Below are 207614 nucleotides of genomic sequence, written 5' to 3' on the forward strand. Positions count from 1 at the left end.
TATACTGGCATTAGAAAAGGTTCAGAAAAGGCCAACTAAAATGATTAGGGGTTTGGAACGGGTCCGATATGAGGAGAGATTAAAGAGGCTAAGACTTTTCAGCTTGGAAAAGAGGAGACTAAGGGGATAGGATAGAGATCTATAAAATCATGAGTGGTGTGGAGAAAGTGAATAAGGAAAAGTTATTTACTTGTTCCCATAATATAAGAACTAGGGGCCACCAAATGAAATTAATGGGCAGCAGGTTGCAAACAAATAAAAGGACGTTCTTCTTCACTCAGCGCACAGTCAACCTGTGGAACTCCTTGCCTAAGGAGGTTTTGAAGGCTAGGACTATAACAGGGTTTAAAAGAGAATGGGATAAATTCATGGAGGTTAAGTCCATTAATGACTATTAGCCAGGATGGGTAAGGAATGGTGTCCCTAGCCTCTGTTTGTCAGAGAGTGGAGATGGATGGCAGGAGAGAGATCATTAGATCATTACCTGTTAGGTTCACTCCCTCTGGGGCACCTGGCATTGTCCACTGTCGGTAGACAGGATACTGGGCTGGATGGACCTTTGGTCGGACCCAGTATGGCCATTCTTATGTTCGTATGTTCTTAAGCTTCACAGGAGAGGTAACATGAAGCCTCCTGGTTGTTTTGTGTTTGTACAGTGCTACAAACGGGGTCCTGGTCCGTGTCTGGGATTCCCATGTGCTTCGGCCCAGATACTTGAAAGTATTTAGGTGCCTAAGTTCCATTGATTTCAATGGGAACTAAGTGCCTCAATATCTTTGGGGCTCTGGGCCCATGGTAATAAAAATACAAATTATTATTATTATTAATAACAATAATAAACAATAGCTGTCAAAGTCAATCATTTAAACTTTTGGGAATTTCTTCCTTTGCCCCACTCCTTCAATCCCAGTGTCCCCAGCAATCTTAGCTCAGAAATGGAATGTGACTCAGGCCTTAAACTGACAGGTTGTCACTGGCAAAACCTAGAGGCTGGATGTGGCCGCAGTTTTATCACTGCCCGCCAGCTGCCTCCCGTGCCCCTGCCTCCTCCCCGATGATTCAGCAAATCTTCTTAGAGGAGAAAAACAAGCATATAAGTGAACAAATCACAATGTCAGATTACAGAGATGAGCAGGGGAAAGTGTGGCACAAAGAGGGAGATAAAGGGCGACAGAGTCATGTGGCCCAGTGACTGTCAGGACTTATGAAGACTTTCTTTGTTTTATTTTGTTTTTTGTCGAATAAAAAACACATGAAAATGCGCTAAGAACTTGCAGTGCTAATACCTTCAAATGCTGAGCTTGCTAGCAGTACAATACAATGCAGGAGCGTGGGCGGAAATGGGGCTCATGCTGCTCGTAGTTGTGCTGGTGTCAATGGGGTTACTCTCGATTTTCAAGACTGTAAGTGAGAGCAGAATTTGGTCCAATCTGTTTAATATTATAATATGATGCCCATTCTATCATGCAAGCTATTTTCAAAAGTACTTTCTGTGTTAATACTAATACAAAAATACTGGCTACCATTTTCAAAAGTCTGAGTGCCCAAGGTGAGACACACCTTAAAGGGGCTGGGTTTTCAGAAAGTGCTGAGCAGCTGTTCTTGGAAAATCAGGCACCTTTAAGATATCTCAAGTTGGGCACTGAGCATCACTATTTACTTCAGAAAATCTTGGTCAGCAACCATTTCACCTTCCATTAAAAGGCAGCCACCTCTGGAGTAGAATGTGGCAGCTGCTTAACAGTTCAAAGCAATACTCCATGACAGAAGAGAAAATGAAAAGAAAATGCAATAGTTTAGATAGAAAAAATATTACTTCCAAAACTGGAATTTGACCAGGACATAACAATTAAAGACCCCCCTACTCTTACAAGAAATGCCATGGAATCTTTAATGGCTCAGCCTTTTATAGGAAGAGATCTATATTGCCCATATTTGATGATCTAGGATTATTCTGTAGAAAATAAAGTTTCCCAGTTCATATTTAGTATTCACAAGCCACTCCTTTCCTGCAGCATGGGCCATTCCAGTGGTCCCCCTGAGGTCTGCAAAACTCCAAGATAGAGCTGTACACAAGACGGAAACACAAATGCAAAATGAAGACATAGCAGGAAAGCCAGAAAGTCAGCCTTACGCAGAATTCACAAAAGTTGCTCAAGAATTTGTGATGTCAAGTTGTGAGTATGTGTGTTTGTGTATACTCGCGGATGAAAACTGTGAACCTTGATTCTGCTCTCACACCAGTTTCACACCAACATAACTCTTCCTTATTTACACCAGTGTAAGCAAGAGGAAACCCAAGCTCTGTGTACTGGAGATGGGGTACTGCTGATCAGAACAATACCACACCTGTAGACCAGTGCATATTAGAAACCTGTTAAAGTCACACATTAGGACCTTGGAAATGTATTATTGTGGTAAGTATTCATTCTTCAACACTATAGCCTGGGTGACAGTTAATGAGATAAGAACAGGGCTGAACATTAATGTAACTGACTATTGGGAAGCTAAGTATCTCGTACAACAAAAAATAAGTCACCCATATGAGACTGCTGATCCAGCTCACAATATTTGAACTGGGTACTTCATGCAACAAGCTCTTCACCCCCACAGCTAGCAGAGAACTGACACATCTGTACTTGCCCTATCTCAGGTTGGAGGAGCAGAAGAAATGTGGGATGGGGAGATGGGGAAACACCAATGCTCTTTGAGTCCCTTTTATTGGCTGTCACATGAACAGCATCTTTGGTAATCTTAGATGACATACTCAGCCCTGGCATAAGTGGTTGCAGCTCCCACTGACCTGAAAGGATCAGAGTCAGGGTCAATCCACCCATGTGTTTTTCCTTCAAATGGACAGAAACCACCATGCTAATAGATAGGGAGAGCTGGCATAAGAGTGAAGGATGGAAAAGTGGGTAGGTGGCAAACATCCAAACCTAGCCACAGGGCTGCAAGTTCTTCCATGTCCCCCGGTACCTGAATCAGTGCAGATGATGAGCCTCCCTAGCAACTCTAGAGTATTTTATTCCTTTGTAAGATGTTAATTCTTTCTCAAATATTAACTTAAAAACAAGTGTCTCTGTCATGGCGAACACTGACTTCCTATTGTGCTCACCCAGGGAATTATTGACGTCTAAATCTTATTCTAAATGACCACAACACCCTGTTGGATTAACAAACCACAGTGCGGCTATCAGCTGAATTCTGTCCTAATGCGCCCCCTGCTGTAGGTCAGATGAATATCAGCAACAATTGTATGGTCCCAGGACATTAGAGAAGCAAGGAGGGTGAGGTAATATCTTTTACTGGGCCGACTTCTGTTGGTGAGCGAGACAAGCTTTCGAGCTTACACAGAGCTCTTCTTCAGCTCTGGGAAATCTACACAGAGCGTCACAGCTAAATACGGGGTGGAACAGATTGTTTAGCATAAGTTATTAACATGTATTTCTAGGGACCATTAACCTTGAACAACTTATGCTAAACAATCTGTTCCACCCCGTATTTAGCTGTGACGCTCTGTGTAGATTTCCCAGAGCTGAAGAAGAGCTCTGTGTAAGCTCGAAAGCTTGTCTCGCTCACCAACAGAAGTCGGCCCAGTAAAAGATATTACCTCATCTACCTTGCTTCTCTAATCAGCAACTATTGCAAGAACCCTTTCAATACCTAGTATGTAATAGGAAATGATGATTGTTTTATCAATTGCAATGTTGCCAACTTTCACAATATTATCTTGAGTTTCACTATTATCTTGAGATAATTAGTGTACTCCTTAAGGCCCCAGCTCCCAAAAACAAGGGAGTATTTCAAATCTGAGCTTTCATTTTTAAAAAAGTCAGTTTCTAACCTTAATGGTTGCAGAGCAAAGCTTAGAAATGTGATGCTGGAATATCCTGAGAGCTCAAAACACAGAAAGTATATAAAAACAACCCCAAATTAATTATTTATTATAAATCTCATAATTTGTAAGATAATCTCATGATTTTGGGTGTCCTGATTCATGTCTTTTGACCACTTGGTATCGGCTATACTACTTCCACCCTTTACCAAGGTTCTCTGGGTGTAGCACAAAACAATTAACTACAGCTGCAACAACAAGAAAAGCAAACAATTAAAAAAAAAACAAAATAAATTTAAGACGTGTAAAACAATGAAACACTAGAGATAAATTAAAATAGAACCGGTTTGATTCTTCTGTCATGTACATCTGTCTTATGTGTAACTCCACTCTCTGCTGTGGAGTTATGTCTGATTTAAATCTGCCAAAACAGTAAAATAAGGCCCAATGATTCTATAAGCACTAATTTTTTAAATGATAGGTTCTAGCTACCTTCGGCTTTCTCCATAATTTACATCAGCACATCCCAGAAAAAAACAGCTCTCCAGGTTCATTACCAGTACTAAAAGGAAAACAAAGGAGGACAATGTGGTACAATAAATGGGGCACTGACCTGATAGCCAGAAGGCACAGGTTCTGTTCTGTCCTCTACTATGGATCTGCTGTGTGACCTGGGGGGCAAGTCACTCCATTGCTCTGTGCCTCTTTCCCCCTCCTGGGTCCTTGGGAAAGGAACTACACTTAAGGCTCACCATGTTACTCAGTGCATCGTTGGAAGGCACCCAGATACAAGAATAATAGGGATGGTATAAGAATCTGAATGGAAGAGTGGTGAATGAGCTGTAAAAAGTACAGGCTTGGGGGATGCCACACAAGGGCATGGAGGCTACAGGCTGAGGTGTGTGTGTGGGAGCCGCACGCAGGACTTGAGGCAACAGGCGAGGATTTGGGGGTGAAAGCAAAGGCGCTGTGGGAGGGAAGCTAGTTTATGGTCTCCAAGCTGCAGAGAAGTGGAAGAGGCACAAATGAAGGGGCTGGAGCAGGAGGACCCACACAAAGCGGGTGGGGAGGCGGGTGGGAGCCACACAAAGGCTGTCAGGCCTTGTTTGAGCCACAAAGCCCTTGGGAGAGGGGGCTGGGAAGCTATGGAATGTCAAGAGCCAGGCTGTTCCAGGGGGCGCTGTTCCCCCACCTCGCCCCCTTGCAGTCTGGCTGGGGGCAGGTTGTTGTGGCAGGAACCGTTCTTCCCCGGAACCTTGGTGCTGCACCGGCTGGGGGAGCGCGTTGAGGGGCGGACCGGAGGGGGTGTGTGTCGCAGAACCGGGCGGCGGAGGCGGCGCGGCGGGAGATGGCGGCCGGGGGAGGCGGGGAGCAGGGCTCGGCCGTGCTCGAGCTGCCTCGCGGCCCGCGGCTGGTGTGCGTGGAGTATCCGGGCCTGGTGCGCGACGTGGGCAAGATGCTGCAGACTCTGGGGGGAGACGAGGGGGTGTCCCGGGTAAGGGGGGCCCCGGGGGGAGGGCGAGCGAGCTCGGGGTAACCAGGCTTCCTGGGTAAAGGATGCCCGGGTGGCGGGGGCTTTCCTGGCTGGTTGCAGGCCTGTTGGGGCGGGTTCCTGGGTGAGGGGTTCCCTGGGTGCGGGTCATCCGGGGTAACGTGGGGATGGAGCTAAGGGCTTCCTGGGGGAGGGGTTGTCCCAGTAAATCTCAGGGAGCGGGTGGGGGTGCGCTGCGGAGGGGGGCTGGGAACAGGGTGCTCTTGGTAAGCGTTGACTGGGTTACAGTGAGAAGGGCCTGGGATTTTTCAGAAGGTGGGAGATGTCCTGGTTAACGGGACCTCAAGGGGAAGGAGGCTGGGGGCTATCCTAGCGAAGCAGAGGGCGAAGGATAGAGGGAGATGTTGGAGATGTTAACTTCGGAGGTGGGGGGCGGGTAATGAAGGTATTTGTCATGGATAAAGGGAGCCCTGGGAAGAGGGTCTAGAGTGCTGAGTAAGGGTGGATGATCCAGTTCAGCGCTTGCTGTGGGTGACCCCATAAGGTACGTGCTGGGATTAGAGTAGGGCTCAGGTAGGGGTATTAGATAGACTGTAATTGGAGGGCAATGCCGTAAATAAGAGTGTGAGAATCTATGGTTCTCTGGGGTAAAGAGACTTGCTCTGGCATGGTGCTCCGTGGAAAGGAGGTGATGGTCACTAAGGGAAGACAGGGATAGCGTTTTGGTTTGGAGGTGGATTGGGCAGGGGGTATGATGCAAAGGAAAATTCAGTGGGTTTTTTTGGAGGGACAAATTTGATGTTGAAAAGTGCTTACACTCTTGGTAATGTAGATATATGCCGACCCTGGAAAAAGGCTCGAGTTGTACTTCCGCCCCAAGGATCCCTACTGCCATCCTGTGTGTGCCAACCGTTTCCCTACCTCCTCCATGCTGTTCAAGGTAAAGAGGAAGATCAGGAGGAAGCAGCTGGAAGCTGAAGGAGAAACCCAACAGGAAGTCAAGTTTGAAATGGAAGTTCTTGGGGTTGTCTCCACTGTTTACAAATTTCAAGGTAGTAATTTCATCGGACCATGTGTGTGGAGTAGTGACTAGCAGTTCTGGTGGGAAAAGGGCAGTGCTCCCTCTTGCTTGAGTCCAACAAACAGTGTGTTCAGAAAACCCTGCATGTCAGCCTTACAGTGGTGGTATCTAGGGACCTCAATGTGTGACCTGGATTTGATACCGTCCCCCTTCTGTACTGTGACTTAATAATACATTGTCCTCTCTGCTGTTGCATTAGGTTATGGTGTAATCCAAGATGTTCTATAATGGATGCACCTATGCAGGAGGAAGGGGAAAAGTAGTAGTTTCATGTATTATTGTTTTTAATCTTTAGTTGACTGCTTGGCAGATGTTTAAGATAAGGAAATAGAAAGTATTATGCTTTGAAAGTGAAAGTAGGACAAGGCTTCCAGGGTGCTTTTATGAATGCAGTGTAGGGGGACCGTGGTGCTGCTTCCTAACGTGAATTAATACCTAGCCCATTTAACTCAGCTCAGGAAACAGCATCTTCCCTGAGTGAGCTGTCTGAGGAAAGGAGAACTAGGTATTGTGCAGCATATTATTGTCTCTGATACATACCTTTTATCTTGACTTTTCCTTCCTCATAGGAATGTCTGATTTCCAGTACCTGGCAATGCATTCTGGACCTGATAGCAAACAGATCTCTATGTATGACAAGGTCTTGATGCTCAAACCAGAAAAGGAGGAATTCTTCAATAGGGAATTGCCCCTCTACATCCCCCCACCTATTTTTTCACGTCTGGACACCCCTATAGACTATTTCTATCGGCCAGATGTACAACACCGGTCAGTGCCTTTTCTTGTGATGTAGTAAATAGTTACATTGTCTCTTGAATGAATAGATAATGGAAACCTTTTACTGGGCCAGCATATCACTTATAAAATCTGAATTTTCAAGTTCACTGGGAGGATATCCCTGCTTCATTACCTGAAGAAATCTCTTGTAGTATAACTGGCGTGGTTCAGTAGTACAGGATCTTTCAAAATGGCCTATAAGAAAAATGATGGGGTTTGATGACCTTGGGGGTCATGTTGTTTGTATCAGGCAGCGATCATGACCAAAGCATAGGACGCTTTTGTTTTTTGTTTCTTTGTCCAGAGTCTATCTATGTAATTGAAATGAGAAAAAAATAGAATTAAAGTAACCAATATACCACTGAGTGAGTGTTTTTTAATGTGGAATCTGTGCTCTTTCAGTCATATGCCTCATCAGGGCAAACAGCTATAACTGATATATGCCTTTGTTATATCTCTCTTTCTGTGTTAGCTTTGTTTGTTTCAATACAATATGGACAAAAATACTTGGAAGGTAGCACGGGCTAAATGAGGCTCTGAAAGTCAAGAGCTCTGCCACTAGCAAGTGTGTGGTCTTGGGCAAGTCACTACTTTCTGTTTCCTTATTCTTGTTCTGAACTAACTGAGATGATAATTATAGTCACCTGCACAAAATAGGTCTCTCCAGAGTGGAGATAAGGGGTTGCTTAGTTGGGGCTTGTGGCCTATTAAGTTGTTTCTGGTTTGAGTTTAGTGGACTTCCTTTCTGTTTGGGGGGAACAAGTGCCATTGTCACAGAGATTTTTTTTTTAAAAAAAAGGAAGAAATGGGTAGAAAGTATACTGTGGGGAAGTAATCCTGCACTAGCCTACTGGGGATTGAACAAAGGAGCCCTGTGGAGAAAATTGCACTGTGTAAGAGAGAGCCATTAATGGGATCATGTTTTGGGAAATACAGTCTGGTGGATAGCACTGCAATCTCACCTCACTTTGCTTTCAGGCAGTCTCAAAACAAACATCAAAAATAGTGTGCCGTATCCTAGAGAATTGTGCAGTATGTAAATGTGGTTCTTACTGGAAAAGTATTAATGTGATTTCAAATCTCATTGTGGCAGAGGACTTCCAGCTTGTGGCATTCAAGGTTCTGAGAAAAAGGAAGGATAGCCTCATAGTCAAGGTTGTGGATTAAAACTCCAGAGACCTGGATTAATTTCAATCTGTCACAGATATTCTGTGAGATCTGGGCAAATCACTTGTCTGTGTGCTTCAGTTCCCAATCTGTAAAAGGGGGATAATAGCACTTCTCTACTTCACCGATGTTTGTGAGGAAAAATACAGTATCAACTGTGAGGTGCTCTGTCACTACACTGATGAATGCTATATAAGTATCTTAGATAGGTTTTTCCCTCAGAACCATAAAGAGTTAGGATCTCACCTGCGTGTCCATTTTCCATCCCATGCATTCTCTTCCCTAAAAGCCTTCTGTCTACTTTAAACCCAAACTAAAACTATAACAAAATAAATCTTTTAGTTTTTTTTGTTTTAAATTTCCATTCTTCTCCCAGTATTGAGATGCAGCTTGAGACTATTTGGCAGCTTCTTTCTCTCTCTCCCCCTCCCTAGAAATTTTGGCAGGTGAGCTGAGAAATCCCATTTTAATAGCTGCTTTAAAGCTTTTTGTTTCATTTGTGAGGTCCCTTCCAACCCTGATATTCTATGATTCTATGATTAGGCACTCTTGGCGGGCTCCCAAGTGAAACTTTGGGTTGAAGGTCTGTTGCATCTAAACATAAGAGAAAATTTCCACTCCTAAGAGTGGGAGTTGGACACTGCATGGTAATGTGAAGTTGTATCAGTTTGGCCTTTTGGCTGGCTTCCATGTGTTTCCAGTGAGCTGGAGGTTGATGGAGAGTGGTGCAAGAGCACATGCCATGTGTTGTTGGGCTAGCATTCACTGGCACTGTTTGCTTCTGTTACTTTGTTTGTTTGTTTTGCCATAAATGAAATCTGTGATGTCTCCCACGAGAAACATCTTTATTTTTCTCACTGTTGTCCTTCATTGGGGCTAAAAAGTGCAAATAAATATAATCTGACTCCAGGATTGAATTTTTAACTGCTCCATTGCCTTATCTCCCTGTATATCCCTGTACTCTTGGTGACTGTAGCAATGGGAACATAAAGTAGGTACCCATGGAAGCTAAGCCTGCCTTTGTGGATTGAAAATTCTGATTGAGTGACTAACATGTAATGCAGAGGTCCCCAAACTATGGGGCATGCACCTGAAGGTGGGCGTGGAGGAACATTCAGAGGGGCACAGCAGGCTCATGCCAGCCCCCACTGGGGGGGGACGAGTGGAGGGGAGTACCGCCCCGCCCCCAGCTCTGCTCCTGCCCCCAGCCGTGGCTCTGCTCCTGGCCCCATCCCCAGCCTCAGTGTGGCTCCGTACCCAGCTGCAGGCCCCTGTCAGTGGCTCTGTTCCCAGCCTCTGCCCCCTTACCTCGTCCACATTCCTCCGCCCCTGAGCCGCATCACCGCTCCCGGCTCCAGGGAGGGGGCGGCGGGGCGCAGACCCTCAAAAATTTGGGGACCACTGGAGTAAGGTTTATTTCAGTTAATATCAGTACATGGAAGCTCTGTCCTAGGGGTATTGGACATCGATCATAGTTTTCTCATTGGAAGAGTGATTCTCAACTTTTTCACTCTGGACTACTCCATAAGGGAGTCTTTAATGGTGACCTATCTTGGACTACCCAAATCCATGTTTACTTGTGACCCAAATATCTTCCGACCCTAGATCTTGAGGGGCAAAGGGCTAGTTCAGAAACCCCTTATTCTACCTAATGCAATTCCCCACCACCACTTTTTCTAAGACCAGAAAATAAACTTATTTTCCACGTGGTTCAGTGGAGGCCACTAAGTGTAAAAGAGGAGGAGGAAGAAAGTATGACTAATACTTTGCATTGCTTCTTAGGGATGGCTACAACAATCCCCAGGTGTCTTGTGAGAACCTGATCGGCCTCAGCAGGGCCCGTCGACCACACAATGCCATCTTTGTGAACTTTGATGATGATGACATCCCCACTAAGCCGCTAGAGCCTGCAGTGCAGACCTGGAAGAAAGTGTGCACCAATCCTGTGGATAAAAACGTGGAGGAAGAGCTGAGAAAGGTACAGGCCAAATCTCAGGGGAAGGGACTGGGCCAAAAGCCACCCCAGTGCACAGTGTGTGGGAGAAACTTCATCAGCTGCCTTCAGTGACTTTTTTGACTTCCCGGAAAACTGCTATCTACAAGGATTTATTTTATATATCTGTGTTTAACATTATTTACAGACCTCCACAAAGGATTCTAAAGACTGATCAAGGTGCTGTATTATAAATGTGATGGTGAATGAGACAGTGTGGTCTGATCATTAGAGCAGGGAACGGAAAGCCAGAACTCATGGGTTCTGTTTATATTTCTGCCTCTTATTTGCTGTGTAATTTTGTCAGTGTTTTATCCCTCTCTCTGTTTCTTGATTTGTAAAATGGGAATGATAACACGGATGTACCTGGTTATAATATTTAATGTTTGCCAAGTCCTTTGAAATCTTGAGGTGTAAGGTGCTATAGAAATATTAGATCCCCAGGACACTTACAATTCTCATTGCCAAGAGTTTTAGGGTTCTTCATGGTTTTATGAAAATTCTATTGGAAGCAAGAGTAAATACACTGAAGGATAGGGCATGGCTTAAACCACCAAGGAGAAGCTATAATTATCCTAAGTTACTTGAAACCTGAACAGCCAGGTGGTACATCCATTACCTTCTTCCACTTCCCCACGTATTTTAAACTTTGAGTGAATTATGTGTTCTTAAATGTGAGATATATGGGATGAAAGTTTATCAGGAGCAACTCTGTTAAAGGCAGTGGATGTCATGTGTCTGAAACCCTACCCATAGCTCTGAAAATGTATCCTTTTCATGTGGGCATATATTGTGAAACCATATCTTTCAGTTTGCCTGAGCCTACCAGCTCTCAAGCCATTCAGGAGCAGAGCCCGTCTATTGTACTGAATTTTCTGGTGTGTTTTTGTTGATGGGACAGGCCACTGCCTAGGGACTAAGCTGAGACCACTGTTCATTTCATGTGCTACCCAAGTTAGTATTTGAGCCTGTCTCTTCAGAGATGAAAGGCAGGCTTGTTCCCTCGCTGTGCCAACATCCCTTAAATAAGGCTTATTTTTACTTTTCTTTCCATTGCCATCGTGCTGCACTGTAGAAATGCGGTGACAGCTTTTAGTCTGGGGCAGAGGCTGTAATAAAAAGCAGATTCCCATTAGGAAATCGAAATTGGCATTATTAACGCTTACTCTCCACTTTGTGTGTTTCTTTAGCTGTTTGAGATTCGTCCCATCTGGTCTCGGAATGCTGTAAAGGCCAATATCAGTGTCCATCCGGACAAGCTTAAACTTCTGCTACCATATTTGGCTTATTATATGGTGAGTTTCTTTGTATACCTGCTGTGCAGCTTGTTCTTATTTGAGGCAGACTTGGGGGCAAAGGGATGAGAGAACCAGCTGGATGTCTAAGGACAATTCCTGGTTATCTACTGTTCAGATTCCCCTGTCTGGTACCCAAAGCTTTGCATTAAATATCCTTAAGTAGGAATTCCAACTTTTTTTGGGAGGGGTGGAGAGAGGAGGAAAATCTTGCTTCCAAATGGAACCCACGCATAGTTACCAATTAAAGCAATGAGTGATGCAGTGGCTTTGTGCTACTGTTGGTTCTGGTCTGCCTTACAGTTATAGTAACAAACAGTCAAATTGACTGTCTGTCTGGAAATGCTAGCAGGAGCCCTCAAAAAAAGTCTGCTGTGAGCTTTGGACTTCATTTCTGAAATCACAAATATCTGCAGCATGTAGCCTTCCTTTGCCCAAGGTTAGGTGTGTTGAAAGGGGGAAAAGAGGGAGGGAGGGAGAATCTGTAAAATAAATATTTTGGGGTAACACTGTTGCGCTCATTAAACTCTGCATCTCTGTACTGTCTCCTGTAACCACTCATACTCTGTATCTGTGCAGCTCACAGGTCCCTGGAGAAGCCTGTGGGTTCGGTATGGGTATGACCCCAGAAAACATCCCGAAGCAAAGATTTATCAAGTCCTGGACTTCAGAATTCGCTGTGGAATGAAATATGGTAAAATGGCCCAAGCAAAATAGATTCACTAAAACGCCGCCCCCCCCCCCCCCAGCTCTTCTGTCATCTCTTTCCATTTGTTTTTAAACCCTCAGGGCTTCTTTCCTCAAGCTTTCTGTTCGCAGAAAGGTGCGGGAGAGGAGGTTGTACCGGTGATTGTTTCTGAATTTCCTTCCCTAGAATCTATGGGGACATCCGATAACCCCAAGTTAGAGGAGCAGAAGGGACTTTTATTTGGCCACTGGGCATATTCCAGGCCTAACAAAAAGCTACTCAACTTCCTTCCTTGTTATGTTCACAACACAAATGTGTGTCAGTGGGATATCTTGTTATCTTCCTTCCCACTCCAGGACCTGCTACAATTTCAGAAGGGGGAGACATTTAAAATGCCACCTAAGGATTCGTTTCTTTGTCATTTCTTCCACTTCCAGAAGGGACCAATTGGGTGACTGTTACAAGGATGACTTGTCCATCTGGCCAACTAATGCTGGAGAAGCAATTTCTTTTAAAAAAATAAATAATAACAACATTTAATGCCACCAGCTGGAAAAGCACATAAGACTTGTGCAAAATGAAGGAATGTGCATTATGAACTCAAGGATGCATCTGGCTCTTATCCATCCTCATCCGCCCTACAAGAAAAATCCCATAGTGCCCTATCAGATGCTACAGACAACACAGTGAGAGTTTAAGATCTTTTAGCTCAGTGGTTCTCAAACTTTTGTACTGGTGACCCCTTTCATAGCAAGCCTGTGAATGCAACCCCCCTTATAAATTAAAAACACCTTTTTTTTATATATTTAACACCATTATAACTGCTGGAGGGAAAGTGGGGTTTGGGGTGGAGGCTGACAGCTCGCGACCCCCCCATGTGATAACCTTGCGACCCCCAGTTTGAGAACCCCTGTTTTAGCTTATTCCATTGCATGAGTTTTTGGTTTATACCATTGTAACACATCTGGGGTGTGTTGTTTTTACCAATTCGTTTGGCCTATTTAAGTTTAGTGCAGTGCTCAGCTCTGTACAAAACACCTCATTTATTGCATTTTCGTACTTCAATTTCATACGTTCCCTGCCATAGTTTTAGATGTGTGATGTAAATTTAGGTCTCTCTTTTTTTGTGGGGGGGTTTCAATACAATAATGATAGTGCTTATTCTTCAAGGATCTCAGAGCTCTTCACAAACTACTAAATCTCTAAGTATTATCATCTCTATTTTATAGAGGGGGAAATTGAGGTCTAATGACCATGCAGTAAGTCAGTGACAGGGCACATCTTCCCACCTTGTCATGTTAAATAGCTTTATTTCCCTGATCGTTCTGTCTCTCTCCATCTCACCAAAATCAACAACACAGTATTGGTTGGCTCTCCTTTCAAACGCTAGTCCAATGCCCCGTGTTATAAAAACTGGAATATTCTACAGGATGCTGATCTCTGTTCAGAAACTGTTTTCTTTCTTGGCCTCCAGGTTACGCCCCTAGCGACATGCCCGTGAAAGCAAAACGCAGCACATACAATTACAGCCTGCCCATCACTATCAAAAAACCAGGTATGCCGAACAGGCAAAGGGGTTGGAAAAAGGTGCGCAGCTTACCATGGCTTCTTCATTTCATCTTTTCGTTGCTGCTGGTGGGTGAAGAGAACACAGTTCAACTTATTTCAGTAGATTTTTGGGGTTTCCTTTATCTCAGATCGCGATATATGTGCCCTATTAAAACCTGTGGAAGTGTTGCCCTTTGAGGCATGTCTTAAGACATGTCTGGCTGATGGAGCCAGGGGTAATAATGGGAGGTGAGCGATCAGAAATTAGAAAAGGGGTCTAGTTGAATGAGGCTGTATCAGAAACACTTCCCAGTAGCTGCAGAAATGGTCTGCCTGCCAATACAACTGCCAGAAAACAGGGTAGAGGGAATGAAGTGGAGGAATGAAAAATGAATGTTTACGCTAACTTTTGCTATGCTGGCTATTTTTCTGCTGCCAACAAAGTTGAACTGAAGTAGAGAAGCAGCTAAAATACTATACTATGCCATGAAGTGCAAACTATTGTGCACTTCAGGAATCTTCTTCCTTTATGTCTTTCAGTAAGTCACACGGTCAGTGTACAGGACCTAAAACATGGGCTGGACACAGCGAGTACATCCAGTGCAAAAAAACCTGCCTCCAGCAGGTACAAACTTAAAGTAGGTATTACTCTCTCCTACCAAGAGCTCGGAATGGTGTAATAGGAAGGGTATCTGTTATGGTTTGTCACTCTTTTGGGGGCAGTGTTGACCCAGATGTACTATGGGCATTGATACAGATTTTACTTGGAGATGCAAGTGACTAGCTAAGAAGAGCTCTCTGTAAACCTGAAAGCTTGTCTCTGTCTTCAACAGAAGGTGGTCCAGTAAAAGATATTGCCTCTCTAGCTAACCTTATGGTAGACTTATCTGGAAAGCCAGTAGTCATCCACATCACTGCAAAGCTTGCTGTTGTTTTTAATGTCTTTTCTAAGTATGGAAAGTCATACATTCAGCCCTTGCCTTGAATGAGACTTACATTGCATTTCAGGAAGCAGATTGTGGAGTGCTATGAATAGCAAACTCTTAAGCCCATTATGGTGCATTTTCAGATTGCTCTGTAGAATCCAGTAAAGCAAAAGAAATAAGGGAACAGGGTAGTCTATACTTTTGCCATTCTCCATTTTCCTGTAATGGCAATTCCTCCCCCACTCCTCATTTTGAAGTATGGGTGATAGTGTAACTGTTAATAGGTGTGAATGGTTTTCTCCACAGAACTTTGCTGTGTTAGTTCTGATTGCTGTGGCTGGCAGGCTGCAGTGCAATTCTGCTGCATCCATAGTCTGACTTTGTCCTCTACTGCACACAGACTCACACGCTCTCTCACACTCCTCTTCCTGCCAGGGAACTGAACTCTTATAGGAAATGCCTGGATCCTGAAATAGCTCTTAAGGAAGGATCTCTAATGTATGGGTGTGGAAATGATTTGGAATGCCCATTGAATCTTTGTCTTTGCCTCCTTCTAGGACTCCATCTATATCTTCCAGGAAGGAGATCTGCCTCCATATCGACAGATGTTCTATCAACTCTGTGACTTGAATGTGGACAGGTACTGCACCTGATTAGCTGGATCTTTTGACAAAGGGAGATTTTGCAGATGATTGATTACAAAGGCCACCATTTGTACCCAACCTCCTATCTTTCTCCTTGACCCGGATGCTTAGGAGATTCCTAGTTTCTCAACAGACAGACTTTATTTACAGTGGAAATTCCTTCCCAGTAAAGTTGTATGAGCTAGCAAAATATACTTTCCCAACATGTGTTTTGGGCCTGATCCCAATCCATTGAAATCAGTGGGGAAACTCCTATTGACTTCAACAGGAGTAGGTTAGGCCCTACTCCCATTGGATAAATATTTAACCTGCAGAAGGAAAAACAAATTGTCACATAATTGTGGGGAAATGCATTGTTACTTTAGTTTGGATTTTCATGTACACATGTACCCCTATAGGTTTAAAAATATACACTATAGACACTTAATGTAACCAACTAGCCATCACATTTAGAAAAGCATTTTATTTACAGTCTTATCATTTCCCTCTGCATTCATAAGATGCATATGTTGTTACAGAGGGATAGGGTAGACATAGTTGAGGTACGATAGGCAAGTAGAACAAAGCACAGCCAGAGAAACCTACCTGAGAAGAAAAGCATGGCATGATCTAGTGATTGAAGCACAGGCTTGGGACTCTTATTGGTTCTGCAACTGACTCATGCAATCTGAGTGAGTTACTTAATCTATCTGAGCCTCATTCTTTCCTTCTGTACATTGGAAATAACTTTCTTACTTTACAGGTGGTTAGCAAGTAGAGCTGAGCGAAATTTGGCCTTAACTTGTGGGAAATTCTGAAATTTAACAAGTGTTTTCATCTCAGTCTGGGACAAAACATTGGAATATTGAAATTTTTCACAGAACAAAATATTCTGAAAAATTTTGATTTTTTATTGTCTAAACCATTTGAACAATCGAACTGATGTGAAACAAAATGTTTTGGGTCTTTTCACCAAAATGAAATATTCCAGTTTGGATTGAATCAACCTGAAATGAAATATTTGGTTTTGATTTTTTTTTCACAATAAAAAACTGAAAAACGTAGGCAAAATTTAAATTTTCCAATGAAAAATTTCAGTTTTGCAGAAACTGCCTTTTTCTGTAGGAAAATTCCCAACGAGCTCTACGATGGAGGTCTTATGTGTGTGACATGCTACGAGATCCTTGAGGAGGAGCACTACAAACTTTATTACTTAATCTGTTTCATGAATGCAACCCTGAATCACACTGATTTTTCTGGTTGCAGGTTCTTCCAGTGACTCTGAAAACTATAGCAGCAAAAGTTTTAACTCCTGCTAGTGCCACTCAGGCTGGACAGGTCATAGGGCAGGGACCAGATGAAGAGCAGTCCACTGACCCTCCAGGTTGGGGGTTGAGTAATAGGTCAACAGCGTAGCCTTGTAAAAAGCTGAGTTATAGAAACACAGCAGTGTGGCCGTTCGGGCAAACAGCACAAGTGATTTGAACGATGGAGCCTTGTTCGTGCCCTGCGTGGTGTTTGGCGGCATAGGAAGGTTTCAGAGTCAGATCTGGCTGCCGGAGGCTGACTCTTTTCTTGACGGCTATTTAGCTTACAGAAAATCATCCATCGGAATGATGGCATGGAGGCAGAATGCACAGAACGGGACGGGTGGTGCCTTCAGAAGACCAGTGATGATCTGAGGGATACCATGTCTCTGATGATAAAGCAGATCATCAGATCCACCAGACCCGGTAAGGATGGCTCTGGGGTTTTGAGCCTTGGAGGGTATGTTATAAAAAAATGTTTCGAGACACGGGGGGGCATGTTGTTGGGAGCAGCTGAGTCACAGTGTTGCACTTTGCAGTAGCACTGGGAACTTGTCTGTTCGTTTCCTGCTGTAGATCCCCTTCTCTTGTGGTAGGAGACTCAGTCTGCCTGGTTAGATGTAGGTGGCTAGATTCTTCACTTGCAATGTTAGCATGATGTGCAAGTTGATGTCATCAACCTGGATACCTGCAGGACACCTGCTCTTCTTAAAGCAGCACTTGTTAAGCCATTGGAAAAAGACCTAAAACTCTGTGGCACTGGGAAAATGTAACTAGATTTTGCCATTTGAAGACCAGCAAAGTGAATGGAGGCATGAGTATGAAATAGTTGGGGGGTAAGAACCTCCCAACTTTGCCTTTCCAATGTCATCGTGGCTAGGTTTTAAATGTCTTCGTTCCATGATACTCTTACTCATGTTTTTATAGTTATTCAAATTGGAGGCATCTGGATCTTTTCATTAATGTGTTTAATAGCATACTGTAATAGAGCAAGGACAGGAGAGGAAAGTCTCTTGTCGTGATCCTGGCCCAAGGAATTAGGTTAGTCTCAGTTGGAATGAGATGCACGATCACTCTAAATGCAAAACCTCCTGGCCTTGTTCTGTTAGAATTCCTGGCACAGGAAAGCTGCTTTTGTTTGATTTTTTTTATTTGGTTTTATTAAGGTGCCTGACTGTAACTATGATCTTCATTTTTACATCTTCCGGCTGGCTCTGTTAATCTTATCTGCAAACACGTCCCCGGTTTTAGTGAGGAGGGAAGTAATGTTGACATCTTTTCTTCTCTTTCTGACTAAGCTCTGTTTTCGAGTACGTCGAACACTGAAGATGGCAAAGAACAGCTGACATACGATTCTGGAGAGGAAGAGGATGAAGAAGAGGAGGAGGACTTCAAGCCTTCTGATGGGAGCGAGAATGAAATGGAAACAGAGATCCTGGACTATGTGTGACACAGTGAGCGAGCAGGATGAGGCTGCTTGGAACTTTTGTTCCTTGAGCCCTGGGGGATATGGAATCATGACCAGGCTTTCGGGAAGATGCTAACCAAACTCATGGCTCACGGGATGTGGTGCTAGCAGTTGTGCTAAGTACTCTGAAGGTGCAGGCGCTAAAGATCACCTTTTCACAGTGCTGGGGTGACAAGCATTTGTGAAGGTGGCATTGTGGGATGCTGACCCATCCCAGGCAACATGCATGGCTGGCATTTACTCTGGCAGTTTTTTGGTCAGAGTGGAGCTGGTTGGGATTTCACTTGCTTTGGTTCTCTTGGCCATTAGATTGTTGTTTGTTTTCCCTTCCCTCCCTGTGCTTACAAACTGCAACATCTGATCCCATCATCAAAGAGATCTATACTTCCCTTTGAGACCATATAGGTGTTCCTAGGACAGCCATTGTGAGGGTATGTTAGTGTACTGTCTCCTCTTACCAGAAGTTGAGAGCCTCTTCATCCTTGCTAGCTCTGATATGTCAGAGACTTCAACAAGTGCTGAATCCAACCCAGATCATAGGTGTTCCACTGGCCTCTTGGGCCCAAAGTGTTAACCTTTCATTAGAACCATTGCAGGGAATGTGTGAAGGTCACACCATTCTAAACCTAGTGTTTGGGTCAGTGGGAAAAACTTCAAACAAAATTAATTCTGTACCGAACAAGGTCATTGCTGATTCTTAATCAAGAGGCTCTGGAGAGTGTCATTTGGGCTGGCTTAAATCAAATGTGGAGTCTATCCAATGGGACATGTGCAGGTATCTGTAATAACTTTGCATATGCATGAGAAGCAAACAGTAATTTCTCTTGGGGAAAGTCCATCTCCCCATGAAACAGAACCCCCTGTCTATTTTTCTAATAAAACTCTTCCTTTTTCCAATAACACATTCTTTCATGGATTTCCGTGTAGATATACATAATACAGCCAATATCCCCAAAATGATTTTGAGTCAACAGAAACATTTTGGTAAACTGGACATTCATTAGGTAAGTGATTCTGATTTGAGAATTTTAACTAAGAGTTGGATTAAGAGAGTTCATCTAAACTGAGTTTTACTTGGTGGTCAGATATAAACTGAGACAAAGATCCGGATCAGACTGATAATTCACTTGAAGTAAGGAGAAAAACCTGAATTGGATTTCTGTGTTTGTTCTTCCCTGTAAAATGCACTGATTGGGTTCACATCCTCAGTTTGATGGGTAAAGATGAGAGAGAAGTTCAGGAAGGAATTCCATACCTCGCAGTTACTGGGATGTGTTGCCTTTTACTCTTCTGAGTGGGAATAAAATATTCTTTGTACATTGACTGCACCTTCTGCATTCGATCAGCGTGAGAAGTTGGAAAGAAAAGCAATAGGAAGGAACTCAAATTAGAAAAGACTTCCATGGCAGTGAGTAATTCACTTCTCCATGATGATGCTTGTTGTCCCTGCCAGGCATTTACTCCCACAACTTTGCAGTCATCAGCCAGGTTTTGATTCTGCTCATCGAGAGAGTGTGGGGACAGAAACACACAGCTTCAGATGCTTGGAGCCTGGGACCTCTAGCCATGAACATGCTGTTGGCTTGCTGAATTTCTGACATTCTGTCATAGAAATTAAAGATCTCTTGGGACCTGTTGAGTCTTATATTCTCCAATCCCCAACCAGTGCAAGATTGTTGCCTGGCCTATAGTACGTTTTCTAATGCATGGTTTAGCCTAACTTTAAATGTAACATACATGGGCCTTCTTAAGTCTTTTCCCTTCCCGCATAGAACTCTTATGGACATGGAACTCATGAAACAGTTGGCTTCCAGCCCATAACAGCAACAGCTGGAGGTCTCTCATACTCTAGTGCCAGTTATCTACATTTTCAACCATGAAATGGAAGATTTGGTTGCAGCCAGGTGAATTGCAGGTGTGCGTGGTCTCTGCTGGTTCACACGGCAGCGAGAAGGGCGTTCCGCAGAGTGCGTGGACATGTGCCAGTATCTCTGCACTCCTATTCCGTATATATAGGCATACGTGCTGGGACAGGCTTGTCTAGCACGCATCATGTGTCATTGGGAGGTTCTGTGCCTTGCCCTAGCCTGCTACCTTGGAGTAGCAAGGGCTACAACAGTAAGTATGAGGTAGTTCATTGCTGCATAACCATCCGTGTAAAGGTAAATTGTGTTAGAGTGAAAATAGGCTGCCTGGGTAGAAGAAAAATGTGCTTTTAAGGTTTTGTATGCCATTAGCTAGATGAGAAAACAGATGTAGCTATTTTGGATAGTTACCTAAGACTTCCATTAAAGGAGAAAGGGGAAAAAGGAGGCTGTGTCCCCTTGCTATTTTATAGTATATAAAGGGCTCCAACCCATTTTTTCCTTTCCTTTGCAGTTCTCCTTTAATGTATAGCTCGTTGCCTACTACCTCGCCGATATAAACTGTCGTCTGCAGCACTCCACTTTCCGGTTTTTCTTTCTTCCTCTTCATTTTTCTGAGTAAGAAAAGGAATCTATTAAGTGCGGAAACCTGTTGGTACTGCAATATAAAGATTGCAAATCTGAATGCACACCTATTTGGGAAATACTCATTTTAACATTCCAATGGAAACTTTACACCTGTTTTATACAGAGTTCTACGTTTAGCTATTGAAAATACTATTAAGGGGTATGTGTGGGTGATTCATTGTTGCCATTAGAACCTTAATGTTTGCACTTCCTGATGCATGGATTTTGCATTTTTTTTCCCTTTTGACCAGGATTTAAAGAACAGAAACAACTTTATCTGTGACGCTATAGTATTGTTCAATACTGATTTACACAACTCAGTATCTTTTAAATGTTGCCACTTTAGAGATACCTAAAATATACCTGGAGCACTGTGGAGTTAATCAATAGTTGCAGGCAACAATATAACGAAACAAACTGTTTTTATTTGCAATGTACTTTAAAATATATATTCTCAAACATACCATTGACCCTGCATGCATCCAAAACTCACTGAAATCAGTGGGAATTTTGGGCATGCCAGGAATTTAGGTTCAGGCACAATTTAACTCTTCCAGAGTGGTTTGTTTTTAAATATCATCTGTTTTAATTTTGTATTTAACTTTGCAACCGATTTTTTTTATAAAACAAACTGAATCTCTTTCCCACCAATTGCCTTAATACATCAGTAGCTGAACAGACCTTAAGTCAACTTTCCAGCACAGTGAACCACTTAGATACAGATGAGATGAAATGTGGAAAGTTCCAACCCAAACAGAGCATTTTTGAGAAAAATTTGATCAAGTACACAGAAAGGGCTGGTTACCATGGTATCTGAGTTGAAGCATACCTTGTGTGATATATCTAGAATCAAATACAAGCAAAATAAGTTTTAACTTATTCTTCGATATTATGCATTCATTTGGGATAAATTTTCTGTTCTCTCTACTCCTTTGTACTGTTTTGTGAATTCGGGAAAGCGACGGAACTGCAAGGCAGCCTTCAGAGTAGCTGCATAAGGGATATTCCACATCCTGTGTGTGGCAGAGCCCTGTCTTATGGTCTTTCCACAGAGTCTGAATGGGCATGTCAGGAAGGGACGTGAGGGACAGGGAAGCAGTTTTACAAACTGTATTGATCCACCAGCCAAAACACTTGTGTACTGGTGGGCTGTGGTTAAGTAGGAAAGCAAAGTAGCAAGGGGATGGTTTTTTTAACTTTGCATAAAGTAAATAATGGAAATGGGCAATTCCAGCTACTGAGTGCAGGCAGCTAACGTGTACCCAGAGTGTTTGAATGGGGCTGGCCTATGTTTCTCTTGCCAATGCTCATCTTCGCCTTCCTGGTATCTGGGTAGCTTTCATCCAATGAAACGAGAGCCACCCAGCCTTCTCTCTGCTGTGTCTCCCTGAGCATGCTCAAACTTGTTTGAGCAGCTCCTGCCTCCTCAGTAATGTTGAAGGGTAGGATTTATTCTTCTGTACAGCTCCTTGTCCAATATTAGGGAGCCCATTGTGATAATTTTTGGCAGCAGGTGGTGGCAAACATTTACCTTTTGCATATCATCTGTTATATCTTGACTGTAAGATTCTCTGCAAAGTAATTTAAGGTCCAGTTCTGTTCGTTATGAGTTAATTTCGCTGCTTCTGTAGTCCTTGAAATGGCCAGTTGGAGTAAGTCTGATACTTAGGCTCCATTGAGAATCCCAGTGTGTTGATATTCAAGGGGATCTGGGTGCCTGACTCCTTAAGCTTCATTAAAAATCCCAACCCTTGTGTTGCATGGGCTGGTATCTTCAGTATTGCATAAAACAACATTTAGTTCAAAACTTTCTTGCTGGAACTCCCTTTGACTTCATGTCACTCCTTTGCTGTATCTCAACATCCCCATCTGTAAAATGCAGTCAGGATTTATCACCATCTAATATTTGTAAAACGCTTAGAAATGCCTGCTGGATAAAATCCTGAACACAAGTGCAAGTTATTCATTAACAGAGTGTGGTGGTCATTAATTTTATAAAGAGTCTTCAGAGGATGCTATTTCAGTTGAAGTCTGGTTAGGAACACCACTACTGTGGAAACATACTGTTTTCATAGCGAATGCATCTTAGGGCTGAATGACTGGGGAGATGTGTTCCTGCTGTGAATTCTGCCTATCTGCGTTCACGGGAAGATGTTTGCTGTCCCCTCTCTCCTCTTGGCATGTGTTTAGCTGGGTGTGGTGTACACTGAAGGAGGTTTTGTTGAGGGCATCAGTGAAAAACTGGGTCTCTTTGGTGACTACGTCGATATCTTCAAAGGAATCCCTTTTGCTGCTCCTCCAAAGAGTTTTGAAGACCCCCAACAACATCCTGGCTGGGATGGTAAGACACACATTTAGAATATCTTTCGTTTTCTGCCCTCATCCCCAGAATATTTTAATTCTCATACCATTTTGGAAGCCTGGTTTGTTTCCCCAATACTGCATTAGCCATCTTGTTGAGTATGACAGAGGCCTCCTCTGCGAGGGGCTCTAGCTTTCATACCCCTGCTGGTCAAGGGTGGCTACCAATGATTTTATTTGGGGATATATTTTGCTCCACCCTCATGAACGTCATAAAGTTCTGTTCCCCTTTTCTGTCATTGCCCTTCTCTGTGGCATACCTTGCCTCAGCGGTAACATACTGCACTTTCATTCAGATGATCAGCTGGGTATGTTGCTTTCATTCACTAAGTGAATGTCACTAAGACGTTGCCCGGGCTGTTAGAAAGGATGATGATTGTAGACAGGAACTTTGCGTGGAAGTGCAGGGACAGAGCTAGGAACCTGCAGATTCTGTGGCCACAATTCCCGAGGTTCCCGCAAGCTTAAAGTGGTTGTAGGTTCTGCAGTCTCGTGGGTATGAGGTGGCCAGTCAGAAAGGGGCTGTCTCATGACAGCTATTTTGCTAGTTGGAAACAATGCCGTGGCGGTGAGTGAGGGCCGGGAATGGGACCTGAGTCACAGGCCTGCAGGATGGAACCGAGGGTTCTAAAGTGGGATGTTGTTTTCTCTCTCCTTGGAGGTACTTTGAAGGCCAAGGAGTACAAAAACCGTTGTCTGCAGGTCACGCTCACCCAAACCAGTACTCGTGGGAGTGAGGACTGTCTTTATCTGAACATCTGGATCCCTCAAGACAGGAAAGGAGGTACAGGCATGATGGTAACACTAGGTGATTAGGGAGAAGGTTCTCTGCAGGCCTGAGCAGCTCTGTGTTTGGCTGCCCATCCCTGACAGACTCCCTTGGGGCTGTCAGTCTGCAGTCATGTATTCTCCCCAACTCCATGGGCAGTAGTGGGCTCCTCGGGTTATGGCAGCTACAGCCCCCGCTCCCGTTATGGTGAGTTCTCTTGCAAAGCACTGTGTTTCTGTGGACATGGCCCTCCCTGCAGGCTCTGGGAGGAAGGACGGTGATACTGGAGACAACACTGAACCTGTTTCCATGGAGAGCTTGGAGTTCCATGCTGGGTGTGTCTTCTGCATTGTATTGCTGCCCCGGGCTCCTTAAGCCCTGATAGAGCAAAGTAGCTGAGTCCTAAGTCCATTGTCATGATGAATCATCTGCCTGTGTCTGTGGCCAGGTGGACCTGGAGTCAGATGTTTCTATATTCACACAGGAGATGGGCTTATGCCTGAGTGAGGCAGTACTTGCTGATGAATGGGCCCAACAGGTGGTATCCTGCCTACGTGGCATCAAGGGACTTGGTTTCATTTGGACAAGGAAGGGCTTTCGTCTGACTCTGTGTGGTCTGTCCCTCCCCGCAGTGTCCACAAATCTGCCGGTGATGATATGGATATATGGAGGCGGATTCCTCGTGGGAGGTGGGCAGGGCGCTAACTTCCTCGATAACTACCTCTATGACGGCCAGGAGATCGCAGTGCGAGGAAACGTCATCGTGGTGACCTTCAACTACCGAGTGGGACCGCTGGGGTTCCTCAGCACGGGGGATGCCAGTATTCCAGGTATGGCAGCTATTTCACTTTGCTCCAGAGACCTCCAGTCTGCCCCCACACCTCCGCACACGCTGGGGTATCTCCTGCCACCACACTCCCCTCACACAACATACTGAGCTGTCTCATGTTATGCCCCCCTCTCACACACACGCACGGCGGGGTGCCACCTTCACTCTGTGGGGGAGTGTGGCAGAAGAGATCTCTCTCACGGGATGAGAGGGCCCGCGTTTATACTTGGAGCAGAGGCTGCAAGTGGATTGGGTATTTGAGGCACAGCTGGCGTTGGTTAGGTACCCACCCAGCACATCTTGTCTCTCCTCTCTGACCAGACGGTTAGCAGAGTTAAGATACTGCAGTGATTTCTGTGATAGCTGGGGATAACGTCCAGCAGCACGAGATCTTGGTTTCTTTTCAGCATGTGGCACGAGGAGAACATGGGTGTTGAGAGGGAAAAAGCCCTTGTTTGAACGCACAGCTTCACAAAACATATAGACATGAACGCAGGAGCCAGGAACTCCTGAGTTCTAACCCCAGCTCTGATACTGAGTGGAGCTGGGGGCATTGGGCAGGGTGGGCTTTGAGCCTCACTGCTTCAACTCTCCTCCTTGAAATGTAAATGCCTTCCCTTGGCCAGGTAACTACGGGCTAAAGGACCAGCACATGGCCATTGCATGGGTGAAGAGAAACATCAAGGCCTTCGGGGGCGACCCAGAAAACATCACCATCTTCGGGGAGTCAGCTGGTGCCGCCAGTGTCTCGTTACAGGTGTGTGATTGCCGCTGGGCCATCATGGGGTTCCTTTTCCCCTCAGTTTTGTGAAGGGTCAAAACTGCCCCATCACAGTTGCTGGTCTTTTCTCACTGCAGGTGCTGTCCCGGGAGTAGGTCCAGCCACAGTGGGTTAATTAACATCCCGTTTTGAGCAGCCCACCCTGACAGAGAAAGTAATTGTTTTCCTCACAGCTGCTCTCTCAGCTTTGATTTAGAAATGTTCTTTCTAAACCTTCCAGATCTGGAGGGTGCTGCTTTCCCAAGTGATGATCCACCTTAGGGTTCCCCTAATGTAATAGCATCTCTTTATCTTCAGCCCAGGTTCTGTTCTCCTATAGGGGTTCTTGTACTGCCCTGCTGGCTCTATAGCTGAGCACCTCAGCTGCCTGGTGGTTTAGAAGATTGAGTCCCTGGATTCCTGAGACACTGTAATTGAGACTTGAAAAGAGCTAATGACTTTTGAGTCCCACGTAAAGCCTGGATGGGAGCTGGAGCTCTCTGCCATGGCCATGCCAGAATACGGAAGGATCTTTTTCAGGACTTGATACCAAATAACCTTCCTATTTCTCTTCCATGTTGCAGACACTATCTCCGTACAACAAGGGGCTGATCAAACGAGGCATCAGCCAAAGCGGAGTCGGCCTGTGCCCCTGGGCTATCCAGGAGAACCCTCTCTTCTGGGCTACCAAGGTAAAGCGGACTCCAGAAGTAGGGCAGTGTCCTGAGGCAAGAGTTTCCTAGGGTCTTTGTCAGATTTGAGCCTGGGAGAAGCTGCACGGTAGTTACAGCTCCAGGAGGACAAATGGTGCTCCAGTTGTCCAAGGCCTTTGGATTCAGAGACGCACTGATACTCCCAAGCTGAGGCCAGCTGTCCTGGCCAGACTTCCTGCAGTTAAAGGTCTGTCTTGCATGTGAAAAACTGAGGGTGATTTAATAAGCAGGAGCAGAAGCAAAACCAAAAGTGTTCAGAGCAGGACAATACTCCATAGAGATGGAGACTTGCAAACAAAATCCTCTAGGATTAAAAAGAAACTCCCCCTTTCCCAATGGGTATTAGTTCAGTGCTAATTCCTGGCTGGTTGTGCCAACAATGGCTAGGAGTGTAACTACAAGGTGGTTTCTCTCATTCATGTTCCAAAGGTGGCAGAGAAGGTGGGCTGCCCTACGGACAACACCACGGCCATGGGCAACTGCCTCCGGGTCACCGACCCCCAGGCTGTGACGCTGGCCTATCACCTGCCGCTAGTCAACCTGCCACGTGAGTCAGTGGGTGCTACCAGGATGGGAATCAGGGCACTGTGTGTTGCGTGCCCACAGAGCCCAGTCAATGAGCAGATGGGACATTATGTTGATCATTCGATAAGGGAAGATGTCAGCCCCCAGCTCAATAAAGTACATTTTGTACTGACTGGGATTGATCATGCTGGAAAAGATGCTGCTCTCTTTAGCACAGTGGAGCTGCACTACCGAGGTAGCCATGGCATGGCTTAACACAACCTCTGTGTCCCTTGGAGACAGCTGTACTGGCCAGTACTGTACCCCACTTTATATTCTGTGAAAGCAGAGAGCAGAATTCAGGAGCAATGCTCAAAAATTGCCACTGCCCTGCAATTTTCAGTTGGGCCACTAGGTGGGGCATATGAGCCAGCAAGACCCACTCCCAGTACAGCTGGTAGGGAAGTGTTGTTTGCCAATTCAGTGAATACAGGACTAGCTTTTCACAAGAATGGTTGCCGGCCCGCTGTTTGCACTGCAGCCCCATGTCTGAATCCTCTGCTGCTGGCAGCAGGTGAACAGGGCTGGAACGAACGGAGGAGCTTTCGCTCAGGAGCAAGCCCCACTCTTCTGTAGCCTTGGGTGGGCGAGTTAGCTGACTTTGACACTGGTCTGACACAGATGTCTGCTGTTTTGCGCCCTCCTGCCACCTTAATGCAGTGTCTGTGATATCTGGCTAAAGCCTGTCTTGCACTATATACTGTATATATACCCTGAAGCTCCCTGTGCAAGGCAGCCATAGGGTGTGCTAGGTGAGAGGTCTATAGTATATAGGTATATGCTCACCTTCCACTATGTAACGGGGGAAATTCTGGCCCCTCTGAAGTCAGTGGCAAGACTCCCATTGATGCCAGTGCAGCCAGGATATCACCCAGAAGCTCCCTGTGCAAAGCAGCTGTCGGCCATGGCATGAGGGCTGTTGGCTCCTCTCACAGATGTATAGTGGATTTCTGTTCCCTCCTGCAGATCCTCTAGTCCATTACCTCTCTTTCATTCCTGTGGTTGATGGAGATTTCCTCCCAGACCGGCCAGAGAATCTCTTCGCTAACGCTGCAAACATTGACTACATTGCGGGCATAAACAACATGGACGGGCACTTCTTTGCTGGCTTTGACATGCCTGCTATCAACCGCCCGCTTGTGAAGATCACAGCGTAAGTTGCAGTTGCCCTTAATGGCATAGCCGTAGAAAGGAAAAGCAAGTTGGGCTTTTGTCGAGAAGGGGACAACCAATGAGTAGAGCACCTGAGAACTGGCAATGCAGTGATTGGCTTGGGCGCCCTGTCAATAACACCACCACTCCCATAGATCAGGGCTTCTCAAACTGGGGGTTGTAAGGTTATTACTTGGAGGGGTTGTGAGCTGTCAGCCTCCAACCCAAATCCTGCTTTATCGCCACAATTTATAATAGTGTTAAATATAAAAGTGTTTTTAATATAAAGGGGGGTCGCACTCATAGGCTTACTGTGTGAAAGGGGTCACCTATACAAAAGGTTGAGAACCGCTGCAGATCAGGCCTGGGCCAAAATAGCACCTGTTTAGAGCTAGCTTTGCTCCTGCGGCATATGAATGCAATGGCAGGGCAGAGAACAGTTTCCAAGAGCCAGCCTGGATCTTTGCCTCTTGTATTGTTTAGCCAGGGGCTTAGAAAGGAGAACTCTTCCTTTTTTCCTCCAGCTTTCAAACTACTTTGTGGCTTCTCTCCCCCCCCATCTGGGTGGGGGCTTTTGGGTCCCTCACCTGTCAGACATCCTGCGTTCCAGAAAGCAAAAGTTTCTTGGCTTCACAAGTAGCGTGTAAAGAACAAGGCTGACTCAGTGGGCAACAGTTGTACCAAGTCACTGGGCATAAGGACCTCTATAGAACAGTATTCTAGAGGGCTCCAAATCCCCCTGGCTCCTTCCTGCTCTTTGGGAAGGGAAAAGGGATAGAAAATTGAGATGCTGAATCCCTCGGAGCCAGGAACTGAACCCAGGCAGGGCTGGAAGTGAAAGTCACATTCACCGGCTACACCAAGCTTAGCTTCCAGCTGTCTTCCCAGGCTGCAAGCCTTGCCAAAGGTTGAGCTACCAGTTGTGAGTCACAGGATGATGGTAACCTGCAGTCACCCTTGAGCTGGATTTACACTGGCAGCCTACTGCCTGAAGGTATCTCATCTATAGCACCAAGATCTATTGCTTTGAGCAGTGAGCTCAGAACCAGGACCTAGTTAAGATGTTTTGTGTCTTTTCAGAGATGAGGTCTACAACCTGATGAAGGGGCTGACTCTACAGAAGGGAGTGCAGGCTGCAAATGCCGCATTCTCCCTATACACCCAGTTGTGGAATGACAAACCTGACCAGGAGGTCATGAAAAGGACAGTGGTGGACCTGGAGACAGACTACCTCTTCCTGAGTCCCACGCAGCAGGCACTTGCTCTGCATAATGCGAATGCTAGGTGAGTCCGAGAGGGTTGTGGTGGGCCCAGAGGCAGAGTCTGTGATTCAGCTACTTTACTCATGGTTTAAATCAGCAAGCTGGAAACAGTCACTGGAATCTTGTTTTGCTCTTTATTTTCCTAAAGAAAGGTTGATTCTCATTGCTTGGTAGCCACTCAAACTTGTTTAATTGTAGTAAATTAAGTGTAAAGGTTCTCTTGCTACCCAGGAAGTTACACCATAGCTCGAAGCAATAGTTTAGCTTAAATTTTACTTAAGAAATGCATGGGTAACCATTTTCTAATCTACTAGATGAATATTTTTACTTGTGTCAAGCTGCATTTGGATGGAAACTGAAATTTTATTAAATGCACAGAACCAGGATTTTAAAATAAGCTACTGTAAATAACATGGTTTGTATTAAAGTATCAACTGTAGTTAGTGAATTGAACTGATTATTTCTGGTCACTGTCGTCTTTCAAAAGTTTAGACCTCATTTTTAGTCCTATGGGAAAACAAGCATTCCTGCTTTTGCAACTCCTGGTCAGTTTCTCAACTTTGAGTTAGTCATTGAGCTGTGCCAGCTGAATAAACTGACATGAAAAAATAAATTCTTTCTGCACATGCAGAAGAGGCTACTGCTGTCAAAAACTGGATTAGCCCCGCAACTCTGGTTCTAGGGGCTCAGCCAGTGACTTGATTACCTTTAACACTTTGGGAGCAAATATATACTGCTTAATATTTTTTATTTAATTTAAATGATTAATAGGTTATAGTAAATTTAAGCCTTAATAATGTATCTTCATTCTAAATTAGTTTTTTTCTATTTAAAAATAAACCTACATTTTAAAAATCATTGATTTTTATCTACCCTACGAGTAGGTTGGTGACTCAGTTCAGCCACGAATGTGTCTTCGTGGGGTCAAATTTGGTTTTGTTTGTAAAAATGAACTTTTACGCACAGGGCCCAGAAAACATTTAAAGATTCCCATGGAAACAGGTTTTATAAAAAAAAAAAAATTGTACGGCTCAAGTCAAGGTGGCCAAGGTAAAATGGAAGGGCAAGTATTTGTAATAGGATTTTAACCTGACAGTGCATGGATCTTGCAAGACCAAACCTCTTCTAGTGCCAATATTGTCTGACTTCGTGCATAGGGAGTAATGGTGGTGCAGATCCTCTTCACTTGCTGAGAATCTATTTTGGTTTGTGTAGGAATGCCAAGACTTACTCCTATGTGTTCTCCCAGCCTTCTCGAATGCCTGTGTACCCCAGCTGGGTAGGGGCAGACCATGCAGATGACCTTCAATATGTCTTTGGGAAACCCTTCAGCACCCCACTGGGTTACTGGCCTAAGCACAGGACTGTCTCAAAGGCCTTGATAGCTTATTGGACCAACTTTGCCAGAACCGGGTAAGGAACTCAGCCTGTGTGGGGCAATGCCCTGCCAGTTGCACAGCTTGATGCAAAATTCCAGTGAGCAATCTTCCCACAGCGGGGGGGAATCTGTCACACCTGCAGCACCCACCCACATGTAGGTGGCCACTAGGTCCCCCTGCTATAGGGGAATGGCAAACACACTGAACTGGGATCTTGAGTTGAACGTGATGGTGAGGTAGTGGTGTTCCAGTGTAAACCTAGGTGTGCACCGTGGCAGTTCACTGTACTAACATACACAACATTTCTCTGCCCAGCAGCCCCATGACAGCTAACCCCAAGGTTTAGGTCTAGCTCCTCAAAAGGTGTGCAGGCAAATGCTTCCCTCTCCCAGGTTTATAGGCCATTAGAAAGGCTGACCTGTGAGCCCCTTGGCAGCTTTACATTTAATACCAGCTGTTTCGTCTGCTTTTTCAGTGACCCCAACGAAGGGGCGTCTACTGTACCCATTAGGTGGATACCCTACACTCAGGAGGAGAGCTTCTACCTCGAAATCAACAGCGACATCAACTATGATTCGGTGAAGCAAGGTCTGAGAGCCTCCTACGTGCAGTTCTGGAATACGACCTACCAGAGCCTGCCCGACCTTGCTTTACCTTTCCTGGATTAGAGCCAGGCCAGCACACCAATTCTGTAAAAAAAAAAAACTACTCCTCCTCGCCAAATTCTGATTAAATGCTTGTTTCTGGCTGCACCTCCTGGCCTCTTCCGGTCTATTTATTACAACAGAATTTTCCCTAAGAACATTCAGAGCTGGTGGGAGAGGGGGTGACATCAAATTTAGTGGGCAGTTTTGTTCTGTGAAAAATATACCTGGTGGCACCTGTTGCATGGAGCCATTCATCAAACCTGCATCATTATCTTGGCCTAGTAAATTGCTCTTCATGTAAAGGTCAAACCTTGCACAGAGAGACTTTAAAGGAGTTGCTTGAAATGGGGGTCTTTCATAAAGCTGTCACTGACTGACAATCCTCAGCAACAGAAGAGCCCTGTTTAGAAAGCTGGCTGCTTTCTCCTGCACTACACCAGATGAGATCAGTTCACTAATGCTACTTGGCCCTAAGCCTTCATGCAGGCATGGTGCTAACCCTACTAAAATCTCTACCATATTAACTAGATATTTAGCCCTGTTTTATAGATGGGGAACTGACTTACCCCAGAATGGGTAGAGCTACGACCAGCTGTCAGGTCCTGACCCTCCTCCTTTGCTCTCGCTGTGGGATTCAGTGGCCTAATGCAATGCTACTTCAGTGCTGGAAACCTGGGGTCCAGTCTGTTTAGGTGAGAAGTAGATAGTTTGCTGACGTCAATCCAGCAGGGCCATCTCTGCTCCCATCTGAAAGAGCAGACCTGCTAGTAATAGAAAAAACACAGTGATTCAAATCCTGTCGTCAATTGCCTTAGGGCCTCACTCTTTTCCTAGCAATAAAATGTCACTCACTCACTTGAGCAATCCCTGCAGGCATCAGTCCCTCCCTGCTCCTCTTTTGGCTGGTGAGAAGCCCAGGGCTTCACAGGAACAGCACCAGCCTTTGTCCTTTCCTCATTTTTGTGGTAGGCCAGCACCTGAGGACAAACTGCATCCAGCCTCCTGGCTGTGACATTTGCACATTGGTATTTTATTGCAAAGACTAATTACATTGCTGTGTACATGTCACACCGCTCAGTGTGCTCCTTCATTGAAGTTGTGTTACAAAATACATACATATAATACATCCAGCTTCAGTGATCACATACACATGGGGTGAGCTGAGCCCACCTGGAAAGACAGGGAAGTTGACCCTGCCCTGCCTTTAATTTCAGGAGTGGGCACAGGTGTTCAGGCACAGAGCAGTACAAAAGCTGAGAGGGCAGTGGGGGTGGGGTCAGTTTGTGAGTGTGTGGGATGTAGGGGTGTTCACATTCTCATAGGGAGTTAAGGGAATATTTCACAGTGACAGTTCACCCTGTAGGATCCTCTGGAGCCAGGGCGCCCCCACAAGACAGTAGCATTTAGGCACTTTCTGCCACAGCGTAGTGTAGGGTAAGGGAATGCCCTAGGCTTGCAGGCTGGCCATGCTGGCTGATCTGCAGAGAGTCCTTGCATGAAGATGATCTCTTCCTCCCAGCCTCCCCTGATACTACAATACTCCTCAGGTAAGGAGGGGACAGGTTCAGCTGCCTGGCAGAAGCTGGAGGGGTTTGGTTTGCAGCACAGCCGGGGAGTCGCTCATTCAGCCTCCAGCGGAGGTGGTCCAGCTTGTTGAGTGCTGTGCCTGGCAAAGGGGCCACTGAGACGCTGTAGGCAGGCCATGGAGAGAGGAGAGGCTCCTGCTTCAAGGAGGCCATGGCTCCCTTCATGTGCAGAAGCTGGGGGGTGGGGGAGGGAAGGAGAGGAGAGGAGAGAGGTTATTACCTGAAGCTTAGGCCCATGCAGATGCATGAACAAATGCCCTTTACAAAGTGCCCAGGCCAGACCCCAAAGCAGCAACACTCCAGAGTGACAGGCCCAAGGCCCTGCTAGGAGTTACCACCCAACCCAGAAGCAGCTGCTAGAGACAGAAGTGGGGTGGAAGAGAGCAGGCAGGTCCCGGGAAAGGTCAGCATGCGCTGGATACAGTCGTGCTGGGATAAGAGTTTCCCTCCCCATGCTCCCCGCAGCTTGACGCTACCTCTACATACCTGTGTCTAGCTTTCCTCCCTGCATGGCCCAAGTCACAGCACAGCTGAGACATGCAGGTCAGGTGGCAACTTCCAACAGGGTCCTACAGACCTGGTTCCTAAAAGACAGCTCCCAGGGACTAGCACTCCTACAGGCTTGTTCAGGAAAGGTCCTGTCTGCTCCCAGAGCTGGCAGGCACACCAGCATTGCTACAATGGGCAGGGGCATGGGCATAAACAGGAAAGGGCTTGAGGAGCTCCAGGAACAAAGAGCCCCCACTGTGAGTGTTTTGTTCAGTGATTTAAAAAACTCGGCTTTTACTCTCCCCTGCTGAAGCAATTCCCTGTTAGTGATAAAGAAACAAAGGGGATATGGAAAAGTCTCCACTCCTGCACACAACAGAAGGCAGCCGTTACAAAGATGGCTCCCAGCAACTTTAAAGACAAGCGGAGGGCAGGGAGGGTTAGTAAAAATGTACACATTTGACAGTCCTATTTACAACCAATAAATATTGAAAAAGATTCAGTAAACATCACGGGTTTGTTTTTACAAAAGTTTGCTCACACCCCTCCTCCATTTCATTGTCAAATGTTTAAAAAAGTCTTTTTAAAGCCCAATGTAAGTGGCACTTTCTAGGGGCTGGGTGGATGGAGCCCAGGGCTGTTAGCCCCACCTGGCTGCTCCTCTCCCACCCAACCAAAAAGAAAGTCTCTATTTACAGACACTTGTACAGAAGTTGGCTCCGCTCCTCCTGGCTCAGATGGCAGTTCCGGCTGGGTGTTTTTTGCCGACGAAGAGACACTGGCATTTGATCTTTGGTGCAGGTTTGAAAGTGATAGAGCACTGGAGGGACACGGGAGTCCAACCCAGAGGATCAGTAGAAAGAAAAAGCAGCCTTGCAGAGCTGAGTCGTCAAAGCCACCGGCCAGGTCATCACACCAAGGATGCCCCACCGATCCTGTGGAACAGCAGCTGCGTGGTTTTCAGTTTCGTGTCCCTAGGGGAATGGTCCAGAGGCAAAGTGCAGCTCCCCAGGGGCAGGTGGGCAATGCAAAATGGTCATGCTGCCAGTTTACCCCAGAAGGGGAACGAGGGACCTGGAGGGAAAGCAGCTTCAGGGCCCAACTCAGCACAGGAGGGGATACACCCCGTTGGAGAGGGAGAGCTCAGCTCTTTCGCTCCAGGGAGTCTGCTAAAACTCCCTGCATGTGGCCCCCCCTGCAGGTAGGTGAAGGGGGCCCTTGGCAAGTAGTCCTCTCCTCCGCTCTTTGACAGAAGGCACCTAAGGCAGAGAGGCAGGGCCCAGCTCTGGGCGACCTGACGGCCACAGCAGTGTCACACATTGGAAGGAGTTAAAAACCCAGCTTGCGTGTAGGAGAGCGCCCGGCTCGGAACGCAGGGTTCCACTGAGAGGCCACAGCCACACCCGCCCATACAGCTCCAGGAGAGCGACACCCTTCCTCGCGGGTCAGGCTGGCTCACCTCACCCAGGCCGGGTGGCGTTAAGATAGACCAGCAGCCAGGCCCAGAGCAGGCTGCCCTCGAAGCCCAGTCAGCGAGGGGCGCAGCCCAGCCATGGCTAGAAGATGCCCTTGGCAATCTTCAGGCCCTTCTGCTTCATCCTGGGCAGGGTGGAGCTGGAGCCGTGCTTGATCTTCACGCCCTTGGAGAAGCCCCTCTTCTTTAGCACAAAGTCGTAGTTGGCAGCAGAGTTCATGGCGTAGAAGACGTTGGCGTTGTCAGGGATCTTCAGCTCTGCAAGGAGAGTTCAGTTAAGTCACCCACGGGCTCCGGCTGCCTTCACGGAAGGGGAAGGAGCACGTAGCCAGGAGCCAAGGTAGAGCAAGGCTGGGACTGCACAGGGTGAGCCCCTGAGTCCTAGCCCCAACTCTGCCGCTGACTCACATTTAACTTTGGCCGAGTGCTGCAGCCTCGGCAGGACGGAGATGGTGCTCACCTCCCTGACAGACAGGAGAGCGGCATGGGGCTGCCTCAGCCACTGGGAGGATCACAGGGAATCTCTCTGGCTCCAGAGCATCTGGGAGGGAGGACCCATTTTACAGGTGGGGGAACTGAGGCCCACAGACTACACAACTTGCCCAAGGTCTAACAAGAAGTCTGTGGTGGAGAGGGAACAGGATCTGGGTCTCCAGCAGCCCAGGCTGGTACCCTAAGCGCCGGGCCATCCTTTCTTTTACGACTCTAGGGGAATGTTCTCCCCAGAAAGTGATGGCAGAAGCAGCTCCAGTAGCTCCTTCCCTGGGGGGCACATCCCCTCTAAGGAGTTGTGGACAGCTCCATCTAAGGTTCTGCCTACACAGCAGCTGCCAGATGTACACAGGCTAGTTCTACTCAGGCTACTGTGCTGAAATAGCATAGCCCCAGCAGCTGGGGTTAGCTACCCAACTACAACCCTACGGGAGAGTTATGGTCTGTCCTTGGGTCACCAGCCCAAGCCCCTGGCTGCGCAGCTGCAGCCCCGGCTGCTGTTTTCATAGATCCCAAGCTCAGAAGAGACTGTTGTGACCATCTAATCTGATCTCCTGTAGAGCACAGACCTTCCCTAAAATAATTCCCAGGGCAGATCTTTCAGAAACATCCACTCTTGTTCTGAAAATTGTTCGTGCTGGAGAATCCACCTGACCCCGGGTAAATTGTTCCAATGGTTCATTTTTCTCCCCGTTAAAAGTTTAGGCCTTATTTTAGGGTACTAGCACATGTAATTCCTAGCTCAGCGAGACATACACCTCCCAGCTTCTGTGTAGACATACCCCAGTGTAACATGGGCAGCTCAGGCTACGAGGGACACCAGAAGGCCCTAGGAAGGGGGGACCGTGTCAGACAAAACATGTGTCAGACCCAAAACGTCACAGAGTTCAGAATGGGTCCATTAGCTTCCCCACCCCAACTCTGCAGGGCCTGGTCCCAGCTGGCCTGGGAGAAGCAGCAAACACCGGGACAGCTCGTTCCTTTCAGCGGCTTCTGCAGCTGGGTGGTGCAGAGCTAAGGGCTCGGGCCAAGCATCCCAGCGGCAGCACGCTCTAGTCTCCCTTGGCCAGCAGAGGTGTCTTTGAACTGCCCAAGGGCCTCTGCTCGCACAGGGCGCTGTGAGGGCACGCTCCATCTCATGATAGGGGCAGAAGTCTGGGGTGACAGCCCCATACCGAAGGGGAGAGGAAGCGAAGGATACTGTGAGGGGCAGTTAATGCCAGAGGCAGGGTCCCAGCAGAAGCCCTAGGTACCTCTTTCCTCTGAGATGATCTGAACGAGCTCATAGTCTTCCGGCCGGTCCCCGTCCAGGTTGTGTTTGGCCATAGCCTTGCGAATCACCACTGGGGTCTTATCCTGGCTCGTCACCTGGAAGGGGAGAGTGCTCATCAACCCAGGGATCAGGGACAAGGACCCAGAAGCGGCTGCCAGGCCTAAGACAGATCCCATGCCCCCCTGCTTGTTAGTTCAGCAGCAATCGCCCTCTGTCCTTCCCGCTGCAAGCTCTGCCAGGAGGTGCTGTGAGGATCAAACACCTGCCTCAGGAGGCTCTGGGATTGGGCACGCAGCAGACTCTCCCCCGGATGCACTAGCCCAGACTAGCCCCCTCCCCCGGATGCGCTGCGGGTACCCAGTGCTCACCAGGATGCTTTTGTACATGTTGCCATTGTCCACGGCCAGGCTAACCCGGATGATGCAGCAGTCATCGATCTGCTGGTTGTAGAGGGGGAGGGAGAGGGAGGAGTAGCTGGAGATGCCCGAGACGGAGCGCTTGTGGGTGCGCGAGGCCGTCACCGGGGTGGAGGAGACCGAGGAGGAGGAGGCGCTGCTGGAGCCAGAGCCGATCCCCGACGTGTCCAGGGAGGAGAGCGAGGTGCATTCCCAGAACTGGGGGGGGAAGGAGGGACAAGCACCGGCTTCAGCATCTCCATCCAGAGAGGAAAGGGGGTGTCTCCCCCAACCGCACCCCCAGGGCCAGGAGGGGTTCTGCTCAAGGGAGTTACAGCCACAGCGGGGGGGCAGGGAATTCCCAATGACAACCCCCACTCATGCCTTGGACGGGAGGGATGGAAGGAGAGGGGCTCGGCCTCCCATCTGCTCCAGGTTAGAACCAGCCTTTAGGAGACGCGTGGGGGGAACCCCCACCCCCCAGGGCAGAGGCGGGGCTGCAATGGGCGCACCTGGCTCCTGATCGCCTGGGTGCGAGGAAAGCCCAGCGAGCTGCCCCGTACCTTCTTCTCCTGGCAGTCGGGGGACTCGGGGATGAAGCTGATGTTGATTTCCTCCACGTCGGAGCTGCTGGAGCCAGCCGAGGTGACGCTGACCGAGTCGGCCGCGTCCCCGCTGCACAGGTACTGCCCGCACTTGAGCTGGTCGAAGGATTTGGAGTGGGAGCTGCTGCTAGTGCAGGGCTCGGCACTCGGCACCTGCCGGCTGCAGGACGGGGGAGACAGATACGGTCAGGAAGGAACAAAGCAGACATGCACCGTGCAGCTGGGGCACCCGCCCCACGCCCCCCCTGCAGCCTCTGTTGCCCGCCCCCAGGGAACCTGCCCCGCAGCACCCACCCCATGCCCTCTGAAGCCTCTGCCCCAGGCCCAGCTCCCTCCGCTCTAGAAAGAGCCCAGTGTCCTGCCTGCACTCCAGCTCCAGCAGCTCCCTTCTGTAACCGTGAGCCCTCCTCCAGCTCTGTTAACGTCGCACAGCCCCACTGCTATTCTAACCCTGACCCCACAACCAAGATGTGCTAATGCACCCACAGCCTGAAGTGCAGCCACCCCTGCTATCCCAGGCCTGGGGCCCAAACTCTGCCAATGCAGCTCATTGTTAACAGGCAGCCCCCTAGGATCTCCCCCAGCTTGGCCATCGCCCCTTACTCTCGGCCCATGGCGCCCTTCGCTGCTGTGGCTGGTTTCACCCACAGCACTTGGGTCAAGAGCGGGGGGGCTGGAGGGAGACATGCCAGCCAGCAGTTACCCAAATACCACCCCCCACAGCTTGGCCTGGCCGCTAGCTCTGGGCAGCCCATCTCTGCTCGGGGCCCTGGTGAGAAGGGGAGCAGGGAGACTCACTCGCTCCATCGCTTGATGATGCCTGTGTTTTTCTTTGCCTTCAGCGTGTTGCTGGCCGACTCGGACAGGGGCTCGATCTCACATGAGAGGCTATAGCTAGGAGAGGGGAAGAGAGCAAAGATTCAGTCAGGTGAGGCTAGGGTCCCCCTCCAGAGCTAGCCATGTTAACAGTGCAGGGAAGGGAACGGATTGGAGCCCACCCGCAGCACTAGGGTGACCGCAGGTTTCTGACAGCCTCAGGAGTTGGGGTGCAAGGTGGGGTTGTGGTCCAAGTCCTGAGGTTTCAGCCTGGCATCTGAAGAGCAGGGAGGCTACAGGTGTTTAGACACCCCCTGTTCTGGGGGAGTCAGTCTGCAGGGTCGCCAACCCTGCACCCCTTTCCCAGTGCCAGATTCGCCCAGTGCGTTGGGGTTTGCAGGGAGGCTGCTCGGGGCAGCGCACAGTGGAGGGGACAGAGCAACGGGCCTAAGGGCTCAGCCGCAGATTTTCAGCAGCCTGGATCTGAAGGAGACAAAGGGTCCCGCTATGGGTCCAGGCAGCAGAGCGTCACAGAGGGAGGGTGAGCAGCAGAACAGCCCACGCTCTGGAGGCCCATCCAGAGGAGGAAGGTGCTGGGTCCCTGCAGAGGGACCGGTAGCTAAAGCCCCTGGCTCCGGGCCCAGCTCACCTTTCAGCCTCACTCAGCCGCTCCACGCCATGGAACCACTCCACGAAGCGATCCTCCTGCGTGAAGCTGTAGTTGTTGCAGGCCGACTGGAGCAGCTTGATCTGGGCGATGACTTCAAACTCCTGCAGGGAGCCGAGGCAGAGACAGAATGAGGCCCGCTCCTACTGGCTGACCAGACCCCCAGACTCCTGCCCCATGAGGTAGGGGTGTGTGTCTTAGACGGGCACCATACATGGAATCACAGAGCCCCGGGGAACCACTCCCCCAGAGCCAGCTACTGAAGCCTCATTGCTACAGACTGCAGAATGAGGGAGCCCAACTGGGCTGAGGTATCTGCAGGACCCCAGCTGCCTGGATGCACAAAGTCAGCCCCTTCCTCTAACCCAGGTCTGCTCAAGCTGAAAGCTCGGCTGTACGTGAACAGCTCTCACCTTCCTTCTCTTCTCAAAGTTGATCAGCCCCCCCTGAAAGATAGAAATCAAACAAAGGTTACAGGGAACCTGCAAGCGACGGTTCCCGCAGCCGCCAATAACCCCTCCCCCTGGGAACCGATCCCGCAGAGCACGACAGGCGAGGCCTTGCATCACGCTAGGGGGCAGCGTGAGTTCAGTAATGTACCCATGCGTCCCGGGAGTCTCACCATGCAGGGATCCAGCCCTTTGTTTTCAGCCACAGCCTCCCTCGGCCAGTTTCTGGGAGCTCCAGGGCTCAGTGAGGGAAGCCAGGCAGAGAAGGGGAGGCGGGGGGGTGGGGGGGAATACTTACATCCAGGAAGTCTTTCATGGCAGTATCCAGCATCACTAGGTCTGTGAGGAAGGTGCCCAGGTAGGGAATGGTGCCCTGCATCACGCCCTGGAAAAGGAGAGAGAGCCGGGGTGAGCCCCACACAAGCGACGGCCGCAGAGCTCTGAGTGAGCTACCAGCAACGGGCGGCCACGCCACTCACCATCTCCCGCTGCTGCTGCTGCCGTTTCTGGGCCCTCTTTGGGTTGATCTCCAGGGTGGCGAATTTGGACGTCCCCTCCTGGATTGGTGGGAAGACGACATAGGTTGGCTTATTGATCTAACGTCCCTGCTAGAGGCTCTCCTTGATCGCTAAGATCAGGCCTCCTGGGGCAAGAATTCAGACAGTGCTTTGCAAACCCTGGGTAAGTCCCACTCCCTGCCTTGCAGCTCATGCTGTCAGACAGAAATTCAGGTAGGGCAGGGAACACAGGAGCCCCACCCAGCCAGGGTTACAGAAGTGCCACCCACCTGCTGAGGGGCAAAGGGCTCGTCTACGTGGGAGACTTTTCTGGTGTAGAATTATATCAGCACAGTTAAGCTGCTACAGTTCTACTGGCACAACTCCCCATGCGGACACACTTATCCCAGGCTAAGAGTGGCTTTTTTTTGGCTCATCTTAAACAGTGCTGCCTACTGCACAGAGCACTGGACTGGGACGCAAGAGACCTGGTTTTCTGTTCCCACCTCTCCCACTGGCCTGCTAGGTGACCTCAGGCACATCCCCTCTGTGCCTCAGTTTGAGAGCTACAGGTGAAAAGCGCTAGATAAAGAGCCGGGTATTATTATTAAACAGCTTCCAAAGCGACATTTGCTCAAGTGAAACCAGGCCCTCTTCTACCGGAACAGGAGCGCCCACAAGGGGAGTTAAACTGGTATAGTGATAACGGTTTAAATTCACACCCTACCTTATACCAGTATAGCATCCCATGTGGACAAGACCTCTGTCTCTATGGGGGTGGGAACATGATCAAAGCTGAGCATTCATGCTATAAACAGGAGGAGTCTCACCCGATATGAGTCATGCTGCCCTCCCCTCATCTCAATCTCTCTCTCCGTCTCTCTCACACTCACACACACACACACGTACATATTAATAGCTCATCAAAGGGATGTTCTGTTCCCTTTTGGATTTTGTGATCTCAGCCCCAGACAGAGATGGGATGCAACGTCCGAGTGAACGCCCTGATGCGGAGATGGACATTTCTATAGCAGCATTTTACAAGCTTTGGGCCCGAGCCTGAGAAGGGCTGAGCACTCACTGCGCACCCTAAAATCAGTGGGACTCTGGGCAGGCCCTTTGTATGTGCAGGGCTGCTAAAATGCAGCCACCTCTGGGGCAGAGCAGCCACCTGGTGCACAACATCCTATACACACCCCTCTGATGTTGGGATTTGACCCTGGGGCCTCAGGCAGCCAGGCGATTCCAGCGCAGAACCATTAAGCCCAGCCCTCCGTGGAGCCAGAATGAAAGCTCCATACATGACACTGGGCAATATAGTAACAAGCAGGCATCAATACTCTTTTCGCACCCACTGCATCCTCGTGTAAGGCTGCTGCCATCAGCCGGGTTACTCTTGTGCCACGGTGGTGTGAACGAGAGCAGAATCAGGCCCACTAGAGAGATTTTCAGATGCAGTCTTGGTTTGGCCACCAAGTCGGCTACTTCCTTTCTAGGCAGCTAACAGGCGGGGGCGGCTGCCGCGGTGCTGGCTGCGCACATATATGAGAGAGAGCACGCGTGTGTGCATGCGCAAGGAGCCAGTCCAGGAGTTCATCTCACAGCCGGCATGGGCTCACACAGCCAGAGCTCCTTTACCTCTGTTCCAGGGAGATAAGGGGAGGGAATCCCTCTGCAGACACTCCTCTCTCATAGATAAGTCTCTCCCCTACTTATCTTCTGCCCTCGCTGGGGATTTCCTTGCTGCCAGAGCTGGCTGCAGCCCAAGCCCAATCAGAGCCATGCTCAGCAGTCCAGGCTGTCAGCATCAGCCATTCACAACATGCTGCCTTGCTCTGCCCCTTTCAGGCTTAAAGGGAAACTGTCCAGTTGGAAGTTCTGGGCCAGACCCTCAGCTGATGTAGTTCCACTGAAGAGCCATCGATTTACATAGACTGAGGATCTGGCCCATGAAAAACTAGTTTCCCCTGTGTGTATTATAAACACTGCCTGACAGTTAAAACTGGGGAGGATTCTACAAACCACATGCCCCTTTCTCCCTTCATCTTGGGCAGCCGAAATAGCCCAGTCAGTTTCAAGTCTCTCACTTCCTGACACTCATGTTCTAGCAAAAGGCTGCAACATCAGAGATGCAAATATTTCAGAGGGAATCCTCATTTCGGTTTTAAAATCACCCACACTCCCATATACATTCCCATTGGGTGCAGAGCGTGCAAAAAGTTTGTCTGTGTGTGCACACTTAGTGTGTCTGTAAAGGGCATGCTTTAAAGATCATGCAAGACCTCTATCATCTCATGGTATGTGCTGCTATAGACTTCACTACCCGTTCCCATTGCTCCACACATCCTCACTGCAGACTGGGCAGCATCAGGGTAAACTCCCATCCCACCCCCGGTTCAGAAACAAGCCCATGTGTAGAGAGACTCTGAGCTCCTGGTACCTTAATGAGAAGCTCCCGGCTCAGCGAGTGGTTGTTCTCATCCGAGAAGATTTCCGACAGCTCGTGGAAAGTGCGGAAGCTCTCCCTGTTCGGGGCGAAACAAGGAGGCATCAGCACCGGTCTTCCCCTCTTCTTGTGCAAGCCTATGCCCCTTTCTAAGCCCCACGCTGCTAGTAGACCACGAGTCCATTTCATTCTCCAAATTTCCACTTCCCCAAAACACCAGCTTGTATCCTGGATTCTTTCTTAGGCGATGGAGATTTTCCCAGCATGCCTTGGGAGAATGGCCATTCTTCCCCTTTGGCTCGCAGATTTATTGACCTCATTTGCCTGGGAATCTGCCTGAATGAAACATTCCCTTCCAGGCTGGGCCATGCCCCTGGGAAGGACCCAGCTGATCACAGCATTAGTGGGTAGTTCTGCCATTTTGGAGGGTATCCAGGAATATTTTACGTGTGGGATCTACCGTAGTTTCCTCATGCTGATAAGACAGCAAAATGTCTTACATTGGTCCCTGGCTTTTGGGCACACTCCAGGAGGAGAGCTGGTGAAATGATCACAGTGCCATCTGCACGATCACCAGGCCCTGGCTATAGCCCTGGGACGTGAGTCAGACAGCGTTACAGCTTGTGGCGTAGATGGGAACCCCCAAACTATGCTAACTCTCCGGCCATGGGACTCAAGGGGCTGCGCTCACCGTGACACCTCGTCCCAGGTCTTCTTCAGCCTGTGAACCGCGTTACACTGCAGGGCGGAGAGGATGGCTCGAAGAGAGGAGAAATTCTTTAGGATGCGACACTCCTGAGGGGAGACAGGGAGGCGGCAAGGTTTAATGTTAGTTGGAAAGATGGCAGCCAGGCAATAGTTATTGGTTTCCCCCTTTGGCCATGGAGATGTTTAGGGCCAAATCCTCAGCTGGTGTAAATCTGTGCAGCTCCACTGAAGTCAGAGCTATGCTGATTTAGCCCAGCTGGGCAGCTGGCCCCTTAGCATCTCGAGTCCCATCTGTACCCTCCCCTCCCTGCAAACCTTTTTCAGGTAGGTCCCAGCCCAGGCTTAGGCCCCTCAAACGGGGGTCTCCCTTCACACAGACAGGAATGGGTGACTTTAGCTCTACAGAACCGCACTGGCTGAGTTTTCATTCTGCAGAATCAAAAGTCCAAGGCAGAGGGATGTCAGAGCTGAACCCCACTTACTCAAACCCACAGATGATGAGGGTTCAGTTTGGTCCCCCTCAGCCATGGGCTCCTTGGAGAGCGATCTAGTTTTCTAGTGGGGGCACGGTAGGTGGGACAGGGACAGGGAGTTCCTGCCATTAGTTACAATTCTTATCCCCATTCATAAGGCTTTATAACAGGTATCATTATCCCCACTGTACAGAGGGGGAAACGGAGGCCCAGGAAGTTGAGACTTGCCCAGGGTCGCAGCGCGGGGCTTAGAACCCCCTCCCAAGCCAGTGCCCTATCCACTGGGCTACACTGCTTCAAGCACCAGCAAGGGATATCCCAGAAAGACCCCACTGGGCAACGGCTGGCATCACAGAGGACAGTCCTACCCGAGCCACTTCAATCCACCGCTCCACCACTTTGGCCCTCTGCTGCGGTTTGAGGGAACGGTCCCCCAGGCACGTTGCGATGACGCAGTTGGTGACGCTGTTGAACTGGGAGACGGTGGCACGGATGGTGGGGGCCAGGTGCTCTTTGCCCTTCTTGTCCCGCTGGGACCAGATGCAGCCCAGGCAGTGGTAAGGCACCACTTTCTTAAACAGCTCCTGGAAGAGAGAGGGTTGGAGACGGGTCTCTCGAGGGAACTCTGAGCAGGGAACGTGCAAGCAGGAGAGCGAGAGCGTGACAGGCCCAGGCAGACAGCAGAGAGCAAACGGGCAGGACCCCAAGCACATGGGCAGAGCACTCAGTGGCAAGGCAGCAGTACTCACAGCATCCATCAGCGTGAACTGCTCGGCCACCATCTCCTGGGAGAAGGCGAGGAAGTCTGGCTTCCCCTCCCCCAGCCCGTTCTCCTCCACTATCCGGAAGGTGCAGCTGGTCTGGTCTGCAGCTGAGAAAAACAGGGAGAAATGAGGAATGGAGGGTTGTCCCTTTGTCAGTTACACACTTCACCCCAAATACAGACACCCCACACCACAGCCAGACCCTTCCCCCTAACCCCCCTTCCCACATCCCGATACACAGCTTGCCCTCCCCTCCCCCTACACAAACAGACATGCTCACACCCCTCAGGCCACCCATCTTGTACAGGCCAGGAGGGCGCACAGGAGGTGCCTGCAGGAACTCCCGCCCACTGCAAGGAAAGCCAGCATCCTTCCCCAGACTGAATCCTCCCAGGGTCATTTACAAACTGAATTCCCCTTGTTGTGGGCACAAAGAGGTCCGAGGGGCTCAAGAGGGCAGGGCAGAACAGAACGGACTCATTTAAGGGTGGATTCATTCGGCTTTGGTCATGTGGCAGGTTTTTCAGCTCTGGAGATCCTCCGGGGTGCTAACCCTCGTCCTTTCCACCCAGGCCCCGCTGACGGCCCTCACACGCAGTTCTCACAGGTGTCACCAGGGAAGCCCAGGACACACACCACACAGAGCACTAAGGGGCACGGGGAGGAAGCGCCGCTCACCGTCTGCCTCTGCCTCGCTGTGCTCCTGCTGCTGGAACTGGGCCAGCAGGATCCGTGCTCTCCGCTCCAGGTCCGAGCCAGGGATGTTGTGGCGCACGTAGGAGATGAGCTGCTTGAGGCAGGTGAAGTCTGGGGGCCTGCGGAAGTCTTCAGAATACTGGTCCAGCCAGGCGCCCAGGATGGAGGAGATGGTGCTGGGGAGAAGCAGACGGACAGACTGGCTGTTAAAAGTGGGCATAAAGTGACCCCTGTGTGCAGGCGCGTGCCAAAGTGTACGTACGCGTACACGTCTGATGGCGGAGCGCCCACATGCCCAACAGCCGAGAGCCAACATCCCCCAAATGTCCTAACAGAGCTGCAAATGTACTTTCAGCAGCGTCACATCATTAACCTGTGGAACTCACTGCTACAGGATATTACAGCTCAACAAATTGGACCTTGACAGGCAAGGACACATGGCCTAGCAGTTAGAGAAGGAGACAGGCTCGGGAGACCTGGATTCTATTCCTGGCTTCTTTCCAAGACCCACCCAATCCGAGTTCCCAGCTTCTGACTCGATCCAAATCCCAGCCCATCTCAGCCCAGCATTCTCCCTGCCTGTATCCTCCTAGACCTAATTCCACAGCACACAGCCCAGAGTGGATGGTCCTTTGGCACCGGGAGACAGTTCCATCCATGAAGAGAGCAGAGGGGCCAGGCAGACACATTCCCTCCCTGCCCTGGTGCCGAGTGGAGGGCTCATGGCAGCAGAGGTATGCTTACTTTTTCAGCTCCAGTCTCTCATCCACAGTGTATCTGGTGTGGTCCCCATTCACCTGGACATGCAGTTTGCCGTACCTGACAAGGAGATAACAATGCGCCAGTTAAACCACACACCCCTGGGCAGTTGCCTCTCCACAGCGACCCTGCTGGAGCAGGCAGGCATCCTTCGCTCTGGATCTCTTCCCAGCATACCGCCTGCCCCCGGCCAAATGAGTCCTACCCCCTGCATGGAGTTTGGGGACTTACGAGGCATTTCAGCCAGGGCAGGGTTCCGAAGACACCTATATCCATGCACTCCTGCCAGGGGCCTTTCAGGAGCCTGTTGCCAAGCCAGGAGGGGCAACTAGTACCCACTGTGGACTCTCAGGGTTGCCTTAGGATAGGACTCTGGATTTCAAACTGTGGGGGACGACAGGACCGGCCCATGTCCCATGCACACAGGGACAACTACCCTAAGCACCCACGACAGGTCGCCCTTTCCCATGCATACCTTGCCAGGCAAAGAGAAGCTGCATCTGGCAGGCAAAAGTCACCAACTTGTTCAATGAAACCACACCAGTTTCAGAGTTGGACAGCTTAGCCCATGTCTCTATGACTCAGCCTGGTGCCAGGGAAGTGGCACTGCATCCATGGGTATCTCCTGAAGTACCCGCACTGCTTGAGACAGCCGACAGGGCTGTCACGTCTGGACAGCATTCCCAGAGGCGGTACTTCTGGGAACGCCATTGTAACATCCATCAATCAGTGTTCCCACCCCCACGGTGATGCTCTTAGAGTATTTCAATGTATAATCAACCAGGTGCATTATAGAAGACAGAGGGCCACCTTCTCCTACAGCAGCAGGCACTGGCCACGGTCAGAACAGGGTACCCGGTGGGATGGACCTGGCTTTGATCTAGGAATGCTGAGACCCGGCACCGAGGCAGCTCTGGGCATTTCACAGACTCATTGGACTGGACTGGCCCTTTGAGAGGGACAGCACAGGCATGAAGAGCAGAGTTCACACTGTCTCCCCCCTGCTGTAGTCATCGCATGGCCCATAAGGCCCCCTCCTCCCCCCACGCAGAGTGCAATGCCCGGACAATCCCGGGAGTATACGTGCTCCCTGGTATGCGCTCCCGCTAACATTGCCCCCATTGTTCCGGGTTCCTGGCAAATGCGCTGTGCTAGGGGCACAATGAAAGGCTGCCTCCGGAGGGGGTGGGGGCGATACAGCTCCAGTTACAAACAGCAGCATGAAAAAGGACTCAAGGTTGGGGACGCTAATGTCTCTGGAGAAAGCAGGAGCAGCTCTCCTAGCCTAGCTTTCCACACAGTACTGGGATGTGCCCTGCTCCACCTCCTGTCGGGCTTGGAAGGCCCTGAGCACAGGTGGGCTAAGGGAAGGGCAGAGCTGGTCGATCCGGGACTACACAAAGATCTCCACTCCCAGCTATGGGCCTTGAGGGGGGTGGGGGGAGGGCAGAGGGGAGGAGAGACACGCTACATGGACTATTCCATCCCTGAGGCTGTAGCATGGCTGAGTACCACCCCACCACCCCGCCCCCCACTCAGTCTGCATGAGAGGAGAGGACCCAGCCCAGCCAGAGTTTTGAGGCTGGAATGGGGGCAGCTCCCTGCTAAACCCAGAGGGGCCCCCTCCAAGGAGCAGCTGTGATGTGAGATGCTGAGCCATGGTCAGAGCCAGGCATGAACCCGCACGAGCAGGGCCCGGAGGAGAGAGCTGCATGAATCGCCTGTCTGGAACATGGGGGTGTGGGGCACAGGAGGGATCGTGGCACGGATAGGGCACAGACTTCCACCCCCCAGGGGCACCACAGGGAGGGAGAGGCAGCATCACCTGTTGAGCAGCAGGTCTAGCACTTGCTTGGTGGTGGCGAAGGCCCGGTACGTGCAAAGGAAGATGGTGACGTAGGTGGAGTCATTGCCCTTGAAGGCTGAGACCAGATACTCCACCAGCTTCTCCAGGGTCCCAGCTTTTATTGTCCGCACCTTACACGTCTCGTAGAGGTTCAAGGCCGACTCGTTCTCAAACTGGAGGTGGGGGATGATGGACGGCGTTAGGCGGAGGACAGAGAGAGGAACACGAGCACAGAGCTGAGGAAGCCAGGCCCCAAGGGAGACACACACACACACACAATCACTTCCCTAATGGTGCCAGGGCACCTCTCCCTTCAGGGCGCTATGGGACGGTGTCCCAGTGCAAAGCAGCGCTGGAATGAGCACAGGATAAATGCGGACGTTGTGCTGGTTCTTGCTACGCCACTGAATCCGTCACCAGTGGGTCACTTCCCTCGTGTGGACAGGGACTCAGTCCAGAAAAGCCTGAGTAGCTTCCCCAGGAGCTTCTGCAGCATTCAATCAGGCCAGGGCAACGCACCCGCGATGGGCCTGCTCCTTTAAGCATGATCGCAAGCATGGGCTCCACAGACAGGGAGGGCACAAGGGGTGGGGATGGGGAACCAAGTCCCTTTGGAAACCAAAAGGCTCAAGAGCTCCGCCCCCTTCCTAGAGGCCTTGCTTTTCCCCCTAGCCTGGGCACTTGGAAAGCTCCATGCAAGGAGATCCTGCTCAGCGCACATGCATTTGTGAGAGCTGCAGTTCTGTTTAGTGACCCATGGGAGGCGCTGCTCACAGAGGGACAAAATCAGAATTGGACCGGCACACGTGTCCAGGCAGGTCTGGCTAAAGACTCACCATGACACTCCTCGGGGGGGGGGGGGTGATTACCCCAATTTTACAGGGGGGGAAACTTAGGCACTGAGAGGCTAAGCAACTCGCCCAAGGCTACAGAGGCTGTCAGTGCCAGGATTAGAACTGGGGCATTCCTGGCTTCCAGCCCTATGCCCAGTCCGCCCCTCTACTGACAGAGCAATCTGTCCCAGTGGGGAGGTGCCCAAGCAGATCCAACTTGGTATGCCCTCCCCATTCCTACACCCCTGGTATCTGTTATCCCTGCTCAAGCAGACAGAAGGGCTGGCATCCCTGGCTCCCCGTTGCCCACGGCCTGGACCTGCCTGGCTCAGCTCAGGAAACAGAAAGTTAAAGAGAAAATAATAGGCGGGGAAGGGCAAAATGAGGATCTCCAGCAGCCGCCTCTTCCTTCTACTGGCTTCAGGGCTCCCACATGGACTCTGCATGAGACACACCCACCCGCGGGCAGCAGGGAAAACCAGGCCTGGAGCCTTATGGCTCCGGGATCCTTCTCTCAGCGCCCCCATGCCGGGGTTGCCCATCCGCTCTGCCACTGGAATGTGATGGAATTGGACAGCCGGAAACAATAATACCCAGCGCTGCATTCCTGCGGGCCTGTCTGGTCCCCTGGCCCCATGCCAGCTCCCGGAGGGGAGAGGCTTTTTGTTGGCCGTGTCTGAGTTGGTATGAGAAGGACAAAAAGGATGTCGGCTTCCTCCAAGACAGGCTGTTCAGCAGGAGAGAGAGCCTCTCTTAACCCCTTCTTCTCCAGGGAACAAAGCACCAGATCCCATTGAGCACGGAGCTCCCCAACTCCCAGAGATTTCAGTGGGAAATGTGTGCTCGGCCCTTCCCAGGAGATTGGGGCCCTATTCTGCAAAGGGCAGCCTAATTTGCATCCCTCCCAATCCCTTCCTGATGTGCAAGTAATCACATGGCTCCTCCTGCCTCCCCAGGGTCAGGCACCTTCTCCTTCCAACTCTGGCAAGGAGTCAGACAAGGATTTGAACTCTCCCATGCACACTCAATCCAGACACAGGGCCAGGTGCTGGTGAGCTCTTGGTAGGAGACCCCAAAATGGGGATGCCCAGTTTAATGCCCAAAGCAGGACGAGGATGAGGCACATGTGAGCATGTTTCATCAGGCCGTCCTATTGGGGGGTCACCCCCTGCACGGAGCTGCAGTTGGCAAATCGAAACATCTGTGTCCACATTGGCTGGGGTGCTCCATCTGCTCACCCTGACTGTTGTATGCCCATGATCCCCAAGCCAGCCACCTGCCTGCAGGCAGCACAATGAGTGCCACAGTGGGTGCAGTGACAGGCCTGGAGAGGGAAAGGATGAATGGATCTCCCGGCCGCTGTAGGAAACGCTGCCCCTAGCATGCTAAGAACTGGACCTGTGGTTTATGTGGCATGTGCCCACTTATGCCTGGGCCCATCCTGCTGGAACCATGACACCCCGAAGGCCACCTGCTGCCATGCTCGGAAGGCACAAGGAGGAGCAAGCGTGGGGAAATCAGCACAGCTGTAGTCACAGAGGGCAAAGGGAGGCTGGGCCCAGCTTACCCCGAGCCATCGCTGCCCCTTGTTGGCTGTATGGTGGAGCTGCACCTTCCGGAGCGATATGCTGTAGATCACTCCGTCTCCCAGCTCTTCTCCAATCTCCTGCGTGGAGCTCTGCCATGGGGAGAGGAAACAGCGCAGTTACCTTCACGGCATGGGGGATTTAGCCCTGGGAATGGCTGGGAGGCCAAGATGGTGACATTTGCATATTTAAATATGAAAATCAGGAGGCATCAGTCCTGGGGGGTGGGGGGGGGAGGAAGGTTTTTTGGAGGGAGCAAAGCCTACAGGCACTTCCCTTCTAATGTAAGAAGAGCTCTAGAGTGCTGTACCGGGGGGGATTCTACCTACCTACAGTTAGGCATTGGTAAGGGGGGCGCCTCCTAATGCATCAGTGTTTCAACAGCAGCACAAGCACTGGGAGAGCCAGCCCAATAAGCTGGTCACTCAACCCCCTGTCCTGCAAACTGTAGGAGAGCTGAACCCCCAAAACTCGCCTCCTCCCCAAAATGCAGGGGGGCCAAGGGCCAAAAATCACAGCCTTGAGCTCTTGGGACACAGCCGCTCCCACTGCCTTTAGGGTGCTCAGCCCCTCTGCCAATCAGGCCCAAGGTGCCTGACGCTGATCAGAGCAAGAACCCCGCCCCCTGCAGCTAACACTTCGGCAGCATTTGGGGCTAGGTCGGCAGCGTTCCCTGGTGGGTTTTAACCTGGGAGCTAGTGCTCCCAGCTGCCAGAACATAGTAGGCCTGCTCCAGTTGCTCTCCCTTCCCTGCCTGGGCTGCTGCCCATTCCAGCCCCTGGAGCACTTCCTAGTCCCTCTGGTAACCACACAGGGGAACACCGCACTCTGCCCTCTGCTCCTCACTGCTGGGCCGTGCAATCACAACACACGTAACAAACAAACCGTCACAGTGAAACCAATCTGCACTGGAGCGAGGGATCGCACCTGTGGCAGGGAACCTGCTCGGGAGACAGCATCCAGCAGGGAAGCTCAGACACAGGGAAAGCCTGCGAAGTGGGCTTTGGATACAGACAGGAGAGGCTGAATTACCGCATCCACAGGAGGCACTGCAGTGACATGCCACTGACTGGTTTGTCCCCAGCCATTTCTAATGGACCCATCACCAGGGCATTCAGGTACCGAAATTTTGCCCCTCTCTTGATGGCACCTTCTACAGACCCTGAAGCGCTTTGCAAATACTAGTGTCAGGGATTCCAACACCGAACGTGAGAGGGATACGTGCCAGGATCCCCTTTGTGCAAATGAGGGACCTGGCCTACATTCCAGTGCCCCCACATTTTGAGCATGGGGTTCTTGAGTGCTCGACCAGAGGTGCCTGGTGCCCCATTCTCAGAGGCGCTCAGCACCCATAAGTCCCGCTGAAGCCAACAGGGCTGGGGGTCCCTGGCACGGCTGAACAGCAGGCCTTTGTTTTCTCAAGCAGAGCACCCGAAATTAGCAGTCACTGGGAAAATGGGGGGGGCTAAGTGCCTTGCACCTAGGCCATACAGGAGGGCTACAGCTCCGCTGGGAATCAAATCCTCTGGCCCAACTGAAGGCCCTAGAGCTCATCCAAAAGACCATTCTGCCCCCCACAGAGAAAGGGCTTTTGGGATGGGGGTGGGGGGGCGAGGAGTGGCAGTTTACGCCTGACTGATCCTGAGGTCTGGACTGGTCCAGGAGGCTGGTTAGGGCAGCTCTGATGGTTGCTCTAACTTCTGCCTGCTTCCCCAAGCTCCCCTCCAGCTGGCGTAGCTGTCACAGCAGCTGCAAAGCAGCCTTGAACTGGGCTCTAGGCCTCCAGGCCAATGAGGCCAATTTAGCTCCATTACCCACAACGGCTCCACAGAAGCCTATGGCCCTTCCTCCCTACGGCTTGCTGAGGCAAAACTCCCTCTAAGAGGATTTATCCGGATCCTTTTAAAACACTGGGGGATCCCTCCCTCCCCGCCTTTTCCTGCCCAAAATGGCGAAACATGTTGACATACAATAAACCTGCCACTTGTCCTATGGAGAACACACCTGACAGCGATACCTGGCTAAGCCAGTTCAATGGAGAGATTTACCCAGAGGAGGCTTGCAGCCAATTCCCTCCTGTGTACACACAGCACATCAACAGAGAGAAAGCTGGGCTGTGACACTGCAGAGTGAGCAAAGGAACAAAAGGAACGGTGGCTAGCAACAGCCCTCCTAGTTCCCGTGGGCGATGCGCAACGGGCTTTCTCAGCCACTGAGGTTAACGGACCCACCACAGGGATGGGTTTGGCCCAGTCAGACATTGCACTTTGGTTTATGAACCATAACACATGCCCGCGAAAAGGCAGGAAAGCCGCCCTGCACGGCCACAGGGACCCCTTGCGCCATCGTTTATCTAACCTGGGCTGGCCGCTCACCTTTGCGCGCCTCGGAGGGGAAAACACAAACTTGATGCAATACCGGGGTTGAGCGCATGAAGCAAACGGGCTGGCCCCAGCCTGGTGGGCAGCGACCAGCTCCTGTAGCAGCCTGCCTGGCTCCCAGTTTCCAGCTGAAAAGCTGAGTTAGGCACCCGGCTCCGAGAGCCTGTTGCTGAGGAGACGGAGACACCTTGTGCTGCTACAGAAACCCATCCAGTGGAGAGAACAGCCTGGTTTCCACAGGAGCAGGATCTGACCCCAGTCAGCTGCTCCCATGCTGGGACCCCGCCTTCCTACTCAGGCACAAACTGAGCCCAGCTGGTGGTGACTGCCACTGCACGGATTTAACCTGGGCATTGGATTGGGGTAGACGCTCCCCGTAAGCGAGCTCTGTCTGGGGAAGAGGGAGTCATGCAAATGGTGGGTCTGCTGGGTAAGGGTCTTTCCAGGATTTCTGCAAAACCTGGAGTTCTCAGCCATGGAAGTCCCTTGGCTTCTCCAGCAGAGATTGCAGGAAGCATTTCTATCATAAACCAACAAACCAAGCCACCCTGAACCAATCCCTGCAGGCAGCCATCTCCATCATAGCTACAGACAGCGGAAACTATTCCCTCCGCTCCGCCCCCCATTGACTTCACAGCTTAGGGCTTGTCTATGCAGAGAGTAATCCAGGAATAGCTATTCCTGAAAAACTCCACATGTAGTTGTGCTTGTTTAGCTTCAGGAACAAGAACAAGCCACACTTATTCTGGAATAAGAATGTCCAAACAGACAAGGCCTTAGATGGGGATCAGTGAAATGGGAACGTGGTTAAGTATGGGCGTCTGGAACACACACATGCTCCTCTGAAGTCAAGGCATATCCCTTACGATAGTGTTAATTATACCACAAATCCTCACACCCATTCTTAGGCCCAGTCTGCTTAAAAAGAATGCCAAGAAACGCCTTTTAAAAACCATTTCAGCCAGATGGGTTTGTCCCAAATTGTTGATGTTTCCACAAAAAAGACAATGTTTCCTGTAATTTACACCCTCAGACATGCAATTTTCCCACCGGATCAGCCTATTAGTCCCTATTCTCTAGGATGGCGACCACCAAATGCTTCAGAGGAAACCAAACCCTGCTCCCACAAAAGGACCTATCCAGTTGCACAGGGACACACATGGAGTTGGTCAGTTTCTGCTTTGCCACTCGTGCAATCACCATAATCTAACCTGCGGAGCAAATTCTGCTCTCTAATTACACTGGTGTAAATCTGGTGATAATCGGGTTCCTCTGGATTTATGGCCTGATCCCAAGAGATGCTGAGCAGCAGCTGTACCTCCCAGCAAAGTGAACGGGGATCTGGAGGTGCCTAGTACCAGTCAGGATCAGCCCTTAATCGGGTATAACTAAGAGCAGAGCTTGATTCAGCCGCTATAAATTCCTGATGCAGAATTTTGAAGGACTGCTAAAACTGAATTCACCTAATTAAAATATAAACAGACATATATTGGCAAGTACAAAATTTCCAGTGTTTAATCCATGAATCACTAGCAGAGTTGCCATGCAGCTGAAAGGGAAAGCAATGTTATGACTCAGCAATCAATCCCACTCACGAGTTCCATGTCACATGCAGATGGAATACCCTGTTTTGTCACATATATGTGCAAACTCCATTTCCTTCCTACTTTGAGTCCTTCTGATTCAGTTATTTTTTCCCCCGATGAGTTTTGCGATACCCTCTTGACAAATCATGCACAAAGTAAACGGATATCCGATGGGCATAGGACAGGCACGCACCGAGGGCCTGATGGGTTGCTAGGATGGGACTCTATTAAATATTAAATCTTTATTCTTGGCATCAGCTTCCTCTTTCCTCCCCATTTTTTCCTGCTGATTGTGCGTTCTGCACATGTTGGCCAGAAACTAAGGAAGCAAAACAAAGCAGAAACACAGAGGCAGCTAAGGCCCAAACTGACATCTGCACTAATATTTCCCCCTTACTCTGCAATTTAGCAGAAACAGAACAGGAAGTTGGACTGGGAATGAGGTGAGATCTAGTGGCTTGGCAACAGGCTCCTGAAAGGCCTCCGAAACAGTGGCGAACAAATTTGGTTTTTTAACTTCTTTGAGATGAGTCAACTAAGGTGAAGGAGGAGAGGAAGTGTGTGACTTAATTTAAGTGTGGGCATAACAAAGCCACTGCAGGTGACATACAAACAATTAACACACAATTACCAAGGCCTAAGAGTTAACTCATGTGCCCATTAGTTCACACTTAGCCGTCAGTAAATATAGATAATGAACTGTTATTAAAAAGGTATCAGCCTGCAATACAGGTGACAGAGAAGCTATTTTTACACTGAGGCATCCTGGACAGCATCTGGATTAAATAATAAGACTCTGCACTTCTCTAACACCTTCCAGCTGGGGAACACAAATGCTTTACAAGCCTATTACTGTTTATTATTTGAGCCTAAGTGAATGATACCTTGCATCCTTCCCCAAGAGATACCATCACCCTGTTTACACAGATAGGAAAAAACAGGGCACTGGAGCGGTTACTACCGCAGGGTAGATCTGGACGCACAATTCCAAATAAATGCAGCTACTCCAGCAGCAGTGGAAGTGGAGGCTGCCGTACAGGCCAAGACTCAAGCGTGTTTTACCATCATCTCATCTAACCCTGTCTACAATTCACCCGCCACCAGTGGCTCTGCACCTGCTGAGAATTAACAGGCTGAGAATGCTAGTCTAGACAAGATTAAGGACCTGCTCCAAAGCCCATTGAAGTCAATGAGAGTCTTTGCATGCAATGGTCGAACTTTAAGGGACTCGAGGGATGGGGCTCCCGTCCCTTCCTTTGGGGAACTATTCCACAGCTTGCTCCATTTTGTACAACGGACTTCGGATCAAAACGTAGGTGACTTTTTCAAGGTCAGTGAAAGTAAGATTTCCGGTGCCCCATTCTAGACAGCGCTCATTCATTGATAACTTAGGAAGAGTCCTTCAGAGAAAGCCAAGAAGCTTCCTCTAGAAATCTGTTCCACCTATGCCCCTTTCCCCCAGGGTTCACACAAGCCCTGAGTAGGGTTTCCCTCATTCACTGAAGCAGAAGCCTGGGTTCATCAGGATGAACTGCAGTTACTTCTGGGCCTCTTACTTAAGCCACAACACGTGACCCTGCTTGAAAGGAAACAAAAAAACCCCTCTCTAGTGAGAGAAAAACAGCTTCCTTTCTGTGAATCGGACACAAAGGCAGAAGCTCCGCCTTGTTCTGCTTGTCTAAAATAAGAATAAGCAACGCAAGAGGTTTTCTTGGGGGGATTTCCATGCAATGCCAGAGAACGGCAATACAAGCAGCAGAGTTTTGTTTTCCCTACCCCTTGGGATTGTCCTCCCCTCACCATCTACACACAGGGATATAAGCCATATCCTTTCAAGTGCCATGCTCAGAATGTCCTCGAGAGAGGCCATACTCTGATTATTGTGCCAACCCCATCCCCGTGGTATCCAAGGGCCAAGGACACGGGAAAGATGCCCTGCGTAACAACATACCAGATCTAGATTACTGCTAGCATGGGCCTTGGTAGACAAGCAACTTAAGGTGCCAGGAATGTAGGACACCCATTTAAGGTACCAACTGCACCTGGGGCAGCATGTAGGGCCAGCCTTTCTGAGAAACCACCACAAGAGGCAAAAACCTCACGGATGCCCATTGAGCTAGAACTTTGCCCCTCAGGCCCTGCTGTTGTCTATTCTCCAGGGGCAGGGTTTCACTGTGCAGAGAGATGGGGTCTTCACAAACACTGAGGCAGAGGTGCTTTAAAGCAACCCCCTTTCAACCATTACATCTTTGTTAACACATAACCAGGGAGGGAGCTTTGGAGAGACCCAGCAACACTGAGCTGATGGTCACTGGAGCCAAGATGGAGCAGCCCTTTGGAAGCTGAATCTGCACTGGGTGGTGGGAGCAGATGGGGAGAACAGCAACAGGCTCAACCCAGCAAGATGCTAACCACACCCTGAGTGGCGTGAAGTCCTTGCATTCGCTTCCTCTGAAGTCCAATGGGAACTTCAGGTGCCCCACCACTGCCAAGACACCGCATGCCGCAATACAGGGAACATACACACTTCCACAACTCCCTTCATCCCTGGTTCTCAAAGCACAAACGTTGAACAGCACCTTACAGTCCCCCTGTGAGAAAGGCAGGCATGATCACCCCCATTCTACAGATAGGGAAACCGAGGCACAGAAAAGTAAAGTAGCTGTGAAAGGAACCCAAAGATCCTGACTCCCAGTCTCCTTCTCCAGTCTCACTGACTGGAAGGGGAGACAGGGCCAACCTCCCTTACTGTGGGTTACCAAGCCCACTGTAGCCTCCAGCGGCTCCATCCCTGAGAGCTAATCACTCAAGCATCAGAACAATAGTGTCAGGAAGTTAAACAGATGGAGATGTATTCTTCCAACTCTATAGAGTCTCTGCCTTCCTTCCTTCCTGTCCTTGAGCCACTTCAGTCAAGGAACAATTCCAAAGCCCTATTAAAAAGTAACTACAAAGGGGAAAACAGGAAAGGTATGGACCAGGGGCCAGAAGCCAAACTTGAATGGGGGTGAGGGAGCAGAGGAGAATGGTTTCCCCCAAGACATGGGAACGGCCAGTCGCCCCATCAGCTGCTTGGCTTTGCAGGTCAGGATTTCCTGACACACTTAATGCATATTTTGTTTTACTTTAGGCATTAAGAGCGGAAAATTGCAGTCCCTGGCCCCAGCGGAGCCAGCCTGAGCTACCGGACCTGAAGGACCAGTATTTTCAATGGCTTTAGAAACCTCAAGTTGCCCCTGACTGAAATCAAGATCTGGGAGATACCCATGAACCCCTCCTCTGTCAGGAACCAATGCAGGCATATTCTCCAGTACTAAGTCCAGTCGAATTTTAAGTGACTTGAGGGATGGGGCTCCCGTCCCTTCCTTTGGGGAACTATTCCACAGCTTGCTCCATTTTGACCAAGATTCTCCAAAGTGAACAGTGGTTTTGGGGGCCCAACCTGACACACATTTAAGGGGCCCAATTTTCAGGTCGGGGGGGGGGCAGTAGGCCCTTTTAAGGCACCTCAAGTCAAGACACCCAAAATCACTAGGCCCTTCGGAAAAACCTTGGCCTGAGTTACTAAAATCCACACTCATTGTTTTGGCAGAAGAGAACCTCAATGGCATGGGGGTCTGTTACAAGTGAGTCTTTGCAACTTGCACAAGTGAGTCAGTGGCTGGGGATTAAGAACTAAACCCCTTCGTTCCAGACACGAGGCAGTGCAGGGAGACGGAGTTCTCCTCTGGTCTGGTTTCACTTCTAAAGGGGGTTTAAAAAAAAAAAAAAAGCCACACCGACACCTCTTTGCTGCACACAGTCTCCTCATCCGCTGGCGATAACGGGCTGGATTTAAAGGGGTGCTCAGCACCCACCAAGTCCCCACCGCTTTCAGCTGGAACCGCAGGGCTCAGAGCTTCTGAAACTCAGGCCCTTTACATGGAACACACAGGAGAGTTGCACTCCACAGTGTGAAAGCACTGACCGAGCGAGACACCGGGGCGCTGGATTTAATCCAAACCCCACATCTCTGAACACAAGAATGTACGACGGCCACTTGTGCACGCAGACAGTTGCACCCTATATGAAAAACTACACGGACAAGCTTCCCCAGAGGCAGGACTTCCAAGGGCAGACAGGCATTCTGGGAACAGCTCCTTTTCTAGGGTGATGGAATTCATAAGAAAACTCAGCCCTGCACGTTTCTCCCTCCACCCAAAAGCTCAGGGCAAAAAGCACCCAGCCAACACAGCAATTTCAGCCCTTGCTTCCACATTTCTGAGCTTTCTGTTCTTGTTAACTTAAGCTTGCATTTCCACAAACTATATACAGCGGCAGCCACGCATGGCCACATGCTGCTCACACACGAGGGCACAGCTTAGGGCACAAGGAAGAGGAACCAGAATGTCACTGTGGGTGGCCAATAGTACACAAAATAACAATAGGTATCACTGCATCGGATTAAACAGAGAGAGTGTCTGACGGTAACTCACTCCACTTCAGAAGGACTCAAACGACGTAGATCTGACCCCCAAATGCAGGGACGTGGTGCAGGAGATGGAGAGAGAGAGAGAGGGGTCCAGAGATGGAAGTGTCTAGACACTATAATAATGGGTGCATTTGATATGCAACAACATCATTACAACTTAGAGACGAATCAAAACCATAGTGATTTTTCTGTCTTCTTCCAGCCATGCCTCGGGGGTAGGTTCCCAGGGAGCCAGTACTTGACCCATGGGATTTGTTTTTTGGCAAAAATAAGATCTGCCTAGCAATGATTTGAAAACCAAGAAAAAGCTACCTGCATTTTTGACCATCACTATTCGCAGCCTTGATAGGCCAGAACTAGGACCACTTATCTGTCCTCAGTCCCGCTGCTAACCTAGGAACATGTATAATTAAAATGAGAGCCAGGTAAAAAAGAACTCTGGTTTGGAGGCATGTGAGGAGGACACAAGGGGATTGGGCTTACAAAAAATCAAATATTTTAGTGTTTTGCAAAACCTAAATCTACCACTTGATTTTAGAAATGAGCAAAACGAACTCTGACAGACTAGAGAATTAAAGGTTCCGTGTTTAATCTGGATGGAAAAAAATCTCTGCACTGAAAGCATGAACCCAAAAGCTTGTCTTTTTCACCAACCAAAGTTGGTCCAATAAAAGATATTACCTCACCCACCTTCTCTCGTGAATATAATAGAAATGCGTCCAGCAGATGTAATTATTTATGTTATGGCAGTGCACACACATGACCAGGGCCCCTTTGTGCTACACATGGTATTCAAACACATAGGGAAGACAGAGCCCTTGCACCGAGGAGATGAAAAAGCAGAAAAGGTTTTATTCCTCTTTTAATCTATGAATAAGAACTAGGTATCAAAGGATGAGAGATATCAATTTTAAAATCTTGAAGGCTATAGTAACCAGAAATATTCATAGATAGATATTTTTAGGTCAGAAGGGACCATTATGACCATCTAGTCTGACCTGCACAACGCAGGCCACAGAATTTAACCCACCACTCCTGCAAAAACCTCACAATTTACTTCCTTTGTTTAATAAACCTGTTAGTTTTAAATGCAAAATGTATTTTGATAAACCTTTTTCTCCTTATATATCCAGCACATTTAAGGAAGTTTTATTTAATAAAAAAATTAAAATATATCTTTTGTGCATTGAATTTGAATTTCCATCCAAACAGAGCTTGACACCAAATCACAAGTATGAAAGCTATCATTCACCATTTTTTAACATCATAAAAAATGTAAAAGTTAAGAATCTGGGGAAAAAAACAAAAAAAACAAAAAAAACCCCAAAGTCAAGCTATATAATTGTTTAAATAAATGTGTACAGAAATAGTGTAACCTTCTGGTTAGCAAAAAGAAGCACCAATTTTAGTGCCAAGCTTATTAGTTGCAAATCAACATGTTTTAATGGTTACCAACCAATGAGAATCAACCTCTCTTTAGGGAAATAACTGAAGTACAAATGCAAAACACAATTAAAATTGATGCTTTAAATCAAGGTTTCCTGATTGTTGATTTAAATCATGATTAAAATTGGTGCTTTAAATTGCTGTGATTTAAAATGAGTCCACGCTGGTTTCTAGCTGCCTGTTGAGCTCTTGGGACAGGAGTGGAATGGGGGGCTTCTCTCCTCTTGAGGGATTAATCCTCAGCCCTCTCCACAGGGGCCAATCCATTCTTCTCCTATCCACGCACCATTCCAGAGCAGCCACTCACTGCAGCTCCACTACTCTGTAAATAGCTGCCTATTCAATAATCCACCAGCTTTAGCTTGTAACTCATCAACTGGCCGCAGTTCAAACATGTTTTAGCTGTGCGATTCCAATCTCACTTCTGTTTTTTCCACACACGCCCCCACCTCCCACTCCACTGGATGCCTTTAATGCAGACCTGGTTACTAAAGTGGCAATAAAGATCAAGTCAGTGTCTGGGACTGGCAAGAGGAAACAAGGATCTCTGCATCAGTGCTAGCCATCTCTAAGGCACAGGCATTCTCTGCTGATGAAGATGACTGCCAAGGGATCTGACCTTGCCTGTACACAAATTAGCACTGCTTTACTTTAGCCGGTGCAAGGCCCCGTGTGGACACGCTTATTTCAGTTTAAGAGGGGCTGTTCCTAACTGATTTAAGCTAAACCAGAGCAAGCCACACAAACTCAAATAAGAGTGTCCACACAGGGATCTGCACCAGTTTAAATAGGATTACATTCAGATCTTAATTAATCTGGTACAAACTCTCTGCCTAGGCAAACCCTAAGAGTCAAGAACTCCGGCATTTTAAGAGTCCTGGTGACCCCAACTGCTTCTCTTGGCAGTCATCAAATCACTTGGGAAAACATTTTCCAAAAAAAGCACGCACTTATTTCAGGTGTCCGACTTGGGACATGCATGGACTTTGTTCAGAGGTGATGAGCTCTCAACTCCAGCAGAAACCAGTGGGCGCAGCTGGTTCTCAGATTTCTGCAAGGTAGGCTGGTGTATGAAAAAGGGGGGCAGCGAAAGTGAGTGGGCTATTTTGAAAAGTCAGCCAGAATCTCTCTACCTCAGCTTCTTCCCCTTTTACAGGAAGGAGGATGTCACAAGGTCCTAGATACCCAGATTCATTTGCACCCTTGTCTGGATCAGCCATTGCACCTGCACAATGTAACGGCACTGAAGCGGCTAGCGAAGGGTTCCCAAAAAGATATATACAATCCCCAGACACCCCACTGAAAGTCTATGGCCTGAGTGCTCTGCAAGCTGTGAACCCCAGCCCCACCACTGATCCGCATGGCACGGCAGGGTCAATGCACTCAAGTAACCCAATTCAATGCTGCTACTGTATTAATTAAGGCAGAGAGGGTCTCATTGTACAGTCTAGCCAATCAAAAACCACCCTCTCTCTCTCCCTAGCTTTCTTTTTGTTGTTGTTGTTATTTAGGGTGACCCAGTAAACAGCTGAAGTAGAGAAAATGCAGGAAAGGTCCATTGAATGGAGCGGCCAGCGCGGTGCTGTTTGTGAAAGGCAGGGAGAAAGAAAACGAGGGCTTTTGTTCTCCGGCCATGCTCCCCGCCCCCGATTCCGGACACAGCTGACGCATGACTCTTCCATTTGTTACTGCTGTGCTTTCTGGGTTGTTCTGCACCGCGTGAGAGGGTTCAATCCCCCCCACCCCCAGCCGCTCCCCACAGCCTTCTGACTGCCCAGATTTCATGACAGAGCCCTATGCTGCAGTGTCTCCTTCGGCTCCACCACCGTGAAATGGGGATGTGCCTGGCAATGTTGATTAGTTGGAGATTTTCCTCTCAGATGGTTACCCTCCCAGCCCCCAGAGTCGGTTCTGCCATGGGGGGGGAGGAGGGAGAGGAGAAAAGAGAGCTGGAGGGGAGGAGACCTGACAGCAAGCGCTTCTGTTTTGTAATTAGGAAAATCTCATATTGTTGGGACTGCAGAGATGGCGCCCACAGGTCGGTAGGTGCTTGCAATCAGGAAAGAGAGTCACAGGCCAACAAGTTGACACCTGGGAGCTGAACATCAATATCTGGAATTAAAGCCGCCTGGTTTTCACAGGTGCTGAGCTACTGAAGACAATGGGAGCTGAAGGTTCTCAGCACCTTTGAGAATCAAGTTACTCTCATTTAAGGGCCTAACCTGTGCACCAAGCAGCCTAACTGGTAAACACCCAGGTCGGAACATTCTGACCACAGTTCCTGCCTGAAAGGGTCCGAGGGCCCAACCCTGCATACGCTGCTGAGAGCAGCACCAGCGAGGTGGAGAAGAGTACCCAGGCTCTGTGCCCTCAGCGCACAGGATTAGGGCAACATCAGGGCTTGAGAATGGTCTTCTCTGCTACCTGCCTGAACATAGTCCCTTGATCCCCCTCATCCCTGCTTGGCCTGCATTGCATTTGTGCATGCATAGCCTGCAGCACAGCCCACCCCAGCACCACCCAAAGGCTGATCATTTGGCGATGCAGCCAAGAAATCCCCTGTAACACGAAGATTTAAAATCAATATCCTAGGTTATACATCCTAGGGTGAGGCAGCTTCTGCCCAGGGGCCATTTCCCCTGCCCTGAGCTAGCACTTTTGAGGCCACGTTCTGGGCAGGACAGCAGCACATTACAGATATTAGGGACTGCCTTTCAGTCATGTTACCAGAGTACCTGCAGCTCCCATTGCACAGAAAATCAAATAATAAACACTGAGCAAAGTCAGCTCATCCCTAGACGCAGCAATTTAACAAGCCACTGCAGACACATGCTGGTGGGCTAACGGGTCTGCTCCTCCCACTCAAAAACTTTCCAGAGCTGGATTAGCACTCTGTTTCCCTTTGCGGAGCCTCATTCACCTGCTCCGGATTACCAGCTACCCGCCGCCACAGAGACTTATCCCCTCAGTCTGAATTCCAAGCCACGTTCCTGTTTAAAATCATTTCTCTAGGGCAAGGACTGCTGGAGGGGCCTCAGCAGCCCCAAAACAACAGCTGTTGGGATCCGTAGGCAACATCCACCATGACTGCGTAAGCACTGGTGTGCAAGAGAGGCAGAGGTTCCTGCCTTCCACCCACAACTCTTTGGGTTTCAGGGGCTGAGCGGAAGGAAGGACCACCCTGAACTGTCCCCTCTTGCGACACCAGAGCTTTGTGGGGAGGTTCTGAACTCTCTAGCACCCCATCCACTTTCTCTGTTCACTTGCATGGGATCAGACTCCGGGCCCTGGAAAGGACTGGAGAGGGAATTACTTCAGTGCAATAAAAGGCTGTTACAGCACTGATGGCCCAGATCCAAAGCCCCAAGAAGTTCTGACAGCTTGGAGAAGATGCAACTCAACAGCCAAGCATTCAGGGGCTTCTCTGCAGGATGTCCAAAGCTTCCCAGGCTCATTGAGACCCACCTACACATTAGCAGAGATGGGTCTGAATCCACTCCAGGGCCAGACACACTCAAATCTGGGGGGCATTCAAAAAAATCCAGAGATGAAAGTTATGGCACAATCCAACATGATCAGAAACACTGCAGGAAACAGGGGCTTAGTTACATCACCCTGCCAACAATAAGCCATAGCGATGTCCTGAGTCATTTAGATGCTCGCAGAAGCGAGACAGAGGCCAGTGCCTACACTAAGCTAAGCTGCATTGTGATGACCAGTACGCCATCACTAAATGACATCATCAAGAGACGGCCAACCAGCCACAGAGCTGCAAACTAGCAACAGGCAATGGTGCCGCACCATCCATCCAGAGGCTCCAGCCAAGGGATTTAAACACCAGAGGCAAGAGAAAAGTTTAACCAAAATACCCACTTTCAAAAGTGCAGCTGAGTAAAAACAAGCAGGAGGAAAGTCCTGTTGTTTGACTAAGGCAAACCAAACAACAGCCTTCCCCTGCCCTGCTTTCAGTGACACTCCTGGAAACTACATGGAGAGCATTTGGGGAAAGATCAAGGCCTTACTCACTATAATAGCTACATCCTGCAAATCTTCATTTGCCATTGACTTCAACTGGAATTTGGTGCATGGAGCCAGACCCTGCAAGAGAGAGGGGCCAAAGGCAGAACCATTTACCCAGACCTTTTTGAACTTTATGAGGGTTCAGATAAAACAAACCTAGAGCTGAATTACCCCAAGTTTTTGGCCTGAGCTGAAAGGTTCAGCTGGATCCAAGTTTCCTCAAAGTTCCAGGGGTTTGGAGTCAGGATTTCAGTTTCAGTTCCCGTCTACAGTTTTGGCTCCAAACAGTCTTGCTTTGTCCAGCTTCACTAAGAGAAGGAATTTGTGTGTACACACATGCACATACATGTTCCTTGAAGTTAATTCAGGTTAAAAAAACAAAACAAACAAATCTATTAAACTGAAAACATCAACCTCAAACAGGCACCCGGAGCGGACTCTCAGGTTTCGCGTCACTATGGAAACACGTTCACTATAAAGAGAGGGGAAATCTCAGTGGTTTTGCTCTGTCATATAGAAAGACATTCTGTATTACGGGTAGGGAACAGTTTAAAAGCCAGATTTCCATACAGGCATTCTGCTCAGCTGTTATTTGTTAAAATGTGGTTAACAGAGAGAAAAGCAACTCTAAAAATAACACCTCAGCATTCCAGATTAAGTCACCACCATTGACTTTCCTATTAAATCTGCTTCGTTTGCAAGTCAAAACAAAATTTTTCTTCTCTCCCCCACTGTCCCAAATGCCAGCACTGAAAGCTCAACCTTGGGGAATGGAAATTTAAGCTGTGTTTTTCCTGCTTCCTACAGTATCAGCAGCATCAAGGACTGAGAAATCAGAATTTAGCCGGGCAGCTGCGTTCATGGTGCACGATTCAGAAAGCGCCCAGAAGCCAATGTGAGCAGTAAGAAGAGGCCATTTCCCTCTGTACAGTCACATTTCTGAGATGAACCCAAGCAAAAGACCAGCTGAGTAATAAAAACAAACCCACTGTTGTTTAGTTATGCAAGATAAATATGCATTACACATGCATGTATGCCAGCTCAAAGCTCTGACAACACTCTGACAATGCCAGCTGTTACGTTACTGCTGCTCCTCAGGTATGTTTGGTAGTTATTTAATGTCAAATAACTGTCCTGTTAAAACCAAAACAAACTGGAGCCCTGGGGACACATGCACTATGTTCATTAACTAATTAGCATTTGCATAGCACTAAAGGAAAAGAAAGCCATAGACATGACATGCTCCATGTTACTGCCAAGTTACAGTTATTATTTTCTCATATTGCAGTAGAGCCAGAGGGTTCCGGACACATTGTGCTAGGCGCTGTACAAACACATAACAAAGGCAATCCCTGCCCCAGAGAGCTAACAATCCGTTACCAGTGTTGCCCAGTGATTAATCTGTAGAGGAACTCTCTTCTCTCCAATTTCTATGGCATAAGGGAATTCATGGCAGACAGCACAGAAAGCAAAGCCTCACCCTTTTTAAATCTGTCTGAACAGAATTGAGGACCCTTGCATGCAAACACCTTTATAGGCAGGAACAACTCCATCAAAGTCAGCAGGGCTGCTTACATATTTATTTTTGCTAACTGCATGTATTGAAACTAGCTATTAAAAGAGTTAGAGATACAGATCATTAGCTGTCTCCAGAGACATACCCTTTCCTACCTGGGGGAGGGGAGGACGAAATTTAAATGCACAATTTAGCCCTGAAGCCTAGCACTTGGTTTTCACTTCCCCTCTGCTTCACAGCCAGCCTGAGCTGAACCAGTCAAGCAGTGGTGGATCCATTTACAAGGCAGGGGACCTAGGGACAGTTCCACAGAACCAGCTGGTGTTACTGTGCTCTTTCGCTGTGTCTCTTTCTTTAATTGCCTTGGGAGCAATGTCCAAGTGTACCTTTATTGAAGAGGGAGCCCAATCTAGTGCATTGTGGATAAAGCATGGATTGAACAGGCACATGACAACAGGATTTAACAGCACTTTCTGGAAGCGGCTACATGAGAGTCTAAAGGGGTTCGGATTTCCATTGTCTTAAACAGTTTTTTCTAGACTTGGCAGTACGGTCTTCCCATGTTTCCAGACAGCCTGAGACAACAGCTCTAACAGTTTTGTCTTCACTGCACAATTAATCCAGGCTCTTACCTGTGTTTTAGCCCAGAATCCTCTACCATCCACACAGAAAAGCCTCTGACCCAGGTTTGGAGGTGCTTTACGCTAGTTTACTCAGGTGGAGGGATGGGTCAGAGCCGAGCTCAGCTCCAATCTATCCACTTTGCAGTAAGGATGGGAGCAAAAGTCATTTGAGTGCTGCTAAAGCTCCAATCCCACAATTCCCCCCCAAAAGACAAACAGGTTCACCCTCAATTGAGCGTGCAGAGCGCTCTAGGATTCTGTCCCAAAGAACCATAGGATACAGCCCCAGACACATGGGGCAAGTACATAACTAGTGAGGTCACAGTAACGCGAGAAGGGCCTTGCAGTGGGGATGCTAAGGCTGACCCAGGCGCCAGTCACCCAGATTAACAGTGCAGTGAAGACACAGACTAAGGGCCTGATGCAAAACCTACTGAGGTCAATGGGAATCTTTCCACTGATTTCAATGGGCTTTGGATGGGGCCTGCCTTGAGAGGTGTGAACTGCATCCATCCAGCTCAATAGGATGTTAACCCTGAGATGCTAACTATGACTGTTTAAGTAGCAAGGCCACTTAACTATTTCATCACTGACCAGTTTGGATGGGTCTGTTAAAATGTAGGTTTGTGGACACAGTTTCAATAGAACACTTGCCCCTTGCAATATAACCCTGAATGTATTCTCCAGATAACCAACATCAAAGATGTTGGGGATGGGAAAGACACTCATACAAGTCAGTTTTACATTGCAGTGCACTGATGCTTACATGGAAAAGAGAATGGCCCTCTGGGGCCGTTTGGATAAACTGCATGAGCATCATATAAAACATTTTTAATTAAGGTAGCTTTTATGTAGACTGCAAACTATCTGGACTGTAAGCTCTTTGGGGCAGGGACATTAACTTTGGATCTATAAGATGCCTGGCACATTTATAGCACCAGACAGACAATATAATCCATTGATGGGATGCGTCCTATCACTCAGCATTCCCTTCGAAGGGTCCAGTTACCCATATGAGCACAGTCTCATGTACTCCCTTTGCAGATACCATTATACGGAGGAGACGCACAAATTCCACCACAGACCGAGCTCATGCTGGAATTCCACCTCCCAGAAAGCGAAGTCACGGGTAAGATGCTCTCCCCACATGTGGCCAGCTCAGCCGGCATTGTATCCAAATCCCATTCCTTAGCAACAGTTTTTCCCCCCCTTGCTGGGTCCATCGGCAATGCAGAGATATTTGTGAGTTGCAACAGCACCACAGCGCTGCAAAACCACATGCCTTGTGTTTATTTATACAACTGCCTGAACAGAAGAGCCACTGGGCAGTTCTGACTGCAATGGCGCTGGAGAAAGTACAGATTAGGAGGACGCTAGGCCTTTAAATGTGGTCTGGAGTGACCTAAATAAGCTCCTGACTGCTGTTTCAGTTATACATCCCGGGGGGGGGGGGGGGGGGGGCAGTGACTGGCAATTAGTCAAAGTGCCAGAAAGGATGGGCCTGCCCGTATAGATGCCATTTCAATGACAAGCCCAGCCGAAGTGCAATGGAGGAACATAGCGTTCACTGACACTCCTAGACTCACTGCCAGTGGGTTACAATCACAGCCCCCAGGACTCCCAAAGGGAGGGCCAGGCTTCCCAACACACAACGGTACCAAACCCGCACAGGCATCCCTTTGTTATCCCATTGAGAAATCTCTCTGTGAGCAGATCCTGTTCCACCCCCGAACAGTAAACAGCCAATACTCCTTTGCCCTTTCCCTCTCTCTAACTGAGGTTTGACTTCATGGGGTTTATGGCAATGCTCTGAGCACGAGGAAGGAAGTACTGGAAGGGGTTACCTAGGGAGGTGGTAGAGTCTCAATCCTTAGAGGTTTTTAAGGCCCATTTTGACAAAGCCCTGGCTGGGATGATTTAGTTGGGGTTGGTCCTGCTCTGAGCAGGGGGTTGGACAAGATGACCTCCTGAGGTCTCTTCCAACCCTGATCGTCTATGATTCTAAGGAGCAAAGGAGATTCTGTAACACACACCCCAATAGGGGACATAAAACTAGTACTCTGCAAGTGACATGAGTCTTGGTCTCCTCCCACAGGTCCCTCCTACTCAGCCCCAGTTCCTCAACATTAGCTTACAATCACTTCAGCCTGAGCTTTATCACGGCTTGGTTGCTGGAGAACTAAAAGGTAGCTATATTATACTTCAATCAAATCAAAGCCAGCTACTATTTATTATCTGCATTCCAGGAGTGCCGAGGAGCTCACTGTGCTAGGTTTGGTGCAAGCAGAACTAAAAGACGGTCCCTGCCACAAAACCCACTGCAGTCAATGGAGAGACTCCTGTTAGCATCAATGGCCTTCGGATCAGGCCCTGTAAGCCTAAGTCACTGGTTCAAATCCAACACTTAGGTGCTACTGATCTGGGCAGATGTGACGTGAATTTGACAGTATCCAGCTCCAATATCACTGGAACTATTCAGTCCCCTCACTGGTATTCTCACCTGGGAGGCCAAGGAATAAGTGGCCAGGCCAGGCTGAGAACCCACACCTCCTTCCTCATCCCTGCCAGGTGATCCCCCTAGGGCAGGGCAGAGGCATGATGAAGGGGTGGGTGGGGAAGCCTGAGCCTGTGGATAAAGAAGAGGTTTCCTCTGCCAGGGCTGCCAATCCAGCACTAAATCCACTTACACCCCAAACAGATCCAGGCTCTGGAAGGTCTCTCCCTCCTATTGAAACCGAGACAGCAATCTCCAGGTAACACGATCCTTATACAAACATACTTGGAAGCCTCTCCCCCATCCCGCTTTAATGGTATCAAACAAAAAAAAAATCCTGCCAGCCCGGCTGCTTATGTTCTTCTGCACACACAATCACCACCTCCTCAGCCCGCTTCGCAGCCGGGGCTGCACCTTTTGGAACAGTGCCAGAAGGTAGATCCCCATCCAAGAAATACCAACACATGATTGCCCTGCGGGCTGCAGGAGACTATCACGCTGCAACTTGAGCTCAAAGGAGAGCACTCTGTGCAGACAGGATCTCTGCTCCCCAAACCAAACGCGGGAGGCCAGGGGAAGAGAGGTCTCCTCTCCCACAAACAATACCGTGTGATGCACTGGTCCCATGAGCAATTCATGTTACCGAGGGACCAACTAAACAACAGCAGGCCTCTTTATTGTCTGTGGTACAAGTACAGCCTGGGTGGCAACCGTACAACCTTCCCCCAGCGTAAGGAAGATGCAGCATGTGTGTATAACAGAACCTGAATGGAGACATCAAGATGATGCCTTGGACATGGTACAGAGAGCAGTGTGGGATTGTTTGCTCCACAGGCATCGCAGGAGATCAGCTGAGGCCAGGAGGAGAATATGCACTTAGAAGATAAACAGCTTTTCATGAAGCCCTATTATAAGCACTGGTCCTTTGTTGGACCAATTGGTGAAGCTGTGGCCCAATGCATAGAAAAGGTTTGAGCCAGGAATGAATAAAAGCCAAGTCTGGAAAAAAACCTACATTTTTTGCCATGTGTTGATTAACACACGGTAAACTTCTAGCTTGGACAAGGTGGATGTCGTTTTAACATGTATCAGCAGGTCAAGGTAAACCCTAGGCTCTCCCCTGACCTTGATTACAGGGATTCTTCATGCATCCCAAGGTGTTTAGAGACAGATTATCAATGGTTTTTCTAACTTCCATTCACAGTCCATTAATAGGCATCAGGTTTAAAAACAAACATAAGGAAGAACTTCTTCACACAACACACAGTCAACCTGCGGAACTCATTGCCGGGGAGAGTGTGAAGGCCAAAAGTAGAACAGGATTCAAAAAAGAATGAGAAGTTCATGGAGGGTAGGTCCATCAATGGCTAGTGGCTAAACAGTCAAGGACACAACCCCATGCTCTGGGTGTCTCTAAACCTGCAACTGCCAGAAGTTGGGACCGGACGACAGGGGATGGATCACTCGATAATTGGCCTGGTCTCTTCATTCCTGCTGAAGCACCTGGTGCTGGCCACTGTCAGAAGCTACTGGACTAGATGGACCAATGGTCTGACCCAGTGTGGCCATTCTTATGTCTCCAAAGCTTTTCTCATTTAAAAAAAAAAATAAACTGAGTTCTTCCCCCAGGGTAAGTCCCACAGAACGACTTCATCTCTGCTTTTAGTCACACCAGGCTGCTGCTGAGGAAGTTGCCACAACAGCACTGAGTTAACAGTTTGCCATTCTCCAGTTGTTTTGTCACAACAAAACACAAAAACACTCAAAGAGGAACGAATAGGCCCTTATACAATACAATCAGAATAGCAGCACTTTCAAAGCATGTTCCTTGTGAGGCTCTCAAAACCATTTACTAGCCTTAATCCACAACACCCCGCTTGGTTAGGTAGCAATATGCCCATGTTATAAATGGGGAAACTGAGGTACAGAGAGAAGTGACTTGTCAATGCTCACACAGGGAGAGAGTGGCAGTGTCAGGAATAGAACCCAAGAATCCTGATGCCTAGTCCACTGCTCTGACCACTAGACGACTCTCTTTCCCTCAGTCAACAAAAGGGAGAAGTACTGAGATAAGACACCCCCCTCCCCGTTGGTCAGAGGACTTGGGGGGGGCGGGGAAGGGGCCATTAAACCAAACAAATAACCAAGCAGGTGCCTCCTTCAGTGTTTTTACCATAAGGCTGCCAGCAGGGGGTGATACAAGCCAGCTCTGTTCCTATACCATGCCCCCAATCACCCTTTTCCAACCCCTGCTGCGAGTCCTGGGGTCCTGCCAAACTTCTGAACTCCAAGCCCCGGGCCAGAGTGCATGAGGGCTTCACTATGCTCAACCGCTCTCCCACCAGGAGAAGCGCAACAAGCAGAATGACGCTCCTCCCCGCCCACTTGCGCCGAATGCTCTCCCAGCCAAGAGCCAGGCTCCGCGAGCGCAGGGGGATCTGCCAGACATAACAAGAAGCAGATGATGTGCTCTAAACAATGTCACTATGCCCACCCCTGAGAGAGAGAAGCAGGAGGAAGGGGGAGGGAAGGAAAACAGACTCAATGGCACATTTGTGTACTTTCTACAGTGTTGACGGGGCCGGTCCCTAGAAAACCTGTCATGGGGCGAGAGGACCAGACAAGCAAGGCCTGGGGTGACACAGCCAATGCCCCATGAAGCCAGGTTTTTTTTTCCTCTCCTGCTGGTAATAGCTCACCTTACCTGATCACTCTCGTTACAGTGTGTATGATAACACCCGTTGTTTCATGTTCTCTGTGTATATAAGATCTCCCCACTGTATTTTCCACTGCATGCATCCGATGAAGTGAGCTGTAACTCATGAAAGCTTATGCTCAAATAAATCTGTTAGTCTCTAAGGTGCCACAGATACTTCCTTTCCTTCCTGTCTCAGATTTTGAGTGACCAGGGCTCTACATGGGCAGGGAGCTGTTCAAGGAAGTTGCCTCTGCCATGGGGACTGGCTGTTAATCCCAGTGCTACCTACTCTGCCCTGCAACCTATTGAAATCTGGTCTTCCCTCCATCCCCAGCTATCTGTGCAGTAATCCCAAAAGTTTTAATGGTGATCCTCTCACCAGCAAGACATATCCAGGGCTGGATAAACATAGGGCTGTAAATACGGATGGAAATGGATCTTGCTGACCCATTCTGGTTTGAATCTCTTCATCACCACTGGGACACATGTGCACACTTCAACTTCCCCCATCCCACCAACGGAAGGAACTAGACAGAATGAATGAGCCCGCTGTGAAACACAGCATTAGTTATCCAGGGATTGATGGAAGGTCTCTGAACACTCACCACCCTGAGCCAAAGCCACTATACTAGTGAATGAATGGCTCAGTGCTCTTTTTGACCCAGAGGACTGAGAAGTGGTTGATGGGCATAGCCCTGGCTTGCAGAGACATACCAAGGGATGCTTTGTGGTCTCCAACATTGACCTGAGCGCCCCCAGTTCCCTTCCTAAGTTATGCTGTGCTATGCCAACTCCCTTCCCTGAGCTGAACCTCTCATTTGATCAGGGTCCCCCATGTTTTCCCAACATGTGAAGGTTTCATAACCGAACTCCTTGTTGACAAAAAGCAGCCACCACCCTGCAGGCTGTTTTGTGTGTCACACATCCCCCTAGAAGGGCAGCCTGGATCTGAAGCCAGCAAGAGCTGCTGGGGGCTGGTGCTAGTAGAAACAGCCAAGGTCTTGCCCTAGAGTATGACAGTTTTGCATCCTCCACTGAGTGTCCCATTAGGCCAATCCCCATGGTCTTCCTCACCATGGGGGAGAATGCTTGGGTCTTTCTTTGCAACCTGGACAGGCCCAAAGCCTTCACAGGCAGCTAGAGTCAGAGCAGACGGGACCGCAAGCCTCCAACAGGATGCCAGACTCTCAAATAAAATATTTAAAGGCCCTGGTTCTAGCTCTCCGCTAGCTGCATCAGATGGCGCGCATCTCTCTGGTTTCTCCTAATAGATATTCCAGCTTGGCAGCAGGCCTGCCAGAAGGATAATGGCATAAGGGGGAGTAAAGAGATCACAGAGGACAGCTATTTACCCACTCCTAGGGAAAGGCAAAACGTGCTGCCAAAATACCTTCAACTGTGCTCCTCTCCTTCCCAAACAACCTGCACCATATGCTCCGGTCTCCCTCGCCATGCCAGGGCTCAGCTTCTGAGCATCAGATACACAACACAAGCTAGCATCAGAAACACACTAGGCAGAGACTGTGCAAACTCATAGCACCTGCAAACCAAGCCAGGAGTCCCTATCCGGAGAAAAGGGAGCATGCACACTCTCCCGAACAGTTACCTGCACTGTAAAGCAGCTAAGGACCCCCAAGTGTTTTTTAGCTATGATGTCAATAACCCAGAGCACCAAATCCCAAGGGGGAAATCAATCCTCTATAAAGCCTGTGTTGTGTGGGGAGGGGAGAATGAAACACAAAGCCTATAAGTGAATCCTGAAGCAGGCGTTCACACAGACTAAGCCAGGGGTAGTCAATAGGCAGACCGCGGGCCAAAGCCAAACTACCAGGTGCTTTGGAAGAGACCCTGAAATCGTATTTACTTATTATTGGGGGTGGAGGAAGGAGAGAATTTATTATTTTCCCTGGTGCCCGGACCTTGACAGGGCCCTGGTGCCTCCATGGGACAAGCTCCCCTCGTTGGAAAATAATAATTTACTACCCCGGTCTAAACCACAGCGTGCCCCCGGACTGAGCTCTGCTGAGACCCAGCGGGGCTCTCTCCCCACCCGGGGCCCAGCAGAGCCGCTCCGGAGCCCGCTGCCAGGCCCCCCGCGCCCCGCAGCCCCAGCCTCACCTCCAGCGGGGGCAGGTCGGGGTCGAGCTGGGTGAAGCTGTGCAGCACCACGGGGCGGCCGCTGCTCTCGCCGGCCACCTCCAGCCTCACGCCGTCCCACAGGCTCCGCATCCTCCGCGAGCTCTCGAACATGGTCTCCGGGCTGCCCGCCCCGGCATCGCGCCGCGCCGCCCGCCCGCGCTTCACCGTGGGAGCCGCCGGGCCGCTAGCCCCCCATCGGGACCCGCCGCCGGCTCGGCCCGGCCCGGCGCGGCTCTGGCTGGCTCTCCGCCGCAGCCCCAGCCCCAGCCCGGCGGCGGCGGCTCCGACGCGCCCTGAGCAGCCGGCGGCTCCCCTGCGCGCAGCGGGTTTGTCATGCACCGGGCAGCCTGATCCCACCCACCCGTGGGAGAAGCCCCGGCGTCAGCCCGCCCCGCCGCGGCCGAAAGGGGAACCCGCAAAGCCAGGCGCTGGAGCCGGCCCTTCTGGCGGGGAGGGGAAGGGCAGCCGCTCTCCTCAGCCCCCGGCGGATCGGCAGGGTCCGGCAAGGACGGGAGCCGATCCCCACAAAGCACCCGCGACGGGAAGCTGGAGCGCCGGGCTCTCAGAAGAGCTCAGCCGGGGGAAGCTGCTTTGGGAAACAGGGCCCTGGGGCCTCCAGGGGAGATGCTCCCCTCAGCTCAGCTCTTTGGAAAATCTGGCAGTGATCATGAGCCCTTGAAAATCTGACCCTGGCAGGGAGCTTTAAATGGCAAGAGGCACACATCTGCGGCAAGAGAAACCCGCACACAGAGAGAGGCAGGACTGGTCTGCCTAAGACAAGCTGCACCCCTGTAACTCAATCTATTTAAAATCAATCTAGTCACAGCAGCGGGAATCCCTGCTGGAGACAAATTTAACCCCCTTCAGGCCTGGTTTAATGTTGATTTAATTTAGCTTCCTAAATTATCAAATTAATCTAAACCAAGTAAGCAAAGACTATAAACTCCTCAGGGCAGGGACTGTCTTTTTGCCATGTGTTTGTACAGGACCTAGCACAATGGGTCCTGGTCTAGGACTGAGGTCCCTAGGTGATACAGTAATAATAATTCAGTTTCAGACACGTACATTAGTGGTTTGCATGGGTGTCTAGGCAGATTATAATTTGATTTAGTTACACCATTGCAACCTTTGTAATACAGACCAGACCAGAGAGAGAGATTAACCCTTAGCACCACATGTTAGGGTGACCAGAGGTCCCAATTGTATAGGGACAGTCCCAATACTCAGAGCTTTTTCTTATTTAGGTGCCTATTACCCCCTACATGCTGTCCCGATTTTTCATACTCTGGGCAAGTATGAAAAACCCCATGTTCAAAGCACTGAACAATCACATAACTCCCAACAGTTCCCGCTTTCATGGGGACTGTCCTTCTTTGACCCCTGAAGCCCCAGATTGCAAAGAAAGACCACAGCTGAAGCAGCTCCTGTCCCACAGGCCTGGCTGGGCTTGGCTCCCCCCTCTGAGCTTTGCAACCTGGTCCCTAGTGCACAGGGTTTCAGTGCTGTTCAGGTTTGGCCTGAACCCCCTGATGGGGGCATGGGAGGGGAGCAGCCACCAGGCAAAATTTGAGTAGCACCACTCACTCAGATTTGGCCAGGTTGTCCTGCCGCCATCAGGGGCTGGGCCAAACCTGAGCAGTGCTGTGACCCTGTGGCACCAGGGGCCAAGTCACAATGGCCAGAGTGGGGAGCCCAGCCAGCCCTGCGGGACAGCTGCTGCGGGGTCAATCCAGGACAGGCTCGCTCTGCAACTGCCTACCCCAGGGACAGCACCTCACACACACACACCTCCCACCTGTGGAGGGCAGGACCTGTCCCACCTTAGCTACTGGAAATGTTGAAAGGTATTATGCAATCATTAATTACCTAGGGCTGCGGGTCATGGTCTGTGCCATCATTGTTCAGAAGAGGAAGCTGAGATACAAGGAGATGAAGTAACTTGCCCAAGATCTCCCAGCAAGTCAGTATCAGGATGTGACCATTGGTCTGATGCAGTTTGGACATTCCTTGGTGCCCTCGGTGGGTGCAGAAGGCCTGAGAGCAGAACCAACTCAGTCCTGCTGTACCAGAGATCAAGGGGCTACAGGTGAAGACTCCCATGCAAATGGATTACAGCAGGACTGAATTTGACCCAGTACATGGTTCATGATGCCAGCATGGGGAGGGGGTTGTGGATCTTAACCAATGGGCTCTGAGCCCCCAAACAGATGCTGAATCCACATATTGTAACTATTATTAAGTACCAAAAAGAACCAGGCAAAACTGTTCATTAGCTGTCACTGCTGCTAAAAGGTGCAATCCTGCAAACATGGAGTCCCAATCCCAAGGTCAGAACCTGGACTTTCACGTCTCAGTTTTCCGAACAGCTGAAAGAATATTAAACTCTTTGTGTATTCGAAACCCCACAGCCACATTACCTAGGAGAACATCAGGCTGAGATAAGTACATCCAGCTGTATTTTTAGATTAGCACATGAGCAGTTGGAAGCTTCTGCCAGGATGATGGGTAAAGAAAGGGTTAACAAAGCCAACACTAAAGTGATAATGAGTCAACTTGAAAGTTAACAGCCCCCTGAGATGAATGAGAGTAATCGGTGCTATTGTCCCAGCCTATCTGCAGACTCCAAAGGAACAATGGTGCATCAGTTGAAAGGTGATCAGCCCAGACACTGGAAGGCTACAAATTTTTCCTTGTTTTCTTAAACTCCAATTTAGGGACTTTAACAAAGAGCAAAAATTGCAGGAAACCAGCAGAGACCCTGAACCTACAATCAGCAGACTTTTCCTCCTTTTTGGATTTGAATGCAGTCCTGGCAACATCTGGAAGTTATAAATAGGGACACATGGGGAGGTGAACAGGGGCACTCCTTTGAAATCGGTTGGATGGGTATTTTTTATAGGGACTCAGTAGAAAAAAGAGAGAGATTGTGCTTAACACACAGAAAGTGTCCCTCCTAAATAGAGAGAGTTGGCAATCCATGTGTGTGATTGCTAAAATTCAGGGCTCTCACCAGTAGCTGGATGGGCATGTGGTGAAGGCAAAGGACTGGAAGCCAAGATATCTAGACCTCGCTACCTCACTGCATCGGTGCAGCTGCACCACTGTGAGCTCTAATGTAGACATACCCTTAGATTGTAAGTTCTTTGGGGCGGATACTGTCATTTGGATCTGTATTTGTACAGCATCTAGCATAATGGGGTCTTGGTCCATGACTAGGGCTCCTACACACTACCACGATACAGACTAATCATCATCATCATCACTTTCTGTAGGCAGACCCATGCCTTTCGCACCAGTCTCCAGTTCAGCTATGTTTGTCCTTTACTAAAAGATGCAGCTCCACTAGGTGACTAATTTTTGCTGGTCCCTTGGTTGGCCACTTAAGACAGTTTCCCTGGAATAATACTAATGATAGTGGGTAACAAATAATACATGACAGGAAGTAAACTATAAGGCTTTAAAAATAGCTGGACGGTTTCCTCTCTGTTCTCCTGGGATCTTTCTGGGCCTGAAAAACAAAACACTCAAACCACAGTCACTGGCCCAAGCGCAGAACAGTTACTCAGTACTGCCAGCCCCACACATTCAATACTCATGAACTAGCCCTCCCAAAATCATGAGATTATTAAAATGTTTCATGACTTTTAACCTAATTGGGTGTTCTTTACCTCCTACTTTTGACCATGTAGGATGCACTCAGATCACATTTTCAAGCCTTTCTTCATAACCATGAAGACTAGAAATGTACTATTTTTTAAATGAGGCTTTCACATGACTCCAGGAGCTGGGGCTTTAAGAAATAACATGAAACATGACACTTGTGATAAAATGGCAATGTGGGTTTTACCCACAGCAGAAAGGTTTCACAGCACGTTGAGTGCTTTGGCCTAACTGTGCTCCCGCTGACGTACGTCTGTGGTAAACCTCCTATTAACTAACGTGGGAATAGAATTAGGCCAATGAATAGGAATTGAGCATGATGCAAACTCCATCCCTCTGTGTCCCTCTCTAATCAGTGCTGGAACCACACACACACACACTCTCTCTCTGTCTCTCTCTCCTTGAGGCTGTGTCTGTGTGTCCCTGCTCTCCCTCTCTCTCTCCTTCACTTCCTACCAGTTCCTCTTTTCCTTCCCTGCCTGCCTTGTGCGTTTCCTTTTCCCTTTGGTTATTCCTGTCTCTCTTCTTCATCCCTGCCTGCCATAGTCCTCCCCTTTCCCTGTTCATTTATCCCCCCCAGTCTGTGCCCCCCACACACACCATCACACCTGTCGCACACACACCTTCCCTGTGCCTCTCTCTCTACTTCTTCCACTACTCCCATTTCTTACTTCTCACACAGTCCCTCTCTAACCCCAGGTTTCTTCATTCCTCTCTCCTGTGGTATCTCTTCCCCCTGCCCCATTCCCTGTGGCCACTTTCCTCATGTCCCCCTTACAGCGCTTCCCATCCCCATCCTACTCCTAGATTTGGCCTATCTGTATAGCCCAGGATCAGCAGGGCTCTGTGCCGGCTGCACGTGGGCTCCTACAGCCTTCCTCCAACACCCTAGGGGGCACACTTTCTCTAATGCTGGCACCAACCTATTGTAAACATTCCGGAGTGGGGGGAAGAGGTACTGAAAGGGTTGGTAGGAGGTGGCCACGTGGCCTAGGTCACGTCCCTTAGCATTAGCACTGATCATCAGCACCAGCGTTGCTTTGCAAATCATGTTAATCTCCATGTGACCCCTGAGCATGTATCATCACCGCCACTTTACAGATGGGGAAACTGAGTCAGATCCAGCACCCACTTTCCAAGCCAGGCCTCTGGATCACTCTGCATCCGTCCACCTCTTGACCTCTGCTTCTTCGAAGCACTAGCCAGAGAAATGCTTAGTAACCTCGCCCCTTGCACAGAACAATCAGCAAGACCGGGCTGCCGGGCGTCAGAGGGAATTTACATTCAACACACCAATGTGTTTATTTCCAAACACTCAAAGAACAAAACCCAACCCAAAGAGAGAGTTCAAATCCCACAGAGACGATTTTAATCGTGTTCAGCCCTTCTGGGCCCCAGGCTTTTTCTGAGCCTCTGCGATCTGTCCAATATTCCAATGTTTTTCTCCTGGCCCATCAGCACTGCTCACCTCCAGGCTGCGTCAGTGTTTCTGTTCTAATCTCCGGGTGCCGGGCTTCATGCTGGCTGGAGTGGCAGCATTTGGGGAGCTTATTTGAAGACAATATTATATTTAGACACAAGGATTCAAAGTGCCCAGTCCTCAAACTGTATTTGCCCATTTAGCAATTTATTTTGGAGAGGTTAGGAAACCAAGTGATTGCCAATCTTCTGAAACGGCCCCCTGGTTCTCATCCCAGTTCTCCATCCTCAGTCATTTAAGAACCCCTTCTTTTCTGCGGTTTGCATTCTCCTTTCCTGACTGCCTTACAACATGCCACAGAGGGGGAAAAATGTCTAGTGGTTAAAGTGCAGGAGAGAAGGGCTTTATTCCCAGCACTGCCACTGACTCACTGTGTGACCTTGGGCAAGTTTCTCAAATTGTCTGTGCCTCAGTAACCCCATCTGCAAAATGGGGATGATAATACTTGTCTCCCACATTGGGGGTGTGGGAGCTGTGAGGCTCAGTGCATTAATGGTTTTAAGGTGGTTTGAGATGGAAGGTGCCAAACCCACACAAATAATGATCCCGGAGCGAGTATGCTGCTTTGAAACTTATGTGTGGCCTCCTCCCCTCCCCACCCTGGGAGTTGCATACACAATACTCCAGTGGCCCCCAGATCCTGCAATAGACTGCCTTAGGGGCTGGCTGGGACCTCACGGCATCAGGGTACGGTGGGGTTAGTTAAGGATGGGATCATAAAGCCATCACTTTGTACCACTCAGCTTCTCTTCGTCTACATTACAGCCTGATTGATGCTTGAACCATTCTTGCCTGTGTGTTCTCCTCAAGTCCAGTGTAACCCTATTGATGGCTCTTTGCCTTTTGCTTCTGCTCAGCCACTTTGTCACCGTGGCAGGGAAGGAACAAGGGGATGCAGAAAACAGAAACAGCCGTGCTGTGTCCCAGTCCCCAGGATAGCAGGGTCCTCTCTCACCATCGGGTTTAAAGATTCATGGAGAGGTTAAGTGTTTGTTTGAACTTCAGGACGAAACCATTACAGCTGGGACAAGGCAGCAATCTACCACTTTGGATGGGCTATCACCAGCAGGAGAGTGAATTTGTGTGGGGGGGTGGAGGGTGAGAAAACCTGGATTTGTGCTGGAAATGGCCCACCTGATGATCACTTTAGATAAGCTATTACCAGCAGGACAGTGGGGTGGGAGGAGGTATTGTTTCATATTCTCTGTGTATATATAAAGTCTGCTGCAGTTTCCACGGTATGCATCCGATGAAGTGAGCTGTAGCTCACGAAAGCTCATGCTCAAATAAATTGGTTAGTCTCTAAGGTGCCACAAGTACTCCTTTTCTTTTTGCAATCTACCACTGGGGGGCTACAAACTATGGAGTGGGTCCAGAGGGCTCTGTCCTGCTTCCCAGAAACAAGAGGAAAGGGGGAAATGGATTAAGTCAATGGAGATAGACACATCTACCTCAAGGGGAAAGAGGGAGCAATAAATGACACATCTAAAGCTCTGCCCACACTGGATCTCCAGACCTCACCCCGACTTCCCTGTACAGCTTTAGCCTCCTGTGCTCCTCGCTAATGCTTTCCACCTGTTTGTATTTCCTACAGAACAAAACAATCCCACTGCAATCCCGCTCCCCACGCAGCACGGTTCCTGCTTTTGCATCCTGATGTTGGCTCAGAGAGTGACAAAGCTCCCCGCCCCCGCACCAACGTGCTGTCATCACACGCTGATGCTTCACATGTCAATACATTGTTTGGATAAATCCCCCACATTCCCGTTGCCATACACTGACCCTTCGCTCCTTATCCGCATGCCTGGGTTTCTCCACCCAGACAATGCACAATTCCAAAATGTCTGTTCATACAGAACATTGGCATTGACAAGTCCTGACGCATAAGCTCGTGTAACTGTACAAATATCTCAAGCAGCTGCCCTGGGATCGTACATTGGTCTCTGAGTTATACAATGTACATCTCCCTCAGGCCTTTGAAAGCAAAAACGCTAACAGAGAGGAGCAGGCATCAGAGCAGAGAATTCAGAACCCCTGTTTTCAGCTCTCCGTTTAGGAGGGGACAGGCACGTACCATCTAATCCTAGGGGAGTGTCCCCCCGATTATTATCAGCTAGTGACTTCTGTTGCTTCAGAGAGTTTGGTAAACTCCCAGGCTGAGAGGCAGCCTGGTCTTGTGCAGTGGTTCTCAAACGTTTGTATTGGTGACCCCTTTCACATAGCAAGCCTCTGAGTGCAACCCCCCACCTTATAAATTAAAAACACTTTTTTATATATTTAACACCATTATAAATGCTGGAGGCAAAGCGGGGCTTGGGGTGGAAGCTGACAGCTCATGACCCCCCACGTAATAACCTTGCGAACCCCTGAGGGGTCCCGACCCCCAGTTTGAGAACCCCTGCTCTAGTGGTTTGTGGGGAATACTGTAGGCTGGGCAACAAGCTGTCTGGGCCCTAGTCCCAGTTCTAGTACTAACTCACTGCATGGGGTTGGATACGTTACTTCAGTGCTCTGTGTCTCAGGATACGTCCTATTTTACAGGAGTGGTGGAGGGCTAAACTCATTGCTGCTTGTGAGGCACTCTGGATGCAAAGGACTGTGGAGTACAAAGAGTTATGAAATATTAGTCCCAGTGCTCTGTTCAGGTTGACTTGAACTGAATCCTGAACCAAAACTTTTTAGTTGTTTCATTTTATTTTTAAAAACTTCCATTTCTGCGCCCCCCTGAATTTCCTGGTCCAAGCCAGGGCTGGATGATGTGCGTCAGAACACAGCAAGGAAGGATGCAACCATCACACTCCTATCCCAGTCAGCAATCCCTAAGAACAGTTTTAGGACCTGTTTACATAGAGAATTCACTGGAATAGGAATTACAGAATTGCTCCTCGGGAATAAGTGTGTCTACATGGGAGCAATTGCAGAATTATGAATAGCTATTCCGCTTTACATTCACATCCTACCTTAATCTGGAAAGACTTTCCCAGGTAGACAGCTCCTAATTCCCTGAGACATTCAGCCTGCTGTTTCAGATCTGAGAGGTCTGCACCATTTGACTCAGCCTCATGGTGCTTCGCAGGATGGAACCACTGAAGCTTTTGAACTGATTGGGATTCTCTGTTTTGCTGATTAAAAAGCCTGACTCTGGCTTTGTACTCTGTGCCCTTTCTACCCAGTGGCACCTGTTCTCCAGCTGGGATATATTGCTCTTCCTCAGCAAAGCCCGCTCCCCCCACAGGGAGCCATGGACAGGGCCGGTGCTAGCCCATTGGGGCCCCTCAGCAGGAATATTTTGGGGGCCCCCTCACAACACATACTAATGATTAATAGGGTGCCCCCTTGAGCTGCTTGGGGCCCTTAGCAATTGCTTATTCCTAGCGCCGGTTCTGGCCCTAGATTAAGCCACAAGTGCTAGCCCAGGAGCTCAGTTCTCCTTCCAAGTCGCCTTTAGCATACACACTGTCTCACACAGCCAGACCAGCTCCTAATTACAGCTAGTGCCCAGAAGCAGCACAAGGACGCAGGCACCACCCCCCAGGCAATCCGAATTCAAAAGCCCCTGTCTGACAGTTTTGCACAGCACCTCTCATGCAGGTGCTACCTCTGGGGAGGTGCTCAGTGGCTATATAACAGTACACTGCAACACGACACAACTGTTATCAGGAGGGGAAGGGAAGCTTACCTTAGCCAATGTAAACTACGTGCAGAATTTAGAGAGGCACAATGTAGCTATTTACATTGGGATTTGTCCAGAAAACCAGAGATAACAGCTCTACTTTTGCGCAAAGTGTCATGGGATATTTTAATGATCACAAGAGGCCAGCGTGATGCGTGTCACTGTGAATTTGTGATGCCTTTGTTTTCCATGTGTTACACCTTGTATGGGAACTTGAACTTTACATGCCCTATAACTTTATATGTCTAAGCACTCTCCCTGTGAGCACAGTTCAGCAGCCATTTTGATCTCAGGGCTCAGCCTTTTACACAGAAGAGACCACACTGTGTTCTCCCCGGGAGACTTGACTTTTGTTCTTTCTTGTGCTTTTTTGCTTGAAAGGATGCTGTTAGCTTAACATCACCCTTCCCTCTGAATATTTTCATCTGTGATTGTAACAAGTACCAGCTAAAGCGACTACAACTGAAAGAAAATAGAGGAAAAATATTTTTCCTCCATTGTTTGACAGTGATTTGTGTAGAGCCAGTTTCACTGTTTTCCCAGTTGAGCCACTTAGTCAGTTTCTCCTGTTGCTTACATGGGTCTTTCATACAGTAGCAAGTGTGACAGGGTCGGGTCAGATGGCTATAGTAGAATAATAGAAGGCAAATATATTAGCCCCAGGCTAAGTAGGTCCCTTTTCCCTGGGTAAGGTAACAGGAAAGGTTCCAGAACAATCAGGAATCTTCTGGAGACAATTAAGACAGGCTGATTAGAACACCTGCAGCCAATCAAGAAGCTGCTAGAATCAATTAAGGCAGGCTAATCAGGGCACCTGGGTTTTAAAAAGGAGCTCACTTCAGTTTGTGGTGTGCATGTGAGGAGCTGGGAGCAAGAGGCACTAGGAGCTGGGAGTGAGAACGCGGACTGTTGGAGGACTGAGGTGTACAAGCATTATCGGACACCAGGAGGAAGGTCCTATGGCGAGGATAAAGAAGGTGTTGGGAGGAGACCATGGGGAAGTAGCCCAGGGAGTTTAGCTGTCGCACAGCTGTTCCAGGAGGCACTCTAGACAGCTGCATTCCACAGGGCCCTGGGCTGGAACCCGGAGTAGAGGGCGGGCCCGGGTTCCCCCCAAATCCTCCCAACTCCTGGTCAGACACAGGAGGAGTTGACCTGGACTGTGGGTTCAGAAAAACGGCCAAGCTGAGGGCTGCCGTGAAGCTCCAAGGTGAGCAAATCCTCCAATAAGTGCAAGACCCACCAAGGTAGAGCAGGAACTTTGTCACACAAGGAAGAGAGAAATATTTTTCATAGGAAAACGTGGTTGGGAAAACACTAAAACTGGCCGGGACACAGGGCAGGCGTACTACCTAAATTCTTTAAATTCCGTTTTTAAATTGAGACTGTCCCTTTATTCTAAAATAAAAGTAATTTCACACCGTGAGCACGTACAATTTGCTCTTTTGTACAATGAAACCCAAATCGGGTGAACCTCAATGTTGCACTTGATCCAAGTGGTGACATCTCCATCTAACACCATGCTGGGAGATCACAGGCCTGACTCAGGAGGAATAATGTCAATTTCTCTTCACCATCATCATTTCCTGAAACTCCTACGTGCTCCTCACAGGTCTCTTACTCAAGGAATGACAGAGCCCATCCCTGCTTATCTTAGCAGACCAGATAACAACTCCAGGCTGTACAGATGCACAGAACAAAGTCAAGCTAGCTCCCGAGTCCCAGCTGCCTCACCATTTCCCAAAAGAAAGCCCAAGCTATAAAGGCACTTACTGGGCATAGCTTATTTTCCCCTCCCCACCCACTAGGGACTAGAATCTATGGAGGATGTTCTATGTATTTCGCTATTTCTTCCCCTTACATTGAATTATTGGAGGGTGGGGGGACAAATGAGTGGAATGTACATAAGCAATATCTCCAAGCTATATACAGTAGTATTAATTATGCAAAAGTGTGTACAGCAGTGACGCTAACCATCAACTGCCTGTGAAATATTGACCACAGCAGGAGATGCCAGGCCAGGGGAGAGTCTAATGGTCACAGCGACCAAAGCAGGAAATTGTCTGGATCTCACAGAGAAGCAGTTCTGTCTGGGCCTAATCAATCCAACTGCATGTGGGTTTTTTGGGGAAGGGGGGTGGGAAACAGATTTGAATTGGAACCCATTCTTTCTGATTGGATCTACACAGTTTGTTCACAGTTTTCTCCTTCACCCTCTTCTTAAGCAGCTGAGAGAGACAATGGGGGAAGGGACTCAAGACGTACCAGGGCGTTCCTGATTCTGGGACATTTTGGCTGCATGAAGCCGAAGTGGGAGATAGCTGTGAAGTCCAAGGAGCATTTTGCCTGCAGCTGTCCTATAGGATCCTTCTAATGTCTGTGGCTGCACAGTGCACACCAGATAAAGCTCTCCTATACCCTGCACAAAGTCCATGTATATTACGGGCCATGCCTTCCTGTACACAGTTCCAGTGGGCCTAGAGAGCATCTTCACTTCCCCACACGCTCCATCTAGAGGGGTAAACTTTAGCAAAGTGCAAAGCTAATGGCTTGTTAAAACTCCCGCTCAGTTCAGTAAATCTAGCTTTTGGTTTCCAAGTCCCAGTCAAATCAGAAGAGAATTATCCAGGGGGCATAAGAAGCTCTCTCCTGAACCATGCCTGCATCCTCCCCTCCATCTGGGCTTTTAGCACGGGCTTTGCAGTTGGTGAAATAGCTGTTGCTCTGGGTTATGGACTGTTTCAGCTGATCTGGGAAAACAGCCAACTTGACATAAACCCCTCCCTCTCCACTCCTTGAGCCAGCATTAGGATGCTGGGGGGCCCTCACTGACATTATCTTTGGGGCGGGGTCATTCCCTCACTCTGACACAACCATCATCTTTAGCCTTTCTCTGCCCTCCTCCCCACCCCTGCTCGAAGCATTCAGATCACAGCACCTCCAAGTATAATTTGGGAACTGGTTTGCAAACTTGGGGGGTTGGTGTGAGGCATGAATTGTGGGCAGCGGAGCTTGAGGGTCTGAGAAATCAGGCTCTGGCTCCGCTCTCCTCTCAAGAGCAGTGAGTACATTTTTTCCAGCAAACCACATACAGCCAAAATGATACATTTAGCTGAATCGAGTAAAAAGAGAATCTCAGAAACAGCCTTTGGCACCCGATCAACAGAGAAGCCTCATGAGACAAAGAAGAAACTTTGCTAAGCAGGGCACGTGCCTGCCAGCTCCACCCCAATACATTTTCTATCCCAGTTCCCTTCTGTTCTGATCTATCCCAGTGGGAGGTGCATGATGGAACCATTAGGAACACACACACACGCCCATGGAGCGGACAGACAGAAAAGAGGGACGGCGCCGAACGGTCTTCGTACGTGGCATGATCTGGGCCGTGCTCTCCAGCTGTGGAACAGTGTCTATGGTTCTATTCTTGGTGATGGATGTAGCAGTCTCCTAGCTGTCTCTCTGAATCTGCCCAGCCTGTGCATGGCACATTGGCTCTCACTTACAAGCCCACAGGGACAGAGGACTGAGTTCCAAGTAACGGTGTGAAATGGGTTATTCTCCAGGCCTGCCCTGCAGCTGGAATTGGGGTCTGTGAGAATGTCACCTCGGCAAACCTAGAACACCACTCAAGCACCTTCTCTAACATTCCTACAGCTGCAGTTACTGTCTGACCCCCCACTGCAGGAGGGCACGGGGAGGGGGACTTCTCTGGAAGCCACCAATAGCCCCCTAACACAGCAGGGCGCAAGCTTACCATGGAGTCAAATTAAACAATGGGATCAAAGCGATTTAAAGGATGGCAGAGGAGGTGTCAGGTGGCAACAGCAGCCCTGTAAGCATTTGGTGTTGAAGGAAACTCATTTAAAATGGAAAGCAATACTACAGCATTGTAGAAGGCAGGAAGCTCCCCGTAAGAGAGCTGACGAGATTTAAAGTGAAGAATGAAACCTTGCTGGCAGGCTTAGGTGAACTGAAAAGTGGAAAGCTGATGTGATCTAAACCGAGCAGCTGACCGAGGAGGATGCTAAGCACAGCCTGGCAGGATTCAAACAGAGAAGTCTGAGGAAGTGCTTCGTAGCAGAGAGGAGAATGTTACACGGTCTGACTCTAGCGGTTGAAGCACAGGACGGGGAATCAGACCCCTGGGTTTTAGTCTTGATTCTGACACTGATTTGGTATGTGACCCCGGGCACGTCACTTCGACCCAAATTCACCCACGTGGCTGTGCAAGGACCAACATCGGAAAATGCATGGAATTTTAAACGTCCTTCTGTAGTAGTATCAATCCACACACAAGATCATTGTCTTTCGTATGAAAATCAGAAAGGAAAACTAGCGTGAGGGTCAGAAAGAGAAAGTTCCGTGGTCCAGGCCCCAAACTAAGTGAAATGCAACTTCAACAGCAGCAGTGACAAAAAGCAAGTAAGAAATTTAAAGTCATTTAAATGTTCCCTGGTATTGTTAACAACACAGACAAAGGATGTTCCCTCCGCCTCTTCTACTGGCACTAAAAGAGGTTTCCACTGCGCATTGTTTTAGGAAGGGATGTTAGTCTGGATGCCTTTCAATTGCAAGCAAGTCTTCTTCCAAACAACACTGGACTCCAGTGGCAGAGGACCAGATTCACCTCTTACACTGGGGCAAACATGGAGTGATGCCGCTGACATTGCATCAGTGTCGCTCACCCACACCCCACACCGGTGTCATTGCAGTCGAGCGGTGCTGCCAAATCTCGTGGTTTTAATCACATGCCTTGCAATTTATGCTGTGTTTCTGGAGGCCCCAGATCCTGAAGTCACGTGACTGCACAAGAATCTCAGCGTTCCTTAAAAACTGGCTGTTTCTCATCCCCATGGTTGCAGACGAAAGCTTGAAAGCGTGACCCGAGTGCTCCCTGAAGGCTCACGATCCAAATGAAAAGAACTCAACAAGTATTTTTTAAGCCAATCTCATGATTTTGGGGGGCCTGGCTCATGATTTTTGACTACCTGGGGTTGTTGACCCTTCAGATGTTGACCCTATGCCTGGGATTTGCATTTGGAACAAAACTGAGAACAGTACTTGAATTATGGGGAGCCTGGGCCCACCTCACTTCTGTCTTATGGCTCCCTTCCTTCTCCCTACTGTTTAAATTGAAGCAAGCTGCTTGCCAGTCAGGGCCCCCTATCGTTTCCCCATAATTCAAGCACTGGGCTGCTGGCTCTTGGCAGTCTATCAGGCCTGGGTTTTTTTTCAAGGAGCAGGACTTTTGCCTCCCACCGCCTAGGGCTAGAGAAGTTCACCTCAGAAGAAAGCCTCCAGCAGACAAGCACACACACAGAGCATCCATTCCTTGCTGCCATCAGAGATCTGGGGAAAGCAGCTTCACCAGCATTGGCTCAGGGCCAGATCCAGCCACCATGGAAGTCAATGAGACTCTCTCCATTGGCTTCCACGGGCCCAGGAGGAAAGAGGATCCCTCCCCATTCAGCAGTGTAGGATCCCTACAGAGATCTCCTCACAGCCTGGGATACGTCCTGCCTGTGAGGGTACAGTGAGTTGTCTAGTGAGCAGTGCTACATTATTTGACTCTCCTCTCAGCAGATGGATGGGTTGTTTTTACTTCCTGCTGAGCAGCCTCAACTGATGAAGGTTTATTGCTTAAATCAGTCTGGTAACACTATCTCCTTATCAACAGTTAATTACCACACTGTTATGTAGGATGCTCTAGCCAGGAGTCGTGTCAGCATTTCCATTACACACACTGGGCTCTGAAACTCAGCAGCAAGAATTCACTCAGGGCTGACAGGTATAAGGCACCAGCTTGGAAGTATGCAGCAAATAAGCCCTTTTCTAAGGTTGGACCCCAGCAGGGCACCTGGATTTTGAAACTGGCTCCTCCCATGGATCTGCAGAGTCTGCTGCAAAGCCCCTAGTCTGGGGAGTTTGTGGGTCGGAGAAGGGAGGGGCTCTTCTGGAAACCAGAGAGGCAGGGGGATTGGGGTTTGTTATGTTTCCCTACTCGCTTGGGTGGGGTTTGCTGCTGGGTTGCTATGGCCTGGATTGTTAACAGCTGTCATGTCCTCTACGCCTGGGGACAGGAGTTTTTCTGAGGGCTGCAGCAAAATTAATCCGATAAGTAAGAGGCTGGACTAGTAAATCCAGCCACTGGAGTCTTATCCCTGCAGAAAAGGCCTCCCCTGCCTTGGTGGAACCACCACTGTGGAGCACGGGGGGGAGCGGAGTTTGGGCCCATGGCCCAGCCATCCCTTACCCTCTCTCAGCTGAGACTCACTGGAGCCACTGTTTAAGCCATCCATGTACCAAGGGGAAAGAGAACCCCTGGATTTTCAGTTGCTCTGATCTGGCTCTTTGTGTCCCCATGCAGGGTGCAACAGAGACTGTTTTTCAGTTCCTAGCCCCCACATGGGCCTGGGTGACTACAGGGGCTGGAGTCACAAGGGGCGTGGCAGGGGAATGGCCCGTAGGGCCATAGCCAAACGACCCCACAGAGGAGGAGTGCAGGGTCTATGGATGGTTTTGCCCCAGCGGCTGAGTGGCGGCTCAGCGAGCTCACAACAATACAACAGCAGTTGCCATCTCCTTTTCCTCTCGCTTTCAGCCCCCTCAGCTCCTACTAGTGTTCTCAAGTGTGTATTGCAGCTGCTCATGGCTGCTCTGTTCAACCAGCCATAAATAACACTGAGAATCACACTTCTTTATTCGTGTGTTGGCAGCCTCTAACTTCTCTTTTGGTTCTGGAAGTTAAGCATTTCATACAGCGGATCTAAGATGAAAAGAGAAAAAGAAACCCAGAGCTGTGCAGATAAAAACTGAGAAGTGGGGGGAAGGAAGGATGAGCAGAGAGAGGTTATTTTAAGTTATCTTGAACTCAAATCCTAGAACCTGACAGGCTGGGTGCACAAACCCCCTCCACTCAGTCCACTAGCTATAAAGAGGAAGTTGGTGCGCATCTGTTTGCCTGTTGCTAGGATCACAGCTCGATGCTGCTGAGATTGTCACACTGTTCAGTTCCAGGCATCTTTCAAACAGCTTCTATACATCTCCAAATCAAAGGCCCCTTCCTGCAAACTGCAAAGGCGGCTTGGCCTGGGGAGAGTTGCATTTCGTAAGGGTGGGGTGTGACCAAGGTTTCCAGCAGAGGCATCAATACTGAAAATGCATGAGAGTAAAACCCAAGAGGTTATACTATTCAGCTCTTGATCATTATTGAATCATGCCATCCTTGACACACAGGGAGTAGCATTTTACTATGCAAGCAGTCACGCTGAAATTAAGAGGCTAGCTGAGTCATGAGGTACTGCTGGATGTGAGTAAGGCTGGCAGCAGTAGACCCGGAGGCCCCAGTTCAGGAAAGCATTCCTTTTCCGGACAGCACTTAAGAATGCGATAAAAGCTAAACACATGCTTATATGTTGTCCTGAGTCATGGCCGTGATGTGCAGCACTTATATAGCACCCTCTGGATCTCAGAGCCCATTAGAAAGGAGGTGTATCTGTTTTATAGGTGGGGAAACTGAGGCACGGAAAGGTTTGGTACCTTGGCCAAGGCTATATGGTGAATCAGTAGCAGAGCTTAGAACAGAGCACAGGTGTCTTGACTGATAGTCCAGATGCCCTATGCATTACAAGAGATAAGATACATGTAACTCGAGGCTATATTTCCATTAACAGGTTCTGTCAACACCATAAACCACAAGGGCAGAGCTTGAGTCATCAAGATGAGCTGCAAGCACAACACAAGTCTCTTTGTGAGGCCAGCAGCTTCTGTTTCACCCCAACAAAGACCCTTAGATGCAAGCCCAGTTTACCCAAACTTCAGCATGATCACCCCATCTCTGCCACTCCTCTCTCCCCAGGGGAGCATGGCTGTGGCCTGTGCTTTTTATTGTCGCAACAGGGAGAAGGGAGCCCCCGGGTCTGACCTCCCAGAGGAGTGAATGGCAGTGTTTTTGGAGGGTGTAATGATTGGGCTTAACTCATCGCCCAGAAAACCCCGTTCCCCCACGGAGGCCATCTGAGTGCGGATGAGCCACAGTTCAGAACTCGAAGCTGAGCTGCATGGAGTAGCAGAGGGAAGGCATCAGACGCCAGGGCAGCACCAGTCCTTCCCTGCATTCCCCTTACTCTAGCAGGGTAGTAATTTGCTGCTGGCCCCTACCCATATCACATTACTGTCCTCTCCCTTTGCCAGCTCCCTGCCAGGGCTGGTGCTTTGGGGGAGGGAGAGCTCAGCCTTGGCCACTCCCCTGCCCACATGGTAGATGGTGGGGAGAAAGGAGAAAGTGCACGGGCCCTCGATCCAAGACCTGGGAAGGGCATGCAACAGTGTTCGGAGGCCCTTATGCCCTTGTGCGGCAGCTCAGTCCAGAGGCAACCTAGCCCCACATGACTGATTTAAATTACAGCACTTGTGTTTGAACTGCTACAACAAACCACATCAGTCAATACATTGACTTGACTTTTTTTTTTTTTAAAGACACCCACCCATCTTCCTAGTCACATGTACACACAGCCTTCCTAGCGCTCCCAACGGCAGCCAGTTTTCTAATGGTACTGTCCTAAACCCATCCGCCATGATGCAAACTGACAGCTGACAGCAAATTGTATCGACAGACCCTTATTGAATGCAACTGTTCAGCAGCAGCCAATCGCGTTCCATCATTCCCAAAGCCAGGGCTGAATTTGTGCTGGGGCTTGCAAGGGCTGCAAGGAGTGGCAGTTCGTAGCCCCAGCACCTCAGGGCTTGCTGCATCAGTTACAAATGTAAAAAAAATTGCTTGAACCCCGGCACCTCTTTCATTACAAATTAAGCACTGTCCACAGACAATTTGCTAAATTTTATTCTGTCCAGCTGCAGCACTCAGAAAAGGTAACGAATTACAATCAGCGACCAGGCGCCCCAACAGGGCTTGATTATGGATCATTGCACAAGCTGCAACACCAGACGCTTTACGGAGTGAGATGACCTAGTGACAATGTCGGGATGAAAAATGAGAGCGGACGGGGAGAGAAATGAAGGGGCAGAAGCAAGGAAGATGAGACACCATCTTAGGTGGAATGCGGAAGAGGCAGAGCCATAGAGAAAAGCTATTCCAGACTCCAGGAGCTGCAGAGGTAATGGGATAGAGGGATGTTGGGTACTAGGTGAACAGAATGAACAAGGAGGGAAATGGAGTGACAAGAGACAAGCTTTAAGGTGAAACCATTTACATCAAACCATGTCCTCAGCTAGTGTAAACTGGGATAGTTTTACTGGAATTATCCCGCTCTACACCAGCTGAGGATCTGGCACATGGTATTTTACACACGTTTCATTCTAATTTTTGCACTGCAACGGTTACCACCAGAAGTGGATAAAATACAGTCATTTATTCTTGTACACTGAAAGCAGGTTGATCGAACAATTGCAGGAAGTGGCAACTCTTTCCCAGTTTGCAGCACAGTAACCATTAAAGTTGCTTTAACTGCACCAATCCCACAGCTTGTGCAATGGCACCCAGCCAGCGCTGTTCATTCAAATGAAATATTGCTACATTACCCCTCCTACAAGGGGAAGCTATTTCTAGGTGTGCAGTGGTGTATGGATGTCCCTCTGCTGGAGCCCAGTGGGAGCACCCAACGCCATCTCTCCCAATTTCCCTGGCGCCTCCCAGCCGCAGCTGGAAGATATGGTCTGAGCGATGGAGTCTGGACTGATGGATCATGGAAAGCGCATGCTCTAGTGGTGTTGGCCTGTGACCCACATGCCAGATAAAGCCGGGAAAGCAGTAGACACAGCCTGGAGGAAAGAAAAGGAATTCAGGGCAAAGCACCCTAATGGGCAGCCTGTCAGGGGGCTGGAACAATTTGTATAGTGGGGGTGCTGAGAACCACTGAACCAAACTGAATATGATTAAAACCACTTCAAGCCAGAAGGTCCGGCAGCACCCCAAGCCCCTGTGCAGCCTGGCCCTCCAATGCCCCTCACCGGGAGGGTCTGCAGCATCTCGCCCCATCCCACACAAACCTGCCATTGGGTCCGTTAGTGGATTGTCATTTTAGTGCCAGCCCCGGTGTCTGATGTCCTGTTACCATACAACAGATATCACCTGGGCAGTTTCTTCCACGTGCTTCCCACCCTGATCACATCCCACTGAGGCCAGGGGCAGAGAGAGGTGGCTTACTTGTAGAGGATCCGTCTGACCACCCGAGGCAAGCTCTGCCTTAGACAAACCTCCCCAGGGTCTCTGAAGGGAAGGCCTGCTCTGAATAAACCGACTGGGCCTACAGGTGGAGAGGACAAAGACCTGCCTATAACAGCACATTCTAAACTTCACCAGCGTACGTTTCTGGAGAGATCAGATGTTACCCTAGCGTGTGCATGTGATGTAGAGGAAACCAGTGTGAGGGAACTGCTGTGGAGAGGAGGAGCCTGGGAGTGCATTGGATAGCGGGATGACTGGGTGTGTGAGTGAGGTTTCCACGGTCAAGCAGCAACGGCCAAATGGGCACAGGAGATCAGGCCCCAGGTGTAACCCTAGCCTGCGTGGTTCTTACCTGACTGACAGACAAGAGAGGGGCAACCCTCGGCCAGCTTGTCATGCCAATATAGCCTCATCAAATTGACTGATGCTCATGCCGCCTTCAGCGCATGTTGCTGGGACCGGCACCGCAGCGACCTTGTGTTACTTATTTATTTCCAGTGATAAATGTACACAAAGAGGCGCCCTTCTGAAACCTCTCATTGCCTCCGACACCCGTGAACAGGGACACATAACCAAACCTGGCACCTACCCCCACGCAGGCCCCTCGCTTCCTCAGCTAAACGGCACCCAACTCCCACTCACCACACACGCCACGAGAACACCCCCAAACCAGGCGCCTCCCTCCTCTGGAGCCTGAGCAAAACGATTCTTCCAGGTGGCCAACAAACCTGAGCTATTTCAGTCCCCAAGGCTCCAAAGCAGAGGGCCTCTCGCGGAGAACTCTCTGCCTGCACTCTGGGCAAATGAAGGGTTTGGCTGGGATTATTAATTACATTCCCATTTAATGCGACCGGCCAACGTTTGCAGAGGGCTTTGAAGATGAAAAGCACTGAGAGCCGCATGGGGTTATTCTTGGCATTTGCTGCTGAGTCGTTTTTTGCTGAGTCTTGAAACCATCATTAAAGATAAACGTGAGGCCTGTTAAATGAAACACACGTCACCAGCTGGGTTATGCTCAGGGAATAAAGCACAGACAGACAGGAGAACCTGCAATAGGCCTGGTCGACAATGACAATTTTGGGGCAGTCCCCCGCTGTTCCTCTGGCACCAGCGCAGCCCCACGAGGACTAGCAACCATGGGAACCCTCGTGTAGCCGGCCACGCTGCCATCCAGTCCTCCTCAGAACAGGGTGAGACACCACTGGAAACCAGTCCACCAGCACTCATACTGCAGGGGCAGTGCAAGGCTAGAGCAACAGAACCCGGGGGGGGGGGGGGTCTAAAATTGTCAGCGCAGACACAGTCCTCATGGCTCGTGGTGCCCAACTCAGCTCTCAGCCTGGCTGGTGTAAACCCAGAGTAACCTCACCGGCTCGACAGAACAGCCTCTGGATTTACACCTCTGGATGTGAGGGGCAGATTTGGTCCGGATCACTTCTTCTGTGGTTTCTAGTTTTCTCCAAAGAAACCAGCCCACCCTTCGCGCCGCACCACAGAAGGGCTTGGTGCTCTGTGCTGAGAGCGAGGGGAGAGGGTGTGCTGTTTTGAACGACAGCCTTCACCAGGAAACAGTCCAACTTTTAGCTTGCAGCTCCACCCTCCCGATAACATCTACAGTGCAGGGGCAGTGGAAAAGACACAGTGTATGAGATCAACATGACAATGTCTCTGATTCATTACCGGGGCTGCTAGTGACTGTCAGTCCATCCAAACAGCCCATGCGCCAGCGAAGCCTACGGATTAATCCAAACACAGGCTGAGCAACAGCAACAGCCAGACACACCAGAAAAACGTGTCTGCTCCGTTCACGCATGCAGAACAAAACTGGGCTTGCATAGCCACAGACAGAGAGGCACTTAACGCTGATGAGGAGGCCACGAGAGGCACATGGGCTGTGTGCCAGCCTGGGATGTGCTGATGCAAGGCAGCAGACTACTCCCTGAGGCTCTTAGCATCGCAGGGCTACTCCCTTTGGGAAGCTGTTAGCAGTGAGTTTGGGGGAAAGGAGCTGGGTTGGGAGCCCTGGAGAATGAAGTTTCTGACACAAAAGGACCATGTGGATGGGTGAGAGGATACAGCAGTGCAGTCTCTATGCTCATTCCCTAAAAGAGAAACCTTCTACATTTCACTCTTCCATGAAAAATCTATCAGATTTTATGGATGGGGAAACTGAGGCACAGAGCAGGGAAGAGAGTTCCCCAGGGTTGCCCAGCAGGCCAGCGGCAGAAAAGAGACTAGACCCTTCTGCTGAGTCTCAATCCAATGCTCCATCCTCTAGGCCACACTGCCTCCCCTGTGCACCAGTCCTCCCTTCTTTGATGGGTTTTACTTAAGGAAGAGGATTAAACCCCAGTAAAAGAGTATGAGATTGGCAGTCTGCTCAAGTGGATTGCACATGGACCTGGGAGTTCAGCCCTTCTGAGTTCTAACCCTTGCTCTGCCACTGACTCACTGTAGGACCCTGAGCACATCCTCTGTGAGCAAGGGCACAACATGTATTCCCATCTAGGAGCCTTGCAGGGACTGATTAGTTGATGTTTGCACAGTGCTTTGAAGCTGTAAAGTGCTGTAGACAGTAAATTACTAAAAGAAAAGGAGTACTTGTGGCACCTTAGAGACTAACCAATTTATTTAGTCTCTAAGGTGCCACAAGTACTCCTTTTCTTTTTGCAAATACAGACTAACACGGCTGTTACTCTGAAACCAGTAAATTACTAGCTCATTACAGCTGATCTGAAAGTTCTTTTTGTATGTGCCATGGGCCAGTGTTAAACCTAAGATACCTAGGGCTTGCAGCCTGCTTTTACTCCTAAAGCTCAACTGCACCAAGCACTGAATGTGGCAGGGAACAATCTAGCACTGGGGTAAAATGGGCCCTAAAATGTCTTTCCCATCTCCTGCCTCGGCTCCTGAGCCTAAGTTCAAAACTAAGCGTTTATCTTCCAGCTTCCAGAGTGCTGGGGAAAAATATATTAAAGGAATAAATCAGCATGTGAAATACAATTTAACCAATTAGCCCATTGAGTGGAAAATATTTTCTAAGATCTTTGAAGTCAAACCTGCTGTGCAGGTAGAGGGAGGGGAACGGACCCTCGAGAACATCTCTGACTAAGGGGTGGAATTTGGAAAAGCATCCAAGTGACAGAGGAGTGCAAGGACTTGTGCTCCTCTGTCACTTAAGGCTTGTCTGCACAGGAAAGTTTGACCAGTGATACTGGTATAGTTACCCTGCTATAGTTACACCACTATAACCCCTTGTGGTTACTGCTATTCTAGTATTAGAGTGGTTGATCTGCTTTGCATTAAAACCCTTCCAAAGCAACGTAAGTTAAATAGGGAAAAAGGCCCTCTCCTATTGGAATAAGAGTGTCCACAGTTGTTTTTCTCTGTACAGCTTATGTAGCGCTTAGGTACTACAGTGATATGGGTTATATAAATGGTTGTGTTACACTGCATTACTATGCAGCATACTCTAGCCAGGAATGGACCATATACATTGCATTTTAACATGCAGTGCATTGTAATACAGCACTGGACTGACTGTATTGCATTATAATGCATTGCCGTACAGGAGCGGATTGATTGCATTGCTTCACAGAATAATGGGGACTTGAACCTATGATCTCCTGCACCAAGTGAGCCAAACCATTAGGCTGACACACTGTACTTTGTGTTGCTCCCTGTAATAGAGTGTAACATCATAATGGGACATATCGCACTGGTCCCTCCTGATCCTGCAGCTTCCAACTGTCTCTCAGGGTGCGGATGTTGCTGGTTCAGCTGGCAAAGCAGTGTACTGTAAAGTGCCATTTGATGAAGCATTTACAAATATGCCAGAGATGCCCCCAAAAGCCAGTGTGCGTTGCTTGCAGCAGCCAGTGCATGGATTTCCCCTTCTCGGATCGGCTTGCACAGCCATAGAAGCAGCTGCTCTTTTGCTGGCAAAGCACTCCAGGTTCTTTAGCAATCCTTCCCATTTTGCCTTTCTTGCTGTTCTGGGGTGGATTTTGCAATTGTTTCTGCTGAGTTGTGGAAGCAAGAGGCCAAGAACAGGTAGGCCACAGTCAAGCTTCCTGCACAGCTCTGCCATTGCCCCTCGACCGGACCTACAGCACTGTGGTATGTCAGCCCAAGGGTTTGGGTCATATGGTGCAGGACACAGGTTCAAGAACCTGCCAAGCTCAGACACCAGCAGCCTGATCCAAAACCCACAGGAGTTACTGAGAGTCACTTAACACCACGTTCAATGGGCTCTAGTTTAGACTAGACCCTTGGCACCAAACTAATACCTTGCAATCCAGGACTTCAAAGCACTTCACAGCCCTTAATGTGCTAACCCTCACAACCCCGTGACGGAGGACAGGGTTACCAAGCCCCATCTTACAGACAGGGAACCTGAGAGGTAAAGTGACCTGCCCATGGTCCCATAGAAAGTCAGTGGCAGAACTTGGACTAGAACCCAGAACTCATCCCCCCAGGTCTGTGCTCCAATTAATAGACAGCTCTTCCTGTGCACCTGGACACTCCCGGCAGGTGAGGGGAGCTCTCCAATTTCTGCTGCCCACTGGTGGGTTTCAGGGCAATGGGGAAGGGCCCCATTCTCAGGGAACGGCGTTTTTGAGGGTGTGCTGCACCCCAGCCTGTACAAGGATATTGCATAGAGACTCAGCGTGAAGCTGCTGGACAGGAGCCTTGTTATCACTCAGCAAATGGCCCCCGGTGCAATTACGTCTGTTTTAAAAACACACAAAGCCAATTGTCCATCTCCCCCTTGCCTGCGGGAGGGGCGCGTCCGGGACACTGAGCCTGGAGCCAGGCCAGGACTTCCCATCACGGATGGGAAAGGGCCGCCTGACGTTATCGCCAGATGGGACAACAGCAGCTGCATACCTGGAGAATGATGTCTTCTCCTGGCCCCAAATCACACCAGATGAGCTCCTAATCAGAGCCAGAGGCGCAGGCCACAGCGAGGGGCTCCACTTCCCCAGCTGCAGGCAGCCCTTCTATGCTTCCACCTGAATCTGCCGTCCATCTCTCCTTCGGGTGCCCTCTCCATCTGTTCTCCTGAGCTCCCACCCAAATCCATCCATCCTCCAGACATCCTGGCCAGCTATCCTTCCAATATCTAGCTAACCCGAGCCCGTCTCTCTCTCCCCCTAGTGCCTCTCAATAGTCCTCTTCCTGTCCATCTGTCCTCTTGATACCCTGTATCCGTTTGTCCTCAAGAGCTCCTGTCCAGACCCTGCTGTACTCCTGCACGCCTGTCCTTCCCCCTTGACCGACGGTCTGAATCCTTCTCTCCTCCCAAGGGATGCTTGGACAGGCTTATACAGCCACTGGAGCCCTCCTATAGCGAGGTCACTGCTTCCCATTGAGCAGCAAAGTTCTCATCGTGCTGCAAGTGGAACTGCAATAAGCCCCACAATAGGGTACAGATGCACTGGGAAAATGCAGCATGTTAGAGAGCATGTTACCCAAAAGGAGGTTAAACACAGTGGTGCAGACAAAGGACAAGTCATGTTTAAAAACATGTCAGCTTGGCATGGTTAACACACACTTTAGACCTCCTTTTCAAAAACCAAGAGCCACCGCACTGGGGGCAAAAATACTTCACCAGCCATTCAGTCCAAAGACCTGATGTTGCAGGCACAATCATGACAACGGTACTCACCAATTACTTGTGCAATTGCACAGACTTCTCTCCCCCACTCCCCCCACTACAGCCCTGGGCTGCCCAGATTTTGAAAATCAGGCCCAGCAATGATAGTTTTAATCGATCCCATGTTATCAATAGCTCTCAAAACACTTTACAAAGGAAGGTCAGCATCCTCTTCCCCATTTTACAGATGGGGAAACGGAGGCACGGAGACACAAAGTGACTTGCCCACAGGCACAACAGTAAAAACTGGAAAAGAACCCAGGTTTCCTGAATCCCAGTCCAATACTCTACTTACCAGCTAACACTGCCTCTTACTACAAGTGGTATGTCTAACCATCCACACAGTCAAATTTCTATTAGCTGTCTACGTTCATTCATCTCTGCTCTATCCACAGGCACTCCAAAATCAGTAAAGTTAATTGGCAGTGATTATTTCTAGTGAACTAGGAATGCTGTACGCGTTGAAGCTCTGGGGTACCCGAGAACGCTGGGGTCAGACTGTGTGTGGAGAAGCTTGCACAGCACCCAGCAGGGAGCCTGAAACTACGTGGAAAGCATCTTTCACACTAAGACAAACTGGCTCCACCATACGTTTACAGGTATCTCTCCACCCACTGTGGAAATGCAGCCAATTCTGGGGTGGAACATGGCAGCCAGCAAAGGTGCCATGTTGCTAACCTGGCGGTACTGGTGCCTGATCAGGGAGGGAGCAGAGAGGTGGAGCTGGGAAGAGGCGCTGCAGGGGTCTGTTGGCAGTGCTATGCTGTTGGCAAAGAGTGGACCGGGCTCCACGGCAAGATAGCAGGGCCTACAGCAACCGCTGGGGGGGGAGTGGGGGGCTGATCATCATCAAGTGCAAGGGAAAACGACTCGCTGACATGCCTGGGAGCTTCTGGGAAAGAGCATCAGGCAGCGTGAGCGGGTCAGTGACTCAGCCCCTGGCACTCACACTCTGCTGAGGCAGCACAGTGCTGGGGAAGCTGCTGCCTCCCTTTGCGTGAAGTTCATTTTTTATCTCCCCCGCCTAGCCCCCCCAAATTCTCTCTTGCTAGCAGATCAGATCGGGGCTGGGGCCTGCTCACTGCAGCGGGGCCCATGTATTCAATCATTTGCTCATTCTGCATCTGGATGAATTTCATTGCTTGGGAAGTTGAGAATCTGATCTCACTGACTGGAGGCACATCCAGTGAAGGGCAGACACAGGACAAGTTTTCCTCTACATAACTTTGCCAATGCACCACTATCCTGACCCACAGAATCCCCTGCCCGTGCCCCCCCCCACTCAGCTCTGCCAATGTGCTACTGTCCTGACCCACAACATCCCCTACTGTCCCACACTCCAGCCCCCATGCAGCTCTGCCAGCCCCTCTCATGAACTGTGATGTTTGACTAAGCGGACAAAGATCCACTGGGGATGAGGAGACCAACTTCCTCTCATGCTTGTAACCTGCAGCAGGATTTGAACACAGGTCCCTGGAGACTGCACTCCAAGTTGGGCAGGCTTCCACTCCCTGGGCTGGGAGGGACGTGGAGTTGGTTTGCTGAGCCAAGGGTTGGGGTGAAACAATCACTGCCTGTAATTTTGGGCTGGGAATGAGAGACCATGAAAGGTCTTGGGAAATACGTCTCCAAAAGAGTCTCTTTGGGGATCTCCTGGGGGGCCGGAGAACAGAGGTCAGAGGGTGCAGAGATCCCCCTCTCCAAATACCCAACGGTCCAGGGTCACCAAAGATTTCCAAACTTGACTCCACTGAGAGAGGCGGCCTGGAAGCTGAGATTCCTCCTTCAGGGGAAATGCCAGGGCAGGCACACCTCACTGGCTCTCACTGGGGTGGGTCTCCCCGTCCTGGCACAGGCGGGCGGGTGATGCTGCCAGCACAGCAACAGAAGATATGAGCGTGGGCATGCCGGGAATAATATGCTCAATTTGGCCTCCCCCGGGCAGGGAGCGCGAGTAAGCACTTGAGATTGTGCAAGTGGAGTTTCCCTATTGGCACATGAGAGATACGGCTCTGGATTTCCCCACTGAAGTTTCCACTATGGCGTGAGCTGTGCCAACCAGCAGAGGAGGAGTATGAAAGGATGCCAGCTCTGCCAGCATATTTGTATGCAATTGCTCCCCCACTTCCCAGGGCTGATGGACAGGGTTAATTCTTCCCAGGCTTGCAGAGGGACTGCAGGGACTCAAGGCAAGTTTATACACAGCAAGAAGGAGCCCATCTCCAACCTGCAGATGCTAATCCTTCTACTCAAAAGCCGCAGTCTGCTCCCAAGCATTGCCTGTGACACTCGCCCAGCTGGAATCCAAATGCTCTCTGCTAGAAGCAGGAAGGCCAAGAAGTTGGAAAATGCCAGCATTGCTTTGCGCATGATGGACAAGAATAACTCCCTTCAAGTTAGCTTGACACCCTCTGTGTATAGCTTGCGCTTTGTCAGGACAAAGCACAAGCCATACACTGAGGCACTCAAGTTGTACTTGCAATGGGAAAGCTGGGACAGATTCCGTGCTCACCTATGATGGTGTAAATCCAGAGCAACGCCTCCTACCTTGAACTCACTCCAAAGTAACTAAGAGCAGAATTCAGAATCTACACCAGACCTGAGGCCATAGGAAAATGCCCATTAACCCTTCCATCCTGAACAGCAGACCTGGTATGTTCAAGGACAAACAGCTCTCTGGTGGAGCCAGGGGCACCCCAAAATCAAGCTACCCCAGGACCAGGACACACCCTGACATTCCAGCCAACTATCTGGGCCTCTCACAGCGACTTGGCTGCTGAGACCTGTGCATGTTCCAGCAGCTGCAAAGGGGTTAATGGAAATAACTCCTAAAATACAGTGTTTATGGTCTGAAATAAAAGCAAATTTGAAATAAAAGCAAAGGACCAATAAATAAATTGGTTAGTCTCTAAGGTGCCACAAGTACTCCTTTTCTTTTTGCGAATACAGACTAACACGGCTGTTACTCTAAAACCAGGAGTGACATTAACAAGGAGAGGCCGTTCCAGATCAATCCAGGCCAGGGTTTTCTCCTCCTAAATTCAGTCCTGAGAGGCCAGCTCAGGTGAGCATAAAGATCCAGTTCAGACTTTCATCTTCCTTAGTTTACATTAATCTCCCAGGGAATCCTCTACCTGTCTTGGGGCAGCCCAGCGAGTTCCCTAGGTAATGCTCCAACAGTCACAGGTAAATCCAGCACTGGCTTTCCCTGCCCAGCAGGAATGGATTCTGGACTGACTACACTTCTGAATTCAGTTACATGACAGTGAAACACTCAGCCTGGTTAGGGCTGTACAAGCCCCTTGGTCCTAAATAGGGTGACCAGATGTCCTGATATTATCTGGACCATCCCACTACTGGGGCTTTGTCTTATATAGGTGCCTCTTACCCTCACAAGACCCTAATACCCCCAGGGCCATCCCAATTTTTCACACTAGCTATCTGGTCACCCTAGCCTTAAGGAACCTGCCAACACACTGCAGACAAATTAAATGATGAACAAGATGCCAGGAGGCACTGCCCTAAGAGATACAGGCAAATCAGGTGCTCAGATACCGCAGCGGTGAGCACAACAGACATGGGAGGGAGAATGAGATGACGGAAGTGTCAGGACAACGGGACCACTGGCAGGATCCGGCCCTCTTCGCCCCAGCCCTTTGCAGTGCTGGAGGAGGGTGTGGGTTGGCTGCACACCTCTCCTCACTCCCTTGAAATACGAGGCTTCCTGTCTTCCTCCACGCCCCTCAGAGCTGGTCCTGAGAAGCTTGGGCTGCCCCCAAGCCCCAGTCACTGCAGTGGGAGTTGCAAAGTGCTGAGCCCTGTAAGCAGCTGGCCCCCCACCTGCTGCACCTCCCCATACACAGCTTGGTTACCTAGCTCCAGCCAGCTGTGTGGCAGCCACCCAGGTATCCTCATTACCACAGCCACAGCAGCCAGCCAGCATCTCCTGGCCAAAGCCCTGGGGTGTATCTAATTGCAGATGCTGTGCAAGTCACTTTTTATTTATGGAGACACTTTCCCAGGCTGCTGAGCACGGCCTGTTGGGGGTTTCCCTCCCTGCTGGGACCGGAACCTGCCACATGGGCGTGTGGGGGAGGGGAGGCACAAGGTCCTTCTCCTTCTTTGTCTTTTTTGGGTCTCTTTAAAACCACCGCCACCACATGGGAATCACATCAATAAATATAATCACTCAATCAATAAGTGTGACGTCAACATCAATACGTTAATTGCACAACTGTCAAGAAATTCAGATGTAATGTCCCTGCAACAACCAAACTCCGCCTGCCCCCCTTGGATATACCCATGATGGGCGCAATTCTGCCCCCCGTGAAACCAGAAGAAGTTTTACCCCAGACACCAACAGGACCAGGACTGGGTACCATATGAACACCCAACATGCAGTATGAACAGGGAGACCAGATGCCACCTGCGTGCGTCTAAGCCTACGGAAAGAGGGGCAGTGATATTGGGTCGATGAGCAGTACAGCGTGTCACATGGCCCAGCGCTGTGTAATCAGGTCTGTAATGTATTCACACGTTGGGCAGAGTTAAGGTTGCTGAAGGAACCTTGCCTCTGAATTTCCTGGCATTGAATGCAGCATTGAGGAGGAGATTCCCAAATGCACCAGACAGGAATTTTGCACTTAATGGGCCAAATACCACTCTGAGTTGCTCCAGTGGGGTTTGCACTAGAGTAATAGAGAGCAGACTCTAGCTCAGAGTGAACTACTAAACAGCTGGAGAGTCAGTGATTGAAGGTGTAAAACAAAGCCTGTGCGGAAGGAGATTTAAGCTCTGTAGCGGAATGGTGCCTCTGAAATCCCACATCAGAACTGTCCTGCATTGACACAAGGCAACCCATATCAACAGGCTGCCCTGGGGTGACACAGAAATGGGGTTTCACTTGTTGTCCCACCTCACATGATAAACATCCTCTTTTGCTTTGACTGGTGAAATGCATTTAACTTTCTAGAAACGTTTCCCCCACCCTCTCCTCCCACATTTGGTCCCCTGGATTTTGGAAGAGCAAGAGACAGTCTGCCACAAAATACACCTCTGCAAAGGAGACAAACTGTTGCTCATGGAGATCACACCAGCCCTCAGCAGCTCTAACTTCACCAGAACTTCCCCGTTCCCAGGAATGCTGCTGGTTGGATGGGAGCGTGGGGATCAAAAACCCCTCCCGGCTCCTTATGCCCCATTCCCACCCCCTCGAGCAATACACCCCTTTTACTTGCTTTCTCTGTACTCACATCATCATCCTGGACGCTCAGGGGAATATCCAGCATGCACATCTGCATGGGCTGAACCAGAGCCTTCTGCACATTGAACAAAGGTTTTGCCTCCATCTTCGCAGCACTGGAAAGATTTCTCTCTCCCTCTTTTTCTCTCTCTTTCCTTCCAATTCTTAGACTAAGAGTAAGTCCAGCCCTGGAGATGAAGTAGATTGAAGCTCTCCCTTTGATCAGCTTTGCCAGTGCATCTTGCCAACAGCTGCTGCTTCTGCTGCACTAAGAGGTCTTATTTCCTTCCTTGCAAATCAAAGAGCCGCGGAGCCACACCAAGAGGCTTTCCGTGTGCGTGTGCAGCCAGCGATGTTCTCGAGATCTGAGAAACAGCCCTTCTCTGCAAGCGTGCCACAACGTGCTCCTTTCCCCAGCATCTCTTCCTCTCACTTGGTGTGATCTATGCTGCTAGCTCCTGCGGCCGCTTTGCACTGGCGCAGGGTTTCCAGCCTCATCTACATGCATGGCACTCGCAAACCCCTGTGCATTGTCTCCAAGCCACAACAGGTCCTGCCTGCTGTTGATTTCCTATTAGGATCGAACTGTGTCTGCTGTAGCTACAGCATTTCCCTGTGGTTGTTGTGTCAGGTAGGCAAGCTGTGTTGGAGGAATAGGTGTGTGGGGAGGGCAAACTTCAGCCTTTTCCTCCCCCTTTTCTTTCCTTTTTCCATCCCTCTCTTGTATAGTGTGAGGCACCATTTCAGACAAATGCTTCCCTATGCTCACAGGGGCACCAGGAGGCTCAAATAATTCATGCCCAGAGAGCGCTGGGGGTTCCTGTTATGGAAGAGCAGTGCATTGCTAAAACGGACCAGGTGAGATTCTCAATCATTTCATTCGTGAAAAGCTTTGCCCCATGGGCCAGGCAATGCCACCTATCAGGGAGCCTTGCCAGCCACGGAGTCCATTGCATTGTGCCTTGAGTTTGACATGGGGCTTTGCTGGAGGTATGTTCTGGGCATGGAGCATGTCCCCCCATAATGTCCATCAGCAGTGACTGGATCGGTGTCAGCGGGGAGCTCTCCCTCCACTAGGAGTTTAGTGTCCCTGCCTCCATGGGTCAATCTCCCCAGCAAACCCCGTCCCTAGGACCCTTCTGCTCACCTGCATTAGGAGCACACCTCTTGGGTGCAGAGGAGGAAATGAGAGACCTGCTGGGACAACTGCACTGGTCTCCAACATCTGGAGACTGGGGACCCAGTGAAACGAGGCTGCTGGTCACCATATGGATCCGTCACAGAACAGGGCCCCTGGGGTGTCTCCACCCAGTACTTGTGTCCTCCTGGCCTTTCCTGGTGGATGGGCACTGGCTGGAGAGAGGCTGCTCCCCAAGGAAGCATGGCTCTGCTGCTTTTGCCCTTTGCTCAGCTCTGCGCGGCTCAGCACCTCACCCTGCAGCAGAGCACCGGCTCCGGCCAGATGGCAAGGCCGCTTGGCGCCATGGCCCTTATCCCCACCAGGGCCTGAAATCAGGCCTGTCCTGTCTGGTGGAAATGGCTAGTCACAAAGGAGCAGGCCAGAGGGCTCAGGTAACTGGGCCCAGTGAGCAGACTGGAAGTGGCTGGAATCCCCTGGGTGCTCACTGCAGGGCTAGTTCTAGATTCCAACAGGTATGATTTCAAATGGCTCTGCCGGGTCCCTACTAATGAGAGCGACCCTCACAACCAGCCCCCTTCCAGGTAGTCTCTGTAGACAGGCCAACAGCGGAGTGGACAGGGAGTGTAAACTCCCATCTGCCGCATTGGTGGCAGAGAGCTGCCCTGTCTCGGCCCGCACTGACCCTCCTGGACCCTCACCCCGGCACCTGGCAGCTGTGCCAACTTGGGCACATAGAACATTTCGCCTTGGCTGTGCGGCGTGAGAGGCCTTTCAAAATCACACTGGGTATATTCACCAGGGGCTAAGGGAGCCCCTGCGCAGCTGGTTGTGGGGGCGCAGCATGATGGGGTGCAGTGAACGGGAACCCCTCGGCTCCGGGCACACACAAGGAGGCCTGAATCTCCACTGTCCCTGCTGTTCCACCTCCATCCGGCTGGCCTTGGCCACAGGGCCTGGCCTGGAGCACACGTGGATTTCCCGGGGAGCACAGGCAGGGACCTGTTGGGGTTTGCATTCCTCTGCCATTAGGTAACCGGCTGCTCAGCGTTCAGCCTCGGAGCCACTGCCGCTCTCTTCCTGCCCTCCTCCGACGTGGGCGCGTCACTCGCACACAAGCCAGAGCTGTCCAAGCCACTGGGCCCAGGCAGGCCTCACACATGCACAGCCTCATGGGGAAAAGCTACAGCCTCCTCTATGCCACTGCCTCTCAGGGCAGGGGGCCTGGCACGCTCCGTCAGCCCTGCTGAGATAGCCTGTCCCTGGGCACATGGGAGGGGACTTTCCCAGCCTCCTGCTGGAACTGTTCCCCAGGCTCCAGCTACCCGGAGCTGGGGGCTGTGCCTACTAGAGGCGATGCTGCCTCAGGCCCAGCAACATCCCTGTCTAGTAGCATAAACCAGGGCACAGCCGGGAGAGGCTGAGATCCAGAGTGTTCCCTCCATTACACTGTGGTAAATCTGCAGGGCCTCTGCTGAGCTCCGTGGGCCCAGGGTCTGCTACCCAGGGCCTGCACTCAGGGCGACAACCGAGAGGGTGGGGTTAAATACCACCTTTGTACCGCACAGTTGCCAAATTTCACACGGTAAATAAGCACCCCAACCTTCACAATAAGCCAAAAATCAAGCTAATCCCATTACAAAACGAGGCCAAAACAATCCAATCCCTAAGAACCCCAACACTCTAAGTGACTAGGCCCCCCAGCGTGCAGTCTGGGACTGTGGTGGGCCCGCTGTGCACCCCTGACTCTCTCCCCCCTTTGTCCCTGCTTGCCCCTTGCCCCTGCTTGCCAGGAGCCGATCAAAAAAAAAGAAGCAACGAGCTACAAGCCAAACAAGCAACAAGCCCAAAACTAGCCCACAAGTAACTCACAAGCCAATTAAGCCAAAACCAAGTCCAATTTCTGTGTTTTTTCTCCATGGGTTTGGCATGTCTGCCGCCCATGTTTTGGGCCTGTCCAGGGGCCTGCCTGGCTCTCGGACAGTTAGAGCAGCTCTGAGGTTGCTCTAATAGGAGCTCAGGCTGCCTATGGCTCATGGGCAGCTGAGAATAGCCAGAGCGTTCCAGCCACACCCTCTTCTTCTTTCTAACCATTCCCACTATGCCCCGATGCTGGGGACTGTGAGGGGACCAGTGTAGAACCCATATGTTCTTCCTACACCAGTCAGGATGGCTCCTACCCAAAGGCCACTTTATGCTTAGAAAAGCCCTTAAAGCAATGGGGAATCAGTCCTAAAGGACTGACCCCGGCATCGCTGATAGGGGAATTTGCCCCCAGCAGTGCCATGGGAGGGGCTCTTTCATAGGCTTTACCAGCTAGATGGCACTTAAAGCCTCCAGTGCGAACCAATACCTTCTGCTAGCACCCCTAAGAAAGGGGCCCTTAATGCACTCCATTAGTGCTGTGCAAGGCTCTACAAGAGGGTGGGGTGAGCAATTCCTCCCTGCCCCTGTGCTGATCAGCTCATGCTCTAAAGCAGGAGACCGGAGTCCTCTGTGTAGGATGGTCTATAAGGACCTTTAGTTCCCTTCCCCTGGGGTTCGAGCTCAAGTCCCAACTACATTTCCAGTGGTGGTAGGTGCAGGGGATCATGGTTTCAGACCCCGCTCTGAAGACCCAAGTTCAAATCCTGGCTCCAGTATACACAGCCCAGATCACACGACAAACCACAGTGGGACACATCCCTACAGTAACAAGCCAGGGGGCACAGCTTAGGCTCGCCATCAGACCACGCAATGAACCAGTGTATGTGGGCACTGGCAGAATTGACATCTGGAGAAGGAAAATGAGGTCAGGTTCAAGCCCTGAAGTCCCCTAGGAGTACAGTTCCCTGGCTCTTTCCCATGGAAGCCTCTGCAATTAATTAAGTGGCGATATGGAAACCGAGGCCCATTGTCCGCCTGGTGGATGGGTCTGTCCCCATCCCCGGTGGCAGCAAAAAGAGAAAAGCGACAGGGGTAATTGTCTCCAAGTCAGCACATGGCTGGCACAGGGCCAGTGGCTGCTCCGCAAGCCCCAGAGCTCAGTGACCTCTGCGTAGGGCAGCCATAAAGCTGTCAAAGAGGGGAAATAACCTCTCAGGGAGAGTCAGAAACCATGCAAAAGACTTTGAAAGAAAAACAAAACATTAGGTCCCCTGGACTGGCCCAAGGGAAAGGCTGGTGCCACTTGCAACGGAGGAGCATGGGCAGCAAGAGATTGGGGGGCTACACAGGGCAGGCGCACCTGGAACAAGTAGCAGCTGGATCTGGTGGAAAGGTGGCTGAAGGGAAAGATAAGGGTTTGCTCTGCCAGGGAGGCACCAGCAGAGGCCCAGCAGTGGGGCTCCAGGCTATTACTCCTTTGCATTCACAACGTTCATAGCCCCCCATCCTACATTCTGCTCCATGTCCCTAGACGACAGGCAGCAGTTCTCACCCGTGATGGACTCCCAGACTTAAGCCAACCCTGCTGTTGCTGACAGCGTCTTAAAACTAGAGCTCTGAGACTGCTGGTCAGGAAGGTGACGGGCTTTATATGATCTCCAGAGGAGAATCCACCGACCACGATCCCAACATGCACTGGGTTCAGGGTAAAACCTGGGGTGGATTCTTTGGGGGAATCAGGCTCTTCCTTGGTCCCCATCAGGTATCTGAAGTCGTTGCCAGGACACCACAAGCTTCTCCATCCACAAAGGATGTTTCATTCCCCTTCAGTGTTCTCCCAACAGCTCTGGTAGGATGGGGAAACTAGTGACCCTATCCCAGGAGCTTTGAAGAATGGCTTCATCAGGGATCTTCAACAGGAGTGGAATGCAGAGATTGCCCTTGCTCTTGACAAGCCAGCCACTTTCCACAAGGATCCCCAGGGACTTGGGCATATGGCCAAAATTCCACCTCGTCAATTTTGCACAGGAGCTTGGGGTTGATTGTTTCCTGCAGGTCCAGCCAGGCAGCTGGCAACCATTGTTGGGAAAACGCCGCTTTCCAGTAAAGGTCTCGTCAGGAAAGGAATGACTCCAGGGAAGTTCATTAGGGATTCCTACGCAGGTCCCCGCGGGCTCTGACTGGTCCACCACTGCCCTAATGGATAGACAGCTGCCTGTCTGGGACATGCACCTCTCCCAACACAGGGTGGTTTTTAACCCTCAAGGTCCTTTATGAAAATGCTCCCAGGTTTTCGGCTGTGAGACTGATTGCCCAGCAGATCCCTGCAGACTGTAAGGAAAAGGCTGCTGTGTGAGGTTTGCTCATCATCAGTTCAACTTAGGGTACTGAAGCTAGCATTTGTAAACCAAAAGGCCTTGTATACACTGAAATTTTAGCCACTGGTGTAGTTGCGATGGTGCAAACCCAAAGCATAGACACCATTTACAAAGACCTGGCACAGATTTGTACCGAGTGACTTAAAAATGCAGCATAGGCAAGACCTTAGGGGAGTAGACAGCTCACAGGAGACAGTGTTCACCAAGGGTTGCACAATCTGACCTGAAGGTTTTACAAGTCAAACATCAAAGACTCCATGCTATTAAAGAAATCCCATAAAGACAATGGAAAGTTTGCTTTCCAAAGGAAATCACAACCCCGTGAGCTGTCTGCAACCCAAACGTAGCAGCATCCTGCTCACACAGGAGAATGTGAAATTCAGGAGAAACACCTTGAAATGGACCCTTTTGTTTTCACTGCCCCAAGCTGATAGAAATGTAAATAGGAAATAAAACAGTCTGAGGAATGAAAAGTAAATAAGGTTTCCAAGAAGTTCTTCCCCTTTGATACCCAGCAGTAACAGAGGGAGGAAATCTGGTTTTATAAACACAGAAATCTTATCCTCACAGAGTCCCTCTACAGAATCCCCCTGGGTGGGACTAGCAAAGAGCCTAAGGGCCAGATTTACAAAGGTATTTAGGCACCTAGTCAGATTCACAAATGTGCCCATGGAGGTCAGGTGCCTAAGTCCCATTCAAAGTCAACGGAAGTTAGGCATCTAATTCACTTAGGCACTTTTGTCAATCCCACTTGATGCCTATCTGCATCTTTAGGCACCTAAGATACATTTGGCAGTCTGGCCCTAAGGCACATAAGAACAGAAGCTGCACTGACTTCCAGTCCCTGAATGGCGAAGAAGCATTTTGAACATTCCACCCTCATTCCCATCAAAGCTTATTTCTGCCACAGGATCTCCATACACCTGGCTACTTCTGTTCCTTGCGTTCACTTTCCTTCTGCAGTGGAGCCAGTCAGGAAAAGCCCAGTGTTGCTGCCAGCTGCCCTGAAGATGAGGATGTGGATTAGTTGACATGCTCTCCGTCTTCAACCAGAGAGTTCAACTCCTAATAAATTCCACTGCCTGAACTGTCTCCCAAGTCCACGGAATGCCATGGACTCCCATCACTCTGCAAACTCCCTTGCTCCCCAGAAGAGACAGGCATGTGAAATTCATTTGCAATCAAGACCTTATGAAGCGCCTTTTAATAAATTCAGAGCGCCAATTAGCAATGCAAACTGAACAGCTAACGAGCATTAAAAGGGAAAACCAATTAGTTTTCACGGGATTCCTCCACGCCTTTAACACTTGATGTATTTTGATTTTTAAGCTCCTGTGTGGGTTGGAATTTCACACCAGGACCTGAACGTAGCGGAGATCCCAGTCGCTATCGTTACTTAATTCCAAATAGAAAATGAGCTGTTGGTTTTGCTCACCATCAATCAAACAGGTATCTAGGATATGGCAGAGCCGGGCTCTGTCTCCATGGAGACGACCATATGCAACAACCACCTAACCGATGGAGCAAAAAAAAAAAAAAAAATCAGATACAGATGCATCTCAAGCAGCCTGTTTTGTTTGGGGCGGGAGGAGAGGGGAACAAAGGGGGTGTTTTTAGGAAATGGCACCAAAATAGCAGAGGGGCTGCTTCTTACACCGGGTCAGGAGGGAATGGCAGTTATCTATGAACGTCATTTCTGCTTCTAAACACATCTTCATTCATCAGTTAAAAAAAAAAAAAGAAGAAGCTTTGTTGCTTGCAATCCAACTGCCTTATTCAACGCTAAAGTGCTTTCTCCAGCTGAAATAAATCCCCCAGGAGTTGGTAACATTGAGCTGTCATGAAGGGTATTTCATCTGGAGGAGACGGGGGGTGATCTTTACTTGGGGTTTCTATGGTTACAAAATTTATTGAGTTTCCATAGAAAACCCCCTGCTTCTGAAGAGCATGTGATCTGCCAGAGGCCATTTCCGTAGCCAGTTCTGCTGGACACCCTGGGTTTCTGGGTGCGGTGACAGACAGAGGTACAGGTCGTAATCAGCGTCCGCTTCAACAGCAAGATGGGGTCGAGTGATAGAGACCTGATGAATGTCACACCACAGAACACAGCACACACACTGCACAGAGGCATGGATGCACATGTCCTGTGCATCCATCCAGTCACCCCCACAACAGCCCACCATATGCATGAAGACAGACCCCACAAATATGCATACGAGCTGCATGCATGCGCTAATAAATACCTCCACATTTCTTTGATAAATACAGCTGCCCCATCCCATCACTCACCCTGGCTCCCCAGGTATTAAAAACCAAAAACACGTGGCAAACCGGAGCCCTTCTGCAGCTGCAGGGATAGGTAGAAACACAAAGGCCACTCTGCAGGTGATACGATCCCTGTTATGTCCCTTGCCCTCTATTACTGCCCAGGTGTGGTGCCTTATCAGTGTGATTGAGTCAGTTCTACAGAATATCGTCTGTATTTGTTGTTGGCTTCCCTGGACATGGACAGTCATGGAAACTGGACCTCCATCCCCCACCGAGCACTGCCTACAACAGGATGTTGTCGGTGAGTGACTCACTTCTGGATGGGGACACAGCATCTGTCTAACAGCTGTTCTTTAACGGCCACGCCTCCCAAATGACATCTGTCGTCTTTTCCCCTCCAGCGCTGGTGTTTTGCCCACACTCCCTGACAACGCTGCCTAGCCTCACCCAGACACGCCTAGCATTGATCTTGAGTCACATGGGGCACTGAAAGGGTGTCAGCCAAGGGAGGGGTTGGAAACTGAGCAATCTATTTTGCTGTTTACCTGGAAACCAGCTGTCTGCCCACATGATACAAAGGTATCCGCTATTCACTATGCTACCAGCCAGCTTACCACCAACCCGGCACAGAGCAAGGGTGGAAGCAGATGGATTTTTGACTGCATAGTGGGGACGGAGATGACGAGTCAGTCCTGAGTCTGCCACATGATGGGACATAGCCTCTCGTTTCCAGAGCTCAGAGGGCTGGGAAGGGGCTAGCCTGGTGGGGCCAACAGCTGGGAAGCAGAATGGTGTATCCAGTGGGGCAGGAGGTAGTTCTGAGCCATTGTGGGAGGCGGAGAAAAGGTGCAGCTTGCGGTTTCGTGACTCTCTAGAGCCGTTTGTTTTGGGTCACTGTACTCCCTTGAGTTCATCACTCCCACCCCTGCACCCCCCATAACTTAAACCCATCATTTCCCTCCCCCCCCCATGGCAGATTCATCTTAAAAACTCAACCCCCTGTTTTCTCAGCTATAGGGCAGCCTGTGCCCTGCATTAGGGGTCTGTGAGCTTCCCCCCTCCCCCGCCATCTAGACTGGCAAAAGTAGAGACCCTACAGATGGGATATAGATGGGATTTACTGCCACATTAGGTTTGTTTTTCATACTCCCTCTCCCCCACCCCAGGCTCTCCTAAGCTTTGACACGATCGAGAGAGAGAGAGAGAGAGAGAGAGAGAGAGAGAGAGAGAGAGTGTGTGTGTGTGTGTGTGTGTGTGTGTGTCAAGGTGTCAGACCTGCAGTGTTTGGGTTTGGTATTAGGTCACAGGGGTGGGCCTGTCCTAGCTGGCCCCGGTGACTCAGACTCTCCCCTCCCCGTGCGCACACACACACATGCTCACACACACACACACACACACATGCTCACATACACACACACTATTCCATCTAGGTGAGACAGCAGCAGCTGTCAGAGAGGAATCCCCTGTCAAGAGCGGGGAGCATTCCTGAGCCGGGTATGAACACCATTCCAGAGGCCTGCATCATTCCTGACTAATCCCGCCCAGCCAAGGGGAGTAACACCAGTGCGAGCTCCCTGGCCCCCCACTGCCTCCCCCCCCACTGCTGCGATAGAGCAGTGTGCCAGCTGGCTCCACTCTGACCAGCTTGCTTCATCAGATGGCTGCACTGCATATGAGTACACCAACCCTGCCGCAACCTTAGCAGCGCCCTCTGCAGTGTGCTAGGCCAGTGGGGCTCACTGTCATTTCTGCCCCGGATTAACCTCCGGGCCTCCTGCCTCACCATCTTTCCAGCGGAGGACTTCTGGAGATGCTGTAAAGTCTGCCACCGGCATTCCTTTTATCAACCAGAAGGGGTGCTACTGAGCAACAAAAGGCACGTCCCACCACCACAGCTGGGCTGTCTCCCCAGCACTCCCAGCCCTTCCCAGTAAATCCCAGCAAAGGAATCCTGTTTAGATTCTTCCCCATCCAAAAATGGCATTCCCATGCATCCAGAAGGAGCAAAGGGTGGGTAATAGCAGCAAGAGGCTGCTTCCCACCATATGCAGCCCCCTTGCCCCTCTAGCCAGCCTATCTCCCCCTCTCTGCGTCTCGTTAACACTTCCCTGAAGGCATCGTTCCTGGGGAATGGCGGGAGGGGAGGTTTGAGAAATAAGAGGCATTTCTCAGGCACACATGAGAGTCTAGGCACCCGGGGAGCACATGGACAGCTCCATCAGAACCACTTTGATCTGCTTCCCCATTGTGCTCTCACAGGGGACAGGTCACCTCATTAGGGCCTGATGAGGTAGAGAAGCTGAGCGGCTATGAAGCAGGTGATTAGCCCCTAGGGAGGGCAAAGCTTGATGCATTTGAAACTCCCAAGAGCCAGGAAAGGACCTTTCTCTGGGGCAGATGGAGAGAAGAGGGGCCCATTTCAAAACCAGGCACCCATGTGACACAGGCGTGCACAAGAACCAAGGCCACTGTGAGCAGAAGCTATGCAGTTGAACGTGCAAAACAGACAGCTACACGTGCAGTGCCCTGCTTGGGCCCAAGCTGGAGCAGAGAGGGGTAAAGCAACAGCTCTGAAGGCCCCACCCAAGGCAGCCCCCCTCATCCCCAACACACCACCCAGCCAACCCCAAGCCTGCAGGAGCTGCAGGGCCCAGAAGCCAGCCTGGCTGCAGGTGAGGCTCTGGCTGCCTTGTCTGGAGAATCCACAGGTGCCCTGGGGCTGGCAGAAATGACGACACAAGCAAGCTGCGGCCATCTCGACAGTTACCAATTATCTGCAAGGGCCTTAGAGACAGGATTCCTCGGATGTCCAGGGAACCTGCACGCCTGGGTGATGCAGTCAGAACCCCAGCAGGGCAGGGTGCTTCCCCGTGTGCGAGCACACATGTAAACAGGTGTCCACCAGAGAGTGCGTGTGTGCACACAAAGGAGAGTGCTCTGTGCAGGAAGGGCTCCTCTCCTCACAGCAGAAGCACCCACAAACTCACAGGTGTTAGGCATGGCCAGGCCTAGGATCCTCCTTCCCTCCCAGTCAGCGCAGGATTATTCCCGTCAGCACAGAGCTGCCTTCTCCAGGGCTTACTGAGGAGGCTTCTACCGCCTCCCTCTGGAGACCATTCCACAGCCCAGCCCATCACACCGGAGGACTGGAAGTGTTTCCTGATACTAATACTCCTTTTCTTAATTTCATCTCATAACTCCTAGTTCTACCCCCTTGCTCCACCCTTCATAGCCCTACTCCTTCCTGGGTGCTTTACAGCCTCCAGTTATCAGCAGCCCATTCCCACCCCCCCACCCTCTTCGTTTGACAGGTGGGGAAAGTGAGGCACACAGAGGCTAAGTGACTTGCCCAGGGACTACACAGCGAGTCTGTGGCAGAGCAGGAATTGAACCTGGGTCTCCCATGGCCCAGACTAGCATGCAAACCACTGGATCATCCTTCCTCTCCTGGATGGATCAATAGAAGGGGCAATATGTATGCATAGAGACGTATATACCTCTGTATGTGGTAAGCACGTATGGAGCTCTTTTTCCTTGCCTTCTCATTTCTGAGCCCTTAGGACACACTCAGGTCACATTTTCAAACTTTTCTCCACAGCCACGTGAGCAAGACACTTTTTAAAAATGAAAGCAGAGATTCTCATAGAAACCTTGTCTCCAGGGGCTGGGGCTCAAAGCAAATATTGTGACATTTGACAGCACTACAACAATTTAAATAGACAAAAGCCAGGAGATCCTACAGGCAGGGAACTGCGGCACAAAGCGATGATGTGCTGTGCCTGGAGCCACACAGGAAGGCCGTCCTTCCTCTCAGTGCTTGCTTTGCAGGTTTGGCCTTTTCTACAGATTTCCATTTGACAGGTGATCCATTCTTTTACCATCTCTGCTTCGGGCGGTGGGTGGGTGGATGGAAAGTGTGTATCATAGAGACAGATTCTTTGAGCGGGTCCATTTTCTACTGAGAATTTCCTTTGTGATGCGCACAAAAATTTAGGCCCTCAACATCTTCCCACCCCTTACCGTGACAAAGAGCTGCCCAATATTGCTGGAGCCAATCCCTCAGCAGCGTGGGAAGCTGATCCCTTCTGCAGACCTTTCCCTTTTCCAAGTTGGCTCAGCCGCACCCAGGGACCAGAGAGAGAAAGTCACTTTAGTTTGCATCTCTTCCTTTCCCCTCGCAGTCTGGCTTTAGTCCTGCACTCTCGCTCGGAGGGAGGGGAGGCAGGGGAAGGGCATAGTGGGGCAGGAGGGCTGTCTGCTTTGGTGGACACAATCCAGGTGTTGCAAAGGTCCTGCCCTGACCTCCTTGAGGGCTGGTGTCAAATATCAGTTCTCCCAGGCCTGGCCCCACCTCTGGAGCACAGTAGTTCAGCCTACCACAGAGAAGACTGGATCCCTGCCAGGTTCCCAACAAAAGCCAGTTCTGCAGCCACTCACAGATTTGGGACTGAGCTGGTTTGCGTCAAATAGCTCTGTTCAGTAATTGCACTAGCAGGGGGCCCTCTGCAAAGCTACCACTCAGTCGAGGGAGGCTGGCTCCAGATGCTTTATAAACCAACAGAGAGAAGGGGAAGCCCTCCTGTGAGATGGGGCTGCTGCTCATTTACCAGGCCTGGCAGGAAGATTCCCCTGGCCCAAAGAAAACAGGTGCCTTGGCTCCCTGGACTTCAGCACCAAGTGAGGAAGCCACTGCAGTGACTGTATGAAATGCATGGAAGCTTCTGCCCTTGGTGCATTCTGAGAACAACGACCCTATGTGGTTGGCACTTGTTGGGAGCAGGGGCTGACGCATTGCATTGTGGGACTGGGCTGGGAAGGCTGCCTCAGGCGGTCCCGTCCACACAGAGGCCAGCCTGAGCAAGAGCCATCATCCCAGGCATTGCAGCCAACTGGGACCACCCACCAGGCAGAACCCCATTGGCAGCTGTTGTGGGTGGACACACACAAGCTCTTACCATCTAGGTTTAACACCAGCCCTCAGAGGGCTTGAGCAGCAGGGTAAAGGATGCAGGGACCCGGTTCAGACAGCTGCCTACCTGCCCATCCGCACAGGCTCCCCTGTGCCAGCTCTCTCCGCTCTGGGTCTTCCACTGCCATAACCTGAGTCAGGTAGGAGGCTTGGAGCCACCTAGTGGCAGACCATTGTAACTGACATTAAGCTCAGGCCTGGGGCTGAGCATTGATTTCTGTTGCTTACCGACAGGAAAGCTTTATAATCCTATTAACTAAACACACTTTCAAAGAGCATTGGAATGAGGATGGAGCAAAGGGGGGTTATGTAAATAGCAGAGTGTTACAAAGCCCCGGAACACGGCCTGTTGGCTTTATCCAAGGCCGGGTGAATTCCCAAAAGCGGAGAAACAGTGGGTGTAGCTGCAGGTGCAACTGTCTCTTGTAACCCCTCCCCCCTCCCACAAAGATACTGGGTTCTCCTGGGGAGCACATGCTTAGGCCTTCAAATCACTAACCCTGATGGGGGAGGCAGCTGTTAGTCCCCGACCGGGCCAGTGGAATTTATGCTCCCAAAGATTCCAATACAGTTGGTTAAAACATTGTGCAACTAGGTGATAATATGTGTCACTTTATTATGAAAGCGGCCATTTTTCCATGAGATTTAAAGTGCATAGCACCACCTAATACAGAGTAAAATCTCTAACATCCCATGCATTTAAGCTCTCAATAGCGCTGTCCAGTTTTGCATCGTCTTATACCCTGCCACAGAGATTCTGTACACACTTGCACCTGAGTTTATTCACAGATTCATAGAGCCCCTGCTGCAATCCTCAGAGGGCTCTCTGAGTTACAAACTACAAGAGCCTGAACCCAGTCAGTAAGAACCCTTTGCACAAGGGCTAGTCACATATGTAAGAGCGTTTAGGAATGGGTCCATACCCAGTGGAACACAGTGGAATTCCTTCACTTCATGCCCTACTGAAATGCAGCCACTTTTCTGAGGCGATAGGAAAGCTGGTCAAAGAGTTTCCCTATGCTGATTTGACAACAGCTAAATGTTTTGCAGGAACATGGAGATTCCCACAGAAAATCTCAAAAGGCTGAAAAGATTCATCATGATAAAGGACAAAACATTTTGTGACTTTTATTTATCAGTGGAAAGGAAGTATTTTTAGATATTTCATTTTTCAAAAAATTCTGAGATTTCGGGACAAAACCAAATTTCGGAATTTCCTGCAGGACTCAATTCTGTTTTGCAGCCAGGTCTAAGCAGGCGCGAGGCAGAGGAGATACAAAGCCACTGCAGTCGCACCAGCAGCTCTACACAGGAGCTTGAGGGACAAGGAGCGAAGGAAAATCCTGTATCCTAGTGAGCCAACAAGGAAACGTTGCTAGGCAACACGGGATGACTGGGATTTGGCCAAGCCACTGGGGCTCGGGCCCAACTCTTCTGAAGAATGCCACTGGAGGAGTTTTAATAATGGCAGGCAATCCAAATGTCAGGCTGGTGCCTAATACCAACGACAGCATTTCCCACATCACAGCACACCCACAGACCCCCCCTTTAGTCATTCTCTTACGCTGGGCAACTGCCAGGCCTCATATTTTCCCAGCTTGGATTATGAATATGGATGCTTAAGCTGTTCTCTTTTTGCACCTCACTGGCACGAGTGGGATTGGCATTCCAATCACTCCCATATACTCCCAAAGGGGCTAGTGCCCGATGGGCTAGTCCCACTGAAAGGGGCTCTTTCCCCCTATTTGAATCTGCTCTCAAGAACACTGGCTGCATCCACATAACTCAGAGCATGTGGCCTTACTCACCAACAGCAGATCAAGGCAGGGCGCCATGAACCCGTGGGATCCAGGCTCTGCACTCAGAGGGTGCGGCAGGTGAAGAGGCAGAGTACAAAGGTTCAAGCTGCTGCTGGGTTGGGGATCCTCCTCTGGGATAGAAGAGCAGGAGGAAGACAAGTGGGAGGAATGGTCTGTCCAGTCAGATCTGGATCCCACTTAGCCTTTGGGATGAAGCATGCCTAGTGGTTAGAGCACAGGGCTGAGTCAGGACATGTGAGATCTGCTCCCTGCTCTGCCATTGGCTCACTGTGGGACTAGGGTGAGTTGCCGCATCACTCTGTGCCTCAGTTTCCCCGAGGGCAGAATGGGAATGGTGATACCGACAGACCTTGCGGGGCACTGCTGTTGTTTGTAAAGTGCTCCTAACGGAGAAGGGCAGAGTCTTATTATTAATCTGTCTCTTGTCACAAGAATCTGGCCTCCCTGAGGGGAGTGACCCAGTCTTGGCCCACATGGGGTAGAGTTGTGACCATCCGGCCTGTGCTGAGACTGGGCTACAGAGCCACAGGAACTGGAGTACACCGATCACAACGCAGCACAGCTCACTCCAGCCTTGTTATTTCAGTGCCCCTGAGGACAGCGCGGCTGACAGGAACTCCCGCCCCATCGCCATGGAAATGTGGAAGCCTGCTGGGACTCTGAACCACTGCCAAGCAGAACAGGCCCCGCTGCTCCAGAGCGCTTGGCCGGGTAACAGACTCACGACCTTTCCATCTCCTGTTGGCCCAAAGGGCCCAGTGCAGCACTCGGAGGCCCCTCTGCTATGGGATTAGCGCTCGCCAAGCCACTGAAGCCACACGACAGCAGGGAGAAACACCTTCTCCCTTAGCAAGGGCCTTCCCGCTGCCCTAGGTTTCGTCTCACATTACGCCTCCTGGCAGACTTGTCTGCTCTGTCCTTCCCCATCTGTCCGCTCAGCACCTCAGTGCAGCTGGGCTAGGTCACCACACGGCTCGACCAGGGTACTTCAATCCTGCCCTGCAGCACCCCGGCTCCTCCGGTCCTCGGACCCGCGCCCACCGCACACACAGAGAAAGCCCTGCAATTCTGACCACAAACCCGCGGAGCTCTTCCAGCCCGGGGATTCCTCATAGCCAGGGTGGATAAAAATCAATGATTTTTAAAAAATAAATTTCAAAAAAATCGGATTTTTTTAATTTAAATTGGATTTTTTTGATAAAATGTTTTTTGAGGAAAAACCTATCTAAAGATAGTTTTAATTAAGATACATTATCGTTCAAAAATATCTCATCATGGAACAAGGATTATAAATTCTAATTCTATAGTATGAGACAATATATTCATGTAATGTTTAAGAAAAGTTTTGTAAATGAGTTCCAATAGTTCATGGATTAGGGACCCAATCTTATGGGGTTCCAGGGGCTTCTGTATAGAAAGATTAACCTATATAATCTATTTATCCAATGCTCAGTCTAGAAGATACCATCAGAGATGCTTAGTTTTACAGTTCTCAAACTGTGAATATGTGTCTCCAGAGACAACATGCTTGTTAACAGCAAAAATGTTTTTAAATAAATCAATAATATATAGAGGAAAGAAATAACAGACCTCAACCCTATTGTCCCTCTGCAAATTTGTGTACACAGAGTCAATCCCTTACCTCTCTCTAAAAGTGCAAAGTTTCAAAAAGTTCAATGAATAGAAGATTGTTAGGGGCGGAATAGATCTGGACAAGGAGAAGTTTGGAGATAAATGTGGGAAGGGAGGGACAGGCAGTAGAAACAAAAGTGAGAAGCATATTCCCGCAGTCTTGAGGTCTTTCTGAGTGTAGCCTTCATTGATTTGAGATCTACCATACCATTCTCTCACTAGAAGGGAAAACCTATAATGGCAGCAGGCCGTAAAAGAGACCCAGTTTGGAAATAAGAGCCATTCAAGAAATATATGTTTGCTGATGATGTTTTAAAGAAAGTCACACCAGTGAACTCGTGGAAGTCACTTAAGCACTAGGATTCAAAGACTGTTGAAGCGATAATCTCACTTTTACCAGCAGTAGCTTCTTCTGCTGGTGTGGAAAGAATATTTTCTTCCTTTGGATTAATTCATTCCAAATTGAGAAATCGTTTGGGACCTGAAAAAGCAGGAAAGCTTGGTTTTCTTTTCCAGATTGTGAACAAACAGGAAAATGAAGGTGAAGACAACTGAGTTAGCTGCAGAAGCCATTATTTTAAGTTTCTCATGTTGACCTGGCTGATATAGTTAATTTAATTTTGTTTTGTTTTTTAAATATTTAATTTAACTATTTTAGTTAAAAACAATTTTAACAAAAACAAACCTGATTTTTAAAAACTTGAATGTTTAACTAAATTCAAAAATTCATATGTTTGTTTTGTTAAAATATTATATGTTTGCTGTTGAAGAAAAAAATCCAGAAAACATAACGTTGTTTTAGTTAAACAAAACAATTTAAATGTTTGTCTGGTGATGTTCTCCGACTAATAAAGCATGGCAAGAAAATCCTCCAAATGTTAATGATTAACCTGTTGAATTGGAGCTAGTTCACCGCCCAATGACTTCATAAATATCTGCTTCAATTACCTTTGGTAAATGAAATAACCAAACAATCATTCATTTTCTGATATAGCTGTAAAACTAATCTGAAAAGTTTTCAAAATAAATCACTTTAAAAATGTTTAGTGTTTACCTTTTAAAAATGAAACCTACATCTATCGCTGAGTTGTGAAGAATTATGTATTAATGTTATAACAACCAACAAGAATGCACTTTAATGTAGAAATCCATGATTAAATCGAGTCTTCCTGACTAGTGATTTAAATCATGATTTAAATCAATTTGATTTAAATAAAATCCACCCTGCCCATAGCTCTGCCAACGCACCACTGTCCCAACTGGAAGCCTTCCCGTCCCCTGGTATTCCAGCTCAGGGCTCCTCACGCACAACTCTGCCAATGTTCCTTAACCCGAACCTGGTGCACCCTCTGCTATTCTTGTCTAATGAGCCCCGCCAAGGGACCTCAGTCCTGACTCTCAGCCTCTGCTGCTGTTCCAGCTCTGGGACCCTCCATTGACCTTTTACACCCAGCTATTCCAGCCCTGGCCTTTGCCTGATCCCCAAGCGTCAAACCACCCTTTCCTGGAGGAACCAGACAGAGGCTGAGCCGTCGGCCAAAATCCCGTTCACTCAAAGCCATTCTCGGAGCCAGGTCTCCATAACCCAATGCGTCAGAGAGCATCCTCTGGATGGGCCATTTCCTTCTTTCTCAGGGAAGAAGCCAGAGTTTGCTGTGCCGGCCTTTCACTGACTTGCAATCATAGGTTCCTTCCCAAATTCCTGTCACAATTATTTACACTAGTCAAGTCTCCAGCCAGCACTCCTCACTGCTGCACTGGGAGGCTGGAAACACAGGCCACACGGGCCTATGAGCACAGAACATGCTGCAGAGCGGCTGCTTTGCTCCCATGGCAGTAAACACATGGCAGGAAATCTGGCATCAGATGGCAGCAGTGAGGCCAGGAATGCACAACAGGACGGAACCTGGAGGCCTTCACAGGGGTCCAAAACAATCCCCCCAGGCACAGCGAGACACCCCTGCACTCCCCACCCCTATGCATCCTCGGGTGCAAAGCTGATGGGCAGGCCGACCCATTCTCTTTCTACAGGACGACTTGGCAAGTGCCAATGTGTCGGATGCAACCTTTACAGAGTTCATGTCCTGTCTAAAAAAGGGGCGGGGCATTTTTAGCTGAGGCAGGGCGGGGTGGGAGGTGGGGAAGCTTTGGAGGAAGGGGAGAAAAGGAATATCAGGTTCTCACCATCCTGAGAAACCGGCGAGGGGCAGAGACAGAGATGGCTGTTATGGAACCACATATGTCAACACAAAGGGATAATAATAGCTAGCATGAGCCTTGGGGGAGGCTGTGCCCGGCTCACGGCGCCTTACGTCAAATCCCGACACAGAGTGTCCCCTGGACAGTTCCCTCCAGAAGTTTAAGCACCACTCACCCCCATTCCTCCTGTCTTCACCACCTCCTCACGCTCTTTGATGGGGAAGCTCAGGAAGGCTTGGAATCCAGGTTGGGAAGAGCAACCCAGAGCTCTACCACCAAGCCCCAGAACCTCTCTGAAGCTCCCGAGGCTCCAGCAGTGGGCTGGATGTCCCTCAGGTACAGGGTCCCACGTGGCCTCAGCTTCCAGTCATGGCTAGAAGCCAGGGTGAGGGCCAGGGGAGAGGGTTGGCCGATCGTGTCAGAACCTCAGACAATTTGGCTCTGTAATGGGCGTGTGTTTAGGTTGGTTCCAATTTCACCCCTGGGTGCTTTCCCTCATCCTTCACCTTCTCTGTCTCACAGCCTCTCCCCTTAATTATCCCCCTGAAGACACTTCTCTCTAGGCAACATAATGAAGGTTGTTATCCTGCTTGGGACAGACTGTTCAATAGAAACAAGGCCCATCTCACTGCCATCCCACCCCCGCCCTCCATTGCAGACGTCTGCCAGCCCGGGGCTCAGAAAGAAAAGTCTGGCACAGAAACCCAACATCCCATCTCTGTCCAGCTCAGTCATGCTCCAAGGAGACAGCAACAGAGGAGGAGCCAGAGACCATAAATTTGTCAGGGCACTACAATGATCTCCTGAATGGATGAACTCCCGCTGTCTGCACCAGGCCTCCAGGGAGCAGGAGCTCTGTCTTGGAAGCCTGTGATCAACGACATGCAGTCACCAGGCAGCCCTTGACGTCAGCTCGTGTCTACAAACATGTTCTTTGACTGATGGCCAAAGCGCGCAAAGCAGGGACACAAAAGAATGTGGAGAACAGAACATCCGATACAAAGGAGAAAGCCAGTTCGATGGACGTTAGACAACTGATTCTGCAGCCCTCCTGGGATGAATGCACAGTCATTCTCAGGCTGCATTTCGAGCTAACAGGGCCCAGAGAAGTCACTCAATCAGTGGCACAGATCCCTGGGGAACACCAAACCTGCGATCCCACCACAGACCTGATGGGAATTCATCCGGTGATACTGACCGGGGCTGAGCCGGTCAGACATTCCCAGCCACAGCTAACCCAGCAACAATCAAATGTCAGTAATAGAACAAAGGGCCCCAGCAAGGTCCAGGCCGCTCTCCCTGCTGTTGCCCATTAGGTCATTTGATAAGCAGTGATGGCAGGGAATGGCTCCATGCAGAGAGGATCTGGGCATGTGGTAAATTCAGTGCACTTAGCACATTAATGGCTGGCAGCTGAAATTTTTTATAGCAGCCTCTGCCGAAAGCCAAGAGCACGAAGTGCCCTCCTCATTGCTGGGGCCTCTTCACCCTGATCTCTTTAGCCACCTTGTAGGGCAGGTCAGTTTCCTTCCAGGCATCACAGAACACTGGACTGGGAATCAACAGACCGGGATTCCAGTCCCAGCGTTGCCACTGACCTGCTGTGTGACCTTCAGCATGTCATGTGACCTCTCTGTGCCTCCACTTCCCTTCCTGACCTTCGTCTTGTCCGTTTAGATTGAAGCTCTTTGAGGCAGGGACCATCTCACTATGTGTATGTGCGGTGCCCAGCACAACGGGCCATGCTCTCAGTTGGACAATACTGAAATACAAATTAATAATCAACCATCAGCTGAGAGCCCTTATGTCCCATCTATGCTACAGCCACCGGAGTTAAGCCATCGGTCCCTAATATCAGCTTCCTCTCACACAAGCAAGAGCAGAGCACGTTCTATCACGGTTCAGCCAAAAGCACCCGCTGACGCGAATACCAGCAGCACAGGGGCTTAGATCTAGACAGCAGACAAAGGCAAAGGCGTTTCATGCAGCTCCAGCCCCAGTGAGGAGTACGTTCTGTATGGTAAGCTTTGTGTCAGGTTCCCATAAAAATGCACCACTTTGCCCCCAATCATCTGAACCTCAGAAGAAAGCAGTGGGATACTAAGGTGATGAGGGCCTCAGTATCTGAGTACTTATACGGCCTCGTCACCGTAGTAACAGAGGGCCGCATTCTGAGATTTGTGCCCTGGAAGGACCTCAGATGGGTGCAGGTGAACAGTGCATTTTAAATAAGAGATGGCTGGGACACCTTGTGTAGCTCTCTCCTGTCACTGGATGTGTCCTATCAGCATTAGCAGCGGGATCTACACACACCCCCAGAGAAGAATAAATCCCGCACATGTGAGGGAGAACTCTCAACGCAAGGGCAGGCTGTTCCCTTGACAATATCCCAATCCCTCTATCACTTGGGCTGGGGACGGGTTCTAACTCCAGGCCCCAGATATGTAGGGACAGGAGCCACCATCCTGGGTCTGTTCTCCGCTCCACCAAGCCTGCGTCTCCGCATCCCCCTCTGTAAGATGGGGATAACAATACAGTCCAACCTCACAGGGATGCAAGACATAAATGCTCGTGAAGCACGGGGAGATGCATTGAGGGAAGGGGGCAGAGAGGGCAAAGGATTATTCTGATGGGTTGAAGTGTCCTTGAGGAAAAGAGGTGATCCCTGTGTGCTGCTCCTTACATGCTGGTTTTCATACAGTTCTCTTCTATATTCCAGCCACAGCAGCAGGGCCCCCATGGGCCCCCAGCTTCATGTGCCAAATGAAGGCTTGGTTTGGCTTTTCCTAATAAAATGGAAGATCGGTCTCAGGGGTGGCAGAGATGCATGCTGTGCTCACTCATGAAACAGCAGAGTCTCTGCATCACAGCACCCATTACTGAGATCCTGGGAGACAGGATTCAAGTGGAAATAATCCCAACAAAATGCGGAAGAGCGCTTTGGTTATTGACAGGTTTCAGAGTAGCAGCCGTGTTAGTCTGTATTCGCAAAAAGAAAAGGAGTACTTGTGGCACCTTAGAGACTAACCAATTTATTTGAGCATGAGCTTTCGTGAGCTACAGCTCACTTCACTTTTTGGTTATTGAGATAACCACGCTGGGTACATTCCAACTCCAGTCAGTCTGCTCTGCCTTCCTAAACTCTCTGAAATGTAACCCTTGGGTTCTGGGATGTTCACCCAGTTGTGCCAACTGGTCTCCAGCATGGGTGAGTTTGGTACATTCCACATACCTAAGCCCTCCTTGCAGTTTTATGGCATAGAGGATACTTCTTCACTTCCTGTCCTAAACTGGGGTAGTGTGGTAGTTAAACAGTTGCCAGGCCCCATCCCAGAAGTTGCTGCGTTTCAGGGCTGGGTGAAGTAACTTCTGTGCATAGTTTATTATGCACTCTGTGGTCATTCGGTCAGAAAGGTACTTATGGCCTGATCCAAAACCCATCAAAGTCAATGGAAAGGTTCTCACCAAAGTGAGTGGGCTTCGGATCAAGACCTCTATAAATAGTACCTAGCGGCTATATGGTGCTTTTAATTAGGAGATCTCACAGCCCTTTACAAAGGAAGGTCAGTATCATTATCTCTGTTTTACAGATGGGGAAACCGAGGCACAGAGACGATACCATGACCTCCCTGAGGTCATGCAGTAGGTCAGTGGCAGGACTGAGAATGGAACCCAGATCTCCTAGCTAAGTGTGCATGGGACAGCCACTGCCTTGCTTAATAAATGCAACTTTGTATTAATGATCACCCTTATCACCATCAATGGCAAAGCAAACCTTGTCTTCAGGCACCAAGGCCTTTGAGAGGCAAAGATCATTCTCCCCAACCTTCCGCCAGCCCCTCCTCCCCGCGGGGAAGTCCAGGTCCCTGTGCAGACTGAGGCTACCCAAGCGTGATGAGGAGAGCCACAGGGAGTCGCCAAGCCCACGCCTGGAGGTGGGTCACATTTCCCAGTGGACTCATGAGAGGTGACCAGCTGATATTCCATAGAGAAAGCAACAGCGCCACCTGCTGGACAGTCAAGCTCTCCAGATGCAGCAGGTCAGAGACTTCCTGGGTCATGCCCAGGCATGGGGCACAGCTCAGGTTGTTACCTAGTGCCTGTTGGATGGATCTGAGTCTCCCATACCAATTGTGGGGGTGTTGCACTGCCCAGCCGCCCCAGCCCCCATGGTGGTTCCATTCCTGTTCCAAGAAAATAGACCCGGATCAGAGCAGCCGCCTGTAACAGTAACGTCAAAGGGTTGCATGACAGCGACAATAGGGCTCAAGCCCCAGAGACAAACCCCAGTCTCTGGGCACATCCGGGTCAGGGGCCAAACCTCACAGGGCTCAGGCCCAGCCCTAGTGATCACTTCCAACGTTCAAACAATCAATCAGGAGAGGAGAGAACTGTAGTGGGAACGGTAACACTGCACACAGAGGAGCCCTCTCTGCCCTCCGACACACCCACACGACATCGATGCAGGGAGCGGAGCGCCCCCTACTGAGCCAGCGACACCACTGCCACCCATCTAGAGCCCTCCCAAGCACCGACCTCTCCCACCCTGCCCATGGCTTGAGGTGGGGGCTTGCTGCAGCCCTTTGGGAGTCCCAGCTCTGCGTCCCCAACGGTGCGAGCTGTCTTCTGCGGCACCAGCTCCCCAGAGGGTCGGGGCTCCGGGAAGGGACCAGAAATTCCCCCTCCCCCCCTTCTTCTAACTTTTTACCGGTGTTGATTTTTCAAGAATGATTCAACAAATGTCACCCTCAAGCTCGATTACCCTGAGGAGGGAGGGAGGGGGCTGGGGAGGCATCACACTGAGCCGTCAGCTCCCTCCCTGCTCCATTTATCCACTGCGCGGGCTGGCACTGGGGAGGTGAGCGCACACACTGGCTGATGCCCAGATGGCTGCAAGTCATGGGGAGCCTCACGAAGCAGTGTGACCTCTTACCTGTGCGCCCCTAGCACTGCGGGGAATGACAGCGGCTCCCAGCCATGGCAGGACCCCCATAGCAGCTGTATTTGTCTATAGAGAGCCACCAGCCAGGAAGTCCAGGTAGCATTCGGGCAATGCCCTTCCACCTCCACCATCCTGGCTCAGATCCCAGCCCATCCCACCTCCTTCCTGGGCATGTCCATCCGTCACAGGGCCTGAGGGAACCCCTGGCCAGAGACAAGCAGCACAAACCGCTGCTTGAGGCCCACGTGGGCCTGGGAGCTGGTGAGGTGCTCAGCTCCCATTGAAGGGAACGGGGACTGAGCCGCTCACTGACTGGCCGGGTCTCCCCGTCCAGCAGTGGGATGTGAGCGTGTGGGGCAACCTGCGGCTTGATCCTGTCCTTCACTCAGCACAGTGAGCAGCAGGACAGGGGGCAGAATGGGTCAGGGACACTGTGCTAAATCCCATCCAGCGACACCTCCATATAAAGGCGCTTGTAGCCAGCCCAGTGTGGAGAAAGAAGCAAACACCGTCTGGGACAGTCTCTGTCAAAACGGGCAAACAATCCCTTTTCCCCATCAACATCTTGCAGGTGAACCCTACCTCCCAACCCCGCCTCCTGCCTTCCTGACAAAGGGGAGCTGAGTGCACTCAGCATCAACCGAAGCTGATCGATGAGGACATAAGCTGCTCTTTTTGGAAGAGATTAAAAGCGAAGTCCTCTGACTCCTGGTCATTTCTGTGGAAGTGTCAGCCTGTCACCCTGCAGTCCTGGGCCATTCCAGTGGGGAGAAGGGGGTGGGTGGGGGAACAGACATTCAGCTTCTCTAAATTGCCCCTGCACTTTCTGAATCTGCTAGTTATCTGCCCCCGCCACCCCCCGCTCCGGTTGGACTCCTCTCCTCCTACTGCCCTAGGCTGGTGTGTGTACAAGGCTGGCTAGCGACTCCTGTTCTATGAGTGAGTTTGAGGCAATGGCAGGTGAAATGATTCCTCGGCTATCACAATGTAGATAGCAGGTTGGCATCCTCAGGAATGATCATTGCTATAGCAATGTATTGGAAACCTAGCTCGAGTCTGTGGGCAATGCAGCTTTCTCCAGGATTCCTACGCAGGGCCGGGAACGCTGCTTCCCACCAGCTTCCCCAGCCCCTAGCGGCCCCACAGCCCAGCACAAGGAGTGCAGCAGAAATACTTGGAGTGACAGAAAGAAACACAAACCAAAAGACACTGGGCAAACTGGTCTTGGAAAACCCCAAACAGGCTCTCAGAGCAAACTGGGCCCTAGGGGGGAACCCGCACTGGGCTACAGCGTGAGGATAACCATTGCCACAGGTCTGCCTTGGTGCTATCTGCACAGCTTGCCTTTCTCCCCCTGACCTGCCAGCACCTGGTGTCTAAAGGGGCTTCCCTGGCCCCTAATTTGCACCCACATTTGGAAATAAGGGTCCCAAATACACCAGCTGAACCAGTCTGTGAAAGATTCAGGATGTCCCCACCAGGACATCATGGCAGCTGGACTCCTTTTTGTACCCTCTGTCAGCTTTCCTTGGTACCAAAGTCCAAGCCCACACAGACCAGCTGAGAGCCAGGAGGAGCTCTGGATGAAGAGTCATTCCAGGCCAGGCTCCGCTCTCTGCTAAAGTTCAGGCCAACACTCAAGAAAAGGTACTGACCAGAGTTTGGTTCCAGCCTCGCTCACTACCCCTTGGAGATCAGTGTGTTACCAGAGGCTTCTCCTGTTTTGAATCTGCCAATGCAACAATCACTCCCTTCTCCCCAAAGGCCCATGTAATTCCTCCAACAAAGGGAGAGGCAGGGATCTCCCTTCAGCCGACATTTTGCCTCCTGCTCTAGGAGTTGGATTTAGTCTGGAAGTCACTCGCTGGACTGGTCCGTGTGCAGGTTTGGGATTTAGAGGGGGAGCATCAATCTAAAATTCACAAGGCAGGCCCTCCTCTGGTGCCTGCTACAGGCAGAGCCCAGAGACCCCAGGCAGTGCTTCAAGGCTGACCAGATGGAGGGTAGCACCTGCAGGATGTGCTTCCACGCTTAGGGCCAGATTCTCTTCTCACGGGCACAGGTGTAAATCCAGGGGGAATTCCACTGAGGTCAGTGATGTTTCACCAGCCTAGGAGAGTGGAGGATCAGGTCCCCCCAGTCTGAGGGGTTGGTGGGGAGCTCAGCATCTGGCCCCAGGCATGCATCTGTCAGAACATGCAAGTTCTTAGGGGTTAACTGACGGGGGAAAAGCGGGAGTAGGAGGAAGGAGTCAGTTGAGGATTCACGCCAATCCAGGGCCCACTCTCCAAATGTTTCCAACTTCAACCCACTCCCAGAAATAGCTCCAGAGGGTTTGAGGCCCTGCAGTTTGGTTGCCTAGGCCCCATTTCACCTTGAGCCTGCCCCATCAAGGCGCTGGGACGGTGCAGAGAGTTTGGGGCATAAGGGACAGTGCAAGGGGGCCTGTCACCTTCTAATGTCTCTTTGGCCTAGGCATTGCCTATGTGGCTCCAAGCCCGGCACACAGTGGAGCAGAGTCTCACCATTCGGGAGCATTTGCTGCCCACCAGTCTGTCACCCAGCTCAGCGATGACTGAAGCATCTCTTGCAGGGGTTCTCAAACTTCATGGCAGCACGACCCCCTTCTGACAACAAAAATTACTACCCAACCCCAGGAGGGGGACCAAAGCCTGAGCCCACCCGAGCTCCACCACCCCGGGTAGGTGGGGATAGGGGGGTGAGCCAAAGCCCGAGCCCAAACCCCACTGTCCCGGGGGCGGGGGGGGGGCCTGTAACCTGAGCCTTGCCACATAGGGCTGAAGCCCTCAGCCCCAGGTGGTGGGGCTCGGCTTTGGCCCTGGACCCCAGCAAGTCTAACGCCAGCCCTGGCGACCCCCATTAAAACAGGGTCGCAACTCACCTTGGGGTCCCGACCCACAGTTTGAGAACCGCTGGTCTCTAGTTTAAAAGCACCTGGTCTCTTAGACTCTGGATCCCTCCCCTTTCCATGACCCACCTCCTTTGGCACATACAGTGGCCTTCGGCCATTTTCACAGAGACCAAGAACTCAGACTGGGAAGCTCCCCTGTGGTTACTTCCCCTTACCGAGCATGCCTGCCGTGGTCTGTTTCCCTATTACTGCCATCTGTCCCCTGTACCCACCCAAAGCATGCCAGGCCATGCCCCCCTTATTGCCACCGTGCCCCGTGCCCAACAGACGTGTGGGGCATTAACAAAAGGTTCAACAAAACCTGACGGGAAACCTCGGGGATGCTGTCATGTGGTGGCAGAAGCCGAGTGGCTGCCTGGTCGGGGTTGTACCCTGCACACGTATCTACAGGAAATATAATTAGCACACAGGGCCTTCTGTAAGTAAATGTGAGCCGCCTCATCTCACTCAGTGCATCAGACAAGACCGTTTGGGAGCAGCGAAGGTGGATCCATTTATCTATCCCACGGCTCCTAATTAACACAGGTGGCTTCTACTGACCCTGAGCGTCCCGGTGCAGCAGCAGCCTGGGTAAGAGCTGGTACTTGAATCTCCCCAGCGGCGGGGGCTTGAGTGCCACCCGGGATGGTGCCAATCCAGGAGATCTAAGTATTTATCCCGCTGATCCCACTTCACCGGCATAGAGACCAGGGCAGCACTGCGGACACCCATCCTGTCAAGCTCACCTGTGTGTCGATCATCATCATCTCCCTCTCATCTCCTCGGTGGGGTCCTCACAGAGAAAGGTATCCAGAGGCCTCCATCCCACCAGCTCAGCCGCTCTCTCAGGGATTCAGATGGAGGGTGCTCTGGCTAGGAGGGGTGAGGGGAAGCTGGTCCTAGCCCCCACCCCAAGCCCTGCTGGGTCACCGGCTGCCTTCCATCTCCTGGCGCTGGAAGGAAGGAATCCCCCGGGTAAGATCCCTTGTCAGGGCTGAGAGGCTCAAGGCGTTGACAGGCTAGGAGAGGCAGGTGATGAGCCGGCATCCCCGACACAGGGCTGCCATGGTCACATTGCAAATCAAAACCACAGCTCGGAGCTCCACGCGGAATCAGCAGGATCCAGGGACCCGAAGGACGGGAGCAGTCTCCAGAAGACACATTTCCTCGCGGGGGGGCTGGGTCAGTTTCCCATTGTCTGCAAACAACCCCACGGAACAGCAGCTTTGCCCCTTTAGGAAAGCTCCCAGTCCCTGCCTTCTCTTCCTCTTCCTCCTGCGAGGAAATCCAGCGTGTGGGACCCGAGAGCTCGTGCCCCGGTGGCGGAGGAGGCGGGGGGGGGGAAGCTAGCTAGCTTTCCAACAAACGCACGTTGCAGGCGGCAGATTGCAAAGCCAACACACGGCTTGGCTGCAACAATTTGCAAAGCGAGCGTGAGCGTGTGTGTGCAAAGGCGGTGGAAGGGGAGGGAATGAATCAGGCACCAGGCGTTTAAGGGGAGCTCCAAAATAAAGCCTTCTTCCCCGTGTCTCTGCGCTGGATCCCTTTCCAGGGCAGAGAAACTTCCCTGCAGCCAGGAGAGCAGCAGCATTAACAACAAAAAATCGTTGCAAACGAAGCAGCCAGGAATCCAATTGCCCAGGCGGGGCTGGAGCAGGCGATCGGATGATTCTCGAGATCCAGCCGGCGTGTGGCTCAGGGAAAGGCAGGGTTTCCCCCCCGCCCAGGTCAGCCTTTCCTCCTGGAGCTTTGATCCCACCTGGGGTAACCGAGGAGACAGGGGAGTTCCCAGGAGATTAGGGGAGGGATGGTGTCAGTGCTTCGAATTTAAGATCACCACCCCCTAATGCTCCTCAGCCCGTTGGAGTTGTAGGGTTTGGTCTTACAGATGCCCAGGCTTCGCCTGCCTGGAGCAAATGAGTTGGCAGTAAATTGTGCTAAGCACAATATTTGAATGAGCCCCTGGTCAAGCACTATGGCACATAGACAAAGACAGCTGAGTTCAAAACCATGTTAGCTGGGCACCAGTGACCCCAGTTCAGTCATTCCCAGACCTACAATCACTCGGCTCACCGCTACACACAGACACAACGACCACACACAGTTACACTAAGAACCACTCACTCATAAACACCAATCCCCCAGGCGGAGTCCATGACAGGTGCACAATCACACACATACACAGTCACTTGCAGACACCCAGATGTCACTCACACTCAACGCATTTCTCCTTGCCCTGCACTCCCAGGCAGGTGTTTTGCACCCCAGCAGAAATCTGATGAGTTTATTATGGCACCACAGTGTCCCTGGGCATCTCTTTCTGTCACAGCTCCAGCAGGGAGAGCGGAAAGGGGCTGCTCGTTGCCAAAAGCCACCTGGCAAACTGCAAACGGAAGGGAGTGAGGGCGTAGCACCAGCCTGGCAGAGGGAGGGCACTGCCCTGGATTACCTGCTTGCTGGCTCTCCCCCTCAGCACCACCCTGTAAAATGGATCTACCTTCTGGGTCACGTGCCCAGCACAAAGTGCTCAAGCGATGCGTGGGAGAAAGCAAAGCCCCTTGAGGTCTCTTGGGTTTGCACATCTGTCTACGCACGCTGCCACACGCAGTACTGGGATCAGGCCACACAGAAGAATCTATTTTTGCCTCAGCGCCTCTGACCAGTTCCCTCCTCCGGGCTGCCCCAGGAGGCCCTGCTGCATCTGGGGCTCAGCTGAGTCACAGAGATCCACAAAGGCAGGCTCAGATTGGGGCTGATGTCAGTCAGAGAGAGGGAGGGCCTGCAACCGGCTGGGCGTGATGGTGTGTTGTCTGTAGTGACACATGTCAGGTGCCTCTTCAAAGCATGGGCCAGACCCATGGACCGGCCCTGAATCAAACAGGTTGGTGAGGGATGTCAGCCCAGTGTTGTCAGACCTCAGGACAGGGGCTGGGTTTGATCTGAGCTGGTTTCCCTGTCTGGGCTGGAGCAACGCGCGGTGACTGATGAGCCCACACTGCCACTCGGTCGCTGCAGGGCACCAGCTGTGTTCAGTAGAGGCTGGTCCCTGTCTCTTCCCAGATATGCCACTCCTCCCTCGGGTGACTAACCCCTGCTCCCTCCCCTGCTCTGCTCTCACACACACCAGGCCACTGGCAGAGGCAAAACAGATTAGGTTCTCAGCAGCAGACAGAAAACCTAGTTAACACGAAGGGGGACATGGGTTACACAACAGCCAGGGGGATATTTTGGAGGGGCCCCTAGGGATGGGGGATATCCAGTGGAGTGGGATGGGCCCTCTGGAAACCCTTATTGCACCTTTTCCCAGAGTCTCCCCATCCAGTCAATGAGTTGGCTCCCTCTGGAGCTGGCCAGCAGGGGCTGGCTCAGCACTTCACCTCCACGGACCAAGTGTGGGGCCCCGTAGGAGGTACAACTCCAAGGGCTCCCTCTGATTCCTCCGCTACCTGTGGCCAGACCCACCCCCATCCCGTAGATGCATCATCCCCATCTGAGCAGAGACCACTGCCTCCTTCACCACACCCCCCGGCTCATGCCAACCCAGAGAGCTCAGTGCCAAACCAGCCACCAGAAGTGGGGTCCCCTCCCCTGTACCAGGCCCAGCCAGGAGGGGGGAGACCTTTTGCAATGATTCCTGCCTGGAGAGAGCTATTTTGTAAGGCTATCAATGGGGGCAGGGGAATGGGAGGGAGCAGAGCTGGGGGACTAAAGCCAGCCACATCCCAGCAGGACCCATCTAATTAGCCAAGCCGAGCCGCATCCTCTAGCACCGTGTGGTATCGTGACTGTGGGGCTGCTGCGCAAACGACATCCACCCCCAGCCGTTTCATCTCTGTTCAAACGGACACCTGAAATGGAAGCAAAGAGGAAAAAGCTGCTGGAAATCTCCACGCACGATCAATTTGCTGGAGTGCCGAGCTTTTGATACTGAAGAGGACAGCTTTTGATACTGAGCAGAACGGGGTTTCCATGGAAACAGAAAGGCTGCTGTTTAAAGGAGACTCGTTGTTCATATTTATGAGGGCGTTGACATGTGCCATTTCAGAGGGATGCTGGGAGAGGCAGGAGCTCAGGGGAGAGGAGGCCGCCCACACACGCTGGCGGAGCGTGGGCCCAGTCAGGTCCTGGGCAGCTGGCTCAATTAGAACGGCAGGGCCAGGCCAGCTGGGGTCCCCAGGCCCTTTTGGAGCAGTAAAAATGGGGTCTCAAGCAGTGAGTTCAGTTCTAATGCGGCTGGCACCAGCCTGGCAGCCCTGGAGTCCGAAGTCCTCTGAAACACAGAACCCCACCAACATGCCTCGTCTCAGGTGGTGCAGGAGCTACTCCTTGGGTTGAGAGGTTACAGGCAGTCTCTGGTCAAGAAGGGGCTCCAGTCTCCAGCATGTGGTGGCCCCCTGTCCACTAGAATTGGACTGAGAACCACCACTAATCTCCCAGAGATAGGGTTGCCAACTTTCTAATTGCTGACAACCGAACACCCTTGCCCCGCCTCTTCCCCTGAGGCCCCGCCTCCACTCACTCTTTTCCCTCCTCCCCCCTCGCTCACGCCCCGATCTCCCGGGACTCACCTGCTGCCTGCAGGGCCAGGCTGGGAGGAGATGACATGAAGCCGGCCGGCCAGCCCAGTCGGGTCACAGCGCAGGTCGGTTCCCGGAGCAAGGGGCCAGGGCACGGAGGCAACTGGGGCACAGTTGAGCAAAATGTGGGGCGGACAGGATTTCCACCCTCCCAGGCAGCACCTACCTCTTGGAGCCTGGTCCAGAAGCCAGCCACTGCTCTGTCAGGCGCGCGTCAGCAGCTGAGCAGAGAGCAGCTCACCCATGTGGCTGCAGCCGCCGTTGCTGCACTTCCTGCCCCCACAGGGGTGGAGGCCGGTTACTGTGGCCAACCCGATTTTTCGTGTCTAGTCAGCTGTGCTGACTAGATGCTGCCAGGTTCCCTTTTTGACTGGACATTCTGGTCAAAAACCGGACACCTGGCAACCCTACACAGAGACCACGGCATAGCTTTGAGAACGGCTCTGGGTTCCTGCCGAGCTAGGCCGCAGTCAAACCAGTGAGCGTGTATGTCTATAGTCAGTGTTGTTAGATCGCTCCAAGAAAAGGCCAGAGGAGAGTTTGTGGTGTCCTGAGACCTGTTATCAGGTCTGAGTGATCATTTTCAGCAGGCATTAGAGACTGTCTATTGCCAGGCATGGTCTCACAGCGTGAGCAGGAACTCCAGCTAAATCCAGCATTGCCACCAACTCCCTCTGTGCAAGTCCCTTAACTTCATAGCTTCCGTCCTCCATATGTACCAGGGGCATGATAATCCTGAGCTCACTGAGGTGCTGCGAGGATAAATGGGTTCATGTTTGTACACACAGAGCTCTCGTATTGTTATAACACTCGACACTGCTGACAAAACTCTCCCCTCCAGGCTAGAGTTGTGGCTTTATGTCTTATACTAGGGCCTGGCTCCATTCATACCCAGAACTCACACTGCTGACTGCAGATATAACTGGATCTCCTAGCTCCATCTGCACCACACTCAGCACTAGAGGGGTCGCTGCTTTGCTACAGCTGCAGTTCTTCAGCTGAAACACACTAAAGCTTCTGCTATCCACCCTTGGCAGCTGGTGCTGTGCAGAAATGGAAAACGGAACTTAACTTTTCAAGACCAGTAGGGGATTCTCTCTGGTTTCCTGGCTTATAAAATAAGCCTTAGCATTTATATGATGATTACGTATTCCAAGCACGTTGCAAACATTAATTCGTCTTCCCAACATCCCAGTGAGGGTAGGGAAGGATTATCCCCATTTTATAGGTGGGGAAACTGAGGCAGAAAAGTGTAGTGATGTGCCCAAGGCCACAGGCAAGTCAGCTGCAGAGCTGGGACTGGATTCCACGTTTAGCCCCCCGATGCCTCACTGTCTCTTGTAGTCTCCTTCACCTTCAACAGAATGTAGGCATCCATGGCTCTGTGAACAGAATAGAAACTCAACAGACGAGGAGAATCATGGACAAAGGTTGTTCTCATTTACGCCCAGTGGCACTAGATGTCACTACAGAGCAACGCTCTAATCATAGTAACAAGTCACAGCTGCACAGTGGAGAAAATACAGATTTGAAAGACTTTGGACCTTTAAGTTGATGGTAAAATTTGCTCATGGCAAAATGTTGCTACGAAGGCTCAGAATAAAATCCTTAAAAAAGGGTTACTAGCATTTAACTCTTGTTAAATCAGTTCAATGTCGAGAGAGAAAAAGGGAAGTTTCCTGGTTCAAAGCTGCCAGGGTTTTGCATTCAGATAGCCTTAAACTCGTTCTGCTTGAAAGCATCTAGGTGAATCTGTAACTAAGTCTGGAAAAGCTTAACTAAAGTATCTCTATTTGGGAGGTGATGGGGGAAGGAGGGTTACTGAGCTTTAAAATTCACACGCCCAGTACACTCAGCCATCACAACTTTCCCTACGGAGTTGCTCCTGCAGTCGTAGGTACAGCTCTGATGGCAGGATGGGGGTCTCAGTGTCAATGGAAGGCAGACTGATGTGGAGCATTCCTGCCTCCAATTCCCGATCACCCCCACACCTCCCATTGCGGTTGTTGTCACTCCTAGACAGAAAGGGGGCTGGGCACATCGCTGGTGTTCTTGGCACACATCTCCTCTGCAGATCCCCACGCATGGCTGTGGCCACCCGCAGGACGTGCGACTCCAGGAGCAGTGTTGTGAAGCAGAGCCGGGGTGCTCAGGGAGGAAGCTCCGCCATGGCAACCCTATTGCTCACTAGGGGAGAAATCCTACCAGCGCACCTTGTTTTTATTATTATTTCTACTAGTATGAAGACGGGGATCCCGCTGTGCGAGGTGCTGTACGTGCACAGAGCAAGAGACAGTCCCTGCCCCGAAGAGTTCACAATCTAAACAGATAAAGCAAAGGGCAGGGGAGCTGAAAACGGAGGTGGCAAGCAATGTTCCCTCTAATTTTTAACAGGCCGTTCTTCTGTGCCGCCGCCAAAACCGGAGTGCGTGCGGTGTTTCGCCGTGTGCGCGGGGTTTAAGATCTGTGTGCATGCGTACACGTGCACAGCTTAGAGGGAACAGTGGTGGAAAGTCACTTGCTCAAGGTCACCCAGCAGCTCAGTGGCTGATCGGAGAAGAGAGCCCAGATCTCCCGAGTTGCAGCTCAGAAACCCGTCACTGGACCATGCTTCCTCTCATTGCCCAGGCATGTCATTAAGCTGGCCAGAAGCACTTGTTTTGCTGCATTTTCCCAGCCTCCTTGTGCTGGCTTTGCACGAGGAACTTACAACTAATACACTACCCACAGGCCTCTGTCATAGCTCCCTTAAAGACCACCTCAGTTCTCTTCTTCCCAGCCACCAACCAGCCCCCTAATTGGGGTGGGGGGAGGCAGGCTACTATTTTTTTTTAAACTAACTGGTTGCAAGTGACATTTCGGATACATGACCCAGAGCACCAGGGCCTGAGATGGCATCTAGGGGAGGATCAAGAGTAGCCAAAACGGGAGCCACAGAGTGGTGCCAGCATGGCCTGGCACAGAAAAGACTCCACGCCATTGACGGGATCAAGTGGGTCACTAGCTGGCCTCTCTCGGGATTCTCTTCCACACTGGGGGTTTCTGTCCCCAGCAGCCTACCGCAGACTTCCTTTTGTGGTTTAATGCATCGCACAAGAAATCAGCAAAGAGAGGGAAAGAAAACGCTTGTCAGAAGGGTCTTGCGTTAGACAGACAATGAATGATGAGTCTGTTCCATGCATCTGGAGGGGGATGGATGGAACAGGGGGCCCTTGGTCAAGGATGAGGTTGAGTCAGAAATATCTTGAAAGCAGTGAGCCAGAGCCTCACCCGGTGTGAACTAACTTCCAGGGAGTGACAGCAATTTGCACCCACTGAGGATCTGGTCCTGTATTTCTACCTCTAATGTATACTCTAATATGGTGCTATGTGGACACTTAGAATCAACTCAATTCCATTGGCATGAGAACTCTGGTGACAGCATGGTCCAGTGGTTACAGCAGGAAGCAGAGTCAGTCTAGCGTGCTGCCACCAAATAAAGGGATAGGTCACTTCACTGCTGGGTGCCTCAGTTTCCCCTATGCAATGATACCCTAGATTGACACTGTGATGGAGTGATGCTTCCAGGCTCATTTCAGGCCTCAGCCCACACACTCCCCTTTGAAGGTAAGTGGTTTCCTTATTTGTGTTTCTCCTACATCAGACCTCCCACCCCAGGCAGCCCAATTCTCCGGGGGCCTGGGTCTCAGGCCATCATTTACAGGAGGGCAGAGTGCCACCCAATTGGAATGATGGCAATCTAGACCCACTTTGCCCTGGTGTTAATGCCACCCTGAGCTGTAGGGAAAAGAAGAATCAGGCTGTTGTCTAATTACGGAGGCCACCTGGGAGCGGACAGAGGCAGCGGATGGTGCCCTGTGGCTGGCTGCCATAGACAGACTCCAGCTCTCCTCCCACAGGAGCCAAAGCTGCCTGCTAGTGCTGGGGGAAGGGAGTGTTCTTGGCTCCAGAGGGGTGAAGCAGGGAGAGGTGATGGCAGAGGACTGGTTCCCATCTGCTCTCAGCCAGCATGAGCTAATCCAGGGTCCCACCCCCTCCTCCCAGGCTGGGCGTGCATCTCGCCTGTCACACAGCCCTGCTGCCTGGATGCACAGGGATTCCCCAGACGCAGTTACAAATTGCAGCCCTGCAAAGCGCTATTCGCAGAGCAGGCTGCATGACAGGAGGTCAGCCCTAGGGAGAAGCTGCAGCGTGTGGGCCAGCCAGGGACAACACGGCCCATGACACGGTACAGCTTAGACCCTATGCTATGCCAATCACTGGGGTGACTGCGGGCCTTTGATTTGGCTGGAGGAGGGCTGGGAAGCACCAGGTTAGCAGCAGCCTGGGAAGCAAAGCTGCAACTTCTCTCAAACAGCTGGATACAGACACCTTTAACTGAGGCCCCATAAGCAGCTGTCATGAAAGCAGGTACTATCCCCTCTGCATGGCCCTGAGGCAGGGACTGCTTCTCGCTGTGTGTGGTGGGGATGGAGAGATGACGTGGTCACAGTCTGTAAACCTTGGTGGGGAGAAGATTTCTGATAGCAATGAGCATTTTAATGTAACAGACAAAGGCAGATCGATATCCCATGGCTGGAGGCTGAAGCTGGACAAATTCAAATGGGAAATAAGACACATTTTCAACAGTGAGGGTAATTCACTCATGAAACACCTGACCTAGGGCAGTGGTGGATTCTCCGTCACGAAGTCTTCAAGCCAAAACTGGATCCCTGTCTACGAGATACTCTCTAGCTCAGCCCCAAGTTATGGGCTTGACATAGGCCTCACTGGGTGAAATTCAATGGCCTGTTGTATGCAGGAGATCAGATTAGTTGAGCCCAATAGTACCTTCTGGCCTGATAACCTATTAATCCATATGTGTACAGCAGCCAGCACAATGGGAGCTGGACCTTGGCTGGGATCTTCAAGCACGACTGCAATACAAATAACAAATAAGAGCTAGAGATCTTGGGGGGAAGGGGCGTATGGCTAAGGCTTGAAATAGGATGGGGCTTTTCCTTTGGCCTCCTGGTCCCGAGGAAGGGATGAGGAGCACAATTCTCCAAGGTGGGCACTTTAATAGGGGATCCAAATATATCTCTAAGGCACACATCAGCATCCAAGCCCTAATGAAGAAAGCATCACAGGGGAGCAAAATGGGTCCAGCTGGTGATGATTGCTGAGGGGGTGTTGCCCATAAAATGTATAACAACAATGGAAATGCTGAGGGCCTTTCTAACATGCATTGCAGCAGGTAAATGCCCACAGTGACACACCTGAGTGACAATCGGAATAGCCTGGAATAGCCTCATTAGCCACTCGCCTTTGGAAATGGACCGCTTGATTCACTGCCATTTAGCAATTATCTGAGGCAAGAGCAGCCAGCTGCCTCTTCCCCATGTTCCCTCCCTCCACTGCCAAATGAGTCTTTTTTGAACGGTTTCCTTGGAAACAGACCGCTTAGCCCTCTCACCTCTGCCCCCTCCCCTCCTTGCTTTCTAGTGCAGGAGCAGAGCGGTGCTCAGGCAGTCTCTGCTCTTCCCCAAGGTCTCTCTAGCAGCTCTCATTAAACGAGCGTGGCAAAGACGTGCGTTATTCTTCGGTCGTGTGCCTCGGGAGCTATTTGAAAGATGCTTATGGCACAGGTGCCTCAGCAGGGTGGGTGGCATTTGGGCCTTAGTTAGGCAGCCACCATTGCAGGTGATTGTTGTTTTCCTGCATTTGTATTTCTCTTCTGGTTCCAGGTGTTACTGTTACTCCCAGCAACCCAGCAGCTTCTAGCCAATTTATTTCACAGAGCTTAGGAACGCTGGAATGGACTGAATAGTGGGATGCGCCTGGACACCTCAATGCCAAATTTTCTTTATCAGAGAAGATGATCCACAGAGAGATATGAACCATTGAAAAGGTTCAGAGGTTGGCTTTGGTTGAGATATGCATGCAGACATTCAGATGCTGGCCTGATTTGTATCTGATCTGTTCAGATCTCTTGGGTCTGCAAAACTGGGCAGGATATGAGGAACATAGAAAATGCCAGACAGGGTAAGATCATTTTTCTGTCTAGTTGAGTATCCTGTCTCTGACAGTGGCTGGAACGAGCTGCTTCAGAGGAAGGTGCAATAAACCCTGTGGGAGGCAGCTAGAGAAAAACCTTCTTCCGCAGGAAAAGCTTCCTCAGGACCCCAATCATTGGAGGTTGGTTTACGCCCTGCACTATGAGGGTTTATATTTCTTCCTTGTTTATTCTTTTAATTTTTTTACCACAATTGTGAATATTCTCCTTATCCAGATTAATGTGCAATCTTTTTTTGAATCCTGCTAAATTCTTGGTCTCAGCAATGACTTGTGGCAATGAGTTCCCCAGGCTAATTATGAGTTGAGCCTTGCTTCTGGAGCGTGAAAAACATCATGAAAGTTAACAGCACCTTTCCATTCAGGGCTGAGGTTTGACAGGACTGATTGTCATTTTATTGCCCAGGCTCAGACCAAACTACAATTTGGGTTTTTTTCTTTTAAACCAGCACACAGGGGATTCTAAGCTTTGGTATTGCTTGGCAAAAGGCCACCATCCAGGCCCTGGCAGCCTCCCAGTTTTACAGGGAAGAGGAATCAAGTAGCTCAAGGAGTCACCATCACTAAGGCATCATCACACCATTCTCAACAAGTACCTTACACCATCCCTGAGCTGAAAGAACCACCTGCCCTTCCCAGTGCCAGCTCCACAATCCATCCACAGAGGGGAGCCAAAACACTGACTGGGACACATCCTGCACTGGCAGCAGGTCAAGGGCCTGATTGCATGGCAAAAAAGAGAGGGCTAGATACCTCCAAGAGGGCCTGACACATCAGTCCCGTATCTCCTTGTAGTCCTTATCCACCGTGGAAAAGCGTATCAGGCGCACCTCAGGCGGCTTGGGCTTGGTGTCATCCCACACGTACTCCGGGGAGAGGAGCTTTGAGGGCTTGTGGGAAAAGAAGTGCCTATTGAGGTGGCTCTCCTCCTGCCAGGTCGCCATGATCCCGTTGGCTTTGTCTGTCAGGATGGTCATGTGGCAGGCCCTGGTAAACTCGTACACCTGCTTGACCAGCCCGCCGAAGACGGCCCCTGCATAGTAGAAGTCCCCCTGGCTGTCAGGGATGAAGGCAGCGGAAGAGCTCCTCCTCTCATAAGGGAACTGGCTGCGAGGGACATTGTAGTACCCAGGGTGTATGGCTGCTACCATCTCACCCAAAGTCTCCGCCCCCCATGGGTTGTGAAACACCATGTCGATGTCCAGGCAGAAGAGGTAGTTCACCTCCTGGTGGCTCACCTCTGCGATGTGCCTGTTTATTGCCTCCATCCTGCGCATGGAAATCTCCTGCCAGTGAGAGTATTTTTTGATGGGGACAATGCTGAGGCTCCGGCCGGGCTGCAGCTGGACTCTGGGGATCACCTGGGGGTCGTTGGTAAAGATGTAGTACTTCACTCGATAGCCTTTCATGAAGAGCTTCTCCGCCGAAGCCACAAAGCGGCCCACAAATGTGGTGTACCTGTGCAGACACAAAGGCATTGATGCATAGCACCATGGAGGAGAGGGGCCGTGGCCCAGGTTACTGGGGGTCTATAGTACACTAGGATGTGGTAGGAAGAGTTTTGCCTAGATACTGCTCTAACGATGGGCACATTACAGGTGCAATGGGTTGGAATAGCGCTACATTAGATGAGGGCAGAGAGACACTAAAGAACATGCCTTGGCCGGTCAACTACCTGAAATGAACTAGAAATCCCACATGTCCCAGCTCTCGCTAGTCTCACAGAGAACCTGGGATGGACTTTCAAAATTGCTGACTGTGCTTCTCTGTGGCCTTACAGCTCATGTGGCCCTTTAGGATACGTCCACATGACAGTCAGAGGTATGACTGCAGCATGTGTAGACGTACCCGAGCAAGCTTTGATCTAGCTAGCTCAGGTCCCAACAGCAGCGAAGCTGTGGCAGCATGGGCTGCAGCATGCACTAGCCAGCCAAGAAGCCAGGCGGCTGGCCTACGCTGCAGCCCGGGTTCCACCGCTTCACGACTATTAGCACCCGAGCTAGCTCAGCTGGGTCTACACGTGCGGCAATCGCACCTCCGTTGCGCTGTACACATCATCAGTCTGATCCGTGTGGGTGTAAATGATCACACGGGGCAGCGGTGACTCACGCTCCTGGCTTAGTGCACGCAGCAGGTCTTTCCATCACAGAAGGGGTCTCTTCTCAGACTGTCTAATGATCACCCATGTGGTTCCAGTTTGGCAGATGGGGGAAGTCACTGGGGAGTCATTTGACTTACACTCAGCATCAAAACCACACGTTTAATTTAAAGTCTGACGGACATTGCGTCTCCTGTTCCTGGGATTCTCTAAAATTGCGGGTTGATGGCTGGCAAGGTAGGTTACTGCATGCCAGCCTCTGGAGATGATCACGTCTGAGTTCGATTATACCAGCGAACGGAGTTTGGTGGTCTTGGCCTACTCACTGGTGGATACTTATCTATGTAATAAAACCAGCCTTCCTGCCAGGCCTTGTCTACTCTAGAAGGCTTTACCAAGTATAGGAATACCCATATGCTACACTGGCAAAGCGCTTCCAGTGTGGACGCAGCTATGCCAGCAAATACCGGTATCATAACCCCCCCAGAGTGAAACAAGCTCTACTAGTATAAGGTCGGCTTTGCCCATAGTGCTGCGTCTTCATCGGGGCTTTTGCCAGCACAGTGCTGTCAGTCAGGGCTCACACCTCTTGCCTGACTGAGGCCACAGCTGCGCTTCGGGCACTTCAGTGGCATGACGATAGCTCTGTAACTGTGCCACTGTAGCGCCGAAGTGTAGATGCTTCCTACAGTGATGGAAGGGGTGTTTCCATCGGTGCAGGTCATCCAGCTCCCCGAGCAGCTGTAGCTAAGGTGATGGAAGACCTAGCCAGGGGTTAGGCTGGCATAGCTACGGCGCTTGGAGGAGTGATTCGTGCCAACCTAACTTTTAAGTAAAGACCAGGCCTGACGTAGCTCGGCTGGCAGGAGCCGGTGGCTTGGATGCCAGAGGAGGTGTGGCACCGGACTAGCACCGGTGTTACTCAGCACAGCAGGGCTGATAGGCAGCAATAGAACCTACTTGAGCTATTGGGAGGCAGCATGGTCTAGTGGCTAGAACACTGGCCGAGGTCTCCAGAAACCTGGGTTCTGTCACTAGCCTGCTGGGCGACCTTGGGCAAGTCATTTCCCCACTCTAGGCCTCCGTTTGCCCATCTGGAAAAGGGGGCTAATGGTGTAAAGCATAAAGTCGTTGGTGATCTACTGATGCCAAGCGCAATACAAGAGCAAGGGATGATGATCCCTATTTCTAGCTGATTCCACCAGGCCAGGCTCTAACCAGTGTCATTGCTACCAACAGGTTACAAGGCCCTTACTCTTACAGAGGGGAAACTTGAGCAGACGTAAAAGGTTGTTCCTGACCCCAGCTCTCTAGCCTGTGCGAGTCTGGTCTCTCTTCTCTGAGCAACTCCTTTAATTCCACCTTTGCCCTCCTCTTGCTCTCACTGCCCCCCACCTAGTCCTCTGTGGGAGGACCAACGCTGGGGACAATGCTGACTGGGGAGCTTTGGGAGGACGCAAACCTTTTGCCTCACGAACCAGAGCCGTTGTGCTACTCACTTACTTGCCAACGGCAAAGGCTGTCACCCCTATGGTGAGGTTCAGTGGCTTGTAGGCACTGTCCAAGAGTTCGGAGTTGAAAATTCCTTCCCAAACAATGGGGGCCAGCCAAGGTGTGAGAGTCAGCACGTCCTGGCGCCTGAAGGAAGACGAGAAGGGCAGTAAACAAAACGAAACAGTCCCCTTTGGTCTGAGCCCAGTACGGCTGTGAAAGAGATGCTGGTTAATGCATGTGTGAAGTCAATAGTTAACCCTTCAAGTTCCATTGTACATGAAACATGCCAGGCTCCCCCATTGGAAATTTTCCCTCACGGCAGCCTGGAGGCTTCATAACTAAGGCTTCGATTTAGTCACGGGTGTTTTTAGTAAAAGTCACGGACAGTAAACAAAAATTCATGGCCCATGACCTGTCCATGATTTGTACTGTTTACCCATAACTAAAACTTGGGCTGGGGCCCTCAGTGCTCGGGGGGCAGTCTGTGGGGAGGGGACCATGGGTGCTGTGGGGAGTGGCCTGGGACCTCTGCTGGTGCTGGGTGGTACGGGGGCAGCGTGTGACCCGGGACCCCAGCTGGTGCTGGGCAGGGAGGGGCTTGGTGGGGCTGATAGGCTCCCTACCCAGCTCCGTGTGTCCCTGCAGCTCCTAGGGAGAGGGAAGTCCAGGGGGGCTCCATGCACTGCCCCTGCCGAGCTCCGGTTCTGCAGCTCCCATTACCTGGGAACCACAGCCAATGGAAGCTGCGGGAGCAGTGCCTGCAAGCAGGGACAGCGTGCAGAGCCCCCTGGCCCCTCTGCCTAGGTCAGGAGTTGCGGGGTCATGCCGGCCGCTTCCAAGGAGCCTTCCCCGCCCCCCCCAGTAACCACCGCTCTGCACCCCCACCCCTAATCTACAGCTGCTGCTGGCCCAGGGGTGCCTGAGTATTCGGGCAGCCCCTGAGCCAGCCGCAAAAGTCACAGAGGTCACGGAAAGTCACAGAATCCGTGACTTCTGTGACAGACACGCAGCCTTATTCATAACTATATGATTCTCTCCAGCTACTTCCATCACCTCATTGCAGGAGGCCTCAGAGCAGGATAAAGCAGGCTCTGAATTTCTGCTCCTAGGGTGAAATCCAGTCCTGTGCAGAGGGGCTAGCAAAAGGTCCATGCTCCACTTACATCCTACTTAAGCCCATGGGATCTCTGCACAGGGCCACTGAACTCCACATAGGGGGAGGCCACGCATACCCTCCTTATATCTGTTGCAGGCCTATACGAGTAGCTGCATATGGATTTAAAATGTATGCAAAATTATTAAAATTAAACAAAACTGTCTTTTCATAACCATGGCAACGGGGCAATCTGTGGTATGGCACTGCATTATCCCAGCCTGGAAATGTAGTTTTCATATGTTGGATCATAGCTAATGTTTTTAATATCTGGTCCAGCATTCGGACATGTAACAAAGCGAAGGGAATTCCATACCCTCTTTCACCTGCACAGTGTAAGCATCTCATGCACATGTAACAGAGGCCTGTTATTCCTGACCACAGTCCACTGAATGCATCCGATGAAGTGAGCTTATGCTCAAATAAATTGGTTAGTCTCTAAGGTGCCACAAGTCCTCCTTTTCTTTTTGCGAATACAGACGAACACGGCTGCTACTCTGAAACCTGACCACAGTAGTTCACTCACATTTTATCCTTCTTCCTATACAAAGGGCTGTTTGCAAGGGCTCTGGAGTGTTTAATGAGGTTTGTTTTATGATGCTTGCCTGATCCTGAGATTTGTTGCTGAGACTTAGCAGAAGCCTTGTTTGGCCACGTTTTGGGACTATGCCAATATGCAGCTGTCTTCCCGACCCCACCTTCCAACCCAGATCCCCTAAGGCCACAGAGGGCATGTAAGCTAGGTTCAAGGAACCAGGGGAATAGCTTGGTGGCCCAACATTGTATTGCATCGTAGCTCAGCTGCAGCAGATTCAGTCAGATTGGACACAATGTTTGGTGAGCCTTGAGTGTGACTTCCTTGTACATTAGGGAAGTCTGATATATTGAGACAAAAAAATTCAGGAACTGATGGGGGAGAAAGAATAGAATTTGGTTTTGTATGTAGAAAACACATTAATTTAACCAAGATCTTCTCTTTCCAGATCAGTTATCTGAGGTCTTATTTTTGGACACCCTGGGAGTAAGTTTATCCCTTGTATTCAATTTCCTTTCCTTACAAAGGGCTTCACTGGATCTCTCTGGGTGACTCATTCTCCATGGTATTTATACACTCAGCGAAGCATATGCAACCACTAATTAGCTCTCCCCGGAAACATTTCACACAAAAAGCGGCTATAAAATACCACACAATGGGCCTGATTCTCCTCTCACTTACACCAATATAAGGTGACCAGACAGCAAGTGTGAAAAATCGGGATAGGGAGTGCAGGGTAATAGGAGCCTATATAAGAAAAAGACCCCAAAATCGGGACTGTACCTATAAAATCAGGACATCTGGTCACCCTACACCAATATAACTCCATTGACTTCACTGCAGTTATTTTCAATTTACACCAGCGTGAGTGAGAGGAGAATTAGGCCCCATGTGTTCTAGCAAAACAGAAACGAGATGCAAACATGGATGGATAGACACACGTTAGGTGTTAAAATGGTGGCTAATGAAGGGAACTTGTTAGAGGTGTCAGACACACTGCTCCTGTTGGGCCCACTCCTGCAAAGGTGCTGAGCATGCTCAGCTCCCTGCTGAAGCCAGGGGAAGATTAGTGACTGCACTTTTCTCTCTGGTAAGTCATCACTATGGAAAAGCATTGCAAGGATCCTTCCAAATCCTAATGATGCACCCAAAGGGAACTGAAACTGCCTCTCTTGGGGTTTTATACCGTTGGCCATCACCATAGCATCTGCTCACCTAATTAGGCATGCCTCATTGGCTAATGGGGGAGGATTAAAAGAGAATGAGGCCGAAGACACCAAACACCAAAATATTTGGAAGATAATACATCAGCCTGGGGATGAGACACAGCTACCCATTAGTCTTCATGAGGCTGTATTCTGTTACCGTTACTCCTGTTGAGTAGTATCTTTCTCCACAAGCAGTCTCATTGACTTCAATTGGCCTACTCATAAAGTAAGGTGCTGTTCAGTGTGATTAAGCGTTTTGCAATCTGACCCGTCATCTTAAAGGGTCCAATCCTGACAGACCCTGGGCGCCCCAAATTGAAGTCAGTGGTGCTACTCGCATCAGTTGTTGGGGGTGGGGAGGGGGTGTCGCAGAATCAGACTGTCCTGGGAGGAGACTTACTTCTGATCCAGTAATCTGGGCTGAGGATAAAATAGCCTGCAAAGGAGAACAAACATCCACTGAATAATGGAGGACTAGGCCTGGAGGAGAGGAAAAGCATTTAAAAGGGGAAACATTACAAAGATTGGTGCTTACTGGGGGAAAAGCTGGACAGGCTTCTCTTCTGCATATTGTAGTTTCATGGAGCTGCATAAGAAGAAGGAAAGAGGGAAAGGTCTGTACATTCTCCTTGACACAAGGGGGCAGGTCAGTTTCAGGATTGGTCCTTGCACCAAATACTCCTCAAAGCACAGGCCCTGGTTGCTCCTACCCCACAAGCTGCATTGCCTGGCAGGGGCTGCATGCATTGCCTCCCTAGGTAAAGCTTTAAGAGCCGTTAAAGAAACCAGTCCTTTAAAATGGCACCTTGCCACACAACTCCATGGGGTGGGAGAGACTGGGGGCTTTTGGGGAGTCCTTTACACCTCCCAGATTCTCTGGGGGAATCAGGAGAAGGCTAGAGCCTCAGGGCAATAAGCCAATGGAATACACGCTAGCAAGGGATTGTCAGCATGCACTGCACTTTGTTGGCTCTGTACCCACTGGGGCACCGCCCCCCCACTACTGGAGGAATTTTTAGCTGGGGAGAGACGGGGTTTGCGATGTATAGGGAGGAGAGTTGGGCCAGGGAATCCGAGCCTGATTCACGTGCAGTCACACGTACACAAGTGTCCCCCTGAAGCCCCTTGGAATGCAAGCAGGAGTGCTACTCAGCAGGGCTAAGGCTTCCATTCCCACCTGCTGACCAAAGGACATTTGTCCTCCTCTTAGCCCCGCAACGCCAGAACAGTGACAGGAGAGCGAATACTGGCTTCTCCTCTGACCAATAACACTGTTTGACACCAAAGTTCCAGTTCTTCGTTGCTGGCGAGAACTCAAGGGGCACCAGCTTTGTTTACAGATCCCAGCAGCACTGGGCAGCGACACAAAATCAAAGCTAAATTCTAACCTGTAACGGAGGGAAGACAAAACAGAAAACTCTAGATTCCCATCAGTGGACTGTCGAGGAGCTGCAGGAGATTTCCACTGGCCACAGGAGCCGCAGAGGGCCGATGTAGACAGCCCTCCGCTACCCCTACCCCACTGCAGGCTCTGTCATAGGGAGCAGGCACGTCTGTTTTGTCTTCCCTCCGTTACAGGTTAGAATTTAGCTTTGATCTTGTGTCGCTGCAGCTGCCCAGAACGCGGGCGCAGGAGGGCAGCTGATAGCCACCTTTACCCTGACTTCTCCCACACAGGCGCTAAACCGCTCCGGAGAGGCAGCGCAGAACCTGGCCCTACATTTCTGAGAACTGACACGTCACTTCTTAACCGCATCGTCCCTGGGCGAGCACAGCTTTCAGTGCAGTGTGGTCAGCACTTTGCATTGCTGCAGCCAGTATCAAGCCTATTGAGAAAAGCAGCCTGGCGGGATTTCCAGCATCGCTAAGCCACACATTCACAGCCTACTTGGAGTTCGTTACCTGAAGGCTTAGCCGAGATGCCCTCGGTCAGATTTCCTTCCACCGCCTGCTGCACTGGATTTGTTTAAAGGTAACTTGGGCAGTTGCTGAGCTCACACAGCAGGGTGGTGCTGTTGGTAGCCATTCAGAACGGCTTGATTTCTGTATCCCAAATTGCTTTGCAGAGCCAAATAACATGGTTATGGAGTAGGTGTGGCACCTTAGAGACTAACAAATTTATAAGTTTTCGTGAGCTACAGCTCACTTCATCGGATGCATTCAGTTTTTCCACTGAATGCATCCGATGAAGTGAGCTGTAGCTCACGAAAGCTTATAAATTTGTGAGTCTCTAAGGTGCCACAAGTACTCCTTTTCTTTTTGCGGATAGAGACTAACATGGCTGCTACTCTGAAACCTATGGTTATGGAGTGTAACAAAAATACTAGAGGGAAAGAGGGAGATGAGGAACTCCAGGCAAGGGAGCCGCAGAGTGATTGCACGCAGCTCTCTGTGCTTTTATTAAACTATGAACATATGACCTGTTAAAGAAAGAAGAGGGAAGGGAGCTATTCCATCAGCTGGAACAGATTCCAGGATAAAATGGCTTTCAGAGGCATATGCATCTTAATGGACAGTGAATGTTTCAAGCTGAGTATATTGAGAAGCAACCCGAAACGTCTAGATTCTTATTCTCCCTACAGAATGTTGTGTTTCCCATTTCTAAGTAATGGGATCTTTAACAAGAACAATAGACCGTGACATGGGGTGGGGAATGATATTGTCTAACGCCACTGACTAAGGTCCTATGGTTACTTAGATGTTAGGCCCAGATTCACAAAGGTATTGAGGCCCCTAACTTGCATTGAAATCAATGGAAGTAAGTGGTCCTAATACTTGTGAGGATCTGGGCCTAAGCTCTTTAGGACAGGGGCCATCTTTTTGTTCTGTGTTTGTATAGCGCCTAGCACAAAGGGGCCCAGCTCCAAGATTAGGACTTCTAAGCACTGCAGCGATGTAGATAATAAATAATAATAATCATCCAGTCACCACGGAAAAGGACCAGGAACTAGGCGATCTCAGTTCTAGTCCCACCTCAGCCAAGACACACTGTGTGACTTTAGGCAAGTCATCATTTCAGCTCGGTCTCAAACTGGATACTTACAAGATTTCTGGGCAAGGAAGGTAGTGTGGAAGGTAGTGGACTGGCCCATTCCAGACGGTCATCCTGTAAGTAACAGGAGAAAGCATTAAAAGGTAGGAAGACATTTTCCAGCACTTGTCAGGATTTTCAAAGGTTTTCTCAGAATCCTACACAGAGCCTGAGATGGCCTGCTAGGTTATCTAGCCAATTCACCAGTGGATGCAGAATACAGTGATATACAACCTCTGTGAACATTTTTGGACTATAATTTACTGCTGGTCATATGCGAAAGGGCATCATGAACGGCTGATGTCCAATAGGCTCCAACTTTAAAGTAAAGGAGTAGTATTATTATTATTTACATCAAAGTGTTTTACAGACTGCAAACCATGTAAATATATAGGGCTCCCTTCACCACTGGTGACAGACAGCCACCCCTGGAATGGTGCAGAACAGCCATTAGTATAGGGCCAGAAATACATGCAAAGTATAAATAGTAACAATAAAGTCTCCTTCCAAGTGGTTTGTGATGCATCACTAGCAGTGTTTGCCTGTGAGCATTCCTCAAGTAGGAGTCAGTGGGTAAGTAAGGCCAGCAGTAGATACTCACCAGATAAATATGGGAATGAGGATCAGGCAGAGTATGAGAACAGATTTCACCACTTTCCAGCAAGTCATTTCTCCTAAAGTGAAGCAAAAAAAAGACAAATTTCCATTCACAGCAGTTCTCAATCGGCCATGGACAAAAGATGAGGCACTAGTCTTCAAACTGGGTATAAAGATCCCACAGCAAGGGACACACAGGGAAGCATGAAATGCTATGTGGCTCATTTTATCTCACGGTTTTAATTCCTCCTCTTGCGCATGCGGGAATCCAGCAGGGGTTGGATTGCAACAGTCTGAGAGCCCAGCTAGTCTCTACAGCTGTCTTCCCAAGCTGCATCAGAGAAACCTCACTATGGCCACAATGCCCTGGCTAGTTATACTGTAATAGACTATTGTGGCCACATCCACCCTAATTGAATTGGCCTCATTAGCACTGACCCCCCACTTGGTAAGGCAACTCCCATCTTTTCATGTGCTGTATATTTACATATAAGCTGCTCTAAGGTGCCACAAGGACTCCTTGTAGTTTTTCCTGATCACAGTGGCTCATTTGGTTATGTCCCGAAGCCTGTAGGTTGATAGCCCTCCTAATTTTATCCTAACCTGCTTGAAGCCACTTGTTCAGATAAAGCTATAATCTCTTTTTGAGATTTAGTAAGCTGCTGGACTCAGTGATATCAGAGGGTAGGTACAGTTAATGTAGTCATCACGGTAGAATATAGATACCAGCCTCCACAGGCTAATAATTGCCCAAGACAGAAAGATCCCAGCATATGTGCATATGAGATGAAGGCAAATTGGGATCTGCCATAGTCAAGGTAACACCCTGTAATATGGAACAGATGCGAGCCATAATATAGACTAGATAATAATGGATCTCTATTTCAGGGTGGTCTCTGTAGCCCTGACACAACCCTGAGTCACACCTTAAACAGCTGGAAGGTCTGATAAGGGGCAACACAAGGCAATTCCCTCCTGCCTGGCAGCCCAGCGTGTTGCTCTCAGCTCCCAGCTCCTGCTGGTGCAAAGAACCAGCAGCTGCTCCAGACAATCAACATTTTAAATCACCAGGGGCCCCTGAGCAATTGCCCCTTTTCCCTCATTGGCAGGCCTGTACACAGGACTTCCGTGTGCTGCCCCCCTCTACTAGACAGTGTGCACCCGGTGAGCATTGGCAGTTCCTTAACATGGGTGCCAGGTTTATACGATTGTGTGTGAGGCCCAGAGATCATGGAACAGAGACCCCAGCAGGGATGTAAGGGGCGGAGCCCCCTCAAGTCTGGTCCACACAAACTGGATCGAACTGTGGTGCTAAACCTGGCTACAGTCCTGGCCTGGTGGGTGGGTAAGTGACTGTCGCTCCCACCCAGGATCTGGTAGAAATGTGGATGGGACCAAAGTGATTCCTTTAAAACAGCACCCACATTTCAAAGAGGATGCCTCATGCAGACAGATGGGACCCTGCCGCTCCCTGTCCCCACCCCTAGTCAGTTCTCTTTCAGGGTGACAGAGAGGCAAATATAGCAGCAAACTCCTCCTTTAGAGGCTTCCCTGGAAGTACCCCGCCACTGAGGCCCCAAAGGAGCCAGCAGCCCTACCCAGGCCCGCATTACAGATCTGCCCCCAAGAGCAGCATGTGCTGGGACTTGCAGCATTCGGCTCCATCTGCTGTACCCTCCCCAGGTGGCCTCTAGCAACCCCATCCCAAGACATCCCTCTGGGTCAATCCAAAAGGCACCCTACAGTGCAGGTTAGGGTTGCCAACTTTCTAATGGCACAAAACCGAACACCCCTGCCCCGCCCCTTCACTGAGGCCCTGCCATCACTCGCTCCATCCCCCACCCCATGTCGCTCGCTCTCCCCCACCCTCACTCACTTCCACTTGGCTGGGGCAGGGGTGTGGGACGGGGTGAGGGGTCCCGGCGGCGCTTACCACAGCTTCCAGGAAGCAGCTGCCAGGTCTCTGCAGCCTCTAGGCGCATGGGTGGACAGGGAGGCTCCTTGTGCTGCTCTCGTGCCTGAAGGCGCTGTCCCTGCAGCTCCCATTGGTTACGGTTCCTGGCCAATGGGAGCTGCGGAGCCGACACTCAGGACTGGGCAGCGTATGGAGCCTCCCTGGCCACCCATGTGCCTATGGGCTGCTGGGACCTGGTGGCCACTTCCGGGAGCTGCATGGATCTAGGACAGGCAGGGAACCTGCCTTAGCCCCGCTGTGTCGCTGACCAGACTTTTAACGGCCCAGTCGGTGGTGCCAACCGGACCCACTGGGGTCCCTTTTCGACCGGGCGTTCTGGTCAAAAACTGGACATCTGGCAACATTGGTGCAAGTGGAGCTGCACCACGTTACAGGGTGGAGAGTCCCCATCATGTAGCTGGGAGAAGTGGGGGATGCAAGCCATGGGGGAACAATGGAGGGATAATACTGGGGGACTAGAGCCTGGACATGGGATAGGGATGGGGACCAGGACACAGAGGACAGATGGGGTGGGGTTCAGGATGTAGTGAGGGGCAAACAGGATAGGGAGAGACTAGGACATGGAGGCTAGGAAAATGGGGCAGAGAGCAGATCCTGGGGCAGATGGGGTTGGGGGATAGGACACAGGGGGTAGATGGAGCAGGACACTAGAGAAGGCAGCTGATGGCCTGGGAAGGGCAGGAGGGACCAGCTCAAAGTGCTTTAATGAACCGTTGATTTGCATCAGCAGGGTGCACACAGACAGCTAGTGCCTGGTGGGGAACATCCCAACGTGCTGATGAATCTGCTGCCCCAGACAGCTGCCTAGCTAGCCTGTGCCTAGAGCGGTCTCTGCTGGGGACTGCCCTTTAGCTGTAAACAGTGCATGGATATCACCTGCCCACACAGCACTGGAGAATGTACCACGGGGATCCATCCTGCCTGGGCCCAATGCACTACATGGACTCCTTAGTATTTCCCCATTTCTAATTTCACTCCTACAGGACGGAGAACAGAAAGCAGATGAAGTTTCTTTATTATCACACGCACATTTCCATGGTGCCCGTAGTATCTGGACTGGAGGAGTTAGTGCTTGCCAAGAAATGAAGAAAGATCAGGGCAGCCTGACATTTAAAATCCTAATAGAGTCACGTTTGACAATTCCGGACTCTTACCTGAGTGTTCTGCAGATCCCCAAGTAGGAGCTCAGCCAGATTTTCTAGCAGCCCTTCCCTCCTTGCCGTTCTCCTGTGCTCAGACCTGCCTCTCCTGATTACAGCGCTAAGAAAGCGGGAAGTGCCGCTGCATTGCAGCTGTGATTATTTCCAGGGACTGCAGTCCAGCCAGAATGTCTAGTGGAGGAATAACAACTGCGCACTGGTAAACACTCAGCCCAGGATTAGTCTTGGCATAAGAGGTCTCATCTCCAGAGCAACAATTTTCCTCCTGTTCCGTGTTTTAACGTCGTTCTGGGAAATGATGACAGACCGACAGCCCTGGAGAATGACGCACTATATGTATCCAGGGCCTACCCAATGTAAACATTTTTACTATTGTTCCATTAAGCTATTGTACGAGGGGAGCAGAGGGAGGGTGGCAGAGACATGCAGCAGGCAGTCAGAGAGCATAGGCAAAGGTGCTGGGTACAAAGCTTGAATACATGTTTTTTTAAATGGTTATAGCGCTAGGTTTTTGGCTGGCTCTTACGCAGCCAGGCAGGGGAGTAAGGGGAGTATGGCTGGGTAAGACCTGCCTGGATTGTAGCTCCAGGTTTGCTGGTAGGGAGCTCAAGGGGAGGGGGAGGAAGCAAGGACTGTGTGCCCTGCCTCCCTCCAAAAATGGGCAGGTGGGCATACAGGGGCAGAACAATACCTCCCCAGGCCCATTCACAGAGCTGACTGCAGCTGGGGGCTGGAGAAGTTGTAGCAGACGGTTTACCTCCTAGACCCAGCGCAAGAGGCGAGCATCAGGAGATTTGTGCCTAACAGGGGTGTCTCTGAAGCTATTTCTGGGGCAGTGCAGCTTGCAGGCTGGCCCTTGCTCAGGCAAGCCCATAATGATAACAGCAGGGCCCAATCCTGCAAACACTACAGGGCATAATGCTCAGCACTGCCAGGAGCCCAGTGCAGTGTTGCCAACTCATGCAATTTTATAACGAGTCTTGTGTTTTTCTGCAAGCCTCAGCTCCTGGAGTCCTGTGATGAGGTGGGAATCTCAGCTTGCATGTTTTTAAAAAAGTAAGTTGTCTCTCTTGATTGCAAAGAAAGCTTGCAAACATGACCCCCCTAACAGCTCCAATACCAGAAGGCAAATCAAAAGCCTCAAAAAGTGTTATTTTTGAGCCAATCTCATGATTTTTTGGGGGGGGGTCCTAAGTCATTATTTTTGAACCTCAGGGTTGGTAATATTGCAAGGAAATATTCCTGCAGTAAGGTACTACACAGTGAATGTGGGCAGGAGGGGCCCAGTCAGGCTCTTAGATAGTACAACCAAAAGGCACTGAACCATAGAATCATAGACCTGGAAGGGACCTCAAGAGGTCATCTAGTCTAGTCCCCTGCACTCAAGGTAGGACTAAGTATTATCTAGATCACCCCTGAAAGGTGTTTGTCCAACCTGCTCTTAGAAATCCTCAATGATGGAGATGCCACAACCTCCCTAGGCAATTTATTCCATTGCTTAACCACCCTGACAGTTCGGAAGTTTTGCCTAATGTCCAACCTAAACCTCCCTTTCTGCAATTTAAGCCCGTTGCTTCTTGTCCTATCCTCAGCAGTTAAGAAGAACAATTCTTCTCCCTTCTCCTTGTAACAACCTTTTATGTACTTGAAAACTGATATCATGACCCCTCTGAGTCTTCTCTTCTCCAGACTAAACAAACCCAATTTTTTCAATCTTCCCTCATAGGCCATGTTTTCTAGACCTTTCATCATTTTTGTTGCTCTTCTCTGGACTTGCTCCAATTTGTCCTCATCTTTTCGGAAATGTGGCACCCAGAACTGGACACAATACTCCAGTTGAGGCCATATCAGCGCACAGTAGAGCAGAAGAATTACTTCTTGTGTCTTATTTACAACACTCCTGCTAATACATCCCAGAATGATGTTTGCTTTTTTTGCAACAGCGTTACACTGTTGACTCATATTTACCTTCTGATCCACTATGACCCCCAGATCCCTTTCTGCAGTACTCCTTCCTAGGCAGTCATTTCCCATTTTGTATGTGTGCAATTGATTGTTGCCTCCTAAGTGGAGTAGTTTGCATTTGTCCTTATTGAATTTCTTCCTATTTACTTCAGACCATTTCTCCAGATCAATCTGAATTTTAATCCTATCCTCCAAGGCACTTGCAACCCCTCCCAGCTTGGTATCATCCGCAAACTTTATAAGTGTGCTCTCTATGCTATTATCTAAATCATTGATGAAGATATTGAACAGAACCGGACCCAGAACCCATCCCTGTGGGACCCCACTCATTATGTCCTTCCAGCATGACCGTTGTCAAGGCTGATTCCCCACTCTGGCACTTCGAGTACAGAAGGTGGGGGCCTGCAAGTATTCTAAAAATTAATACTTGTATTAAATTCCAGGCTTGTATTAAACTCCCAAAGTTCCAGCTTTTCTCTGATCTTGGCTTCATAAATGCTGCCACCGGCTTCATAAATGCTGCCACCACCCAAGTGAAAAACTGCCTCTTGCAAATCCTGGAAAAACTCACTTGGGAAGTTTTTCCTGAGGCCCCTCAGCTTTCCCCCCCCCTCCCTTGGGGAAGCCGAGAAAGAAAACAAACAAAAGGGAAACCCAGCTGTTGCCACCAGCTAATTGAAAAACATATGCACAGACCTTTTAAGACACAAAATCAATCATGTTCTTAAAAAAGGTAAATTTAAAAAAAAAAAAGAAGAAGAAAGGAAACACATCTGGCAAATCAAGCTATTGCTAGATTTTATAGAGCGACTGAAAAGGGGTTAAACACCAGGAATGGCTCCCTGGGGTTCAGCTTAATGTTACAAAAGAAAACAAAAATACCTGAGCTTAGCACAGAGGAAGTCTACAAGGCAAAATAAAGAAACAAACCTGAATTTATCTAAACATTGCCTGTCCCAGTGAATCCTTCTAGGTATGGAAGATGATTTTTCATACCTGGTCCAAACTTTACACAGCATTCCTGCTGCTCCTGTCTCTTCAGCCAAGAGAGAACAACAAAGAGACAAAGGGAAAGCTTTTTTCCTCTTTTTAAAAAGTTCTAGCCTTCCCATTGGCTCTTTTGGTCAGGTGCCCATTCCCTTTCCTTTACCTGGGGGACTTTTTTTTTTAAACCCTTTACAGGTAAAGCAAGCAGAGAACAGACATCAAGAGGGACTTTATAGCTAACTGGCTGGCTGGGTGTCCATAAAAGAGAGCTACCCCCCAACCCCTTCATTTAGCACAACTGTGAACCACTGATAACTACTCTCTCAGAACAATTTTCCAACCAATTATGCACCCACCTTATAGTAGCTCCATCTAGGTTGTATTTCCCTAGTTTGTTTATGAGATGGTCATGCGAGACAGTATCAAAAACCTTACTAAAGTCGAGATATACCACATCTTCTGCTTCCCCTCTATCCACAAGTCTTGTTACCCTGTCAAAGAAAGCTATCAGGTTGGTTTGACACGATTTGTTCTTGACAAATCTATGCTGACTGTTACTTATAACCTCATTATCTTCTAGGTGTTTCCAAATTGATTGCTTAATTATTTGCTCCATTATCTTTCGGGGTACAGAAGTTAAGCTGACTGGTCTGTAATTCCCCAGGTTGTCCTTATTTCCCTTTTTATAGATGGCACTATATTTTCCCTTTTCCAGTCTTCTGGAATGTCTCCCGTCTTCCATGACTTTTCAAAGGTAATTGCTAATGGCTCAGATATCTCCTCAGTCAGCTCCTTGAGTATTCTAGGATGCATTTCGTCAGGCCCTGGTGATTTGAAGACATCTAACTTGTCTAAGTAATTTTTGACTTGACTGAAACAACCATGTTTCATACTAACAGAGACGACTTGCATTTATTGGCGTGACTCTGATGAAAACGTTCTTCCGACGCTCTGAGTGCTGTGTATAATTATCATAACACATAGCACTGGCTGGACCAGAGAGGCCTTCCTGCCCATCCACTCCAAAGCCTTATGATGAGCTCTAAGGCACATGGTGCTTTACGTTAGACAAAGTCTGCTAACCAAAAAGGTGACCCTCCCCCCAAATAAGAACAAAGAGTTCAGTGGCACCTTAAAGATTAACAGGTTTATTTGAGCATAAGCTTTCGTGGGTAAAAACCCCACTTCTTCAGATGCATAGCATGACAAGTACAGCTGCAGACATAAATATACTGACACATGAAGAGAAGGGAGTTACCTCCAAGTGGAGAACCAGTGTTGACAGGGCCAATTCAGTCAGGGGGGATGTAGTCCACTCCCAATAATAGATGAGGAGGTGTCAATTCCAGGACAGGCAAAGCTGCTTCTGTAATGAGCCAGACACTCCCAGTCCCTATTCAAGCCCAAATTAATGGTGTTAAATTTGCAAATTAATTTTAGTTCTGCTGTTTTTCTCTTTGAAGTCTGTTTCTGGAGTTTTTTTGTTCAAGTACAGCTACTTTCAAATCTGTTCTAGAATGTCCAGGAAGATTGAAGTGTTCTCCCACTGGCTTTTATATGTTACCATTCCTGATGTCCGATTTGTGTCCATTTATTCTTTTACATAGGGACTGTCCGGTTTGGCCAATGTACATGGCAGACGGGCATTGCTGGCACATGATGGCGTATATCACATTAGTAGGCGTGCAGGTGAGTGAGCCCCTGATGGTGTGGCCGATGCGGTTGGGTCCTCTGACGGTGTCGCTAGAGTAGATTTGGGGACAGAGTAGGCAACGAGGTTTGCTACAGGGATAGGTTCCTGGGTTAGTGTTTCTGGGGTGTGGTGTGTAGTTGCTGGTGAGTATTTGCTTCAGGTTGGAAGGCTGTCTGTAAGCGAGGACTGGCCTGTCTCCCAAAATCTGGGAGAGTAAGGGATCGTTTTCCAGGATAGGTCCCTTCGAAAACATACCTGGCATTGACTGGCCACGCAAAAAGGGTCTGCAATTCAAAGCTCTCCATTAGCCTGGGCGTGCATGAACAAACAAACACTCGATATTACATGTGATGTGCCGAATGTCCCCTGAGGATGAGAGAATCAACAGCATCTGCCACTGCCGGGGAGCCCATTTCATAACCACATCAGTGCTAACAATGGCAGCCTCCTAAGTCTTGGATCAAGTGGCAGAAAATTGTCATAGGGAATACCTATAAAATCTAAGGAGAGAGAGTACTGCAAAACACAGGCCAAAACTCATTTGCCTGCTTTATAGCAACCAGCATTTACAGTGAGTGTGACGCCAGCTCTTGCCAAGGCTTTCGGCCTCAGCAGAGCACTGACAAATTCATTGCTGGAAACCAGTATGTTTCACTTGTGTTAACATGAGTAAAATGGGTATTGGACTTATAACGAAGGCTGCGAGTCTGTCACAGAGGTCACAGATTCCATGACTTTCCATGACTTCTGCAGCAGCTGGTCCTGGCTTAGGGGCTGCCTGAGCAGGGCAGCCCCTGGGCCAGCAGTTTGGGTGTATGGGAGGGGGCTTAAGACTAGGGGCAGGGGATTGGAGCATGCAGGGGGGTGCTTACCTCGGGGTGGGAGGCTCCCACTGGCATGGTCCTGCAGCTCCTAAGCGGCGGAGGGGTCAGGGGGGTCAATGGGAACTGTGGCAGCCAGCGCTTGTGCCCCTCCGCCACCTAGGAGTTGCAGGGACACGGAACCAGGTAGGGAGCCCCTGCCAGGCCCGTTAACACTCCACCTACCCAGCACCAGCAGGGTCCTGGGCCACCTCCCCCAGCACCCACAGCCCCCTGCTCAAGTTTTAGTCACAGATATTTTTGTAAAAGTCATGGACAGGTCAGGGGCTGTTAATTTTTGTTTGACTTTTACTAAAAATACCCATGACAAAAATGTAGCCTAACAATATGTTTAGTGTGTAGGCTTTATGAAATGCTTGTAAGTTGCTGCATGCATTAATCTTATAATTTCTTTATCACATGCTATAAGGTAATATTTAAGGTTTTGATTTGTAACTGTAAAAATATTTGCTGTGAAACTGCAAACTCAGTCAGGAGGGATCCTTTCCTGCCCGTCAAGCAGACCTATCAAAACTGAATGGACCATTGTGGGACATCACCATGCAAAGATTTTGCTAATTGCTCCTTCAGTCCATGAAGAGGCTACCTGCAAAAAGGCTCGTCCCATCATCTTGACTTCTGGAAGAAGGAAATTAAAATAGCTGACAAGACATTTTTGCATGTCTTTTGCTATTTGGACGCTCACAGGGCTGGAGCTACGAAACAGAAGCAGAGATCCCCAGTGTCAACCTGGGTTAGACCAAAAGGTTATTCAGAGCTGACAGATTACTACAACTCTGTCACCTTTTGAAACCATACACTGTAACCCATTTGTGTATAATATGCTTGCCTGCTTTAACCTTGTAATAATGCTCTCATTTTTTTCTTAATTAATAAACCCTTAGGTAATTTACTATAGGATTGGCTACAGGCGTTGTCTTTGGTGTGAGATCAATGTAAGTGGGGTAAGTGACTGGTCTCTTGGGAACTGGGAGCAACCTGAATATTTTGCAATCTTTGGTGTATAGCAGTGGTCACCAACCAGTAGATAGCGATCGACTGGTTGACCCTGGAGCCTCTAACAGTCAGTGCGATCTCCAGCTGCTAAAAGTCCAGTGGCACAGTGGGGCTAAGGCAGGCTCCCTGCCTGCCTTGGCGCTGTGCCGCTCCCGGAAGCAACAAGCATGCCCCTGGGTGGGAGGGAAGGGGTTTCTGTGTGCTGCTCCTGCCTGCAAGCACTGGGAATGGGGAACTGCGGCCAATGGGAGCTGTGGGGATGGTGCCTACAAGGAGGGGCAGCGCACAGAGCCAAATGCTCACCCCCCACCCCAGGCTACAGGGATGTACTCCAGGAGTGGCATGGGGCCGGGGCAGGCAGGGAGCCTGCCCTTAGCCCCACTGCACCACTGACCAGGAGCCGCCCGAGGTAAGTGCCACCGAGCGGGAGCACGCACCCCTCCTGCACACCAACCCCCAGCCCCTCCCAGAGCCCCCTTCCAGAGCCAGAATCACATACCCCCTCCTGCACCCTGAACCCCCTCCAGCACCCCAACCCCTTGCCCCAGCCCTGAACCCCCTCCCAGAGCTTGCACCCTCACCCCCTCCCACACTCCAAATGCCTTGGCCCCAGCCCAGAGCCCGCACCCCCTCCCGCACCCCAACCCCCTGCCCCAGCCTTGTGAAAGTGAGTGAGGGTGGGGGATAGCAAGCAACGGAGGGAAGGGGGATGAAGTGAGCACGGAGGGGCCTCGGGGAAGGCGCAGGGTAGATCCTGGGTTGCACTTAAATTCAAAAAGTGATCTTGTGTGTAAAAAGTTTGGAGACCACTGGTGTATAGCAACCAACTGTCACTAAGTTCAGCTTGCCTGGCTGCAAAATAGACTGGAATGCCCCAAGGGATGGTCTGTGACTCCACGGTAAGATTATTATAGCACTTAGGAGTTCATACTTGTTACTGGGTTGGTGAAGTCTAATTATAGAACACACAACCTATCTGGAGTCTCTGCCCTGCTTCTTGACAGTCTGCCCTGAGGCATGCACTCACGGTTATGAGCCACTCCAGACAACGTGACAGTAAGCATGAAAGGACTCCACATAAAGGTATCAGAATCAAGAAACAATAGTGCAAAAGGTATCCTTGTCACTGAAGGCATCATTTGGTCCAATGGAGCTGCCACCAAGAGTTAATAGGGGCCTGCAGAAGTTTACTTCTGATGATGATGCATGAGAAGGAAAGAAACCATTCTGATGCTTAGAGACCAGGTTGATCTTGAAGCTTGAGAGGTGGCAAACTGAGTGCATCTGACATAGAAATTGTCAAGACAATAACCATTAAACCTCACACGGTCACTTTTACAGCACCGGAGTAAACTGATGTAGCTCCATTGACTTTAACAGACCTATATTGATTTACACCAGCTAAGGTTCTGGCCCAAAGAGTCTCTTTTCAGAGTAGAGCTGCTGGAGTACAATAAAATAAAACAGTTCATGGGGTTCCAAACAAACGAACAACTTAACAGCAACTCCCTGCCCTCAGTTCAAACCCGTCTCTCAAAAAACTCATGCAATTAGTATGTTAATTATGCCCTAGCTTGAATGATTGGAGGATTGTTAAAAAATTCTACCTAAGAGGCTTGAATTTATCTGCATGTAATAACATAATTTTTTAAATGGCCAGAAGATGAGCTAAAGCATGTACACTTTTGACCCCTTAAGACTAGAGTCCTTAAAGTTCACTGAAATAAGAGAAAGAAAGAGCTCAGAAGAAAACAATGTACATGATTCAAGGTTTAGAAAATAAGCTCTAGGAGGGAAGAACAAGGCATTTTCAGTCTGGATACAAGTACAAGGGATGGGATAAATCCGAGAATTCTCAAGAAATTTAAGACTGAAGTGTCTGAGTTATTAACAAAAATAGCCCGTCTCTCCATATAATCAGCTATTATTCCAGGGGGCAGCAATGTTAAAAAGGTGTTACAGATTATTCTAATTACAGACCAATCAGCCTTTTGGTATCAAGTACATTAGTTACAGGAATTGCCAGATTGGATCAGAGCTGTGGTGCAGCTAATGCAGCATCCTGTAAGGTTCAAGTAATCCAACAGTGGACAATTATAAAATAACTAGTCTAGAGGAGAAATTTCTTCCTAACCTCCATCAGTTAGTGGCTGTTATAAAGAGACACAAGAACAACTAATTATTCTCATGACAGAATCAGCTTTGGATACAGACCAGTCAGCAAAGACGGACTGTCCATGGACCAGTTACAGACACTCACCAATTATTCTAGGAAAGTTGCAGGATGTTCATACTTTTTCCTCTAATAAAGTAAAGTATAAAGTTTTATTTGTAGAACAAAGATACTGATATATTATCAACACAGATTTACATGTAACAAGAGGTTCAAGCATACAGCTGCTTTATCTTCTGAACAGATTGTTTCCACCAACCCTCCCAGCGCTGAGCCTTCATTAGCTGGGCTGTGTTTTCCTCCTTAATCTTGGCAAACTCCTCTTCCAGCTTATGCTTATATTTCTGAACAAATAACCAAAAAGAAGAAACTGGTTAAGATCAGATATACCTGCCATTTCTTTTAGTTTCTAACTCCATGCCCTGCTCTGCTGTGTCAAATGATTGTGTACTGGCCACTTGTTTTCCATATTTGACAATAGTGCTACACAGGTATTTAATTATTCATTGCCTTCTTTCCTTTCCTTTATTTAATGGGTACTGAAATAAACAAAATAAATATTTAAGTTTTGCTTTTAAGTATACATTGGGTTAAAATGTAAGATTCTCTATCTCACCTCAGTGAGTTCATGTGACTAAAGATCTACCTGTTCTAGAAGGGGGAAGGGCTCTAAGTCTCAAATCTACTTTTGTCCTACAACTCAGTAAGGCAAAGAGACGAGCTAAACTGTGTGATGAAGCTGCTCTGAGGTACATCACCTAGACAGGATGGGGAAGTTGTGAACCTTCTACCATCATTAAAACCTCCAGACCAAACAAATGATTTCTTATTCTAAAAATGAAAATGGTTTTCTTGAACCTACATTGTTTCATTTTGCCTTACCAAAATATATTTTATTGTGTAGCATGTATGTACTATATGATATATACCATTGATTAATATTACTTACATACATCTATGCATACACCATTCCTACTTCACAGGAGTGTTTTGAGGCAAGTGCTTCATCATCATTACTACACATATAAAACTGACACGGTTTTATGGTCTTGCTACCTCTGCCATAATATATATATATTTTACTGTCCATACAAAATGATTGTTGAAATAAAGTCACTTCCAGAACTGGCCCAGCAGCATTGATCTTTTATTCCCATGAGGACTTAACAAAGCACCTTTCCTCAGCTGCTGATTTTGCTGTTCTTTGAGCTATTCGCAATGTGAGTTGGAGGGCTTTGAAGGAGTCTGGAATGGAATCTGTTCATTTTTCCTACTGACCAAAGTGACGAGAGAGTGACCCTGCTAGTGGCAGAGAAATCTGAGATGACTCAGGATTTAGGATGGAAATGGGAATGGCTCTTACTACCCATTCCACTCCAAGGGAGAACTAGCCTTGTGATCCAAGACTGAAATTGCAGACTTTGGGAAGAGAAATGAGTGCTGTATTGAAACAGCACGAGGGGGAAAAGCTGACAACACTGTTACTCTCCAAACAGCAACTCTACATCATCATCAACTTTACATACAATAGTGATCATTTGTTCTGGCAACACTCATTGTTTTGTCCTATTGAAAAGTGGGGAAGGGCCTGATGGAAAAGGCTCTCAGCAGAAATCACTCAAGCACTTTCTACTTTTGTCACCATCATAAAGAAATGGAAATGAGAGGGGATTTCTAGTCACACTGATTCTGACTATAATCTTTGAAAAGACTCGCAGTGTGCCTTGGTTTTATGAGCAGATACATTTTCTTCTCTTATAGCCCCTTGAAATTACACCTCTCCCCTGCACAAACCACATAGGCTGCATCTCTTGCTTCTTTTGCTGAAACATGACCCAGAGTAGTTTTGGCTGTTGTTACAGAGGCAGTTTCTCTGCAGAGAATATGGTCTGGACCGTCTGTGAGCGTGGTCTTGGGTATTCCTGGCCAAGTCCTTAAAACCACAAACAAGAAATTTTTTAAAAACTTTTTGGTGGAGGAGGAGGAGTAAGGGAGTAGAACGATTCTACTGCTAGTTATACCTAAAGAGGAAATACAGATTTTTTTTTCCAGAAAGAAATCTCCACAAAAGCAGAATTTAGATTAATACTTGTCTTTCATATTCTTAGCCTAGGAGTGGGGAATTTAGTTATTTAAAAAAAACTAGAACAAAAAAATGCTTTGTTTTTTGTTATGTGTGAATCCCATTGATTAATATGTGGTCACATGATCAAAACAGGTAGGGTTTGTCCTGAGGTAGGCATTTCCCCCCTCTCTGAAGTACATTAGTTACTAGAGAAACAACATCGTAACTGTTGTGGGTAGAACTTAGGAAGTTCAACAAGTGTAGTGACATCAACAAGTATAGTAGAAAACTGTGTGGACAGTACCCAGAAGCATTTTTGACAGAATGTACAGAGAAGCATTCAATATATACTAGTGATACCTGCTGCCACGTTCAGTTAATGGCTTAATGTCATGGATCTCTAAAGAAAGCCCAGCTTGTTTACGACGGATTAAGGTGGAGATCTTCTCTTTTGGCATTTCAATTTCTGGGACATAGCAAAGGACAGACTTAGTAACAGCAAAACAAGATCAGCTACATATCATTGCTCCAAAGCAACTGTACAAAGCTGGATACTTTCAGTTTTCAAGAGGTAACTTTGCAAAAGTCAGTGGATCATCCAAATTCTTTCCTTTCACAGTACTCAAGGGTCTCCTATTCCTAAACCCCATCACCAGAGCACAGAAATAGTTTTCCAATTGGCCCTAGAACCCTGTTAGTAGCATCCTGAACTGCCATGTGGTGGGACTGAGGCGCTGGAACATCCTCAGGGCCAATTCTGGTTTGATCACAAGACCCAGAGTAGGGGGTGGCAGGGGTAAGGTTCTGGGCTACAAACTAGTTAACAGGCAGCCCTGGGAGGCAGCTGTAATTAGAGCATCCGGGGGCTGCATTAGCCTCCATGACAACTTAGAATTTGCGTGCACAAACTATCATTGGACCCTCACCACTTCCTCCCGTCTGTGCTGTCTATGCTGCATCTCCAAGGGGCACAGCACAGAACCTCACCTACAGTGTCAGTCAGGGAAGAAGGGAGATGCAAATATGTCGCTCTCAAGAACTTGATCTGAAATCACAAACTCTAAATTTGTACTTGTAGTTAGTCTGAAAAGCAACCAGAATAGCACCCATCCAAATCTCTGGGTACTTTTTACAAAACTTAAATTGCATAAAACTTCCCTTGAAATCTTTAGACAAGGAACACTATAGAAAAAAGCAATGGATGACAGCGTTTGGTATTACAAGTTATTCAGTATAATGAAATATAGCTATGAAAAGCAATAGGCATATGCAATTCTAGAAGGAATAGTGCAGAAGATTACAGAAGGAACTCTATTTCTCCTTTTAACAACATTTTACTGAAAGCATCAAGAAGGAAGTGGAGAACTGGGTAAGTGTTCCATTCAGTTGACTTACTTGCTACTTGTATATCATCAATGGTGATACTTTCATCCAACTCCAGAAGCAGTTTTTCTGTGAGGCTCGCTAGCGCAGAAACAAATTTCTGGGCACACTCAGCAGCACAGGCCTATGGGGACAGAGTTATCATTTAGGACTCAAGTATGAGTGCAGATGGGAAAAGTTCTCCCTCCAAAGAATCTCATCTCCTTTCAGAGCAGCTCTGAGGAGTTACACAACTCTCCAACTTTGCTTTTGTGCAACAGCTACAGAGCAGCACTTTATGAAAAGCTCACAGAGTGGCCTCTCTGGAATGCTCCGAATGCAAACACATCACTGATCAGATTGATGTAAATTATAAAATGGCACAAGAAGATCTGTGTAGTTAGACAGAATCTGCCCGAAGAGTTGCACAATATGATTAAACAGAAAACTGAAACATCCACAGGGAAAACACTCATCACCTGCTGCAATTAAGATAGCTAACCAGGAGATGTCACCATTACTCCATTCTCACATGCCATCACTACAACACTAGCTTCAGAACCCAGAATATTGTCATTATGGGAGCAGACAAATGCAAGTTCATCCCTTTCCTCAGTTTGCACTGTGACTAAATACCCCATGGGAACAACAGATTGACTACAATCTTAGGAAGCAAGCATGGTCTAGTGGTGACAGCACAGAATTAAGAGTCATATGATATTGTCTTTAATGGGGCTGCCTAAAACTAAAAATCTTTTCCAGTTCACTTTTAATGGGGAGGTAAAATGCACCCTAAACTCCAACCTCTGACCTTGAGCAAGAAATCAAATAGGTTCTAACAAGCCACAGTCTAGTATGTCATTCATACCTGCAGTTTCTGGGCGTTAAGGAGTATCCCATCAGCTTGGTCTTTTTGTCTTTTTAATTCCTTCTGGCACAAAGCCTCCAGCTGGAGTAAGTTGTCCGGGTGCCCCAGAGCTGGACGCAGTTTGTTCTTGTTCTCAGCCTTTAATCAAACAAATACATCACTAGCATTTTCTGTAAAGAATGTGTGACTAGGTCCTAGAGAGAAAGAGGGATGAGTAGAAACACAACCCTTTTGTGTATCGGTTGTAACAGGGTGGCATGCCCTTTAATGGCTAAAGGCCTGGGGCCAGCCAACCCTAGTTACTAAGGAGATACACCTGAGCAGGGATCAGCTGATTCCCCTATAAAGAACAGCCACAAGCTGCACAGAGAGAATCCCCAGGTAGATCAGAGTGGGGACAGAGAGATGACAGAGGGTGAGGGAAGCAGATAGGCTTCAACAGAGAACCCTGAGATATCAGTGATATTGTGATGCTTCTCAAGGGTCCCCTGTGTTGTGAGGCACCTCTCTATCACCTGCCCTTAGCACGAGGAAGTCTTGTTGTAGCTACTGTGGGTCAGACCCTTGATTCCACCAGCCTCTGGCAGCACTAACACTGTCCTGCAGGCCTTTGCAGGCTTTGCTCTCTCCGTACAGGTTAGCGAGAAGCACACAGCACCTGAGAACTCCGAGCATTCCTCTGGAGTGCCCAGCCCTGATCCACTGAATACTCACCGAACTTCCAGATTCTCTGCTCCCAAAGGGATAGTGCACACAAGCTTACTAGTGTCAACTAAGGATCACCATTCCACTTAACACACAGCACTTAGAGATTTTTTTTTAATCAAAGAACAGAGATTCATATGACAGCAAATAAAAATACTGGAAACAAAACAAAATCCTAACATGCTTTTGAAAGCCTGAACTTACCTCCAAGTTTAACTATTCTAGTTAAAAACATGAGACTGAAACTAGGAAATTAAATCAGCGGGTAGTTTAGGAGTCAGTGGCATAAGCAAGCAAATGAGTTTAATGTAAATGACAATAACATGTTCTGTCACACTGTGGATACCTTATGCGGAAGGGTATTCCAGCATGCCCATAAACTATACCTTTGCATTGTCCCATTCTTCCAGCTGTTCTTTGAAGAGTTGCCGGATCTCATCAGTGAAGTGTCTGAGCTGCTGCTCATGCTCTTTGAGAAGGCTGTCGATAACCAGATGGGAGATCTGAGGGAGATGTTCTTCAAACAACTTCAACTGATCCCAGAACTCTGGTGGAAAAGGTACAACCAGAGGAAGGTTTGTGTCACATACAGACATTGACGTCACAGAACCAGAAACCAATCAAACTAATGTATAGTATAAGTGCCAAAAGTGACTGGAATTTTCTTTCACAGGGATAATTTTTTCACAGGACCAGTGGTTGGAGACACACACAGGTCATGAAGCATTTGTACAGGTCTTTCAATTAAATATTTTTCCAGTGGTCTTTCTCACATAATTTTAGTAACTGACAGCACTCCAGTTACAGGTAATTGTCCCAATTCTGGTCCCACAGAAGTTAATAAGAGCATTGCCACTGACTGGAGTGGAAACATAACTAGGCTTTAAAACTGCATAATTTGAAAGCGGAGATTCCAGCCTTTTCAATGATAACAGGACCTTACATTTATACTAAGGCTACTCTGGTTCCTTCTTTTTCCATTGGCATTGGCCCAAGACTGATTTAAGAAAACTCTGGACTTCTGATCATTTCAGTTTTCAATTCCAATTGATATATATGACAACGTATTAAGCCCTAGGATTTTACCTATTAGGCAGGAATTATGGTAATCATCCGTCTGGCTCTGATAAGACAGGAGCTTTTGCCCAAACAATTCTGCACAATGGTCAAACGTCTCTTGCAGATATTCAGGCCTCGTGATTTGATGCTTATCCTTTCGGTAAAACTCCTTTGGAAGGTAAAGACGTGGTAAAGAAAAGGACTTGACAAAGTGTCCAGTCTAAGAGTAACCATTGCAAATATATCAGTACAGTGGATCTTTAGGGCTTTCAACCTCCCCTTCATTCTGTGCCACCTTTATCCTCCCCGGCTTGAACTTTACCAGCAGCTTTGACCTGAGCTCAGAGAGGGAATGTTTGCTGAGAATGCAGATTCATTACCAGATATCAGGCGTATTGTCAAATCTCTTTCCCTTGTAACTAGATCACATCCAGTCTCTGATCTCAGCTTTCCTAATCATCTTGTTATTAAGGTGATGTTCTAGTCTCTGAATTCATGACACTGAGGTGTGGTTATGGCCATTAAAAGCAGGGCATTTTGGTATATTTATACCTTATCTGTGAAAAACTGAGACCAAGACTTCTTCACCTCCATTTTGTCTTAATCTGCGCCTACCGTCTGACCCCGTTACAACTAACAGGGTTTGAGTTGTGTTGGTAATGAAGCCTTTCTATCACATAACTATGGCAGAGGTATGTATATTCATCCACACCTGCTATTCTGCCAAACAGGGATGGTATAAAGTTTAGTTATTGTTTGTACAGAACTTTAAGATATAAAAGCCAATGCATGTATTAAGTATTATTATTATTATTATTATACACTGGATGCACTAATAGAGTAAGACAAATTATTGTGGAGCTCCAATGCAATATAGTAGAACCAAATTGCTAAGCTACTACCGGAGTAAATCCACAATAGTAGAAATTTACTGCAGAAAATGAAGTTTTCTTACCTCAGCAAGATACAGCAAGGTATCATTACCCTCCCAGAGAATACAGGTGATAATCCCCTTAAAATGACTGAAACCAAAACACAATGACAATCCAAAAAGTACTTGGTACTAGGAATATTTCTGACTTTTAAAAACATTTTATCTCATTGAATATGAGAGGTACATATATTAAAATAATCATAAATACAATGTAAATAACATATATTTGTACGTTGCTGTAAGAATGCCTAAGATGACCCCATCCCTCTGGGTACAGCTCCTCTTCAAGGCAAGCAAAGACAAGAGTGAAATGCACATACAAAAGCCCATGCAGAAAATATTAGGTGTAGCATAACAAAAAAGGCAAAACCAGCTAAATTTCTACACTAAAGAGCATATATAATATAGCTCCATAGCTTCCATCATTATGCTTTTTGACAGGTTTCCACCCCTTCTCCTTTTGTGTCCCACCCCTTTTTGTCCAATGCATCAAATGATATAAAACAATCACACCTATAATTAACACTTCACATTAAGACTGTACAATTGTCTAATCTAGCTTTACAAAAATAGCAATTTAATGGTGTATTGGATCAATACTTTACGAAATACAGAGCAAACTTACTCAGATTCTTTAGGCTTCTCTCCAAAGATGTGGAACTTCTTGTCAATTCGACCTGTTCTGGAGTATTTTTGTATGCTGAAAAGGCAAAGATTTTCTACTTTATTCAAAAGAATTCAGACTTTTAATACATAGTCTCTCTCCACCCCCTCTCACCAGTTGTTTATGATACTATGGTCATATGAGCGTTATCAAATTAAAAAAAAAAAGCTGGGAAGATTTTCATGCCCCACATTTATATTACATGAAAATTATCATCTGATAGAGACGTTCTCAGGATTCTGCTTCCTATGGGCCCTCCAGATCCTCTATTTCCTGACCTTCCTTTAGAACAGATGATCCACTACAAGGTATTACCTCACGCACCTTGTCTCTCTAATATCCCGCGATCAATATCACTACAACTACACTGCATACAGATTAGCATCTAGCCACATAAATGCCCATTTAATGTGTCTAAGAGCCAACTTGAGTTTCCAAAATAGGACATCCAGTTTAGGCACCCACATTTGAAAATTATAATACCTGTGTTGTCTGTGCTATCAATAATATACACACACATCCATATATTTGGAAATTACTGTGTGTTTTTATATTACATACACACAACTTAGCATCAACCTGCATCCCCAAACCCTTTGTATTAACTGAAATAGGAGAGGGAGAGAGAAATTAATAGGTAGAGGTGAGGTTTGAGACGTGATTTGAAATGAGAGCGAGCAGATAAGGCACAAATACACAGCGCAGCTGTTCCAGATGGTAGGCACCGCTGGGGAAAAGGCTCACACCAACAGTAGTGAGAATGTGTGGGAGGATGGAAAGCAGGCCAGTGTTAGACAAGAAAGAGAAGTAGACAAAAAAAACCCCACATACACAAGATGCTGGAGTTTCTCTTTCCATAGTCCTTACCTCCCCACTGACAACTTTTTGCTTACAGAGGTAGACATCTTGGGTCCTACAGATAAATTGCTATAAAGAACAGCGTTCTGGGGATTTTCAGCCTGCAGATTTGAAACAGAACCTCTCTGTGCTGTGGGAGCCTGATAAGTTGCTTGATAAATCGGCTGATAAATCCCTTATAAGGAAAGAAGTAAATTCTGTAAGTCAAATTTGAAGTCATTTCTATACATTTATACAGCATGTGTTTTCACTTCCATGCTGAGTACTCCTCACATTAATTGACACAAGTGAAGAGAAAACATCAAGATGTTTCTAAATTGGATTCAGCACCCGGAAGTCTAGGTGCTACTCTATGCAAGATGTAGGTATGCTGCCCCAGCAGTTACCCAGGGAAGGGCTCCTTGCATCACCTTTGGGTAGGGAAGAGGTATGAGCCTCTGCCACTCCTGGCTTCCCTCCAGCCCCATTCCATGTATATGCTCATGGGAAGAGAATCTAGAAACTAGGAGCTGCCCTCTGCACCAGATGCAGGCCCAAGATCCAGGTATATCTCACAAAGGTAAGAAAGGGCTCAGGGGTCTTATTCCCTTGCAGTGCCATTTAAGACAAGGGTAAAATCCAGCCACAAAAGAACAGTCTGCTTCATTGTGTTTTGGTATTTCCACTTCAGGTCCTGAACTAAATTAGAAACAAAAGCAAGTGGAAAACATACAGAGAAGTTAAGCAAACAGTTTCTGAACCTCAGAAAGGTTTGGATGAAGATATGAGCATATTTTTATCTCATCCAAACCAATTTGTCCCTGCCTGATTAGATACTTCTTTCATAAGAAGTTGGGTTCTTTTCTGGCTACAGCTCTCCGCTTTCATTTTTCACACCAGAGTTTAAGTCCAACTTGAAGTACTAAGTGACCTGAGTTTGATGGCCTCAACTCAGCCTCTGGTGAATGTGTGTCCTCATAAAACTACCACATGTTTGACACAAATGGCAGTGTCTGCTTAAGGGAGGCTCAGAAATGAGCAGGTATGGCTAGCCCAGAGTGGACTCTCCATGTCAGAGGGAGGTTATTGATTAGGCAGCCTGAGAAAGCTCACATTGTATCATGTCTAGGACCAAGGCAAGGATGTGGGAAGAGGGCTTACTCTATTACTGGATCTCCATCACGGTTACATTTTCGAAGTGCTGCATGGGGTTTAGCTCTAAAACTCCTATTAACCTCCATGGGAGTTATATGGAGAGCTGCCACTTTCAAAACCTCAATGGAATTACATGAACAGCTGCCACAAACACTTTACCTAAACCAACATAATCCTTCATTTAAAACAAAACAAAAACAAAAAAGAGAGAGAGAGAATATCACTGCCTTCTCCTAATGGGAGTATATATGCACTCACATAAAGATATAGGGATAAGTCTTGTCCCCTGTATACTGACACATATGGTTGGGGACAAAGAGTGTGTAGGGGGCCTCTTTCCTTCTCATAAGCAGCAGGACAGGATTCATCCAAACCTCTCAAGACAGTACTAGGAGATATGGCTATCCAGTATGTTTCCCTGCACACCATATCCCAAAGGATGTCTGGTGCACACATACCCAGTCAACTGGCATGTATGATGCAAGCAAGAAAAAACATGGCCTGTAGTAGGCTGATATGTACTTTATTCCTGCTCAGAGGTATAAATATATAGTCACATATTAAGAGTTTCCAGTTAAAATATATATTTCTTTCTGTCAATCCATAAGAAAGAAAACTTCAGCAGTAAAAAGACTGCTTGCATACCTCCTGCTACTGACTGTGAGCGATCATCTCTCTCATGCCGCAGTTCTGGAGATTTCTTTGGTTGCTGAATTCTGCAACAAAAATTAAGAGCTATGTGGCTTCTAAATACCCAGCTACCAGTTCTCTATTGTTGTCATGGTCTGAGAGCACTTTAATCTCTGAGATACTGCCTAATGTTAGGGCTAAATTTACAAATACACGTCTAACTGCAATAATTTGCGTGAGAACAATTCAAATGATCTAGCATAATTGTAAATTAGAAGTTTCTGCAAGCACAATTGTGCACTCAAACATGCTATTGAAAAGGTCTGGAGCTTGCCATTTCACACCATCCACTGTCTAATTATTCATTAACGTTTATACATTTTCCTCATACTTTTACCTTTACGTAACATTTTATCTCCCTTTAATTCAAACAATGCCCTTGAAGCCAGAAAACTAGTAGCCAGTTAACATCTATTTTTACAGCACTTTAGTTGAACTAGTGAAATTTAATAGAACTAGTGAAACCTGAGCCATCCTTTGTAGGCGACAAATCTGATTAATTGTCACAGATTAAAGTGCCATTAGAGGAGGTTTTGGAATTAATTGATAAACTTAACAGTAACAAGTCACCGGGACCAGATGGCATTCACCCAAGAGTTCTGAAAGAACTCAAATGCAAAATTTCGGAACTATTAACTATGGTTTGTAACCTGTCCTTTAAATCAGCTTCTATACCCAATGACTGGAAGATAGCTAATGTAACGCCAATATTTAAAAAGGGCTCTAGAGGTGATCCCGGCAAATACAGACCAGTAAGTCTAACATCAGTACTGGGCAAATTAGTTGAAACAATAGTTAAGAATAAAATTGTCAAGACACACAAAGGAACATAAATTGTTGGGCAAAAGTAATAAATATGTATTTGAATTGCTTACACTGCCTTCTGTGCACAACATGACAGTGAGCAAAAAATTAAGTAAGTTAAAGGACTAACAGCTTTAGGCACAGAGAGCATTTACTTACTGGAGTAAATTTTTGATAACGCTTACTGCTACATCATCAATTACTGACTTTCCAATTCTGCTTGGATTCAACAGTGGAACATTATCTGCCCCCATAACCATCATCCTACTCTCCTCTTTGAGACTCTCTGATCGGATTGCAGCTGCAATGGAACCTCGTAATGCAAACTCTGTCTGAGTTGGGATGGGGTCCTGGAAGTGAAGGAAAACAAAATTAGATATTACTAAAGAGAACAGGAAGTTAGTTATACTATTCCATGGAGGTGCCGGCTACCATCTGTGCTGCCCCACAGGCTAGATGAAAACGTTTTATAACTTAGAAACATTTCCAATTGATTTTTCCCTTTTCTGCAGCTATGAGAGGTTGAGAGTTAAGTATAACTATAATTATTACAAGCAATCTTCAAATAAATATAATTAATAATAATGATGCCTTCTAGTTTACAAAATAAAACACTCTATAAAGAAGATGTACCAACCAATAAGGAAGATTAATCACCTGATACAAAATCTGCTATCCCATCAAAGCCTTCAGCAAGTGCATCTGAATTCCTTAAAGAAACCTTTAAAAACACACTCAAACACACATGCATGCACAAGCACAACCTCTCATTAAGGATCACCTTCTACAAAGTGCTGAGCATCTCCTGAGTAGTCCTGAGCACCCTCAACACTTGATAGCCTCATTGGTGGTTGAAGGCACTCAGTACCTTGCAAGATTGGGCCCTATATCACCACCTCTTGGGCAGCTTGTGATCATTTGAAATTCAATGGCATACGTATGCTTTACCTGAAAATTCAAAATATGGATTCTGAAAACCTTTTAAAATACAGGAGTAATCAAAATAGTTTGCATTTGAATAGTAAAATTCACCCGAAGATTACACAAAATATAGCAATTCTGGCTCCTGTTATCTTACAGTACAGAAGGGGATGATTGTTGTTACCAGTAGGCAATTGAGATACTTGCTCCTTTTTTTCAGTTCTTTCATCACAGTTTTGGCAAAGTCATACAGTTCTTCCGAAGTCACAGCCTAGTTAAAAGGAAAGGATAATGTGGATAGCATTTTGCTCAATATGGTAGAAAATTTAGAATGTACCAAACATGTTGACATATCACATCTGTCTGTCGAAGATGTTTCTAATCTGTTCTATCACTTGTATCTAGGCATTCGTGGAAACCAAGGGATCAATTCACTGCCTATAGAAGCTGATGTTTTTCTTTTTTGAAAATAATTTTGAGTGTGAATATGCTGGTCAGGAAAATGAAGGACTAGTGGTTTTAGTGTCTCTACCAACGCAACTTCTCATGACTCTTATCAGCTGTGATATAGTAGGGCGAGGAAGCATGGAGAAGGAACTTTGTTGTGTTAATATCGATGGAATAAATGGACCCCGAGAGTCAAAGGTGTTAACCTGACCCTATCACTGAAAAAACACTAAACAGCTTAACATGATTGAGGGTTTTGAGTACAGAGACCTCGGCCTGCTTAGCCCAGGGCAACAAATGTCATTAAAAATCTTTATAACTTTTTATTAAAGATACAGAAAAAGGAAGGAAAAACAATTAAATCATTTAAAATGTAGAGTATTAAGAAAAGCTTACATTTTAAAAATATCCCTTATTCTTTTTTTAGCTGTAGAGAGTTTTTGTAGTGAGAACCTCCTGTTTGACAGCCTTTTAGATGGTAATAACTGTCCTTTTTGGGGAAAAGAAAAAAAACAAGCTAAGATGGTCTGGAATTGATGTTGTTGTTGCTGAAATCCAGTCCTGCTTCCTTTAAGACTACACAAAACAAATACACACAGAAGGGGAGAGCAAAGAATAGCAAAGGCAGAAAATGCAGCATCTGTCTCTGGTGATGACTTTCACCTGCAACCTCACTGCTACAGAAACACATGGCCTCATCAGCCACTCCAAAACCTGGCAAACTTGTTGTTTAGGGCACTGGTTTTAGCTGCCTCATTGGTCAAGGGCTCATGGCACTGTTGCGATAGAGATAGTCTTGGTCAGTTAAGCCAGACTCTTATTAAACAGAAGGCAAAAAAGAGAGCGATAGGAAAGAGAAGAAATAAGGTTGGGAAGGTAAAAGACACATGACACATTCCAGGTGTTGATGTGTGGATCCCTATTTCTGGCCTAGTCTGGCCAGGACATCTCTCAGGATCAGGTTGACGAAGGCCCAATGGTATCATGGTGGACCCCGTGTCATAAGAGATGATAGGAGTGTGAACCATAATGATAAAGTTAATTCCTTTCAGTCTACTTTTCCTTCATCCTGGCATCTTGATTCCCTCCCCTGTCTCTTTTTAAGGATCTCAAAAGGACCAAGTAAGACAACCTTCCAACACATCAATTTTAGTTAATTAATTTCCGATTCCATTCTCTTTTGTTCACCAGTCAGGATCTTAACATAGTCCTTGAGTAGTGGTAGTAAACTTTTGTTTCTTCCAGTCTTGCTTCAAGTTTTGCTCATTTTTATAAACAATTTTGTGTGACAGGCTGAGTTGGCTCTTTGTTACCTTGGACACCTTAGAGTAAGCCTCTCCACAACAGCTTCTTGAGCGAAGAATGCCGCGTCAACTTGTTTGGTGATTTTTTTGATGTGCACAAATGGAGACTCATTTCAGGGTGAACTAATTTTCCACTTATGAACAAGGTCAAAATTTAGAATTTGAACTCAGTGCTCCTCAAGTAAATTGCCTATGCATTAACCTACTGTGCCACATGACCCTGGATGTAGCTGATTTTTTATTATGTATTACAAATTTTTCCTTTGTTAAACAGTAGGCAGCTGCACGAATCTGATAGTTCACTGTTCCAAAAGCAGGTAAAAAGACTTTCTGATAATTTAAAGAGGATTGATTGGCACTGCCAGTTTTGCAGCCTCATTACTAAAAATTCATGTTTCTCAAAAGCTTTATTTATATTCTTGGGTATTTTTCTTGACTTTTTTTTTTAAAAAAAATCTATATATTTATGTGTGTGCACTTTTCCTATTGCTGGTTTGGCAATATCCTCCTTTTCCCTCTATAGTTCAATACAATATGTCATGCCAGTTTGACTACAATGAACTATGGTGGATACTAACAGACACACACAAACATGCACATCATACAGCTACATGATGTCTCTTTGGAACTTACTTCTTTATCCACAGTAGGATGAGCACAAGCATCTATTTTCTTAAGGAATTTCTCCAAAGAAGAGTTTAATGTCTGTGCCTGGAAATTGGAGTTTGCCACCTAGAACAGAAGCAGATGTTAGTGAAATGAAAACCCAGTTGAGATAAATGAACACTCAAACATTTATAGAACTATCAAAAGATTTCTCCAGGAGAGAGCAAGCACAGAGATCCTCATGAAAGAGCATACTATTTATTTTCAAAGAACAAAAACATTGACTCACTGGTACCCAAAATGGAAGCCAAATTCAGTGATTTACAACAGTAACTCTTTTTTCATGGCCTATATTGCATCAACCAGATGGCTGGTCTATTTAGTTGAAGGTGGTTAAAGTGAAGTGCTGCAAACCTAGGGTGCGATCCTACTTGACTGCAACAGGAGCAGGATTGGGTCCTAGATCCCCAGATTCAAGGCTGGCAATGACAGAGGAAAACACAGTCCTTAAATAATAGATAAAAACATTGTACCTATGTCCCATCTGTGCATTTGTCTCTCCAAACCCAGCCAAAACCCCTTTGGATAGAATAAGTGAAATATATAAATGATTGAGATTGAACCAAACTAAAGTTCTGGAATTTGTATTTGTACCTCTGATTTGATTTTCACTTGTAGGTTTGTTAGAAACCTCTGGATTTTCTCCATGAAGAGACGATCCACTGCAAGATTATGGAATTTTGTTTCAAACTTGTTGATAACCTCAGTAGCCTTGAAAACAAAAGCCAAAAATCAGGAGATAAATCAGTCTTAAACCTGTCTTTCTTAGCCTTTAATAATAACACTTAGCATTTATATAATCATTTTCCATTATTATCATGTCACACAAATATTAACTAAATCTAAGAAAGTCTCACAACCAAAATCTAGGAACACAGGGGATTACAATGGTTACATGAGCAGTAGCCAGGAATTTGAACACTAGAAGGGAATGAAGATCTGCCCACTTGCTCTAAGTAGTTTGACTCCATTTTCTCCATATCAATCATGATTAAGCCTTCAATGAAGTCAATGCGTCCCGTTTCTTTCTCCAGACGCTTACAGAAGAACTCCACCTCTTCTGGAGAAAAGTTACCTCCCTCTGAAAACAATCTGAAAACAATAGGTGAGAAAGGAAAGTAATTGTCTTAGGGTTCTGCCACCTCCTCAAAAGAATCCTTAGCTGAACAATCCCTATTATATATATTTTTTCATGGGATGAAAACACTATTATAATATTAGCAATACACTTTTTTAAAGGATGAACTTGAATTTTATTTTGCTGACTTGACAATAAATTACAGAATTTAGGTAAGGACACAAGGAGAGAGAGAGAGAGAGAGAGAAATAAAACCATACAAGCCAGGCAAACAGAGATTGATATAGAAATAAACACACTCGCACCTCCCCCTTATACCTGCAAGCTTTAAGAAAGTCCACGTTTGAATCTCGTAGTTTCCCCAAGGCTTCTTCTAAATAGTTCCGGTAACTCCGCAGGGATATTTGGATAACTTCTACATGATTAAGCAGCTCTGAGTGCAGAGAGTTGCTTAGAGCAACCAACCTAAGAGCAAATAACAAAAGACAGCCTTTTCAGGGAAATCTATGGAAGACTAGACATTCCTTTTTAAAGGCTGCTGTGTCTTAGAGGTACCAGAAGAATGAGAGTTTAATCAGTGCGCTTCTGTTTCCCTTCCATTGTGAATGTTTTGATGTGGCAGCATACAGCAGACACACTACTAGCAAACAGTCAGTGGTATGAAAGAGGAATCTCATACATGTGCTATCATAACCTAACTTGCCAATTGCTGCTAGTATACAGGATAGGTAGCCTGGATAAAATCTGGATACATGAAACAAGCTTTTTCTACTTTATTCTAAAATTATTATAAAATTCACCAATGACTTTAGTTTCTTAGCAGGGAGATAAACCCGAAAGAGGCTTTACTTTTCCTATTCATATTTATGAGGTAACACATTAAAGAGTAATGGCACAGAAGGTGTTGGTCTTGAGATATTAACTTCTACTTCTGCCAAAGAGACCTGGAGTAACTGACTTCACAGTACCTGGGGTTTCTAGGTTTTACAGTGCACTGAGAGAGGAAACAGAGAGTCTAACTGAGTTAACCAAAGGATTTCTTTGTAACGAAGACTATCACTCAAAGGAATGGAGATTAAAGTGAGAAAAGCATTCCACGTGTCTCCCTTGCAAAGGATATTATGGAAAAAAAGAACTCAGCGTGGTCCAATCTTTATGTTTATTCCATAGTTTGGACACCATCACTGTTGTGAGAAATAGTTGTGTGAGCTAAGTTAGTACATATACGCAGACGGGCACACACGCACACAAATAAATGAATGTAAATGGAATTTTCCTCTTATTTATTTACACATTGTCATTTCCATTTGTTATTTCATTTTTGCCCAAACATTATTGGACATGCCTTCTAGTATCCTGGGAATGATAAAGTGTGTTTGTATTTAATTTTATTTTTCACACCATTGTTCCCTCATTATTATAATTGCCGTAAAACATGGGTGAGAAGCCTAAAAGTAGCAGAAGAGCAATAAATACTGTACTAAGGCTGGATAATGATAAATGTCTCAGATACATGAGCTTTTTGATCTCAGCGTGTACAAGTATCTGTTCCTCTATGCCGAAGCTTTTCTGTTTTAGATCACAGAGTCATGTGACTGTACGTTATACAAAAGAACCTGGTAAAGATTGTCCCACTCTGAGTTATTGTCCAGCTGAAGGTGGACAGAACAATAATTAGATCAAATGATTCTACCTCAGTCAAATGAGCTGTCTGGCAATCAAACAGTATGATAAATGCTTCAAAGAATGATGATACATGCTGCTGTTCAGGAAATCTGGGATAAGGCAGACTCAGGATGCAGTCCAGGAGTGGGAAACCTCACAAATCATGAGACTCATGATGTGCTTACTGTTCAGCCTTAGTGGAACTGAGGAAGATGGCCTCCATGTCCTGGATCCTTCTGCCGAAGTTCTTGCTGATGTTATTTTGGTCCTCTCTCAGTTTCATAAACTCATTTTTCTCCTTGGTCAAAGCTTCCACCACCCCTGCACAGTGACACTCCAAACGGTCTTGGTGAAGAAGCAACTCCGCTGAGAGGAAAGGAAAATACTCTCAGATGGCCATTGCCTCAAGCTTGGATTGAGCCCGAGCATGACATGACCGCTCCTGACTTCCAACACAGGTGACTCTGCCTTACCCCAACAACTAACCACTATGCTCAGTAGAAGATGGCTGGTGGTGTGAAAAGAGGGGTGAAAACAAACCAAGCAAATCTCACATCAGCCATGAAATTAGCACCGAGAAGAGGAAAATTTGCCTTTGTATCCCTGACTTTTCTCCCATCTCTGAATGCCTCTCTGACTTCTCCTGGATTTATTTCAAACTCAATATGTTAAAATGTGAATTTCTCCCCTCTGCTCCTATGCTTTCTCCTCTCCCTCCCTTCTCAGTCATTGCTGACATCTCCACTATCCTTCCCATCACCCAGACTTGCAACCTCAGTAGAGCTGGTTGGGAAATTTCTTGTCTGAATGATTGTCCAATGGATGATGCTCCTTTTGCAAAGCCAAATTTTTCTGTGGGAAAATTTCAATTTTGAAAAAAAAAATTTGATTTTCCATTAGGAAAATCAAAATGATAGCTTCCCAGTTCTCTGCCTGAAGGGGAGCTGCAGCCAGGCTTGTCGGGAAGCAGGGAGACTGAACGTCTTGGCTGTCCACCTGCCCTCTCCGGACGGGAAGCAGGGAGACTGAAAGACAGGGAGGCAGAGAGCTGGAGTGCTGGATATAAGAGGGAAAGAGACATTGACAAGAGCCTTCCAGGCAGCCAGATAGCAAGCTGACCTAAAATGAAATTTTTGGAATGTCTGTCCTGCGAAAAATATAGAGGTTTCTATTTTTCATCCCAAATGGAGATGTAATTTTTTCCTACACTTTAACATTTTCCACAGGATAGAAATTTCATTTTCTGGCCAGCTTTAAACCTCAGTGATACCTTCAACACCTCAATCCTTCTCCTACATCCAGGCTCTTGTTAAACTTTGTCACTTCTTTCTCTAAAACTATTCTAAAATCCCCTCTTTTTCTTTTGTCTGCCACATCAAAACATTATTAGCTGAATTTCAAAGGTACTGAGCATCCACTGCTCCTTTTGACTTCAATGGGACCTGTGGATGCTCTGCATTGTTAACTATCAGCTCAGAGGGTCATTCATGAATCTCTTCTTAGTGTGAACCAGGAGAAAACAAATGTGAGCTATGAAAAAGGAAAGTTAAAACCCCCCCACAATATGTAAGAAACTAGCAAGTTTAGGGTAGGAGCTGGAAAAGGTCCCTTGAACCCACATTATTCCCCAATACTGAATCAATTAACACTAGCCACTGTTGTGCCACGTTATGAGTCACACCCAGAGAGCTCTAAAAAAGAGATGTGATGCCCAAAGTGAATATATGTACCAGCTCTGACATTATGGATATCCTTTTCTATGTGCGCGCGCCTTGGCTGATGCATGTGAAGACGCAGTTGCAGTTCCGAATTCAGCTCCTCTTTCTTGGCTGTTACAATGATCCAGGAGTTGGACAAGGATTGGGGAAACCACTTCTCGAGGTGCTCAAAAAAGCAGAGGCGGATCCTACGATTGAAAAGCAAACACATTGCTTTGGGAGACAGAGTGAATGCATGTGTGTGAGAGACAAAGGATTTCATTTCATTCTCACCAATCACACAACAATCAAACATAAATAATGTTAGCCTGCCCAACTTGTTATTCTCTTTACAGCATTTCAGTTCACTCATCCTGCCCTGGATTTCTTTGATATAGTTAATCCACTGCTTTCAATCGAAATACAACTGCTAAAATACAACTGCAGAAGAGCTGTTTCTTTGTCAAAACGAAGGATAAGAAAAGGGACTTGGAGGGATAGGGTTCAGAATTTTGAGCAAGGAATTGGAGGCTAGATGCTTTGAGTTCATGGCTCTGTCAGTGCTTTGTTGTGTGACTGGACAAGGCAGTAACCTCTCAGTGCCTCAGTCTTTAAAATAAGGATAACGTCTTCCTCACAGAGGTGCAGTAAGACTTAAACGTTTGATAGAATGCAATATAAAATGTTTCTTATTATTCTTTTGGAAATAATAATAACAAGGGGGTAGCATTAAGATAACTTTTGGATGCTCATTCAAACTTTACCTCCAAACCTTCTGAGGTGTGTTAATTACTTAGGGGAAAGAAAAAAGGACAAACTAAACTCTACTAACTCTTTCTTAAGCTCTGTAAACAAGCTGTCTGGTACAAGCACATTCTCCAGGTACACAGGAAGTGTTTTTTCTGCAAATGCAGCATAATAGATCTCGGAGGTCTTGGTCTTGCCTGTCTCCTCATGCCCAAGGACTGAGTAAGTGTTCCCACTAGAGGTGGTGAAGACTTCTGCTATTACTTCACAGCTTTCAGCCTCATTGTAATCATGGAACAGAACCTAGGAAGGTAACAGGAAATCATCATTTGTTATCTTTGCTACTGACAAGTTTTTAAAGACCTACTAACATGGGCCATATACAGGTTAATGTTGAGAACCTATAGATTTCAAGAATCATGAGCCATGTTCTGATTCCTAATTTGGAAAACAAAGCTATAATGAGCACGCAAGTTTGTGCATCTCAGCATGCTGATACTTTGCTGTTAGCCTAGCAGTGTTTGTGCAAGGCAAAAAGTAGAAGGTAGTCTTTCCATTTTTTTCAATCTACAGAGAAATGAAGAATATCCTAGTACTTCAGGGTGGTCACTAGCTTCAGGTCACCAGTACCTCTGTCAGTGTCTCCAGGAATAATACAAATGAAACTTTACAGCATAGCCAGCAAAAGGTCTGCATGATTTGGATTTTTTTTAAAGAACCTTATTAAGATCTGGATACAGATATATCCTCTTTGCTGAGTTTTATTATTATTTCAATCCCTTTGAAACATGAGCTGCAAATGCTCGGATATATGGGCTGAAAGGTTGTCTAGTTTCACTATAGATTTTGTAATTGCCTTTGTAGTTTTTTGTTGAAATGCTCTTTTGTAATTTAGAGAGAGTTTCCTCAGCTCTCCCTATGTCCCCAAAGCAATATTACAATTAGGAACTAGTTTTTCTTTCTGTCAGCTGTAAAATACACAAAGCAAAGAGTGATTTTCAGCTGAGACAACCTTTGCAAAATGACAGGTTTCAGAGTAACAGCCGTGTTAGTCTGTATTCGCAAAAAGAAAAGGAGGACTTGTGGCACCTTAGAGACTAACCAATTTATTTGAGCATGAGCTTTCGTGAGCTACAGCCACAAGTACTCCTTTTCTCTTTGCAAAATGCTTACTGGTTCCCAGTTGGGTTGACCTAATAGGACCATTAATGTCAGGGGATGAGAAGAATTCCAGTTCAGGATCGTGCTGCTGAAATGTGCAGAACACACACGTGGCAAGGCCAGACATACGGTGAGGGACTAGTACTACACTAATTAGTTAACTTTGTTTTAATGTCTTGCCACCAACTCCCAACTATTCAGAGGCACGCCACTCACATAAAAGGCTCTGTTACATTGCGGCACTGACCATTTAGGTTCTCCACTAAGTACAGACCTGAAAAGAAAACATTGAACTATAGAGATAGTGTTATATCATCCCCTTGGGCTGACAATACTAAATGAAGGAAGGAAACAGACCCACGTCAGAAAAGTCTCTTTTTGGCTGTTTCTTGGAAAAAGGACAGGAAAAGTGCATGAGGGAATGGTCATGCACTAATGTATGGGCTTCACCATCTCAATACAGAATCTTCAGCTGCTCTAAATACCTAATGGTACATATTACAGAACGTCACTAAACTAATACAGGAAAGACCCATATGTGCTTTGGTTGTATAAACATCAAAAAGATTTGCATTTGTGCTGAAGCTGATTTATTTTTATGAAGAAATTAGACCTACCTCAGACTCAGGAAGAATATCTTTCAAATAATCCATTTCTTCAGACACTTGTGCAGGACTATCTCCATCCTCAAATGAATTTGCTTCACTTTCTTCACTGTCCTCTAAGTGTTCAGTTTCTTCACTTTCTGGAGCTGTGCTCTCCTCATCCCCTGGTTTCTCTGTTTCCTCAGTTTCTTGTACAATGCTCTCCTCATTCTCGACTGTCGTTGTTTCTTCAGTTTTGTTTGTGAGGCTCTCAGCCTGCTGCTCTGCTTCTGTACTTCCTTGTGGAAAACTCTCAGCCTGTTGCTCTGTTTCTTCAGTTTCTTGTAGAAGGCTATCCCCTGTCGCCTCTGCCATATTTTCAACTTCTGAGTCTTCAACAAATACTTCCCAATTAAAATAAGACAGAAACGTCATCAGTCACATTCCAAAGAAGCACAGATTAAAAAAATAAAGATTTGTACTCTTGAGACATTACCTTGCTCTTCATATGCAGAGCCCATCTCCCCGGATAAGATTGAGAAGAAAAAGAAACAAAGGTGACAAGTTACTTGTTTAGAATAACATCAAATTCACTTCACTTTCCAAAATTAATGTACTCCATCAGCATTTGAAAGTTCAAAGTAATAATTTATCATTAAAAGGAACTCATTTCTAAAATGTAATCCAGATTTGAATGATTTTTTAATTCTAATTTTTCTGTTTTAAAATGTAGGTGAAGTTGTTGAAACGTAGGCCATGAAAATGACAGATTTGAGACTAGGATGGAGGTAAGCACAGTGTGGGCAGATGATGCAAAAAGTCTCCCTCACTCAGCTCTGCCAATGAACCTCAGTCCTATGGTGGCCAAAACTCTTCTTCATTTGATCTAATCTTTGATTGATCAAATCTAAATGGATTTGAATGCAAGATCCCCAACAATGAAACAACAATGCATCAGCCAGATTTCAAATCATAAGAAGTTTGTTTTCTTTATACCTGTTTATAGACTTCCTTTATGCCAAAATACTGGCCAATGGATGCACTATAAGAAATCAATTCCTTCAGTATAGCTTCTGGGTAGGATGCTACCATCTTCACAATGTCTTGGTGAAAGGCCTCATACCTGTCAAATACCAGGTTGCTATTTAAGAGAATTCATTACATAATATAATAAAAATTAAATGTGAACATAATATACATCTGCATCTAATATGTGATCTAGAAGTGAAGTTGTTGGCATAAATCAATTTCCTGACCTATGCAGTCCATTATCTAAGATCTTTACTTTCCAGGGCTACTGCAATGTTCTTGTGATTAAATCATTAATTTTTATGCTAGCATATCCTGGACTAGCTTAGCATAATACAGAACACTAATGAGGTCAACCCAAGAAATTCAAATGAAAGACATTTTTTAAAAATCACATATTTATTTATTTGTTTGTTTCCCCCCAACTCTTTAAAAAAGCAGAGTTCTGCGCCAACAGTTTTTTGCCCACTCTGAGCAAATGCAATAAGACAGGAGAATACATTATTTGACATTAGTCTTCCTGAAGGTGAAGTAGCTAGTGCAATTTTGGCTTTTCTACAAATGCATTCAAAATACAACACAAATGTGATTGGAATGGTCTTATCAAGATTTGGACATCCCTCACTCGGAATGTTTGTCACATTTTCTACAATCCAGAATACATACCCAGCTCTAATGTCATCCAGAGAAGCAAAGGCCTTTCCTAAAAGATTCTTCAGCTTTCCCTCAGAGCTTTGTGTTCTCAGTTTGTCCAAAATTATATCCAGATTAGCTTCCCTTATCTGGGCCCATATGAAAAACAAACAATAAGCATAAAGCTGTAAGAAGCCCAAATATTTCATATCTATTTAGGATTCAAGTAATTAGTTTCATGTACACGTCTGTATTTTAATTATACATTAGATAATACTTTAAAGGGGCATTATTGAGGCTCAAAATTTGATCTAACTTGTCTCCAACTCCTTATGTCTATTTACGGACAGTATGTTTTCCCCCAAATCAGAGGCATCAGTGCCCATTAAAAAAGAATAAGTGATCACAGCACTATGTGTATTTGCCCATGCATGTAAGAAAGAGAATAATGGAGAGAAAGAATATATATAAGGTAAGAGAATTTCAGTTTTAAGCTATCAAGAACTTATTGTAAAGAGCTAGCACATGCCTTGTGAGTGTTACATGCATTTACTCCAAGGCTATTGCTCTTTTGCAAACACAACATTTGTCACTGGCCAAGGCAAGTGATGTGAATCTCAGCTCACCAAAACTACTCACTGCAGTCAGGCACTCCAGTGAACCACAGGAAGAGTCAAAGACTCACCTCTGCTTCTGGAGAAAATGGATTCCTCAGCTACCTCCAGAGTCTCACTGACACCTGGACTAGTCATGGTGGCCCATCATTTCAGGACCAAAGTAGTTACTGAAGATTCTAATGGATAGAATTTGCCCAAGCAAAAGAACAGTGAAGACTAGATAACATGTGAGAACACCTCTGTCTCAGTTCCCATCTGGGATGTTTGGCCTGGTAAATTCATCATCAAGCAGCACTACCTCATCCACTTCTTTGGGGCTCTATCAAGCCTGGTAGAAGTGAGATCTTGATTGATGAACAACAGACATCCAGACTAGGCTTCTATATCCAGTAATTCAGTCACCATTGGCACTTACTGCTTCCTCTGCCAAAGGTACAGGGAGATCAGGGAGACTGCACAAGACATTCCAGAAGGGGCAAAGTGATCTTACATAGAGAGGGGAGACCATGCTGCTTTCTTTCCAAAAGTTGACAGGTACGAAAATCATTTAAAGATTCTGAACAATGCCCTGAAAATATCCTTTTATCAAGCCACAGAACACAAATATGATGTGATAACTCAATATACATGCATGGTTCTGTAACTGCATAAGACTTTCCTTGTGAATGTGCATGCAACCGCATATGAGTAATAATAAGGTTCTAGTTGCTAGAGCTGGAAAATACCAATTTAGATAAATGAGGTCATTCCCCTGTCAATAATAAGATATAGTCTCCCTCAGAGGATGTATCAGATATTAGACTAATACACTTAGCAGTATGCAGCCACCTTCTAAACGCAGAAACCATGAGAAACACTCCCATTTTAAGTTATACTTGCTATAAAGGATTCTTTGGATATCAATAGCATCTTTTTGCTAGGAAGTGGTTTCTTTACACCACACCAACATTTTAGACTTTTGATTGTACCTGATTTAGGTTTTCATGTTTCCGCCGGCACTCACTCAGTTTCACCTGAAGTTCGTTTTCTTGCTGGGACAGTTTGAGCTGATGTTCATCCCAAAGGACAATAGCTTGCTGGAAATATTTGTACAAGTCTTTGCAACCCTGTTCAATATGTTTAGCCAGATCCTCAAAGTCTCTCTAAAACAATCAAACGGATAGAACAAATTATCATTAAATTATTATTAGACTGATATCTGGGAGTAGAGATGCATGAGTAGTAGGGGGATAGCTGACTTGCCAAGGCTGCCTGGAGGAATCCTACAGTTACCTGATAAAGCAGAAAGTACAGCAAGAATCAGAGAACACCATCTTTTTTCATGTCACTACCATCCAATCTGTTCTTGCAACTGTGCTAATGGGAATTATATTACCATCAACAATATAATTTCTAGCATTACCACTTTCAATGACATATCATACGATTAGAAGATAGCACCACAATGCTGTTTGGGTGGGGGTGTTGGAGTGGGGTAGTAGTCCACTTTTCAGAAATTGGAAGCCCTTAGGTACCATGACAAAGAGCAAGGTATGAGAACCTGGAAAGATATTTAGAACACAGAGTGTGAAAGAACAACTGCACAGCCTCTGATTTTGGACTACTCTTTTTTCCTTTCCAGTCCTGTAAATTCAATGAACATTTTTCTCACCACTGATAAAATCTAAAACAAAGTGCCAAAGTGGATGAGCCTCACAGATGACTTTGCAGATTATGATATTTATAACTGATATCAGTATATGTACTATAATGCTTTATTAGTCGAAGACAATAGATGGAAAAATAGCTTTCTGACATCTAATAGTCATGTGTAAATACATCAAAATAAAACATATACATATGGCTAAAGCTCAGCTCATTTACCACTCAAAAAAATATTCATGTCCTCTTTTGTTGGTGGATAATACCGGAAACCCACCTCCTTTCCCATATAAATTAGCACAGAATTAGCACAAGTTAAAAACAATAGCTAGCGTAAACAAATAGAAGAGGCCAACAAAATAATAATATTTTGCACTTATACATCACGTTCCATCTTATGATCTCAAAGAACACGCAACAAGTCAGCGACAGAGTCAGGAATAAAAATTCACAGCTAGTACTTCAGCTAAAAGACCATCCATCCTTCACAAGAGTAGCAACCACAGAGTTAAGCTCTGCATGAGCCCTGAATTATTTAGCCATCTAGAACCTTGAGCAAAACAGGCCAGTTGTTTTCATATATAGTCATGGTAAAAGTAAAACCAGAAGTTATGAACTATCATTGAATCGCCTCAAGCGTCTCTATTTACAGGATAAGTAGTCGATATCATTGCACACTCTCTAACAGAGCATCAGTAGAATAATGAAATGAAATGTGAAAATTTAAACCAGCATAGACTGCAGGATAGATGTTGGATTTGACTATTCCCAGGATGCAATAAAAAGAATGGCCTTAGTAAACGTACATCCATCTGCTCCAGCTCCTGTTCAAACCGACTCTGCAGCCTTCCAACCATCTTGAAGAAGTCAGGATTCACAACCTTTTCAGCCTCTTTCTCTGTGCAAACTTTTAAACTCAACAGTTTATCCTAAAGGAAAGGAATATTACATTACTGACATGTACCTGGTATGCAGTGTTGTTGTAGCCGTGCTGGTCTCAGGATATTAGAAAGACAAGGTAGATGAGGTATTATCTTGTATTGGACCAACTTCTGTTGGTAAGAGAGACAAGCTTTCGAACTACACAGAGCTCTTTTTCAGGTCTGGACCAGAAGCTCACTGTAAGCTCAACACTTGTCTCTCTTACCAACACAAGGTGGTCCAATAAAAGATACTACCTCACCCACCTTATCTCTCTAATGTACCTGGCATCCCAGTTAACATATTGCATGGTTCAACAGAGTTTGTTTAACCTCAACATGCATTCTTTTCTTTTGAACTGATAGTTTCAGAAATAAATATCCAACTTCAGTATCTTTTCCTGAGGAAACCTTAAATGGAGGAAAAATTAAGCTGGGAATAGGCAGTGGGTGTGCAAGGTGAGGAGTTGTGTACCCTTCCAACAGGAAGAGCACTAAGTCTTTGATGACATACTGTTTATAACAATCAGTAATAGTTTCAGAAAATGAATGCCTGTGATATTTGAGTCCTGTGATTGAATTGCAAATACTAGAAAACTGTAAATAATTAATGCTTTGTATTTACACATAGTCTTTGTCATCCAAAACTCTCAAATCCCTTTACAAATGTGGATTTAAGCCTCAAAACCCCCTTATGCCGCAGGTCAGTAGTATTATCCCCATTTTATATATGGAGAAATTGAGGTATAGAGGTTAAATGATTTTCCCAAGGCCACAGAGCGAACCATGGCTATGCTGGAGTCCTGACTCTCAATCTCCTAGCTTAAGTAGTGGACTCTCTTTGTAGGCCAAAAGCCTAATGGGGAGAAATTGTCTTGAGTAAATTGTACTCATTTTGCTTATTTTGCTTTATACTCCATTTTGCTAGATTTTAATTAGTAAGAAAAAATTGTAGCCTTGAATTAGTAAGAAGAAACTGCTCTGAGTTTATTCTTTGCTGATTGTGTTAATGATTGTTCTTAGAAGGACAAAAGTTTTATGGCTGTAATTATTGTCTTATTTACTGTTTGCTGTGTGAATGAAAAATGTATGGTATACTGATTAACTGAGAAGAGACAGCTGGGCCGGATGGTCAAAAGGGGAGTGGAGAGGTACAAACTTTATTATCAGAATCACCTGGATGACAGATTGATGACACTAAAGCACAGGCATACACCCAGGGACAAAATAAGGAGTTAAGCCAGAGCGATGAGATAAGAAACAGCTGCGGATCTTCCTGGTAACAACTCAAAATAATGCTAATTAAGAGCAACCCTGAATAAATCATGATTGACAGCTCCAGTGTGACACAGCAAGGGCCATAGACTTGTATGGGAACTTATTACTATAAAAGAAGGGTGTATTGCCATGGGACTTTGGGTTTGTTCTGCAGCAACATTGGAGCTTTGAATGTGTTTGACAGAGACCAAGCTCCCCTCCCCTCCCTCCTGTGCAGTTTCAACTGGCCACTGGAACTGACCAAGCAACACTAAGGACTGGTAACTATAAGATCCAGCTGAAGAACCCATTTTTAAAATTTTTTCTTTTGGGGGTGGGGGAATGGAAGCATATGCTGATTTTTAATGCTTAAATTGTACTCTCAAGAAATGCAGCTTATTGCCTTATCCCCTTTAAAAAGATTCTGTGTGCTTCTGATAAGCATAATATCTTCCCTCCACTAAATTAGTATTTGTTACTGCTATTCTACACGTTCACAATAACATGGTATTTGTATTTGGAAGTAAAGTACACAACATACTTTTGACTAACAGGATAAAAGAGAACTTTGTGAGTAATTTGGGTTGCCATGCTGAAATAGTGGGTCTCAAACCAGAAGTTATACTGGATGATCCACTGCTACCAAAATCCTTCATTGGGTCTCCAAATTCAGCAACTTTCATTCTCATGACACTGACCTTGCATAGCTGTACATTGGCCAAACATTCCTGGCAAACTCTCTCATACTGGATGCGAATGATCATCATATGCTGCACATTATGGGTGTCTTTAGAAAAGAAGGAAAGTAACTAAGAGTCCAGTGTGAAGACTTCACCATTTCACATTGTAACACATGTGAATATGACTGAACAGTTGTCTAACCTCACTTTACTCTACTGGCATACTTGACTCTCATATATAGGCATTACCAGCCAACATCACTCGGCTGCCTCTACCCAAATCTTTTTGCCATTATGCTTAGTAATGGTGAACTGTTATTTTTATTACAGTCCAACACTGTTTGCACTACGAAACAGGCTACAACTATCAAGACAGTTCCTGCCTGGAAAGTTTAGTCTAGAAGACACACATATAGAAAGACAAAGCATACTGCAAAACGTAGAGGAAAGAATCACTTCAAATCATTTTCCCCCCTCATTCTAAAGAGAAAAAAAAATGGAGAGACCAAGATCAGGGCAGCAGATGTATGTATAGACACATGGTACAGTTCAATCATGGCCTTAGAAAGAAAATGATTGCTTAAATCCCAATTCATTGTCATGAATTCCTCACTTACCTATATATTTGTTTAAAGCCACAAGAGATTCGTACCATTCATTTATCTCCGCTTTTGAATGTGTCGGAGGCAACAAATCACTACCAAAATAAGAAACAAGAGACACATACATTTCATACATAATCCATTCCAGTTCTCAATGGGTTAAAACTGTGAAGTAGTATAATAGCACTACTGTTTTTCCACATTCTGTTTGTTAGAAGACAGATTTTCAGCCAAATCAGCAAGGCAAAACCATAAAGATGGCTGCAATTTGTGCAAAAAAGCTGCCTTCTGGAAAACAGATGAATTGTTATCTGTTTAGTTGCTATGTTAGTTTTAAAATGAAAAGGAATCATTATTTTAAAATTAGAATATTTTAATAGGTTATACACGTAGCAACTTTTCTGGTTTAGAATGGAGGGTGTCCCAGATATATTGTATGAGATTTCCTTTGTCTCCTCTGCTGATTATTTACTATATATACTAAAATCTCACACCATACCCAAGAGAGGCACTCAAACTTTTCAGTCAGGCCAAGTTAGGGTTGTGGGATTTTTACCTTCCCATTCATCCTGACTTGCCACTATTTATATTGTACTTCCAGAGCCACTGATTTCTACTCTTTAGAGTTTTTACATCAGGCCTATTCAGAGAAATTTGCGGTCTGGTATATCATATTCGCTGGGTCCCACCCCCTTCCATTTCACTTTTCATGGATGTTACAGACATTCTGGGGGGCCCTGAGCTCTAGCCCCGGGCCAATTGTCTCCCCTTTCTCTCCTTCTTATCATCCCTGTACATCACTACTTCCAGCTACTTGACATTGCTAATAATGAAACATTTAATGACACCTTCATTCAACACAATCTGCCCACTGAAAACCATGAGCATCACCTCACCGGTGAAAGATAAAAAAGTTTGGGGGCTCATTTAGTACTGTGTTGGTCCATTTTACAGTGTCAAATCAGGTACATTATTCACTATAGCAAGAAACACTATTTTTTCTGTCTCACTTCATACCAAAGAACTTGCAGAAGCTCCATTCTCTTTCTACTAAGTGAAATCTGGTCCTTTATCATGTTCTCCAAGTCTCTTTTTACAGATGTGGGTTCCTGTACCTCCTTCCTTGCCATAAATTCTCTGCAGGACACAAGTAACCATTTAAATAAAGGTATGTTTGGGACAATCTGTATCTTGACATCTAAAAGTTATTTTGAACCACATAGATTTAACCCCAGTCACTAAAAAGGAGTATAAATGCCAGCATAATTGCCAGAACACTGTTAACTTTACAAAGAGAACAGAATCAAAGATTATTCTGTAACAGAAAGACAAATGGGGTCTGGTCATTTAGTTTCAATCCCACTAAAAATATAAATCTGTTGCAGAATTACAGACCTGAAACTGCGAACCACAAAGTCCTTCTGTATGATTTTCCAGTCCTTCAGCCTCTCTTGCCACTTGAACCATTGAGACAGCTCCCTCTTCAGGTCTGCCTCCATCAGATTAACAAACAACTTGGCTATTGCCCTCTGATTGGCTAGTAGGGCTTGGTTTATCATCTGTGTATTGGAAGATACAAAGAGGAATAAAGGGCAGCATAAAGCATACAAAAATTTGACAGCTATAGTTTTTTAATCCAGCGCAATGCACTGAACTAGAAGAGACTGTTAGAGAGACAGTGGGAAAATGGGGAGCATAAATGGGGAGTATTTTGTACAATAGAGAACACTCCTCCTGCACTGGGATGACTGATATGTTTGAACAACAGCACTGAACAAATCAAGAAGTCACTGATTCAGACATAGCACAATAGCCATATGCAATTTGGGAGGGTTTTAGACTTTCTCTGAAGCACAAGGTATTAGACAGTGATGACCTTGTCTACAGTCAGGAAATCTCCCATAGCTGTAGAGCTGCAACAGTGGGACATTTCCTGAAAACTGCCAGCTTAGGCACAGCCTTAGAGGCAGAATACTACACATAATGGCCCAGCTGTATGATCCAGTGAGGTAAATGCTATAAATATAAAAATATGTTGAAAGAAAAGCCTTCACACAGTATGTCCAGCTGAATTACACGAGTGAGCAAACGCTCTGATTTTGATCATATCGCTGTCAGCGCCTAGCTTGAGGGAACTGTACATATTAAAAATGAAGGATATTTTCTTTCCTTAATGGACAGTAAAAAGGTATGGAAAATGGACCTATATGTTTCAGAATGGAATGATTTGTTGAGTACTGGAAAATACTGATATATGTCAGAGAGATAAGACAGCACCTGGATGGAGGGAACTGCAGCTGAAAAACGTTATGAGAAATGATTCAGCTCTTTTATCTTTTCATTGTTAAGAAGGTGATAAGTTTGAAAGAGAGGTAGAAGAGTGACTAACACTTCCCGACTGAAAGAGGAAGAAAATTAATCACTCCTTATAGTACACAGGAAGTATTCCATCTTGCTACTTTCAATATAGCCTCTGAGACAAACGAATGACTGCATATCAATATGAAAGATTTACCATGGCTTCAGTATGTATGAACCTGTGAACATCAGAGGGTAAGAGATAAGAAATATCCTCCAGAATCTTGGTATGTTTCTTCAGTATATCTTTTATCTGGGAAATGAAAGGAAAGAGAAAAAAGAAAGAGCCCAAAAAATCAGTATTTCTTAAGACAAGAGATCTGAAATAAGACATAGATGTTTTGTTTCCTTAAAAAAAAAATTCAGCTGACTGAAATACATAGTCATAGCACAGATTTAAAGCTGGATGTATGACTTAAAACAAACTATTGTATTTTTCTTCTAAAATTTGACACCTTTAATAAATAAAGACATAATAAAAACATAGTTACTAAAATATTTGATACAACCATTACTAAAATCAACTGCTACTTAATATACCTCACCCTTTAGATTGGTGGTTCTCAACCGGGGTATGTGTACCCCTACAGGTACACAGAGGTCTTCCGGGGTGGGTACATCAACTCAGCTAGACATTTGCCTAGTTTTACAAGAGGCTACATAAAAAGCACTAGTGAAGTCAGTACAAACTAAAATGTCATACAATGACTTGTTTATACTGCGCTATATACTATACACGTAACTGGAAGTACAATATTTATATTCCAATTGATTTACTTTATAATTATATGGTAAAAATGAGAAAGTACGCAATTTTTTAGTAATAGTGTGCTGTGTCACTTCTGTATTTTTACGTCTGATTTTGTAAGCAAGTAGTTTTTAAGTGATGTGAGACTTGGGGTACATAAGACAAATCAGACTTCTGAAAGGGGTACAGTAGTCTGGAAAGGTTGAGAGCCACTGCTGTAGATCACCATAGACAAGTTGCAAACGAAGTGAAACATTTGAATCAACTTCCTCTTAGATATTTACAGCCAAATCCCAGGCCCCGTTTAAACAACAGCACTAGGCACACAAGCCTCTTGCTGCTGTATATGTGTCACTAAGGCACAGGACTGGAAGTCAGACAATCTGAGCTCTATTTCTGGCACTGTCACAACCTCCTGTGTGGCTTTGGACAACTCATCTAACTCTCTGACCCTCAATTTACCCATTTGTAAAACAGAAATATTATTCCTCATACATCACAGAGGCGTTGTGTGGAGATCCTTAAATAGGGATAAGAAAATAAGGCACTTATTTGTCCCATTAGTACAGCATCTGAGCACCTCAGAAGCTTTAATGTATTTATCCTCACAACCCACTCTGTGAGGTAGGGAAATACTAGTATCTTCACTTTACAGATAGACCTCAGGCCCAGAGAGAATAAGTGACTCGCTCGAGCGAACAGAAAGTCTTCTGCAAAGCAAGAAACTGAAACTAGACCTCCCAAATCCCTGGCTTGCACCCTACCCAATGAACCAATGAGTGTTTTCTCTCTAAACACTTATATCATACTTTTCATCTGTAAAAGATACTATTTTATCTTTTAAAAAAGCTTTGAAAAGATGGGCAATATCATCATCTCCATTTTACAGATGGGAAAATTGAGGCACAGAGAAGTTTCATGGCTCATATGTAAGGAGCTATATGCCTGATCCTGATACATGCAATGACTTTTTATTATGAACCGTATTGTATTTCATATTTTGATACAGTTTGTATGAAAGACTGGCAAAACAGAGTTGTATACTATCATATTATAACAAAGAATAGGTTAAGTGATAACCAAATATTGGAGCTTGAAGTAAAACTGTTCATTATCAATGTTACAGGAGATCAAATATACTTCAGAAAATGGGTACTCAAGGGCCAAGGATGATTTTGTTTATTTGTTTCCATCATGTTTACAATTATTCAGCGAATGACTCATTACAGCCAGGCGTCTTTCTTTTCCCAGGTTCCTCAAGAATAAGTTGAGAAAGATATAGCATGGGTGAAAGAAAAATAGCAGTCCTGATGAGTTGAGACGATTATGTTGTGGACATTGGTTCACACTGTAATACTAGCATGTGTTTTTGTATGCAACCGTTTGCATATGTGCCTAAAGTGAAGCATTTTATAAATCCAAATAAATAAATGATAAGCAACCCTTCCTTCTAAAGAGGTTTTGGTTGCTTAAAAGGCTGGAAATGTTACAATGGTAGTCACAATGGATAATCAGATAGTACATAGAAGTTACAAGTGGTGGTGTGTGTTTTGCATACTAACAAACACTTTAGGGTCTGATCATGGCTTTGCCCTAAAGCAACCAAGCAGCGGCAGAAGGAAGACTCAGACACCTCACATACACCTGCATGGCCTCTTCATGTGTCTGTTGCAGGTGCCGGGACGGAGGAGGGAGGAAGCAGAGGCTGTGAACATGGTACACGTCTCTCCCCACCTGTGCAAGTAGGTAAAGAATGACAGGATAATCCAGTAAAGGAAGGCAGTAACCTGTTATTAGTCAGGGCCTGTAGCAGAATACAACCCATAGGGAGCAAGTTGCTTCCTGCTCCTTACCCAGGGTTAGGAACAAATTCTTAATCCAGCAATTAATTAATAACCATTCAAACTTTAGCTCACTTTCTCAGCTCGAGCCACTTCAAGCTTTATTAAGGTTTCATCCATTTCTTTAATCCACTCTCTTCTATACAAGGACTCCTGGGAGATGGCATCCCATAACTCCTCAAAACTCTGCAAGAAGAAATGTAATGTCAGTCCCATTGCAAAACTAAAAATGAAAAAATATGACTGCAGCAGGAGGTAGAAATAGACATTATATATACACGTGGCAAGCAAAGAAAAAATGAGAGACAAGGGCTTGAGCTAGAGAACTAGATCGAATCAAATACACTCCCTTACTTTGATTGAAAAGGTTTCCAGATCAGTGTCACTCTCAATCTTTTTGAACAGAAGTTCAATGGCTCTATCAGATTCTGACAGTTTTGTCAAAAGCAATTTTCCAGACTCCAAAATGAACGGTTCCACTTCCTAAAACAGGCAGGTATGTGAGTGAGATATTGGGTACTAGGCCTTGACCCTAATATAACAGTCCAGACTACCTAGAGTCTCACCCTCCCAATGCAGGCTAACTCCTGGTGTAACACAGCCACTGCTTCATTGTGACGGCCTCGTCTCCGCTCTGAGAGGCGTTCAATGATATTGCTGTTTGTCTTCTCAGGAACTGCCAAGGAAGAAAATAAAGATGATGCAGACTGGATGTGTTGCTGCAGAATGTCTAATGTAGACACCAATGCACTATCAACACTAAGATCTCTGGGCTTTGTGCAGCAGAAAAGATCCATAGCCTTACAAAATAGAAAAGGGCACAGATTATAGCACCCTGCAATTATGCAGCACTTTTTATCCTATGATGCCAAAACACTTTGAATACATTTATTAAGTCTCACATTCCCTCTGTAAGGTAGGCGAATATTATCTCCATTTTCACAGATAGGGAAAATTATGCCAAAGAGATGTTAAGTGATTTGCCAAATAGTAAAGACACAGAATAGAACCCAGGAAATATTGACTCCCGTTCCCCTGTTCCAGCCTCTAGAAAACTTTGTCTTTAATTTTCACACATGAACAAGTTATTGAGTGAAAAACTCAGAGGGAACCTTGAACCAATATTAATTCAGTATCACATAATTATTTGGAGAATATATTTGCAGTGGAGAAAGGGCAGAGCCCCTTGGTATACACTGGAAAGATATGGATTTTAGTAGGTGATGCACTAGGTGAGATATGGGAGCTCTACAATAAATATTTGCCCATTACATTTTTGCAAAACAGTGCTAAAATGCTTTTCCTATCACAGAAAGTCTACAAGGCTAAAGGTTAATCCATACTGTATTGTAAAGAATGGTTCTCTGAAAGCCAAATATTGATTTTTAGTGTTTGTTGTTAAGCTTTGTTTCTGTAATGGACAAAAACACACAAGCTATTAAATTCACATCTGGTATAAACAGGTGAAACTCCACTGACATCAAAGGATTTGGGTCTGCTTATACTAGGGCTGAATTTGACTCCACGTCTATTCATTCTAAGTAATCAAACAAGTACAAAAATACAATAAATGTTTCTGTGATTATTCCCTCCCTTCCATCTGGAGAATTCTTAAAAAATAACGTAAGATGAAGTAAGTAAAATTTACTAATGAAATCACTGAGGCCTCTGACTTCCCGGGCTGCAATCACATCTTCACTTTCTTGAGCTTTTCTAAATGTAATTTCCCTGAAATAGAAACAGAGATGAAAGCCTTGACCTATGCCATACGAGAAAAAGTAGGGATCTCCAAAAGGCATTGCTTCACATTTTGTAAATTAGCTTCATTTGTAAAAAATCTAAATGACCATAAGCATCATCATAATTGTAGTGAATTTGGAGGGGCTAGTGTTTCACAGAATGAATGTTACTATTTTCCCAGATGAAGTGGGCCAAATTCTTTATCATAGCTCATTTGGTGAAAATAACCCAGAATATAATGGCATAATAGCAACAAATCCCAGAATTAAATACATACTAACTATAGAGGCAATCTGCAAAAAATAAGGCAAGCTTTAGGCAAAAGTACTTGAAATACATTACAATACAAAAATACATTTTTCTGCCCTCTGACTCTTCCAGTCAGTGGGGCACAATGTATTTCTCTATGTGGTTGTTCTCAGAATTAATACTAGAGGGACTCTACAGCAAAATGAGACAAAAAGAAAACACTAGTTGGATAGACCGTTTGCGTCACTTCTAAAACTATAGTCTTCTCATGTTCTGCTATGAGAGCGATGACCAATTCTCAATTAGGACAGACCTGACTTTCCTCACAGATAACAAGATATTTGCCAGCAGGAACATCTCTCACATGTTTTACAAATGCATTGGAGACAGAAACTTTTCATGGGGGGTTTAAAATGTGTCAGTTCTGTTAACGCAGGTATCACCTTTGTATAACTTGGATTTCAGTTTTACTTCCACTTCTGGTCATGGCTATGGTTACACACTGAACAGCATATTTGTTCTCGTTCAGTGATATTCCAGATACAATATTCTTACTTTACACGTTCAAAGACTATTTTGTTCATTGCAAAGTCCACCTAGGATCTGCAAATCCAGCTATGATTTCTCTCCCTCTTATATCTTGACTGTTAATAGAGATTCTGCAATTAGAACTTAGCAGACACTTTGTTGAGGATGCATGAAGCAGAACAGACTATTTTCATTCTTCCAAAGCTGATCTACACCTATGGTCTAACAGGAGTAGAATTTCGTTCGTAATTAATAGGTGCATCAGACTTAAAGGCATACAAGATGCTAATCTATTTAGCAAGGGACTCTTTTTACATAGTCACTTTTCTAAAAATAAATGCAATTTAAAGACCAATGAAAACTGTGCATGGTTCTAGACCATTTTAAACAAAAAAGAAGTACAATACCTTTTAAAAATGAAAACCATAATATGCAGCCCTCTACAAACACTGGCTAATTAATCCTCGCAAATCCATGTGCAGTAGGCCAATATTACCCCTCTTCATAGCTAGGAAAACTGAGTCACATGGAGGTTGAGTAATTTTCCCAATGCTACAGAGGGAGTTATTGCCAGAAGCACAATTAAAATTCAGGGAGTTCCTAGCTTCCAATTCAATGCCCAAACCTCACTGCCCTTAGTCATAATACATATTGTTACCCCTTTTTGACCCAAGTAGCTAGGGCCAAAATTTGGTATCTAGTGGGTTGTTTTGGTTAGGAGGAGAAATGGATGTTGGAGTCAGGTCTTTCTTTGATGCAACCCTGTTTGTTTACAAAGAATGTACCAAGTCCTGTTTCCCTCAACACAGCAGGTGACAGTTTCTTTACTCACAGTTCCAAGCCCCTTTCCAGTTAGCACTTAGACCAAAAGTTATCTCTCTCGGCCTTTCTCAGGGCCACATTCCCAGTGCTTGCTCTGGCTGCATCTTTGGCTTTCTGTGGTTTCTCTCCCAGCTTCTCTGTTTCTTTTTTTCCCCTCTCACAAAGACAGAGACACACACTTCCACCAAACAATACCTAGTGTCAGCCCTCCACCCACATGTGCCTTTACTTTGGGTGGTGACATGTGCCTTTGTTCTGGGTGGAAGCTGCTATTGTTTCAGCTGGTTCCATAAAGGAGCTTAACTGTTTCTTACATTTATCAATAATGAAGGTTGGCTGTGATACCCACTAGTTTCAAAGAGGTTTAACCCAACCAGTAACCAGCTATAATTATAAATGTATACTTCCAATCTATACCTGTACAACACTGGGTTTTCAGTGAAGTCATCATTGGGCATTCCCTCAACCCATTTCTGCTGGCGATGAGATAACAATCCTTTACCAGCACACATTTCCAAGTCCCTAACCACAGGAATCCTTCCACTGTTCATAGGAAACTTGTGTTGCTCTGCCTTGTTTCTCACTTCCTTCAGAGAGCGTACTAACTGCACCTTCATAGAAACATAATCAAGGTGTTAAAATTCTCAGTAATCCACTGAAGGCAGAGAAGATCAAAGAAGCTGCACTGAAAACAATGGGGTAAAAGTGGCTGAATAGGAGATAAAGTAATAAACAATTCTTTGCACTTACATAACATCTTTCATCCAAGGTTCTTTACAAAATGAGCAAGAACATCCCCCTTTTAACAGATGTGGAAACCGAGGCAAAGAAAGGTTATATGACTTGCGTAAGGTCACACAGCAAGTCAATGGCAGAGTCGGGAACAGAAATTACGCAACCCTGACTTCAAGTCCCATGCTCCAACCGCTAAGCCATGCTGATTTTCCTTTTAAAAATTAAACGAGCTGTGTACACTAGCCAAATCCTTCTGAGTCTGGCAAACTAAACCTCTGAATTTAGCCATCATTGCCATGTCATTAACATAGCAAATTTTGGCTTGGCAAATACATTCTGAGGTTCAAAAGACACATAGTAGGATCTTAAAGGGTTTGATGGAGAGGGAACCCTGACAATATTAAAATTATTTTCTGCTAAAACAAACCAAAAATCCAAAAGGTTCAAATTCATCTCTGGTCTAACTACTGAATTCACAACAGCAGGAACAAAACAGTAAATTTGGCTTAGACTCTGATGTTCCTGTACCTCATCGTCGAAGATCTGCCTGTAGATTTTCCCACTGGGGACAACACGTACTTCTCCCACCAGCACCATATTGCAAAGTCCTCAATTCTTGGCTTGTTTGCAGAACAATTTCCTTGTACCAACTTGGGGGAGAGGGCACAAGAGAGAGGGAGGCATGAGAATTAAATCTTTAAAGGACACCATCAACTTTAGAATTAGACATCGATCTGAAAATTTTGCACCTCTATATCATTATAAATATACACTACAATTATTATAACTTAAAGATGTAAAAATATTGGTGGTTTCTTTACTTTGTGCATTTGCCAGGACTGCCCTGGGTGGGGTGGGGACTTGCCTACCATCTAGCTATTCTGCAACACCCCACAACGGTTATTCCAGCAGGCAAGCAAATTGGGGTAACTTTCATGGTTCTCTAACCTGTGCCAGGCATCAAGGCAATCCCAGGCAGCCCCCAGGATAGGAAAAGCACCTTGTCCTCATTGCCTCTTCCAGTCCCTAAATTTAAGCCCAGCATTGGCACAGGGATGGATTTGGGTTTCTGGTTGTAGGCAGTTTTGTCTCTGAAAGACCCTTAATAAACAGGGGAACAGAAAAGCTTATACGTTTTAAATTCTTTTTTAAAAACTCAAGACAAACTGTTAAAAGCCCACTAAGATACAGACATATTTTGAAGTCAGTGAAATTAAAAAAAAATTGAGTTGCCATCACCCCGCTGCAGAGAAATATTGTTCCTTACTGAAAGCTTTAAAAAAAAAAAATTACATAGGCCCTGATCCTGCAAGTGACTTCATGAGAGTGGATCCCTGTGCCTGCTGCACAGTCTCACTGAAATGATTGGGATCCGCACAGGCACAAGGATCTGCAAGATCAGGGCTTTAAGAGAAAAGTTATGCAAAGCTTCTACCTACAGAAACTCAAAAAACAATGATGATGACCATCCAAAAAGCTATTAATGAAGACCACAGCTGTGATTTGGCAGTGTGTTTCTGCCATAACCTACGAAGAGTCCTGTGGCACCTTATAGACTAACAGACGTATTGGAGCATAAGCTTTCGTGGGTGAATACCCACTTCGTCGGATGTATTCACCCACAACAGCTCGTGCTCCAATACGTCTGTTAGTCTGTAAGGTGCCACAGGACTCTGCCGCTTTTACAGATCCAGACTAACACGGCTACCCCTCTGATACGTGATTCCATAACCTAGATTCTGGACAGCAGAGCCTGGCCCCTGAGCCCCGAGCAAGGCACCTCCCGCCTCGGCTCTTGCACCTTGGCTGAGAAGTTTTTCAGGTCAGGCTTGACCAAGCCCTGGCTGGGATGATTTAGTTGCGGATCGGTCCTGCTCTGAGCAGGGGGTTGGACGAGATGACCTCCTGAGGTCCCTTCCAACCCTGATACTCTGATTCTATGAAATGGGGGGAGGCCGCTAGCGCTCGCGTGAAATGAACGGGGCGCGTGGATCAGAGCAATGAGAAGCAGCGAGGTTCCGATGCTGTGAGATGGCGACGGGGAGGGAATTCTACCAACCCCCCCGGCAGGACCAGAGCGGGGCGCAGGCTACCGGTTCGCCCCAGCAGAGATAGGGGGTCACTCTCCCCAGCACCCCTCCCCACAGCAGGACGGGGGCGGTTAATCTCTCAAGCGCCCTACTACCTGAACAGCCTCGCAGCGCGGCTTCCCGGCTAGGCCCAGAGTCTCCTAGTCGCCATGGTAACCCCAGGCGCCGGAGACAGAGAGAGCGCGAGAGCTCATCTTCCCGCGAGAACCTGTCAACTCCGGCACGCCTTCTCCGAGCGGCTGCCTGTTGCCAGGGCAACGCAGGGAGGCGGGCTGAGGCTTGCGTCATCCCTCTGGGGCCTGCTGCACGGGGGCCCTGCCTCCCGCTCCCCGCCCCGCTGATGCCATTTGCTGGTTGCTCAGCGGCCTCTGGGAAAGGCGGTGCTGGTCTCAGTGCCAGCGGACCGGTGTTACCTGTGGCACCAACGGGTCTCAGCAGAGGCCCAGAAGCGAGTGATCCACTGAGTCTGAACCACAGTTACGCCGCATGGACTCCGTGAATCTGGCTCTGAGTCACAGACGTGAAGCAAAACAGAACAAGGAGGACTTGTGGCACCTTCGAGACTAACACATTTACCTGAGCATAAGCTTCTGGGGGTTAAAACCCACTTCATCCGATGCGTGCGGTGGAAAATACAGTCGGAAGATATATATACACCGAGAACATGAAAAAATGGGTGTTGCCATACCAACTAGAACAAGCGGGACAGTGGGGTGGGAGGAGGTATTGTTTCATATTCTCTGTGTGTATATAAAGTCTGCTGCAGTTTCCACGGTATGCATCTGATGAAGTGAGCTGTAGCTCACGAAAGCTCATGCTCAAATAAATTGGTTAGTCTCTAAGGTGCCACAAGTCCTCCTTTTCTTTCTGCGAATACAGACTAACACGGCTGTTCCTCTGAAATAGGTGAGTTGTTATCAGCGGGAGAAAAAAAACCTTTGGTAGTCATAATCAGGGTGGTCCATTTTCAACAGTTGACAAGAAGGTGTGAGTAACAGCAGGGGGAAAAATAAGCACGGGGAAATGGTTTTTCGTTGTGTAATGACCCATCCACTCCCAGTCTTTATTCAAGCCTAATTTAATGGTGCCCAGTTTGCAAATGAATTCCAATTCAGCAGTCTCTCGTTGGAGTCTGTTTTTGAAGTTTTTGTTGTTGTAGTATTGCGACTTAGGTCGGTAATCGAGTAACCAGGGAGATTGAAGTATTCTCCGACTGGTTTTTTAATGTTATAATTCTTGACGTCTGATTTGTGTCCATTTATTCTTTTACATAGAGACCGTGCGGTTTGGCCAGTGTACATGACAGAGGGGCATTGCTGGCACATGATGGCATATATCACATTGGTAGATGTGCAGGTGAACAAGTATCTGATAGTGTCAAGAATTATAACATTCAGATTCACACGGCTACCACTCTGATACGTGAAGCAATTTGGTAGAAGCTTGTACTGCTGCCACCTCTGTAAGTACTTGTGTGAATAGGAAGGAGTCTGCAGTTTTCAAGGCTGCCACGGCAGCAGCTTCCACCAGTATGAAATTCACTTATAAAAAGTTCTGCTTGTTGAGAAAAAAATGAGCAGATTTTTTTTGCCATTCACAGTCTGCATAACACTTTTGCTAAACTAATAAATAATGACAGTAGTTACCTAGCACTTTACAAACAGTGACTATTATTATTCCCATTTTGTTGATGGGAAAACTGAGGCGTAGTGAAAAATGTCAGAGCCAGGAGTAGAATTTAGAAGTATTTTAATTTATCTTTTATTGAAAAATATCTATTCCCCCCCACTGCTAACTAAGGGGAGGCAGAAAACAGAAAAGTAAAGGAATGGGCAGAGAGAAAGGAGAAGGAAATGGGGCAGGGAGAGGAAAGAAGAGCGACATCTTGGTTTCCATTCACTAGGAATTAATCACAGGTTTCAAAAAAATTAGACCAAATCTTTTCAAACTTGTCCGAGGTCCCTCTTCTCCAAAACATTATCTTTTTTTTGGTTCCAAGTCCACATATTACTGTGCCAAGCTTCTATCCCTAGAAGCAATTTGCTTTTCTATCTAAGCAATAAGCTGTTTGGCTGTGATGATTGATCTAGAAAACCAAACTTCCTGTGAGTTAGTGGCTACATGTCCAAAAATTACCTCCCAGTGGAGACAGAAGCAGCATTTTCTATTTTTGCTAATCTTTTCTCTTCTCTTTTGTTTGTGTTTATCTTGTTTTGTGTTTAAAGAAACTGGATCAGACGTTAACAATAACAGCAGCTCTAGCCCCTCTGAACTAAGGTTTGCTCTTTTCTCCAAAAAATGGCAGTTATTATGATTATTAATATCATCTAAAAGACTATCAAAGAGAAGGTTTTTCTTATAAAAACCCCAGCTAAAGGGAAAGGGAGGAAGGGAAATACGTTAAATGAAAGCTTTAATAAATGCATTACATTTTAAATGCTTCAACTGATTTCCCTTTTTACTGTATCTTTAATAAAAGATAATAACAATTTTTAATGGCATTGGTTGCCATGGGGCTAAACAGGCCAAGGGCTCTGTATTCAAAAACCCCAAACCATGTTCAACTGTTTAGTGCTTGTACAGTGACAGTGTCCTGTTAACACCCTTTGCCCTCTGGGCCCATTTATTCCTTTGAAATTAACTCACCACATCCAAGCCAATGGATAATGTGGCTGCTCAAAAGCCAGCACTCACTGGTAACCCATACAGGCTGGTTAACTGAGCAGCATTCGTTGGACAGGACTGGATCCACCAACACTGCCAGTGGATCTAATGCTGCAATAGAAGGGATCAGCTGCTAGGAAACACCCTTCTTTGGCTAGCTCCAATTTGCATCTAAAAATCTGTAAAGGCCACATCATATGCAGCTCTACAACTGTCCCTGACACATCCCCTGAAAATACTGCCCTGTGCCCTGAGTACTCCAGAAGGCAAAATAAATCATAGTCCAATGCTTTTTCAGCAACAACAATGGAAGCAGCTACCAGTTCTTCAACATTTTTAGGCAACTCGATTCAGATCATGCAGTCTGATATTATAGATACATCTGGACAACGTCCTGTTCTTTTAAAGAAAGAAACCTGCTTGATATAAACTGAATGTCAAGGGGAGGTGTTTACTCTCTGATTAGCAGGTGCCAGACCCCACTCATCTACTAATGACTGCAGGGTTTGGAGCCAGGACTGTACAGTAAAAAGTTGGGGATAAAAAATTAAAAAATGGCTATAAAGCATTCCATTTCCTTTCTGCGATGCATGTGATTTCAGGGAACAATCCCTGAGGCAATTCTAAGGTAATCTCCATGAAATTTTCCATAGTAATTTAAACCTTCAAAAGGTGGGCAAGAGAAACATGGAGAGAGTATTCTGTCTTACTAAAGATTCTGGACCGTGCAGATTTGGATCAGATAAATGATCAAAAATCAAAAGATTGAAACGTTTTAGGGGCAGGGGTTAGTTCTTAAACACAAATTGCTCTTTTTCTCCAGAGTGAACCCAGCTTCAGGAAAACCTGTTGGTTACTGACATTTCCCTGAAGAAAGGGTCATGAAATCTATAGTTTACAGAGGAAAGAAAGGGAGATATGGAATGTCTAGAAATCCTTACTCATGCGAGTAGTCCTAATGCAAGCTGTTCCACTGACTTGACTAGGGCTACTTATAAGGAATTGCACAATCAAGCTGGAGATTTAGACTGTCACTGCCATATAATTACATTCACAAATGGTGGGTTTCTGCCACATGCTAGACGAATGCAAAGAAAGCTACAAATCCAGCTCAGAGCCTGGGATTTTTGGGTATTAGATTTTCCCCAAAAATTATTTGTAAATATACAGACCAACTCAGACAATGGGGACAGCAAAATAAAAGTGCTTTTTACATCTGATAGAAAGCCAGTGCAGTATTTCATTTAATATTCTTATTGACAATGATCCATATTCCCCAAATAGATCAAAAAGTATGGGCCCTATCCTGCACCGACTGAACTTCCATTGTCTTTAGTGGGTCAGGATTGAGTCCTATATTAATATATACATAAATGTGTGCAGGTAAAATGCAGAGGAACAAATTCTCTCCCACATTACACTGGTGTGACTTTACTGAGGTTAATATGCAGGACTGCATTCCACACACCCCCAGCCCTCTGCCCTGACCCCCCACACACATCCCCAGCCCTCTACCAGGACCCTGCACCCCCCTCACACACCCAGCCCTCTGCCCTGACCCCTGCACCCCTTCACACCTCCCCAGCCCTCTGCCCTGACCCCTGCACCCCCTCAGCCCTCTGCCCTGACCCTGCACCCACCTCACGCACCTCTAGCCCTCTGCCCTGACCCCTGCACCCCCCTCACACTCCCCCAGCCCTCTGCCCTGCACCCCCTCACCCCCCCCAGCCCTCTGCCCTGACCCCTGCACCCCGTCACACCTCCCAGTCCTCTGCCCTGACCCTGCACTCCCCTCACACACCTCTAGCCCTCTGCCTTGATCCCTGAACCCCCCCACACCCAGCCCTCTGCCCTGACCCCTGCACTCCCTCACACACCCCCAGCCCTCTGCCCTGACCCTGCACCCACCTCACGCACTTCTAGCCCTCTGCCCTGACCCTGCACCCCCCAGCCCTCTGCCCGGACCCTGCACCCCCCAGCCCTCTGCCCGGACCCTGCATCCCCCTCACACCCCCCCAGCCCTCTGCCCTGACCCCTGCACCTCCTCACACCCCCCCCAGCCCTCTGCCCTGACCCCTGCACCCCCCTCACACACTCCCAGCCCTCTGCCCTGACTCCTGCACCCCCCCACATACCCAGACCCTCCCACCCCATGCCCTGACTCTTGCACCCCCCACATCCCCATTCCCACCCTGAGCACCAAACAGGAGCTCCTGCACACACACACCCCGACATTCCCACCTCCACCCCTCACACCAAATGGGAGCAGCCCAGATAAGTGCTCCACACCCAAACCTCCTGCCTGAGCCCCCTCCCTCATTCTAGCTCCTGGCCAGACCCTGAACCCCAACTCCCAGCCTGCTCCTTCACCCACAGCCCTGTTCTTAGTGCACTCCCACCCTCATCTCAGTGTAGAGAGAGGAAGAGAATGGCTAGAACCAGGGAGAAGGTAGGTACCCACTCTATGTGGACAGGGCCAGGACTCCAGACCGACAGCGGGCTGAGCGGGGCCAGCAGCAGAGACCCTGGCTGGCAGGAGACGGCGGACAGAACCCTAGACCGGTCTGCCGGTCTGGGGTCCCGGCCACCGGCCCCGCTCAGCCCACTGCCGGTTTGGGGTTCTGGCTGCCGGCCCCTTGCCAGCGGGGTCCCAGCTGCAGGCCCCGCTCAGCCCACTGCCGGTCTGGGGTTCTGGCTGCTGGCCCTTTGCCAGCCGGGGTCCCGGCCGCAGGCCCTGCTCAGCCCACTGCCGGTCTGGGGTTCTGGCTGCCTGCGCCTTGCCAGCTGGAGTCCCGGCCGCAGGCCCCGCTCAGCCCACTGCCGGTCTGGGGTTCTGGCTGCCTGCCCCTTGCCAGCCGGGGTCCCGGCCGCAGGCCCCGCTCAGCCCGCTGCCAGCCTAGGTGAATGGAACCCCAGGCCAGCAATGGGCTGAGTGGGGCGGTGGCGTAAGATCAGCATTTAAATTTAATTTTAAATGGAGCTTCTTAAACATTTTGAAAACCTTGTTTACATACAACAATAGTTTAGTTATATAACATATAGACTTATAGAGAGAGACCTTCTAAAAAACGTTAAAATGTATGACTGG

The 207614-nt window shown here is 47.9% G+C and overlaps 5 protein-coding genes and 1 long non-coding RNA gene across 18 annotated transcripts; 3 read left to right on the top strand and 3 right to left on the bottom strand.

Annotated features, from left to right (window-relative positions):
- Positions 1-5155: 5155 nt before the first annotated feature.
- On the top strand, positions 5156-23008 carry GTF3C5 (general transcription factor IIIC subunit 5). 2 transcript variants are annotated; one of them, XM_048822929.2, is made up of 12 exons: positions 5156-5333; positions 6163-6382; positions 6981-7179; positions 10138-10333; positions 11539-11643; positions 12223-12337; positions 13806-13886; positions 14420-14517; positions 15363-15445; positions 17019-17161; positions 18034-18189; positions 22886-23008. In XM_048822929.2, the coding sequence occupies exons 1-11, from the start codon at positions 5187-5189 to the stop codon at positions 18183-18185; spliced, it is 1539 nt and encodes a 512-aa protein (XP_048678886.1). In that variant the 5' UTR covers positions 5156-5186; the 3' UTR covers positions 18186-18189; positions 22886-23008. The 2 variants fall into 2 exon arrangements, with proteins under 2 accessions (XP_048678886.1, XP_048678885.1); XM_048822928.2 differs by lacking the exon at positions 22886-23008 and having other exon boundaries at positions 18034-19103.
- CEL (carboxyl ester lipase) lies at positions 19251-31236 on the top strand. Its single transcript, XM_048822927.2, has 11 exons — positions 19251-20321; positions 22886-23036; positions 23718-23840; positions 24458-24655; positions 25281-25411; positions 25999-26106; positions 26557-26674; positions 27658-27844; positions 28924-29127; positions 30321-30518; positions 30960-31236. The coding sequence occupies exons 1-11, from the start codon at positions 20256-20258 to the stop codon at positions 31150-31152; spliced, it is 1677 nt and encodes a 558-aa protein (XP_048678884.2). The 5' UTR covers positions 19251-20255; the 3' UTR covers positions 31153-31236.
- Positions 31237-32140: 904 nt separating this feature from the next.
- RALGDS (ral guanine nucleotide dissociation stimulator) lies at positions 32141-130721 on the bottom strand. Of its 6 annotated transcripts, XR_007353020.2 has the most exons (19): positions 73339-73563; positions 49967-50077; positions 47546-47739; positions 45706-45780; positions 44944-45137; positions 44251-44372; positions 43870-44085; positions 43012-43115; positions 42315-42399; positions 39857-39934; positions 39676-39762; positions 39342-39374; positions 38911-39032; positions 38244-38339; positions 37353-37605; positions 36814-37059; positions 36426-36540; positions 34666-34938; positions 32141-32891 (listed from the first exon to the last, which is right to left on the bottom strand). XR_007353020.2 is itself a non-coding variant. In XM_048822924.2 (18 exons), exons 1-18 carry the CDS (start codon positions 130147-130149, stop codon positions 34763-34765), a joined length of 2328 nt encoding a protein of 775 aa, XP_048678881.1. In that variant the 5' UTR covers positions 130150-130721; the 3' UTR covers positions 32141-34762. The 6 variants fall into 6 exon arrangements, 5 of the variants coding, with proteins under 5 accessions (XP_048678881.1, XP_048678879.1, XP_048678883.1 ...); XM_048822924.2 differs by lacking the exon at positions 73339-73563 and adding an exon at positions 130129-130721 and having other exon boundaries at positions 32141-34938; XM_048822922.2 differs by lacking the exon at positions 73339-73563 and adding an exon at positions 103270-103806 and having other exon boundaries at positions 32141-34938.
- A 7744-nt stretch (positions 130722-138465) lies between these two features.
- On the bottom strand, positions 138466-156277 carry GBGT1 (globoside alpha-1,3-N-acetylgalactosaminyltransferase 1 (FORS blood group)). Of its 4 annotated transcripts, none has more exons than XM_075120377.1 (7): positions 156226-156277; positions 150134-150206; positions 149545-149607; positions 147037-147087; positions 146902-146937; positions 143615-143749; positions 138466-141471 (listed from the first exon to the last, which is right to left on the bottom strand). In XM_075120377.1, exons 2-7 carry the CDS (start codon positions 150199-150201, stop codon positions 140787-140789), a joined length of 1038 nt encoding a protein of 345 aa, XP_074976478.1. In that variant the 5' UTR covers positions 150202-150206; positions 156226-156277; the 3' UTR covers positions 138466-140786. The 4 variants fall into 4 exon arrangements, with proteins under 4 accessions (XP_074976478.1, XP_074976479.1, XP_048678898.1 ...); XM_075120378.1 differs by having other exon boundaries at positions 156160-156270; XM_048822941.2 differs by lacking the exon at positions 156226-156277 and adding an exon at positions 153259-153540.
- Positions 153533-159667, top strand: LOC125623487 (uncharacterized). Its single transcript, XR_007353021.2, has 4 exons — positions 153533-153620; positions 154262-154320; positions 157824-157905; positions 159261-159667. It is a non-coding gene; the product is annotated as an uncharacterized LOC125623487 (long non-coding RNA).
- Positions 159668-162092: 2425 nt separating this feature from the next.
- Positions 162093-202040, bottom strand: CCDC180 (coiled-coil domain containing 180). Of its 4 annotated transcripts, none has more exons than XM_048822918.2 (38): positions 201958-202040; positions 200301-200422; positions 199455-199648; positions 197347-197426; positions 196265-196374; positions 196053-196181; positions 195774-195884; positions 193267-193362; positions 192147-192310; positions 191769-191888; positions 190767-190846; positions 190168-190256; positions 188099-188221; positions 186620-186793; positions 185068-185183; positions 184369-184495; positions 183869-183893; positions 183406-183776; positions 181713-181930; positions 180914-181089; positions 179369-179549; positions 177837-177983; positions 177388-177532; positions 177035-177151; positions 176408-176506; positions 174208-174294; positions 173262-173452; positions 172254-172324; positions 170484-170649; positions 169578-169652; positions 168974-169040; positions 168046-168187; positions 167346-167506; positions 166255-166392; positions 165420-165531; positions 164385-164490; positions 163754-163892; positions 162093-162303 (listed from the first exon to the last, which is right to left on the bottom strand). In XM_048822918.2, exons 2-38 carry the CDS (start codon positions 200367-200369, stop codon positions 162172-162174), a joined length of 4848 nt encoding a protein of 1615 aa, XP_048678875.2. In that variant the 5' UTR covers positions 200370-200422; positions 201958-202040; the 3' UTR covers positions 162093-162171. The 4 variants fall into 4 exon arrangements, with proteins under 4 accessions (XP_048678875.2, XP_074976392.1, XP_074976393.1 ...); XM_075120291.1 differs by having other exon boundaries at positions 174181-174294; XM_075120292.1 differs by lacking the exon at positions 196053-196181 and having other exon boundaries at positions 174181-174294.
- Positions 202041-207614: the final 5574 nt, after the last annotated feature.

Source organism: Caretta caretta, chromosome 16 (genome assembly GCF_965140235.1).
Source record: "Caretta caretta isolate rCarCar2 chromosome 16, rCarCar1.hap1, whole genome shotgun sequence".
NCBI lineage: Eukaryota > Metazoa > Chordata > Testudines > Cheloniidae > Caretta > Caretta caretta.

What these genes read in the sequence shown, in the direction of transcription:
- CEL (XM_048822927.2), top strand. Translation starts at nt 20,256, where the DNA reads ATGTGTCATTGGGAGGTTCTGTGCCTTGCCCTAGCCTGCTACCTTGGA. An exon ending in ACAACATCCTGGCTGGGATG is followed by an intron (nt 23,037 to 23,717) that starts GTAAGACACACA and finishes CTCTCCTTGGAG; the next exon opens with GTACTTTGAAGGCCAAGGAG. An exon ending in CTGCATAATGCGAATGCTAG is followed by an intron (nt 29,128 to 30,320) that starts GTGAGTCCGAGA and finishes TGGTTTGTGTAG; the next exon opens with GAATGCCAAGACTTACTCCT.
- GBGT1 (XM_075120377.1), bottom strand. Translation starts at nt 150,201, where the DNA reads ATGACTTGCTGGAAAGTGGTGAAATCTGTTCTCATACTCTGCCTGATC. An exon ending in CCTGTCCAGCTTTTCCCCCA is followed by an intron (nt 146,938 to 147,036) that starts GTAAGCACCAAT and finishes TCTCCTTTGCAG; the next exon opens with GCTATTTTATCCTCAGCCCA. An exon ending in ACAGCCTTTGCCGTTGGCAA is followed by an intron (nt 141,472 to 143,614) that starts GTAAGTGAGTAG and finishes GTGTCTGCACAG; the next exon opens with GTACACCACATTTGTGGGCC.
- GTF3C5 (XM_048822929.2), top strand. Translation starts at nt 5,187, where the DNA reads ATGGCGGCCGGGGGAGGCGGGGAGCAGGGCTCGGCCGTGCTCGAGCTG. An exon ending in GAGACGAGGGGGTGTCCCGG is followed by an intron (nt 5,334 to 6,162) that starts GTAAGGGGGGCC and finishes TTGGTAATGTAG; the next exon opens with ATATATGCCGACCCTGGAAA. An exon ending in TCGCTGTGGAATGAAATATG is followed by an intron (nt 12,338 to 13,805) that starts GTAAAATGGCCC and finishes CTTGGCCTCCAG; the next exon opens with GTTACGCCCCTAGCGACATG.
- CCDC180 (XM_075120291.1), bottom strand. Translation starts at nt 200,369, where the DNA reads ATGGTGCTGGTGGGAGAAGTACGTGTTGTCCCCAGTGGGAAAATCTAC. An exon ending in CCATAATTCCTGCCTAATAG is followed by an intron (nt 167,507 to 168,045) that starts GTAAAATCCTAG and finishes CTTTTCCACCAG; the next exon opens with AGTTCTGGGATCAGTTGAAG. An exon ending in TTAACTGAACGTGGCAGCAG is followed by an intron (nt 163,893 to 164,384) that starts GTATCACTAGTA and finishes TGTGGTTTTAAG; the next exon opens with GACTTGGCCAGGAATACCCA.
- RALGDS (XM_048822926.2), bottom strand. Translation starts at nt 73,470, where the DNA reads ATGTTCGAGAGCTCGCGGAGGATGCGGAGCCTGTGGGACGGCGTGAGG. An exon ending in CAGCGAGGCAGAGGCAGACG is followed by an intron (nt 44,373 to 44,943) that starts GTGAGCGGCGCT and finishes TGTTTTTCTCAG; the next exon opens with CTGCAGACCAGACCAGCTGC. An exon ending in ATCATCAAGCGATGGAGCGA is followed by an intron (nt 37,606 to 38,243) that starts GTGAGTCTCCCT and finishes CCCGTCCTGCAG; the next exon opens with CCGGCAGGTGCCGAGTGCCG.